Raw genomic sequence first — 253682 nt, forward strand, 5'->3', positions numbered from 1 at the left:
ATACTAAGACTTTCTGTATTGGTAGAAGTAACAGAAATAAAAAAAAATATTAGGTAATATTAGGTGTTTACATGATATATTATAAATTTACCACCTGTGAAATTCTATAGATGTGATAAAGTCATTGTAATGCATTTTACCCCATAATTTTGTCTATATATAAATGTATATTCTTTTACTAATTTGTGCTGGAAACTTAAGTCCTTAATCCTAAGTCCTAATATCCTTTTATTACGCCATATACCTAGTGTCACTTTGAATTTCACATTAGATGTGATTCTAATATTATACCTAGCTACCTGCTCAGAAATAGTGAAGGTAACGATCAATTGTTCTCACTTAATTATGCTGATTGCCCCAAGGTATGATTATCTATAGTTAGCAGGTAGCTGGTCTAGACCCTCTGTTCTTCAAATCAAACTTTATTTTGTACCTAATTTAATACAATTAAGGGCATAGGTGGGAAGGACGTTGTTCTCACTATTGATAATGATCATGAATACTAGATAAATTACTGTTATCAAACTATATGGTAGACATGCATAGTAACTAATGATAAGGATATTAAAGTTAAAATGAAAAGACAAAAACTTTAGTGAGAACAGAAACATGGAAAATGTAATCTGACAAATCTATCTATATTCATTTCCTTAAAAAAATCACATGTAAATGAAATGTAATTGAAAAGTAATTGAGCATTACATGCATTTTTGTAATGTAATTAATTAAATTACCATTACATGTAATTGAAATTTGCCTCAATTACACATTTCATTCAATTACTTGAAAAATTGTAATGCACTACAATTAATTACCATTACATTTTTAATTACCCCATGCCTGGTAGGCCTAATATTATGTCTCTAGGCCCCCTAGAACAGGTTTTTTGGTCCTTTTGACCTTGAATATACATGTAGGCCAAGGTCAATCATATTAACAAACTTATTTTTACGTCCTATTAACAGCCAGGGTCATGTAAGGACGTGCCAGGTTTGTTGGTGGAGGAAAGCCGGAGTACCCGGAGAAAAAACACCGACCAGCGGTCAGTACCTGGCAACTGCCCAACATGGGATTCGAACCCGCTCCCCAGAGGTGGAGGGCTTGTGGTAATATGTCGGGACATCTTAACCACTCGGCCACCGCGGCCCCATTGTAGGCCAAGGTCAATCATATTAACAAACTTAATGTTATATGCCTGATATTAGGTCTCTAAGCCTCCTAGACCTTCACAAAAAGTTTTCTGAAGTTTTGAAGATTTTTGGCCCTTGTGACCATGAATGAAGGTCAATGTCATTCATATATTAAACTTGGTAATCATTTATGGTAGCATGCTAAAGACCTAATATTAGGCCTCTGGGTTTTCTAGAACTTGAGAAGAAGATTTCTTAATGACTTTTCCGCAAAATTGCTCTTTTGAACTTCGACCATTACCTGAAGGTGACATTTTACAGGAAAGTTATTTGTTATTTGTCATAAGTTAATTGTTCCATTTGTCATATGTAATTTGTACCATTTGTCATAAGTTATTTGTTCAATTTGTCATAATACATAACACATCCAAATAAGGAAGAAATTCGTTGAGCCGTTAACGAGATATTAGCATCAGTTAAAAATCGGAGGTGAGGTCATAGCGGCCATATTGGATTTTTGACCAACCAAAAATGCTGCTGTCGCACCTTCAACACATGCCCTACACTATGCTGACATGTTCAATTTCATGTATCTTACAATTTCGGAGATCCTTTGTATACAACTTTCTGTGCAGAAGACTAAAAAAACAGAACAAAACAATAGGTCTTTTCACCCGTAGGACTAAAGTGAAAAGCTCTAATAATGCCTAGTAACTCTGCCTGTTTAGATATGTAACGTCATAGAGAGACTTTACATATTTAAGAAGGATCTTTGTACATCTTCACTAGAGAACATTGTGAAACATAAGGTCAACAAAGCGGGTTGATTGTCGGCCAGTGGTGGGTACTGAATTCCATAACAGCAAATTGTTGTTGTCGATTGTAAATTTTTATTTACATGTAATTTACCTCTAGTCCTGGTCAAGATTAGCATATCACCTGATTTCAGAGACAAGTATTGATCTTGGAACAGATCAAGCACTTTTAAAAATTACTAGGGATTTACTCCTAAAACCTCCACTGAATTTTAACAGTTTTGGTTTCTTTAATCCATATACTCGTATAACCCGTATAACCCCAAAAAGCCAAAGGCATATAGAAATTTCTCTGCGTATCGTTAGTTATATAATCATAGCTTTATCAACGTCACTCAGCAGTTTACGAACGTAATAGAAAATCAAAGTTTAAATCATGAAAAAACTGTCGACTCACTTTGAACAATACTGACTAGTCAAGTTTTAGCAAAATCATTACATGTATATTCAAAATTTATGTTTTTTCGAATGTGTCCAAAGCTTTGTTTTGGTGAGTTTGATTCCATGTGAAAATAGAAACGTATATATGCAGTATTTCCTCAGATCACAGGTTCCAGTGTACGGAACCAATCTAAGACATTTTTGTTTAGCCGATCAAAACTGGCGGTATATATATCATAAAGAATATTTTACTCTTAACTACTATTATTTGTAATACAATGTACATTGATTATCATTACAACTATACAGACCAACTACAGTTACCAAAACCATAAAAACTACACAAAATAAATATAAGACTGTTTTAGACTTGTTTTATTATGCTTTGACCTTATCCACCAGTAGGAGGTTGTTCAGAAAATCGCTGCGTTCCACCTGAAGACGTCAACAGTGGTTTCACAGGTAAAGCCTTCAGGGGATATTTAAAAAAATGAGGGGGCACCTACATCGAACTACAGTTCCATAGAACATATAGAAAATGAGAAGCCTACTGATTTAACATTGTAAGGGTAATAGCATGCTGGCAATTAATTTCCAAATTATGGCAGCATACTATCAATGATTGAATTCGAATAATTGGTTATTACTCAGGAATTGAATACGATTCAAATATGATTCTTACAAGTGTAATATTCTTTTGAATCATATAAATTTTCAATCTAAGCAAACCCATTGATAATGAAAATAAATCTTAATGACTAGTAAATCTGCTTTTTAGATAGATGACGTCATATAGATACAATCAGATTTAAGACAGAAGAACCTTTGTACATCTTCACTGGAAAACGTTATAAAACTCAGGTCAACCAGTGCAACGATTCTTTCTGAGAAAAAGCGGTAACAAACTTTAACTATCAAAATCCAAGATGGCGGCTGGGCAGCCATCTTGTTAACCGATCAGTCCCAAAATGCAATACGCACAACTAGAGTCCTAGGGGAACCAACATATGAAATTTGAGAAAGACCCCTTTAGTACTTTCTGAGAAATAGCGGTAACAAACTTTAACTATAAAAATCCAAGATGGCGGTCGTTCGGCCATCTTGTTGACCGATCAGTCCCAAAATGTAATATGCACAACTGGGGTCATAGGGGAACCTACATATAAAATTTAAGATAGATCCCTTCAGCACTTTCTGAGAAATAGCAGTAACAAACTTTAATTACCAAAATCCAAGATGGCGGTCGTTCGGCCATCTTGTCGACCGATCAGTCCCAAAATGCAATATGCACAACTGGGGTCATAGGGGAACCTACATATAAAATTTAAGATAGATCCCTTCAGCACTTTCTGAGAAATAGCAGTAACAAACTTTAATTACCAAAATCCAAGATGGCGGTCGTTCGGCCATCTTGTCGACCGATCAGTCCCAAAATGCAATATGCACAACTGAGGTCATAGGGGAACCTACATATGAAATTTGAGAAAGATCCCTTTTGTACTTTCTGAGAAATAGCGGTAACAAGAATTGTTAAAGGACGGACAGACAGACGTAAGGACGGACGGACCACGGACGAAAGGCGATTTGAAAAGCCCACCATCTGATGATGGTGGACTAAAAAGTCCCATCCACTCTGCTGACTTTCGCAAACGACTTTGCAGCGTACAAAGGCTATGTGGGCGACTATGATGCAGGACACAGTGAATAGAAGTAATATATGTTGCATAATGTGGAAGAAAAATAGAAATAAAATATTTGCAATGCCATATGAAACAAGGAGAGACAGTTGAAGAGGAAGCTTTGCGAAAAGAGACGAGACATTTAGACAGAGCTGTCATGGGAGATGACAATTTAAGGATGTACTCCTCTGAGAAGTTAAAATTTTCTTATATTAAACTCTATTTCTCGTATAGGTTTTTGGAAATAGGAGTTCATGCCATGTAAAAACAATATCAGTAAAAAAATGGTAAAACTGTGGGTGGCTCTACTCAAAGCGAAAAAAGACAGTTTCAAAATGGCCACCAAATGGGCCATTTCTTAAAATCCCCGTATAAAAAAATCCACTAAAAATAGAAATGATTTTTGACAAAATTTGCAACTGGCAACTTGCTACAGATATTGATAGATTTTATTTGAAAATCTCATAACTTCTTTGATCTACTGTATGTCGAAACGAGACTTCAACGGTACAGGGATCTGAGCATTAGATTCAGATTATATAATTATGGACCCACCAGAGTGCCCTCAGCCACGAAATCAGTATGCATTTTAAATTAGATGAAATTTGGAGTCTAAGGCTTTCCACCCTTCTCGTATATAATAGTACCATGTGGAATATCATTTTGATCGTTTTTTAATCTAGACCTCTTAAACGTCTGAAAATGGTCTTAGGGTACTCTGGTGGGTCCATGATTATATAATCTGTAACTACTTCTCAGATCCGTGTGGGTGCGATAGGAAGGGCTTGAAATTCCGAAATCAAAGTGTTTGGCAGAATATACAGAACAAGTATTGTGCTGGTTTTAATACCAACGATATCAATGATGTTTGGTTAGGACTAATGGGCCATCAATTAGAGTAGTATTGTGGTAAAGAAGCGGAGTGTACATGTATACAAAGAACCTAAAAAAAAGAGTAAGAGCACAAGCGACATACTTCAAGTAACTGATTAGAACGAATAGACGTACATGTATCCGGCCTACTAAGCCTGAGACGACACCATTATCGGTCTAAAAGTCTTTTGAGCTTACAATATTGCAGCTAGTAACTGATGACCACAGAAAATATTTACAGATCATCATCATTGCTTTATAAAAGAGGTCCATGGGCCTTAACGGTCATCTGACTATTGGCACAATACAACATAGTCATTTACAGATATTAGCCAAATTGACTCTTGTGACCTTGAATAAAGATCAAGGTCATTCATTTGAACAAACTTGATAGCCCTTCATCCCAGCATGCTACATGCCCAATATTAGTACCCTGGGCCTTCTGGATCTTGAGAAGAAGTTTTTTAAAGATTTTAGCCTTTTTTACCCCTGTGAACTTGAATGAAGGTCAAGGTCATTTATTTTAACAAACTTGGTAGCCCTTCATCCCAGCATGCTTAAGGCCAAATATTAGTGCTCTGGGCCTTTCGGTTATTGAGAAGAAGTCGTTTGAATGAAAAGTTTACGCACCGCGCACGATGGCGGACGGTGCATGATGACAATAGGTCATCCTGCCCCTTCGTGTCAGATGACCTAAAAATCAAACATACAGATAATTCAATTAGAAAGTGTTAAACGAAGATAATATTGGTGACTTGTGGTGCACAGATCCATGGTAGAAGATAACCAGTATATTGCATTGTGGCTGGTGTCTTCATCACTATCTCCAAATATTTCTTGGTTAATTTATTGGTCATATATTCATTTGTGCAGAAATAAACAAACTGAACATTGCTAGCCTGTTATCCTTAATCTGAGCGACTACTTTGTAGGACATTTGAGATGAACATGGGGGAAAAGGTTACCATCTGAGTACGACTAACATCTTGTTGGTTTGAAGAAGTCCAACAAAGAAACCATGAATTGGTTTAATCTAAATTTCCTCATTCAGCACAGGCTAAATCAAAAGCAACAAAACAATAAACGCTAAACAATATTTTCCAAAACAACGTTTTATTGTTTATACCAAAAGCATAGTAGAAAGTATACCGGATTTCATTATATAATACAGAAATATTGATCACATAAAGGTATAACATACTACAATGTCGTAGTGTCTGATAAAGTCTACTGATCGAGGCAGTGCTTGTCTTCAGTGTATTTCCTAAATATGTATCATAGAACCTCTACAACTTCCCTGGCCTCGAGTCAAAAGGGGACATAAAGTTGACATCCAAATGACACAAAATGATAACATATATTATTAAACTATATTATATAAAAGATTTTTTGAAAATAGATGACAAGTGTTTTCTAAATTATTGCATTTGATTTTGGTAACAAACTGTTTGAAACAGTTAGCAGCCACGTTATTTCATTGGCAGCATTACCTCACTGAAATACATTGATATGAACTATACAAGTATATTAATGTTTTAAAACTTAATTGTACGTAATTTTGAAAATTGTATAATGAATTTTAATCAATTTTAAACATTTCACTGCTTCTTTTCCAAATTTCACTGCTTCTTTTCCAATTATCACTTGACCATAACATAATATGGACACCAAGATAAAATAAGTTGGGATTATATATCCTTGAGCAACAGATTGAAATCAAAACCACACATCATGGAATTTATATATGTCCACCGTATTAAGACTTAATCTAGCATGTGAATCATTTGCTGTATACTGATTAATGTTATTTTAGTATGGCTGATATTTTTATGATTTCACTGGACACTGACATGGTGGTGACTGTTTGTAGGAATTAATGAGTAGATTATAGATCGGTAAATAATATTTTAGCACTTTTCACTCAAGATATTTTGCACCAACGTTAGACTGCATGAATAGTGCATTCGTCACTGTGCTAACCTGTTAATAAACAGCTTAACATTAAAATTTGACTGTGCCAAAATAAGAACCAATAAGTATACCAGATACCATATGTAAGACAGACGTATTTCGCGAAGTGACCTAAAACGTCGTATCAAATACCTACGTAGGGAAACATTGATAGTAATGTTATACATCAACAAGGAATGTTTTTATAAGAATTGCTAAGTGTTTTTTTTTTTAAAGTTGTAGAAAATACTAAAATACATGTATCATAAATACCCCCCTTCCCCCTTTAATAAGTCTTGTTATTTTGACCTGCTTTATTATTAATATGTGGCTGAAAAAATGTAAAAGGATTTGAAAAAGGTTCCCATCTTTATAAAATCTTTAAGAAAAATACCAGGTAGTATCTCTGCCTTCTGATATCAAAGAATTATTACCATATAAACGTCCACCTATCTTAGGGACATATCCGTCAACGGTGTCACACATATATTATTTACTGATATAAATCTTTAGTTATATACCACCTGGATTACCGAGGATGCACATTCATAAAATATAGACAAATTGAGCCTTGAAGGCATGTTTTATCCTGGTTTGTGTCTAGAAAACAAATCTAAATATCTGATTAAATAATTTAGCCTACAAAAAATGCTGATTCACCATCCATCAACTTTCAAATAAGCCTTTTCCTAACTTTAGTTCTGAAGTGGAATGGGATTATCAAGACTAAACATAGTATTGCTATATTCAATGATGTGTTAGTTAATTAGAATGGGAAACTTTTCAAAAGAACAGATTTAGAAGCAATTCACTTCCTCTCAATTCAGCACTCAGTATTTATGACAAACAAACACATATTGTAAACATATGTACATATGACACGATGTTGCATGATCTTTCTAATGTAAAGAGAATGCCATCACAATACAACATTGATGCTACAAGCTACTCTAAATGACTTATAAAAAACAAATGTATACTAATAAGCTTCCTGAAGCTTGAACTAAAACCAAAGGATTCCAAATTATTATAACGCATATTAAAATAAAGGTCCAGCATTACATCCATATCTATAACCATGGTATTTATTATCTGCATTTTAAAACCTTTTCAACATCATTTCTACTTCCTAATCCTAAATGTAGAAAAAATCAACAAAGATTTTGATTATATTGACAGATTTTCTTTTCAAAAACTTTCTTCCTTCGAACTCAAAAACAATTGTAACAAAAAGAAATCTCATAAGGGATCATTTTCACTCCTATACATTTCTGAATCCAGCTAATACTGAAACTGACTATTCTGTTTACAACTTTAAAGAATTAGAAAGAATATAACGAACCTTTCAACAGTAACTTCGGTTAGTATGATAATTCATTAAAAGACTATTTTTTCTCTTTATAAAGGATCATGGATGGTAGAAATGCAACCACTTTTCTACATATAATTATTCATTATAAATATACATTTGATTGATGTGTTTTTTTTCTATAATGAATCATATTTACTGGAATCTTCATTTGTAACAATCATAAAGTTTATCAAACTTCCTTAATTTTGGAATTGTCAATAAAAAAACATTTGATAGTCATGGATTTCAGGTTTTGATAATGGATTTCAAGTGATACATATTTAATATTTTGCTACTAACATGTGCCTTTGAAAATTTTAAAACTTCTCTTTGTTGAGCAGGAAAACTTTGCTTATAAATGACCTGAACTTGACTTCAAATATTGCAGCCTACGCAAAACACAAATTCTAACAGGTCTATTCATATCATGTGTAAGTTTGATTGCATTTTTTCAATTATAACAGATTATGTTGAAACAAAACTGTTTTTAAAATCTATAGAAACAGGTATCTAAATCTGTATCTTAGACAGGTATACATTTTATTTAATGAAATTAAACTTCATCACTCTATTCAATTCCAATGTTTTCCAAATAAATTGTATGAAAATTTTTCAGCTAATCTTGAATTCAATAGGATATTCTTTAAAAATCACAAATGATTAATGAAAAACAATAAATTTCATAATATTGGTTTTAGCATATGCAATCAACACAATATAGTCTAATACAAACGTTTAGAAGAAAAATCTATTTTCAAAAAATTTCAATCGGCACATATATATTGGGTTGTTATATATAAGATATTTACATCCATGTAATAGAAATGTTTTTCATTTAATCTCTTGGTAGTAAGATGTATCTGTAATAGTGATTCTTTGTAGGATTTAAACTGCAGATAACGATTAACTATTGATGCCTTAGATGTGTGAGAGAAAAAATGCCATGATTTGTTGATTTTACATCTATCTAAGAACTCATTCTCCATTTCACACACACAACAGGCAATAAAAACCTTCTAAAACGATTTAACAAATGTAAAGTATTTTTTCTCAAAATAAAAAAAAAACTTGCCATCTTTCTGACCCTCAACAACTTTCGCTGACAAGATGGAGACTGATAGCTATATAGCTCTATAGTCAGATTAGGCAGTTCATTGTCAGTTAATCTCTAAATCTCTCTTATTTATGTAATCAAGGACTAGTCGATTCCTCCTGCAGAACATCCCTGGATTTCCTTTTCCTTCCCCTACGGTTCACCTTGACACCAGTGAAATCCACACTGGTTTTACTCGGACTTGTCTCACTGCTCTGATTGTCACTGGTCCCATTGGTCACATCTTCACCACCGTATCCCGAGATTCCATCCTCCTCAGACTGCTGGACAGGAGTTGCCTCCCCTTCAGGTGACCCAGAGTCATCTTCATTGCTCACTAACTTTTCCACAGATTTGTCCTTTGGACTGTTGGAATGGTGTTCATCCTCACAATCCTTTGCACAGTCTCCTGGAGAGTCATTTGTTCCTGTTGCATAATTCAGAGCTGAATCTCCGTCCTCATCCATCGCCTGCTCCATCTGAATTACAAATTCTTCAGAAGGATCCGTGCGAGGGATCTCTCGAGGTTTGCGTTTGCGACCTCGGCGAACTTTTACTTTTAAACCTGAAGAATTAACATCCCCGTGCATTTCAGAAGAATAATCTTTCAACACTGTGTAATTTGTTTTCTCTTTTTCTCCGTTGGTATCTTGATCCTCTGTCGACTCCTCAGTGGTTCCAGACTTTGACAGATCCTGCGCTGAAGTAATGACATAATTCATGGTTGTTTCACCACCAGATTGCTGTGTGATTGTCGTGGACAGATCTTCAGGGTAGCTGTTGGAAGTTGAGGCAGCATCACTGGACATATTGATCACGTAATGGGTCGGATTGTCGACCACAGATTCCTCTGAAGACATCTGCTGTGGAAACACCACAGAAAGCTGGCCTGCGTCACTTTCTACTGGGTTTGGAGCGATTCTCCTGAACCCGGAGGGGGACCCGTACCCAGAAGGAGAACAGGAGCCCTCGCCCCAACTCTGCTCTGTTTTAGGAGCTGTGATGTCCAGTAACTGCTCAAAGCACTCTGACTTCCTCTTCAGAAGAGCTTTCTTAGCTTCAAACTCACGCACCTTCCTCTGTAGTTCTGCAAGAGAAAATGTCATGAGATGCTGGACCATATATATAAAATTACAATTATGAAAACAAATTTCTATACTAAGTTGCCATATATAAAACTATGATTATGAAACCAAATTTCTATACTAAGTTGCAGAGTAATTGCTATCCCCACAACTGCATTCCAATTAGATTCGTTTTTATGGATGTTAGTCTGTCTTTGCTTATTGCAGAGTTATATCCCTTAGGCAGATATCCATTGTGACATCATCGTTTTGTTTTATAAGGAATAGATTTTTTATTTTGTTGAGGTTATGAGGTTATAATGATAATGGCTTCGCTGGGGTTACATAATTTACATGGGCTCCATTATACCCTCAAAACCTCAACAAAATAAAAATATATTCCATATATTTACAGTTTTTCACGTAAATAAATATTATCTATTCTCGCGGCAGTTGCATATTTTTTATTACAATACCCATATTTTTTTTTCTCCCGTCATCGTCAACGAATTCGATTGAACAGCTGATTGGAATCTAGTCATTCATATGTTCCCATCAAATGTGGATTCATGACCCCAAGTTGCTACGCCATCGGCTATTCCCGTAACAATAGAATCGCCGCACATGTTGTGCTATCATTATACCCTGATATTGATAATACTAGAAAGCATGGTTATTGAGTCCATGTCAGTGCAAACTGTAAATATTCTTAAATAAATGACATTACGCTCGCAAACACAACGTCACAATCAAACCTTCCCTCAAGGGCAGATAACTCTGTAATATGCAAATTCATAGTTCAAGCATTCATCACCACAGCTATTACATCATTATAGAGTAATAATCTTCTACACTACAACTCGCTGTTTACAGTCCTTTCTTTTTCTGTTTATGTAATACACAGTACCTTCCATCTCTCGGTCGAGTTTCTGCCTCTGTCGCTCCATGTCTGTTTGGTGGGCCTCCAACTTGTACTTAAGTTTCTGCATTAAGCCTAGCTCCTTTACAATCACAGAGATCTTCCTCGAATCTGCAACAATTCAAGATAATTCTTGGGGTCATTTAATATAATGACAATGATATTATTTCTATGAGACTTACATGCTCTTCAATAAGAGGATCAAGTGTATATGTTAACAACTTACATGACAACCTTGGCACCAGTTGAATAGGTAATGATTTAAATGAGTTTTTTCAGTACGGTGACTTTGGAGTCCATCTTTGATTTATAAGAGAAAGTGTCATATTTTTCAGAGAGTCTAAAATTAACAACCCTTCTTGAGCTGACAGCCATCCCTTGATACCTACCTGACAAAGGCACCTGTCGTTTGATCATCCCATTCTTGAGCCCGTCTAGAGAGGCCTTGATTTCCCTGAAGAATTCATCAACCAGACCCAGCTCTACAATCCCCTTCCAGAGGAGGCGGTCTTCACAATCTATATAAACACAAATCATCATATGACTAAAATGAGCAGTTTAATATTGTAGCACTACTGACACCTTGAAATCTTAGTTATGTCATAGTCATACCAACAACTTGCACAAAATACATTTTCCCCAAGAGTTTGGATTAATTCCACATTTTACAGTAATCAAGCAAATGGTATCAAACTTGTGTGTACATGTATATATATATATATATAACAGTTTCCTATGAACACTTTTAGTGCAAAGGTCCTTATATTACGATAAAAAATATTCAAAATCAAAACAATGCCCGTAATTGAACACTTTTTTTTCATGACTACAGATTGGATTTCTTACTAATACCATAATGCTGACCAAGTATAAAAGTGAAAATGTCATGTAAATAGCCAAACCTCCATATAAATACTAATGAAACAGGGTGAGCCAGAGAAGATGTAAACTTAACAATACTTTCTCCCCTTTTCATGGCATGGGTATAAAAAATTCTTTATGAAGTACCATGACAAACCTACCCTCCTCTGTCATATCCATATCTCCCTCGTCTGGTGGCACCATGGGGACGACCGGGGTGATATGAGTGGGGTAGATATGTGGTAGGATCGTCTTGGTTACCCTCGAAGGACTGGCAGTATATGTCTTGTTGACAGACATACTCTGGGCCTGAAGCATCTGAAGCTGGAGCTGATTGACGTCTGGTTTCACGTCTTCCTCCGTGTCGCCGTTTGACCACTGGTCCTCGGACGGGATCTGCTTTATCTTCATCATGTTGTTTCCCTCGACCGTGGTGAATATTCCCAGTGGTCGGCTGAGCTTGGTCTCCTGTGGTAGTAGGGTGTCAGCAGCAGGTCCTGACCTTGCCCCAGGTGCCCTCGCTATACAACGTCCCGTACACATACTCTCATGGTTACTGAACTTCAGGATCCCGGAATCAATATACTTTCTGTTCAAACAAATAAGTATTTAATTGTCATCTGATATCAATTACTCTGTCTTTGCATATTACAGATTAAGTTGTCTTCCTTTGAAGGTAAGTACAGATTGTGACGTCATGGAACTACACTGTGACTAATCTTATCTTATATTAGTGCTGCAAATCAAATAAAATATTTCATGGATGAATCAAATTAATCAAAGATCAATGATTGAAACCATGAAAATCTTACATTTCTTTAGTCAAATAAAATTTAAAATGAAGTTTTTGATTGAAGATCAACGTTCCTTACCTCAACTGAAATCCGTTGAGCCGTACGGCGTTTTTCCAGTCTTTTAGCCTTGCCTTTTCTCCCATCACTGAGAAGCGTTTGGGAGTGACAAACATGCCGTTGATCTCGATGCATTCTCGGTGAATTCCTGGACAGAAGAATCGGTCACGGTGGAGGTTTCCAACAAGATTTCCGCATGTTACAGTCAGAATGTTGTCATCTGGTAATGGCTGCAAAAACAATGGAATATGATGCAAGGTTCTCACTAAGTCTTTTAATAGATGGTTAGAAATAAATAATAGGTGGTTGGGGCCACAGGCCCCAATGGTGGCCAATACTTATTTCTGACAAAAATAGTTGGTTGTAAACAAGGAAATAGAAGGCTGTTTTTGCCGGCAACCGGCTTTTAACGAGAACCCTGATGATATCTGAGAATGTCGTCTCATTGGCAGGGCTATGTGTCTGTGAGCTTACTAAGGATGATTTAGCTGTGTCTAGCTGTATCAATTATTTCAATATATATAGATCTACTGTTTCATCTTCCATGCTATTGCTATACAGTAAGCTATAATACAATACTGTATTTGTCATAATAAGCGCCCATATCCTGAAAGTGCCTTTCCACTATTCTAGATGATTGAACACATCATAAACATTTTACCTCTAATCTTACATTTGTTTTATCAAAAAATTTCTTAGAATTAATCAAATAAATTGAATCAGTTTCAATCTATGTGCATATGTCATATTTACAGAGTTATCTACTCCTTAGTGTGAGTGCATACTGTATTTTATTACTTTTTGAGCGAAAATTATGTCAATTTCTCTGAAAACATGACTTTCAATACCAGTAGTAAACGTAAGGGAGATAACTCTTATGTGAAAATGAGAATAGTAGTTGTGTACTGTACCTTTAAGACCTCCCTCATCCTCATTGAAACAGTTTACATTAAATGTCATATATATATTTCCAGGATCTGAAAAAAGCAATTATGTAGCTGTTACATCTTACTTATCATTTCCAGGTGTAAATCAGCATCTCAAGGTTTTAAAAGAGGGAGAAAAAAATACTTTTAACGTTATATACTGTAGTATGTAATGTTTTTTCTCCCTTGTTTAAAACGAGATGCAGACACCTCTGACTAATTCAAATAAATGTAAGTAAATTATCTTAATTATAACACTGAACAACAAAACTAATAAAATTTGATGAAATGAAAATGAAATGAATGTGCAATGTATTAAAGGTGCTACATGTACATCGTTGACGAATGGTCACACAAATTTTTATCTTTAAAAACAGGATCAGAGAAGTTCGTATTTTTCTTCTGTAACAGAGGTTATATACACTTCCTACTTACTTTACACTTTTACCATCATTGGAAAGTTCTAGTTTTTTATTTTAGTTAAGAATAAAAGTATTATATATAATTTAAAATTATCAATTGCATTATCCTGAAAATAATGAATGCCAATAATGACACTTTAAATGCTCTACATGTATATCATATGGAATTAGTTAGTAGTCATTTGATATGTATTTCTGTGTTAATTAGATGTAGGCAATTAATATGAATTATTGTCAAATTTTTTTATGCTCTGTCAGCGATGTAGCATCTTTATAATTATTTTGAAGTGAAATGTCAAATAAAATCATGATCATGATCATTTTCAAAATATGCCTAATATACATGGTTGTGTTTATAAAATTTTTCAGCTATTATACTGTAGGCATCATTTTACTACAAAAAACTGAAATGTTATTAATCTAATGTCCTAATACTTTAAGCATTATATTCACTAAGTACATGTCGGAATTGTGAATATTAATTCCATATTTTATTGGCAAAAATATTTATCAATAAAATAATAAACACTTTAAACTAGATGATGAGGAAAACGTCATCCATCTCAAATCAACGGACGGCATATGACATTTCATATGACACGCCCCAAACCTCAGGCCACCTAGGACCAACGGCCAACGACGTCCGACCCATTTTAACATGACGTAACATCAATGTCTGTGAAGCATATATAAAAATAATTCAAAATATACAAAATAAAGACAACGTTTCATAAGTATAAACTACAAAACTTTGTAACAAGCAACGTTTGCGCCTTTTAGACAAGCACGTCTTTTTATGAATGGGTCTGTTTACTAGCCTAGCAGTAGCACAAACACAACACATTCGACCCCATTCGGTCCATACACTTCCTGGTTGTTGTAACGTTTACCTTTCTAAACGTTTTGTACTCCCACACTTCAAGACATTATCCCATGACGTTTTTAAGGGTAAAACGTCCTATTTCGTCGTTTCATTCAAGATGGACGTCCAAATTTATTCTTGATTACGGCCTGCTTTGTGACGTCATGCAACGTTCCGCAGTACACACGTTAATAAACGACGATCACGTGACTACACGGCGTGAAGTCGCGAGACGACAAACGGCGGAAAGCGGAAGTAGGATGTCAGGATATAAACAAACGTCAACGTTGGTCTGATGGATTTAAGATATCTGACAAATTGAGAACTTTGTAGCTGTGTTTGAATGTAGCAGTCAGTACTATATTGTGTTTACTCGTAAACATGTAAGTCTTGCTTTGAAAACCATACGTGGAGTCGCCGTGCGATACAAAACGTGAAGCTCTGCAAGCTGACTCGGCCCTTCACTTCTTTCTTTTTACATTGGAAGATTGTATTGGCGATACCTAGGCCTAATATATGTGCAGATGTCTGAGATGCCCCATCACACGCATAAAGGCCTATTTGTGAATACATATATGATCTAGACGCGTCGTTCTTTTGAACGAATATACATTCTTGAATCTTAAATGGTAAATTTTATTGAAACATTTCAAGCTGACCACTAGACTCATCTGATCGGTGCTCGAACAGGAGTGCTCGAACAGCAACACATGTTTTTGTATTTTTCGCTTCTCATTCCCAAAATCAGTCGTTTCTTTTGTTCATGGTAATTGTGGTGTGTGTTGACACTTTTCCTCTGCTGATAACAGAATATATGATTTTGCTAGTAAGAAAAGTTTGCTTATTTATCAGTTCCGTAATTTGAATATGAGCTGACGTCTGATGGCAAATAACAAAAGTGACGAGTTCCATGTTACTATTGTACTGACTGTAGGTTTGTGGTTTAGCTATGGGTACTTGTGGTTCTACCATCCCCTACTGGGATCAATCTAGCTCTGATTTATTACCGTTTATGGGTAAATTTCCCCACAAGGAATGAATTCCCCTGAAGATTTAAAAAATTCCCCTGAAGATTAAAAAATTCCCCATTTGAAGCTAAAAAATCACTGTTTTTTGTAACACAATTTCCCCTGTGACTTATTATTCATTTTTTTTTCAGACTTTTGTTTGCAAATTTCTTCATATTTATCATACAGCTACTGCATATTTTATAATAAACTCAAATTTTTCATTATTGAGCCTAAAATCTTGCTTTACTAAATCTTAAAATAAAATTTGTTGTTTTACAGTATTTTTCGTCAAAATGAATATAATTTTGGACCAAAACAAGAGGATTCAAATTCCCCTATATTTCGCCAAACTTTTCCCCAATTTTGAAAAAGGGCAGTTTCCCCCAAAACCTAGATTGATCCCTGCCCTAATAAAATCTACATATGACCATAGATATTGATAGGGTTAAAACATAAAACAAGATAAAACCCTAAGCTCAATCCGGACACTTATTTTAATCTGAATTATGAGATATGTCTCAACCATGATCACCCTTCACCTATTCTCAATACTCCAGGGGTTACCATCACTGACATTGTATCCACCCCTTGACTATGTTGCTTTGAAGTTGGGCATCAACCACTCTCTCTGTAATATCTTCAAAGGAGTCTTTGCTGATCTGTGATTGGTCAGTTTTTCCCCCTGAACTGCCTCCAATTTTACTGACACAGACATCCAAATTTCAAACCCATATTTGGCAGTTACCATGTTAATATTGTACTGACTGTAGGTTTGTGGTTTAGCTCTGGGAACTTGAAATGTCACATGAAATAGTGCATGTCTACATGAGATAGTACATGAAATAGTACATGAGATATAGTAGATGAAATAGTACAATTAAAGATAGTACATGAAATAGTACATGAATATTGAGGATGACAAACGCCATGTACTAAGTGTTTGTTTGTTTTATTTGTAGGTGTTGAGCAGAGTTGTAACAAGGACTAGTCTATACCTCAGTAATCATAATACAACAAAATGCCTGGAGAAATGACCTTAAGTCCACCAGCACCGCTCGACCTTGGGCGTATGGAGGAGGAAGCGAAGGCTTCAGCAACCAAGCGAATCGCTAGTATACTACAGGTATGGTGTGTTAGCTATAGGAACACTGTTCTTTCAGACAACTTTTATATTTCTAGCTGATTGTGTGTTTTAAATTTGTTTAGACCATTATCACATAAATTGTGTTATATATAAGGTCATCTGACCTGAAAGGTTTTCAGGTCTTCTATAGCCATCATGCTTTGTCTGTCTTTATACTACCAGTAAATTAGGGGGGAGGTTACTGGGTGCTTACAATAATTTCTGTCTATTGATTGACCCATCTATGTTGAATTTAACAGTTTACTTGATCTTGTTTTTATGAAATAGTCAATGTTTGTTTGTTTGCAATCAGTTGTGAGGTATAATTATAAATGATAAAAAACAATCTATAAGCTCTGACTTTAATACATGTACACTGATAAAAAATAACTGTTATTTTCAGTGTTAGAATTTTAAGATCATATATTTTATGTGAAGGTTTGCTTAAGATTAATGATATTATACAGTTACATTAGTGTTTACTGAATTATTCCTAATATTTAGAGGCCTGAACAGTTGGAGCGAGTTGACCAATACAAGAGGAGAATGACCCGTAAAAAGGTAAACCTATTTTATAAATATGAATTAAAAATATTTATTTTACATATTCAATTGTGAAAGTAGCTATATAACTTATACAAACTACTTCCAATTAGCCAAGATGTAAGTATGTGAGGGTCATAGAGTGGAAGGAAACCGGAGTGCCTGGAAAAAACCTGTCCCATATGATCTTGGCTTTTCACTTCTGTCCTGACTACAGGTACATGTCATGGTTTAATCAGATTGTTTTAGTTACTGATGAAAAAATGGACTGTATATCTTTTGAAAATGGATCTCTTGTTTTTTAATTTAAGCTACATAACAATGATATAAATGATGATGACAACAATGTATTCTAGGTGTATATTTGTTACTTGTATAATACATATATATTTTACTTTACTTTGAAGGCTTCAGTGGATACCATGTTGAAGTCTGCCGTCCAATCTCAGTTAGATGGTGTCAGGACGGGCCTGAACCAGCTACAGAGTGCCCTCCAGGATGTTTACGAAATCAAACAAAGGTAGTTTTCATTAACAAATATAGGAAAATACCTATTGTGGTGGTCAGTTATGTATAATGGGATATCAAGGTTACCATGGATATGTAAACCTAGGATATCAAGGTTATCATTGATATGTAAACCTAGGATATCAAGGTTATCATGGATATGTAAACCTGGGATATCATGGTTACCTTGGATATGTAAACATGGCATATTAAGGTTACCTTGGATATGTAAACCTGGGATATCAAGGTTATCATGGATATGTAAACCTGGGATATCAAGGTTACCTTGGATATGTAAACCTGGGATATCAAGGTTATCATGGATATGTAAACCTGGGATATCAAGGTTACCGTGGATATGTAAACATGGGATATCAAGGTTACCTTGGATATGTAAACCTGGGATATCATGGTTACCTTGGATATGTAAACCTGGGATATCAAGGTTACCTTGGATATGTAAACCTGGGATATCATGGTTACCTTGGATATGTAAACCTCGGATATCAAGGTTATCATGGATATGTAAACCTGGGATATCAAGGTAACTGTGGATATGTAAACATGGGATATCATGGTTACCTTGGATATGTAAACCTGGGATAACAAGGTTACCTTGGATATGTAAACCTGGGATATCAAGGTTATCATGGATATGTAAATCTGGGATATCAAGGTTATCATGGATATGTAAACCTGGGATATTATGGTTACCTTGGATATGTAAACCTGGGTATCATGGTTACCTTGGATATGTAAACCTGGGATATCATGGTTACCTTGGATATGTAAACCTGGGATATCATGGTTACCTTGGATATGTAAACCTGGGATATCATGGTTACCTTGGATATGTAAACCTTGGATATCATGTTTACCTTGGATATGTAAACCTTGGATATCAAGGTTACCTTGGATATGTAAACCTGGGATATCAAGGTTATCATGGATATGTAAACCTGGGATATCATGGTTACCTTGGATATGTAAACCTGGGATATCAAGGTTACCTTGGATATGTAAACCTGGGATATCAAGGTTACCATGGATATGTAAACCTGGGATATCAAGGTTACCTTGGATATGTAAACCTGGGATATCATGGTTACCTTGGATATGTAAACCTGGGATATCAAGGTTACCGTGGATATGTAAACCTGGGATATCAAGGTTACCTTGGATATGTAAACCTGGGATATCATGGTTACCTTGGATATGTAAACCTGGGATATCATGGTTACCTTGGATATGTAAACCTGGGATATCATGGTTACCTTGGATATGTAAACCTGGGATATCATGGTTACCTTGGATATGTAAACCTGGGATATCAAGGTTACCTTGGATATGTAAACCTGGGATATCAAGGTTACCTTGGATATGTAAACCTGGGATATCATGGTTACCTTGGATATGTAAACCTGGGATATCATGGTTACCTTGGATATGTAAACCTGGGATATCATGGTTACCTTGGATATGTAAACATGGCATATCAAGGTTACAGTGGATATTGTGTTGAAGTCTCAGCCAATTAAAAGAAAAACATTTACAAAGAAATATAGAACAGTCATATCCTTAAAAGATAAATGTTTGATACATGAAAAAGCATGTTGATACAAATATAAAGAATGATATCTTTACATGATTGAATCTTTGTCAGAATTTTAATACAATGATTTAGATGATGTGTTATATTTTTGTTTGACCTTTTCAGTTTGGATGTAGTAGAAGAGACCTATAAATCTATCCAGCCATTGAAAGATAAACTGAGTTCTGTAAACAAAGAAAACAACAGTTTTTGTCAGGTAAGCATTGAACATGATAATCTGTTTTGTTTGTGCCCTATAGTTTGTAGAATATCATCAGTGTAGAAGTATTTCTTGAACCCTATATATCAGGGTTATACAAAAAGCCATATTGGAACTGAACTTCAGAGATTTACCTTCTAATTGAGGTCAGATGTTTTATGGCAGACGCAGACTTGTACAAAATTCTGTTACATAAAGATCAATTCTGCATAACTGAGTCTGTTTGTCAAGAATATTGGATCATGTCCCTTTCTCTGAGTTAAGTAGAATAAATAGATTGAAAATTCTGCTACAGTTTTGTGAAAAATCAAGAATGAGAAAACAAGAAAAAGTCATTAAGATAAAATTACAACAAAATCTGAACTATGGAAGTTGTCTGCACAGATTTCCTTGAGAGTTGTAATGTCAGGAGGGTTGCAAAATTACTGCAGATGTAAGCTCTTTTGTGTAATTTAATGGAATTTTAGAAGAAAATTGTTCCTTTGAAGGAGAATAGTTTATCATTTTATCTGTATTTTCAAACAGCTTGGTTCTGCCATGGAAAATCTGAAGCACATCTTTACTGTACCTGAAAGTGTGAGGAAGACAGCTGAATTTATTAATGAAAGTAAACTTCTACAGGCACATAAACAGTAAGTTATCTCCCTTGACAAACAAACAGTAAGTGATCTCCCCTTGAACAAATTACATCCCCTGACAAAGAACTAAAGACTGTTTTCGTTCATTCAGAACAACTGGTTCGACCATTTGTAAAAGTCTTTATTTCAAGTATAAATCTTGACAAACCTGCAGTTTATGATACAGGCCTGTGAGGGCTTTGTCAAGGCTCATCTGAAAACAATATAAAATCACCAGGTCCATCTTTAATTCATAAACGAACAACTAGGTCCAACCAGTCAAACAGCATAATCGAAAACGGCCTAAGCTACCACCTGTTGGAATATATACAATCAATTATCTCTCTTTGGTTATTATTGAAACTGTTAAACATTCAGATATTAACATGCTGCACACTATCAAAATATGACTCAAATAGTATTTTAAAAGCAATTTTAATTTGCATGTAACTGATAGTAAGTTATACCTAGCCTAGTATACAAAGTATATAATTTATGTACATGAGGATGTTTCATTATTTACTTTCTGACAGTCTCACTGACCTTGAGATGGCACGAGATGACCTTATGTTTGAACTTCATAAACAGCCACAGAAGTCTCCAACAGATAATAATGTAAGCATCCCTTCACAGGTTCTATCATGGTATAATAACATAACTTCAATTTGTATTTCCTATAAATGAGTATATAAATATAAGATGAGATACAGGGATGTAATTTTGGCATTGTGTCCATAAATATGTAAATATAAGATGAGATACAGGGATGTAATTTTGGCATTGTGTCTATAAATATATAAATATAAGATGAGATACAGGGATGTAATTTTGGCATTGTGTCCTTGATCATTTCGATAATCCTTCTGCAACTTATATCCATCCTCGGTACTCCAGGGGTTACTATTACTGATGTTATATCCATCCCTGGTCTATCTCATAGTAAAACTGAAGGCAGTTCAGAAGGGAAAAAAAATCTGACCAATCACAGGCCTACAAAGACTTGCTTTGTTGACTATTAAGACAGCGACGCCCGACTTCAAAGCCACACAGTCAACTACAGTGTACCATTATAAAGTTCTTTTGATGCCTTTAGTTTTACCATGAGATAGTCCAGGGGTGGAACAGCAACACCAGGTGCATCGAGGATGCTCATATCTGATGACTCATAGGTGCATCTACAATTACTGAGATAAACTGTATAAGAGAATGAGTCCGATATGGCATTGAATGTTGGTCACTTACTTATAAAGATTGGCTCCCTCTCACACATATATAAGGAATGTTCTTGTGTTTACATAAAGGTAATGCTATCAGTGTTTTATTGGTTGTTTCAGACTCTCACAAAGTATTTTAAGGATGTAGAGAAGCTTTCTGAGGACCTAGGGAAACAGTTGTGGATCATTATGGGCAGGGTACTCATCACTGTACGACGAGAACCGACCCTCATTGTCACAGCTCTACGTATAATAGAGAGAGAGGAGAAGTAAGTAAACTGAAGGGTGATTGGGTGACTCAGTGGTAACCAAGGCTACCAGTAGTAACTAAGGCTACCAGTGGTAACCAAGGCTACCAGAGGTAACTAAGGCTACCAGTGGTAACTAAGGCTACCAGTGGTAACCAAGGCTACCAGAGTTTCGTAGTTTCCAAAGATTTCCTTATAAGGGTATTTGGTTACCTGTATTATGTGTACTTTCACCTTCAGACTCTCACATGCTTTAATACTGTTTGGGGTGTAGTCTCCCTGTGGTTAAGATGTCCTGATATATCACCAAAAGCCCTCCACCTCTGGGTTGCAAGTTTGAATCCCATATGGGGCAGTTGTCAAGTTCTGACTGCTGGTCAATGGTTTTTTTTTTTGATACACCATGTATGCCCTACCTCCTAAACCTGGTACATCCTTGAACGACTAAATGATCCTAACAGTTAACGGTCCATCTTGTTAATCAAATTTGAGATCTAAACGTTCAGGAGCTTTGGGTTACAAATGTGAGTTAGACGTTACTGCCAACATTTCAATGCCTCAATCATCAGAGTGTAAGCCTGTTGTACCTTAGTCTGGACATTCAAAGGATTTTTCTCAACCTGGAAAAAATGTTACTGTACCTGATAGTTATTACATCATCTCAGGCTAAAATAACATTGTGCTGATTGGATTTTATGCATGTCTTTGATAGAGAAATTATTATGATGCACAAATTCATCACTGCGTACCAAAATACCGGTAAGTACTTTTACAGTATACTGATTCAGCTAACATCTTTTATATAATATAGACGAGATGAGATTGTAATGAAGAGGAAAGAACAAACTGGTTTCCTTCCCGTGGGACGACCAAAGAGGTGGAAACAGAAAACCTTTGAGATTCTGGAACGCACCATTACATATAAGTAAGTGTCTAACAGGAATTTTTATTTTTAGCAAACTTAAATTCTGTAAATCTATATGGATATAATTTTAAACTAAACCATTTCTTTTTTAACCTTTCTTAAAGTATGATCCTAGTCTAGATTTACACAAAAGTTTGATTTAGATAGACTGAGCCAAAAAAGGTATTTTTAACCTGTTCATCTAGCATACTAGCTAGGTATGGACTAATTAAAAAAAATAACAAGATATTTTAGTTGTAATCATTTGTCATTAAAGGATCATAGAAAGTTGATATTCTTTAATCAACAAATAAATGAAAAACTCACATATTGGTATTGTAATGACTGGATATTAATAAAATCAGTTTTAGTTTGTCATGACATTCTATTTTTTCATGCTCTCACAGCATACTAGGTATAATAGGTATCCTGTATGTTTATTGCTTAGTATAATAGGTACCCTGTATGTTTATTGCTTAGTATAATAGGTACCCTGTATGTTTATTGCTTAGTATAATAGGTACCCTGTATGTTTATTGCTTAGTATAATAGGTACCCTGTTTGTTTATTGATTAGTATAATAGGTACCCTGTTTGTTTATTGCTTAGTATAATAGGTATCCTGTATGTTTATTGCTTAGTAAAATAGGTACCCTGTATGTTTATTGCTTAGTATAATAGGTACCCTGTATGTTTATTGCTTAGTATAATAGGTATCCTGTATGTTTATTGCTTAGTATAATAGGTACCCTGTATGTTTATTGCTTAGTATAATAGGTATCCTGTATGTTTATTGCTTAGTATAATAGGTATCCTGTATGTTTATTGATTAGTATAATAGGTATCCTGTATGTTTATTGCTTAGTATAATAGGTACCCTGTATGTTTATTGATTAGTATAATAGGTATCCTGTATGTTTATTGCTTAGTATAATAGGTATCCTGTATGTTTATTGATAAGTATAATAGGTATCCTGTATGTTTATTGATTAGTATAATAGGTATCCTGTATGTTTATTGCTTAGTATAATAGGTACCCTGTATGTTTATTGATTAGTATAATAGGTACCCTGTATGTTTATTGATTAGTATAATAGGTATCCTGTATGTTTATTGCTTAGTATAATAGGTACCCTGTATGTTTATTGCTTAGTATAATAGGTATCCTGTATGTTTATTGCTTAGTATAATAGGTACCCTGTATGTTTATTGCTTAATATAATAGGTACCCTGTATGTTTATTGCTTAGTATATAATATGTACCCTGTATGTTTATTGCTTAGTATAATAGGTACCCTGTATGTTTATTGCTTAGTATAATATGTACCCTGTATGTTTATTGCTTAGTATAATAGGTACCCTGTATGTTTATTGATTAGTATAATAGGTATCCTGTATGTTTATTGCTTAGTATAATAGGTATCCTGTATGTTTATTGATTAGTATAATAGGTATCCTGTATGTTTATTGCTTAGTATAATAGGTACCCTGTATGTTTATTGCTTAGTATAATAGGTACCCTGTATGTTTATTGCTTAGTATAATAGGTATCCTGTATGTTTATTGCTTAGTATAATAGGTATCCTGTATGTTTATTGCTTAGTATAAAAGGTACCCTGTATGTTTATTGCTTAGTATAATAGGTACCCTGTATGTTTATTGCTTAGTATAATAGGTACCCTGTATGTTTATTGCTTAGTATAATAGGTATCCTGTATGTTTATTGCTTAGTATAATAGGTACCCTGTATGTTTATTGCTTAGTATAATAGGTACCCTGTATGTTTATTGCTTAGTATAATAGGTACCCTGTATGTTTATTGCTTAGTATAATAGGTATCCTGTATGTTTATTGCTTAGTATAATAGGTACCCTGTATGTTTATTGCTTAGTATAATAGGTATCCTGTATGTTTATTGCTTAGTATAATAGGTATCCTGTATGTTTATTGCTTAGTATAATAGGTACCCTGTATGTTTATTGCTTAGTATAATAGGTACCCTGTATGTTTATTGCTTAGTATAATAGGTACCCTGTATGTTTATTGATTCTGTTGTGTATTGTAGAATTGAAGGTAACCAGATGGAGGATAGAGATACTAACAAAATGTGGCTGGTCCGTCATCTTGAGATCACACGTCAACTTATGATCGATGATCTTCGTGTTGCCAAGGTGACATGGTTTTCTGATGATTTCTCTCTCTGTATATGAAGCTTCATAATTTATTTTCAGCAATATATCAGATAAGTGAAATCTTTTAAACTATTTCTTCAGAAAAGTTATTTTTTGGTCCTTTACTCTGGTCCATCAGATAATTTGTGTTGGGGCCATAGTGGCTAAGATGTCTTGATATATTACCACAAGCCCTTCACCTCAGAGTTACGAGTTTGAATCCGGTGTGGGGAAGTTGCCAGGTACTGACTGCTGGTCGATGGTTTTTCTCCAGGCACTCTGGTTTTTACTCCACCATCAGACCTGGCACATTCTTACATGACCCTGGCTGTTAACAGGACATTAAACTAAACAAATAAAATAATTTTGTTGTTATTTTCAGACACTGCTACCTCCTGTTTTCCCACCATCGTATGCCATTGTTGATAAGTATGTGAAGATGTACCATGCTGGAATAGCCAGTCATGTAAGTATACAATGTACATTGATGTACCATGCTGGAATAGCAAGTCATGTAAGTATACAATGTACATTGATGTACAGGTGTGGAAATATAACTGACCGTCTTTGATGTCATACCATTAGTCTTAGACTCAAGAGTTACAAATAAATGCTTTTCTAAGTACATGAAAATTTTGACACAAATCACATTCATCATAATGAATATCACGACGACGTCTTTTTTTTTTAAACCACACTTTTTGGATTATTTCGATATAGAGGTATAAAGAAAAAGAATAGACCAATCAGCAAGTCAGATTTAGTATGAAAACAAAGAAAAATTAATTATTTTCATGTGCTTACATATTCACGAAATGATGAATTTGAATTTGTGAAATCAAATATTCATAAACACAACAAATGTATATTTGAAGTTTTCCAGCTATAACCAAGAGTTATTTCCCTTTACCCATGATTGGTTTACAGATAGGCGACATGATTGCACAGGGTTTAGAGGGTAATGAGTATGTTACACTACTCAGCTGGATTAACGCTTACAAGTAAGACATGTTTTAAATTATATATTTTATTTCAACTTCTCCAATACTGTATATGGTTGCTTAAATTTTTGTGTGTGTGGGATGGGGGAGCATTTTGTGATTTACTCTTTCAAATTGATACTTACAATTTACGCTTTGCGGGTTGCCTTTCTTGTCAATCTTTCCATTTAATTCGTGGGTATTCAAGTTTGGTGAGAACTTACCTTGCCCACAAGTTTTTTATCCCTTTTAAATAAAAGTAATTGTACTGTATCTTTTCATCATTCCGGTAGTTTTACTGAGAGTATAGAACTTTTCAGTTTCTTGTAATTAACCCAGGAGTAGGTTGAAGTGTTGTAGGAACTGCTAAATCTTCTTTGAAATGCCTGAAACAAAATAAAAAAAGTCTATGTATCTGCTATTTCATTCCAGTTCCCCAGAACTCCTGAAACACCCTGAACTGAACATTGACATCAAAGCCTTGGGTCCACTGTTGGAGCCGACTGTTATTGACGACCTACAGAACCAGTACTTAAAGAACATGAGGTCAAATATCATGGACTGGACCAAGAACTCCCTGGTACAGGATAAAAAGGTAAGTGGACCAGAGGAAGAACATGAGGTCAAATATCATGGACTGGACCAAGAACTCCCTGGTACAGGATAAAAAGGTAAGTGGACCAGAGGAAGAACATGAGGTCAAATATCATGGACTGGACCAAGAACTCCCTGGTACAGGATAAAAAGGTAAGTGGACCAGAGGAAGAACATGAGGTCAAATATCATGGACTGGACCAAGAACTCCCTGGTACAGGATAAAAAGGTAAGTGGACCAGAGGTCAATAATTCTGGCCAGTATATCTGGCTAGTTATGAAATTTTCATTTGTTTTAGGGATAGAAATCTGTTTGATTAGCTACTATATAACATGAAATTCTCTTGTGTAGAACATTTCTTGATTTCCATGGTTACTATGGAACAAGGAAATGATATGAAAAAAAATATAAGAAATGATAATTTCTATATCATCAATTTCATTGTTTTACAATTTTTATCTATATCACAAATAATTTGTTATACAGTGTGTAATAAATCTTACCATTTGTTACTTGATGTTACTGAAAATAGAAGTTATTGTTACCCAGAGTTTTTATATAAAACTAACCCTCTTGTATAACTGGAATCTGTATTGATTTTTATCTTTACTTTATTTCGTAGGAATCTGTATTGATTTTTATCTTTACTTTATTTCGTAGGAATCTGTATTGATTTTTATCTTTACTTTATTTCGTAGGAATCTGTATTGATTTTTATCTTTACTTTATTTCGTAGGAATCTGTATTGATTTTTATCTTGACTTTATTTCGTAGGAATCTGTATTGATTTTTATCTTGACTTTATTTCGTAGGACTGGTTCCGAGAAGAACACCCGGATGCTGATGGTGACGGATTCTACTCCACATCACTGCCAGTCATCCTGTTCCAGATGATGGAACAGAATGTGAGTCTTTTATATCTGAGTCATAAAATCTCAGATGGCGATCCGTAAATTTTGGTGTGTTCAACATTGAAAGGTTTATATCATACAGTGGTTGTTCATTTTCATTTGCAGTTAAAATTACGAAAATTGCAAGAATGAATTGTAACAAAATAATATAGATAACATTATATAGCTTCAGGAGTAGTAATATTATTTTACAGATGAAATTTTAATGTTAATGTGTCACAAATCTGTGAAAATAAAATCTCCACAAACACTAGCTTTTTAAACCTCTTGTATTATTACAGCTCCAAGTGGCACAGATGATAGGAGAAGACCTGGTGAAGAAAGTTTTAGAATTGTTTGCTGATGAATTGAACATGTTTGCAAAGGAATATCAAAGTAAGCACACACAAAAACTGTATGAGTTTATTCATTTGATCCTAGTCTTTATTAGTTTACCTAATATGCCAAATACAGTGGAACTCTGTTAATACGAACTCGAAGGGACCGAGATAAAACTTTGGTAGTTGCAATATTATAACAATAAAACCGAGACATATATTTTAAAATGCCGTTCTACGGCAGATTTATGAAAAAGAAATTGGCGTTTTTGGCGATCTCGTTGTCCAAAAAATCTCATTTCGAGTTATAAGAATATTTTAAGTATGATATTTGTCATTCGGATCCAAAATTTACTTCGTATTATCCAAGTTCTTTGAGTTTTCCGAATTCGAATTATCCGATTTCTTTAAACAAATATAAAGAGGGAATTCGGCTGGGGCCGGTAAAGAACTTCCTATTAAGCCGGGTTTTCAAATTATCCGAGTTCTTATCAACCAAGTTCCACTGTATGCTGGAACCCGCTGGTTCACTGCAAACTGAATATTATAACAAAACAGTTACAGCTTACACATACTAGTTTTATAAAAGTACGTCCATGTCTTGTTTTCAGGTGAGATTCAAAGTTACAAGGAGAGACACATGATGGACAGAAGTGAACCAAAGTTCTTTATTCATTATCTGGTAAGTGTTTATGTAATACATAATACCAAAATACTCATACTGTTTTTGTTTCACACCATGCAAAGGATCTTATTCTAAAATTCTATAGTACATGTAATTGACCCATTACAGATTAATACTTCCATGTCTACTCAATGTTTTTGGTAGTATGTTTTAAGTGATAACTTTGATAACATCAGTCACTGGAATGTTCACATCTGGACCAGTATGTTTCAGTGATATTCCACTTTAATTTAGGCCATAATATCAGATCACGATCTGAATATCCTGATACTCCAAAAACACAAAGACATCTTCACATATAATATACAGGAAAGTGTTCATCAATTAGCATTATAGCTGTTGTTTAGATTATAAAAACTAACCTGCTGGCTCCTTTGCTTTATAGATAGCTAACATCAACAACACCATCGCGTTCTGTGACTACATGAAGGAGTTAAGGAAGCGATACCTGAAGGAAGAGTTTGATGATCGTCTGGAGGAGGACGAGGATAACATCAGAAAGGATCGCTTCCAGCTACTGACGGACAGGTTCAAACAGATAGGAAACCTGGGGTAAGTCTTAATGTGAAAACCTGGGGTAAGTCTTAATGTGAAAACCTGGGGTAAGTCTTAATGTAGATACAGGTTCAAACAGATAGGAAACCTGGGGTAAGTCTTAATGTGGAAACCTGGGGTAAGTCTTAATGTAGATACAGGTTCAAATAGATTGGAAATCTGGGGTAAGTCATAATGTAGATACAGGTTCCAACAGATAGGAAACCAGGGGTAAGTCTTAATGTAGATACGGGTTCAAATAGATTGGAAACCTGGGGTAAGTCTTAATGTAGATACAGGTTCAAACAGATAGGAAATCTGGGGTAAGTCTTAATGTAGATACAGGTTCAAACAGATAGGAAACCTGGGGTAAGTCTTAATGTAGATACAGGTTCAAACAGATAGGAAACCTGGGGTAAGTCTTAATGTAGATACAGGTTCAAATAGATTGGAAATCTTGGGTAAGTCATAATGTAAATACAGGTTCAAACAGATAGGAAACCTGGGGTAAGTCTTAATGTAGATACAGGTTCAAATAGATTGGAAATCTGGGGTAAGTCATAATGTAGATACAGGTTCAAACAGATAGGAAACCTGGGGTAAGTCTTAATGTAGATACAGGTTGTAGTCTTAATCAGCTTTTTGGCCTTATCAATACCGATTAAACATGCAAATAAGCAGAGCAAGACTACAGCTGAAATATGTATATTTACAATATTATGATTGACTAAATTTATCACAGATATTGGACTACTACTAACTTTTTCAAAAATTCATTATGTTCATGTACTAACTTTTATGGCATTAAAAACAAAGACATTAGATTCAGTTCTGAACATTGTATTGCTATAAAGATATATATACATAATGACAAAATGAACTCATAATCATAATGATGATTCTGAAATAGTTAGATATTAGTAACTGTTGCTGTGATATAAAAATAATTTGGCTTGAAGACTGACTCAGCTGTTTTGATGATAGAACTGAAGTTAAACAAATAACTAATACTACAATATAAGTACAGTATAATTATCTATATATGTATGGCTTAGAATTGAGATCTCTACCCGTGGGGTAAATAATCTACCACTACAGCTGGTGCAGCGCTACAACGATGGTTGCAGAATTCCTCACACATACTTAAAACATATATACATATCATAAATTATCACACATTAGGAAATTGTACCACTGGAGTGCAATCTCATCAGTATACATGATATACCGTACAACGATGGTTGTAAATGTGTGATAAAGTATGTATGTACCGATACCAAGTATTGGAAACTCAACAGTTTGTAAAATTCCCCAGTATAACTGTGTATACTGTACAACGTTGGTTGTAAATGTGTGATAAAGTATGTATGTACCGATACCAAGTATTGGAAACTCAACAGTTTGTAAAATTCCCCAGTATAACTGTGTATACTGTACAACGTTGGTTGTAAATGTGTGATAAAGTATGTATGTACCGATACCAAGTATTGGAAACTCAACAGTTTGTAAAATTCCCCAGTATAACTGTGTATACTGTACAACGTTGGTTGTAAATACTGTGATAAGTTCTTATTGTTATGATTATAATGTAAATGAATAATGCGACTTTCTTTGGGAAGATTGATGTATGCATCAAAAATCCATAAGAAGCAGTTAAACAGCTGAGTGTCCCCAATCAATTATATCGTTGCGCGCACTGACCGAATCACCTCTTTGTTCATGATCGTCGCGCACTGTAACATAGGGCACATAGTTGTAATCACGCACTGTTGATTCTTCTGGAGAAATATTTGCAGTCAATCTTGACTGTACCGTATCTACTCGAATTGTGTCCGACGTAGGACCTGTAAAGTTTGTAGGTCTCGGAATTCTTGACTGTCTCCGTAACATCGGAACACTGTTCGTCGTCTGTGATGAAAAGTTATTCCTCAATCTGTTTAAAACATTATCCACATACAGATTTCGTAGTGTACTTAGAGTAAATGTAGGAGAAGTCACTACGCCAACCAAGGAAAGTTCATGGCGAAGTTTAACTTTACCCCAGTTCAAATGATTGTCCATATCCAGCGTAGTATCACCAGTTCTTTGTCTCTTTTTTGGACCCTTTGTGAGCGTCAATAAAAATCACTAATACACACGATCGTTGTGTAGTAAAGATCGAATATTAATCCATGCTTCACAAGAAAATGGTGCAGTCTAAAGATGATATAAGGGAAGATGATGAAAGATTGAAAAGTTAATTATGGTTTGGTTCTGCTGCTGGTCAGCCCTGGGCGAAATCTGACCGATCACGTGACTTGGCTCCCAGAGGTTCTGGGCTGCTTTGCACACGGCCCTATACAAACTCTCGTACCTCTAACAAGATGTATATTATATATGTGTGTATGTATACGCATACGTATATGCCTAAGTGAGTACAACAGAAGTATATCCATTCCAGTCTTTCAATGCAATAAACCACACTTAAACATTAAGCTTCAATTAAAATCAGTTTCGTGCAAAAATTCATTGCGCTATTTAAAAGTATGGTATCAGTTTATTCTTCAAATTATCATTTTGTGACATTTATAGAACAGTATTAAACATGTCTCATTATATACAATAACAACAGTTTTTATAAATAATGGATTTTCAGGTGTAGCATCCTCCTGGACGAGGTCTGGATTGATCTACGTAACAGTAAATGTATCGACGAACTCCTCACAAAAGCATGGTAAGTGTACAGGTAAATATATAGGGTACTACACAGTATGTAGGTAAGTGTACAGGTAAATATATAGGGCACTACACAGTATGTAAGTAAGTGTACAGGTAAATATATAGGGCACTACACAGTATGTAAGTAAGTGTACAGGTAAATATATAGGGCACTACACAGATTGTAAGTAAGTGTACAGGTAAATATATAGTGCACTACACAGTATGTAAGTAAGTGTACAGGTAAATATATAGGGCACTACACAGATTGTAAGTAAGTGTACAGGTAAATATATAGGGCACTACACAGTATGTAAGTAAGTGTACAGGTAAATATATAGGGCACTACACAGTATGTAAGTAAGTGTACAGGTAAATATATAGGGCACTACACAGTATGTAAGTAAGTGTACAGGTAAATATATAGGGCACTACACAGTATGTAAGTAAGTGTACAGGTAAATATATAGGGCACTACACAGTATGTAAGTAAGTGTACAGGTAGATATATAGGGTACTACACAGAATGAATTGATCAATACATGTAATTTATGTTTCACTAAGCTAGGATTGATATATGAAACTTGTTATGTAACTATGTTATTTTTAGAAATTCAATTTTTAGGTCATCTGACCCGAAGGGTCAGGATAACCTATTGTCGTCATGCACCATCCGTCGTCGTGCGCCGGCGCCGTGCGCGTGCTTAAACTTTTTATTCAAACGACTTCTTCTCAATATCGAAAGGCCCAGGGTACTGATATTTGGCCTGTAGCATGCTGGGACAAAGGGCTACCAAGTTTGTTCAAATGAATGACCTTGACCTTCATTCAAGGTCACAGGGGTCAAAAAGGCTAAAAATCCTTTAAACAACTTCATGTGAATAACTAAGAGGCTTCATGTGAAAAACTAAGAGGCCTAGAGATCTGATATTGGGCCCGTAACATGCTTGGATGAAGGGCTATCAAGTTTGTTGAAATGAATGATCTTAATCTTCATTCAAGGTCAAAGAGGTCAAAAGGCTAAAATCTTTAAACGACTTCTTCTCAAGACCCAGAAGGCCCAGGGTACTGATATTTGGCCTGTAGCATGCTGGGATGAAGGGCTACTAAGTTTGTTCAAATGAATGACCTTGACCTTCATTCAAGGTCACAGGGGTCAAAAAAGTAAAAATCTTTAAACGACTACATTGTGTTGTACTAATAGTCAGATGACCGTTAAGGCCCATGGGCCTCTTGTTTTTCTTCAAAACCTTGTCTCTACCCTTTTTTGGTGGTGCAGTAGAATCATAAAACTGAAAATCGTGAAATTAAATTCCTCTGAAAAAGTCGTAAGGCATGAAAATGCAAAAAAAAACTATGTTGTAGAGAAAAAAGTTTGCAGTATTACTAAATGTTAATCATGGTTGTTATAAATGATGCCATGAGTTCCTGTTATTACCATTCCAGGTGCCAAGGCGTATTACTAAATGTTAACCATGTTAGTTATAAATGATGCCATGAATTCCTGTTATTACCATTCTAGGTGCCAAGGCGTATTACTAAATGTTAACCATGTTAGTTATAAATGATGCCATGAATTCCTGTTATTACCATTCTAGGTGCCAAGGCGTATTACTACATGTTAACCATGTTAGTTATAAATGATGCCATGAATTCCTATTATTACCATTCCAGGTGCCAAGGCTCACACTGTGTAGATATAATCTATGCCACCTGGGCGGACTACAGCGGAGATTTTGTCCACCTCAAGGAGCCCTTCAGTGTAGGACTAGTGGTCGAGGCGCGTCGTAGACTGTTACGGGAGTACATCAAGGCCATATTGTCCAAGTAAGTGTATTACAAGAATCATTCCATCATTACAGTTAAAATTAGAAAATATTGAAGATATTGAAGAATAATGATATCAGATTCATTTTGTTTATAAGACTCAAAGTCCTAATAATGAAATGAGTAAAGATTGAGATTAATATAGAACTCATTATGTAATAAAACAAATATGTTTTTGCCTAACAGTTATTATAAGAGAAAAGATAATAAGAGATGGCAAGTTAATTACATCATACTGTAAAGCAGATAAACTTAATTCCAATATTGTTATCTGATGGATTATAGTTCTTATGACTAATTATTACAGGAAGTTACAGCTGAAGAACTACACCGAGCGTAAACCGGTCGCCGACAAGATCTGTACAGAGGCCGACAAACTGAAGGAATTGTTTACTAAGTACGGCAGCACTAAAGCAGTAAGTGTTGTATTTATTGAATGAACATGCTTTTCTTTTACAAACTCCATATCTGATTACTGTAATTTTCCAGGAAAGTATATGTCTGTCAAAATACCTATTCATGTACATGTATCATGTGATTCCAGATAAGATTTTTAGGTCATCTGACCCGAAGGGTCAGGATGACCTATTGTCATCATGCACCGTCCGTCGTCGTGCGCCGTGCGCCGTGCGCCGTGCGCCGTCCGCCGTCCGCCGTCCGCCGTGCGCCGTGCGTAAACTTTTTATTCAAACGACTTCTTCTCAAGAACCAGAAGGCCCAGGGTACTCATATTTGGCGTGTAGGTTGCTTGGATGGAGGGCTACCAAGTTTGTTCAAATGAATGACCTTGACCTTCATTCAAGGTCACAGGGGTCAAAAAGGCTAAAAATTTTAAACAACTTCTTCTCAAGAACCAGAAGGCCCAGAGTACTGATATTTGCCCTGTAGGATGCTGGGATGAAGGGCTACCAAGTTTGTTCGAATAAATGACCTTGACCTTCATTCAAGGTCACGAGGGTCAAATAGGCTAAAATCCTTTAAACAACTTCTTGTGAATAACTAAGAGGCCTAGAGACCTGATATTAGGCCTGTGGCATGCTGGGATGAAGGGCTACCAAGTTTGTTCAAATAAATGACCTTGACCTTCATTCAAGGTCTCGAGGGTCAAATAGGCTAAAATCTTTAAACAGCTTCTTCTCAAGAACCAGAAGGCCCAGGGTACTGATATTGGGCCTGTGACATGCTTGGATGAAGGGCTACCAAGTTTGTTCAAATGAATGACCTTGACCTTCAATCAAGGTCACAGGGGTCAAAAAGGCTAAAATCTTTAAACAATTTCTTCTCAAGAACCAGAAGGCCCAGGGTACTGATATTTGCCCTGTAGGATGCTGGGATGAAGGGCTACCAAGTTTGTTCAAATAAATGACCTTGACCTTCATTCAAGGTCACACTGGTCAAATAGGCTAAAACCCTTTAAATAACTTCTTGTGAATAACTAAGAGGCCTAGAGACCTGATATTAGGCCTGTGGCATGCTGGGATGAAGGGCTACCAAGTTTGTTAGGTCATCTGACCCGAAGGGTCAGGATGACCTATTGTCATCATGCACCGTCCGTCGTCGTGCGCCGTGCGCCGTGCGCCGTCCGCCGTCCGCCGTCCGCCGTGCGCCGTCCGCCGTGCGCCGTCCGCCGTGCGCCGTGCGTAAACTTTTTATTCAAACGACTTCTTCTCAAGAACCAGAAGGCCCAGGGTACTCATATTTGGCTGTGTAGGTTGCTGGGATGGAGGGCTACCAAGTTTGTTCAAATGAATGACCTTGACCTTCATTCAAGGTCACAGGGGTCAAAAAGGCTAAAATTTTTAAACAACTTCTTCTCAAGAACCAGAAGGCCCAGGGTACTGATATTTGCCCTGTAGGATGCTGGGATGAAGGGCTACCAAGTTTGTTCGAATAAATGACCTTGACCTTCATTCAAGGTCACGAGGGTCAAATAGGCTAAAATCCTTTAAACAACTTCTTGTGAATAACTAAGAGGCCTAGAGACCTGATATTAGGCCTGTGGCATGCTGGGATGAAGGGCTACCAAGTTTGTTCAAATAAATGACCTTGACCTTCATTCAAGGTCACGAGGGTCAAATAGGCTAAAATCTTTAAACAACTTCTTCTCAAGAACCAGAAGGCCCAGGGTACTGATATTTGCCCTGTAGGATGCTGGGATGAAGGGCTACCAAGTTTGTTCAAATAAATGACCTTGACCTTCATTCAAGGTCACAGGGGTCAAATAGGCTAAAATCCTTTAAATAACTTCTTGTGAATAACTAAGAGGCCTAGAGACCTGATATTAGGCCTGTAGCATGCTGGGATGAAGGGCTACTAAGTTTGTTCAAATAAATGACCTTGACCTTCATTCAAGGTCTTGAGGGTCAAATAGGCTAAAATCTTTAAACAACTTCTTCTCAAGAACCAGAAGGCCCAGGGTACTGATATTGGGCCTGTGACATGCTTGGATGAAGGGCTACCAAGTTTGTTCAAATGAATGACCTTGACCTTCAATCAAGGTCACAGGGGTCAAAAAGGCTAAAATCTTTAAACAACTTCTTCTCAAGAACCAGAAGGCCCAGGGTACTGATATTTGCCCTGTAGGATGCTGGGATGAAGGGCTACCAAGTTTGTTCAAATAAATGACCTTGACCTTCATTCAAGGTCAAACTGGTCAAATAGGCTAAAATCCTTTAAATAACCTCTTGTGAATAACTAAGAGGCCTAGAGACCTGATATTAGGCCTGTGGCATGCTGGGATGAAGGGCTACCAAGTTTGTTCAAATAAATGACATTGACCTTCATTCAAGGTCACGAGGGTCAAATAGGCTAAAATCTTTAAACAACTTCTTGTGAATAACTAAGAGGCCTAGAGACCTGATATTAGGCCTGTGGCATGCTGGAATGAAGGGCTACCAAGTTTGTTCAAATAAATGACATTGACCTTCATTCAAGGTCACGAGGGTCAAATAGGCTAAAATCTTTAAACAACTTCTTCTCAAGAACCAGAAGGCCCAGGGTACTGATATTTGCCCTGTAGGATGCTGGGATGAAGGGCTACCAAGTTTGTTCAAATAAATGACCTTGACCTTCATTCAAGGTCACGAGGGTCAAAAAGGCTAAAATCTTTAAACAACTTCTTCTCAAGAACCAGAAGGCCCAGGGTACTGATATTTGCCCTGTAGGATGCTGGGATAAAGGGCTACCAAGTTTGTTCAAATAAATGACCTTGACCTTCATTCAAGGTCACGAGGGTCAAATAGGCTAAAATCTTTAAACAACTTCTTCTCAAGAACCAGAAGGCCCAGGGTACTGATATTTGGACTGTGACATGCTTGGATGAAGGGCTACCAAGTTTGTTCAAATGAATGACCTTAACCTTCATTCAAGGTCACGGGGGTCAAAAAGGCTAAAATCTTTAAACAACTTCTTCTCAAGAACCAGAAGGCCCAGGGTACTGATATTTGGCCTGTAGGATGCTGGGATGAAGGGCTACCAAGTTAGTTCAAATAAATGACCTTGACCTTCATTCAAGGTCACAGGGGTCAAATAGGCTAAAATCATTTAAACAAATTCTTGTGAATAACTATGAGGCCTAGAGACCTGATATTAGGCCTGTGGCATGCTGGGATGAAGGGCTACCAAGTTTGTCCAAATGAATGACCTTGATCTTCATTCAAGGTCACGAGGGACAAATAGGCTAAAATCTTTAAATGAATTCTTCTTAAGAACCAGAAGGCCCAGGGTACTGATATTGGGCATGTAGCATGCTGGGATGAAGGACTACCAAGTTTGTTCAAATGAATTACCTTGACCTTCAATCAAGGTCACAGTGGTCAAATAGGCTAAAATCTTTAAACGATTATGTTGTATTGTACTAATAGTCAGATGACCGTTAAGGCCCATGTGATTCCTGATAACATTTGTGTGGGGCTATTGTTTCTATTGGTGATGGAATGACGCTAAAAGATGATATCCCGCGCTAATGTCATTTCAGCAGGAGGGTTACAAAGAGTTAGGTTCCATCACCACTGGAGATACTAGTCCCGCACAAACGTTATATGTGGTGCATGGATTAGTTCCATTTATATTTAATGAACTAAAGGAATCCTTTTTAACTTTACTTGTGTAAATTTTAGGGAGAGACAGATTTTGGACCCTTAAAGTTACTGGCTGAGGTGTGGAAACTTCGAGACACGTCAATGATGCAGCTTGAAATCACGGTAGGCAAATTACAAAAAAAGAATGAAAAAGGTCTCACAATACGATATTAACATTACCTTTAATATGCATTTAATGTCTAACTTTAAGTGATTTTTGAAGAAAACTGAAATGACCATATAATCTTCCTTTTAATTCTCAAATAATTACCAGATCTTTCAAGGGAACTTTGATATTTGTTATACAATATAACCAGATCCCTTTGAATTGAGCCATAATTGTATGGCATTTTCCTTCTTAATTGATAGTAATTAAAACCTGACTGTATATTATCCAGACACCTGGCTATACTGGCCAAATATTCCATTTCCAACTATTTGATTGACAAAAAGATGTTGAAATGTTAATAGGATTAGATATAGGCTATCTTAGTCTTCTCCTGGCCAGATATACTGGTCCTGGGAACATCTGGTTTACACATACTATTTTGATTAGGAATCATAGTTTATTAAGCAGTAGATATGAACAAGAGAGAAGCACTGGCTAATTAGCATATTGATGTTTTCCAGGGCCTGGTGGTGAAGCACCCCGACATCCGTACGGAGCAGCTGATCAGTCTACTGATGGGGCGCGGAGACATGAGTCGTGTCGAGGCTAGACAGGTACGGGGATTACTGGGGCAAAGTGTCCTCAGGGGTGGGGCGCGGAGACATGAGTCGTGTCGAGGCTAGACAGGTACGGGGATTACTGGGGCATAGTGTCCTCAGTGGGGGCTGAGACATGAGTCGTGTCGAGGCTAGACAGGTACGGGGATTACTGGGGCATAGTGTCCTCAGGGGTTTGGGGGTCGCGGAGACATGAGTCGTGTCGAGGCTAGACAGGTACGGGGATTACGGGGGCATAGTGTCCTCAGGGGTTTGGGGGGCGCGGAGACATGAGTCGTGTTGAGGCTAGACAGGTACGGGGATTACTGGGGCATAGTGTCCTCAGGGGTTGGGGGGGTTGGGGGGGGGAAGAGACGAGTCGTGTCGAGGCTAGACAGGTACGGGGATTACTGGGGCTAAGTGTCCTCAGTGGGGGTGGAGACATGAGTTGTGTCGAGGCTAGACAGGTACGGGATTACTGGGGCATAGTGTCCTCGGGTTTGGGGGGTGGGGAGAGACCAGTCGTGTCGAGGCTAGACAGGTACGGGGATTACTGGGGCATTGTGTCCTCAGGGGTTGGGGGGGGGGAGAGACCAGTCGTGTCGAGGCTAGACAGGTACGGGGATTACTGGGGCATAGTGTCCTGAGGGGTTGGGGGGGTTGGGGGGCGGGGAAGAGATAGACGAGTCATGTAGAGGCCAGACAGGTATTATTGGGCCATGATGTTCTCAATGAATATGGTACCTTGTATGTCTAGCAAAAAGTCAGCTACACTGTACTTAAAGATGGGACTAGTAAAATCTGTCACCACCATTGGGATGAAACAGGAGAATCTAAACCTGAGGGGTTAGATTCTTAAGTGGTCAAACACGAGGCTTTGCTTAGTGATTGACAGCTTATGAATCTTATCCCGATGGTTGAGATTTCCTGTCTCACTCCTTTTGTGGATCTGTTACCATATTGAGCATGTGCAAAGATCTCGTGTAGCTTGTCTTTACCCTAGAGTGAGGTATAAAAATCTCACACCAGTTAAATTGTGGATACCACTGTCTGGGGTAAGAGATTAATAGAATCTTACATGGGTCTGTGAAGTGGACAGGGTTGAGATATCCCTGTCCACTTCACAGACCCATTGTTGATTCTTTTTCTCCCATACTTAGTAGAAAAAATGATGAAATTCCACTTGGTTTCCAGCTTTTTCATCGCGCCATGATCGCAGGAACGTCGTTATGCGTCAAAATTGATGACGTCATCTACAATGCGCGCCGCAGTTACGTGGCATGTATTGATGACGTCACGTTATTGTCTAGCGCATGTGAGCTGTCTTACACCCCTGTGTAAGATAGAAATATCTTTCCCCTAGCAACCACGGGATATCCCTGTGAAGTATGGGAGAACACTTTCTCCCATTGTCAGTATTATGTGGCCGGCTATCAAGGATATCTAGTTTCATAAGCTTAAAAAAGTAGGAGCTATTTTCATAAATCACAACCTCCCCACCATTTGACATCTTGGTAGAGCGCAGCCTTATGATATCATTCAATCACAGCACCTTTTATTTGATTAATTCATGTCAAGTATCGCTCTACTTCAGTAATGCTGGAATTCATGGGCACTATTCCGGCTTATTACCTACATGAGTAGCCAATGAGAAGTGTGTATTTTGTCACATGATGTACTATTATCTGTTAGATAAGTGATTGCTGGCATATTACTTAGTAGCCAATGAGAAGTGTGTATTTTGTCACATGATGTACTATTATCTGATACAGATGGTACAAGACACGGTTGGAGAAGACGATCAGATGAAACCCAAACCCAAAGGAATCTTCACCGAAGTCGCAGGGATGGCATAGACCGAGTTCGGTGTTCATTGACCATAAATGTGACAACATTTTATATTCCATCAAAATCTATGAAATACAGTATCAGTTTAAGTCAGTAATCTGATTTATTGGAAAATTGAGTTATATTAATTAAGTCATCTTGTAATAGTTTGATAGGAGTCAGTCTGTTGGATTCCATTACAAATCAGACTACCTGATAGGAGTCAGTCTGTTGGATTCCATTACAAATCAGACTACCTGATAGGAGTCAGTCTGTTGGATTCCATTACAAATCAGACTACCTGATAGGAGTCAGTCTGTTGGATTCCATTACAAATCAGACTACCTGATAGGAGTCAGTCTGTTGGATTCCATTACAAATCAGACTACCTGATAGGAGTCAGTCTGTTGGATTCCATTACAAATCAGACTACCTGATAGGAGTCAGTCTGTTGGATTCCATTACAAATCAGACTACCTGATAGGAGTCAGTCTGTTGGATTCCATTACAAATCAGACTACCTGATAGGAGTCAGTCTGTTGGATTCCATTACAAATCAGACTACCTGATAGGAGTCAGTCTGTTGGATTCCATTACAAATCAGACTACCTGATAGGAGTCAGTCTGTTGGATTCCATTACAAATCAGACTACCTGATAGGAGTCAGTCTGTTGGATTCCATTACAAATCAGACTACCTGATAGGAGTCAGTCTGTTGGATTCCATTACAAATCAGACTACCTGATAGGAGTCAGTCTGTTGGATTCCATTACAAATCAGACTACCTGATAGGAGTCAGTCTGTTGGATTCCATTACAAATCAGACTACCTGATAGGAGTCAGTCTGTTGGATTCCATTACAAATCAGACTACCTGATAGGAGTCAGTCTGTTGGATTCCATTACAAATCAGACTACCTGATAGGAGTCAGTCTGTTGGATTCCATTACAAATCAGACTACCTGATAGGAGTCAGTCTGTTGGATTCCATTACAAATCAGACTACCTGATAGGAGTCAGTCTGTTGGATTCCATTACAAATCAGACTACCTGATAGGAGTCAGTCTGTTGGATTCCATTACAAATCAGACTACCTGATAGGAGTCAGTCTGTTGGATTCCATTACAAATCAGACTACCTGATAGGAGTCAGTCTGTTGGATTCCATTACAAATCAGACTACCTGATAGGAGTCAGTCTGTTGGATTCCATTACAAATCAGACTACCTGATAGGAGTCAGTCTGTTGGATTCCATTACAAATCAGACTACCTGATAGGAGTCAGTCTGTTGGATTCCATTACAAATCAGACTACCTGATAGGAGTCAGTCTGTTGGATTCCATTACAAATCAGACTACCTGATAGGAGTCAGTCTGTTGGATTCCATTACAAATCAGACTACCTGATAGGAGTCAGTCTGTTGGATTCCATTACAAATCAGACTATCTGATAGGTCAGTCTGTTGGATTCCATTACAAATCAGACTACCTGATAGGAGTCAGTCTGTTGGATTCCATTACAAATCAGACTACCTGATAGGAGTCAGTCTGTTGGATTCCATTACAAATCAGACTACCTGATAGGAGTCAGTCTGTTGGATTCCATTACAAATCAGACTACCTGATAGGAGTCAGTCTGTTGGTTATTCAATCAGATACGAGGAGTCAGTCTGTTGGATTCCATTACAAATCAGACTACCTGATAGGAGTCAGTCTGTTGGATTCCATTACAAATCAGACTACCTGATAGGAGTCAGTCTGTTGGATTCCATTACAAATCAGACTACCTGATAGGAGTCAGTCTGTTGGATTCCATTACAAATCAGACTACCTGATAGGAGTCAGTCTGTTGGATTCCATTACAAATCAGACTACCTGATAGGAGTCAGTCTGTTGGATTCCATTACAAATCAGACTACCTGATAGGAGTCAGTCTGTTGGATTCCATTACAAATCAGACTACCTGATAGGAGTCAGTCTGTTGGATTCCATTACAAATCAGACTACCTGATAGGAGTCAGTCTGTTGGATTCCATTACAAATCAGACTACCTGATAGGAGTCAGTCTGTTGGATTCCATTACAAATCAGACTACCTGATAGGAGTCAGTCTGTTGGATTCCATTACAAATCAGACTACCTGATAGGAGTCAGTCTGTTGGATTCCATTACAAATCAGACTACCTGATAGGAGTCAGTCTGTTGGATTCCATTACAAATCAGACTACCTGATAGGAGTCAGTCTGTTGGATTCCATTACAAATCAGACTACCTGATAGGAGTCAGTCTGTTGGATTCCAAAATATACTGACCATTACAAATCAGACTACCTGATAGGAGTCAGTCTGTTGGATTCCATTACAAATCAGACTACCTGATAGGAGTCAGTCTGTTGGATTCCATTACAAATCAGACTACCTGATAGGAGTCAGTCTGTTGGATTCCATTACAAATCAGACTACCTGATAGGAGTCAGTCTGTTGGATTCCATTACAAATCAGACTACCTGATAGGAGTCAGTCTGTTGGATTCCATTACAAATCAGACTACCTGATAGGAGTCAGTCTGTTGGATTCCATTACAAATCAGACTACCTGATAGGAGTCAGTCTGTTGGATTCCATTACAAATCAGACTACCTGATAGGAGTCAGTCTGTTGGATTCCATTACAAATCAGACTACCTGATAGGAGTCAGTCTGTTGGATTCCATTACAAATCAGACTACCTGATAGGAGTCAGTCTGTTGGATTCCATTACAAATCAGACTACCTGATAGGAGTCAGTCTGTTGGATTCCATTACAAATCAGACTACCTGATAGGAGTCAGTCTGTTGGATTCCATTACAAATCAGACTACCTGATAGGAGTCAGTCTGTTGGATTCCATTACAAATCAGACTACCTGATAGGAGTCAGTCTGTTGGATTCCATTACAAATCAGACTACCTGATAGGAGTCAGTCTGTTGGATTCCATTACAAATCAGACTACCTGATAGGAGTCAGTCTGTTGGATTCCATTACAAATCAGACTACCTGATAGGAGTCAGTCTGTTGGATTCCATTACAAATCAGACTACCTGATAGGAGTCAGTCTGTTGGATTCCATTACAAATCAGACTACCTGATGGGAGTCAGTCTGTTGGATTCCATTACAAATCAGACTACCTGATAGGAGTCAGTCTGTTGGATTCCATTACAAATCAGACTACCTGATAGGAGTCAGTCTGTTGGATTCCATTACAAATCAGACTACCTGATAGGAGTCAGTCTGTTGGATTCCATTACAAATCAGACTACCTGATAGGAGTCAGTCTGTTGGATTCCATTACAAATCAGACTACCTGATAGGAGTCAGTCTGTTGGATTCCATTACAAATCAGACTACCTGATAGGAGTCAGTCTGTTGGATTCCATTACAAATCAGACTACCTGATAGGAGTCAGTCTGTTGGATTCCATTACAAATCAGACTACCTGATAGGAGTCAGTCTGTTGGATTCCATTACAAATCAGACTACCTGATAGGAGTCAGTCTGTTGGATTTCCATTACAGTTGTTGGAATTACAAATCAGACTACCTGATAGGAGTCAGTCTGTTGGATTCCATTACAAATCAGACTACCTGATAGGAGTCAGTCTGTTGGATTCCATTACAAATCAGACTACCTGATAGGAGTCAGTCTGTTGGATTCCATTACAAATCAGACTACCTGATAGGAGTCAGTCTGTTGGATTCCATTACAAATCAGACTACCTGATAGGAGTCAGTCTGTTGGATTCCATTACAAATCAGACTACCTGATAGGAGTCAGTCTGTTGGATTCCATTACAAATCAGACTACCTGATAGGAGTCAGTCTGTTGGATTCCATTACAAATCAGACTACCTGATAGGAGTCAGTCTGTTGGATTCCATTACAAATCAGACTACCTGATAGGAGTCAGTCTGTTGGATTCCATTACAAATCAGACTACCTGATAGGAGTCAGTCTGTTGGATTCCATTACAAATCAGACTACCTGATAGGAGTCAGTCTGTTGGATTCCATTACAAATCAGACTACCTGATAGGAGTCAGTCTGTTGGATTCCATTACAAATCAGACTACCTGATAGGAGTCAGTCTGTTGGATTCCATTACAAATCAGACTACCTGATAGGAGTCAGTCTGTTGGATTCCATTACAAATCAGACTACCTGATAGGAGTCAGTCTGTTGGATTCCATTACAAATCAGACTACCTGATAGGAGTCAGTCTGTTGGATTCCATTACAAATCAGACTACCTGATAGGAGTCAGTCTGTTGGATTCCATTACAAATCAGACTACCTGATAGGAGTCAGTCTGTTGGATTCCATTACAAATCAGACTACCTGATAGGAGTCAGTCTGTTGGATTCCATTACAAATCAGACTACCTGATAGGAGTCAGTCTGTTGGATTCCATTACAAATCAGACTACCTGATAGGAGTCAGTCTGTTGGATTCCATTACAAATCAGACTACCTGATAGGAGTCAGTCTGTTGGATTCCATTACAAATCAGACTACCTGATAGGAGTCAGTCTGTTGGATTCCATTACAAATCAGACTACCTGATAGGAGTCAGTCTGTTGGATTCCATTACAAATCAGACTACTGATGGATAGGAGTCAGTCTGTTGGATTCCATTACAAATCAGACTACCTGATAGGAGTCAGTCTGTTGGATTCCATTACAAATCAGACTACCTGATAGGAGTCAGTCTGTTGGATTCCATTACAAATCAGACTACCTGATAGGAGTCAGTCTGTTGGATTCCATTACAAATCAGACTACCAGTACCTTCCTATAGACCATGTTCAACAGCCTGCTTCATTGTATGGGTTATATGTGAACTGTCCACCAAAACATTCCAGTTGGTGTAGTATAGTTTGGAACTAACTGAAATAGCTTCAGATAATTCTTTATCGGTGAACTAAAGATTGTTATGACTTATTAATTCCATGGAAACTAGACAAAGCAAATTCAATCATGTGACAATTAATGCATGTTTTAATAGTAGTAAGAGAGTAAGAATATAAGAATTCTCAGTCTTTGAGAAGAAGTTTTACATTGATATGGCTTTGAAATGTCCTTCTGGTGAAGCAGAATGTGACCACATTTTGATCAATAAGAGTTACTCCCCTTAGCTTCACTCTGACCATACTGATGGAGTAAAACTAAGGAGAGTGACTCTCATAGCTTGTGACTCCATCAGTACTGGTGGAGCGAAAACTAAGGGAAGTAACTCTGAAAGAACAGAATTTTGAGTCTGTGGCTTTGCTTGGTGCCAAACCTAAATAGTGCAATATTTGTTTGTGACGTTATTTATGGATATTGAGAAATATGCTTGACTTATTTGCTATGTATGTTGATTTTATCACAGGCATTAAAATTGTGTATCTGAAGTCTGTCTTGTCTTTTAATTTTGTGTAAAAAATTCAACATATTTTTTGTACATAAGATTTGAACTCACAATCCAGAGGTTAAAGATGCTCCACCGCCTACAATCATTAATTACCACATTCCATATAGGACATTGTGCTATGATGACAATTTTTCACTATCAAAAATAGGAGCAGGCAGATAAGTATTTTTAAAGCAAACCAGTTATTCATTTTTTTCTTCACTTACAAAAGTTGCTTACTTAACACCATTACCACTTTTGTAAAGTTTGAGCTTTTAATTTTACTTCAAGACAAAAATATTAATATAATTAATTGCATCTCCAAAAAATTCCGTAGCTATATGGAATGAAGTATTGATTGCGCATACACCAAAAGCAAATTAATTACAGTGTATATTATATTAATTTCTGTGTTAATTTAATAGACATATATACACAAAATTCAACACCAATTATTGTTAAAATGATGAGTATCGTTTATGCACTGTTTGGCAGTGAAGCATCTTTAAAAGGTAAATTTATTTCAATTCGGATTTTAAAATCACTTTAATAAATCTTTGCAAAGTTATTTGTTATGGAAATCACAGAATTCAGTAGCTGAGGAAGGAATTTGGTTTACCATATAGGGATGTCATGATGAGCCTTTGGTTCAGGCGATCTAATTAATTAGAAAATGAAAACAAGTGCAAGATAATACTAGATATATAATGCTTTATTTTGCAATAAAGATTTTTTAAACTTTAGAAAAATAATATCACACAGACATAGTTGTCTACTATCATAACACCGAGGAATCTGACTAACGGGACACAGAAGTGTCCTCTCATGGATGTCTGTATTACAGAGTTATCTGCCCTTGTGAGTAATTATAGAATGTGTCAAGTGTTTGTGAGTGCACTTAACATCATAACTTTTAGAGACCGATGTAATTGTTGCATAAAAACTCTCGAATTCATATTTTAATTGTATTCTCCTACCATTCACCGATTTGTCTTTTGCTTGAAAGAGATTTCTCTTGTCAACCCTAAGGGTGTAATATTCAATAATTGCTCCTCAAGTTTAAGTTTTTTGTCAAACCTAAAAGCAAGGAAATTGCATTCCATAAATTTAAACCGATTTTAAGAGCAGATACCTCTGTAATATACAAAGATGAAATAACAAGATAAAAATTTTACAAAGAGTTCGAGCAACCTCGGCAGTGCGGTTGTCACAGTGCTCTCAGGACAAATTCTGTTTATTTAATTTGATTATAAACAGATTAAATATTGACCAGGTCTGTAATCTCCAGTTATTTGTACACATATTCTTACTGTATTACTATCTACAGGTATTTTAATGTCGCTTAATGTGCCAAATGATGTCTCTATAAGCTTCCAGAAATTATCACAGCCTAACTTGATTTGTTCTCTAATACTTTCAGATTATAACTCATGTTCATTCAATGTGTAAGTCATACGGTTCTGCAAGCTGTTCCATCTATCAGTTTGAAGGTCTTCTGAGAAGATTTCCAACACAAGTGCCAATATTGAGTTGAAATCTGGTGACTGTTTTATTTCATGTTGCATGATTTTGCAATATAACTGAGTTATCTTCCCTTGCGAGTAGGTTTCTCACAAAGGGCAGATAACTCTAAAATATACAAAATAATACATAATAATAGTTCCTTTTAATGTAAAATAAGACTTTTTATAAAGTTTAAAATAGGATGACTAAGATTCCATTTTTCAGAAATTAATTGATCATCAAAATTATGAAACTTGATAAAAACACATTAGGCCTTATTTACCTTTTCGTTTTCTGCCAAAAATAAAAACATCATCTTCATAACAAAGTTCTTGTTTTAAAATCTTAGAAGGATTCAGGTAAAATCACAACAGTTCGCACCAAAAGTAAAAAAAGACCTTGTCTACTAGGTCTTCTGTTCATTCATGTGGATAGATTGATGCTCACTTACATGGCTCTTTATATGGAACATTGGACTCTAATAGAGTTTCTAATATAGATAATATAGATATTTTACAGTTCTGCCGAACAGCATGGATACATTTTTGTAGATCCGGTCTTAGGCTGCCACTGCCGAAGAGTAAATTGCCCTCCATTGTGCTGTATAGTTTAATATTTGTCTACTTTGTCCCGCATTACTGTTCGTATCCTATTATGTAATCCTGTTCATTTTGTTTGTCTTGATAAAGGGGCAGATCGCCTCGAGAATTTGACAATTTTGTTTTGTCCACACGGTTGGAATTACTTCCTTGTCCCATAATACAGATAATGAAAGACTATTACAGATATTTAAGTGAAGTTCTGATAAATATGTTATAAATGTGTTATACATGTACGAGATCTATTTATGGCTGGTAACAATGTCCTCTACTGACTAGCTATTTAACAGGCAGGATTCTGTTATGGCATTTAATGGCATATTTCAATTACTTTTATTTAATGACATACTTTATACCTTTATTGACGTTTAATAAAATGCTTTAGTATCTTTAATAATAGAAATAGCGGTAATAGTAACCATACTTATAAGTTTATTGACATTTAATGGTTTTCTTAAACGACACTATTTCATACCTTCAATGGTATTTTTCTTGTAATACATTGAACCTTCAATAGTTTTATTTTATGGCATAATACTATATCTTAAGGCATAATTTTATAAGTTAATGACATAATTTTATAATTCAATGGCATACATGTACCCTCTCTATCTTTAATGGCATGTAATGGCATACAAATGTACTTCTATTACTTATTGACCTTTTATGGCATTCTGTTATACCTTTACTCGAAATAATGACATAATTTGGCTTACTGCTATACACTTTATGACATATTTATATACTTTTAATGGCATACTTCTGTATCTATATCAACTCTAATGGGGATATTCATGAACAATTGATTAACGAATCAAGCTAGTTATTGCAATTTAAGTAATTAACTGGTGTTTTTGCGTATTTTTCAAAACAGCATTCAGAGTATGAGAGTTTAACTAGATACAATCAAAAACACTGATGTAAACAGAGATTGTATTCAGGCTAAATACTACAAGTAAGGGAAACTTGTCATGAGAGAAATGGATGCAATAAACATTAACAATAAAAGGCAATCTTCACACTAAGGAGGGAGGTATTGCACAACAACAACAACGTCAGCAGTATCGTCGGTTATCAAACAACATGAAACAACACTCATCACACAGTGTCTGGTACCCTATAGTACAGGGCCGTCAATCTAAACAACAGTGGTCTAAACAACAGGGATCTAAACAACATAGGGCCATCAATATATCAATTTCAAGATACCAAAACCATGTGGGTAAAGTAGAATTTACCGTCAATTAGACCCACTTTGTGACATCATATTTTGATGTAATGTTTTGTGACAATCACTGGAAAGTGAACTAATCGACAGTGAATTGTTTATATATATCGAAACTCCTATATAATCTTGATAAAATTTATAAAAGCTGTCAATTACACAATTTAAACAATATACGATCTTCAATTACACCAATTAATCTTGATTAAAATTACATTATGGGGCTACAAATTACATAATCTTAACAATTAAATGGCCGCCTTTAATTACATCAGTTAAACAATCATTTTTTTTTCAAAATATTACAGTTTATATATATTATCTCATATTATATTACAGAGTTATCTGCTCTTGCTTGTATTTTACTGTCAGCGTCGTTTGTGTGAAAATTGAAGTAATTTTCTCTAATCTCGTTCAACCAAATTCTTGTCAGCTGTGCTTGTTTTTCCACTGAAAAAGTGAAGTATCAAGCATCAGGTTGAATGAGACTGTTTTCTCCGAGAAAAAAACCCAACAGAACTACGTTTACATCTCGAGCAAGGGCTACCAACAAGGGCAGATATCTCTGCAATATGCAATTACAGAACAAATGGCCTTCATTATACAATCAAAACAATCAGAAAAACACTCATTAAAACTTCAACAGATGCAATATTTGCAGTCATTATAATGTGTATTACATCATACAATTTTAAGGAACTAAAGATAAATGGATGTCATGCTATTTTCAATAATAATGTAACTATTTTCTCAACAAAGTCAACATCAGATTAAAGACCTTTGAATCAGACTACCTGATAGGAGTCAGTCTGTTGGACATTTTGATTGGCAGGGTACAATTTTGTAGATTAAAAACCTTAAAATTGTTATACATATTGTATTTAACTATTTCTAAATGCATTACAAATCAGAAAAGGAGGTCAGTCTGTTGGATTCCATTACAAATCAGACTACCTGATAGGAGTCAGTCTGTTGGATTCCATTACCATTACTGATAGGAGTCAGTCTGTGGAAATACAAATCAGACTACCTGATAGGAGTCAGTCTGTTGGATTCCATTACAAATCAGACTACCTGATAGGAGTCAGTCTGTTGGATTCCATTACAAATCAGACTACCTGATAGGAGTCAGTCTGTTGGATTCCATTACAAATCAGACTACCTGATAGGAGTCAGTCTGTTGGATTCCATTACAAATCAGACTACCTGATAGGAGTCAGTCTGTTGGATTCCATTACAAATCAGACTACCTGATAGGTAGTCAGTCTGTTGGATTCCATTACAAATCAGACTACCTGATAGGAGTCAGTCTGTTGGATTCCATTACAAATCAGACTACCTGATAGGAGTCAGTCTGTTGGATTCCATTACAAATCAGACTACCTGATAGGAGTCAGTCTGTTGGATTCCATTACAAATCAGACTACCTGATAGGAGTCAGTCTGTTGGATTCCATTTACTACCTGAAAGTCAGTCTGTTGGATTCCATTACAAATCAGACTACCAGGAGAGTCTGTTGGATTCCATTACAAATCAGACTACCTGATAGAGTCAGTCTGTTGGATTCCATTACTGACTACCTGGAGTCAGTCTGTTGGATTCCATTACAAATCAGACTCTGATAGGAGTCAGTCTGTTGGATTCCATTACAAATCAGACTACCTGATAGGAGTCAGTCTGTTGGATTCCATTACAAATCAGACTAGTCAGTCTGATAGGAGTCAGTCTGTTGGATTCCATTACAAATCAGACTACCTGATAGGAGTCAGTCTGTTGGATTCCATTACAAATCAGACTACCTGATAGGAGTCAGTCTGTTGGATTCCATTACAAATCAGACTACCTGATAGGAGTCAGTCTGTTGGATTCCATTACAAATCAGACTACCTGATAGGAGTCAGTCTGTTGGATTCCATTACAAATCAGACTACCTGATAGGAGTCAGTCTGTTGGATTCCATTACAAATCAGACTACCTGATAGGAGTCAGTCTGTTGGATTCCATTACAAATCAGACTACCTGATAGGAGTCAGTCTGTTGGATTCCATTACAAATCAGACTACCTGATAGGAGTCAGTCTGTTGGATTCCATTACAAATCAGACTACCTGATAGGAGTCAGTCTGTTGGATTCCATTACAAATCAGACTACCTAGGAGTCAGTCTGTTGGATTCCATTACAAATCAGACTACCTGATAGGATCAGTCTGTTGGATTCCATTACAAATCAGACTACCTGATAGGAGTCAGTCTGTTGGATTCCATTACAAATCAGACTACCTGATAGGAGTCAGTCTGTTGGATTCCATTACAAATCAGACTACCTGATAGGAGTCAGTCTGTTGGATTCCATTACAAATCAGACTACCACCTGATAGGAGTCAGTCTGTTGGATTCCATTACAAATCAGACTACCTGATAGGAGTCAGTCTGTTGGATTCCATTACAAATCAGACTACCTGATAGGAGTCAGTCTGTTGGATTCCATTACAAATCAGACTACCTGATAGGAGTCAGTCTGTTGGATTCCATTACAAATCAGACTACCTGATAGATACCTGAGTCAGTCTGTTGGATTCCATTACAAATCAGACTACCTGATAGGAGTCAGTCTGTTGGATTCCATTACAAATCAGACTACTGATAGGAGTCAGTCTGTTGGATTCCATTACAAATCAGACTACCTGATAGGAGTCAGTCTGTTGGATTCCATTACAAATCAGACTACCTGATAGGAGTCAGTCTGTTGGATTCCATTACAAATCAGACTACCTGATAGGAGTCAGTCTGTTGGATTCCATTACAAATCAGACTACCTGATAGGAGTCAGTCTGTTGGATTCCATTACAAATCAGACTACCTGATAGGAGTCAGTCTGTTGGATTCCATTACAAATCAGACTACCTGATAGGAGTCAGTCTGTTGGATTCCATTACAAATCAGACTACCTGATAGGAGTCAGTCTGTTGGATTCCATTACAAATCAGACTACCTGATAGGAGTCAGTCTGTTGGATTCCATTACAAATCAGACTACCTGATAGGAGTCAGTCTGTTGGATTCCATTACAAATCAGATACCTGATAGGATCAGTCTGTTGGATTCCATTACAAATCAGACTACCTGATAGGAGTCAGTCTGTTGGATTCCATTACAAATCAGACTACCTGATAGGAGTCAGTCTGTTGGATTCCATTACAAATCAGACTACCTGATAGGAGTCAGTCTGTTGGATTCCATTACAAATCAGACTACCTGATAGGAGTCAGTCTGTTGGATTCCATTACAAATCAGACTACCTGATAGGAGTCAGTCTGTTGGATTCCATTACAAATCAGACTACCTGATAGGAGTCAGTCTGTTGGATTCCATTACAAATCAGACTACCTGATAGGAGTCAGTCTGTTGGATTCCATTACAATAGATTCCAGACTATCATTACAAATCAGACTACCTGATAGGAGTCAGTCTGTTGGATTCCATTACAAATTACTGATAATCAGATTCCATTACAATCAGACTACCTGATAGGAGTCAGTCTGTTGGATTCCATTACAAATCAGACTACCTGATAGGAGTCAGTCTGTTGGATTTACAAATCAGACTAAATCAGACTACCTGATAGGAGTCAGTCTGTTGGATTCCATTACAAATCAGACTACCTGATAGGAGTCAGTCATTCATTACAAATCAGACTACTACCTGATAGGAGTCAGTCTGTTGGATTCCATTACAAATCAGACTACTGATAGGAGTCAGTCTGTTGGATTCCATTACAAATCAGACTACCTGATAGGAGTCAGTCTGTTGGATTCCATTACAAATCAGACTACCTGATAGGAGTCAGTCTGTTGGATTCCATTACAAATCAGACTACCTGATAGGAGTCAGTCTGTTGGATTCCATTACAAATCAGACTACCTGATAGGAGTCAGTCTGTTGGATTCCATTACAAATCAGACTACCTGATAGGAGTCAGTCTGTTGGATTCCATTACAAATCAGACTACCTGATAGGAGTCAGTCTGTTGGATTCCATTACAAATCAGACTACCTGATAGGAGTCAGTCTGTTGGATTCCATTACAAATCATTCCATTAAACTACCTGATAGGAGTCAGTCTGTTGGATTCCATTACAAATCAGACTACCTGATAGGAGTCAGTCTGTTGGATTCCATTACAAATCAGACTACCTGATAGGAGTCAGTCTGTTGGATTCCATTACAAATCAGACTACCTGATAGGAGTCAGTCTGTTGGATTCCATTACAAATCAGACTACCTGATAGGAGTCAGTCTGTTGGATTCCATTACAAATCAGACTACCAGTACCTTCCTATAGACCATGTTCAACAGCCTGCTTCATTGTATGGGTTATATGTGAACTGTCCACCAAAACATTCCAGTTGGTGTAGTATAGTTTGGAACTAACTGAAATAGCTTCAGATAATTCTTTATCGGTGAACTAAAGATTGTTATGACTTATTAATTCCATGGAAACTAGACAAAGCAAATTCAATCATGTGACAATTAATGCATGTTTTAATAGTAGTAAGAGAGTAAGAATATAAGAATTCTCAGTCTTTGAGAAGAAGTTTTACATTGATATGGCTTTGATATGTCCTTCTGGTGAAGCAGAATGTGACCGTATTTAAATCAATAAGAGTTACTCCCCTTAGCTTCACTCTGACCATACTGATGGAGTAAAACTAAGGAGAGTGACTCTCATAGCTTGTGACTCCATCAGTACTGGTGGAGCGAAAACTAAGGGAAGTAACTCTGAAAGAACAGAATTTTGAGTCTGTGGCTTTGCTTGGTGCCAAACCTAAATAGTGCAATATTTGTTTGTGACGTTATTTATGGATATTGAGAAATATGCTTGACTTATTTGCTATGTATGTTGATTTTATCACAGGCATTAAATTGTGTATCTGAAGTCTGTCTTGTCTTTTAATTTTGTGTAAAAAAATAAACATATTTTTTGTACATAAGATTTGAACTCACAATCCAGAGGTTAAAGATGCTCCACCGCCTACAATCATTAATTACCACATTCCATTTAGGACATTGTGCTATGATGACAATTTTTCACTATCAAAAATAGGAGCAGGCAGATAAGTATTTTTAAAGCAAACCAGTTATTCATTTTTTTCTTCACTTACAAAAGTTGCTTACTTAACACCATTACCACTTTTGTAAAGTTTGAGCTTTTAATTTTACATCAAGACAAAAATATTAATCCGTAGCTATATAATTAATTGCATCTCCAAAAAATTCCGTAGCTATATGGAATGAAGTATTGATTGCGCATACACCAAAAGCAAATTAATTACAGTGTATATTATATTAATTTCTGTGTTAATTTAATAGACATATATACACAAAATTCAACACCAATTATTGTTAAAATGATGAGTATTGTTTATGCACTGTTGGCAGTGAAGCATCTTTAAAAGGTAAATTTATTTCAATTCGGATTTTAAAATCACTTTAATAAATCTTTGCAAAGTTATTTGTTATGGAAATCACAGAATTCAGTAGCTGAGGAAGGAATTTGGTTTACCATATAGGGATGTCATGATGAGCCTTTGGTTCAGGCGATCTAATTAATTAGAAAATAAAAACAAGTGCAAGATAATACTAGATATATAATGCTTTATTTTGCAATAAAGATTTTTTAAACTTTAGAAAAATAATATCACACAGACATAGTTGTCTACTATCATAACACCGAGGAATCTGACTAACGGGACACAGAAGTGTCCTCTCATGGATGTCTGTATTACAGAGTTATCTGCCCTTGTGAGTAATTATAGAATGTGTCAAGTGTTTGTGAGTGCACTTAACATCATAACTTTTAGAGACCAATGTAATTGTTGCGTAAAAACTCTTGAATTCATATTTTAATTGTATTCTCCTACCATTCACCGATTTGTCTTTTGCTTGAAAATGATTTCTCCTGTCAACCCTAAGGGTGTAATATTCAATAATTGCTCCTCAAGTTTTAGTTTTTTGTCAAACCTAAAAGCAAGGAAATTTAAACCGATTTTAAGAGCAGATACCTCTGTAATATACAAAGATGAAATAACAAGATAAAAATTTTACAAAGAGTTCGAGCAACCTCGGCAGTGCGGTTGTCACGGTGCTCTCAGGACAAATTCTGTTTATTTAATTTGATTATAAACAGATTAAATATTGACCAGGTCTGTAATCTCCAGTTATTTGTACACATATTCTTACTGTATTACTATCTACAGGTATTTTAATGTCGCTTAATGTGCCAAATGATGTCTCTATAGGCTTCCAGAAATTACCACAGCCTAACTTGATTTGTTCTCTAATACTTTCAGATTATAACTCGTGTTCATTCAATGTGTAAGTCATACGGTTCTGCAAGCTGTTCCATCTATCAGTTTGAAGGTCTTCTGAGAAGATTTCCAACACAAGTGCCAATATTGAGTTGAAATCTGGTGACTGTTTTATTTCATGTTGCATGATTTTGCAATATAACTGAGTTATCTTCCCTTGCGAGTAGGTTTCGATAGTGATGTCATTTTTTTGTGTGAATGATGCTGTGATTGTTTCGTATGTAAAAATGAAATACTTTCACACAAACACAGTGTCACAATCAACGCCTTCTCACAAAGGGCAGATAACTCTAAAATATACAAAATAATACATAATAATAGTTCCTTTTAATGTAAAATAAGACTTTTTATAAAGTTTAAAATAGGATGACTAAGATTCCATTTTTCAGAAATTAATTGATCATCAAAAATATGAAACTTGATAAAAACACACTAGGCCTTATTTACCTTTTCGTTTTCTGCCAAAAGTAAAAACATTATCTTCATACATGTAACAAAGTTCTTGTTTTAAAATCTTAGAAGGATTCAGGTAAAATCACAACAGTTCGCACCAAAAGTAAAAAAGACCTTGTCTACTAGGTCTTCTGTTCGTTCATGTGGATAGATTGATGCTCACTTACATGGCTCTTTATATGGAACATTGGACTCTAATAGAGTTTCTAATATAGATAATATAGATATTTTAGCGTTCTGCCGAACAGCATGGATACATTTTTGTAGATCCGGCCTTCGGCTGCCACTGATGAAGAGTAAATTGCGCTCCATTGTGCTGTATAGTTTAATATTTGTCTACTTTATCCCGCATTACTGTTCGTATCCTATTATGTAATCCTGTTCATTTTGTTTGTCTTGATAAAGGGGCAGATCGCCTCGAGAATTTGACAATTTTGTTTTGTCCACACGGTTGGAATTACTTCCTTGTCCCATAATACAGATAATGAAAGACTATTACAGATATTGAAGTCAAGTACTGATAAATATGTTATAAATGTGTTATACATGTACGAGATCTATTTATGGCTGGTAACAATGTCCTCTACTGACTAGCTATTTAACAGGCAGGATTCTGTTATGGCATTTAATGGCATATTTCAATTACTTTATTTAATGACATACTTTATACCTTTATTGACGTTTAATGAAATGCTTTAATATCTTTAATAATAGAAATAGCGGTAATAGTAATAAGTTTATTGACATTTAATGGTTTTCTTAAACGACACTATTTCATACCTTCAATGGTATTTTTCTTGTAATACATTGAACCTTCAATAGTTTTATTTTATGGCATAATACTATATCTTAAGGCATAATTTTATAAGTTAATGACATAATTTTATAATTCAATGGCATACATGTACCTCTCTATCTTTAATGGCATGTAATGGCATACAGTACAAATGTACTTCTATTACTTATTGACCTTTTATGGCATTCTGTTATACCTTTACTCGAAATAATGACATAATTTGGCATACTGCTATACACTTTATGACATATTTATATACTTTTAATGGCATACTTCTGTATCTATATCAACTCTAATGGGATATTCATGAACAATCGATTAACGAATCAAGCTAGTTATTGCAATTTAAGTAATTAACTGGTGTTTTTGCGTATTTTTCAAAACAGCATTCAGAGTATGAGAGTTTAACTAGATACAATCAAATAACACTGATGTAAACAGAGATTGTATTCAGGCTAAATACTACAAGTAAGGGAAACTTGTCGTGAGAGAAATGGATTCAATAAACATTAACAATAAAAGGCAATCTTCACACTAAGGAGGGAGGTATTGCACAACAACAACAACGTCAGCAGTATCGTCGGTTATCAAACAACATGAAACAACACTCATCACACGGTGTCTGGTACCCTATAGTACAGGGCCGTCAATCTAAACAACAGTGGTCTAAACAACAGGGATCTAAACAACATAGGGCCACCAATATGTCAATTTCAAGATACCAAAACCATGTGGGTAAAGTAGAATTTACCGTCAATTAGACCCACTTTGTGACATCATATTTTGATGTAATGTTTGTGACAATCACTGGAAAGTGAACTAATCGACAGTGAATTGTTTATGTATATCGAAACTCCTATATAATCTTGATAAAATTTATAAAAGCTGTCAATTACACAATTTAAACAATATACGATCTTCAATTACACCAATTAATCTTGATTAAAATTACATTATGGGGCTACAAATTACATAATCTTAACAATTAAATGGCCGCCTTTAATTACATCAGTTAAACAATCATTTTTTTCAAAATATTACAGTTTATATATATTATCTCATATTATATTACAGAGTTATCTGCTCTTGCTTGTATTTTACTGTCAGCGTCGTTTGTGTGAAAATTGAAGTAATTTTCTCTAATCTCGTTCAACCAAATTCTTGTCAGCTGTGCTTGTTTTTCCACTGAAAAAGTGAAGTATCAAGCATCAGGTTGAATGAGACTGTTTTCTCCGAAGAAAAAAACCCAACAGAACTACGTTCACATCTCGAGCAAGGGCTACCAACAAGGGCAGATATCTCTGCAATATGCAATTACAGAACAAATGGCCTTCATTATACAATCAAAACAATCAGAAAAACACTCATTAAAACTTCAACAGATGCAATATTTGCAGTCATTATAATGTGTATCACATCATACAATTTTAAGGAACTAAAGATAAATGGATGTCATGCTATTTTCAATAATAATGTAACTATTTTCTCAACAAAGTCAACATCAGATTAAAGACCTTCGACATTTTGATTGGCAGGGTACAATTTTGTAGATTAAAACCTTAAAATTGTTATACATATTGTATTTAACTATTTCTAAATGCAAATGAATAGTGTTTGCTTAAACTTGTTGCACTTCAAAAATGCCATGTTAAATACCGTGTTAATGAATGTAAAGTCACCTTATTTCTAGTAGAGATATAGCTTTACATGAAGATCATTTACCATTACCTAGCAGCTGTCAACGAGGGTTTCATACTCACAATCTATTGGTGGAAACTAATGATTTTTCGTCAATCTGGGTCACCCTAACCAGTCGGCTAATATTCTTCATTAAAATTTCTATATCATATGCAGTTATCTGCCCTTATGGTAAGGTATAGATTGTTTGGTCATGTTTTTGTAAGCAAAGTATCATATATTTATCAGAACTACATCTTTTTTGGCAACATAATAATGATGCCACAATCGATACCTTTCTGAAAGAGACATAACTCTACAATATGCAAAGACAGAATATGATCCTTTTTTTTTAATATGAAATGAACCTTCATACTAACAGTATTTTGATTTAATTATAAATGCGAGTCAAAACATTTAACAGAATCCACTTACATAGTTACTGCTATCTGGTCCCTAATGTTTTGCAAACTCTCCTTATGAGGTAGAACATATTTTTGGAAAAACTATAATTATCAGCATCAATCACTATAATTTTGTACCATCAAATGGAAATAATGGAAATTGAATTAATAAAAGTTGTTTTTTTCTCTTTTGCTCGCAATTTAATGAATGTATTATCTTTCAAATTGAGTTTTAGCTTTTTAAAATTTACTGTAAATGCATATTCCTCAATGTAAATTTATACTTCATCAAAGATTAAAATCAACAGATGGGTTCTAAGATAAATTCTGAGTATATCAGAATCGTTGAATTAAAAAAAAAAAAAAAATCAAGTGCATAAAATACACTAGGATGATCAAATTCGGCCCAATAATCACACCTGTAGGTCTTCAAAAACCGAAAATTGGTCATAGGACCAAATTTATATCTGTGACAAAATTATTGCACTAAATAATCCACAAGGGAAATGAAATAAAGAAAGGTATCAATATCTTCAGTTGACATGCAGTAAAGATTTAAATCCAAGGCAAGTGAACGTCAGGTCTCCAAAACGGACAGGAGTGCTCATTGGATCAAATTCGGTATCTCTAGTTCCAGGAACACTACAACACATTGCCAACCTTGAACAACCGTGAGTATTGCATGAACACATTTTCAGTCCTTAAAAACATAAAACTTTTTTGAACACACAGAATTATAACATAGCCAGCTATTAATGAATCAAACAAACCATATTGTATACCAATTTTATTGGCATGCGAATTATTATCTCATTTTTCGCAGGAGATAAGATTTCTCGAAAATAAACTGCCGCCAAAAAGATTCAACTACAAGTACAGTTAAGCATTTTACCTGTAAATCATGAACTTAAATCGCCATGGAAATGTTGTTGGGCATGAAAACACAATATTAAGGTGTGAAGATAAGATGTTTTACAGTATTGCATGTATATGTGAGGAGGAACAAATAACATTCCTTGAATAAGTGATAACAAAGATTTTTAACTCAAATTTTAAGATTTAAAAACAATGGACCGCTATGCAGTCTGGTGTACAATTTTGGATATTGTAGAATATCTGGATATAAAACAAAATAATAAATTATATACAATGGTCATTCTAATTAAAATTAGACTTGTAATTCCGCTCCACTACGATGCTCTACATTACGCTCCAATACAAGATCTAATAGTCGGGATCACCTCAGCATGACCCCTAGCCTGGAATTGGTACATCTCTGGACATACTGTTAGCTGTTTATACTTCTGAATATATCAACCACACCGAAGATTTTGTAAATGATACGCTGATTGGCTAACAGCAAGGGGTCACGTTGGGGTGACTCCATGGAGAGTTGTTAGCTCTTGTATTGGAATGTATCTTAATTAGATCATCGTAGTGGACCGGACTTAATTTGAATTAGATTGATACAATGGTTTACCGGTATTTTCTTCTTGGTCACAAGTGCATATGGCACATTTTACCTAATTATCAACATATAATCGTGATTTTGTCAATAAATACATACATTAACCTTTTAATTAATAAATCTTATTATTTAACGATCATATATAAACTCTTCAGGATGGAATGTTGTAAATATTTTGCTGTAATTTTATGAAAATAAATTAAACATTGATCATGTAATACTTTGTCTGTATTTTTTATATGAACCAGAAAAGAAATTAATAGAAAGCAAAACTATTTTTTATATTAATTTGTAGGAGTTTCGGTACCGATATTTAATCATAAAAATACCACATAAAATAGATATATTCTCATAAAAACAAACTGTCATATTCAAGAATAACTAAAGCTAATATCACCTGGTTGAAAACGTATTTTTGGTTCAAAATTGAACAGATACAAAAGTCTATTAAATGTGTATGCTTCATGGTTATGGTCATACAATTTGATGAAATAAAAAAAGAAATCTTACATAGAAGATGATAAATGCAGTAACAAAATAGTATTTTCTATCACTTTACTAATTACGATCATTTTTTTGTATAGAAGATTTTTTTTTTACTTTACCTTTCTTCTGTTTGAAATAACTTGCATTTTCACCATCGTTGATGGAATTGGCAAATCAATTAAAGGAAGAACTAACTGATCTTTTTTAAAATTTGTTTAATTAAGAAAAACTCTTCTGAAAATCATTTTTATACCATGCGGTAAAATTCAATTCGAAATATTTTTATGTTTAACAAAAGAATTGTTTGTACCCTGCTGTACATTTTCTTTGATGCTATCAATATTAAATCATACAAACACCTAAAAAGTAATCAAGCAGGGATGTACACCTAAAGGAATGCAGCAAGCTCAAACCTGTTTACATACATACACTATAACAATTTGTTTAAGAATCAAAGTCAATTGATTCAATTTCTAAATGTAAATTGAACACCTGAACAATTCAAAATTTGGGACAAAAAATTATATGTTTTACCCAAGAGCCTAGTATTAACCATCATCATAGTAGGCTTTGTAAATATGACATCCACATTTTGAGAAATTTGATATTTATTCAATATTGAAAAGTATTCTTATTTGAATTTTAATTATTTTAATTTGATTTCCAAAGTCTCAGTTTCAACAAATGCTAGTTTCTTTTAAATAGAAACTGCTACAAATGCTGTCTCATAAGCAAATTTCATAAAACTATTATTTGTACAAGGTCTTCAATCAACATCAATTAATCGATGAAATTAAAAACTTCTAAACCAACAACAGTGTCACAACCTCTTTTTACCTTAAGGTCACATTCTATACTTCTTTGGCGTTTCACAACTTTAAATAACAGTCAAAATGTGTAAATGCATTACTTGCAATTCATATTTGGCTTAAATTTCTTTGACTTAATTCTAAAATCTTCTAAAGACTCCTACTCTGCAATGACAGCTTTCAATAAGCTGTTGAAACAATAATTTTGAGTGGCCCATTTCTGTATTTTTCTCTTTTCAAAGATAAAACTTGAAATTACTAACACCCACTTAATTAATAGCATATTTTTCATTCAAATGAATTCTGTCCAAATCATCAGAGTTAATAAAATTTAAAAATAAATTCTAATAACTTTTTTAAATGAATTCCTACATTTAGTGAGTCCACTCTTTTATTTTTATATTTCATCATATTTTCTCTAGTCTAGTAAAAGCTGTGACAACATAATTTTACTGGTGGTCCAAATATGTCTTTTCCTTCTTCAGAGTTATGTCCCTTTACGACAGCTCTCCGATTGGTGCGTTCTCCAACCACAGGTCGTGTAGAAAACGGTACAAGTCAGCACTTACAGAAACCTGAAATTTTTTTAACGATTTCTCAGGCTGATACAAAATTCATTCGGGATATAAATAGTTTCTATGATAAGAGGACTTGTTATTCATAGTTTCATGACTTGACTTTAATTACATGATATCTGCCATGATAATAATGATTGAAATAAAATATACGATTATTTCATATATCCAAATTGTACCAATATATTGATGCAGTCTGATTAAAACCAGCTGTTCCACCAAGTATGTAGTAAAAGCCATGTAGTAATTAATTTTGATCAGATTGATGTTGATGTCTCGCAAAGTTTTTCGATACTGCATCATAATTAAGTTTTACAGAAACTGAACTTTGATGACAAGATGGCATGGTATTACACCAAAAATTTGATTACATGTATATACAATCATGATTATATTTTTTTTCAAGCTTAATTTAAAATTGGAAATATGATATATTTGTCCTAGCTATTATTTTTCAATATTACCAGTTTACCTCTGTAACAATACTACTACTGTAACACTAAAACATGTTTATAACATTTACAATAAATTCATGCTTACAACGTGGTAAGTTTTATTCCCCGTCCGTTCCTTTAAGATGTCTAATAAATGTATAACAAACTATGTCTATAATGAGGTAATTTTGTTGGTCCCCAGAGGTTCGTTATAACCATGTTTTACTGTATAGCATTTATATATTGTTTTTGTATCTGTGTTTCCATGTAGTAACCACAAATACAACAAAAGTTTCTAGTTTCAACTCTAGGAAAACTTCCTGTTACACCGTGTCAGAGTTCCCTGTTACCCTAGTGTGTACCTTATATGGTGTTGGGTTGAGTGCTCTTTTGTGGTCCTGTCTCATGCTGTTCAGAGATGCCAAAGCTTTGGATCTCAGTTCTGTCAATGTGGGTAGGGATCGTACCAGCTGAAATATACGTACTCAGTATATAATTCGAAAATAGAATACAACTAAACAATTTATCATATAACTTCTCCTTCCCCTAGAGAAATTTTGCTGTATTTTTACCAATTTCATGTATAACTAGGTAAGTATTTTCCCAAATAAAAAAGATTTTTGCAAAACATGGTTCAAGTAAGATGAAATGTAATGTGTTATCCTAATTCAAAAGGTACAGGCCCCTAAAATTATTAAGTAAGAAAATCACTGCAATGGCAGGGATAATTATTTTTTTCCGATAAGTTCAGGTCATTTTATCTCATATTTTAACGCTAATAGAATGACAAACAAGAGGCCCATGGGCCTTAACGGTCACCTGAGTTAGAATTTATAATGAAACAAATAACGAAACAAATTAAAGACATATAAACACCATATGCTGGGCCTTGAAGTTGGTCAGTGATTTATAAATTTGACTTTTTAGACTATGAAGAGTATTTGCTTCCATCAAACCTGTGAACTTAGAGGTATTTTTTGAAATTTTAATCATTTTTACCCCTTTTTAGCCCCGCCCCTCTGCCCCCAGGAGGTCGGCCAGGACCAAAGTGGATATGATATTAAAATGCTATCTCAGGCTAATAATTCTAACCAAGTTTGACTCATTTCCTATGAAAATTGAGCAAAAAATGTTCATTAATGTGTTTTTCCTATATAAACTATAGTAAACTTGACCCCCTCCCCAAGGGGAAACAGGACACCCCAGGGTCATATAATTTACAATTTTTATAAACAAACTTTAAGACCTTTTCATCTATAAAGTGTATTTGATTATACCATTTCCAGAATTTTAAAAGAATATTTTTGAAGTTTTAGCCTATTTGACCTTTTTTGGCCCCGCCCCTCTGCCCCCAGGGGGTCGGCCTGGACCAATATGGATATGATATTAAAATGCTATCTCAGGCTAATAATTCTAACCAAGTTTGACTCGTTTCCAATGAAAATTGAGCAAAAAATGCTCATAAATGTGTTTTCCCTATATAAACTATAGTAAACTTGACCCCCTCCCCAGGGGGAAACGTGAGACCCCAGGGTCATATAATTCACAATTTTTGTAAAGGACCTTAAGACCTTTCTATTTATGAAAAGTATTTGATTCTACCATTTCCAGAATTTCAGAAGAAGATTTTTGAAGTTTTAGCCTATTTGACCCTTTTTTTAGCCCCGCCCCTCTGCCCCCAGGGGGTCGGCCAGGACCAATGTGGATATGATATTAAAATGCTATCTCAGGCTAATAATTCTAACCAAGTTTGACTCGTTTCCAATGAAAATTGAGCAAAACATGCTCATAAATGTGTTTTCCCTATATAAACTATAGTAAACTTGACCCCCTCCCCAGGGGGGAAACGTGAGACCCCAGGGTCATATAATTCACAATTTTTGTAAAGGACCTTAAGACCTTTCTATTTATGAAAAGTATTTGATTCTACCATTTCCAGAATTTCAGAAGAAGATTTTTGAAGTTTTAGCCTATTTGACCCATTTTGACCCCGCCCCTAAGGCCCCTGGGGGTCAGTCATTGAAAATTTGTTAATAGGATTAAATGGCCTTCTCATACTGATAATTCTGACAACATTTGACTCATTTCCTATTACAAATGACCAAATAATGCGCAAAAATGTGTTTTCCCAATATAAACTACAGTAAAATTAACCCCCTCCCCAGGGGGAAACTAGAGACCCCAGGGTCATATAATTCACAATTTTTGTAAAGGACCTTAAGACCTTTCTATCTATGAAAAGTATTTGATTCTACCACATCTGTGAGTAGAGAAGAAGATTTTTGAAATTTTACTCAATTTTACCCCTTTTGGCCCCTCCCACAGCCCCCTGGGGGGTGGGGACCATATAATTCACAATTTTGATTGGCCTTATACCTTAGAAGGTTTGTGCAAAATTTCATTGAAATTGATCCAGCAGTTTTGGAGAAGAAGTCGAAAATGTAAATTGTTTACAGACATACGACGCACGACGCACGACGCACGACGACGGACAAAAGGCGATTAGAATAGGTCACTTGAGACTTCGTCTCAGGTGACCTAAAAAGAATCCCAGCAAATGAAAGATGAAATACCTGTCCATTGTCCCAATACAGTTTATGTAGTTGTTCCATTTTGGCTGGACAAACATAGGCTCGTTTGGACTCCTGTAAAATGATAATAAATTAACTTTACTTTATAATTGTGTTTTAAATCCAGCAAACAGCTTTTATCTAACTTCTATATTGCTCAGCTGCAAATAAATTTAGATGCTATGAAACGCCAGTTGAAAATAAAACAAGAGGCCGATGGGTCTTAACATCTGACTATTGACACATGGTTAAAGTAATGGGGTTGGGAATCTTTGGATCAATACAAAAGAATCAAATGGACTGAAAATTCTCATCTTTTCTTTGATTAAAAAATTAAAAGATTATACACCAGGAACTCTTCTGAAACATTTGACCTCTGAGATCCTGACAGAGGCTCAAGGTCATTCATTTTGGACTTTACAAAGGTTGTCTAATTAACATATACTCTATGTACAGAGGTGTCGCTAAGACAAGTTTGACAGTAACACTTTGATATATTACTTTACCTGGAATGGATGGCGACATAGAATCCTGGTGTTCAGTGCTGGGGGTGGTTCATTTGGTTGTAACATCAGATCAACGAGAGCGTTGCCGTCGGCTCCGTACAGTCGGTAGGCTATCTTGCGTCCTGGAATGGTGACTTTCTCCACATCCTCACTAAGTTTGATCCTCGGCCTCTGGTTAACCTCCACCAGCTGGACAGATTTTTAACAAGTTAGTCTCAAAGGAGTTTACAAGCAATTTTAAAGGAGTTTACCAGCAATTTTAAAGGAGTTTACCGGAGTTTAACAGCAATTTTTAAAGGAGTTTACCAGCAATTTTAAAGGAATTTACCAGCAATTTTAAAGGAGTTTACCGGAGTTTAACAGCAATTTTTAAAGGAGTTTACCAGCAATTTTAAAGGAGTTTACCAGCAATATCAAAGGAGTTTACCAGCAATTTTAAAGGAGTTTACTTGCATTTCTAATTTAACCTAACAATTTTGTTTTGTGGTAAACATTTCAGACATCATCTTTTAATACCATGAAGCTATCACATAAAACTTAACAATTAGCCATTATATTTGATAATTTTGAATCCACAATAAAACTACTTGTTTGAAAAAAGTTTCCTTATTTTGTCCTTTCTTTGTTTCCTTAAAGAAGAAGTCCCCCCCTCCCATCCAACATGTACACCCTCCCTTTAGGACATCCAAGGAGGAATGTCTCCCTACCTTATAGACTCCGCCTAGTGCTGGCTGTTTCTGACATGTCACCAGATGAGTTCCAATTCCAAAACTGTCAATCTCATGTCCCTGTTTAAACATATAACAGCAATCGTGATATTTCATTGAGTCAATTTGGTCAAAATCATTTGATCATGGTTTACAAGTCGGCATATGTAATAATGCTTCATGCCAATAATGGGACAATAGGAGGCCTGTCACAAAGCTATCGTACAACTTAAGTCAGAAATTGATTCGCAAAAGAAGTAAAATATAGAAAATATCATAATGATGTTTTCATATTTTCAGTCTGTGGTTGATGAAGATTTCAATTCAAGAAACTTGTGGCCTTAAAGGAATAGAACACGCACTAGGTAGAATATGGTCTCTAACATCAAATGATGATATAAATGGGCACCTGTTGGTTGAGCGAGTGAATCGTGTCCTCATTGATGTCGTTACTGGCCACGATGGTCAACTTTCCAAACCAGGGCAGTTTTAAACTGGAGAGAGAAAAAAGAGAATACTTTGAATTTTGTAAAATAATATGACTTTTGTACAAGGAAAATTTGAAAGAATTCAGTCCATATAACTGTTTGACTTAGGTTAGGATAAAATATTTCATGGTAGATGAAAAAAAACCTTAATTTTCTGTAAAATATCAAACATCAGCCTCCATCTACCAAAGTTTGATCAAAACAAAATACATTAGGATGGGACAAACATTGGTATCATCATATGAACCACCCCAATATTATGACAGGGCTATCAAAATCACAGAGCTGAACTTTAAACTCACCCATCAGCAACCTTTTTAAAGCGAGACCTGACATAGTTAGAGAGGTATGAGAGATCTCCACTGTCCAGTCTCACTCCACGGGGCTCGTACCCCAACTCATGGAGGGCTAGGGCCACTGTACAGAAATTAGGCAGTCCAGACCTATAACAGGAATACCATCATGTCAAATCTTTACAACACTCTAATCATTGACATTCACTTTTAAGATGACTTTTAAGAAAATAAGATTTGATGGTCTTCACTTTACAGGCCTCAAAGTTGAGAGAAATAATATGCGAGTAAATATTCCCAAAGGCGAGTTAAAATTAATGATATATCGCCAAACGGCGAGTAAAAAATTCCTTAATATTTCCGGATTTATTTTATGTGTTCGGTTCTTTTAGTAGTAACACATGTACATATCTAATCTGTGTCAGAAAAGTGCTTAAAAGCATAATCACTGCCTGCTGTAAAGCGTCTTGATGACCCTACCTCGTGTATCAGTAGCAATATGGCGACAAAAAGGACAAGGCAAATCCCCTTGACTTGTTTTGGCTTTAAAACGTCAAAACAAACAGAGAACAATTGCAGATTTGACTCGGGATTCATGTGAAAAAAAGGACTGAAGCCAATACATCGACAGGAAGCAAACGATTTGACATAGCTGAACGAATGTTGTGGCTAAGACATGACGAAGGTACAATGTTTTGAAAGATGTGTGAACAGATTATTAATTAATCAATGGCCGGCAAAACAGACTTTGTGTCCAACTACTGATTGTTACGAAAGAGACAGACGCTTGTGTGACACAGAAAGACAGTAAGATATTCATGATAATGTTATCGCTTCAAGTTCAAACGAAAGTACAGTTGGACACAACTTTCAAACAACGCAAACAATGTGATTAAAAAACATTGCAAGATGTGCACATGAAGTTCGTCAATGCAAACATATATAGAATCGTCAAGCCAGAACTAAATTCCAAGCCGCTGGTAGACATATGCAACGAAAAACGGACTCTTGGAAGCTTGTACATGACTGCCTGAGGTATTAGGCCCAATTTATTCAATTTAAAATCAAATATTATAACCCTAATCGGCGAGATATGAGTTAGTAACTGAATAAATTTGAGATATATTGATAATTACTATACATTTATATATAAATTACTTATATTACCGTATATAGAAATGTAAACAGATTGAAAAATGGTTTAAAACAAAAAGGAAGCTGAAGTACAGAGGCTGTTTAGTGGGACATTGCAGTTGTTGAATAAAAAGAGTTTTGACCAACACAAAATTATGTTTTTCATGTTTTTAATACTTGTACATGTGTATCTGCTTGCTCAACAGTGTAAGGTGTCTCAATAAAGCTCTTAACACATCAAATCAATATATGAAACTTATAAATTTCGCTTGACAACATTTGGCGAGTAAAATTTAGAGGTCACTCGCCACTTGGCTAGTCATTCCCAAGTGCTTCTTTGAGGCCTGCTTTAGCAAATCTTCATAGGACTTTCACCACTGTCGTCAAAACTTTTAAATTAATAGACATACTAAATATAAACTCTCACAATTTCAATAAGCTATAATTCCAATCTTCAACAGTTTCAGTTCAGGTAAGTTTTAAAAACATGAAACAGGACTGAACAAATTCTTTCTATCTTAAAAAAGTAGCAATCAAAAGTGATATTGCTTTTAAGTTGACCTACTTGATAACGTCGTAAGTGTCGATGAGCGCCAAGAAGCCGTCGGGGAAAGCCGAGGCGTATGATATGAAGGCTGCTAACTCTCCATCTATCACCTGGTCGTCAAGGAAATCTGGTAACCAACAAATACGGTAGTTAGACATCAAGGTGTCTTAAATTATTTCAAATCGCAATAAACTTTAATAACTCTAGCACATCTTACTTGAAAACCCTCTTTTATTCAAAATGTTTAGTTTATCCTTGCCAATGTTTTCAAAATACGTTCATTTACATTAAACTGGATTACTCATTACATGATCATGATTATTCAAAATTTTATGATAGTCCAACTTTGAGATATTGACTTTAATATGGATCAATTGTATAATACTATCTAATACAAACAGTGCTGTCAGTTAACCTACATCTTTCTCGTTCATCTTATTTTAGTAGGAGTGTAATGAAATTTCCAACAGAATTCAAATCCTTCATTTAAATCAATTAAAAAAATATCCCAACAAATGATTAATGACATTTTTTCTATATTAGGTCTTTCAATATCTCTTTTGCTTGCACCTACCTAGAATGGATGTAAGCTTTTTTTGCCACTTTTTACAGATGGGGAGAAATTTGACTGGTTCCTCAGTTCCCTTCCTCATTAGAGTCTAAAACAATTGAACAAGACATTACATTTACAGGGTAATTCTGTGGATTCGAAGTCAAATTCTGAACTACCCACCAAAACACCACCTATGCAAAATATTTTATTGGCATTTTCCATACCAAAATATGTCTAACCAACAAAAAAATTACCTATCTTATAGCTACCCAACACTGTATGGGTTTGTAAAGAGGAAACAAACATTTCATTAGGGCTGGCCCGATTCAAAACGCACAGGCCTCAAAAATTACTGTGTGTTAAAAACACAAGGAGTCCAGAAAAACTGAACATCAGAAGATCTCTTTACTAATGAGTCAATCTAATTATAACTGAAAATTAACGACCCACCTCCTCCCCGATGGTTAGGAGATCTGTGTAAGATGTAACAAAGGCGTGGGCATGTGTACCACGGACTGGAATCCCATACAGCTTCCCAGCTAGGACGTTACTGGTACCGTCAAATCCTTCAAAAACATAATTCAATTTCAATTAATGCACATTCCTATCATTTAACTAATTCATCCCTGAAGACACATTTAGACTCAAAAGACTAGATCAGTCCAACATGAAATTTCAGGGGTGATTGAGTTATAATAGTATAAAGAAGCAAAAAAATATGTGGAAGATGTTACATTTAATGAAAGTTATGAAAAGTTCCGTGAATTTGAAGTTAGATATGTAATATTTTTTTTCTAAATCTATATACCATAGAGAACATTTTGTAAAGATGGAACAAACTTATAAATTTTATGAAAAAAAAAATAACAATGTACATGTACATGAAATTTTGAGTTTTTAATCTTTCACTGAAGGAACATGCCTGTCAAGCAAAGGTTTGATCCTTAAAATTGCTGATAAATATTATAGTAATTAGACTTTTAAAATTTCTATCAAAGGAAAACTTCCAACAGTTTTGTTTTAACAGCCTCACCTCCGAGGTAACAGTACCGAGAAGCTGACAGGGCGCCGTCAGGTCCCTGTGCTCTCCTTAACCCAAACTCCAACAAGATCTTCTCTGGACCAGCTGCGAGGCGGAACCGCATACCGTTCGTGGCCACCAAACTGGCATAGTTTACGAGGTTCAGGAGGGGTGTCTCCATCAATTGTACGATAGGGAGAGGTCCCTCAACCGTGAGAAGGGGCACCTTAGGGAACACCACCGTCCCCTCATCGATGGCGTACAGTTGTACATCTTTGGTGGAGATCTGTTGTAGATAGTCATAGAACTCTGATTCTATGTTACTGGGCAGGACTGATCGCAGGTAGTTTATATCTGTAATAGATAAGTTATTATGTATTTCTAGCACAATAGGCGGTGTTATTCAACTGTCAGGGTATCAAATAAACGATGCAGCTACTGATTAACAAATTGTTTATACCACACGTGGTATAAACTCTGTATGCAATCTGATGGGTTGACACAGTGAACTTTGGCCAAACTACTTATTTCTCAGTGCCATGTCATTATTTGTCAATGTCATCAATAATAGAATGACGTCATGCTATGTTGTGATCACTGCTTGATGTCACAGACTTCAGCACATCACCTTTGGGCGAGTTGACTTCTGAGAGGTGAAACCTAACTCCATGGAACCCCAACTCGCCCAGTGTCCTCAGAACAGTATCCCTCAAACCCTATGTACTAATTTTCATTTTTTATCTAGCTAATCATCTAAATTCTGACCAACCAGTGACTTTCATTCTGTTACCATGTCAACGAATTATAACAAAATAAAATGTTCCCATTGTGTTTGCTATCCCTCCTAAACACTATGTAGTAATGACTATTTTTCATTTTTTTTCGAACAAAATCTCAATTAAATTTTGACCAATCTGAAGCTTTAATTTTGTCACCAGGGGGACTACCTTTTTTTAAAAGATATGAAAACATTGGCATTGTTTGGCATCCCTTTCAACCCCTTCATGTATACAGTACCGAGTGTAGCCAAATCGGAGACCAAAATCTAAGAACAGTATTAAAGTTATATGTGCCGTAACTGGGCAAAGATTTTGACATGTTATTTTTTCTTCACTTATCTATTGAAAACCATAAAATTTGATGAATAAAGCTGTGAAAATCATTCAAATGACTTCAGATGTGTGATAAACGTTAGTCGCAACACAGAAATTATTGACTTTTAAAACTGTTGTTTTTATACCTTATGTAAGTTTATATGGAATTTTACCTGCAGAAATCACTTTACAATGACTAATAACGCTATTAAAATGTTAAATGAAATTGTAGATCACGATTTTGCTTCATGGTCCAACCGTTTGAAGTCATTTCACTTCACTACAGATGTTAATATAATGATTTTTGGCAGTACTGCCAAAAATCATTTTCATCTCTTATATTTATTCGTAAAATTGAAACGTTAGCATTGAAAATACTGTAATTCTCACAATAATGGTGAGAATGAAAAATATGTCACATATAACTTGAAGTATAATGATGCTATATTATACAAGAGGCCCAAAGGGCCTTAACGGTCATCTGACTACCTTGACAATAGTAAAATTAATTATATATGGTGTCACTTTGTCAGGATCATGTCAGGATCATTTTCAATTTCTTTCAACAAATTTTATTTCAAACAAGAGGCCCAAGGGCCTTTAAATATAGGAACTTAATTATACATAGTGTCATGGTTGTCATCTTCGATTTGGGATCAACCAGAGATGTAACAATACTTTGTCTGGACCATGTCAGGATCATTTCATGCAAGTTTCAGCCAAATCCCTTCGGTAGAACTTGAGAATAAGTTCAAAATGTGTTTTCAAGATGGCGGCTGTGACGGCCATCTTGGATTTCGGATTGACCCGAAAAATAACAACACTTTGTCTGGACCATGTCAGGATCATTTCATGCAAGTTTCAGCGAAATTGCACCGGTAGAACTTGAGAAGAAGTTCAAAATGTGTTTTCAAGATGGAGACTGTGGCGGCCATCTTGGATTTCAGATCGACCCAAAAAATAACAACACTTTGTCGGGACCATGTCAGGATCATTTCATGCAAGTTTCAGCCAAATCGCACTGGTAGAACTTGAGAAGAAGTTCAAAATGTGTTTTCAAGATGGCGGCTGTGGCGGCCATCTTGGATTTCGGATCGACCCGAAAAATAACAAGACTTTGTCGGGACCATGTCAGGATCATTTCATGCAAGTTTCAGCGAAATCGCACTGGTAGAACTTGAGAAAGTTCAAAATGTGTTTTCAAGATGGCGCCTGTGGCGGCCATCTTGGATTTCGGATGATCCGAATAATAACAACACTTTGTCGGGACCATGTCAGGATCATTTCATGCAAGTTTCAGCCAAATCGCACCGGTAGAACTTGAGAAGAAGTTTAAAATGTGTTTTCAAGATGGCGGCTGTGGCGGCCATCTTGGATTTCGGATCGACCCGAAAAATAACAACACTTTGTCGGGACCATGTCAGGATCATTTCATGCAAGTTTCAGCCAAATCGCACCGGTAGAACTTGAGAAGAAGTTCAAAATGTGTTTTCAAGATGGCGCCTGTGGCGGCCATCTTGGATTTCGGATCGACCCGAAAAATAACAACACTTTGTCGGGACCATGTCAGGATCATTTCATGCAAGTTTCAGCCAAATCGCACCGGTAGAACTTGAGAAGAAGTTTAAAATGTGTTTTCAAGATGGCGGCTGTGGCGGCCATCTTGGATTTCGGATCGACCCGAAAAATAACAACACTTTGTCGGGACCATGTCAGGATCATTTCATGCAAGTTTCAGCCAAATCGCACCGGTAGAACTTGAGAAGAAGTTCAAAATTGTGTTTTCAAGATGGCGCCTGTGGCGGCCATCTTGGATTTCGGATCGTCCCGAAAAATAACAACACTTTGTCGGGACCATGTCAGGATCATTTCATGCAAGTTTCAGCCAAATCGCACTGGTAGAACTTGAGAAGAAGTTTAAAATGTGTTTTCAAGATGGCGGCTGTGGCGGCCATCTTGGATTTCGGATCGACCCGAAAAATAACAACACTTTGTCGGGACCATCTCAGGATCATTTCAGTAAGTTTCAGCTCAATCCCACTGGTCAAACTTGAGAAGAAGTTCAAAATGTGAAAAGTTAACGCACGGCGGACGGCGCACGGCGGACGGCGCACGGCGGACGGCGCACGGCGCACGACGACGGACGAAACATGATGACTATAGGTCATCCTGACCCTTCGGGTCAGATGACCTAAAAATTTGATTCAAAATAAGCAATGAACATTACACAATGTATGATTACACATATAATTCCATGATATTTCTACAGGCATTTATTTCAGGAAGTAGTTAATTAATCTAGGAAGTTGCTATGCATCATTCAATGTCTGATATGATTTTTGAATCATGATCTTTACATCATTCCTTCCTTCTGTGGAATATTTACATAATTATAATATACTAGTATATGACAATGCACTATATATAGCTACAACACGTACAGTACACACTACTCAGGACACACCTAAAATAGTGAAGGTGGCTGGTCAAGATGCCCATACCCAGACTAGCGGCATTAAAACTAACATTAAGGTAAACAAGGAGGAAACAGAGAGAACAAACCAATATAAAACCAAGGGTAGCTGTTGCCCATAAGGGGAGTCAGACAAATGGTGTGCCGGTTGACACTTTAGAGTGAGAGTAAGGGGATATTGTGATGGTGTGTATATCAGTATTTAAGCATTGATTGTCATATTACACTTTTTGGTCTTTATTTATGCCTGGGCAATTGAAATCAAGGCCTCAAAAATAGGGAGGGACACTTATAGGGTCGAATACGGTATATTGTAATTCTCGTCAAGGTCCTGGGTGCATATTCTGAATACAGAAGCCTGACTTCAATAAAACTATGGGGAACGAAACCATAGCCCTAAAACAAGTTTCATGACGATATACCTAATAGTTTCTTCGAAAAGTTCTGTAAACTTTCGTGACAGAAGAAAGTGTGAAGAAGTAAGAATTGTGAGCAAAACAATCCCCCCCCCAACATACTTTGCTTGAAGGACATAATATCATAATATCACAAATCATGACTGAAATCACATAACGGAGTATGAAAAAATGCATCTGCATTTGCACTGGGACTTCTCTCAATGAGGTCATTTTCAGATTAAAAGGGCTCCCTCTATAATTTGAATAATTTTCCGAAAAAAAGTGAGGTAAATTTGATTTTCTATGCTTAAAAGCTTAAGGATGTGGGGATGGTGTAAGCGCAAACACTGCTTAATCTGTTTAATGATTTCTAGAAAACCATCTAACAGTCTATAACAGTCAAACTGTTGGTCCAAGCATGCCCTAAATGATATACAAATATATGCATAGATATATCAACATTTAATATACAAATAGATCAATTTCTCATGTGACAGCTGGACCAATTATTACAATATTAAACAAACTAGCAGGTGCTTCACAGTTACTGGCTTCCAAATCCCTTCAATTAAAAACACTAATATCAATATATCCACAGTTAGTACACATACAAATAAAGTTGATATCTCCAATTCATAGAATTTTCATAGCTCTCCAGCTAGGAATAATGATGTTGCAAAAGGAAAAATCAATCTCTACCCATTATCACTATATCATATACCCGTATGTTAGACAATGACCACTGTCAACCGTTCAGTCAATACTTTTTTTTATGTTGTATATATATCAAGTGGTATAATATTCCATACATGACGTTCATGCAGAACAATGCTGTTTATTGCTTTACCCACATTGATACTATACTGTTCCCCAAGGAACTTTAAGTTTTATTACTGTAAACATGAATTTTTCTGTGAGTGCTTAGTTTACGCAATTTGCATATGTCAACATTTCATGCCATTGTTATATAGCAATAAAAACACCTTCAAACTTGTAGAAATCGTTTTTTTAAATATATATATATAAACACAATTTGACGCACAGGGTCTCTGCATAGTTAGAGTAAGTTTCCACTTGGCGAAAATGTCCACGTGTGAATAATGTCCTTCCAACCTAATCCCTTCAAATTGCAGCTAATTTAATTGGGATACCTAATATTCCTTTATATAAATGACGCTCTACTTAAGTATAAACTAAAACTCGCCAAAAATGATGAACTCGCTAAATATGATGGTAACTAACCAGTCAAATAAATATAAACTTACCACTTTCTGTGAAACAGAACTTCTGTAGAAATTTGATACATTCCTCCAGACCAGCAAACACAGTAAACTCCCCTTTAAATGGGTTCTTACGGAAATAGAGATCAAAGACGGCCCTGTCATCCTTCTTGCCGCTCTTCCAGTAGGCATATGCCATGGTAATCTGGTAAAGGTCTGCAAACATAGAAGGAACATCTCATTGTCATTCTTTATAAAATTCTAAGGAATAACAAAAATAAATTCTTATAATTATCATTTCAACATTTAAATTTCAATCACCTACACACCTAGCAGACTCTCTCTTTTCAAGATCTTAACTTTATTAGATAAGATGCTCTTTGCATATTGGCTAATATATATATACTTTGTGCAAAAATTTTGTTAAGGTTTATAGGTACCATTATTTAGGGTTGCCTTGACATTTCAATTTTCAAAACACCCTAGGTGTTCCATGCAATTTTAAAAATGTAACTCTTTTTTACTACATAATACACTAATTATTCATTACATTTACCCATCTTTATGCATGTCAGATGTGTAATATTACTAATACTGTCAATGTAACTTCCAAATAGAGATATGGCATCAGAAATCAAAATAAAGATACATAGCGAATCAGAAATCAAAATAGAGATATATAGCGCATCAGAAATCAAAATAGAGATATATAGCGCATCAGAAATCAAAATAGAGATACATGGCATCAGAAATCAAAATAGAGATATATGGCATCAGAAATCAAAATAGAGATATATAGCACATCAGATATCAAAATAGAGATATATGGCATCAGAAATCAAAATAGAGATATATAGCGCATCAGAAATCAAAATAGAGATATATGGCATCAGAAATCAAAATAGAGATATATGGCATCAGAAATCAATATAGAAATATATGGCATCAGAAATCAAAATAGAGATATATAGCGCATCAGAAATCAAAATAGAGATATATAGCACATCAGAAATCAAAATAGAGATATATGGCATCAGAAATCAAAATAGAGATATATAGCGCATCAGAAATCAATATAGAGATATATGGCATCAGAAATCAAAATAGAGATATATGGCATCAGAAATCAAAATAGAAATATATGGCATCAGAAATCAAAATAGAGATATATAGCGCATCAGAAATCAAAATAGAGATATATGGCATCAGAAATCAAAATAGAGATATATAGCACATCAGAAATCAAAATAGAGATATATGGCATCATAAATTGAAGAAAATCTCTTTCTGTTTTATTATTGAGATAAATTTGACATTATATCTTCTAACAAATATAAATTAAGTCAACAACTTGTGTAACAGGTTCAGCAGCTGAAACAACTTTTAAGTTATTAAAACAAACTGAAACATGTAAACGACACAGGGCCTATATGATCTGAAATGTATTTGGGGTTCGATATAGGGAATCCCGATTATGCATTCCCAATTGAAAATGTATGGCCACAATTTATCCCCTATTTGCAGGTAAATTTCCAAACTGATACTTTTATGTTTAGTAATTGTTGGTTGGTTTGTTTTATTTATCATCATTTTTATTTATTCTTTAAAGATGCTCCACCGCTGACAAATGTTTGTTTTTTTCACTATCAAAAACAGGAACAGACGATTTAGTATTTTTCTTCAGTTACAAAAGTTACTTCTTTTACACCATTACCACCATTGAAAAGTTTGAGCTTCTGATTTTACTTCAAGTTAACAAAAATATGAAAAATAATTAATTGCATCCCGGAAAAATTCCGTGGCACTATATCCTATATGGAAGGAAGTACTGATTGTGCATGCACCAAAGGCGAAATTATTTTATGTCATTTTTTGTGCTAATTAGGCATATATATACACGATTAAACGCCAATTATTGTTCAAATGATGAATATCATTTACGCTCTGTCGGCGGTGGAGCATCTTTAAATAATTAATACTTATCGACAAACACTACACTTCAAAAAGAATATAAGGACAGTAGGTTATCTTTATTAGCCATTAGGGCATGTATATAACTCACATAGAATTAGCAGTATTCATAGTAAAATTTCCAACAACCCTAAACCTTTTTACTCCTGTTATATTTTGCATAACCAGTTTCCTTTGTCCCAAATACATCTTTTAAATGTAAATTAAATTGCCATTCCTAGAAATCCATCCACTTATAGATAATTCTGTTGCTATTGAGCTATATACCATCCAGACTATCTATGTAGGATTCATTGTAATTCTGAGACCTCTGGGTATTTGGTCGGGGCACTCGACAGGAATGTGTATTTTCCCTGTTCTTCTACAATATCTTCTGGGTTTTTTTACTCTAACACAACAGCTCAAATTTCCATAAAGATGGTAGAAAAATTAAATTATTTAATTATAATTTATTTTTATCGACTTTCAAAAAATTCATAAGAAGAAGAAATTTTCAGAAAATTGAAGGAAACCAGTAGTAGCATTTCACTTTCATTTTGTAATATGAAATACATGGAAAAAACAATATACGGACAAGTTTTGATTTATTCCCACTTCACTTATCAAAATTGATTAAACACCATTTGCATCAATAATCATGCATAAGTCAAGCCATCGTTATGAAGCTGATTGTGAAATTCATATCGATTTTCTGTAATGGCATACCAGTGTAAACTTGTTTTCGTATTACAAACACAAGGTGAAAATGAAACTGAAATATGCAAGGTGCGCGCTTTTAATTATCGCAAATAAGACTTCGTTCCTCAGGCAACAAGTCTGAAATCCTATCATAAATGTCATGAATTAGTTATTTTACGAAAAAATGATAACGATTACCTGTAAGTATCGGTTGAATGACTCCATTTTGCTCTCTACTTAGGATACGAGAAAAGCTACTGTTGGTTCCGGAAGACATGTTGCTATCCATTAACAAAGGTTAAAGGTAAACGAAAAAGAGTTCCACTAATAAAGGGTGGATAACTCTGTGTGTTATGGAGGAAAGTGACTGAAATGTCTGAAGATGTTGTGAAAGCAGTCACAGAATGCGACACTGCTAACCAAGAAAAAAGAAAACGAAGAAAGAGAAAATACAAGAGAACAAAAGATGAATCTATGTATGTAGTTATGACAACGCAATTTCGATGTTAGAGCCGTCTTCACAGAATATTTTAGTTGAATTTTCACTTGCAATCTGTTCAGTCAGTCAGTGTTTGTTAGGTGTTATTAGACCACTTATCACATGTTTTATTTATGTTTTCTTTTTGCAAAATTGAGCGTGCATGGCTACGTCAATGTCACATAACGTGCTAAACAATGTGTGAATATTTATTATCATTGTTTAAGAATACTTTACCTCCAAGAAGAGTTTCTCTCGTAGCTGGAGGGCCTCCATTATTCCATTGTTTTGGTTGCATCTGTGCAGCAACATCCATCTTGATTCTCTGACAGCAGACGTCAATGCCAGCGCGTGCATGTTATCACACGTGACGTGATTTCTGGCACCCCGCCACCCCCATGGTGATTAATAATAGATGTGTAGGGTTTTGTTATTATTACAAGTGTGTATAAGAACAATTAGGCCCACCACTGGGTCTTTGGCAATAATTATATATAATGACAATATGAGACTAGGTCTACAGGTGTGTCTATGCATGTGAGAATCCTTCATATGTATAAACACAAGATCATGTAAATGATGTTCAATGAATAAAAAATAAAGATGTGATACAGTATTGTGCTCTCTAAATAAAGTTTCTATTACAGTTACAGGTCAAACATCTTTCCGCAGTAGTTAATTTCCCCAACTCATCAATATATGATTATGTAATATTGACCTAATTTTCCAATGATTCAATCTATTACCAAAAAAATGTTATTTTTGTGCGCCATTAATATATTACAAAACTGTAAGTCTGTTTCCTTCTTTGTTCTTCCTGCCAATAAATTGATAAAAAATAATTAGCCTCCTAATTAAAAAATACCAGGACACAGATTTTTAAACAATTGCATAATGGAAAATTATACTAAAATTATGAGAAGAAAGAGAAGACAATTTTCTATATATTGTAAGTACCTATACCGAATTTGTTTGGCATAGTGTATATACTGATAGTTATATTGCTGCCTCAGTACACCTCTGGTTACATTTCTAGGTCATAATACACATAAACCATTAACATGAATGATATATATCACTTGACTTACATATTCAGAAGTAGGTGCCAGGTATACAATGCATTCTGATTTCTTTTAAGGTTTTTTTTTAATGAATATTACAAGAAACTTAAATTTTGGGAAATTTAAAGCATGAATTGGGAACATTTTAGAGACTTTGCCATGAGGAATGGTGCTGAAAATTGACCTCAAATCACTCTGAAAAATACCCTGAATATACTATTGCATTTTGGCTTATTTCCTGTTAAAATAGTTATCTTAAAAATCTAAAATAAAAATTATCAGAAAAACATATTTATTGGAGGAATTGCAGAATTACATGGTGTAAAATATCGATATTTTCTGGGGGCAAAAGGCTGACCTATTAAACTATATTGTCCCACGGTATTAGCCCTACATATGCATACTGTATGTATTTCTTTGTAGGGGTTCTTAAATGTACTTTTCAAGTGGCTGTTTCCATGGAGCTAAAGCTTTATTTAGTCGCTTTGTTAATGAGTTAATAACATTTATTTGTAGTTTGTGTATAAAACCTTGATTGTTGATGTTTCAGTTTGTACTCGCACGACTTTCTCCCGATTCGACTGCTGACTTTATTTGGGATGACTGTCTGTTTGACGTTGTTCATCTTCCAAATGAGCACCTCCCTAAACTCCTTTGATGTAAGTAATACCTACCAAGGTACCTTAATCCTATAACCGTGTAGACAAAATAGATATAGATAAATTGTTACCCTTTACTTTTTTAGCCCACCATTTGATGTAAGTAATACCTACCAAAGTACCTTAATCCTATAACCGTGAAGACAAAATAGATACAGAAGTCAAATTTTCAAGACAGCCCACCTGTAATTTTTACCCTTTACTTTTTAGCCCACCATCATCACTTTTCGTCAGTGGTCCGCCCTTCCGCCCGTCCGCTAACAATTCTTGTTATCGCTATTTCTCAGGAAGTACTTAATGGATCATTCTCAAATTTTATATAGAGGGACTGAACAGTGACCAGCATAGCCTCCAGGCAGCCATCTTGGATATTGATAGTTTATATCATTATTTTTCAGAAAGTACTGAAGGGATAATTCTCAAATTTCATGTGTAGGTTCCCCTAGGGCCCTAGTAGTGGATATTGCATTTTGGAACTGAATGGTGACCAGGATGGCCGACAGTCGGCCATCTTGTATTTTGATAGTTGAAGTTTGTTACCGCTATTTCTCAGAAAGTACTCAAGCGATCTGTCTCAAATTTCATACGTAGTATGTTTGAAAAAGTTTGAAAAGCAGCTTTCCATTTTCAGGCATAGATCATTCTTTGGTGAGCTCCAAGATCCATACGGGATCTCTTGTTAAAATGTTTACTCCATATTCACTATTTGCTGCTGTGACTGAGTGGTTAAGATGTCCTGATATATATATATATTTATTATTACCTCAAGTCCTCCACATCTGGGCGCAAGTTTTAATCCCATGAGGGGCAGTTGCCAGGTCTCCTGGTTGGTAGTTTTTCTCTGGGCACCAAGGTTTTGCTCCACCATCTTAACCTGGTATTTCCTTACATGACCCTGACTGTTATTATGACGTTATACAAAACAAACCAATATTACATTGTATTTGTATCCTGTATTTGTATAAGCTTGATGATACCAACATTACTTCTTTGACCCAATTTGATGTATATATTGTTGCATTCATGGGGAACAACAGAACTACTTTGTACCCAATATTGTTTTGTCTAACTTTTCAGATTTTACATAGGATGTCCGACCTGGAGGAACGTTTCCCAGAACACATGTTTGGTCTCCATGGTGAACCTAATCTTTGGTCATGGGATCCCGATACAGAACTATTAAAAGTCAACACATCATTGTTCATACATTGAAAGATCAAGGTCAACACATCATAGCTCATTCACCGAAGGCCAAGGTCATTACACCACTCTTCATACACAGAAACACTGAAGGTCTACAAAAGGACCAGGTTTCATTGGGTTACTATGGAAACAGTAACTTGTTGAGCCCTAACAAATTGATTATTGTCTTACAAGACGATACCCATCAGAGTAGTCTTAAGTGATGGTAGCTATAGTACAGTAGTCCATTCTTCAGGAACCAGTATCATGTTGTTACTGGATACCGGACAGTAACCTTCAATTACCCTTTCACTGCCTTAATTAAAGGGATGAGTTATTGTCTTACAAGATGGTTGACATAGTAACAGTAGCCTTAAATGATTGTAACTATAGTAACAACATAATGTGATGTAGCTATAGTAACAGTAACCTTAGATACCAAAGTAAATTTGTAACTATAGTAACAACATAATGTGATGTAGCTATGTAACAGTAACCTAATACCAAAGTAAGTTTGTAACAGTAACAACTTGAGATAACAACCTTAGTACCAAAGTAACGTTCTGTTGGTAGCTTAAAGTTTGGCTTCTGATATCTCCAGGGTTATCTATGTATGTCAAATTTTTCTGTCAAAATAAGCAGCATTCCTGAGGGATTGACGGTTTCATAAAGTAGACATATTTATTAGCTAAATCATAATGCTGATTGATGTTTAATTTACGAAAACAATGAGTTTCATTTAGTAATCATTGTGAATAATCTAGAATTTTTTTTCATCGTCAAATTTTCAGGCAGGAGGGAGGTGGCTCAAATTCAATTCAACATAATACATTTATAATGTAATCCTGCACTCTGCTATTTATATTGCTGCTTTTCAAAAGGAAAAAAAACATGTTCTTGGATAGGTGAAGATTTAAAAGTGAAAATTTTTTGATAATAGGATGAACACTATAAAAGCCAGGACATTTATTTTAATATTGCCTGTCTTGCCTTTAATATATTTAATCCTTTTTCCAGAAGAAAAGTTTAATGGGAGAATTTACTTTAAATTGGTCTTTTACTGAATCTATATAAAGAATTTTGTATGCTTGCGCTATTTTTATAGGAAATATAATTTAATATTTTATATTTTTCAATCTTATACAAATATGTAAATAAGTTACCTATTTTGGTAACATCAATAACTTTGTTTTCAACACATTTATTACTGCCAAAAAGTATAAGAATATTGCATTTGAATATTTATTTTTCTATTGTCATTATACAGTTCAATTAACACACTGTATCTTTCCAATAAAATTTGTTAAATAAACCTGTGAGATCTGTAATTGATCCTGAAATATTCCATCACTTCTTTATTGCATGACCTACTGCATTCTGAAAACACACAATAAAAATCAGGAAAATGTATGATTGGCTGCCTAACCAGATAACACAGATTTTACAGGATTTGCAAAGACTTGTGTTTTACCTTAGATTTTATTTTTAGCTCCAAAATGTTTATAATTTGAATACTGGAACGACTATTAGTGTCTTTACAAGCAACATCTTTCGTAGACTTTTGTATATTATGTAACATGGTATATATGAATTTAAATGAAATTTTCATATTTCATTATACCAAAATCATATGTATACTTGTTTATATTCATTTATGATTAACTTAGTAAATATTTCAATGATTAAATTCACAATTTCTAGTCACTGTGTTTGTATAGTGATGTTTAACTTTGCATATAAATGTGCTTATATTTGAAAGATTTTATAATTTTTCATTTTGCATTGATCTCACAAAATCACCTACATTAGCTATTCCTAAATGATGTGAAAGGAAAAAGTAAACTATATTTAATGGAATTATTATCTATTATTATTCTATATTTGTATATTGCAGTTATCTGTCCATGTGGGATACTCTGGAATTAGTTATAACGCCATGTGTTTGAGAGTATAATGCAATAATTTTTTATAGAAAACAATGCAAGTTTCGCTCATAAGGTGATGATGTCATAATGAATACCTATTCGGAAGGGAGGCAATTATGTAATATATATCAGTTATGCATTGTACTAAGATCTTTTTATGAATTTGTTATTTTAGTGCACCTCACTGTTTTAGGATGTTAGACAAAAGACATCTTGTTTCATCTACTAAATAAGAAATTGTCAGGAGGTTGTAACTTGAACATCCTTCATGTATCAGTTTCGAGATACCTAAAAGATGTTAATTAAGTACTGTCGATTGGTCACACTTTCTGGAGATTGTGATGGCATATTTTGACGTGATATATGTTGACGTTACAATTGAGGGTGGGACTGAATGTTACATTTTTTTTTATTATCTTGAAAACCTCTGTATTACCTCAAACTGGCATCATTTATTTTTTTACAGCTGCAGTACATTAATTTAGTTCAAGGTTATTTTACTAAAAAGATTTTTTTAAGTTTCTGTAGGAATAAATGTATACGTACATGTCTGTCATTAAAATGATATAATTTTAAAAGATATCAGCTGAATAATTTACGCAAATATGTCTTTGAGATACACATATTTTTATTTTTGTAGCATAGAGTTAACTCCTCCTTATGATAACATTTCTCTCATAGACAAATACACATGTAAGTCTCTATATGTACATCAGGAAATGTGTGTAATATATAATAATGTTCAAGTGTTGATTGAAGCATAGATCAATATCTTATGTACTTGTTGAGCTTAAAAGCTAATTTATTGTATCACATATGAAATATGAGCCATTTTACTATTACTTTAAAGATGCTCCACCGCTAACAACTGGTATTTTTTTCACTATCCAAAACAGAAGCAGGCGATTTAGTATTTTTCTTCTGATACAAAAGTTACCTACTTAACACCATTACCCCCATTGAAAAGTTTGAGCTTCTAATTTTACTTCAAGTTAAAAATATGAAAAATAATTAGTTGCATCCGGAAAAAATTCCATGGCACTATATTCTTTATGAAATGAAGTACTGATTGCGCATGCACCAAAGGCGAAATAAATTATTTCATATTCTTCTTTGTGTTAATTAGGCATATATATACACGATTAAACACAAATTATTGTTTGAATGATGAATATCACTTATGCTCTGTCGGCGGTGGAGCATCTTTAAGTCAATTTATGAATTTTTAGGACATCAATAACTTTTGATTTTAGTGTATTAGTGTTGTATTGATGTATAAAGATTATGTTTTTCATTGCTAAGGGAAATATATAAAGCTCATTCAGTTTCTTTAAAAAGGGGAGACAACTCAGCAGTATTGAAAAGAATGGAAATTCATCAATTCTATTGCTTGGTGATATTTAAAGTGTAAACTGTGAATATGTTGTATATTTGTTAACTACACTCTATTGAGGGATCCAACACTTTATCCTTTATGTAACATCCTTTTCTGTTTTTGACAGACTTAAATGACATTTTGTATTTGTGGTTTATATTATTATTTGGAGCTTTATGAGAATGGTAAATGTGATTATACAGTTATAGTTAGCAATATCAGACTTAATAGTATTTGTGTCATTTCTGTTCATTACTAAGTCACCATGATTAGAAGTTTTACATAACTAATTCTATATTTGATACAGTAATAAGTTATACCAGGGATCTTCCCAACAGTCAGACTCTTTATATACCTTAACCCACCAAATAAAGCATATAAATCAAAGTGTTCAGAGATGTCAAAGATCTCTAAACTGTGTATTTACAGGTTAAACTAACAGGTTAGAAAGGGGAGATAACTCATCATAAGTTAAACTGACAAGGGAGAAAATCGATATACAAATAATAATGGGACAACTGTGTGTGATGGGGGAAGGGAGATAACTAAATATTAACGCCAGACCAATATAATTAAATATATTGTGAAGAACTTTATTGTGCTGTATACAAACTAAACTTATGTGTATAACTGTAAGTCTCTGCTGGTAGTGAAAGGAATGTACATAAAGAGAGGAGGTTATTTTGTTAAGTATGAGAATCATGTTTGACATGTTCCACACATGAACAATTGGAGGAGGAGTGACTGAGAGAGAAAGCTTAAGGGAGATAATTAACTTACTTACAAAAATTTGTCCCAGCCTAGGAACCACTGGTCTTAAAGCTTTAGACTATTTGTATCTGTGTGAAATAAAATGATGTGACAGCTGATTATCATTATGTAAGTGATTTAGGGACTGTATTGTTATACCTGTCTACTGATGGGTATACTGTCTTTGTATATTACAGAGTTATTGCCCCTGTTGGTAGGTATTGATTTTGATGTCATCAGATTTTGATTGACAGTTACATTATTTTCTCTGAAAAATATTATATTTTGTTAGTGATTACATAATTTGATAATCGGTACCTCATGAGGGCAGACCACTCTGTATTATGCAAATACAAAATATTTTGTATAGTATTTAGCCATTTTAAAAGGTAATGAATGTGAGGGTGTTGGACTACTATATATAGTCAGATTGTGTTGGGTTTGTATAGGTTGACATTAGTTGTACATTTAGTAATAAGTTAATACCAAACATTGTGATTTCATTTATGTGACATGTCATCTTTATGTATGATGAAATAAATGAATAATTGAATTTAATCAGTGTTATATTTATCAGTCTGGGGTTTTATGGTAAACCATACCCTTATATTTACACTTGCTAGGCTTGGTCACTATACGCTAATACTAGCCGATTTTGTTTACCATAACTGCATGGTAACATTGAACTTTGAACTTGCGTATGAAAATGTGCTATGCAACGTAAAAGGACTACTTTTTTAAAAGAAACACATGGCTTTGTTTACATTGTGACGCAACATTACGTGTATATTGTTGTTTTTTAAAGAATTTTGGAAAAATGTAAACAATATATACATGTTTTATATTTATATATGATTCAAACAATTTTTAAATTAACAATTGTATAAAGAAACGAAAAAAATATCCCGACTGGGGCGACATGCTTTCATTTTTGTTAAAAATGATGGGTGTCAAATGTAAATATTACCTCTGTGCCTATGTTCGTCCTACGATCGAGTCTTTGGGGTGGACGGGCGTGAGACCCTCTGATAGAGGTCAGTTATTGTTATGTATGACACTAAATACATGTAGTTATGAGATAAGGGAGATAACTCCTATAGCTTTAATATCAATACATCCTATAAAGGTCATATCATTGATTTAGGTTATAGAACTTTCTAGAATATAATCATGTATAAACAAATATGTTTGTAAACATGTTGATTATAAGTAGAGATCTAGAATGATCTATTTCCAGAAAGTTATGTGTGTTTATTCTGCTTTTAGTTAGATATTTCTAGAAGTAGAAGATTCTCCAATATTCTTGAACTAGGGTTTAGCTATATATACTCGAGCTGTCCAAGGCTAATCAGAACTGTAATGAGACATATCAAGAATTGTACAGTGCCATACTAGATTCTATTTGGAGAGCTATTGTGACTTTATCTGTGGATTATTACAACACTTTGTGTGGATTTATTCATATTGCCTGGAACTTTACAAATCATCGGTGGACATTCAATTTCCTCGTGGATTTGTGATTATTGTTAATTTGAAACCTGGAAGGATCAAGGATTATACCAGGACATTCGCATACAGATAAGTAACACTTTAAATCATCGTACTACTCTTGTACCACCACCAATTACTTTAGACATTGTAAACCATCTCTGTATGATATTGTATATATAATTAAAATTGTGTTTTGAATTTAGCTGCTGGTTTCTCATTTCTGTTTTCGTTCATGTAACAGAAATTGGGGGCTCGTCTGGGATCGATATTTTATTTGTGAAATCTAACTTGGAAAAATTAATTAAGAAATTTGCAAAATTTGTGTACAAACTTGGAGTTTACATTTGAAACCAACAGCTAGATAAACATGACTTCTATGCAGGTAGAACAGTTTGTTAAAGCGCCATCCCTGGAAGTTCTTTTGCAAGTTAGTAAGAAGGATTTACTGTTATTGGGTAAACATTTAGGCCTTACTATCAAAAATAATTTGAGGAAAGCTGAAATTAGGAATGTAATTATAAGATATTTTGTTGACGATGGCAAATTTGACTCTAGTGCATTAGATAGTATAGAGGAAACAGTCAGTTCAGAAATTCAAATTAGACAAATGGAACTTGAACATGAAATGAAACTAAGACAAATGGAAATAGATAAAGAGAAAGAAATGAGAGAAAGAGAAATAGAAAAGGAGTTAAGAGAAAAAGAAATAGACAAATAAAGAGAGTTAAGAGAAAAAGAAATTGAAAGAGAATTAAAAGAAAAAGAGATAGAGAGAGATCAGATGTTAGAGCTAGAGTTCCTCCTTTTCAAGAGAAAGAAGTTGACAAGTATTTTCTGCATTTTGAGAAAATAGCTGATAGTATGAAATGGTCTAAAGATAAGCTTACAATGCTTCTTCAAAGTGTCTTGATTGGTAAAGCTAGAGACATTTATTCTTTCTTTATCTGTAGATGACATTTCAAATTACCACGTAGTCAAGAAAGCTATTTTGAAAGCTTATGAGTTAGTTCCTGAGGCTTACCGCCAGAAATTTCGTAACTCGAGAAAGAGAGATGAACAAACTCATGTAGAATTTGCCAGAGAAAAAGAACAATTATTTAATAGGTGGTGTGATTCTAAAGAAATCGATGACGATTTCGGTAAATTGAGGCAATTATTGTTGATAGAGGAGTTTAAACGTTGTGTCCACACAAACATAAAAACTCATTTAGATGAGAGAAAAGTTGAAACACTTAGTGAAGCAGCTACAAATGGCTGATGATTACGCTCTCACCCACAAAGGCTCATTTGTTAAAAACAGTTCTCAAGACAAAAACAGTACCACAGGTACTAGTAAATTTGGTCAGCCTAGGAACCCAGCCTTTAGTGGCCCTCCTAATGACAAACCAAAATTAGGTGATAAGACTAAGTTTTGATCCTAAAACAGATCATAGGGCAGGTGTGGGTCTCCTTCTGGTCCTGTTTGTAATTACTGCAAGAAAGTAGGACATAAAACAACCAACACACCAACACACACAAAAAAAAAACAAATGTTATGTCTGAATGTTTTTCTCTCCAGCGTAAGGAGCAAAGGCGTAAAACAGTCAGTTTCCTTCTGTGTTAGCTATGTCAAAGCCTAGTCAGAAACTTAGTAATATTGTGGAAGATTCTAAAGTGTCTGTTGAGATTAAGAGCTCAGAGTCTGATAGTATCTTGGAGAAGTACTCTCCCTTCATTCCTGAAGGTTTTGTTTCACTTACTAGTGATATCACCAACTTGAAACCCGTGAAGATTTTTGAGAGATACTGGGGCTTCTCATTCTTTGATATTAGATGGCGTAGTGCCTTTGTCTGAGGAGACCTCATGTGGTAGTAGTGTTTTGCTTCAAGGTGTAGAGTTAGGTTTTGTTAATGTGCCTCTCCATTCTGTTTATTTAAAGTCAGACTTGGTTACTGGGCCTGTCACCATTGGTGTGTTAGACGGAACTTCCCATAGAGGGCGTGTCGCTCATTTTAGGCAATGACTTGGCTTGAGAGAAAGTTATGGTAGATCCCTTAGTGTCCAGTATCCCTGATAAAACAGATGATGCTGAGGACTATTCAACAGGAATTTCCTGGTATTTTCCCTTCTTGTGCTGTAACTCGTTCAATGAGTAAGAAGGTTTTCTGATGTTGCAGTAGTTGAGGATCATTATTAAATCCATACCCTTTTAAAGTTATGGCTGCCCACAACTTCCTTCTTTTAGCAAATGTCAGTACTTGTCATTCTTTCTTGTCTAGCCTTCTGAATCAAATAATGAAACATCCCTTAGACAAAATGCAAATAGAGACCCCTCCCCAGGATCTAAGCATACATATGGCCAGGATTGTTACTCTGTCTCTGAGAAGGGGTATAGTTAACTGTACCCATTCCAATTCGTACCCAAAATTGGTGAAGTCGTACCCAAAATATTCGGCGAGCTCGTACCCATGATTGGCTAACCCGTACCCATCAAGTTTCGTTGGTTTTTAGGTTATCTGTCCGTCGTTGTGCGCCATCTGCCGTGCATAAACTTTTCATTCAAACGACTTCTTCTTAATAATCGAAAGGTCCAGGGTACTGATATTCGGCCTATAGCATGCTGGGATCAAGGGCTACCAATTTTGTTCAAATGAATGACCTTGACCTTCATTCAAGGTCACAGAGGACAAATAGGCTAAAATCTTTAAATGACTTCTTGTTAATAACTAAGAAGCCTAGAGACCTGATATTGGGCTTGTGGCATGCTGGAATGAAGGGCTACCAAGTTTGTTCAAATGAATGACCTTGTCCATCATTCAAGGTCACAGGGGTCAAAAAGGCTAAAATCTTTAAACGACTTCTTCCTCTCAAGAACCAAAAGGCAGGAGTTAAGTGCTTTAAACAGAAAAAATATGTAAAACTTTGGCTCAAACACACATGATAATAACAAGACGAAAACTGTTCCTGTACTTAATTATTTCAAAATGACAGGTAAAATTATGGTGTCTTTTAGAACCAGCAACAGATTGTAATTAACAAATGAATCAATGTCACCATTAACTTGTTCAAAAATATTTATATAATTTGTATTAACTTAATATTTAGTGAGATTATCTCACCAAAGTTTTCATGATAAGACAACTTATGATATAATCAAGTTGACGTATCCTAATCAATTTGACTTATTGTACGTTATACAGCTCTTTTGATGTACATCAAATGACTAAATTACCTGTTCTGTTGCCTCCAATTTTACTATGAGATAGTCCAGGGGTGTAGAGATCTTAAGTGATCGGAACCCCTGGAGTATCAAAAGTAACATCCCCCCTGGCACCGCCTAACATTTCGCTTTCAGTTTTGTCCCTGTCAAACATGCTCCAAAATACACCATCAAGTCTGTAAAAGTGGCAGTTTCTGCAGCTGCATACTTACCACTCAGCATAAAGGGTAGTAGGACGACTGGTTCGCTGGTTGTCAGTATAATGTGACCGGGTGAGGTGTGCTGTTTATAGTGTACAGTACCGTATTCGCCGTAATTAGTGCCCAGGGTATTTAGATAATTGTAACAAAGGGAAGCACTTACTAATGAACCAAAATGTAAGTTGGACGAATAAAGCCAATCAAATTTTAATTCTTTCTGTACTCATGGTACATGTACATTAATCTGTTACATTAAACATTACCCCGGTATATGCTATATCTTTGAGACGCATTGTCATGATTCACATGTAAAAGACTCGCAAGTTCATATAAAAGCGGGATATAATGCTGATGTTAGAGGCATCACTTGTTGTAAAATTTTGTTCAATCCAACTCAACTTCAACTCTTCTCCAGAAAAGCGAGGGGCACTTATTGGGGGGAGAGGCGCTAATTACAGCGAATACGGTACACATCTTCAGTGGCATGCTACAAATGTACACCGAGATAGCACTATAAAAAGGGTAAGAGTTATTATTCCACTATTCCAAGGAGAAGCAACACAACTATACAAAAGGAATATTAAATATAGGAAGAACTTAAAACAGTCGGGCAAGGACGGTAAAATGGTGTGATGTATCCAGTATAATTTCTTTTGGAATGGAAAATAAAAATCTCTTGTCAAAACACATTCTAAACGTCCTCCGGCTCACTATGCACATTTCCTTAAACTTTTCTTTACTTTAAGGGTCAGAACTGGGAATGTCCTTAATATGTGAAACTTTTGCTGACGCAGACTATTCACTTTAAATCTGCTGACAGAATTATACAAACACCAGAGATTAATTAACACCAATAATTTATTGATTTTCTCAGACCACATGATCTGTACAAAACCTGAATCAAAAGGCTTAATATGAAAACAAATGCCATACAAACATTCATATGATGGAAACTTTGAGCAACTAGGGGAGATAACTCCACTGAGTTATATCTTATAAATATCGATATCACAGTTTGAATAATAATACAAATATCACATGACAATAACTCAAATAAGTGAAAGACTGGAAGTAGAAAATCAGCTAGATCTATGTAATATGTGTATTTATTTCAGTAGAAGGAAGCAGCTACATTTTGTTAATTACTCCTCCATGTGCTAGTAGCAGTAATTAAACCATTTCTCTCCAAAATAAAATTAAAAAAAACTTGTTATAGGGCTTTGTTTTCACACAAACACTCCATAGTTACAGTACAAATATTTATAGATTATTTATAGAGAAATATTCACTTTAATTCCACACTCCTGATACAAAAATTATATTACAAAAATATGGAACACAGAAAAAATATGATCATTTTAAGCAACAAAATTTTCGTATTTTCAAAAACAATTTGGAATTTATATGATCATATATATCTCAATGGAAACTTAACTAGCAAAAGTTAAAACTTACTGTTTCAAAGATGATGATGACAAAATGCATTGATGTAAAACAACATATAATATATATGAAATAGCAATAAAAAAAGCGTAAATCTTATTTACAGGTAAGGTATCAAATCAAAAATAGAGTTTGATCTTCTTATATGATAGTACTGTATCTTTAAAACAGGCAAGCTTGGAAAACAATGTACATTTTGCAAACAAAACTAAAGTGTATGGAGGAAAATCATATTCCTCTGTGAAACAAGGGAGAGGGTTTTTTCCCAAAAAGCATAAGAGTGTAATAATTTATCTACGTTGTATTTCATACAGTTATAATTTCACTTGATCATTGATAACTTGTGGATCTGCATCATCAATTAATCAAATGTAAATTGATTTTAGTTAGGCCTTCAAACTTAATGATAATATAGATGTATACAGAGACAACAAATTTATTTTATACAATAACAATACTGCATGAAATTTGTAATACTGTTTTTTTCACTGTATATACAATGTATTTGCACATATCCTGTCTAATTGTTTTTGTTCATACCTATATGTAGCTTTTGTACGAACAACTAACAATGAAGTTTCCTATGTTGAAATTTAGTTTGTAGTCCGTCTTAGCATCTTATATACAGAGTTATCTGCCTTTGTGAGTAGATATCAATAGTGACGTCATTACTTTGTGAGTGAAAATTATGCGTTTTTTTCAGACATGAGTTACGGTACATGACATCACCTATCTGCAAGGGCAGATAACTCTGAAACATGCAAGTACAGAACGTAATAAACATTTTCTTAGAATGAGCAATGACTTTTAAAAAAACATCTGCCAATTCCTTTGAATGATAGAACGGGAATTACTCCTATTTCTTTTCTGTTTGAAACTGTAAAAAAGTTTGCTTATACTACATGTAGATAACAAGGATGTTGCAAATTTCTTTTCAAAAGCTAATCTGATCAATGAGTATGTGTCATGCAGTCATAATATATTAATTTCAGTGGTGAAATGTCTTTCATTGATTTTTTTCTGCAAAGTCTTGAATACAAGAAAATTTTGTGTACATGTTAATTTATTCCCTACCACAATTTTCATGTGGTTCCCTTCCCATATGCATTTATACCCAATTTTTTGTAAACAAACTTTGTTACACTTGGAATACTTTCCTTTTTTATGATAGACATATATCATTATATAACAAACCACACACTATAAAACAACAAGATGGCTCACCCATAATACTGAAGTGGTATAGATTTATACTTCCAAGTAAATGGAAATATTACACTGACTAAATATTCAAAACAATTAAATAATGATCATATATACAATAGCTATTGCACGTGCAAAATGATAAATTTATGTGTATATATATATAGTAAAAACAACCACCACAAACCCAGTGCATATAGGAAATATTTCATAAGTGATAATCAAAACATATGGAAATAAATTTCCTCTTCATTGAAAAATACTGTTTGGTAAAATGTTAGAGAGTTATCTCCCCTTAGACCAATTTGAAATGTTAAACATTTCAATTTAAGTTAATAATTCTGACTAAAAAATGATTAAATAAGAGAAAATTAATTCAAGTTTACAATCACAATCTGATTTGAAATTAATTTATTAATTAAAAGTCCTCTGCAAATTATTATTGACAAATATATTAAATTAAGTTATTTAAAATTTTTATGTAACTTTAATTAATTGATTTTAAACAATTCAGTTTTGTTTTCTGTAATTTAGATGCAAAAAACCCCATTAAACTCACAAAAACAATGAAAAAATCTAAATAACAATGGAATGGAATAATTCATATACCTTGAGAGCCGTTTAATATTATAATAAGATACAAAATAATAATTTTGGAAATGGATTACAATACAATTAATACACTAGCTCTGATGAAAATGATTAAAGGTTTCCAATGTAAGTCAACTTTGTGACCAATTAATATCTATCTTTTCAAGCACCGAATCAACAATACGTTTTTAGATTTGATTTGATCAATTTACTAATAATGTTACCAATAAAAGTTGATTTCATTTAACGTTATCTTGAACTTTCCTAACTAGTGTTTTTGGCAACTGTAAAACATACCAGTAAGCAATCAAAGTTGTTGACAACAAGAGTATATAAATATGAAAAGATAATCTGTACTTACATACTAAATTTCTACCCCTTGGTCTACCAGACTTCAGACATAGAAAATAAAGTGATTTCTTTGCCCCTCGAAACACAAGACTTTTTATATGTTTATTTGCTACTCATGCTTATTATTGTATACCAAACACTTGATGCTCACGATAGGAAGAGATGGATAGAGCAAATGTCGTTAGTTTTCTAGGTTACTCGGGTGTCATAACGTACAATAAGCATATTATATCTATTCTGTATTTGCATATTATAGAGTTATCTGCTTTTGAAGGTAGTATTGATTGTGAAGTCATGTTTTTGCGAGCCTAGCGTCTTACTTTTCGGAGAACACGATGTGAAATTAGCTCACAAAATGACGTAACAATCGATACCTACACACAAGGGAGCTAACTCTGCAATATGCAAAGACAGAATTACCGCTGGCAGTTAGTACATTGTACATCATAAATAGGACACGCTCTCCAATCAACGTGACAAACAAAAGGGAAAAATAAATTCTAAAATTCTAGCAATTTTTTTCATGGTTTAATATTCTGTTGTAAGCTTGAAATTCAATAATTTCAAAAATATCTCAAGAATACCAAAAAATAATTGGGAAGCATTTGCTTTAGACTGTTTTAGAACTTAAATATTTCTATCTAGCTAGTTACAATGAGTTTTTATATGAGGAATGTGCCTATTGTTGTCCTGTTGCTTTCTTCGGTCTTACTTTCCTGGCTATAGGTACACATAATTCCTCGATCCTCGGCGTCGCGTGAACCCTACGTGCCGCCGGGCTCACTTTATACGGGTCATAATCGTCCTTGATCATAGTCCTACTACGAGGCCGCGACAGTTGTTGTAAGCGAAGATTAGCCCCTGCCTTCAATGCACCTTCGGGGACGTCCCACTGTACCGGCCGTTCATTCTGGAACGCTTTATGATATGCTTTAGATTCTGCCAGCTGTTCCACTCGGGCCGAAGCGATTGCCTTTTTTGAATTTTCAGAAACTGGGAAAGTTTGTCCCCATGCAGATTCTTTGTATTCCTGGACTTGTTTCCGTGCTAGTGGTTGTGAGAGTTGTTGGAGACGTGTTGATGGTTCGGCACTCTGGGCACCCCGTGTAACCATCATGTACGCAGACCTATCGAAGTAGTACTGGTTATTAAGAGTTTTTGGCTTGCCGAGCTGTTCCAGTCTCGCTGAACACTCGGCGTTCATCGCCGACCGGCGGACAGGCCATATTGGTCCTGGTCTGTAAACATGAAAGTAAACAAATAAGTTTATATGTACAAACAGTTCTGGCTGTCCATGGAGTTGTCTACCCTTGTGGGTAGGTATCAATTGTAGAGTCATTCTTTTCTGAGCAAAATTAAGGTTTTTTCCTCTGAAAAATATGACTTAAAACTCACAAACACATGATGTACCAATTACCCCGAACCCTCAATGACAGATAACTCTATAATATACAAACTTGGAAAAATACTCTCTAAGATTTATGAACATTATTATCTTCAAATTACAGTACATTTTCCGATCTTTGCATATCTGACAGGGTTATCTGCTCTTGTCAGAGAAGTTATTCTTTGCTATATCATCAGTATTGTGTGATATTCAGCCTTTGTCTGTACAAAGTTACTACGACCACATTACTATACACAAGAAAAAATAACTGTAATATACAAAATAGAGTACAAGGAAGTGTTTCACCAAGACTAATTATACCACTCACCAATAGTCTTGATCAGATGATGAGGTCTGGTGGGGATTGACCTTAGACTACGGTCTACCGCAAATTTGACCTTGACCTTATATCAAAGTCCTTGTATACTAGTTGTGTTTTTAAATCAATTGTCATAACACTATGACACAAGACAACATCCTTGACATTGATTACAGCTTCAATGGTTTTCAAGGTCACACAGTTTCTAAACTGATCTAAAAACTATGAAGTGACATTGATTTTCATCAGTAGCAAATGACCAACATCAATATCTTATTCAGAATGCCCAAACAACAATATCCAACCCTTAAACTGAAATGTGTCTCAACTTTGATAAACTTTTAACCAAACATTTTAGAGTTAAAAGTGCTGAAATGTTGGGTGTAAAGTGTTGTTGGGACAATGAAATAAAATCCCCACTCATCATACTGTATCTCTAATACGATGGAATGGGAAGATTCTCTGAAAAGAAAGCCTGACATATAGGTGCTATCTTGATCTTTGAAGGTTAACAAAATACCCACTAATCTGGGTACTCGGCCTTCTCAGACCCTATCAAACCCATGACATGTCAATAAGCCAGAGTGGCTTTAATGAAAGAGAATCAGACAGTCATTAATTTATACCTGTTTGAGATTAAAAGGTTCACGACCTCTACAATACACACGTAATACAAATCATTAGGATCATCTAAAACCTATTTTGCTTACTAGTTATAATATGCCCTGCAGGCTCTAGATCTCTGACAATTAACTTTGAAAACAAAACTCCATTTTATTTAATACAGATAACAGGTAAAAATTATTTTATCATAATAATTTATACAAAAGTATATTGCTCATTCCATCGGTCTATATCACATACAGAATACTTCATATTTTGAAATAAATTCATCTTTTCTGTAAATTTACATTTATTTTCTTTTTCAAAAAAAGTTTTGTTTTTATATCAAATCTTATCCATATGAATTTAGCTATGAGATTGGCCCTGGTTTCTTGAAACAAAAAGAACCAACATCATTTTGCTATGTAACTTCAGTAAAATGAATAAAAATTGAGAAATTTGGATTAGATAAAGTTACCACACTGGTAATTAAAACATTAATGATCACATTGTTTAGCATTTCAGCTTATAAATGATATATTAATAAGCACACACACACAAACAAATATATTATAGGTATGTTCCAAGAGCACTAGAAACACACTACAACCATAGGATATTATCGATGTATTGCACAATGGTAAAAAAAGTTAAAATATTCCAAACTGATTCAGCGTATTCGCACACTACAATGGACCAAATACTGGCCAACATATTTCAGATAATTTGCCAATTAAGGAAAAACAATTTTATCATTAGTGACATTATTTTTTGAAGGGGGGGGGGGGGGGGGGTTGATGATTCCGTAATACATTGTATACACTAGCTGCAATATTGTAGCTCAAAAGACTTTTAGACAGATAATGGTGTCATCTTTAGAGCTACAATTGGTGCCTATTACTGCTAATGGAGCAAAGTAATGATTATGCAAACCATTATTAAAATGTTTGTACGCATTTTATCGTACTTGTTTATATCGCTATCTTCTAGGCAATAAAACTGAACCACATAAAATATCAAATTCTCATTGAGGCATTACTTTTTTTCACATAATACATATGATGGTTTTTCTGACAGAATTTATATGGCAAGTCCACAAATTGTGAATTTGACGTCTTGTGAGCGGGACGGTAGATATAAAGTATGGTAGTTTAATAATGTTTGTTTTTTTGAGAAAAATAATATGTAAATGCATGTATATGCATAAAATAATTGGAAACCTACAAAAGAGTATAGAAACTGTGTCCAAATGAATTTCTGAGGCAGTGCTCCACTAGAACACATAGGGATCATTTCATACCCGGCCGAAAGGTATGGTAGGGCGGGTATGTATATTGGTTCTATGTATGTACACTAACATAATTTGACATGACTTTTTTATAATTATAGATGTATGTGGAATTTCAATTTAAACTCAATTTTATTTCAAACAACAGGCAACACCAATGTAAAATTATTTGGAAAAATGATACAAAATAGAAGAGTTTAATGGGAATTAACTCTGTAAGATATGTGAGACTTAGTTCAGAGATGATTATTTCTTACTTAGATTGGAATACATTTAATTTTTAGAATAGCAGTTTACATGAACTAAAAATATCTAATGGAATGGGACACAGTGAAACCGGACAATCACATGGATTACACAACTAAATGGTCCATTGATTTCATGGTTAGGGCAGGAAAGTCGATGATGAGAGCTCACACAGGGACACACATTAGAGTCCTTTATACAACTCAATGTTTAGTACCTCAAACCTAAATATATGTTTTAGCTGAGCGATATGATACACAAATGTAAGGCATTGTGATTTATAGAAATCATATGATATAGTAAGCACAGACTGTATAATATATATAAATGATAAAGAGTTTAGTTGTAACTTGGTCTTCAGTCAGTCATTTTTCCAGTATTTAAACAAATGTCTTGGAAAAGTTCACTCTAAGTCAACAATGAATAATTTAATTAAAAGCATATTTATACATATAATTAAGATAATCTACATTGTCTTTTGATTTTTTTTTTTTTTAATTACTGCGTGAGAAAAATCTACAATTACAACACTGACAGTTGAAGCTAATTTACTAAAAAAAGAAAAAATAACAGCTAGATGACAGAATAACAATACCATTATTTATGAGTTTTATTAGACTTCTTTTCAACGACAAACATATTTTGAAATGTTCTGGGTAAAATTTCTCCTTTTACAATATTCTTCATCTTTAAAACAGGGGAGGTAATTCTAGCACAGCTATAATTTGCTTTTATAAAATATATAATCACACATTTGGCACTCTTTATTTTTGTTTTAATTACAGAAATCTAAGTTAATAATTAACAAATGTCAAATTGTTTTCTACTGTTACAACTACCATATCACTGTCATGCAATGTTTACTGTCGTTCCAGTAATTACCTGTTACCATTTGGAAGAATAACTGGTAAGCTGAAAACAATTGACATGAATAATACATAAGTTTTCTATAGGTATTAACTAAAGGGTATATATCTACATGTATATACTGTACATGTAATGACATACTGAGTAGATTAGACTGGCCACCAGACCCTAAGTTACTAAGATTTTCTCAGCAGAATTCTTAAAATACATGTACTAGATTATCTCTCCCTAGTTTGAATCAGACAAGTTACAGAGACAAAACATTATCAAGCCAAATGTTTTCAATATTCTAGAGATCGCAGTGGCCAGTCCAATGGTACATGTTGATTAAAATCAAAGTATTATGGTAAAACATTGAATGTTTTTAAAAAAAAACCACGTAGAAATACAATCACAACTAAAAAACTAAATTATAATACTGCATCATGTTTTTAATGGAATACAAATGTAGTTGTAAAATATGATTCATTTGTTGATTCACATAAGCATTAAATGCAATGTACATTCAACCCCCAGGACAGGTATGAAACTGTTAATATACCATATTTTACATAAAAAGTACCCATGCACCCACCCACCTGTGAAAAGCTGCCAATCAATATAAGGACCCAGTAAATTTATGATAAATGCATGAACATTCTTTAAACCTAACTTCATAGCACATTTCTGTTGGGTGCTGGTTAGTCCAAGTATACCCTAATATACTTAAATAATAACCTAAATGTTTATTAGGTAATAGGCGGTACCAATAGTCCCATCCATAATGGAATTTTAATGTACAAATAAATGCCTATTTGTTCATCATTTCTGAAACGTTTATAATCAATATACTAATGTAGTGTTTTGTTGAAATAAAACGTTTCAGGAGAGTACAGGAAAACACGTGAATGTCATCAGATAATGGCCCACGTCCCGAAAACTTCAAATAAACATTAACGATAAAATGTAAATCATTCAAGCTAATTAAATACTTGGTGCACACATTCACCAGGCGAGAGGCTACTAGATCTGCCAACAGTAGAGCGACATGCTGATTTAAAATTTGCAAAGGCATGCTATTTTTATTGAGTGCAGGTAGTTCATGCATGCATTAAATCAATCAAGCTAGCATTCCGCAAAGTTGCAATTATGCTTTGACCAAAATAGTTTGGTTTTAAAGAGGCAATATCACCAAATACAACTGAAAGAATTGGCCTTAAAGGCCTGTATCACTCCTTAAATAATTCAAGTGCATGTGATTTTAAGTAAAACATAAAAACAATGTACACATGATTAAATTGGCCCTTTAATGATTGATGGAAATTTATTCTAAAGTAAAATCAAGTGCTACATGTAATTTGATCTGATTCAATTAAATTTTATCATGATCAATGAAAAAAAATTACCAGGTAAGGGAAATTTTCAAAACAGAAAGTTGATAACAAAAGTCACAGCATGTCACCACCGGTAAGGAAAAAGTTTATGTGTAGGGGGACAGTCTTTGACTTTACTTTAGATGAAACCGGTACATCAGGAAAACCGTTGTGTATCAGGATGGCAGTATACAGTTGTTGACTTGGGTTGAGGGCAACAGATGATTTGTTGGACCCGAAGACAAACTGTTGCCTGAGGCCGAAGGCCGAGGGCAACAGCTTGTGTGAGGGACCAACAAATCATCTGTTGCCCCAAAACCTAGTCGATAAATGTTTTGTTACACCCATTGACTCAAAACAATGCATTGACTTCAGGAATTGTATGTGACGTCACTCCAGTCCAACAGCACATTTTAACAGTCGATATAACAGTTCTTTGGACCCCTCAACGGAACAGTTCATTTATTGGCATTTTTGTCAATAGAGTTTATATAGAAACTAATTTATAGGGGTTTAACAATGACTACTACTATCACACATGGTTTGTTTCTGTTTCTAGTGAGATATTAATTACCTATCTCCTTTGTAGTAAACAGGCTGTCTGGGCTGGGAGAGGGCTTCCAGTCGTGAGGAGGTCACTGAAAAATATAAAATAATTCAAACATATCCGTCCACACTCATTTATACTCATTGCTATGACATATATGACAGTTTTCAAATGTAAAATATAGTTTTACATTATATTAAATTAACAGCTACAGTCATTTAAGGACATGCGAGGTTTAGACTGTTGATCAATGCTGGAGTACCTGTAGAAAAATCACTGACCAGCGGTCAGTATCCAGCAACTGCTCCTGGGATTAGAACTTGTGACTAGAGGTTAAATACTTAGGGACATATGGCTGTCGTAGTTACCATAGAAACAAGATTCACCAGATCAGATGTAACTTCATCTGTGATTTCAAAGGGGTATTGTCAGTGTAGCAGGATTGGACTGGGTCGATCATCGATGACCAGGTAGCTCAGTCGGTAGAGCACTCGGCTAGTGTTCGGAGGGTCCCGGGTTCAAATCCCGGTCTGGCCGCTACATTTTCTCCTCTTCTGTTACATCAGTGACCAGCTTTATTGCTGGATATTATTGACAACTAAATGGATGACTAGAAATTGAATGTTTGACACCTTCGATCTATTTAACCACAATTCACAATGACACAGAATGTCGGACCCTTAAATGCTAAAATGCTGTACAAAGCATGACAACTGAGTACAATGTCAAACACCTTAACCACTCAGCCACTGTGTCAAGGCCTCCATAGTCTGTTGGACATAGTGACTGTGTTCAAAAAGCCGTGGAGGGCTATAGTTATAAAATGTCAAATTTGTGGTCAAGAAGTGGAGAAATGTAAGACACCTAAACCTTTTGTCCACATTAGGAAAGAGGAAACCCATTCAAATATAATCAAATATCTTATATTGAATATTCAAGATAGATTCATCAGACTTGAAATGCCACGGCGCATTTGTCACAATTATGTATAGTCATTTCACAAAATTATAGCAAACTTTTTTACAAAATAGTCATATTTACATCAACAAAACAGTTTTTGGCTATCACCATTGCAATTATCTTAAACCACCCAAGGAGTTCCTCACAGTTTCAAAATGAACAAATGAAGTTAAAGTACCAATTCTTTTGACTAAAATTTTCAAGAACAAAAGTTTTGAAATTATGTTTATTTGAAATATAATTTGTAACTGAGGTAGCAGAAAACAGTAGATTTGGACAATCTATGAAATTAAGGCGCATGCCTTAGAAATATAGATATAGTCATTTAACTGTAAAAAATACCTGTACAAAAGTATATATATAATTAATCAGCACAACCTTTGCAATTACAATTTGATATTTTGATACATATTTGGCCATATTCTGCGCTTATTCATGCATGTGAATACCATGGTAACAACAAAAACATACCTGAAAAATTGCAAAATATCATGATTTTTTGCCCAAAATTGCAGAAAATTGTACTCAATTTTTTTCTTAAGACCTACCTTAAATTGAGCACTTCTATCACAATGGCAAAATAAGCCAATTTATTTCATAGGTCGATTAGGTGGATTTTTCAATATTTTTGCCTAAACCCGCGCCATGGATTTTCCTTCAAGTAAAGCTAGCATTTCCGGTCAAGACGCACTTCCGGAGGAGCCCAGAATTGTAATCTCTAACCCATTTTTGTTATGTTTATTTTTGAAAAAAATGAAACTTATATCAAACCCTCCATATTGGATGTACCAATTTCAGAATATATTTTATTTTTAATTGTTTATGCATGGCTCAAAACAGGGGCTCCCCACTTAATAAAAATATAGACCGTGGCCAGGCTGTTCTTCTCTGGTTTGCTACCTTATACACCAAGTTATAACTTTCTAAGCTTCTCGAAAACCCAAATATTGTCTTGAACATGATGCGACGAACAAAATGACATATCCGGTTAACGCGTATCTTAAATAGTCAGTGTCACGAGAACTGCCAAAAATGATGTTAAAGAACTGGAATCTATTCCTCAAAAAGTCGGCAGCAAAGCCATGCCTGCAGCAGGCAGCCATATTTGTTACTACTAGCCCGGAGTATGAATTTCCCTGAATGGTACATTTTGATTGATTTTCCTCTCAAACAAGCAACAAGGGGAGGTAATTTTAAAAATTAAAAGTCCTATAACTCTGTCATTTACTGAAATAAAATGGATTTGAATATTGAATGTGTTATTTTGAGATTCTCTCTATGACATGCAGTGGAAAAAACAAGGATTTCATCAATATTGACCCTGCTGTATGACGTCATAATTACTATGACGTCATTAGTAACCATGACATTATCAGTGTGTATCTATGACGTCATAAATATTCAATGACGTCACAAATAAGGTCAGAAACCCTACTTATACTGTTGCTCAGCTGCAACAGATAAACTGATTCTGATATCTAAATAATGACATGACATCAAGGATTTGGAAATTTCATGAATATGACATTATGGTTTTGTATTCTTACCCTGGAAATAAGCATTTTCATGAATAATCTGTAAAAGTCTCCGCCACCCCTATTTTATCAAAAATAGACTCTTTTTTCCTCATATAATTAAGAAATTGGTAATAATAGACAATACCAGCCTTGCCGCACACTCAATTTCTGACAAATACATGCATTTTTGAGATCAAGACAAGTTAAGTAGTGTTTTTACAGAGAAAATCACAAAATAACACTATTGCTCTAAGTTTCCATGGATACCGGGCAATAAATCAAGTTAAAATAATCAGAATTCATGCAATATGGGTTGTATAACATCCAATAAGTTATAATGAGTTAGTTTTCAAACAAATGAAAGCAAAATGAATTTTAGCCAAATTATTTAACAATAAGCATGTATACATGCCATGAAAATGAGCAAATAAGCCAATTACCTCCCCTTACCCATCCCATGTGAAAATCATGATTTCTCCCTGTCTATGACCTGTTTTCTTGAGGTTCCCAGCTATAATGAACAGAGGCGCTGCTTATTTACAACCGACAATGCACTTCCTTCGAAAACCTCTTTTTCCATGCAGTATAAGGTAGCAGAAAACAGTAGATTTGGACAATCTATGAAATTAAGGCGCATGCCTTAGAAATATAGATATAGTCATTTAATTGTAAAAAATACCTGTACAAAAGTATATATATATAATTAATCAGCACAACCTTTGCAATTACAATTTGATATTTTGATACATATTTGGCCATATTCTGCGCTTATTCATGCATGTGAATACCATGGTAACAACAAAAAAATACCTGAAAAATTGCAAAATATCATGATTTTTAGCCCAAAATTGCAGAAAATTGTACTCAATTTTTTTCTTAAGACCTACCTTAAATTGAGCACTTCTATCACAATGGCAAAATAAGCCAATTTATTTCATAGGTCGATTAGGTGGATTTTTCAATATTTTTGCCTAAACTTGCGCCATGGATTTTCCTTCAAGTAAAGCTAGCATTTCCGGTCAAGACGCACTTCCGGAGGAGCCCAGAATTGTAATCTCTAACCCATTTTTGTTATGTTTATTTTTGAAAAAAAATGAAACTTATATCAAACCCTCCATATTGGATGTACCAATTTCAGAATATATTTTATTTTTAATTGTTTATGCATGGCTCAAAACAGGGGCTCCCCACTTAATAAAAATATAGACCGTGGCCAGGCTGTTCTTCTCTGGTTTGCAACCTGACAGCAAAATTGGAAATTTAAAAAGCATTTAAGAAATTAGACCTTAGCACTACCGACCAGTAAATTAGATTTAAATATTTCTGTTTTGACTCATTAAGCACACCTGGGGTTAATTTCAGTAAAATACTAAAACCTATTTATAGAAAACTGAGTGTATTGTTGTTGTGTATGAAAAAATAAACATGAATAAGCAGCAATACATGTCCTAGTACAAACTTCTGTTCTCAGGGGTAGATAACTCCGTAAAATAGCAAGACAGCAACATTTTCCTGTGGTATAACAGATTGAACTGACATATCTTTGTTAAAGTTTCTAATATAGTATGTGATATAGACTGCATAGCCACCAGACCCTATGTTGTTGAATTACTCAGCAGAGTTCAGTACTAGATTATCTCCCCCTAGACTGGCCACCAGACCTTATGTTGTTGAATTACTTAGCAGAGTTCAGTACTAGATTATCTCCCCCTAGACAGGCCACCAGACCTTATGTTTTTGATAATTCTTAGCAGAGTTCTATACTATGATTATCTCCCCCTAGACTGGCCACCAGACCTTATGTTTTTGATAATTCTTAGCAGAGTTCTATACTAGAATATCTCCCCCTAGAATGGCCACCAGACCTTATGTTTTTGATAATTTTTAGCAGAGTACTATACTAGATTATCTCCCCCTAGAATGGCCACCAGACCTTATGTTTTCGATAATTCTTAGCAGAGTTCTATACTAGATTATCTCCCACAAGACTGGCCATAAGACCCTAAGTTGTTGATAAGACTTTTTAGCAGAGTTCAGTACTAGATTATCTCCCCCTTGACTGGCCACCAGACCTTTTATCTCCCCCTAAACTGGCCTCCAGACCTTATGTTTTTGATAATTCTTAGCAGAGTTCTATACTAGATTATCTCCCCCTAGACTGTCCACCAGACCTTATGTTTTTGATAATTCTTAGCAGAGTTCAGTACTAGATTATCTCCCCTAGACTGGCCACCAGACTTATGTTTTTGATAATTCTTAGCAGATTTTATACTAGATTATCTTCCCCTTAGACTGGCCACCAGACCTTATGTTTTTGATAATTCTTAGCAGGATTTTATACTAGATTATCTTCCCCTAGACAGGCCACCAGACCTTATGTTTTTGATAATTCTTAGCAGAGTTCTATACTACATTATCTCCCCCTAGACTGGCCACCAGACCGTAAGTTGTTGATAAGACTTTCTTAGTAGAGTTTTATACTAGATTATCTCCCCCTAGATTGGCCATCATACCCTATTAGTTGTTGGTAAGACTTTCTCAGCAGAGTTCTATAGATTATCTCCCCCTAGTTTGAATCAGGCATACAGTACTAAATAAAAAAAGTATTATTATTTAATTTCACCAAGACAGATTTCAATATTTTAGAGATTAGAAATATTATATATTATCATATATTTACATTCTGAGTGTTTCGTCACTATATGAATCAACCAACTGACAAAACAAACATTTGCCTATGAAGACACTATAAATACACTATAATTACAACGATTCACGTGCATCGATCAGCTGATTTCAAACAATGCGCCAGTTTCATATAAATAGAAAATAGCCCTCCACAATATTTTAATGTATAATCTTTAATGTGTTGTTTCTTGATATCGAATCAACTAAGGTTTACTGTAAAAAGTCAATCAAATCTTATTTTAACTATATTTCTTGTTTATCGTTTGTCATTTGCAAAAATGCGCTCCACGGGATATGTAGATAGATTCTGCTGTTCATAGCCACTATGTAAATTAGAAAAATACATTCAAACCCTGTATAAATTATAGTGCTATCTCACTGAAGCATTATCCTGAGTGAAGACAAATGTCATGTCTGCTGACAACAACCAAACCAATCGTAGGTCTAAATCCTTAGACATCATAACATAATGAATATAGATATCTGTAACATTAACAGTCTATAGTCCCAGATGTAGAACCATTTATACCGACTAAAACAACTTTCAATGTGGTGCTGTGTTTAGGTCTAATACTTGATACACTTATTTTTGATGGAGACGACAAATCCATTGTGTCCAAGAGTTTACGTCTTGAGTCTAGGACAAACTACGATAACATTCTGTTTATAAATCTACACACCTAAGTCAGCTGTTACTTCGTCTACCTAACCTCAATGCAGTGCTAGTTTAATACTATAAAGAGCTCAAGACTCAGCTGACAATTGGCAGAAATAAAACTCAATTTGATTGTCAGCTTTATAAATTGATTTACCTAAGATGGATTGGTCGCTATATTGGTACAGTATTAACAGGTGTATAATACACACAGGATCTAATAATTAGTATAAATACTGGTACACTCATGTTTATAATCTGTAAAGGAATTCTAATCTGTTATACCACATTATATCTGTGTATCAGGAAAGGAGGCAATACGAGTGGCCAGACAAGAGGTCGAACCCAGGGCCTCTGAACACTAGTCAGAAGTTCTACTAATTGAGCTACCTGGTCACTGATGATTAACCCAGTCCAATCCCACTACAATTCTCCATCCTAACATCTAGTTGGTAGAGCATTCAGCTTGTGATCTGAGGGCCCCTGGTTCTAATCCCGGTCTGGCCGCTACATTTTCTCCTCTTCTGTTACACAGTTATACACAATTTCCCTACCCTTATTCCTCTGCTACTATTAGCATAAATAGTAAGGGGTTGGCAAGCTCACCAATTTTGTAATGGGAAGAGAAAATGTACCCCCGGTAGACAAGACTAGATTGGAACCCAGAACCTTCAATCTACCAATTGAGCTACCAGGTCTCGTAAAATTCACCGATTTATTCCATTCTTATACATTTGAATATATTGTGAATACATTCCTTTTCTTTATGTTTAAACCAGTGAACAAATTTCAATTATCGTAGACTAGCATTGTCAGTATTAAGAGAGGTAATTTTCAGATGTTCAGCACAACAATTAACTTCAGATAAATCAACTGATTGATTAAATACAAACCAAATTTTGATAAAGACATACATGTACATTTAAAAGATTTAATAATGATAATTATTAAATTGACGTTTTCATTTTTTTGGCAGATAATTTAAATGATTATGAGGCATTTTGATACTAAAAAATATATATGGCATACACGTATGTAAAAGTACTTTTATAAATCAGTGGATCCTATTTTAGTTGTCACCTGATAATTGATAAACCTGATACAGTTTATAGACACCATTATGATTAAGACGATACCACCATTAACACATTCTTTATCACTTGATATAGTTACCTGAGAGAGTGTATCCCGACTTAGAAATAGGAGGGAGCTCAATACTCCCCGACTGAAATGTGATACGAGAGGTCGTCATGATGACCGCGTGCCCGTCCCCCGGGGGATGTCAGATGGTAACACTCCTGGTCAGTAATCCCCACGATCGGTTATAATGGCCGATGGTGTACTGTTCTACATGTTACAGGTGTGTGTTGCCAGGTAATTACACAGTAGATATATATATATCTATATTAGGGGTTTAAATTACCAAATATGGCAAGCATAATCAGTATCAATATATAGTAACTGAATTTCGTATTTACGATAAAAACGAGCTGGAGCTATTTCTAGACATGGTAAACTTGATTAGGTATTATTCCAATAAAACAAAGATTAGTTTTCATTTGTTTGTTTAGACAATAAATCAGATTCATTTGATTCAGTAGTTTTAGGGAGATATATTTTCAACATAAAGCTGACATGGATTTGAAATTTGAAACTTAAAAAGACAATTTCTTAAGTTGTGCAAACTTTCTACCATAAATAAATAAAAAAAGGTTTAAACGTACCTGATAATAGAACTCAAAAATAGGCAATTTTCGTCAAATATTTCAAAATCAAACATTTTAGATGTTACAGGTTTAAGATAATTCTGTATTTTTGAAGTTCTGTTTGATAGAATTAGATTAATATTAGTTGAGTTATTGCGGTGTTAAGTTGACATGTTATGGGTAGCTGTGTTACACATTGTCATCCACCCCCAATGTAGAGGTATTGTGTGTCACTCTGTGAGGCTCCTGTGGGGAAACTGTCTCATAGTTAATATCTGTGTATAAATAAGCAGACTGAAACACATTTAGGTACATAAAGCAATTTTTCAAGCTTCAAGTTTGTCATTTTTGGTAAAGGTTTAAACAAATGAAAAATGAAACAAAGGAACCACATTGTCTTCAGATTGTTGTGACATTTACATCATAATTGGTAAGTATTCATTCTAGACAGTTATTTTGGAAAAACATCTACATGGAGTTTAAAAACTGTATTATATAGCAGAACTATGGTATTTTCAAAGTGCACTAAAATATCAGTAACAACACCTTTAATAACAGTGTTCAACCCAATAAGGACATAGGACAATACGGCGTGACAAGGTACAAACTTACCAACTAAATCCCTCATCTCTATATCCCCCACAAACCCTGGTACCACTCTTTCCTCTCCTGTTTCTCGAAACATCAACCATGTGCCACAATAAGCAGAAAATTATTAACAGTGTAAAACTATGTACTCTAGGGATTTAGTTCACCATTTTTCTGGTATAAGAACCTTGTTCAATAAAGACAACAGTCAGCCATAAGTTGGGGTATATATCACTAATACTGGATATATCAAATTTCTATTCCGGACCATAGTGCCCCAAGTCCTGATTGTGTTATAACATATCAAGGTGTAACATGCCAATAAGCCTCCTTCCAATTTTTCCTCAAATACCCCCAGATAAGCTGGATTGATTGGAGAGAGTGTCAGAGCGGCATATGGCTTCAATTACACGTGCAGTTCCTTTTGGCCTCTTGTTTATTCAAAACTACAAATACTGATCTTGTGGTTTTACACGTTTGGTTCCGACAACGTTTTACTTCATGCAGAGTGAAAAGTCTCAATGGTACTGTACTTCGATGACAAAGTAAGACCTATAACATTTAACTTGGAACACAATGTAAAAGCTGTAGATGGAGATAAAGTGCCGTAAGACTCTAATTTTTATCATCGTTCCTAAGCAGGGTTATTCTGATCAAATAATTAAATGCTAAGATAATTCAGTTAGATCTTAGGCTATTGATTGGATTCAATTAGTGACTTTACAAAGAACAATTTATGACCAAATTAAGCAGGTTTTGAAAAACAGTGAATAAAGAATTGATAATCAATATTAAATATTATCTTCTTAAGATTCCTCGTAAATTTTTTAAAGATAACAACTTCACATGGCATAGGTTTGTAATTAAATTATATATCACTTCAATGAATACACTACATTACTAATAAATGTTTTGAATTATTCCCCTTTACGAACCTCTTCAATTGTCACTGGCCGGATCCATTCATAAAATACAATACTGATCTATTGTCTGTCTAATTGACTGACAAAGATTAGTCAATATTTATCATAACGGCGATCAGCGATATCGACTACGACTACCTATTAAAGTTTCCGATCATTCCGTTGCACCTTTACCTGACAATGGCTATCCAGTTCCTCCAATCTACGATATCAGTACATGACACAATCTACCCGATTGTAGTTGGTGATTCTCATATATCTGTTTGTTTCCTATTATAAACTGAAATATCTTTTTATCAAACTATGACTCAAAAATAAAAATTTGATTTGGCAGACAAAAATGTATATCCTGTACCCTTATAACATATGTTTGAAACAATTAATTGTCCGTGACCTCTAACCCTTAGGTCAAGGGAGTCTTGACCTATGATTGATCTGTGTTAATGAATTTGATTTTTGCCCTATTATTATCAAGCTAAAGTAACAGCTAGTTAAGGTAATTTAAAAAGCATCAGGTTTTAGGAGATGGAGAAAAAGTCAGAATAATCAGAGAAAAACCACCAACCTACTGACCTAGCTAAGTGTCAGGACAGTAGAACTTATATACATACCAGAGGTTTCATCACTGTATTAATAATAATGTCAGAAATTGCAACTTACTCTGGAACCAGTCAACTGCGAATGCTTAGAGTTATGAACTTCCTTACCGTCAATCGTTTGACTTGTAACACAGCAAGAAAAACAATGTTATTAGCAAGAACTAAATAGAACAACCTGAACCAGACAAAAAAATGAACAACGATGTATCTAGAATATAAAATCATTCATGACAGTGTTTATTTTGTTAATTTTATAATATTTACTTTTTATTCCATAAAGGCTTGACTGAAATCTTTCTCAGCTGAGCTAAAATCATATCAAGGTAAAGTTCTATAGTCAGTAAACAATGATTTAAATATTTCACTGTAATTTTCGTTTTAACATGTATTTCTCTTTTCCATATCTATTTGCTCTTTATAATATACATTGATAGTACCAAATTAAAAGAAAATAAGTTTCATGAGAGAAAAAAGTGCCATCAATGTATGAATTGGAACTCTTCCAGGCACAGGAGTACTAAAGTGACCGAGACTCCAAACTCTAACCTTAATGTACCAATACAACTCTTTATGGGGTAAAAATCTTTAAATGTAGAGCCAGACAGACATGGTAAAAAATGATTAAAATCTTCTTTTATCGATTATATGACTGCCTTAATTCAAATTATTATTTCTCAAAATATATTTTTTCTACATTTAGACGCCTGCACAGCTCACGGAAGAGACAACTCAAACCTGACAGTGCAAATTAATACCAAACATTAAAAAATGTGAAGGTATCATATTTCAGAAATAGCTTCAAAGACATCCCATAGTTATGACAGTGTCATATCCGAAGAAGCGGTAGCCATTTTAGGGTACCAATATGCTCGCCATACACTACTTATACATAAATTGAATGAGCTGTCAGTTGACAGTCTACCAATAAGAAATACTTTATTTGTATAAAAAATGCTTTACATTTGTTATACAATACATTCATGTTTTTTATGTATGATCCTAACGTAAGTATTCTACAGAAATAACCGTTTTTGTACCTTCGTGTTTGAAAGATATCTACTGTTATCAACAATCTCATTGTTATTTTCAATTTCAATAAAAAATTTTCATAAAAAATATGTTCATTAGATATCAAACAACAGGCTAAGTCTAGCCTATACTGGTTCTGTCCCAGGTAATCTCATTGTAGCTCATTTAATTTTTGTACCTTCAACTTGCATGGAGTTTAAAATCTAAACCTTCAATACAATCTAAAGCTTCAATACATATCTATGATCTAAAGATTATAACATTTTCATATTATAATATATATCACAACTATCAAATGAAGTGAGGATTTATTTACCTTCTTATAAAAATCATTTCCATATACACAATCTTCAGCTTAGTATACACAGCATGAGAAATGCTTCCATGTTCTTAAGCCATAATTTATGTTTAAAGAGATCCTAATAAATACCTGCATGTCTTTAAAGCCTTCAAATTTTTAAGACATCTACTACAGTTTTTATCTATTTGAAATCTTTTATATCAAATTATCGTCTGAGTGATCAGCCAAACCTGTGATGCACACTTCTCGGAGGAGCTTTATACCTCCACAATGTCTATCTCGTATATTGATCGGCCGCAATTAAAAATTAATATCCTTCACAACTCCACAGGGGATTAAGTATTGATTTTATAGGTCTGTTATAGCGCCGCACCTTTGTTTTACCTGTACAACAGGTAGATACAGGTAGATATATACGATCAGGTAAACGAGAAGTTCTAAAGACAAATTAGGGAAGAATCTGATTTATATCACATATTTATATCTATTCATGGGGAGAAATTAATCAACTGAGACCACAGCTAACTTACAACTGTGATGGCAATTCAGGGTTTTTTCTTATAATGTACCTGGCAATGATCATACATGTGATGATTTGGGATTAAGTGGTGGAATATCGGTACTAATAGAATTTTTCACTCCCTTTGGGGTGAGACAGGGGAATCTCAGCCCGAGGGGTAAGATTCTTAAACTGTCAAACATGAGGCTTTACCGAGAGTTTGACAGCTTAGGAGTCATCCTGAGGATCTCCTGTAACTCAAAAGAGGGTGAATGATTCTTTTTTTCTTAGCATATGCAAAGATCTTGTGTAGGTTGTCTTTACCCTAGAAAAATTTTACATCGGTAAAATTGCAGATATCCCTGTCCGGGGTTAGAGAAATTTTAATACCTCAGTCACAGCCTTGCCATCCTCTTCCCCATATTTAATCCATATTTAAGAAAATAAATACATTATCTGAAAACGACTAATACAGTTCATCCAATAATACAATACTTTGACAGCAAACACTTTGATTAGAAAACAGACCACATCACCTGCTATACACCCATGATGCCACTGAGAAACATCTAGTCTCCTCTCAAGTTTCATCCTCCAACTCAGAACCATAAAGATTATGTTTGATTTGGTTTGGTTTCATAAGTTTAAGAGATCTAGAGGTTGGGGGTGAGGGGTGAGGGGTGAGGGGGGGGGGGGGGGGGTTTGTGGTAATATATGTAATTGTTGGGACATATTAACCACAGGGACTTGACACGAAAATTTTTAACCAATAGTATACATATAATGATATATATATTATAGTATCAAGGGTATAAACTCGGCGGTCGAGAAAAACGGACCTATTTTTTTTAAACCATGATTATTTTAATAAATGGGTTCTATACAACATTGACGGATATCTTACCTTAAAGAGAAATAATTTATCTTTCCATTGAGTGCTTGATGAACAAAATTGTCCAAGCATTGACGAAGCTATGGCTTGATGAATCGGGAAATTTACGAAAAATATGCTAGGTAGACATTTCCCTGTCCGGTCGAAATGTCCTTTCAGCTCTAATGGGTACCTCAAAAACCAAGCCAAAATCATAAAATCTACGCTTGTGGTGGTAAACAGTACCCATAACCGTGTTCATCCACAATCTCTTATGGAGGTGTCATGACACGTACTTTGTAGAAACTCCATTTAAACATCGTGTAGCTCACTTACTTTAACCGTCACCGCCATGTTCATTTTTCTCTCGGAACGCTTCTCGACTTTACATATCGTGACTACATTATGCAAATTATGTTATGTTGTGCTTGTAGGTAAACTCGAGAAGCGTTCCGAAGAACAAATGAACATGGCAGTGGCCCCACCAAAATTTAATATACAAATAGAACATACAACATACCTTTTTTTTCAACAAAATATGGTAAATTAAACCTTTGTGTATTGTACCTGAGAATAAAACTAATTGTCAGAAAATATTCAATATCTGTGCTTGAGTCCAGCTTATTAAAGTCTGAAAGAATGACAATATAAAATGTTGGATCATTGTACAGCAACAATATTACATATTGATTCACAACTCATTACCTAGTAAATATTAAAAGCTTCAGACATCAATATGTAGTAAATATTAAAAGCTTCAGACATCAATATGTAGTAAATATTAAAAGCTTCAGACAACAAATCTTTGATAGTTATTTGAACAAGTATAATTATACAGTAAAATAAAAATGGTAATGATATCCTACTGTCAGGATAAACTGGCATACCTCATTTATTTTAATACTTAAGTATTGATTCAACAGATCCAGACATTATGACAATATCGTCTTTTTATATTTACCTGCATGGTGGGAGGGCGTGTATTGATGTCATTAAGTGTGGGGTAAAGAGTTTAAATCATCATTCCATAGAGTTGTGGACAATACAGTCATGCACTGCACTCATGAATGAAAGTGTTACATGTACATGCTTGACTCCTGTTAAGTCTTATTAGTCAATGTTTTCATTTTATAACACATCAAAGAAGTGATTAGATTAAGATTAAAAAAATTAAGGCCACTTGAGTCTTTGGTAATGACCCTAAAGTCAAGGTCACTCAGGTCTTTGGTGATGACTCTAAGGTCAAGGCTACTTATCTTTGGTGATGACCTTAAGGTCGAGGTCAGTCATCTTTTGACATTTCTTCGTGATAATCTACAGACAATTTTTGTCATGAATTCCACTACCTTTAAGACCAATACCCCAGGTACATATTGATGGTTCGTTGGCTGTCAATCAATATTATTACATTGCATGTATTTTGAATTGTGTACTGGGGTTTGCTACAACATTTGCTCCAAAATTAAATAGGCACATGTGCGTGTGGAAGCTAGCACGAGGGAACGATCCCCAAATAAGAAATCATTAAATGATACCAGAATAAAAATGTACCAGTAATAACAACAAATGCCCTCAAAATGTTCAGGAAACAATCATGATAAAGAATGTATAATAAAATCACTTTTATAATTGTGAAAGACAAATATTACAGATCTATTAAGTTGTAATGTTCTTTCACTGTGTAACTATGTTGATGTTGAACTAAGTACCAGCGTCCATTAATACACAATTAACATGTAAACAATGAAAATAAAGTCCAACTAATACATATATTTACAGAACAAATATTTGCTAACAAATCTATATGTACCCCGTAGTACATAAGTAGAGAATAAATTTACCTTAATCTTCAACGATACCTTATACTAACTACAAAGGCAAATATTTTTTAAATCAAAAGGAATAAAGATCAATACTTTAAACGCAAATATAAAGTTTGTATTTCTTGTTATTTTAACCCATTCAAGCAAACAGACACTTTTATATATGGTAGATCATTTTATACTTATTATAACAAACATTGTCTGAAGTGGTATGAAAATGTCTCGGTATATGTACCATATTTAACCCTATATAAACACTCCATAATCATTCCATTCGTCAAATTGAGGCCCCAAGTTGACTTGAATTCATATTGGGTTTTTTATCTCCAAAAAACATGTTTATATACCATAAAAATGTTTTATTCTATTTACTTTAACTTTAATTTTTCTTTTACTAATTTATTTGTGGCTTACTTTGTGCAATATATTTGTAAAAGGTCTAAATTTGGTCCCAAATAGCACCCCCTCAATTTAAGTCTGTCAGCAGTTTACAGTCAAAGCCATTTAGTTTTTTAATGGGTTTTCCTCCTGAAATTCATGGAAACCACCATCTCCAAAACAAGATGTGCCCATAAATGAACCATAGCTAGACATCAAGTACACAGGGGCCACAGTGGCTGAGTGGTTAAGTTGTCTCGACATATTAACACAATCTCTCCACCTCTGGGTTGTGAGTTCGAATCCCATGTTGGGGCAGTTGCCAGGTAATGATCACTGGTACTAGGTGGTTTTTTAAAGGTACTCTGGTTTTCCTCTACCAGACTAAATGACCCTATATATAGCTAGCTGTTGTAAAGGGATGGTAAACCAATCCACTGAACATATTTATAAGCACACACTCAAACCCGATCAAGTACCAACTATTAAAAGCCTGGTAAACAAATTATTTGGTATATTTCACACTAAAAATACTGAGGTAATTTCCTTTCTTTGTGGTCCTTTAATTACACAAATTTTAAATTCTTCTGTCCAGGCGACCTAACAGTAGACCAGAGGAAATTCTTTAGCTTACGGAAGGTGACCAAGGCTTCAGGTCATGATTGGTTAGCTTCTTTACAGACTTAAATGCAAAGAGTTTATCAATTCATTCTCAAAATAAAATATTTTTTTCTCAAATGATCAATTCAGAATTCACCTGAAGTAAGTCTAGGCTGTTTTCAAGTTATAGGTACTTGATAAGCTAGAACATGTCTGTAAATGTTAGGAAGCAAATAATCTGATAAAACTAATTATTCATAAAACTAACAGAACACCATGGCAGACCAGAACCTGACTTCTATATGTATGTAGACCTACTCTATCTGCCTACAAATAAACTCATTGTAGGTGGTAAGGTTTGTGTGCTATTTTTCACAATTGCTTGATTAAATTATCTTTAAAATACCAACAGTTGACAGGATAACAATGTACACCACGATAAATCAGTTTTTCATTTTCTCTGTGAAATATTCATGCAGGTTATATGTGTACATATATAATTTCTCTGAAGACTCTAATGATTATATATTTCACTTTGAAAGATTTGAATTAAGAATTTATGGATGTGGGATTACAGATATTTCATTTTCTTTGTGTAGTACTGGTTTCTCTGAAAATTATTTTCATTCTGAAGGTTTTTAATTGATAATTCATGGATGTAAAGCTGTGGTACCCCCTTCCCAAGTAGAGTGAATTATTCTGAAGAAAAAAAATGTGAAAGTCTTTGAATCTAGCTACAGGACCTCTGACGTCACAGCTGTAATGTACAATCAGAGATCGTATTCTACAGACTTATTGTCAAATTTTCAAACATTTATTCCATCAATAATATCAGTTAAAAGTTGTTTAAATACAATATAGATTACATGTACAGCCTGTAATTTAAAACAAGAATGCAGAAACCCTAAAGTAGTTATTGTACTAATGGGTGTGCCTTGTAGACTATATCTATTTTATTGATCGAACCAGTCAGTGCAATTACTTGATATACGATCATTAAATAAATGTACCAGCTTTTATTTAAAAAATAACTTTTGTCATGATTACCAAATTGATTCAGCGCGACCCATTATTAAAAAGATAACGGAAGTATTCCTTATTGTACAGGCTATGTGATGTGTTGCTACCAGTACTTATTTCATGTGTGTTTGGGAGATTAATTGCTGTAATATTTGTGTTGTTTGATATTACAGAAAAAATGTGAATCGTTATCAGCTCAAGGGGGAGACAATCTAATATATCATTATATGGAGAGGAAACCTACTCGATCATTACAAGTAAAAATCTTGATCCTTTGAACTCTTGGCCATTTTATAGTTCTACCTTACTGAAGCATATACATTGCTTCAAAAACAGTTCTAACAGCACATCCCGACACATCAGTTACTAAACTCACAACTGGCACCTGAGTTACCAGACCCATTTTTACAGGCAGAATTCAATCCATCGTAGAGCTCTGAGCTGGTTATAATCATACATTATTATGTATTTCACTACTCACCAAATTCTGTAGTCTTTCCATCCCTCTGTGGTGTTGGTGGGAGTCTGTCCACCCAGTAAACGGACCGCCTACAGTAGAAATCAACAACCATATAGCACAACCAAACCCAGAAAAGAGGATTATCTCCCCCTATATTACATTTAATAATTAAAAGTTCATTTTATTTTATCTGTTACATATGGTATATTATACAGAAAACAAGAGTTTTTGTATCATAAGAGCAGTAATGTTGCTAATTTTGTCATTAAATAATTTTGGTAGTAATGTACATATTATATTTTTATATTATTTAAAGAAAAAAAAATCTTTTAACTTTAATGTCTTTTTTTTTAAGTTGTATGGTCTATCACTTTCGCTCTTTTTGTCATAGTGAAAACTGTTTAAGTGTTATACACATTTTTCCCCGTCTGTCCGAGGTTTAAACTTTCTACTTTTACCACTTTTTATAAAGTTGCAGCACTGGAAGTATTTTTAATTATAGAAGTAAAAAATCTTTTTAACGTGTACACGTCAAAAATAAACTCGAAAGATGCCGAATCATTCCGAACTCTTCCGAACATCGTCGCGACAATTTCGAAGTAACACGAGAGTTGTGAAACCAAATGTCAACAATTTTTTTCATAAACAAAACATGCGGTCGACCTCAGCAGACTGGATCTACAAGGAAAATAATGCTTGCACATTACAATATTTGATACACACAATATTGAATTACAGCAATGTGTGAATTAGATGTTTCAAATACTCGCTCTGTGGACAAATACCAGCACGATTTGCTCATATTAGCCAGAAGGAAAACGTAAACAAACACATGTGCGCTTACGCTAGGTACCTGGATCACCACGTGCAGGACGTGTAGACATAAGTCACGTGGTACGATTCGGAATGCCGACAAAAGCCGAAGGTACTGAACATGGCGGTGATTGAAGGCGCTATATTCAAAACCAGGAATATATGATCCCTAGATTTCGGCGCTCTTATAGGCCGACATATTCTTTTGGGGAGCTTAATCAATAAGTTACATGTGCATGTTCAAATATCAAATGTTTAAGCAATGTATCGTTACAGTGAAAATTACCAGAAATACAACTTTAAAATAATTATCTATAAATTATGAAAACCAGTATAATGTACTGATATGACTACCTCTATTTCTCATATTTTATTTCCAATTATCAATGTGGAATGACACAATATAGAAATATTTTTATCAATATTACCAGAACTTAAAAACATTATTTAAACTACCTGCAGTCATTTATTTATTTATAATAACTATAATTACAGATTGAAGCATGCCAGACAGATGTAAGATTCCAATTAAGTGATTTTAAAATTCTTAAATGTTTGTGAAAGTTGAGGAAAGGGAGGAGGAAGAGGGCTATGTCAAAATTAATTAATTATTATAAAATTTCATCAGCCTCATTTTCTCACATTCATTATAACTGGATCTACAGACAAAAAGTTGTTACATTATCTGGGATTGGTTGGTTATCCTTGCCTGACTAATATAATCTTTTCTGGAGAAATGTTTAATTATTTATCATAGTAAATACGGTAATACGTTATAATTTGTTTGACATTTAAAAGATACAAATACTTTAAACTAAGATAAGAGATATATATACAAAAACTCATAGTAATCAAAAGAAATGTGATCCCAATCCGCTGAAAAGACTGTCCTTGAGAGCGAGTGGAAATTACAAAGCGCCTGTCAGATGTATTTCCTATCCGAGAGCCGAAACAATACGATAAGGTAACATTACCTGTCCTCTTGGAACTCCGGCTGTGTCCGCTTCGCCTTAGACAGCCAGTCTATCCGGCTGTAACCTTCGTCTGAAACAGATAAATTAGGTGTAATCCTTACGATTGTCACTCATTAAAACGCCACATTAATTTCATTTTGAGCCGATAACTTACTTTTGACAGACATATTTTTTACTGGCGCGGAACTCCTCGCGCGTTGCAGACGTTGTTAAGGATCGTTGTCAATGACGCCTTTCGATTGTTTCCATTGGTCATTCTCACATCGGCGGAAGCTCCAAATCGAAAGTAGACTACGCGGTAGGCTTATCCTTGTATTCAATGCTCTTAAGATGTAATCTCAAAATATTTACAGAATTTATGTACTGTTGATCGATAATACAAACAATCAGTCTGATATATCCGAGTAAACAGAGATAGACTGTACACAAGTGTCAAACCTAGCACTAAGTGTTATGGATATGTGGACTGTGTAATTTAAATGTCCGACTGTCGAAAGAACTGTATCGTGATTTTGACACGGTTTTATATTAATTTGTCTCTATGCGAGAACAATTGTCTTTTATCTTCACTCAATGCACTACCTATGGACCGACTACTTAGCTACAACAAAGAAAATCACTGCTTCATTTCATCGACTGGAGTTAATTTGTATAGGTGCGACAAAGATGATACACCCAAGCTGTGGTTCTACAGACAATGTACATTAGTGGCAACTCTATACACTTAAAACCACTATTAAAATATCTATTATTGTTCTGGATTTTAATAACCGTCAAATATACCATTAATGGCTCTGGTCGGACTTCTCTATCAACTGAAATATCAAATGTTACAAATGGGTTTGTCCATTACCTTTAATATACAAGAGTCCAATTAATGTATCAGTTTATCTATAATTGATCCAACGGACAATTAGACATTATATCGATACAAAGTACGCATTTCAATACCTTTTCTGATATTAAGCTGGTATTATAAAACATTTTAACAGATTCAGTTCAACTCTCGAGGCTATTCAGGAACTCAATTATACTTTTGACACTGCATCAATCACCAAACATACCAATAATTCTAATGTTAAATTAAAAAATTAACTGATGAAATCAGTAGAAAAGTGTTGACTAGGATCTAATGCTGCTGATTTGCTACACAAATTATTATCACTTCATCAATTAAAGTTATATGTGCCGTAACTGGCCGAAAATTTTGACATGTTATTTTTTCTTCAAATATCTATTTAAAACCATAAGTTTTAATGAATAAAGCTGTGAAAATCATTCAAATGGACAGACAAACATATATAATGCCTTATAAACGTTAGTTGGAACACATAGGTTATGCACTGTGAAATTCTTGTTTTTTATGCCATATACACGTTTAGATGGAAACATACCTTCAGAAATCACTTTACAATTACTAATAATACTGTAAAAATGTGCAAAGAAATTGTGGACAACAATATGGCTTCATGGTCTGACCGTATGAACTCATTTCACTACACTAAAGATGTTAATATAATGATTTTTGGCAGTACTGCCAAAAATAATTTTCAGCTCTCTTTTGTACTTGTAAAATTAAAACCTATACATTGAAAGTATTGTAATTCTCAAAATGTTGGTTACTTTTGGAGTTTAATAACATATTAAAAGCCCTTCTTTAACAGTGAAGAAAATAATTTTCCAATTTAGATCCTACACATATATGTAAATGACTACTGTTTGACTATCAACATATATCAGTATTGAAAAAAAACAAACATCCAACTAAACATCAAATAATTTCTTTGTCTTCAAGAGGTGACAAGTCGTGCAGCATATATATGTGTGGTTCAAATTATTATAAACAATCTTATTTTAGCACTGACATAATTTAATGACTTCTGACCCAACAACTTCATCATGATTTTAATGTAAGCTATGTCGTTATGGCTATTTTTGTATATTCTATAATTGCCTGCCAAATACATGAGATATCTTGACACATGTGAAAATAAATTGGTTTACGGTATCCTTTATCCGTATCCATTTGGGAATACATACACTGTAAGGCTTTGTAACAGGTGGGGTGGTTGATGTGATGATGATCAAGAGCATGGAATCCAGACACTTGCAGCAATGAACAGTGTTGTTTCTCCAGAAAGTGATGTTATGATTTTCCTCCAAAATCCAGTATAGTATACAACTTATAAGGCTAAACTTTTGAAAAAATCTGAATATTTGTTAATGAATTAGTATGGATAAATAATAATTCATTATCTTACATGACTTTTGTCTTTTGTCTTTGCTATTTCTGGATAGGTCAAAATTCCTCTGACAGGTCTTAGTAAGTGCAATATCAATGCCTCCGAAAATGTCAACTTTCATTAGATATCAATTTCTTGTATTAACCCTACAAAAAGTCAATAATTGTTAAGTGTACTTTTTTTCAACAATTTCAATCAATGACATTGACAAAGACACAATTGTCAAAGGAATTAGACATCAGATTATAAAATAATGATAAAAGAAAACAAAAGACAAGATAAATTGATAAATTTTATTAATAATAATTTATCCATATCAATTATTAAAGCAACAACTTGCAAGAATGTATACTGTAGTAATGATTCACAGAACACAGCCACAAAAATTTTATATTTCATGCCAACAAAATCAGCCTCGTTATAAACTTGACCTTTGACCCCATTATAGGACAGAAGTTTTTCTTTAACTTGGTAACCTCTAACCTATGAGTTTTCACCTTTGACACAAATCTAACAATTTTTTCATCAACTGATTCTGAACACAAATCATAAGCTAAGAGAGAAATCACAGGGACCAGGCACTGACCCATATAGAAATAATATTACATAAAGTGCATACTGGCTTATATGTATATTATTCTTAAATTGTAATGTATGGCCCCTGTGCTGATGAAAATACTTTCCACACTCTAGCTTTTCCATTAACACTATAAATGTAAGGTATAAAACATTAAAACAAAAGCTTTTATACAATTGATTTAAAATATCAGCTGTTTGCTTGCAAAAATGAAATTCTGGTATTACTGATTTGTCTTTCCACTATGATTAGTGATCATATTAAAGGTATACTATTACATTATTTTCTATTCCAGTGAAATGTAACTAAAACTGAGATCCTAAAAACAATAAAACTGTGTTAATTTAAATTCTGGCAGTTTTCTATTGACTAAAAGATAATATATATATGTCATACATGTGTTGTAAAATCTAAATGGGGTTTTAATCAATTAATTTAAATAAATGTGCCAATCAAATGGATTAACTCCTTCACCCCTGATAATACATAATGAACTCTTCCAGCCTTTACATCAGAAAAGTTCAAATGTGTTACCAGGGGTGAATGAGTTTATAAATAGTATCTTGGTGAGGAATGAGTATATAGGCTATATAAGATATACTGTAGTTTGTCACTGAAACTACTCTGTTGTCTATCATACATGGAACGGTTTGTCTTACACTTCATTAAATTAATTAGACATGACAAATATTTCTGTTCAAATGATCAGCTTAAATTAACGCAAAATAAATAAATGATGATTTTACAGAATGGTATGATGAGCAAATAATAAATTGCTGAATATATTTATGACTGACTAAATTGTAAACATCACAGTTTTCAGATCAACTCATTGGATCTTGTATAATAACTTACACGAATGTGGTTACCTGTACATAATATAAGGCTGCAGCTCAAACGATACAGTTCAACACCAAATTAAGCAAATTTAAATAATCCACCCTGCAGATACAATAATGAGCACACCTGTTTATAATTATAGACTGGTCCATTATTGGTAGGAGGGGTGTTCAGATAGCATGCTACATCTGAAGAAGACATTATATAACAAGTATAAAAGCTATAAACTGCAACTAATGACGGGAAATACTGATCATAAAATTAAAATATAATTGCGGAAAACGTTTTGTACAATACACACAGAAAGTCATGAATACATTTAAATATGAACCTCAAACATTATTCCACGCATATGTATTTCAATGAATACATGCATGAATATTCAAATGCATGTTAATTAATAATATATAATGACAAGCCCACATTGTGCACAAAGTTTTGACTGTAAAACGTACCACACATAATTACACATTAGACGGACATAAATATGGATATGTATGAGGATTAACCACACACATGAATATGTATGAGGAATATATATACACATACATACACATATGAATATGTATGAGGAAAAATAGCACATATTCAGGTCACTTGAGGAAGATCATTACATAAGGCATTTTAATATAGACTTAACATCTTTTTTTAACTACTTCCATAACACAATTTGTCTACATCTTAATTAAAATCAGATGAAATTGTATTCCAATATGTATAACACAAGATATTCTCCAATATGTATAACACAAGATATTCTCCAATATGTATAACACAAGATATTTCTCCAATATGTATAACACAAGATATTCCACCTGTGTCCTGTGCTTTACAAATCTAATAATAAATTTGGTCCTACAATCAGTTTTCAGATCAAAAGAAAAGGATATGAAATGTTTGTAACGTCTTTTGCTGTTGTATTAATGTAATTACAATGTTAAAATCACAAGTATTGATACAGACCTGGCATTAATGGTTTCATCCTAACTGTAGAAAACAGTTTTCTTTCTCATAAGACTTCACTTCTTACTTTGTACTGTGAGGAGTGTTTAGGGAAAACTCTTATAGCCCTGGGTGGCAAACAACTAACCTCACCTGTTTTTCTTTAGATCAGACCAGTAATGATTTGAAACATTTCCCTCTACTGTCTGTGACTGAACATCCAACCGAGGGCAAAAAACAAGGACTTCAATAATGGAACTTGCAACCATATACAGAAATCATCAGAAATGAAAAATGCATTTTTTCTGATGTCAAAAAATAAACGAAACACAGTTATAGCTGATCTAAAGAAAACCTATGAGCATGAATAAGTGACCTGCAAGTATAGCTTAAGACAAACTAGCTTGTACACGATGTACTGCATAGGCAGTAAGTTTTTTTTATATATAAATATATAATTTTCAGATTTTTAGTTTCAAGTTACATGATTGAACAAATTTTAATTCCATGTTTTTGAGTAGAAGAAAATAGCGGATATACAGAGAACTACCAAGACACAATATTTTTTGCTTCCAAAGCACTTTTTGATTTAGCCCATTTCTTGGCTTCATCAGATTTTAATATGGGTAAAAACTTAAAGATGTAGACAAATTGTGTTATAATTGATTAACAGCAACACCATCAACAACGAAGTACATATATGTAATACAGCAACGACAGGTTGTTTATACATTTAACTCTTACTCTAGCATACACTCATATTCATCACCTGAAGAAAAAGCAAATAAAGCACACATTCTTTCACACAATTATCATATATCCACTGCACGTCATGGTAATATAATATACACAATTATGACACGTATCAGGCCCCGATTTCTCGAAACAAACTTAAGTCAAAATTTGACTTTAGTCAATTTTATCAACATAAGTTACATAAGGAAAAAAACTTAAGTTTTGACTTAAGTCTGTACTTTTGTTTCGAGAAATCGGAGCCTGGACTTTCCTCATTGCTTAGCATACTTGTTTTAACCTGGTAGGTTTATTTCAGTTTTGAATCAGAATATTTTATTGAGTAGAAAGGGAATGGGGCACCAGGCATATCCTATATCAGCCCTCTCCCAAATTCAATTAGTTGCTGAAATACCACAAACAAACTGGGGTGTACCAATTTGACGATGTTGGAGACTAACATGCTTCTATCTATTGTTTGGTTATAAGTCAATGTTCGGGTCATATTGATAAATAAGATACTTCTGACAGTTTCTGTAAAATGCATTTTCATGTTCATCAATTACTTCTATTCTTTTCATTTCATTACTCCTTACATGTATATAGCTGCAAACTTACTTAGCAGGTCAAATTTACAAACATACATTGAGAAGATATCTTTTGGATAATATACTATAGACTAAATAAGTTTTCTAAATTCTACTTGTTTGTTTTGCTTATCAACAACAATATCATGATCAATATCTGCACATGTTGGATTGTCATTTGAAAATGGATCTTCCATCAATTCAGAGTTATTACTTTAGAAATTTATAATATGATCCATAGATCAATGTAAGGGGAGATAACTTTCATTAAAATTCTGTGACTGCCTTCAAAATGATGAATGATAATTAATTTCCAAATCTTTATAATTAATTCTGACTGACTCTATACCAAAAGTAAATCTACAGATATTGAGTAAGAACTAGTCAAACAAAATCACCTGTTATTACTCTAGGGATAAGAAGTAATATAAACACACCAACATGATTTGTTCTGTGTACAATGTCGTTAAGCTAATGAGATATATATTTCATTTGAACTACACATAATGTCTATCATATTATACACTGTATCGATGTAGCAGTTTCCCCAATTAACACTATTAATATTAAATATTTGTTCAATGAACACAGGAGGTTGTAAATGCCACATAATTTTAAAATAGCAGAATTTGAGGTGAATTAACACAGCATTATAACAATCAAATGCCTTCTCTGGAAAAGTTCTGCAAAATCAGGAACATGCGAGACTCATTTTTACAAATGATTATTTGGAAACTGATTTTTAAGCGAAGGAAGCTATAATCTTATTTCAAAATATGTCATGTAATTTATTGTTTTTTGCTTTCGCGTGAAAATAATGTCAGGTTTACAGATCATACAATTGGTGATTATTAGCTACACATGGAACTTGAACATTACACGTCACATGACATATAGCGAGTCGTTGAAAGGGAAGTAACTCTTTTAAATGAAATTGGTAGTCTCATTGGGCATGTAGCATAAAATTGAAAGCTGAAGTATGATATTTCAAGCAGTGTACAGCCTCTTAGAATGATATGTAAAACAATTCATTTAGCATATACAATGGCATTGATTTTAAGAATAAAACTTGTACTGATCGGGGGGGGGGGGGGGGGGGGGGGGGTAAACAAGAAAATATATTATTTTAATGTAATGCGAAGTTTTAGCACTTTTTATATTAACTTACACAATACATTATAAAAGTACTTAGTAACTTATAAAGAGAAAGAGAGACAAGAGTCCTATTTATATAAGCATGTGTTTCAGATAAGTAAAGGTCAATCTTTATATCTTTTCATAAATAATTGATCTTTTAATGATGGAGACACAACAGGACTTGAAGAAATCATTAATGTGTCTAAATCATTTAGTCATATATGACAACAGCTTCTTATTAATCCAGATTTTAAATTTCAACTTGTATTTTCAGAATTCATATATCAACTCCTTTTTTAATACAGTTATTTGTAGCATGAGAGGAGAAAATGTAAAGGTCAGACCCGGATTGGAACCTAGGACCTCCAAACACTAGCCAGAAGATCTGCTGATTGAGCTACCTGGTCACCGATGATCGACCCAGTCCATTTTTGCTTCATATTAAAAACATGTCAAATAAGAGATGGGCATTTTGAAATCAAAAGAAAAATTTTACTTTGAAATAGGAACCATATTTAAGAGATCTGAAAACTTATAACGGTTCTGCATCTACTGGAAGACTCGGATACATAAAACATTACATCTATTTACTTATCATGTTCAAACTAGAGGGGACGCTATTTAAACGCTAGACAGATTATTATTAGAACCTAGCAGTTTAGATATTGTCAAGCACTATTAATGTAATATTATTGACTTTCAACATTCACAAAACCTAAATGCTGGATCGTTTCGCTATATTTAAATATCTCCACCATAAAATGAAAGGAACATGGAATAAATGACAATAATATTATCATCATTAATCTATATTTTTAAATCTAGGTTCAATTTTACGAGCACTTGACTATACGATTGGATAAAAGAAATGAAAATCTTAATGTTCAATTTTATGAGTACTTTGCGATACGATTGGATAAAACTGACATCACAGCTCTTCATGGATTGGTTAGAAATTCGGCAAACAGAAAAGATGGAATTCAAATTCAACAAATATGACTGGTGACATCTTCAGCAATATCAACAAATTCAAGGACTACAACTTCTGACATTTTCAGCAATGACAAATAGTTGGTAACTTATATATTTTACATCACTGATAAAAATTTAGCAGTACACATTCACCACAAATACAACCTTGGCGATATAGACTCACATTATTTTGCATAACAATAACTATTCATAGATAGATTCCTTACAATACAATATCAGCACTTGTTCCCAACATAATATCATTACAACTCGAGGCATCTTGACACGTGGCAGAATGTGTTGAAGCTTGTATCTTCATCACTGAACTGTATACTAACACACAGGGTGAAGGGGCTGGATGGCTAAGGACAATCACTTGACCAAATTAGGAGTTAGTTCTGTGATTGACAATATATCAGACATGAAAAGGATTTCTTTGAGCTCTAAGTTTTAGACCACAGTAAGACAAACTTCACACCGGGTCTACAGAAGAAATAAATACATTTTTGTATGTTATATGGGTATTAAATCTAATGTGCTGAACAAATGTTGAAAAATAAAACAAGTTCTATTTATGACGCCAGAAAACTTGGTGAAAATGGCACTCATACAAGAGAAAATTTTCTTTAAAATAAATAAATAATTATACAGCAGGTTTTAAGGAGCTTAGACAGAAACTATGGATAAATCTGACGACATACATATAAATATATTAACATTTCTGACATCATAACAGCAAGCTTTCGAGAAACATTTTTTGAGTGATAACAAAACCACACATAACAAAACACATTTTTCGTGAGATTTCTCGGATATTGGATTACATCTTCTTAAAATACAAACTGGGACACTAGAGGAGTTTTTGGTTATAATAAGAGAAGACAAGGAGATGTAAGCTCAGTAACTGAACAGTATACATTCTAAGTGTGTCAAAAATATGGCTTTCAGGTATTAAAACAATCTTAGACCAAAGTCTGTACTCTACAATGATGTTTCCGGGGTAAATTTTAAAAACATTATCTGTGAATGAATCAGCCAGAGTGTTTTAAACTGAAAATGTTTTCATGATTTCGGTGAACTAATATAATGGGAGATAACTGTGTCTGGTGTATTACATTTCAGAGAACTAATGCTTTGTAGAAAGTCTTCACTTGAAATGTTTAGTTACTTAGCAATGAATCATGATAAGTGACTGTGATATTACAAAAGAGGAGGAAGATTCAATGGAAGAGGTATCTATAGCAATAGACTTATAATAGCATGAACACTAAGAATAATGCTTTATGGAAAGTCTTTACTTGAAATGTTAGTTACTTAGCAATGGTAAGTGACATTACAAAATAAGAGGAAGTATCAATGAAAGAGGTACTTATAGCAATAGACCTATAATAGCATGAACACTATATGAGTTTGGTCCCTTGTAATTCCAACCCACCAACCTTATACAATACACATTGAACAGAAAAAACTTTAACTAAATGACTGTCGAAACTCACACTTTTACTAGAAGGAATTCATCTAATCCCAATTAAAATTAAAGTACAGTTTAATCCTAGGGGAAAACAAAATTTTAACCCTGAGAACCTTTCAGAATTTCTAGATCAGCTTGTCATGTCTAAGAGTGACATGAATTTCAGTTAAAAGTTATGCAGAACATGCTTCATTTTCATAAAGAATTTTCTCAAAAGATGTAAAATGGATGCTGTAAAATTGGAATTGTTCATGATGGAGAATTTTCACTATTTTTGCTTCAAACAAATTAGGAGTACATCCATGTGTTAACATATCACAAAGTTCTAATTTTGAATAATTAGAACAGATGTGAGGCGCATAAATCATGACACAGCAAACAGTGCGAATACTGACTTAGCGAAAATATCCATGTTTTTAGAAATGTGGATTTATCATGAAGACTTTCGGTGATCTGTTGGCACTAAAGTAATGAACTGCCTTTCAGTAACTCAGCCTGTATTCAGATCTCCTATGAAATGTAGAAATGTTGTCAGCTGTTTGACCAGGTGTATCTTTCCCTCAGCTGTTTGACCAGGTGTATCTTTCCCTCAGCTGTTTGACCAGGTGTATCTTTCCCTCAGCTGTTTGACCAGGTGTATCTTTCCCTCAGCTGTTTGACCAGGTGTATCTTTCCCTCAGCTGTTTGACAAGGTGTATCTTTGCCTCAGTATCTTTGTTTCTATGAAGATTCTCAGCCCGTTTCCATCCTTGCCAGTAATGAAGTCAATAAATGCTGTGGTTATATACTTTCAGTGATGAACACAAAGAGTCAGCAACACCTCCCACACCAAGTGCGAGATTCTATTGTCTGACAAAGTAATGCTAGTCATCTGTTAATAAATTAAAAACTTTCACTTTTTCGGTGCAGCCTTTCCAAACTTCCATAAAGCACTTTGTATAGCGACAGCGTCTATAGACACAGATATATGTTTGGTGGACGAGATTTCTGAAAATCCTTTTGAACCAGAGTTGTACCTACAAAAGAAAGAATTTAAAGTTAAAGATCAATTTATTTGAGATGATAATGTAATGTAAAATTATCTCCTTTAAAACACAAGCAAGTTTAGTCTTGTTAGAGTTAGGGGCAAGGGACATAACTCTGTTACCTCATAGCATAGAAGGACCATAATACAAGAAGGATAGCGTCTAGTTGACCAAGATCTTTAAAGCTTTCTTTCATTGGAAATCAATGAAGAAAATTTTCTACTTCCGGCCCAGAGATGAAGGGCTTGTGGTAATATGTTGGGTATCTTCACCACTGCTAACAGTAGAATATTACTTACTTGTAGAATTTCTCTATCATTTTGTTTGTAATCTGTTTGGGCCCGATTCCATGGATCTTGTAAATGTCCTCAGTTTCAGGGTAGTACTCATATACACTGCGGTACTGACAGCTATGGTCACGGAACAGGATGATGAAATGTTTAGCATCCGACTTAGCCATCTCCTACAACAGAAAAAAGAGAATGTTGTATTTCACAATGTTACAAAAAAATTCCCAGACCAGTGATCATTTTCAAAACCTGCCTTAGCCAACCCTCTATATAAAGACCACCTGTTTAGTACAGGTACAACAATTTTCTTAGGGTCTTGAATGGTTAATTTAAAGAAGAGCAACAAAACAAATACCGGGAATGAAAGATTTAACCTATGAAAACAGACTGAGGATCCTGAAGTTACCTACACTAAAACACAGAAGGCTTAGAGGAGACATGATCCAAGTATATAAGGTGATACATGGAGGATATGATCGAGTCGTCGTAGAGGGATTTTTAATCTAAATTAACAACAAAAGAACAAGGGGCCACTCTTTGACATTGTTAAAACGACAAAGTCGTCTAAATTTGAGAAAGTATTCATTCAAGGAGCGGATCATCAATCACTGGAACTCTCTTCCCGAAGCCGTGGTTACGTCACCATCAATAAAAACATTTGAATCTCGCTTGGATAAGCATTGGGGGCAGCTCAAATGCTACTTAAATCATGAGATAGATAATACTGAACTTATTAATAGTCAGGATGTATAGTATGATTAGCGATCTGGATATATAGGCATTATGCCTGCGTCCAGTATTATTATTATTATTATTAATTTAAACTGAATTTAACCTGTATATAAAGACCACCTGGCTATAAAGATCAGTTGTGTTTACTCTATAAGCCATCCTTTACAGACAGGTTTGACTATATATATATTAAATATTCCTGTAGAGCCATCATTAAATGGTGATTGTACAAGAGGAAGATATATTGACAAAAACAATAGGTCCCCCATGGATTTATTTCTATGGATCCTTTCAAAATTTTATGTACCGGTATACTGGACTTGGGATATGTGCTTGCAATCCTAAATACAAATGTAACAGGTAGATTGGTTGTATACAACTTAACATCAAGAGTTATTCACCTTGCCTGGAAAAAAAAACAACTGTAGTACAACATTCAATACCATACAGTTAACCCATATAGGTTTGTCTACTGGTATATAATTTAGGAAACCACAATTAATGTAACAACAGGCTTAGCTTCTGATAGCCCCGCAAAAGTACCTCTAGAACTTTAGCCTTCATTTCCGAGTTTACACTGCCGGCTAAACAGCAGTGACTGATGGCGTTGATTATAATGTGGCGGTTAGACTTTGAACTTGGCTTCACAAACAGCTTGGGCCCTGTAACAAAACGTAAAAGTTTCAATAAACATAAGAATAAATGAAACATTACAGAACTGATATAAGTTATCAGCTGAAAATTTAATAAATACAAGAGGCCCAAAGGGCCTTAACGGTCATCTGACTACCTTGGCAATAGTAAATTTAATTTCATATGGTGTCACTTTGTCAGGACCATGTCAGGATCATTTTCAATTTCTTTCAACAAATTTTCTTTCAAACAAGAGGCCAAAGGGCCTTAACATGTAGGAAATTAATTAGATATAGTGTCATGGTAGCCATCTTCGATTTGGGATCAACCAGAGATGTAACAACACTCTGTCGGGACCATGTCAGGATCATTTCATGACAGTTTCAGCCAAATCGCACTGGTAGAACTTGAGAAGAAGTTCAAAATGTGTTTTAAAGATGGCGGCTGTGGCGGCCATCTTGGTTTTCGGATTGACCCGAAAAATAACAACACTTTGTCGGGACCATGTCAGGATCATTTCATGCAAGTTTCAGCCAAATCGCACTGGTAGAACTTGAGAAGAAGTTCAAAATGTGTTTTAAAGATGGCGGCTGTGGCGGCCATCTTGGTTTTCGGATTGACCCGAAAAATAACAACACTTTGTCGGGACCATGTCAGGATCATTTCATGCAAGTTTCAGCCAAATCGCACTGGTAGAACTTGAGAAGAAGTTCAAAATGTGTTTTCAAGATGGCGGCTTTGGCGGCCATCTTGGATTACGGATCGACCCGAAAAATAACAACACTTTGTCGGGACCATATCAGGATCATTTCATGCCAGTTTCAGCCAAACCGCACCGGTAGAACTTGAGAAGAAGTTCAAAATGTGTTTTCAAGATGGCGGCTGTGGCGGCCATCTTGGTTTTTGGATTGACCCGAAAAATAGCAACACTTTGTCGGGACCATGTCAGGATCATTTCATGCAAGTTTCAGCCAAATCGCACTGGTAGAACTTGAGAAGAAGTTCAAAATGTGTTTTCAAGATGGCGGCTGTGGCGGCCATCTTGGATTTCGGATCGACCCGAAAAATAACAACACTTTGTCGGGACCATGTCAGGATCATTTCATGCAAGTTTCAGCCAAATCGCACTGGTAGAACTTGAGAAGAAGTTCAAAATGTGTTTTAAAGATGGCGGCTGTGGCGGCCATCTTGGATTTTGGATTGACCCGAAAAATAACAACACTTTGTCGGGACCATGTCAGGATCATTTCATGACAGTTTCAGCCAAATCGCACCAGTAGAACTTGAGAAGAAGTTCAAAATGTGTTTTCAAGATGGCGGCTGTGGCAGCCATCTTGAATTTCGGATCGACCCGAAAAATAACAACACTTTGTCAGGACCATGTCAGGATCATTTCATGCAAGTTTCAGCCAAATCACACCAGTAGAACTTGAGAAGGAGTTCAAAATGTGCTTTCAAGATGGCGGCTGTGGCGGCCATCTTGGTTTTTGGATTGACCCGAAAAATAACAACACTTTGTCGGGACCATATCAGGATCATTTCATGACAGTTTCAGCCAAACCGCACAGGTAGAACTTGAGAAGAAGTTCAAAATGTGTTTTCAAGATGGCGGCTGTGGCGGCCATCTTGGATTTCGGATCGACCCGAAAAATAACAACACTTTGTCGGGACCATGTCAGGATCATTTCATGCAAGTTTCAGCCAAATCACACCAGTAGAACTTGAGAAGAAGTTCAAAATGTGTTTTCAAGATGGCGGCTGTGGCGGCCATCTTGGATTTCGGATCGACCCGAAAAATAACAACACTTTGTCGGGACCATGTCAGGATCATTTCATGCAAGTTTCAGCCAAATCGCACCAGTAGAACTTGAGAAGAAGTTCAAAATGTGTTTTCAAGATGGCGGCTGTGGCGGCCATCTTGGATTTCGGATCGACCCGAAAAGTAACAACACTTTGTCGGGACCATGTCAGGATCATTTCATGCAAGTTTCAGCCTAATTGCACCGGTAGAACTTGAGAAGAAGTTCAAAATGTATTTTCAAGATGGCGGCTGTGGCGGCCATCTTGGATTTCGGATCGACCCGAAAAATAACAACACTTTGTCGGGACCATGTCAGGATCATTTCATGCAAGTTTCAGCCAAATCGCACCGGTAGAACTTGAGAAGAAGTTCAAAATGTGTTTTCAAGATGGCGGCTTTGGCGGCCATCTTGGATTTCGGATCGACCCGAAAAATAACAACACTTTGTCGGGACCATGGCAGGATCATTTCATGCAAGTTTCAGCCAAATCGCACTGGTAGAACTTGAGAAGAAGTTCAAAATGTGAAAAGTTAACGCACGGCGCACGGCGGACGACGACGGACGAAACATGACGGCTATAGGTCATCCTGACCCTTCAGGTCAGATGACCTAACAAACCATCAATATTCCTTCAGTGGCTTGACCAAGAACAAATTGATAAATTGCTTGTTTTTCTGGGTAGCATTTCATATTAAAGAACAGTAATCCAGTAGATTTTTCTAACCTCTGTAATCCAACCCTGTATTAGACCCAGTGTCGCTTCTGTGTTAGCTTTAGACCGAAAAATTGAAACTTATTTAATTCATATTTATTTGTATTATTGTCATTCTTAGTGTATAAGTTGCAGAGAATTATCAGGAAATATCAGAGGTGTTGTCTAACAACTGACCTGCGTAATCAGAACCAGTGTTGGAACCAGTATTAGAGCCAGTGTCACTACTCTCCGTGTTGGCTTTTGACCGGCGACCTCGGTTGTACAAATCTGAAACAACATATTGATACATGATTTAGTCATATATATAGATATATTCCTACGCTATTGGTAATTAGTCCTATATCTCTGAACTATCATTAACTATTCCGTCTTTGCATATTACAGAGTTAGCTCCCTTGCGGGTAGGTATCGATTAATACGTCATTATTTTTTTAGCACAATTCACATTGTTTCCTACAAAAAGAATGATGTTACGCTCCCAAAAACATGACATTACAATCAATACCTACCCTCAAGTGCAGATAACTCTGTAATATGCAAATTCGGAATAACCTTGCAAAGACAAGTTTGAATTGATCATATGGCAGTTTCAAAGATATCAATTAAAATTGTTAACAGCACAGATTACTGTAAGTCAATTTTCTTCAGTGTGAGATTTACTTTCACGATGGATATAAAATCAAGAAAGTTTATTTCTGGGAATATCTACATCTCTTTAATTCATAGGAGTTTTTATTCAATTTTTAGATCCATGATTATTATTAAACATGCTCCACCGCCGACAGAGCATAAATGAGATTCATCATTTGAACTATAATTGGTGTTCAATCGTGTATATATATGCCTAATTAAAACAAAAAAGTAACATAAAATAATCTATTTCGCCTTGGGTGCATGCACAATCATTACTTCATTCCATATAAGATATAGTGCCAAGGAATTTTTTCGGGATGCAATTAATTATTTTTCATTTTTTTAACTTAAGGTAAAATTAAAAGCTCAAACTTTTCAATGGTGGTAATGGTGTAAAGTAAGTAATTTTTGTAATTGAAGAAAAATACCAAATTGTCTGCTCCTGTTTTTGATAGTGAAAAAATACCATTTTTCAGCGGTGGAGCATCTTTAATCTTCACGAACTTGTGAAATAGAAATTGTGAAATTTAGTTGCCACAAAAGTAAAGTTGGTTTACAGTAATTTGTAAATATTTTATGTTTTATTTTTCAATGGAATGTAAATTGTACATTTTCATTTAAGTTTTCGGTGATTTTTTTCCTAGTTAGTTGTGTGGTAAAATACCTGGTAACCTTCACTGAAATTTCTATTTAAAATAATTTTCACTGTATAACCAACTTTTCTGGTTACCAAATTGAATGTTATTCATTAATTCTTTTTTCTCTCCAACATCTTCAAATACCCAGCATTGACAGTAAATAAATCAAACTACATGTGACTTGTATGCGACACCTATGCATTTGTACCTGGACCAACCAGAAATGCTTAGTGCTACCAATAATTACCTGGACTTGCTGGTCTGCGATGAGTAATTCCGCCGTATGCCAGAGATTTCCCTTCAGCAGAACTCGTCATTAGGGTATTACAGGATACTGTTGAAACAGAAACCATTGACATGCAGACATAGATCCTACCTAGCTATCACAATTCAAATCCTCATCTGAACATTCAATCGGACTAAAATACAGATCCTTAGTCTCATAAAGGAGTGGACAACGTCGCATTAGGGGGTCAGATTCTGGTGACCTTTCAAATCAGCAAATTGGCTAGCCCATAGAGCACAACATAGCTATATGTATATCATAATATGCATGCTGTGATTTGATGTCATTTCCAGTTGATATAGCCTGATGGAGAAAATGCATTTGAATTGAAATATATGGAGTCTATAAACATCACCAGAATGTGACCCCTAATGCGATGTTATCAGATCCTGTACGAAAACTACTTGAGAATAAGGATATGATTTTAATCAGACTGATGAACATTGATACTCCATATTATACCATGATTATTTTAACCCTTTCTGTCACTAACTTCTCCATTAGAGATATAACTGAATGTTGGAACTATGTTGAACCTACAGTTAGACTGATCTTTGGTTCTGTACTGGCTGTTTTCTTCATATTTTTTTTTCTAATTAGTTTCAATTAGCTTAATCATGGAAGGTATCTTTAGGGACCAGACAATTACTTTGTTAATACCATCAATAGCATGCTATATATTTATCAACATTCTTCAATCCATTCAAAACTAAGAACTAGATTTATCTTCTGCAAAGCAGGAGCATGTACACACTTGAATCTCTTCACGATATTTTTTATTTTAAAACAATGAGGTTTTTTCTTTGTAACATGCAGTAGCAAAGGAGCACGTACATATTTGTAGAATTTCTGATGATATTTTTCATTTTAAGACAATGAGGTTTTTTCTTTGTAACATGCAGTAACAATGAGTCCATGATTAGATAGAGTAAAATCATAACTAGACAAAAGTCATTTTTGTAATATCATTGAGTGAAATGTAGATAAATAAAATAACAAGAGTCCTAAAGGGCCTGTATAGCTTACTTTTATCAACATTTTTGTTGATCAGAAAGTTTCCATTCTGATCTATTAGAATTTCTACCCTTCAAAGGGAAGTAATTCTGATACAGCTGAATGAAATTTCAAAAGGGGCTATTTTTACTCAGAAACTGTTACCAAAAATTATAAATAGACTTATGAATACACAATTATTATAGAATTTTCACTGATTATAACCAATAATCAAACGTGGTTTAACCCCTAACATCACTGACATGCAGAATGAATTTCAGACCATGCCATATATGCAACAAACTTTTTAACATCCATTTTTGCACATCACATACTGAAGGAAATCACATCAAGTTAATTATATTTTATTAAATATTATACAGTCAAGCAGTACTCTTGAAAGTAATATTTTAATAATTTCTCTAATATATCTCTCCACATCGAGAGAGAAGAATGAACATTTTCTTAGCATTATTCTTTTAAGAAGTAACATGCAACCTGCATAATCAAGATAATTTGCTCCATTTAAATAGAAATACTACATTGAATTAAATACAATTACAGAGACAGGATATATTTTTCAGGCTAGAACAAAATGCTAATAATATCATGTTTTCAGCTTTATACCTCAAAAAGAACCTGAAAAATAATTTTTTTTATATCAATATATTGCCATGAATACTATTTAAAAAATAATTTCAAAGATGCAAAATTTATTCTGTTTTCCTTATTTTTTTCTAATCAACTAGCTAATACATTTCTATAGCTAAAAACTAACAAATAAAATATCAAAACTAAAAGTAATTCTGCATGATTACATCTATCACTTATTATCAATCTTAAACGATTTAATAATTTCCTTGAAAACAATTGTTTAAGCTATTTAAAGAATTACTGAAGAATACCTAGAGCAATTTTGTTAATTAAGTTACCATAGTTAATATTCATGGCAAAACCTTTATTATGTAGCAAAATATTTGGACTATCTAAAAAGCTTTTTAATTTGATAAAATTAACATTGGTAAATCAGAATGCCCGGACCCTAACTGAGTCATACCAAAACACTCCAAATTTAATCAATCAATATTTGTGGGGGACCTAAACATGTCTTTTTGAACAGATCATGAATTTGTCCTTGTGATTCTGGCAACCTGTTCCCTTAGAAACAGATAGCCAGATTAATCATAGCTCATGAAACCCAGACATTGTTTCTTAATTTGCTATCTATCTCTCAACTTAAATCACATTATGACATTCAATTTATCATCAATTCATGGCGTTAAGACAAGGGAAATGAATAGGCTAATTAAACTACATAAAATATGAAACATTGAAGAGTGAAATGTTCTAATAAATTGAATATCTAAGAGAGATGGGGAAAAAAGGATTGGTATGGACGGAGTAATGCCCCTTTACACACCTGCCTTCCGCATTTTGCCCCTGGGTGGCGCTAAACCATGCGTACGTCTATATACCCCCGCGCTGAAATGTCAGAGAGGTAAAACTGTGCAGAAACAAAAAACCAAACCAAAGCAAAAACAGAAGATACATTTCAAGGGATATTCTTTTTCTTTTCCTTCAATTAGTTTCCCTAATTTGCATATTTGAAATGCATGGTTTAAAAACATTAAAACAACGTTTAAAATAATGTACAAAGAAAAATTAACTTTTTTTTTTTTTGGTCTTTATGGCTACTTTGTTTTTAATCCAACTTGATACTTTATTAATAGAGGTAAAATTCAGAAACATAAGAATTTCTCTTTCCTTTTCTTTCATGTCTAGATTTTTTGAGAAATTTTCTTTAACAATATTTAAGTTCAAAATAAGTATATGTTAATATCCCTTAGACACCTTGAAATGTATCTCCTTAGAGTAAGTAATCCATTGACCAGCAAATACTTAAGCAAAGACTGTCATAGATATACATAATCAATAATATCATCACAATAATGTATCACAATATTCAATATTCTGTATTTGTATATTACAGAGTTACCTGCCCTTACAGGTAGGTATTGATTATGATCTCGTGTGTTTGAAAGTATCGCCATAGTTTTCAGAGAAAAAGACGTTAATTTTGCTCACAGATTGACATCACAATCAATACCTACCCATAAGGGAGGTAACTCTACAATATGCAAAGACGGAATCACATGTTAAACAGTATTATCAAAGTGTCACATCTTACACACAACATGAACAACCACACTTCCAAGTACAGCAACAGATATAATTATCTGTGAAATTCTGACGACAAAATGACAGAATATGAAAGTCAGTAGAGTTTGACTGTAAATATCTTATTTCTTTATGTAAGTCGAATGAAAGACAAAATTGAACAAGTGGCCTTTATAATTGATACTTGTAATTTCATGACAGCTAGGGTAGAGTTGTGTCTAAGTTTGGAGTACACGACGTTATACACCAAAGATAATCTACATATTGTACCAATGTCTACTGTCAAATATCAACCCTATTCCTATCAGTAAGGTATGAAAAATACCCTAATTAATTCACTTAATTGATTAAATATCTTAATTACTTCTGAATCACTAAATTAATTTACAAATTATCGACTCCCATTAAAACCAACCAAATCTTTTTGAAGTCCTTAAAAATACAAAATGTACTGATATTTAGATTTAAATGCTTCAGAATTTGGCAAAATTTGTGTTAAAAAGCATCAATCTGTGAACATTACCAAAATCCCTAGGATTTGCCCAGATGATATATCACACAACACATAGACATACAGCTTCATGATATGTCATTTGATTTCCTTTCTTTAATGTTTATTTTAAAACAAAAATATTTTTTTTTAAATCTAGACATGCCATGCTTATTTCACTAATGAAGCCAGAAATTTTGAGAAATGCTTGAAGCTTGTGCACATTTTCTAATAAGCTTTAACCAATGGAAGCTCAGATACAAACAGGAGTTTAATAAGAGTAGGGGGAATCAATGTGTACTGGAAGAGCGATTTCAAAATGCTTAAAATCATCCAACATAAATGGCAAATCAATCAATCAAATTAAAGCAAAACTGCAAAAACTTAAAGATGCAAAAAGTGAAAATAAAACCATGCAAGTTAATATTAAAAACAATATTTAAGAATGATAGGCAAAAGGGCTTCATTACAACATATAGAAAAGAGGAAATTGTATCCCCTCTTTTTGTACAGGAGAGTTATCTGCCCTTGTGAGCAGGTTTTCATTGCAACATCTTCGGGAAAACAAAGATGAAACAATAAGTACATGCTCACAAAAGCAGATAATTTTAGAACTATTAAATGAAGAACAGAATACCCAGAAAGAGGAAAATAAAGATTTACAAAACATAGAGAAAATGTGTATTCCATAGGGTTGAAACATTTATACCAACACTATCAGGAGAAGGAATAGAAGGCACCATTTTGGGGGGATGGGGGACCTTTGATGGGATGTGACCAGGGTAGGTACACAAAACTGAAAAATAACCTAACATAGGAGTTTTTTATTTTTATGTGAAGAAGACACAAAAGGGAACAGTTTTCAGACAGGTACAGTTGTGTTGGAGAGATTTCTGAAATAAAGTAAGGTAGAAAACTCAAAGGGATTCAGAAACGTAACCAGAACCAAAATCTCACACAGACAAAACTAGACAAACTACAGCGATCACTAGCGCATGTTAGATTACCACGACAACGAGAATCAGGTAGGAACGGCAAAACAGGTATACAAATCGTCGGAATCATGGTCGGATGATGGTTGCTTAGAAATTATTAAATTTTACATCTATCCACAAATAAAAATTAAGAATTTTGTATATGTAAAAGATAACGTTTGTTAAAAATGTTCCAATAGACACATTATGGTTGAAGATTCAAAATTGTGTACATTTGAAATGTTGTAGGACGGAGATACCTTCAATCATTTTCAATGGCGATTCCCCCATGTCTTTCGAGCTCTCAACTACTAGCCATACATTAGAAAATTAAGACAACTACATATATAGATTGATTATTTTGATAAAGGTTCATTTAACATGACTTAATTGAATACTCACATAATATCGCATATTCATGTATCCACCACTAATTGAATCATCTTTTACAAATGGGCAACAATGGATTCTTTCCATATCTTTAGAACAATTTTGAAATCTTTGAGACATCTAATATCTGTTTTATCTACAAATAGAAAACTGGTTTGAATCCTGTCAATAAGGATCCCAAAACATGATTTTGCTTATGATATCTAAATGCACAATCTGCAGCAACGCTAAAAACACTTAACAAGTTCCCGAGTGAACCATAGGACTCTAATTGTGATAGCTTGTTGCAGAGTGATTCATCATGTCGAGCTATTAGAGATGCAAAACTACATCAGGACCCAGATAGTGGATGATTGTTGTTTGATCTGTGATTCCGTGCATTGACTTGGCGACACATACAGTTGGTTTGGTTGTTGTGATTTTTTTGCACACAGGCGAGGAGCAACGGCTCGGTATGTCATTCGTCTCCTTACTTTCCGTTCTTTACATGATGGCCGTATTCTTAGTTACCTGATAACTGACAAAAGGAAGATTAACTCTCGCCTTGCTTAGTCCTCACATGTTATCTTATCTCACTCTCAGCTTCCAATCCATTCATGTTTTATTCCTACAACAAAACAATGCATATTTTTAGTACACGTATACTACATACATTCTCTACAGTTCTGATTCTAACCAAGTTGCGTACAATCAATTTACCTAAGTGATGTAACGATCACCTACTAAACACTTCCTCATATTTCATGGTTGGAAAAATGTGGGTTTAGATAATGATACAACATAAACAGTGATTCTATATTCTATATTGTTGACCCTTTCGATGAATTAGTATGATGTCGTCACAATTCTCTGTCAATTGAACATGGAATAGGTGTATAAGGGGGTTAAGGTTGTCTTCAAATTACACATCGTTACCTAGGTCATACAAAACTTTTTCTCAGATATTAAGGACTAAAATTCTAAAAATAAGTTTCTTCACGACAACCACCAACTGAACAGGTACCAACTTGAGCATGGATGTGTTTTCAAATGGCGGCTGTGGCAGCCTCCTGAATTTCTCGACCCGAAAAATAACAACACTTTGTCAGGACAGTCAGGATCATTTCCATCAGCCAAATTAGAACTTGAGAAGGAGTTCAAAATGTGCTTTCAAGATGGCGGCTGTGGCGGCCATCTTGGTTTCTTGGATTGACCCTAACAACACTTTGTCGGGACATATCAGGATCATTTCATGACAGTTTCAGCCAAACCGCACAGGTAGAACTTGAGAAGAAGTTCAAAATGTGTTTTCAAGATGGCGGCTGTGGCAGCCATCTTGAATTTCGGATCGACCCGAAAAATAACAACACTTTGTCAGGACCATGTCAGGATCATTTCATGCAAGTTTCAGCCAAATCACACCAGTAGAACTTGAGAAGGAGTTCAAAATGTGCTTTCAAGATGGCGGCTGTGGCGGCCATCTTGGTTTTTGGATCGACCTGAAAAATAACAACACTTTGTCGGGACCATGTCAGGATCATTTCATGCAAGTTTCAGCCAAATCGCACTAGTAGAACTTGAGAAGAAGTTCAAAATGTGTTTTCAAGATGGGGGCTGTGGCGGCCATCTTGGATTTCGGATCGACCCGAAAAGTAACAACACTTTGTCGGGACCATGTCAGGATCATTTCATGCAAGTTTCAGCCTAATTGCACCGGTAGAACTTGAGAAGAAGTTCAAAATGTATTTTCAAGATGGCGGCTGTGGCGGCCATCTTGGATTTCGGATCGACCCGAAAAATAACAACATTTTGTCGGGACCATGTCAGGATCATTTCATGCAAGTTTCAGCCTATAATCGCACCGGTAGAACTTGAGAAGAAGTTCAAAATGAGTTTTCAAGATGGCGGCTTTGGCGGCCATCTTGGATTTCGGATCGACCCGAAAAATAACAACACTTTGTCGGGACCATGGCAGGATCATTTCATGCAAGTTTCAGCCAAATTGCACTGGTAGAACTTGAGAAGAAGTTCAAAATGTGAAAAGTTAACGCACGGCGCACGGCGGACGACGACGGACGAAACACGACGGCTATAGGTCATCCTGACCCTTCGGGTCAGATGACCTAACAAACCATCAAATATTCCTACAGTGGCTTGACCAAGAAAAAAATGATAAATGTCTTGTTTTTCTGGGTAGCGTTTCATATCAAAGAACTGTAATCCAGTAGATTTTTCCAACCTCTGTAATCCAACCCTGTATACGACCCAGTGTCGCTTTTGTGTTAGCTTTAGACCGAAAAATTGATCCTTACTTAATTCATATTAATTTGTATTATTGTCATTCTTAGTGTAAAAGTTGCAGTGAATAATCAGGAAATATCAGAGGTGTTGTCTAACAGCTGACCTGCGTAATCAGAACCAGTGTTGGAACCAGTATTAGAGCCAGTGTCACTACTCTCCGTGTTGGCTTTTGACCGGCGACCTCGGTTGTACAAATCTGAAACAACATATTGATACATGATTTAGTCATATATATAGATATATTCCTACGCTATTGGTAATTAGTCCTATATCTCTGAACTATCATTAACTATTCCGTCTTTGCATATTACAGAGTTAGCTCCCTTGCGGGTAGGTATCGATTAATACGTCATTATTTTTTTAGCACAATTCACATTGTTTCCTACAAAAAGAATGATGTTACGCTCCCAAAAACATGACATTACAATCAATACCTACCCTCAAGTGCAGATAACTCTGTAATATGCAAATTCGGAATAACCTTGCAAAGACAAGTTTGAATTGATCATATGGCAATTTCAACGATATCAATTAAAATTGTTAACAGCACTGTTTACTGTAAGTCAATTTTCTTCAGTGTGAGATTTACTTTCACAATGGATATAAAATCAAGAAAGTTTGTTTCTGGGAATATCTACATTTCTTTTATTAATAGGAGTTTTTATTCAATTTTTAGATCCATGATCATTATTAAAGATGCTCCACCGCCGACAGAGCATAAATGAGATTCATCATTTGAACAATAATTGGTGTTCAATCGTGTATATATATGCCTAATTAACACAAAAAAATAACATAAAATAATCTATTTCGCCTTGGGTGCATGCGCAATCATTACTTCATTCCATATAAGATATAGTGCCAAGGAATTTTTTCGGGATGCAATTAATTATTTTTCATTTTTTTAACTTAAGGTAAAATTAAAAGCTCAAACTTTTCAATGGTGGTAACGGTGTAAAGTAAGTAATTTTTGTAATTGAAGAAAAATACCAAATTGTCTGCTCCTGTTTTTGATAGTGAAAAAATACCATTTTTCAGCGGTGGAGCATCTTTAATCTTCACGAACTTGTGAAATAGAAATTGTGAAATTTAGTTGCCACAAAAGTAAAGTTGGTTTACGGTAATTTGTAAATATTTTATGTTTTATTTTTCAATGGAATGTAAATTGTACATTTTTATTTAAGTTTTCGGTGATTTTTTTCCTAGTTAGTTGTGTGGTAAAATACCTGGTAACCTTCACTGAAATTTCTATTTAAAATAATTTTCACTGTATAACCAACTTTTCTGGTTACCAAATTGAATGTTATTCATTAATTCTTTTTTCTCTCCAACATCTTCAAATACCCAGCATTGACAGTAAATAAATCAAACTACATGTGACTTGTATGCGACACCTATGCATTTGTACCTGGACTAACCAGAAATGCTTAGTGCTACCAATAATTACCTGGACTTGCTGGTCTGCGATGAGTAATTCCGCCGTATGCCAGAGATTTCCCTTCAGCAGAACTTGTCATTAGGGTATTACAGGATACTGTTGAAACAGAAACCATTGACATGCAGACATAGATCCTACCTAGCTCACTCAATCCAAATTCTCATCTGAACATTCAATCGGACTAAAATACAGATCCTTAGCCTCATAAAGGAGTGGACAACGTCGCATTAGGGGGTCAGATTCTGGTGACCTTTCAAATCAGCAAATTGGCTAGCCCATAGAGCACAACATAGCTATATGTATATCATAATATGCATGCTGCGATTTGATGTCATTCCCAGTTGATATAGCCTGATGGAGAAAATGCATTTGAATTGAAATATATGGAGTCTATAAACATCACCAGAATGTGACCCCTAATGCGATGTTATCAGATCCTGTACGAAAACTACTTGAGAATAAGGATATGATTTTAATCAGACTTATCAACATTGATACTCCATATTATACCATGATTATTTTAACCCTTTCTGTCACTAACTTCTCCATTAGAGATATAACTGTATGTTGGAACTATGTTGAACCTACAGTTAGACTGATCTTTGGTTCTGTACTGGCTGTTTTCTTCATATTTTTTTTTTTCTAATTAGTTTCAATTAGCTTAATCATGGAAGGTATCTTTAGGGACCAGACAATTACTTTGTTAATACCATCAATAGCATGCTATATATTTATCAACATTCTTCAATCCATTCAAAACTAAGAACTAGATTTATCTTCTGCAAAGCAGGAGCATGTACACACTTGAATCTCTTCACGATATTTTTTATTTTAAAACAATGAGGTTTTTTCTTTGTAACATGCAGTAGCAAAGGAGCACGTACATATTTGTAGAATTTCTGATGATATTTTTCATTTTAAGACAATGAGGTTTTTTCTTTGTAACATGCAGTAACAATGAGTCCATGATTAGATAGAGTAAAATCATAACTAGACAAAAGTCATTTTTGTAATATCATTGAGTGAAATGTAGATAAATAAAATAACAAGAGTCCTAAAGGGCCTGTATAGCTTACTTTTATCAACATTTTTGTTGATCAGAAATTTTCCATTCTGATCTATTAGAATTTCTACCCTTCAAAGGGAAGTAATTCTGATACAGCTGAATGAAATTTCAAAAGGGGCTATTTTTACTCAGAAACTGTTACCAAAAATTATAAATAGACTTATGAATACACAATTATTATAGAATTTTCACTGATTATAACCAATAATCAAACGTGGTTTAACCCCTAACATCACTGACATGCAGAATGAATTTCAGACCATGCCATATATGCAACAAACTTTTTAACATCCATTTTTGCACATCACATACTGAAGGAAATCACATCAAGTTAATTATATTTTATATGAATATTATACAGTCAAGCAGTACTCTTGAAAGTAATATTTTCATTATTTCTCTAATATATCTCTCCACATCCAGAGAGAAGAATGAACATTTTCTCTATCATTATTCTTTTAAGAAGTAACATGCAACCTGCATAATCAAGATAATTTGCTCCATTTAAATAGAAATACTACATTGAATTAAATACGATTACAGAGACATGATATATTTTTCAGGCTAGAACAAAATGCTAATAATATCATGTTTTCAGCTTTATACCTCAAAAAGAACCTGAAAAATAATTTTTTTATATCAATATATTGCCATGAATACTATTTAAAAAAATAATTTCAAAGATGCAAAATTTATTCTGTTTTCCTTATTTTTTCTAATCAACTAGCTTATACATTTCTATAGCTAAAAACTAACAAATAAAATATCAAAACTAAAAGTAATTCTGCATGATTACATCTATCACTTATTATCAATCTTAAACAATTTAATAATTTCCTTGAAAACAATTGTTTAAGCTATTTAAAGAATTACTGAAGAATACCTAGAGCAATTTTGTTAATTAAGTTACCATAGTTAATATTCATGGCAAAACCTTTATTATGTAGCAAAATATTTGGACTATCTAAAAAGCTTTTTAATTTGATAAAATTAACATTGGTAAATCAGAATGCCCGGACCCTAACTGAGTCATACCAAAACACTCCAAATTTAATCAATCAATATTTGTGGGGGACCTAAACATGTCTTTTTGAACAGATCATGAATTTGTCCTTGTGATTCTGGCAACCTCTTCCCTTAGAAACAGATAGTCAGATTAATCATAGCTCATGAAATCCAGACATTGTTTCTTAATTTGCTATCTATCTCTCAACTTAAATCACATTATGACATTCAATTTATCATCAATTCATGGCATTAAGACAAGGGAAATGAATAGGCTAATTAAACTACATAAAATATGAAACATTGAAGAGTGAAATGTTCTACTAAATTGAATATCTAAGAGAGATGGGGAAAAAAGGATTGGTATGGACGGAGTAATGCCCCTTTACACACCTGCCTTCCGCATTTTGCCCCTGGGTGGCGCTAAACCATGCGTACGTCTATACCCCCGCGCTGAAATGTCAGAGAGGTAAAACTGTGCAGAAACAAAAAACCAAACCAAAGCAAAAACAGAAGATACATTTCAAGGGATATTCTTTTTCTTTTCCTTCAATTAGTTTCCCTAATTTGCATATTTGAAATGCATGGTTTAAAAACATTAAAACAAAGTTTAAAATAATGTACAAAGAAAAATTAACTTTTTTTTTTCTTTGGTCTTTATGGCTACTTTGTTTTTAATCCAACTTGATACTTTATTAATAGAGTTAAAATTCAGAAACATAAGAATTTCTTTTTCCTTTTCTTTCGTATCTCAATTTTTTGAGAAATTTTCTTTAACAATATTTAAGTTCAAAATAAGTATATGTTAATATCCCTTAGACACCTTGAAATGTATCTCCTTAGAGTAAGTAATCCATTGACCAGCAAATACTTAAGCAAAGACTGTCATAGATATACATAATCAATAATATCATCACAATAATGTATCACAATATTCAATATTCTGTATTTGTATATTACAGAGTTATCTGCCCTTACAGGTAGGTATTGATTATGATCTCCTGTGTTTGAGAGTATCGCCATAGTTTTCAGAGAAAAAGACGTTAATTTTGCTCACAGATTGACATCACAATCAATACCTACCCATAAGGGAGGTAACTCTACAATATGCAAAGACGGAATCACATGTTAAACAGTATTATCAAAGTGTCACATCTTACACACAACATGAACAACCACACTTCCAAGTACAGTAACAGATATAATTATCTGTGAAATTCTGATGACAAAATGACAGAATATCATAGTCAGTAGAGTTTGACTGTAAATATCTTATTTCTTTATGTAAGTCGAATGAAAGACAAAATTGAACAAGTGGCCTTTATAATTGATACTTGTAATTTCATGACAGCTAGGGTAGAGTTGTGTCTAAGTTTGGAGTACACGACGTTATACACCAAAGATAATCTACATATTGTACCAGTGTCTACTGTCAAATATCAACCCTATTCCTATCAGTAAGGTATGAAAAATACCCTAATTAATTCACTTAATTGATTAAATATCCTAAATACTTCTGAATCACTAAATCAATTTACAAATTATCGACTCCCATTAAAACCAACCAAATCTTTTTGAAGTCCTTAAAAAATACAAAATGTACTGATATTTAGATTTAAATGCTTCAGAATTTAGCAAAATTGTGTTAAAAAGCATCAATCTGTGAACATTACCAGAATCCCTAGGATTTGCCCAGATGATATATCACACAATACATAGACATACAGCTTCATGATATGTCATTTGATTTCCTTTCTTTAATGTTTATTTAAAACAAAAATATTTTTTTTAAATCTAGACATGCCATGCTTATTTCACTAATGAAGCCAGAAATTTTGAGAGATGCTTGAAGCTTGTGCACATTTTCTAATAAGCTTTAACCAATGGAAGCTCAGATACAAACAGGAGTTTAATAAGTGTAGGGGGAATCAATGTGTACTGGAAGAGCGATTTCAAAATGCTTAAAATCATCCAACATAAATGGCAAATCAATCAATCAAATTAAAGCAAAACTGCAAAAACTTAAAGATGCAAAAAGTGAAAATAAAACCATGCAAGCTAATATTAAAAACAATATTTAAGAATGATAGGCAAAAGGGCTTCATTACAACATATAGAAAAGAGGAAATTGTATCCCCTCTTTTTGTACAGGAGAGTTATCTGCCCTTGTGAGCAGGTTTTCATTGCAACATTTTCGGGAAAACAAAGATGAAACAATAAGTACATGCTCACAAAAGCAGATAATTTTAGAACTATTAAATGAAGAACAGAATACCAGAAAGAGGAAAATAAAGATTTACAAAACATAGAGAAAATGTGTATTCCATAGGGTTGAAACGTTTATACCAACATTCAGGAGAAGGAATAGAAGGCACCATTTTGGGGGATGGGGAGACCTTTGATGGGATGTGACCAGGGTAGGTACACAAACTGAAAATATCCTAACATAGGAGTTTTTATTTTTATGTGAAGAAGACAAAAAGGAACAGTTTTCAGACAGGTACAGTTGTGTTGGAGAGATTTCTGAAATAAAGTAGGTAGAAACTCAAAGGGATTCAGAAACGTAACCAGAACCAAAATCTACAGACAAAACTAGACAAACTACAGCGATCACTAGCATGTTAGATCACGACACAGAATCAGGTAGGAACGGCAACAGGTACACGAAACTTGGCGGATAATACTGTTAAATTATTAAATTAACATCTATCAAATAAACATTAAGAATTTTGTATATGTAAAGATAACGTATGTTAAACTGTTCCAATAGAACTGTATGGTTTAAGATCAAAATTTTGGTAAGTTGAATTTTAGACAGATACTTCAATCATTTTCAATGGCATTCCCCCATTCTTCTCCTATCCTCTTTAGAAAATTAAACTTACATATCTGAATTGATTTTTTGAAAAGTTTCATTTAACATGCTTAATTGAATATCTCTAAAATCGATATTCATATCCATCACTAATTGAATCTTTTTCAAATGGCAACATGGATTCTTTAACAATTTTGAAAATCTTGAGATTCTAATATCTGTTTATTACAATAGAAAATGGTTGAATCTGTCAATAGGATTCCAAACATGATTTGTGAGTATCTAACCAGATCGAGCAAGCTAAACTTACAAGATCCCGAGTGACCAGGACTAATAGTGAAAGCTTGAGCAGAGAGATCCTCTTGTGAGCTATTTGAGTGCAAACCTTCATCAGACCCAGATTGGATGTTTGTTTTGGCTACGTGCATGGACTTGGGTCTTGGTTTGTTTGTTGATTTTTCCCGGCGAGGAGCCGGACGGTTGTATTCGTCTCCTTCTTCCTGTTCTTGCCGTTTCTTTTCCTGATACTGACGGAAGATCAACTCTCGCCTTGCTTTGTCCTCTTGTTTCTTTCTCTCAGCTTCCTCCTGTTTTAATCTACAAAAACACATGATATTTTAGTACACGTATCTACTCATTCTCTACTGTTCTGATTCAACCACACTGTACATCAATTCTAAGTGATGTAAGTTACCTCCTAACATTTCTCAAATTTCAGGTTGGAAAGTGTGGTTTATATAATGATACACAACCAGTGAATATTTTATTGTGACCTTTCGATGACTAGTATGATGTGTCACCTTCATCAGACAATTGACCAGAAAAGGTGTAAAAAGTGTTAAGGTTGTCTTCAAATTACACATCGTACTAGTCATCAAAACTTTTCTCAGATATTAAGACTAAAATCTCTTAAAAAAAGTTTCTTCACGACAACCACCAACTGAACCACCAACCTGAGCATGGATACAAACCTCTCCTGTTCTTTTTTACGAGCCATTTCCATCTCTTTGTACGATCGTTTGCGTTCTTGGTCCTCTTTACGTTTGATCTGCATCTGAATAAGTTTTTCTTTCTTCCTCAACATTTCATCATCAGTAATCTGGGGGGAAAAAAATATTGATAATTACATCACATAAAATCCTTATAATTGTACACAGTGGAAAATATATTTAATGTTTGGAAAAACATAACAGATTGGCTTTAAGATGCAAATATATAACTTTATTAAGTTGTACATGAAGTTTAACTTTGACCATTCTAAAAGAACTTCATTCATCGTAAAAACTTGTGTAATTTGCGCACTTTTTCTATCCAAAAACAAAATTTGATGTAGGAAGTGCACAATCAGTAAATTACATTAATAAACCCACGTTCTCCATTAAGATAATCACCATCGCTCTCCTGTAGCTAATTAGTGTAAATGTCTGACAAAACTACCAATACTTAATGTAGACTTAAAATTCACAATATTTAAATACTGACCTGATCTTGAGAATCTTTTTCAGGTTCAATTTCAAATCCTATTGGAGGCTCTGCTGGAACCACTGGCTGGGCATACACTGACATGTCTATGCCTGGCTGATGTGTTTTCTGGGTCTCTGAGGCTGGTGGAATGTCCCATTTGGCACGCTGAGGCGACACTGAACTACGATCACGAGTTTGGCCAGTAGGTGGAGCTAAAGAGGCCTGACTAGAAGGTACACTGTCCTGATTTGCTTGCGAATGTTGCTGATCCTTTCGACTACGCTCCTTTCCTAGCGTGGGTTTGGTTCTCTTTGGAGATCCGTCCCCAAATGACACAAAGAACCCACCGTTTTGTCCTACAGAGTTTACACTACCACTATCATCTGACCGATCGTCTTGGGCTTTCATTTCGCCCACACGATCCTGATGATCTAAATGTTGTGATGTTTCTGTTTTGACCACATTACGATCACCAGACACTGTAGTAATGTCCTGTGAGGCCGTACCATCACCTACAGCTGTATTGTTTGACGACGGAATGTTAGCAGCAGAAGTCGGGTTATATGGCTGAGCCCCGACGTGACTAGGCATACTGTTAGCGTTACTTGTGTACCCCGGATAGGAGGGGACAATGTAGGTTGAGGCTATAGGCGGTGGAGGCTGGAACTGCTGCATCCCCATACCATAGTGTGGCGAGGATACACTGGGAACTCCAAACTGTGACCCCGGCGGCATGTGTTGGGGGTACTGCTGGGGGAAGGCCGGGGAGGGGGGATACCCGTGAGGTGGGGTAGGGGGGAACTGTTGTGGGGGGTAGGGAGGAGCAGGCTGGGTAGGGTACCCAGAGTAAATCACAGGAGCTTGAGGCATGTTGACATACTGGTTCTGACAGGTGTAGACCCCCATCGGCAGGCCTCCAGGCTGGTGCTGCTGGTAGCCAGGTATCTGTTGTAGAGACGTGGGATGCTGGGTGTAGTCACTCTCCTTACTGAGTCGCTCTGGTGTAGGTACACCATGATGTTGTAAAGATGCCGGGTGTTGGGTAATTCTTCTCTCACTCATACCTCCATCAACATCAGGCTTTGCCGTTTGTCCAGGCTGGTGTCTGGTAGGTGTGGCAGTTCGCTCAGTCGGCTCACGATGAGGAGACGCTGACGACCGTTCACGCGTTCGTTCATGTACAGGCCCAGATGATGCGGCATTCATTTTCATGGATTTGAGCTGATCCTGTTGTAGATTTAGACGACTGATTTCTCCCTGAAGGTCTACAAGGCTTTGATTTAATTTGTCCAGAGATCGATTATATTGTTTAGGATCCTCTTGTTTTTTATCTTGTGGATGTCTTTGATCCGACGGTCGTGGGGGACTTTCTGAAACTTCACCACGCCGGGGAGGACTTTCAGAAACCATCATCCTTTGAGAAGGACTCTCTGAGACGATCATCCTCTGTGGAGGACTCTCTGAGACTATCCTCCTCTGTGGAGGACTCTCGGAGACGATCATCCTCTGTGGAGGACTCTCTGAGACGATCATTCTCTGTGGAGGGCTCTCAGAGGCGATCATCCTCTGTGGAGGACTTCCAGATATTCTCTCGTCTGAGAGAGACATCCTGTGATGTGGACTTGGTACTGATATCCGTCTCGACTGATTATCTCTCACATGCTCATTCTCCATTTCTGATGACGATGGAATCAGAACATCATCCTCCCTGAACCATTTTTTCCTCACATTTTCTATTGTCTGTTGAATTCCTTCACGGGAAAATGGCCGCTGTTGGCCACGCTCACTTGGTACATCACCTTGACCCTGGCGATCAGACTGTACCATTCTGGATCCAGGAATGTCACGATCAAGCGATCTAGTTTCACGGTCTAGTGACCTAGGTCGGCTACTGTCCAGAGCTGAACTGAAGGCTGACCTTGGGAGGGTCTGACTACTATAGTTCCCCACAGTCTCTGCCTCGGGAATCCTACCATTCACAACATCCTCTGGCCTATCAGTATTGGGCTTTTGAATTACTTGTAGGAAAGCTGTTTTTCCCATCCTCTGACGTAGTTTCTGATGCTGAGCTTCCATACGGTGTTTCTTTCTCTCAATCATTTTACGTTTTTCTTCCAGTTTCAGACGTATCTGAAGCATGTCTGTCCCTCCCGCTTCTCCTGTTTCCCCGTTTTCAACGTTTCCTGAATCAGGTGTGACAGGAACAGGCTCGGGTTGTTGCTGTGTTGTCTGCTGCCAAGTTCTCTGATTAGGCAGAGCAGCGAACGTTGTCTTTTTCTCTGGCCTTGCTCTGTCTGACCTCTGAGATTGTAGTGAAGATTTCCGTGTCTGAACAGGATCCTGACCTTTTATCATATATACGAATCCGGAATTATCCGTCTGAACGACATTTTGCTTCATACGTTTTATCTCAGCAAAGCTTGTTGTGTTACTCAGTTTCTGATCCCCAACTGGGGGTGTATGAGTTTTTATCACAAAAGGTTTGTTTTGCATACTGAATTTATCTGTTCCAGAAGAAGATTTTGTCAATGAAGAAATTTTCCTAGAACCACGAGAATCTGATGATTCCCTATCCTTATGATCACAATGAATTTTGTGCGATTCGTGGTCAGAATAATCACCAGAACTTCGACTGCTTGCTATGCTTCCTTCCCGCGATCCCCATCGCTGGAGAACTGAGTTAGTATTGCTGTCACTGACCACAGGTATACCAGCCGCACGAGCCATCTCCGGCGTATACGTCTGATCCGAGATCGTGTAGCTAGTTTTCACGAACTCTGACCTAGAATCTGAATGCGGCTGTTCAGACAGTCGTCCTGACTGAGACAGATCTGTTTGAACCGTGAAGGCGGCGTAATTCTGTTGCTGTTGGGCTGACGTTGGAACACGGGGTGATTCGCCTATATCAGAAATCTGTCCTTCAGATAGAGGCGTGACAACATCTCGTAGAGAACTATCACTACTGTCACTTACAAAGCTGGACATGAGACTACTCCTGGTGCTGTTACCTTTGGGAGGTGTGGTAGGTTTCCTCCTTTCTCTATCCCCCCTCTCCATCTCCTTGCTGTGCTGATTGGATTTCTCTTTCGCCGGCCGTAACTTTGCTGGAAGTAGCGGTTCCAAACGATTCTGGGAACCTATTTGATCTACTCCGCTACTTGACCGAGATACATCACCAAATTTACCAAGATCATTATTGTCAATTGTATTGTCATGGGATGTTCGGAGCGTCGTGGCTCCAGACGTCACACTCTGAAGTTCCATGTAGTCTGGGTGATCTGGATTACGTAAGTTAGAAGCCTCTGAAGACGTGTCGTGTGAGTGAGACAGGGTAGGGGGTGGAGTGTTACTCTCACTCAAGCTACCCAGGTCCACACTGAGGCGGTCGTCAGAGAAACTGTCGTTGAGATCACTGTCTATACTGACGTTCGCCAGGAGACTGTTGGTTCCTGTACTCTGCTGGCTCTGACGGTGAGGGTCACTGGGAAAGATAACAAGAAAGAATTATCAAAACAATGACCAGGAACTAAATGGGTCATTTAGTATAAGATTACACTTTGAATATTTCTTTTCAATGATGAAGTAACTCATTTTAATTTCACATCTTTCCATTTATTATTTATCCTGACAAGAACTTGTCATGTTAATATCGAAATCATTTTTTGAATAATCTATAAAATATGTTTTTTGCTAAGGTTTTTTCATAGCAATCAATCCATATATAGTATTCCACATCTACATATAATCACATTATCTCTCTGATAATTACCTATCCTGTTGATTATATTCCACATCTACATATAATCACATTATCTCTCTGATAATTACCTATCCTGTTGATTATATTCCACACCTACATATAATCACATTATCTCTCTGATAATTACCTATCCTGTTGATTATATTCCACACCTACATATAATCACACTATCTCTCTGATAATTACCTATCCTGTTGATTATATTCCACATCTACATATAATCACATTATCTCTCTGATAATTACCTATCCTGTTGATTATATTCCACATCTACATATAATCACATTATCTCTCTGATAATTACCTATCCTGTTGATTATATTCCACACCTACATATAATCACATTATCTCTCTGATAATTACCTATCCTGTTGATTATATTCCACATCTACATATAATCACATTATCTCTCTGATAATTACCTATCCTGTTGATTATATTCCACACTACATATAATCACATTATCTCTCTGATAATTACCTATCCTGTTGATTATATTCCAAATCTACATATAATCACATTATCTCTCTGATAATTACCTATCCTGTTGATTATATTCCACATCTACATATAATCACATTATCTCTCTGATAATTACCTATCCTGTTGATTATATTCCACACCTACATATAATCACATTATCTCTCTGATAATTACCTATCCTGTTGATTATATTCCACACCTACATATAATCACATTATCTCTCTGATAATTACCTATCCTGTTGATTATATTCCACACCTACATATAATCACATTATCTCTCTCTGATAATTACCTATCCTGTTGATTATATTCCACACCTACATATAATCACATTATCTCTCTGATAATTACCTATCCTGTTGATTATATTCCACACCTACATATAATCGCACTATCTCTCTGATAATTACCTATCCTGTTGATTATATTCCACATCTTCATATAATCACATTATCTCTCTGATAATTACCTATCCTGTTGATTATATTCCATACCTACATATAATCACATTATCTCTCTGATAATTACCTATCCTGTTGATTATATTCCACACCTACATATAATCACATTATCTCTCTGATAATTACCTATCCTGTTGATTATATTCCACACCTACATATAATCACATTATCTCTCTGATAATTACCTATCCTGTTGATTATATTCCACACCTACATATAATCACATTATCTCTCTGATAATTACCTATCCTGTTGATTATATTCCACACCTACATATAATCACATTATCTCTCTGATAATTACCTATCCTGTTGATTATATTCCACATCTACATATAATCACATTATCTCTCTGATAATTACCTATCCTGTTGATTATATTCCACATCTACATATAATCACATTATCTCTCTGATAATTACCTATCCTGTTGATTATATTCCACCTACATATAATCACATTATCTCTCTGATAATTACCTATCCTGTTGATTATATTCCACATCTACATATAATCACATTATCTCTCTGATAATTACCTATCCTGTTGATTATATTCCACACCTACATATAATCACATTATCTCTCTGATAATTACCTATCCTGTTGATTATATTCCACACCTACATATAATCACATTATCTCTCTGATAATTACCTATCCTGTTGATTATATTCCACACCTACATATAATCAACATTATCTCTCTGATAATTACCTATCCTGTTGATTATATTCCACATCTACATATATAATCACATTATCTCTCTGATAATTACCTATCCTGTTGATTATATTCCACATCTACATATAATCACATTATCTCTCTGATAATTACCTATCCTGTTGATTATATTCCACATCTACATATAATCACATTATCTCTCTGATAATTACCTATCCTGTTGATTATATTCCACACCTACATATAATCACATTATCTCTCTGATAATTACCTATCCTGTTGATTATATTCCACATCTACATATAATCACATTATCTCTCTGATAATTACCTATCCTGTTGATTATATTCCACACCTACATATAATCACATTATCTCTCTGATAATTACCTATCCTGTTGATTATATTCCACACCTACATATAATCACATTATCTCTCTGATAATTACCTATCCTGTTGATTATATATTCCACATCTACATATAATCACATTATCTCTCTGATAATTACCTATCCTGTTGATTATATTCCACACCTACATATAATCACATTATCTCTCTGATAATTACCTATCCTGTTGATTATATTCCACATCTACATATAATCACATTATCTCTCTGATAATTACCTATCCTGTTGATTATATTCCACATCTACATATAATCACATTATCTCTCTGATAATTACCTATCCTGTTGATTATATTCCACATCTACATATAATCACATTATCTCTCTGATAATTACCTATCCTGTTGATTATATTCCACATTCCTACTGTTGATTATATTCCACATCACATTATCTCTCTGATAATTACCTATCCTGTTGATTATATTCCACACCTACATATAATCACATTATCTCTCTGATAATTACCTATCCTGTTGATTATATTCCACATCTACATATAATCACATTATCTCTCTGATAATTACCTATCCTGTTGGTTATATTCCACACCTACATATAATCACATTATCTCTCTGATAATTACCTATCCTGTTGATTATATTCCACACCTACATATAATCACATTATCTCTCTGATAATTACCTATCCTGTTGATTATATTCCACATCTACATATAATCACATTATCTCTCTGATAATTACCTATCCTGTTGATTATATTCCACATCTACATATAATCACATTATCTCTCTGATAATTACCTATCCTGTTGATTATATTCCACACCTACATATAATCACACATTATCTCTCTGATAATTACCTATCCTGTTGATTATATTCCACACCTACATATAATCACATTATCTCTCTGATAATTACCTATCCTGTTGATTATATTCCACATCTACATATAATCACATATTATCTCTCTGATAATTACCTATCCTGTTGATTATATTCCACACCTACATATAATCACATTATCTCTCTGATAATTACCTATCCTGTTGATTATATTCCACATCTACATATAATCACATTATCTCTCTGATAATTACCTATCCTGTTGATTATATTCCACATCTACATATAATCACATTATCTCTCTGATAATTACCTATCCTGTTGATTTATATTCCACCTACATATAATCACATTATCTCTCTGATAATTACCTATCCTGTTGATTATATTCCACACCTACATATAATCACATTATCTCTCTGATAATTACCTATCCTGTTGATTATATTCCACATCTACATATAATCACATTATCTCTCTGATAATTACCTATCCTGTTGATTATATTCCACATCTACATATAATCACATTATCTCTCTGATAATTACCTATCCTGTTGATTATATTCCACATCTACATATAATCACATTATCTCTCTGATAATTACCTATCCTGTTGATTTATATTCCACACCTACATATAATCACATTATCTCTCTGATAATTACCTATCCTGTTGTTGATACATATATATTCTGTATTACATCCATTCCTACATATAATCACATTATCTCTCTGATAATTACCTATCCTGTTGTTATATTCCACACCTACATATAATCACATTATCTCTCTGATAATTACCTATCCTGTTGATTATATTCCACATCTACATATAATCACATTATCTCTCTGATAATTACCTATCCTGTTGATTATATTCCACTTCTACATATAATCACATTATCTCTCTGATAATTACCTATCCTGTTGATTATATTCCACATCTACATATAATCCATTATCTCTCTGATAATTACCTATCCTGTTGATTATATTCCACATCTACATATAATCACATTATCTTCTCTGATAATTACCTATCCTGTTGATTATATTCCACATCTATATATAATCACATTATCTCTCTGATAATTACCTATCCTGTTGATTATATTCCACATCTACATATAACCACATTATCTTTCTGATAATTACCTATCCTGTTGATTATATTCCACATCTATATATAATCACATTATCTCTCTGATAATTACCTATCCTGTTGATTATATTCCACATCTACATATAACCACATTATCTTTCTGATAATTACCTATCCTGTTGATTATATTCCACATCTACATATAATCACATTATCTCTCTGATAATTACCTATCTGTTGATTATATTCCACATCTACATATAATCACATTATCTCTCTGATAATTACCTATCCTGTTGTTTATATTCCACATCTACATATAATCACATTATCTCTCTGATAATTACCTATCCTGTTGATTATATTCCACACCTACATATAATCACATTATCTCTCTGATAATTACCTATCCTGTTGATTATATTCCACACCTACATATAATCACATTATCTCTCTGATAATTACCTATCCTGTTGATTATATTCCACACCTACATATAATCACATTATCTCTCTGATAATTACCTGAATCCTGTTGATTTATATTCCACGCCTACATATAATCACATTATCTCTCTGATAATTTACTATCACTGTTGATTATCCTGTTGATTAATTCCACACCTACATATAATCACATTATCTCTCTGATAATTACCTATCCTGTTGATTATATTCCACACCTACATATAATCACATTATCTCTCTGATAATTACCTATCCTGTTGATTATCTTGCCAGGCGATCACTGACTGACGGATGTTATTTCTGTCGTCCTGGCCACTGAGTGACTGTGAACGCCGCACTGGTTTTTTCTCCTGTTTCGTCTCATCATCTATCAAATGTAAACAAACCGTGATGAAATCAAAACTTCCCATCATATTGGTTTGGTTTTTGTGTCCGTTTTACTGGAGGAAACCACTTTTAATGAACCAGCTAAGATATATTCTATAGTCAGTTAAATTGATAATTTCATATTCGTTAAGCACACATGGTCTCAGCTTGAAATTTTTCATGCACTACAGATAGTAACTACATTATAGAAACATCTGACTGTGATGTATAATAACATAACACCAGAAGGTGTATATTATTATACTGGAATGACATCATTTTTCTATCTCAAATTGACTGAATGTAGACACCTACCATGTGTGACGTCCGTTTCTATTGGTCCACTGCCATAGTGAGGCTGTTGTTGTAGCCGTTTGTGGAGTAAAGGTTGACGGGGAGGGACGGCCGCCCCGGGCCCCGGGGTCATACTGATGTCGTCCGACGACGGAGACTTCTGGAAACTCTGCTTGGTGACATTACTGATGGGAAGGTTACCTATACCTGCACTGCTCAACAGTTTGGCTGTAGAAGGTCTCGGGCCTATCATAGATATCAGAATTTATCACGTTACCTGGTATACTTTTATACATAATGTTTTCTTTATTATTTTTTCAAAAGTAACTTCAATAATGTGAAAAATATAACATTATATAATACACATTTTTTACAATGTATTTACTATTTTCTGTATCATAAAGAATGTTTAGATCAATCAGTACGTGAGTTTGAGATAGCGATATCACAAAAAATACTTAAAATATGATGTCATTAAAAGATGGGACTAACTGACAGTAAGTTGTAGTTTACCCATGTCATGTTTGCTATCTCCTGCCATATTATACTTATATTACTATAATACTGACCTTCCCCTTTGAGTGAGTCCCCCGGACAGTTAGCAACACAGTCCAGTGCCTGAACCTCAAACCAGTAAAACAGCTCTGCTAACATCACGTACAGGTTCTGTCGCAGATGATCACTCGTGTACAGGAAGTCTTCGTACGTCAGCAGGAAACATCGCCCCGGCACATAATTATCACAGAAATTCTTCACTAGTTGTAAGTTATACAACGAGTCAGCAATCCCGACACTGGACTTTAGACATATATCTGTGAAATAGAATGACATACAGTTACACTAATACAATACAGGCAAAGCAGTTCTGTGGTTAAGTGTAGAATCAGGTTCTATCAAATGACATCATTTACAATGCTAATTTATCTCTTGATCTGCCTGTTATCCAGTGACTTTGCCCGTGTAATGTATGTAATGCAATACGACACTAGTGTAATAATAACTTGTAATCAATTTGATGGCAGTTGGACAATAGAAAACTGATGAGTGTAAGAATGGGTAGATTACTTACCATCAAATTTGAGGGCAGTTGGACAGTAGAAACTGATGAGTGTAAGAATGGGTAGATTACTTACCATCAAATTTGAGGGCAGTTGGACAGTAGAAGCTGATGAGTGTAGCTATGGGTAGATTACTTACCATCAAATTTGAGAGCAGTTGGACAGTAGAAGCTGATGAGTGTAGCTATGTGTAGATTACTTACCATCAAATTTGAGGGCAGTCAGACAGTAGAAGCTGATGAGTGTAGCTATGTGTAGATTACTTACCATCAAATTTGAGGGCAGTTGGACAGTAGAAGCTGATGAGTGTAAGAATGGGTAGATTACTTACCATCAAATTTGAGGGCAGTTGGACAGTAAAAATTGATGAGTGTAGCTATGGGTAGATTACTTACCATCAAATTTGAGGGCAGTTGGACAGTAGAAGCTGATGAGTGTAGCTATGGGTAGATTACTTACCATCAAATTTGAGGGCAGTTGGACAGTAGAAGCTGATGAGTGTAGATATGTGTAGATTACTTACCATCAAATTTGAGGGCAGTTGGACAGTAGAAGCTGATGAGTGTAGATATGTGTAGATTACTTACCATCAAATTTGAGGGCAGTTGGACAGTAGAAGCTGATGAGTGTAGCTATGTGTAGATTACTTTAGAGCATCAAATTTGAGGAGCAGCTTGTGTAGATTACTTACACATTTGAGGGCAGTCAGACAGTAGAAGCTGATGAGTGTAGCTATGTGTAGATTACTTACCATCAAATTTGAGAGCAGTTGGAGGGCAGTTGATTACTTACCATCAATTGACAGTAGACAGTAAGCTGATGAGTGTAGCTATGTAGATTACTTACCATCAAATTTGAGGGCAGTTGGCAGTAGAAGCTGATGAGTGCAGCAGCAGGCTGGTCACTATGCACGATAGGTATACTTTCCGTCCACTACCTTATCAGCTTGTAATTAACCATCTAAATTTTTAAGAAGGACATTCCCAGCCTTTCACAAATAATATATTCCGTTGTCTCGACCATGTGGTTTAACCACATGTGGTAGTGTTTACATGCAGCTATGGGTAGATTACTTACCATCAAATTTGAGGGCTGTTGGACAATAGAAGCTGATGAGTGTAGGAATGGGTAGATTACTTACCATCAAATTTGAGGGCAGTTGGACAGTAGAAGCTGATGAGTGTAGCTACAGAACACCCATCACCCACATCACTGAGGAAATCTTCTAGAATAGGGACGGTCACAGACTCTCGGGGAGTCGATCTGCTCACAATCCTCACCTACAGCGGAAAATATCAAATGGTAGATCAGAGACTTGCACAGTGTTCTTAAAGTCCATCTAATACTGTTCAAATACTTTGAATAGACATAAAGCAGAGTTATGTGAAATATATATGTCAGAGAATTTGAAATAATTTTGTGTGACCAACTACCAATTATAGCCATTTTTTTCTTTGACACCAAAAATAATTCTTTGGCAAACCAAATCCAATTTAGTATTCAGGTTAATTACAAATATTTGTTGTGATCCAATTTAGTTTTCAGGTCACTTACAAATATTTGTTGTGATCCAATTTAGTTTTCAGGTTAATTACAAATACTTGTTGTGTTAATTCCAATTTAGTTTTCAGGTTAATTACAAATATTTGTTGTGATCCAATTTAGTTTTCAGGTTAATTACAAATAATTTGTTGTGATCCAATTTAGTTTTCAGGTCACTTACAAATATTTGTTGTGATCCAATTTAGTTTTCAGGTTAATTACAATATTTGTTGTGAACAATTTAGTTTCAGTAATTACAAATACTTGTTGTGATCCAATTTAGTTTTCAGGTTAATTACAAATATTTGTTGTGAACCAATTTAGTTTTCAGGTTTACAAATACTTGTTGTGATCCCAATTTAGTATTTCAGGTTAATTACAAATATTTGTTGTGAATCCAATTTAGTTTTCAGGTCACTTACAAATACTTGTTGCTACAAACATGGTTTACCTTTTGTTGGGACTCTCCCTGGATGATCTGGTCAGCCTGACCTTTGAACTTTTTGTCGAGGATTTGCTGTGTAGATACACAGATCTTATTGGTCCAGAACACGAGGCCATCATACACGTCATTGGGCAGTTCACTGGAGGCATTAAACGTCGTGTACTTCCTGGAATATTACAGAAAATCTTAACATTCTGATCACAAAATATCCATATCGCAACACCATTGAATTTTATATGATTTAAAGATGCTCCACCCGCTGACAGAGCATAAATATGGTACCCATCAATTTAACAATAATTGGTGTTTAATATCGTGTATATGTATGTCTATTTAACACAAAAAATCATTTAAATAATTTAATTTTGCTTTCTTTGCATGCGCAATTAATACTGCATTCCAAATAGGACATAGTGCCATGGAATTTTTCGGGATGCAATTAATTATTTTTAATATTTTTATCTTGAAGTACAATTGGAGGCTCAAACTTTTCAATGATGGTAATGGTGTAAAGTAAGTAACTTTTGTAACTGAAGACAATTACTAAAACATCTGCTCCTGTTTTTGATAGAGAAAAATTACCATTTGTCAGCGGTGGAGCATCTTTAATTTACCAAATTAAGTTTATTCTAGTAAATGTTTATCACTTAATAGGAAAAGAAGCAATTTCCTTTTAACCATGTTCCTAATGGACTAATTATTTTCATTTTAGTGTTATATCACTGAAAAATATTGCCATGGATACACAACAGGAAACTCAATCCTCTCACATTATACTTGTATTAGAGAGCTATCTCACTGAGCTATACTCCATTAGGACTTCCCTACCAGACACATTACAACTGTTACCTGACAGCCTGTACTATCCTCTCCACGCTGACCACCTCACTAATGTAAGCCATCATAAGGGCGTCAATCAGAGACAAGTGGGCGTTCTGTAAAATAGGAAAAATATATAATAAATATAGCAGTTAGAAACGACTGATACACAAACACTACTATAAATGACCTTACGATGCATTTGCTGTAGAAAATGTGAAACTAATATATGCGAAAAATGTTTTAGGTAGGTATTGACTGAGTTTTCTTGAGTAACATTTCAATTACATTGTCTAGAGAAAACAATGCAATATTCCCAAACACTCTAGACAAACTAATAATCATAATTTTTCCCCCCAAGAACAGATACCTCTGTAATATGACGGGATACTTACAGTCTGGAATGGAGCATTCTTCATCAGGATGGTTTCTGTCACTTCTGTGTCGTCGTTCTCCCCCACATAGATCCCCTTCCTGCTCAGTACCTGTATTATACTCCAATGTCCTGTTTACAGATACAGTTATCTCCCTTACAAGAGTTGTTATACAAGATGTTGTCAACACTTATAATAAAACCTTACTTTCACTTTCACTTTCCATACCTATCTATGAAGGTTGATAAATCTTATCACTTCAGGTCATTAATGGACAATCTTGCTTGTTTATGATGCATTTTGGTGATTCTGAGTTGTTAATGATGCAATCTGGTGTATTATCATGTATTATCAACAAAGACGGCTAAGATTCTGTACATTACCTTTCCATTGTGAAGTAGATTCTCCAAACATGTTAGAACAGGCTCGACAGTACAGCTCACTGGTCGTCATCAGGTTAGCTAGGCGAGGCTTCACATGGATTGACCCCTGTTAATAACACCAAACTTATGTCTAAATATAGATGTAATAGGTCGTCATCAAGTTAGCTAGGTGGGCTTCACATGCATGTTTGACCCCTGTTAATAAGTATATTAACACCAAACATATGTCTAAATATAGAAGTTATAGGTCGTCATCAAGCTAGCTAGGCAGGTCTTCACATGTATGACCCTGTTAATAACACCAAAGACACATTTCAAAGTAATATATATGTCGTCATTAACTTAGCCAGGCCAGGCATGCAGGATTCTGGACTTTATATAAACCCTTACATGTAGTTTATTTCATCCATGTTTTTGGGAAACATAAGAAAGTTCATTCATTGATTGACGACCAAGTTAAAGTATTTGTACATACCTCAGGAGTAGAGTAGAAAGGATCCTTGAACTCCTTGGGCATGTTTTCCTTGTAAGCCTTTGTTAGGATCCACTGCATCGAACAGCGCAGCCTCGCCTGGAATAAAGGAGATCATGAGTTTTCCTAAAAGTATGAAGCATTTTAGCCTGGAATGAAGGAAGACCATCACGATCAGTTACTAGTATTTGGGTAATTAAGTTAATAGACTAAAAATGTAATCTCCTCAGGAAATAAAGCAGGTGTTGGGGTTTTTTTTTTTGTGTTTTTTTTTTAACTTTACTTAATATCTATATCAACCGCTGGCAATACACATGAGTTCAAATTCTTAGCCATTTAAATCATAAGTTAAATAAAGCTCATACAAAATAACAATATTTTATCAATTTTACAAATTCATTATTTTATTTTGTCGATGTGATAATAACTGATATTTTAATGGTAAAGTGATTAATGTAGTAAAATAGATATAGTACTGCAGGATGGGATACAATGTATATTGTAAAATTTTATAATCAATAACCCCATGCTGGTCATGTGTTTATGTCACTGTGACCTAAAACATATGTTGCTGTTTTTTATGGTTGGGCTTTATTGTAGTACCATGTAAGAAGTAGCTATTTAGTGTTACAACTGTATCATCATGATCAGTGTAACATGGTTAACCACAACATTTGGCACTAAAAAAATTATTATAAATAAAACCTACACTCCATACCAACATGATAAAAGCATTCAAGTTCTCAAAACAATCTACAGTATCTTGTTGATCCCAGTTTTCCCAGCTGTATACAATATCATCAGATGTAGGATACTCTTTGTGCCAATTAAAGTACAAGTCATGTGAAACCAATCATGGCAAAAAATTGGCAGGCATGAAATTAATTTAATTATAAACAAGAGATGGGTAATTTATGAAAAAACGTTTGAAGGGAAAGTTTTGGCAGCAGGTCGGCTATGAGAAAATAATTACAATGCATTAAATAAGCTTCTAGGCAAAGTATGTACCTCTTGAAATAACAATGACTAGATCTAGATTGTATTTTTATTATATTTTACTTCTTTTTAGTGATTCAAAGAACTGGACAAACTAATTGATTATATTGATACTGACTGCAGTCAGAGCAACAGAGGAGTATTAATTGTTATGAACAATAATAAATCAAATGCTAATTATTTTGATAAATCAAAATATCAGGCCTTAGTCAATGATCATCAAGAATCCTTAATCATTATGTATTAAGGTACCGAAAGAAACCTCAAATAATTTGACAATGGTGTAACTTGTCTAAACCAGATATCAGCATATTTGACTGGTATAGCCAGGTTTCTGAATTATAAAGGTTTAAATTACTTCTTGTACTTAATTATAACTGCCTTACATTTACGCAGGAATATACAGGGTTCCAGATTACACAAGGGCCAGTTATGTGTAAGGTATAGGTTTTTATGAGATTAATGTCCCATTAACAGCCATTTGCATATACCTTTCCTCTTCTAAAATGAAGTTCTCATAGTGATAGTTTTTTGCAAATAATATTTAATTTTCATTGAAAGCATAATATATAATATGATGTTATTGTATCTAAAGGCAGTTAAATGTGAATTAAAAAGTCATGATTGGCGTGGGGATGGGGGGTCATTTCACCACGGCTATGATATTTTGATCCCCCCCCCCCAAAAAAAAAAAAAAAAAAAACAGAAAAGAAAAAAAAATGCCTTCCACATGCTAGCCATAGGTCTAACTTAATCCCAATTTGGAGTTTATCATTAATGTGAAGAAAAAATCTTGTTTTCAAGTGTTATAGTAACTTTTAGAAGGATGGGGTTCATTTTACCATTGGGGGGGGGGGATTCATTTCACCATAATGGTATTTTGACCACGGGGTCATTCTACCATGGGGGTCAAAATACCATACTACACCGGTACATGTTATTACTAACTCTTAGGTGCAATTTTACAATTTTACATGTTATTATGACCTTTTCAAATATGACACAGACAACTATTGAATGCTCTACTACAGTACATGTTATATATTGACTGTGGAGGCATAAACTCTACATTGTTTATACCCAGACAGACAGTAGCAGCTGGTCTAGATCCATCGTTAGCTATTACTGCATTGTAACACTTCCTGCCCACACCTGACAGGTGCCCCAACATTCAAAAAATTATATGCCCTGATTTCTTTAAACAAAAGTGCAGATTTTAGTCAAAACTTAAAGATGCTCCACCACCGACATAGCATAAATGATATTCATCATTTGAACAATAATTGGTGTTTACTCGTGTATATATATGTCTAATTAACACAAACAATAATATAAAATAATTTATTTTGCCTTTGGTGCATGCGCAATCAGTACTTTATTCCATATAGGATATAGTGACACAGAATTTTTTTCGAGATGCAATTAATTATTTTTCATATTTTTAACTAGAAGTAAAATTAGAAGCTGAAACTTTTCAATGGTGGTAATGGTGTAAAGTAAGTAACTTTTGTACTTGAAGAAAAATACTAAATCGTCTGCTCATGTTTTTGATAGTGAAAAAATACCATTTGTCAGCGGTGGAGCATCTTTAGATTTCTCCTTACGTAACTTATGAAAATTTATGACTTGAGTCAGTTTTTGACTTGAGTTTGCTTCAAGAAATTGGGTCCAGACTTTCTACCCACACTATGTACATGTACACTGTACTGTTCTAATTATAAAAATATAAGTAATTCATGTATATTGATATCAGGTATCTAAACAATTTTCATTTCTTATTGATTTCCTCAAATATGTCGCCAATTCTCTCATGGTTGGTGTGTATTCAAAGTTCTAAAAATAGTTTTGTTTGTGTATAATTGCAGCTTCTTTTGAACCAAACAAACCATACATCCCCGAACAAATATCTCTGATTCATTTATTGATTTATAATCAAAATGATACTTATAATTGTTTTTTTTCGGAATTATAAAATTACACCTTTGGTAGTATTGATGTGTAAAGTTGGCACTAAAATGCTAGTTCATGTCCATCATTTATAAAAGTAAATCTGTGTATATAGGTATATACATGTACGTTAACTGGTGTAGTAGTGATAACACTTGTAAAGTCCTCATTCAAATCTAACAGATATATGGAACACTTCCAATCTATGAACTAGGGTAAAGATAACACCACATCTCAACAAACCTGACATGTATTATATGTGTGTTATGTAACAGTAAAACAGAAAATACCTGTGGATTACTTTATAGAAAGATATACATGCACATCTGAAGTACTGTACACATTATATAATATAACACTTTGAAAGGACCCATAGAATTTCTGGAAATGGGTGACTGAACAATACCATTATTACTGGTATTGGCAATATACATTGAAAAGGCCCGATTTGTATGTTTACTTAATTTTTAGCAAGTAATGTTGATAATAAACCATTTTTTATGGTATATTCATTAATTATTGACAATAATTATACCTTGAAGGCCTAGATCTTAGCCAATCCTCCGCATGTGGCCCAATGATAAATTATATAAATGTGGTCAAGGCGAAAGTTGGTTCGGTTTGGTCTTATTTTGGTTTTACACCCTGTCATATTTAACAGCAAGAGTCTGCAGTTATAAGGATGTATAGGTCTACAACTTAATAGAAGGTGTTGAAAAGGTGGAGTACACTGAGAAAAGACAGAATTACGAGTTACTGGACAGATCAAGAGTGTTACGTCTATAATAGCTGTCTGCAGTCTGGGAATACCTCAAATGAGAAATCAAACCTAGCTGTACATGTTCTCTCAAAGTAATTGTTATATTATATAATCAACTTTAACATTGGTTAGGATCTTGATTGATAAGTAATGTATATGTTAACAAACAAACAAATTGTAATATCAGATCAAGTTTTCTATCATAGATCAAGTTTTCTATCACACACTAGTTTGTTATTTTTTTTTAATTTTTGAAGAAAACTTTATTATGAATTCAGTGACAAGGTTTGCATTTAACTTTAAGCCAATCCCCATATCCTTTTTAAGCAAAGAGGACATCACTTTTTTATACTTCTAATTCCAATTACATCAGGGGATCCTATTACATCTGAGGAGGACCTCCATACAAACCTTAGGTGATGTTGCAATTTAACAGGTATACATACCGTAAATATATATGACTCACTCATCAGTCACACAAAACATCAAATATTACATCCATAATCTGGCCTGATGGAAAATTGAAAACCTCACTTGAATGTGTAATTGTACATGTGCAATTCATGTGCACCAAAGCATGGCTTCCATGTATATGTATATCAGTAGGTGTGACCTCATGCTAGCTATACCAGTATATTGATGACACAGAAGTGGTATACATATTGTATTTCATAACGTGATCGACTGATAGTTACATGGTAACATTTCCAATCAATAGAAAACTGAGCAATTATCATCTGGTAAACCAAATACATATGGTCATAATGTACAAGACATATGAACTTATATTATAAATGGCTTTTAAAAGGTAACCATTCAACTCATTGAACTGGATAACTTATATAGAATTCAGGAAAGTTTTAAATCTTAAGGTTCATTTTCTTCATTTAAAGAAATGAATGATATTAATTACAATGAAAAATTAATATCTAAGAATATTGATATAATCTCTTAGGCAATTAATTATATATAATAAGGACAGTGATCATGACCGATCAGTATATATGCAGGTGAGGAAATTAATCCATTGACAAGCAACAGTTACACTTATGCATGACACACATATATACTAAATGGTATTATACCCGTACCTATGATAGCATAATTTATGTAGTCAGTAACATTTTTTCAAAGATATCCCTCTACAAACTTAACAACACCATACAAGACACAAGGTTCAATATAGCTATAGACAGAAGACAAATATGAAAACTTAAACACATAATGTTGTGTCAGTGATATTCACAATCAATAACTTTTCAGAGTAACTGTTACTTTAAATTTTTTGTATATTTTTTATATTTTTTTTCTAGGAATATGTATTTTTAATATGGCTAATTTTCTTTATTTCAGGAAAATAATCACGCCATATTCAGAAGGTTTTTTTTTTCAAAATTTCTGTAGGGATAAGGCCTTTATTATATATATTCTGCACGCCCTAACTGCACACAAATTTAAAACAAATCACTGATTGGTGATGACTTAATCAGTTTTTAACAAAGAAATATTTTCTTGAATGTTTGTAGCTATAAATCCCCAATATGGATAAGGAGTAGAAAAACAATGATGTTCTCATAGGTTTGTTGATCCTGAGCTCAGTTTCACAAACAGTCCCTACAATTAACTATAAGGAATTCTTTTTAAAACTCAAAATTCTTCATAGGAAAGCATTACAGATTTTAAATAATGCTCCTTAACTAAGATTTTTCCTTACTGTCTGCCTTAATGCTGATTTTCCTACAAGTTAAAGAATTCCTTTAAAGTTAAAGAATGTTCATGAAATTAATTACCTTGGACCAGTAATGCCTGTATGCAATAATTCCTTATACATCTCATATTTGACTCAATATGTAGCAAGGCAATGGGTGTGGGGTTTAATTGCAAAACATTTTCTAGATGAATGTTCATCAAATTGTGTGTATATACCATGCATGCATGCATATATACAGGGCTTTTTTTCAGCATGATTTGGGGCCGAAAATCGGCCCCATTCCCCATGGCGAAACCTCTAAATTTTTCCCAATTCAATCCTAAAATTTCCCAAAATCAAAGTTTCTTGAAAACTATCCAAAAATATTGCATGAACTTAGTTGGTTAAGGCTTTAAATATTTGCGAATTGGCTTCAAAAAAGTATATAAATTACACTTGAAATAAAAAATCTTAATTGTTATGCTTTATTTCATATTTCATAATTTTCCCAAATCTTGGTTTTGGCGCTCCATTTTCCCCAATTCAAAGCCACAGGCCCCATTCCCAAAGCAGTGAGAAAAAGCCCTGATATAGTGCTGGTGGTTTAACTAATGTTGGGTTGCTCACAACACACTTTTCCCTATAAAGACTTCATTTTGTTAATTACCCAAAAAGAAAGACCAATCTGTATCTTCTGGTAATTGCACAAAAACAAAAGACCACTCTTTGTTAAGAAATTCCAGAATGGCAATAAGAGAATTGTGCCATCTCCAACCTAATAGCCAAATGCAGCCAAATCAAAATTACCGCTAGCACATTTTTGTCACAACCTGTAGACTGGAACCTGCAACTTGACAGGAGTGCAAGCAGGCATCAAAATCAATCAAATCACACTTGAGAAGTTTATATATAATTAGCCAATAACACTAGGCTGCACCATTCCACTTCATATACCAGAGAATGGGAACTAAAGAATATCTACTTTCCAGCATTTCATTTTTTCATTATATATATATATATATAAGCTTATAACTTATTTTCCTAATGAGTGAATTCAAAACATAGCAATGTCCATCGATCTGATGTCTTATGAGAATCCACTTTGTCGTTAACGATGATGACACAAGATCTTGACTTGAGTGTTGAACAGTACGTGGCATGAGTGGGGTTATTATATAAAACTTGCATGTACACATATAGAGAATACATGGTCACTGTCTTAAAATGTAAAATGTGGCAAGGGTTAAGAAGGAGGACAAAAGTGGCAGCCTCCTGCGAGCATATTCCGCATATGTTCAACAAACATGTCCCACTTTCAAACAATAGATCAACCAATAGGAGTTCGATGGAATCAGAGCATGTTTTCCGTCAGTGCCGAATACAGCAAAAATATATGTGTAGGTGTATTCCGATATGTAATATTTAAGAGTTGGTTTTTTTTTACCAGTTTGATTCTATAAATAGGATCACTGTGTCAGTGTAACAGTAATGACAATATAAGTAATGAAAGCGGTAATGAACACACACGAAAATGAATTACAAAGTAAATAAATAAAAAGTTTGATTTAAACTGGGTATAAAGTGTATTGGGTACTCTTGTTTATATTATTTCAAATGAGACGAATTCGTTCATTATGATTCATCATGCTCCATATGTGTGTTTACCTTTTGCGAGTCATATTCATCCATTGGAATGATCTCAATAACACCATTGTCCATTCCTCCAGAACTGTCTGCAGATTCGGTCTCCATGATATCGAGAAGTTTGGAACAGACTAATTAAAAGAGTCCGTTTCGATGTCGATGGAAAATTATGTTTATGAGATTCAGAGACGAGACGACAAACATCACTCCCTTTCTGTATGCACTGTTCTGAGATAGTACATGCCAGTAATTCGACAATTTAAAGACAACATGTTTGTACAGTGCAATTATTTCGTTTCTGATTACCAATTATGGCCTTTTTTCAATGCGTATAAACATTTGTCGGTCATTTTTCTGACTCGGCTGCATGTTTCTCATCTGACATATTCCGTTTGGTTGCGCATGCGCATGGAAAAGCAAGATGACTTCCGTAATCAATAACCTGTCTCACAAAGACGTTTGGTGATAAAAATCTGTATCACTTACACGCTTTTCTTGTCTGAAGTTATTCGATAAACTTTTACAAAATTGTATTTATCTTCAAGGTGCTAAAATATATACACCACAAAATATGCAATATATACGTATACATGTAACAACATATCGTAGCTGATGCAACAACTTATACTTGCTGACACTATCTCGAATTTTTCTTTGGATGGTTCTAATGCGGCCAAAAGATATGTCTGTTTAGGGTCACAATGGCAAACAAATTAGGATTGGTAGGTCGGGATCTATTTTTTTTTTTTTTGTTTCATTATTTTTTATTGTCTTTCACTCTAAAGTAATGGCTGGAACTGGAGTCTGTGATCGAAATCCCGAATTTAATTTTTTATTATCATTATCATTTTTTTATTTATTATTATTATTTTTTTTTTTTGTAAAAATTAGGGGGTAAAAAAATTAGGGTCGGCGGTCGGATAACCCTAAACTGACATATTTTGGCCAGTGATTCACGTGTTTTTTAGGCAACTATATATTTATATGGAGGCCCAATAATAAGGACGCAGCCCTTCGCGAAGCACTTCTTATGTAACGCATACATGAACATATAAGAAAAACACAATCTTCAAAATTCAATCCTACACACTGACAGCTTCAGTTTGCGGCATTTTTTTACCCAGTGCAAAAAATCCCATCAGCGTGAATGCGATGCTTTGAATTCAGCTCAATATGGTTCAAACGCTTTTATGACCCGACGAACGTAATCTTCATCCGGCAGAAGCTTAGTGCTATTGTTCTTTGTTTGCAAGCGTTGAAGTGATAGACCACCTTCCAATATAATCATCTGACCCAAACGGAATATCTGTTACGTAAAATTATTAAAAAAATTTTCTTTCTCTTGTGTGGGTCTAACTAGATTTGTCCTCTTCTACTTCCAGAATATAACTTCCGTTCACTCGATTGTAGCTCTTCTACTTCTGGAAGCTGGAAATCTTCTGAGAAGACATCTCTTCTTAGAAGAGCGCAAATCGAGTTGAGCTGTGGATTTCCTTCTGAAATGGGGGTTTTGAGACAAGGACAGTGTGAATATATGAATAAAAAAATAAACTGAAAATTCGGCTCCGTTATTTCCATAAATTGAACTTTTTTACATTGTATAATTAATGGTTACTGAAACATCTGGCTGCGTCCTTTAAGGCCTTGCCTTCAGTCATATTACATATACATTTAGATGATAAAGATAGTATATACATTTGACCCGGATCTCTGATGAAACCAACTAGTGTTATCATGTTCTGTCATCCATTGCAATAGAATCAAATAAACAGTACTTAGGCCTTATTGTGCGAAAATACATAATTTTTGATAATTCTATGTTCTAAATGTACTTATTTTGAACGGAAACACTGACTTTATTAACTTGCTTGACGGACACATCCCAGTGAAAAAAATCTACACTAAAATAAATTGTTCTGAATATTACCTAAGGCCAAAAAAATAATATGTCTGTTTAGGGTTACCCGACCGAACCTATTTTTTTACCCCCGACCCTAATTTTTTTTCTCCACTTTTCTACGGAAAAAAATTAAGCACCGGGATTTCGATCTCAGACTCCGGTTCCGGCCATTATTTTAGAGTGAAAGACACTTAAAAAAATCCTCCCTTACGTACCGACCCTATTTGTTTTGCCAATGTAACCCTAAACAGACATTTTTTGGCCTAATACTACACGGTAAATGATTCTGTGATATTAAATTTAATTAGTTTCGATAACGAATTCTTGTATTCGATTAGTCTCACGACTGAAATTCCAGATTATAGTATGACGTCATTATAGGACAATAGATCTCTACTGCGAACACGGGGTTAGTCTCCCTGGAGATTTAAAATCATGGTAAGTAAAGTTATGGTATATAAGTCTCTATATATAGGTGTTCTCGGGGTAATATATTTTTGTACTTTGAATCCATATATTCTGTATTTTTGGAATTTTTCTAATCCACTGAATTATAGACAATTGACAGTCACCAGCACGTATTCAGAATGGTGACGGTTAATTGTCTGTAATAACTCGTTCAAGATTATATTCCGGATCGATACGATATATAGGGTCACGAGCTCTAATAATCATATAATATATAATTGACAAGGTAAAACATAATACATATGGAATTATTCTCTGCTTATATGATACATAAATATCAAAAGTAAATTTTCTACTTTCGTTTTGACTCATGTCGATAAACGTTTTTAAGTTTGTACATAATTATTCACTTTAGAGTTATTCCCCTTTATGTTACCTTTCAAAATAAGTAGATGAAGATTTTAATTTTAAAAAATGTGTATTTTCGCACAATTAAGGAGTACTACTGTTTACTAAATGTTAGTGTATGGTTATAATGGATGACAGAACAGGCCTACACCGACTCCTCGGTTGTGTTGCCGATATATTATTTTACATATTTCTATGGCAAGCCGTTTGGGTTTTTACCCATTGCAATGAAGATATCTGTATTCAAAATAAAGATATCTGTATTTCTACAACTATGAGAGATATCTGTATTTGAATTAGATATATCTTTAATTGAATTAGAGATATCTTCAATTGAATTAGAGATATATGTATTTGAATTACAGATATCTCTATTTAAAATAGAGATATCTCTAATTAAACACGAAATAGAGATATCTCTAATTCAAATACAGATATCTCAATTAAAGATATCTTTATTTCAATTAGAGATATCTGCATTTCATTGTAAATAAAGATATCTGCATTAAAATAAAGTCACTTTAATTCAAATACAGATATATATAATTCAAATACAGATATCTCTCATTCAAATACAGATATCTTTAATTCAATTTAAGATATCTCTATTTCAAATGCAGATCTCTCTAATGGTTGTAGAAATACAGATATCTTTATTTCAAATACAGATATCTCTATTTGAATTAAAGATATCTTTATTTGGCATGAAATAGAAGATATCTGTATTTAACTATCAAATAGGAAAAACGACTGCTCTTTTGACTCTCCGTTTTGCGCATGACGGAAGTAAAGCAGTAGTGACGCAAAATATGGCGGGGAATGCAGACGGTGTTACAACGTTTCCGCTTTCAATATTATTCAATTAAAGCTGCAACAGTTCGCTGTTTTCCAGAGAGCCATGTCCTGTTCTTAAGAAATTCCCGCCAAATAGCAAGTTTATCTGTTTAATCTATGGATTCTTAAAATCCAATTCAATTAAAAGCGCTTCATTAACATTGATCAGGATTAGGGAGTAATCATTATTTTCTTTGTGTTTCAAAATTAATCTTCGTACTGAGCAAACACGTGTAAATACAGATATATTCAAATAGAGATATGAGATATCTGTATTGCAAATTAATTGCAGATATCTCTAATTCAATTAAAGATATCTCTATTTTAAATAGAGATATCTGTATTTGAAATAGAGATATCTGTATTTGAAATAGAGATATCTGTATTTAAAATGAAGACATATCTATAAAAACAAAATTTAAGATATTTTTATTTGAAATAGGGATATCTTTAATTCAAATAGAGATATCTCTATTTTAAATAAAGATATCTTTAATTGGACAATAATTAAATATATCTCTATTTAAAATAAAGATATCTCAATTAAGATTAAAGATATCTGTTATTCAAATAGAGATATCTGAATTTGAAATAGAGATATCTGTAATTTAAAAGAAGATATATCTATTTTCAGTAGAAATAGAAATATCTGTATTTAAATATGACATATCTTTATTCAAATAGAGATATCTTTATTTAAATTACAGATATCTTTAATTAAATAGAGATATCTTCATTTTGAATAGAGATATCTTTAATTTAATAGAGATATCTTCATTTCAATAGGTAAAAAGCCAAACGGCTTGCCATATATTTTAGGTAATATAATCATGTTACATGTTCTTATCTATTTCGCTGCTTATGCCAAATTCAAATAAGAAAATAAAAAAAAATTAAAAAAAAAAAAATAGAAATTTGACTGGCTTTTCACCAACAAGGAATTATGGCCAAGGTCATTCATATTATCTGACTTTGTAGTCCTTTATCTCAGCACGCTACAGACCCACTTTCAGGTCTCCAGACTTGACAGAACTCGACAAAATGTCGTTAAAAAGTTTTAGGTACCGGTGTTTTGGCCCATATGTGACAATGAATAAATGTTATTCATATTTACATACTTGGTAGTCATTTATCTGGTGATGCTTCATGCCCAATAGCATGGCCCTTGTTACCTTTTGACATTGAATGAAGGTCAAGACCATTCATCTCAACAAACTTGGTAGCTCTTTATCTTCAGGCCCGGTTCCACTGGCATTTAGGGAGAATGGATTGCGCACAAAATTTGCTGATATTCGCTGGTCATACGTAATATTCGTAAATCGTACTTGTATCGGTCGCCCAACATCCGCACACGCCCGCAGTTATCCGCAGGTGCAAGCTTTTCCGTTCCGAGGATTTTTGAACAGCACAAAATTTTGATTGCGGTTCAATCATTTGCATTAAATACGCTATTCATACGCAATACATACTCAACACATGCTTATGAAATACGCTGTGTGTGTCCGCTGTTATTCGTTGATATCCGCAACTGACAGGGTTTTGCAGCTAGGTAGCAAACTGGGGCAATGTGTAAAATGTGACAATTTGTAACCAATGCATACTGAGTTAAGCGTTGCATTACATCTAGGCCATGGACTAGGAGGGTCCCACATGCACCTCCCCAAACCCCTGAACTAATATTTTTCTGAACCCTTATGTAAATATTGCATAAGTTGGGATGTGAACATCCCTTTATGACGTCATCAAGATGGCCGCCATCTCGAATTTCACGGAAAAGTGAAAAATAGTCATTTAACATTGACATTTTTCAAGCAAATTTAACAAATGAGGAATGAAAATGACCACATTACATATCAGGACCAAGCAGTCCAATATATGTAGGGATTTGTATGCAGAAAATGAAAAATTAGGATTTAAGCTCAAATAGCAAACTTTTATTCCTAATCAGTTATTTGACCTCTTCCCAATCAGTAAAAAGGCAATAAAATATAAAGAGATGCAAAAGAGAATAATTGGTATACCATCATAAGGATTTCAAAAAATCACCGGGTGCATATACTAGGCATATGATTGTTATTTTTCCAAACCGATGAAACTACGATTTCCTGGTGTATTAGAATTTCTTGAATATAATATTGATTATTGACGATTCATATCTTAACTATTTTGAATTTAAAGTTGGCTGAATATCCAAGTGGGACTTCAAATGTATTCCTATTATAACATAATCCATTTTCATGTTCGAAATTTCGTAGACTAGTAGCGTCTCAAAAAAGATTATTACAGCACAAAGCCAACTAATAGGATATCAAATTAAAACTTAGGTAAGTTGTGTCACTTATAGATGTTGATATGCAAATATACTATTGCAACATACGTTTTCAATATGGTACCTATTTTTGTGCATATCTCTGGTGTATGCGTGGAGACACATAAGTGCTGTACAGTGGTTCTGAGTATAACCTTTTCCAAGCTCGGTGACATTGATCTGTCTTTGCTTATTTCCTGTGTGGTGGTATCAAAGAGAATGACTATACCTTTCAATATAATATGATATATATATATTTATGTATATTATGGCACCTTATGAACTTTATTCTTGCAAAATTGTCATTTTACAAAATTAGGTCACTGTGATTTTATTTTGGACACTAAGTTATATTTTCCAATATGCTTTATTTTCAACATATCAATGCATTATAATTCATGAAAAATCACTCAAAAATATAATTTGACTCCAGCAAAACTGGACAAAATAGAAAGATGTCCTCCCTGTTTAACCCCGAATAACTGACAAGGGACTCCGACCTAACCTTAATCATATGTCAAATCATGATGTCCTAACCCCCGAGTATCTGTAAACAAAAAAATAATGCTTATCGATCATGGCCACCGGAGGGCCTAAAATGACACTCCCCTTTACTCTGACAACATTTATGATTATGTAATGGTCAGTTAGCCGTACCACACAAAATGACATGTTTTACCGTCTTTATTTAGACTCATCATGGCGTCTGAATACCATACGGACACTGTTAAAATAGGGCCCTGCAGGTAGGGCTTTAGAATTTTACCTGCTGTCCCTATTGCATGATCGTAAAAGGCGACTAAACTTAGGATATTATCTTTTCTCTTCTTCCTAACTGACTTTATCTTTCCTAATTCTCCCTTGGCACCGCCTCACTTTTTGGCATTGAGTTGAGCGTTCGCCCCTGTGAGGAAGGCTTTGGGTTTTGTCCACTGGCCGAGTCTATAAAAGTGGTGTTTTTGCTCCTGCTTAGCGCTCAGCATAACGGGAGTGGGACGACTGGTTCGCTCGCTGTCAGTATAATGTGACCGGGTGGAGTGTTTTGCTTGGTGTCTTCGGTGGCATGCATCAGTGATATAGCACTATAAAAAGGGCAACAGTTCCACTATACAAGAAGACACAACATGAATATACTGCAGTCTCCCCAAACACGCACCTCGCACTTCACACACGCTACACACTGCATACATTGGAGGCCGTCCTTACATGTCCCTGGCTGTTAATAGGACGTTAAAATAATCAAACAAACAAACAAGCAAACAAACTATCAAAATACACGCGGTCTGATTTTTACTGATGTTGATCATTCCTTAAAATGATCTACGTACAATATGATATGCCAATATGTTGTAATCCCGGGTCCGTGTGCAGGCGATAATGTTTTACGAAAAGATAACGGTTCAATGAATATTGTGTCAATTGTTTTATGTACTTTATTTTGATTTGTTCTTTATTTCCAGTTTGAATCATTTTGGCGTATGCTTGGTAAGTACTGCCTATAATGTAGAACAAACAGTAAAAACAATTTCATTTCAGAATATGTTTTTGTCTGATGTTTGAACAACTATGACGTTAACGTACTTCAAACTATGTTTCTTGAATAGATATCTGATAATGAAGTTCTGAAAACTATAGATCAATTAAATAACTCTAAGGTTTGTGGGTCAGATTTCCTGATAAATGAGTATTTTATAAAGGGTAAAGAAGTACTTTCGCCATGCCTCGTTGTTTTGTTTAAGATTATTTTAATATGTATTTTTCTAAAAGCTGGTATTTATATAATATCATTCCCATTTTAAGAGAGAAGATAAAATGATCCAAATAATTACATGAAATTAATTAATTTTTGCATCAATTCTTAATGAGCGTGTCCACTATACAGTCCGCCGGGCTCCTCGTGGAGTGTGTGGTCCCAATTTGGGACCACGATGGTATTAAATTTTAACCATGGATATAACTATGGGAAGAAATATCATTGTGATGATTGATCATGATTCTAAATGAAGCGATGTCCATGTGTTTTGGATGGATGTGAGTGTGGATTGTGCATATGTATTTATGTTTGTTTCAAACCGATGAGCTGAAAATCTCAATGTAATAAAAGAACGGAAAAATAACAAAAGGCAACAGGGCAAATCTATCAAAAGCTTCCTCCCGGTACAAATATATACAATACAGTATAAAAATACATACAAATAAATGATTTGCTATTTGAATATAGAAAGTAAACTATAGTTTATGTAAAAACGAAATTATTCCAATTATATATTGTTTGGTTCATTTTTAAATTCATGTACTTTTTTCAGTATGCGTTTTATACTGTACTATGTATGATTTATGTTTTTAATTGATTGGTTAGTTATTGGTAAATATTTCACTTTGGATGTCCCCAGGATATCCCATCTTTAAATACCGCAGGCTGACGGAGACCTCCATCTCCACCATATATGTGAGTGTCATTAAAAATCTTTATTTCCTCCATGATATTGAAGAGTACAATGAAATAATAAAATGTTAAGATCATAGAAATAAATAAAAAAATGTAGATGGAAACTTGGAAAAAAGAAATATATATTGGCACCAATAAGGAAAAGAAATGTGTTTTAAAAAACACACATTAACAAAACAAGCCTTTAACGAACGTATCGAAACTTTGATTCATGAGTTTAATGAGACTATAGCTCTTTGCCCGTATTATGTCATGACAGTAACAGGGTAAATATATTTTTTCAAGTGATTACTTCAAAGCAGATATAATTTCTTGAATCTATTTATATATATGATGTCGATGATACATATGTATAAATAGAAACAAAAAAGTCGGTCTCTCTTTATTGTCATCGTTTTCGCCCAGCAGTTTACAGACGTTTTCATATTCTATACAATTACTCGAATAGTTTTACAAAAGAAAAACTAAAAGACATTCACCCATTTAAAGATTTTTTTATACTTTCTGAGAAAGAATTGTTGACGGACGGACGGACGGACAACCGAAGAAAGGCGATTTGGATTGCCAACCATATTATGTTGGTGGGATAAAAATCATTCTACTTTATTTGCCATCCAGATTGCATTCATATCTCAAATAATTGCAATCTAACAATCCTTCAATTGTTCCATTTGCATTTTGTTTTCTATTTAACTATGTAACATATTTTAGATGCGAATGAAACTTGAATTTTCCGCTTCAACCATTTAACCTGATCAGCTAAGGTCACGTGATGAAAACATGAAATAATTTGAAAAGGCAACAGAAACTCTCTATTTTTCGACAAATTTTCTGTTTCCCATAAATAACCCAGACATTAAAAAAGAATTTAAGCAAGCTGGGTCATTTAACTACATTGTCATTTCCCCTCGCGCGGACTAACTTGGTGTCAGTAAACAGAACCCCCATTCATGTATATAGGTATTACTACACCACATATAGGCTGCATTTATTCACTCATAATGCAGAACATCATTAGAGTAATTAGAGTATGTATGGCAAAATGTAAATGTTAAAATAAACAATAAAGTCGAGTTATTGAATATCTTATCACAGGCCAACCCAAAAACAGTTCATGAGGTCAAATCAGCTGTTTCAAAATCACTTGGGAAAAACGTTGACGATATTGACGTCATAAACGAAACAACAATCCTAAATGACGACGAAGAGAACTTCAAAAATGGTGACATCACTGAAATAATCTTTCATAACCCGCTCAGGCGTGTACCGAGAGGACAAAAAACGATTAGGAAAGACATGTTTGAAGGCGATATGGCGGACGGAGACCGTATCAAAATGTCTTGTGGACATGCAACAAGTAAGTAATGTCGGACGGGGATCGTATCAAAATGTCTTGTGGACATGCAACAAGTAAGTAATGTCGGACGGGGATCGTATCAAAATGTCTTGTGGACATGCAACAAGTAAGTAATGTCGGACGGGGACCTTATCAAAATGTCTTGTGGACAATGCAGCAAGTAAGTAATGTCGGACGGGGACCTTATCAAAATGTCTTGTGGACAATGCAACAAGTAAGTAATGTCGGACGGGGACCTTATCAAAATGTCTTGTGGACATGCAAGAAGTAAGTAATGTCGGACGGGGATCGTATCAAAATGTCTTGTGTAGACCGAATGATTCTGTCTCTAAAATGATTCTGTCTCTAAAATGATTTTTGTTTATTGATATGAACAAATCAGAGATACAAAATAATAAAAAGGTTCATTTTAAGAGACAGAATCATTCGGTCTATGTCTTGTGGACATGCAACAAGTAAGTAATGTCGGACGGGGACCTTATCAAAATGTCTTGTGGACATGCAACAAGTAAGTAATGTCGGACGGGGATCGTATCAAAATGTCTTGTGGACATGCAACAAGTAAGTAATGTCGGACGGGGATCGTATCAAAATGTCTTGTGGACATGCAACAAGTAAGTAATGTCGGACGGGGATCGTATCAAAATGTCTTGTGGACATGCAACAAGTAAGTAATGTCGGACGGGGATCGTATCAAAATGTCTTGTGGACAATGCAACAAGTAAGTAATGTCGGACGGGGACCTTATCAAAATGTCTTGTGGACATGCAACAAGTAAGTAATGTCGGACGGGGACCTTATCAAAATGTCTTGTGGACAATGCAGCAAGTAAGTAATGTCGGACGGGGACCTTATCAAAATGTCTTGTGGACAATGCAACAAGTAATATGTCGGACGGGGACCTTATCAAAATGTCTTGTGGACATGCAACAGTAAGTAAGTCGGCATGTCATCCGGGGATCGTATCAAAATGTCTTGTGGACATGCAACAAGTAAGTAATGTCGGACGGGGATCGTATCAAAATGTCTTGTGGACATGCAACAAGTAAGTAATGTCGGACGGGGACCTTATCAAAATGTCTTGTGGACATGCAACAAGTAAGTAATGTCGGACGGGGATCGTATCAAAATGTCTTGTGTAGACCGAATGATTCTGTCTCTAAAATGATTTTTGTTTATTGATATGAACAAATAAGTAATGTCGGACGGGGACCTTATCAAAATGTCTTGTGGACATGCAACAAGTAAGTAATGTCGGACGGGGATCGTATCAAAATGTCTTGTGGACATGCAACAAGTAAGTAATGTCGGACGGGGATCGTATCAAAATGTCTTGTGGACATGCAACAAAAAAACGATGACTTGGTCATGATAGCTACAAGGCATATACATGAATAACCGTCTATAACGGTCTGGTCACTGCGACCTGATGTCTAAGGCTATACATGTAACTATAATAGACTAAGTGTATTCATTGAATTATACATAAAGTTAATTTTCTAAATATTTAACATTTCCATATAATGGCACAGGGGATCGTATCAAAATGTCTTGTGGACATGCAACAAGTAAGTAATGTCGGACGGGGATCGTATCAAAATGTCTTGTGGACATGCAACAAGTAAGTAATGTCGGACGGGGACCTTATCAAAATGTCTTATGGAAAGTGCAGAAAGTAAGTTATATCGGGCGGGGACCTTGTCAAAACGAGTTGAGGAAATACAACAAGCAAGCAACGGTAGGTGAGGGGAAACTTATGTTGGGGCACATACTTCCTTTTCCTCTAGGTGGTTCCAGTCAATGACTGTACGCACAAAGAAGGAATTCCTGTATTGCTCACAGTCGTGTGTCGGTACCGTGAGGGGTTTTGAATTTCTGGTGACATTTTTTTCAACAACATTTGTGGTGATGTGATTTTCGTAATACTTAGCTTTGATGTTTCTTTTGGTCATGTTAAAACTGGAGGCAGTTCAGGAGGAAACATGCCAGGTATGCAGATATTTCCTTTGAAGATTACACAAAGAGAGCGACGCCCAACTTAAAGTCTGGAGTCTTAAGCATAAAATCGTGCACTTTTGATACAAGTCTGAAATAACACCATTACTTTAACCAAATACAAGGTATTTGAGTACGGGAACCTAAGCGGATCTGGCTTCTGACGGCCATGGTGGTCATTTTTCAAAATGGCCGCCATAAATATGTCGCAAGCGTAATATCTTGAAAACTAAAAAAAGAAGAGTCCTAATTATCTTATAAAACTATATTTTCAGGGTTACTGAATGCAAATATAAAAATTAGTAATTAGTAAAAGCCGTCGGCCATCTTGTTTTTCAAAATGGTTGAATAGAAATATTTATATTCTAATATATTGAAAACTTTTCGATATAGAATTCTAATTCTTGTTCTATACCTATATTTTCAGGGTAATTGAATCAACATATGAACTTTAGTAATGAGTTAAACTGTTGTCGGCCATCTTGGTGTTCAAAATGGCCGACATAGAAATGTTTAAATTCTAATATCTGGATAACTAATTTATATAGAATCCTATATTTTTCCACAAAACCTATATTTTTAGAGTTACTGAATGCAAATATGAACGGTAGTAAATTGGTAAAATATGTTGTCCGCTTTCTTGATTTTCAAAATGGCCGCCTTAGATATACTTAAATTCTTATATCTTAAAAATTAATTGATATAAAATTCATATTTTTGCGTCTATACCTTTATTTTCAAGATTACTGAATGCAAAAAGGAATGTTAATAAGTTTGATAGTTAAATAGTAAAACTATCAGTCATATTGTATTTTTATTCAAAATGGCCGCCACAGAAAAATTTATGTATTTTATGTTATATAATGTACACATTTTGATTCATGAATTGCAATGTAATCAATCTGCTGTCTATGTGTGGGCATTTGTATGATTTGGGAGCATACAGCCAAAAGATACAGAAAACACATCTAACCCGAAAGCATACTGACAACAGCCAAGCCAGTAGGCCGGGATCTAGGGGGGGTCCTCGTGCATCCCCCCACAACTTAACGAACCAATGTTTTTCTGAAGCCTTATGACCCACTGATAACGAAATCGAGAGGTAACATTTATAAACTGGGATGAACTTCCGGTTATGACGTCATCAAGATGGACGCCATCTCGAATTTCACTAAAGATTGAAAAATAGTCATAACATTGACATTTTTCAGCCGAAGAAGACAAATGAGACATCAAAATGACCACAATAGAAACAGCAAATACATATCAGGACCATGTAATCCAATATCTGTAGTTATTTCTACGCAGGAATTGAAAAAATCGGATTTTAAGCTCAAAAATGGTAATTTTTTAGCAAATTTTTCATATTTGGCTTGACACAGCAAAAGTGTTTGCCAACAGCAAACTATTGTTTCTAATCAGTTATTTGACCTCTTATCAATCAGTAAAAACAACACCAACAAAAAAAACAATGTTAACATTGTATAAGCTCCGGTTATGACGTCATCAAGATGGCCGCCATCTCAAATTTCACTAACAATTGAAAAATAGTCATAACATTAACATTTTTCAACCGAAGTAGACAAATAAGGTATCAAAATGATCATAATACAACAACAAATTCATATCGGGACCACATAATTCAATATATGTAGTGATTTCTTGGTAGGAAATGAAGAACTGATTTTAAGCTCAAAAATGATATTATTTTAGCAAATTTTTCATATTTGGCTTGACGCAGCAAAAATGTTTACCAACAACAAACTATTATTCGTGAACAGTAATTTGACCTCTAATCACTCAGTAAAACAATAAAAATATATAGAGATACAAAAAAGAATTATTGTTATACCATCATTTGGTTTACAAAACATCACCGGGTGCGTTTACAGGGTATATGATTGCTGTTTTTTCCAAACCGCTGACACTACAATTTCCGGATGTCTTAGAATTTCCTGAAGATAACATTGGCAATTGACGATTCATATCTTAACACATTTGAATTTTAAGTTGGCTTAATATCTAAGTGGGACTTGACAACTTCCTAACATAATCCATTTTCATGTTCGAAAGTTTGTAGACTAGTAGCGTCTCAAAATGAATTTTTACAGCACAACGCCAACTAAAAGGGTATCAAATTAAAACTGAAGAAAGCATTTGTTTCCGTTAATACCACGACACTTTCCGAAATTTGTTTCCTTTAGAAATAGCGCATCCACTGTTAACTTGGAAATGTCATATGGTTACTGCAGTATTACATATTTCTTTCAATAGTTCTTAATGATAAGCATTATCGTTGTGCGTGCTTTCTCGCCAGAGTGTCGATGAGCTGATGAGCTGATGTGACATTACATTACCGGTTTACCATCGTAGTTCTAACTTGACAACCGTCCATGGCCAGAGGTAACATCAATAACATCGGGTTCGAGGATGTGGGAGCTCATCCTGTTTTCAACCTAGTGATTCACATATCGTATATGATGTTCCAGACCTCTCCGGTAGGATGGAAAAGACATCAGAGCCACATTCTGCGAATGGTTGAGTTGCTTTTCCTTAATTCGTATGAAGCACAATTCCTCAATTTTGTGAACCCTCAGTGACCATAGATGGCACAGGTGGGTTCTGTGAGGTCATAAATGAGGTTTACAGTAAAGTTTCTCTCTTTGCCAAGTCTGGAGAGCACTGTAGAAAACTTTTTCTGGAGAGTCTTCAATGGTGTATCCACGCATACACCAGATGCGACACAACCAGTACCTTCAAGGGACTGGGGAAAGTCTGACCAATAAAATTTAACATTAATGACCTCATTAAAGACCTCGAGGATATCACCTGTGCCATCTATAGTCGCACAAGTGTCCACAAGGTTGATGTATGGTGCTTGAATCATTCCACAATTCGAAGAATCTGGATCTGGTGTAATTTCCTGAGAGGTCTGAAACAGCATATACGATATGTTAGAATCTGAAGGAGATCCCACATCCCTGAACCTGTTGTTCCTGATATAAACTCTGGCCATGGATGGGTCATGAAAGATGACAGGCTAGAACACCACTGGTAATGTAGTGTCACATCAGCTCATCGACATCGAAGACGACGCTCTGGCTTTCGACGAATTGGATACTGATATCTCGATTACTCTGATTTGGACTGCATGTACCAGCTACCAGACATGCCGAGTCACGTCAGAGGATAGTGCAGTGAGGCGGGAAAGCACGCACAATGATAATGGCTATAATTGAGATTCAGTGAAAGAAATATGTGACATTGTGGTAACCATCTGACATTTTGTTTATACTATGCATAGGAAATAAATGAAACAGTGACTTGTCCTACCTAGATATTCTGTCAACTTTACATTCATGTTTCATACTTATAAATCGCCAATAGTCAAACTTATTTAAGGAACTTATAATACACCAGGAAACTGTAGTGTCAGCGGTTTGGAGTTAGAAAAATAGCATATACCCAGTATACGCACCCGGTGATGTTTTGTAAACTTAATGATGGTATAACAATAATTCTTTTTTGTATCTCTATATATTTTTATTGTTTTACTGAGTGATTAGAGGTCAAATAACTGTTTATGAATAATAGTTTGTTGTTGGTAAACATTTTTGCTGCGTCAAGCCAAATATGAAAAATTTGCTAAAAAATTATCATTTTTGAGATTAAAATCCGTTTTTTTCATTTCCTACCAAGAAATCACTACATATATTGAATTATGTGGTCCAGATATGAATTTGTTGTTGTATTATGATCATTTTGATACCTTATTTGTCTACTTCGGTTGAAAAATGTTAATGTTATGACTATTTTTCAATTGTTAGTGAAATTTGAGATGGCGGCCATCTTGATGACGTCATAACCGGAGCTTATACAATGTTAACATTGTTTTCTTTGTTGGTGTTGTTTTTACTGATTGATAAGAGGTCAAATAACTGATTAAAAACAATAGTTCGCTGTTGGCAAACACTTTTGCGGTGTCAAGCCAAATATGAAAAATTTGCTAAAAAAACTACCATTTTTGAGCTTAAAATCCGATTTTTTCAATTCCTGCGTAGAAATAACTACAGATATTGGATTACATGGTCCTGATATGTATTTGTTGTTCTATTGTGGTTATTTTGATGCCTCATTTGTCTTCTTCGGTTGAAAAATGTCAATGTTATGACTATTTTTCAATCTTTAGTGAAATTCGAGATGGCGGCCATCTTGATGACGTCATAACCGGAAGTTCATCCCAGTTTATACAATGTTACCTCTCGATTTCGTTATCAGTGGGTCATAAGGCTTCAGAAAAACATTGGTTCGTTAAGTTGTGGGGGGAGGGCGGGGGATGCACGTGGACCCCCTCCCCCTCTAGATCCCGGCCTACAGTCTTTTAGCTTCATTAGCGCTAAGCGCTAAGCAAGAACAGAGACTACCACTTTTACAGACTAGGGTGTCCCGGCCAGGGGACATAACCAGAGCCTTCCTCATATTCTTAACTCACGGTCAAGAGTGTGGCGATGTAAAGAGATACTTTATGAAGAAGACACAACGTAAGATCCCAAATTTATTCGCATTTGACGATAATGCAGTGCCAAGTATCATATAAACACACTACTTGCAGTATAGTTGCATATTGGTCCATCCAGGTGAGCCACTAAGCCATATAGTAGACTCAGATCACAAACATTTACCTTTGACCTCAGCTTCAGAAAGAAAAAAAGCATGTCTGATCTCTCTAGCGGTTAGTATAAGGTACTACAACATTATACGATGTACATTGGTCCTGTAGGCGAGGGAATTGCGACCTTTTGCCATATTCAACAGAGCCCTTTAGTTCGTCAAATTAATGTTACTATCTTAGGAATTCATTTTCAAGCAAAGAGAGAATTATAAACTAGCTTCGAGCTCAAATATATCATTATCATATGATAATAAGTAACAGACAGAACTAGCTGCTACACTAGATCTAGATTACGGTGGTCTGCATAGAATGGTTATTCCGATCTCATCAATCGAGTTAGTTTAGAAAAGTTAAACATAAACAAAACTATGCTTAATATCCCACTGCAAGTGCGTTTAAAACTGGATCAATAAATATTATATATTATTAATTAAATGCTGTAGGTAGAGCGTTAGAAGTGTACCTGTTGTCTCAATATTGTATGATCTTAAAAGAAGACTTGATTTGGGATCTTATCTGTATTCGTAACATCCGACTTGACAATACTTTACCATTTGATTCGGGGTGGGTATTCGCCTCGTTAAGGAAGGCTCTGGGGGTTCTGTTTCCTGGTTGAGACATGCTATTTTCTATGAAGTTGATAGTTCCTTGTGCTGCTAAGCGCTGAACATAAAGGAATGAGTTTACTGGTTTGCACATTATCAGCACAATATTACCAGGTGGGTTGTTAAGCGACATGCTTGATTGGGATAGTACTATAAAAATTGAAAGAATATTACATGGAGACACAATACGAACGTACAGCAACTTCTTGAAACATACATCCATACACGCAACGAACTGCTTACACGGGGATCTTGGCTGTTTAAAGAAAGTCAAGCCAAATCAACCAACCAATCAACTCATGGTTTAAAAATTGTTTGACAATAGTTAAATTTATTCAAAAGTAGCAATTTTTTTGTAAAAAAAGAATTGGTCACCCTTTTTTATGAATATATCACACCAGAAACAAACCACCACAGACTATGCTTATGTATTAGTTTTCGATATACTTGAAAATCCTCGTATCCGTTTCAGGACAATGTAACAAATGGATTTCCATAACAGTCAAAAAGAAACATCACAGTGACTTGATTTTGGTATGTGCTATACCGCCTTACCTTATAGGATTACCCAAACACCAACTTCCAATGCCTTATAGTACATTAGATAATGTCCAGACAAGACAATGCAATAAATGATATCATTGCGGAGCCCCTAAATTTAACTTGGGCCGTAAAACTCAAACTCAAACACACAAATGGACCAAAAAAGGAACACGACACCAACTTACAAATTCCTCTCTCGGGAGTTCCCGGTCAATCGCAAACGGTTCTTGTAAAACAAATACAATTTTAATCATAACTAAGCCATGCATTGAAAATATCTTCAAAGTTAATAAAAATAAAAAATACGGCCAACAGCTTTTATCAGTTCTTAACATATTATATACATAGGTATATACATAATACAAGGACACTTTATAAATTAGCTTTCATGTTATTAGATATCAATTAATCTACGATGGCCGTTTTGATAAACAAGATGGCTAACAACAGCTTTTACCAATTAGTGATGTTCATATTTGCATTCAGTTACACTGAAAATAAAGATATAAAACAAAAATTAGGATTCTATATCAGTTAGTTATCAAGATATTATAATTGAAGTATATCTAAGACGGCCATTTTGAAAAACAAGATTGCTGACAACAGCTTTTGCCCATTACTAATATTCACATGTGTATGTGTGTTTTCATGTTATAATATGTCTATTTAAAACCTCATTGATGATTAATTCGGATAATTAATCTTGAGAATTTCCTGAGTAGAGTGATGGAGTTATAATAAAGTTTTTATATTACTTTATTGCACGGACTTACATGTTCCATTATAGTTTTCTGAATTCGGTTTCAGCTCCGGACAACCTGTATAGATATTGTTTTAGCAAGCTCAACAGCCGTGACCTGGAATTCAAGTGTATGAAATGCGATGAAATTTGGGAATTTCCAGAAATATCCAAGAAAGCAGATATGACCGATGACGAGTCGGAATTTTTCTCCAGGAAAATGACAAAAGTTTTTATTGAAAACTCCAACGATATCCGTGAATGTCCTGTTTGTAGGATTACCTGTACAAGACAGAACACGGAAGATAAAAGAGTGGAGTGTGTGGTTTGTAAGAAAGAGGGGAAAGCCATGTACACGTTTTGTTGGGACTGCAATGAACTATGGGAAATATTTCACTGTTGTAAGAAAACTAAAATCAAGCACGCACAAGAAATCCTTGATAAATGTGAGCTAGTCACCATGTCATATAGTCTTATACCTAATGTACCAAAGGTTCGCGCATGTCCAAAATGTAAAGTGCTCATCGAACACGACGGCGGATGTAAGACAATGGATTGTGGTAATTCAACATGTAAACTTACTTTCTGCTTCAGCTGCCTGAAGTCCGCAGATCAGTATGGGAATCTTCCGTGTGGTGAATATAGTTCCATTTGTGAGGTGGCACCTATTCAGAGACTTACACGCAAAAGAAAGTAAAATAAGTGGGACTTAATTTGCTATAATGCATGATCGTTTCCAGAACACGGCCCTTTTTTATTTAACTTGAATAGTTTTGATATGTTATGGGGATATAAATCAGAATGGATACTAGATATACCGTGAAGCATCGGTTTATACTCATTTTTGTGATTATTATATATGTAGTTTCGAATATTAAAATCAATATATTGATCAGAGTGGAGTCTGGCCACCACGTAGGCAAGTCATTGGCATCATTGATCAGAGTGGAGCCTGGCAACCACGTAGGCAAGTCATTGGCATCATTGATCAGAGTGGAGTCTGGCCACCACGTAGGCAAGTCATTGGCATCATTGATCAGAGTGGAGTCTGGCCACCACGTAGACAAGTCATTTGCATCATTGATCAGAGTGGAGCCTGGCCACCACGTAGACAAGTCATTGGCCTCATTGATCAGAGTGGAGTCTGGCCACCTCGTAGACAAGTTATTGGCATCATTGATCAGACAAACAGGAATATTTGTATAATTATATCCTATATACTTTACATATATGTGTGTGTACGAATAACTGCAGTCCTTGGTGTGTGTTATGAATTGATGGACATCTTACGGATATTCCGTCTTTGCATATTACAGAATTACCTCCCTTGTGGGTAGATATCCATTGTGACTTCATTATTTTGTGAGCTAAATTCACACCGTTTTCCTCCGAAAATTATGACGTTACGCTCAAAAACACCTGACGTCACAATCAATACCTACCTGCAAGGGCAAATAACTCAGTAACCATGAATTGTGTATATATGGTTCGTTGAGTATATCTTTACCAGTTTGAACATTAAAGTTCATACCAAACGAACACTTAGAAAATAGATTCACATAAGCTTATATTTTGAATTAATTCCTATTCACTAAATTATGGTATTGCAATTATACTAACTTACATTCAATGGATATGATACTGTTTAAACTAAATTCCAAATTTGAATTATTGCATTTTAATTGTAATCGCTTACTTTCAATTAGCTAAATATTGTTTAAAGTAAATTATAAATTTGAATTATTACATTGTAATTGTATTCATTTACGTTCAATGATTAACATATTATTTATTTAATGGATAATGACGTAAACGTTTTAGCCAATGAAAATGTTCCTTACAATTAAGTTTGAATTATTAGTTGAAATAAAAAAAAAGTGGTGAAGCGTAGTGATATTTGTTTTTATTGTAGACCGAGAGTATAACACAAAACACATTATTTTTCAAAGTGAATTATCCTGTTAAAACAAAATTACTAAATGAATTCGCTGCAAATTTTACTGAATATCCTCATTATGCATAATGGAAAGACATTCAGCAAAATCACATTTTATCAAAACTTTACATGAATATTTTATCTTACCGAAACACCGGGCATCAGAGCAAAATCATTTACTCCCGATAATTAATAATGGACTGTTCCAACCTTTGACTAAGAAGAGTTCAAACGATTCTATAGGGGTGAACACGTTAATACTTGACTTCACGTCATGATAGCTTGGTATGTCATACCACTGTCTGTTTATAACGAGTTGAGGTATTTCTTTGTGAAATATCAATACAAAAAGGGCAATAGTGATACGTATATAGTATTGAAAGTCCGCACATAAAATTGAATACTCGGACAGGACGAAATACTGCAGCAGACACTTACTTGGCAGTAGTTTCATGTTGTTGATCATTTGAGATAAGTTTAGGTGATTACATGATTACTATAAAACAAATTTCAGATACAAATTGAAAGTAGATTTTTTTAACATGAAGGTAAGTGATAGGTTATTAAAATTCGAGATAGAAATTGAAAATAACAACAAAAAATGGAGCAATTTTCGAGATAAAGAAAGTGGGTAGGATGTGCTTGTTCGGTGTCTTCAGCGGCATATGTCAGTGGGGTAGCAATATAAAAGGCAAAAGTGCCGCTATCACAAGGAGACACAACATGAATATACCGCAGTCTTAAAATACGCGCACCACACGGTTTATTAGTTTACCGTCATATTAACAGTAAGGGACATGTTAGGGCGTGCCAGGTTTGTTAGTGGAGGAAAGCTGGAGTACCCGTAGAAAACCCACTGACCAGCGGTCAGTACCTGGCAACCGTACCTGAAACCACACACACTGATCCTACACTCTACACACATCATACATAGGAGACCGGCCTTAAATGACATTGGCTCTTAGTGGGACATTAATCTAATCAAATTATTAAATACACAATTTAAACTTCTGATAACGATATAGAGTTAAAAAAAAAGCTGATGATGAATTGCGAGGCATTCCGCTACAGATGCAATCTATATAGGGCTATGATAAAATAATTATCATTTATAAAACAGCACAGGACAGTTTACCATATCTTCATACAGCGGAGATTTACAGTCATGGTAAGTTTACACTATGTATAATTTGTATTGTATAATTATGAGAGTAAATACAACATGTAGTTACTATAACGTCAGACAATGTTGTACCTTTCATCAGGTTCCACTTTTATCGCTAAATTCTCTTCGTTATTAGATCAACCGACCAAAGACATATAACGTCTGTGGTAGGAAGATTAAAAGAATCTTTCATGGTCTATCAAATGGACAGGGTTATCTCAACCCTCGTAAAAGATTTTGGCATTTCAACCCGAGGCTTGTCCACTTGACAGAACCATGTAAGATTCTTTTTCTCCCATACTCATCTGAAAAAAATATGAAATTCCCGTTGTTTTCCAGCTTTTTCATCGCGTAATGATCACAGAAACGTCGATATGCGTCAAAATTGATGACGTTATCGACAATGCACGCCGCATATATTGATGACGTCACCTTATTGTCTAGCGCGTGTGAGCTTCCTTACACCCCTCCTGTGTAAAATAGAGTTATTTTTCCCTAGCAACCACGATGAAGTATGGAGAAAATATATTCCGTAGGATTCTAACGATATTCTGATTAGCTATATATTTAAATTAATTTAATTGGTTAAACATATTACACTTTATCCTCAGACCAAGTCAACAATAGTATAACATTGGTATAATAGTGTTGTTTAAAAGCATTGAAAGTCTGCACATTTATAATGTCTTCATCATGGTACAATTTGACCGATACGGTAGAAATACTGTAATAACGTCTCAATTAATGTCTGTTGGTAGGGAGTCCTGTTTACCAAACCTAGCCGTTCCACACATGAACGGTGTGGTAAGTAATTAAACAGCCATGTTTTAATTCAATTTACAACAAAATGTTTGTTTGGTATGTTTGTTTGTTTGTTTGTTTGTTTGTTTGTTTTCATACAGATAGAAAATGTCGATCAATCTTTGCTGAAGTTGACCTTTTAAAGTTTTGTATTAATTCGACAAAATATAAAATAATCATATAGTTTTGTTAGTATTACGGTTTGTTATCAACTGAATGTGTATACTTTGCATTCCGATATCTTTGTGATCAGCCAGTGTTCAAAGGGCGTGTTCGTGTTTGTATTCATGTGATAGTATTGATCTTACTGATGTATTGCACCAACAATATCACCACTGCTGTTTACGCTGAGCTGCCAAAGAATAATGTTTATCATGTCCTGTTTCAATGATATTGATTTCATTTCACAATATGATCTTCATTTGATAACATGCAATTTATTTCACAAGTTTATCATACACTATATGAAAATGTAAGTCGGTATTTTAATTACATACCGACAAATTTAAAGTTTGCAATGTGTAAAATTGAATTATTATTATTGATATTTGATCTCATTTAGAGTTTTCAGAATATAGGTTTAGATATCGCAGAGTGGCAGGGACCTCCATCTGTATCGTAAATGTGAGTACCAACAATCATTAAAATGGGTTTCTAGTATACGCATACTGTAGCAATAAACAGACGAGGAAAAGAAATGTGTAACTTGTATTAGACATCACAATAAAATGGAAATAGTATAGCGACCTCGCAATTTCGACCTCAATTCAAGATCGGGAGATAGCGAGAGGGCGAGTCGAGGCTCGCGATCTCGCGACTTCGTACAAGGAGGCAGCGATTTGCTCATGCGTATATTTGTTTTGCAAAGTTGTTTATTTTCAAATCATTTTATAAATATTTCAAATTCAATCTCAATAAGTAGGTAAACAATGCTGAGTAAGAATACAGTGGAATTTGCAGCCATCTTACTTAATATTTGCTAAATTAGATGATAGTTGTAGAAAGACTGCTTACATGTAATTATTAAAAGTAGGTTTTGCCCAACCAAATAAATATATTTTTTTGTAACACCCGTAAAACGGAAGAAAAGATGAAAAACAAATTAAAAGATACCTCCATTTAATTTCTTTATGCGTATGATATTGAACAAATGATTCTTTAATACAAAATTGAAGGAAAACCTTTATTTATTACGATGTCAAATTGACTGAATAGTATGCAAATGAAGCTGCGATGGATTGGGTTGTCGAAGTTTCGCGCATGCGTATTGTTGCGTATTAAAAGTAAACAAAATCGCTGAACGCGGAAATTAGAATGGAATCTGCAGCACCCTAGGATATCTCTGGGGAATGAAAATCAGAGATGGCATGTAGCACAAGAAGAAACAGACGTCGCATTTCATGCGGAGTGCTAGGATTCTGTTGGACTCGTGTTGCAAGTGGCGAGTTAATTGTCGGCGGACATGCAGTGACAGTGACATGTAACTACATGTATTTGATGTACTAAGCTAGCGAGCGTATGTCAGTAACATGAAGTGTTGTTCATTATATGATATGCATAAACAACGCATCGCACTTCGATTTGTTGTTTTTTACTAGTTATTCCGTGTCAGGACTGTCACTGCTATCTGGAAATTGTCGGACGCTTCCGTTTGTCGATGCGGCCTCGTTTTGGGAAAAATAAGCCATTGTTTGATGTAAAGCTTGACTTCGCTCTATTTTAAGAGGAGTATTTTCCTGGTCAAGCCCGGCAACTCACCTTTTATATTGTTTGCTTGATGCATTGAAATGGTCTGAAGATTTCCCTATGTACAGGGAAATGTTAACTTCATAGTCTTTATATTTCTAAAACCTTCCTTTAGATATACAGATTTTGTCATTTTCATATCTATACTTTTGAACGGATTTATTTTTCTTTTCTTTTTTTCCTCTTCCGTTTTTTTTCCGGAAGCTGTATTTTCAACAGTTTTTCAAATCCATTTTTATCACTCATTTTGTAATAGACGCGTTGCAAGCTTGGGATTTCGCCTCGCAACCTCGTGACAATGCCCTCGCAATCACGCGACCTCGATTTTCGGTCAAGTCGCGTAGTCGCGAGATTGTGAGGTAGCCCTAACTAGCCACCATCAAATAAAACAAAGTCGTATTTTATGGCTTTTTATAACTGAAAACATCATAACGTTAAGCGAACTGCAACAAATATATTCAATAACTTATAAACTGTGTTGTGTTTACATAGGACTGAAAAACATATATACTTAATATATTTGTCGGTCAAGACTGGATAAATATCAATATATTTACATCTGCAGTGCAATGAAATGATGCATACGGGCAGACCATGAAGCCAAGTTGTAGTCCAAAATTTGTGCGGGAATTTTGCAGTTATGTTTCCATCTAAAAACATATAAAGCATAAAAACAAAAATGTTACAACGCATAAATGTTGTAACCAATTTTTATAAAGCATCATATTGTGTTTGTCCATTTGAATGACTTTCACAGCTTAATTCAACAAACCTTATGGTTTTTAATAGATTACTTCAGGAAAAGATAATAAGTGTACAGTATCAACGAAAAGCTTTTGCCTTTTGTGACTCTATACAATTATCTAACTCGTTTTAAATTTGCATTTTATAGATTTAAACCCATTTTTATTAAGGTACCTTTAAGAAGATACAGGACATATATTATCATTGTATACTAGAAAATGTATTATCAGGTACCACAGGCTGATGTACCAACAACTGTTCGTGAGGTCAGGTCAACTGTTTCAAAGTCACTCGGAATAAAAACTGACAAAATTGAAGTCATCAAAGACACAAAGATACTAAAGGATGATGAAAAGGAATTCCGAACTGACGACATTACTGAAATCATGATCATAAGAAAAGATAGACGAATGCCAATCAGAGAGAGGACAAGCGATGAAGACATGTTTGAAGGTGATATGGCGGACGGGGATCGTGTCAAAATGAGTTGTGGACATGCAGCAAGTAAGTAATGTCGGGCGGGGACCGTGTCAAAAGCTGTTATGGTCAAAAAACAATCATAGACGGGACCATTTCAAAATGTAATTGGAAAGTAATACAGGAAGGGAATCTACAGGAAGTAAGTATTGACAAATGGAAACTGTCATTAATAAGTAATTATGACAGACGGGGACAAATGTCGTGTGGATGACGAACAACAATCGTGCCAAAATCTGTTTTGGACCGATAAGTTACGGAGATTGTATCAAAATCTGATTTTGACATGTTTGCCTAGAATGCATCAAATAAGGAGGGTTTGCGGTGGGTATCAATGGAATTATATTTTAAGTACTGTAGATAGTCAAAATTTATATGTGTTTTCATGCACAACAGTTACTGTAAACATAAGAAAAAACATGACCGACCAAAAAAAACAACAAAAAAAAAAACAACGAATACACAACATTTTCGGAAAAACCTCACTCAAGAACATTTATTGATTGTATAAACCTCGAGTAATGACTTTGGATGTATAAATATGGACATAATTATTAATCTTCATCGCTTATACTGACGTGTGACAGCATTGACTCATAATTGTTTATGTAACGTTAACACTAAAGAAACTTAAGGTGTTGTCTTCGAAAACTTTGTACAACGTTCTATAGACTTGTGTCTCTGGCACATTTTAAAATCAACATTAACTTTTGAGCATATGTCTATAAAGGCGTGAATTTATTATTTATTTACATTCTGTGATATTAACTGGTCAATGTATTGTCTGGTTTCTAATTAGACGTTATTTAATTTTGGGTTTACTATGGTTTCAGCCCCTGAAAACCTGTATAGATATTGCCTTACCAAGCTCAATAGCTGTGACCTGTCGTTCAAGTGTATGCAATGTGATGAAGTTTGGGAATTTCCAGAGATATCCAAGAAAGCTGATATGACCGATGACGAATCTGTATTTTTCTCCAGGAAAATGACAAAAGTTTCCATCGATTATAACGATGATATAAGACAATGTCCTACCTGTGGGATCCATTGTACAAGACTGAGCCCACACAATAAACAAGTGGAGTGTGTCTATTGTATGAGAGACGGAAAATCCGTGTACGCTTTCTGCTGGGAATGTGTTGTACCTTGGGATCCAGGTCACAATTGTGAAAAAGATAACATAAACATTTCCCAGCGCACTCTTGATAACTGCGAGCGCGTCAAAATGCAATTCAGTAACATACCTAATGTACCAAAAGTTCGAGCATGTCCAGAATATAAAACTTTAATCGAACACGACGGCGGATGTAAGACAATGTATTGTCGTAATCCAAAATGTCGTCATTACTTTCTGCTTCAGCTGTCTGTTTATAGCGAATCAACAGGGCTAGCATATTAAAAACATATCAACTCACTTTCTTAAGAACAGTGTAACATGGAAATATAATTATTGATAACTTTATTTCAATTATTGAATATTACCAGCCTATTTTATCTTAAAATACCGCAGAGATGGCAGAACCTCTGTCTTCTAAAACATACGTGAGTCAAAAGCCTTGAGTAAAGAAACCTATATTCGCCTAGCCTTTAAGTCGTATTGTATTAGCATGTGAGATTAGGCATATGTTGCAAAGTTTTGAGGATTAATACAGAGTTTCTTTTAAAAATATTATAATGATTATATTGCAGTTGAAAGTATAACTTTGAGTGATGCTAACGCCGTTTCGCGATCGTGTTCATTTGAAATATTTCTCGAGCATTTCAATAAAACCGGGTTCCACTGTTGTACGTAGTCGTATAGCGCCAGTTAAAGAAGGTAAACTGAATATTTCAACACTAGAAAATATATTATCAGGTGCCACAGACCGATGGACCAAGAACTGTTCGTAAGGTCAAGTCAACTGTTTCAAAGTCACTCAGAAATAAAAGTTGACGAAATTGAAGTCATCAAAGACACAAAGATACTAAAGGATGATGAAACGGAATTCCGAACTGACGACATTACTGAAATCATGATCATAAGAAAAGATAGACGAATGCCGATCGGAGAGAGGGCACCCGAGGAAGACATGTTTGAAGGTGATATGGCGGACGGGGATCGTATCAGAATGAGTTGTGGGCATACAGCAAGTAAGTAATATCGGGCGGGGATTGTGTCAAAAGCTGTTATTGACAAGAAGCATGGCCAGATGGAGGTCATTTCAAAATGTAATTGTAAACAAATATAGGGAGTAAGTATTGACAAACGGAGGCTATATCAAAATTAAGTCATGATGGCAGACGGAGTCAAATGTCGTGTAAATGACGGACGACAACATGTCAAAATCTGTTCTGAACATGCCGCAAATAAAATATGATAAACTGGGTTCGTATGCAAATATGTCTATTATCACTCCTAACCTATAGTTAAACCATTGTGTTATGACGTGTACTGTACAGCCTGGTTTTACTCATGTTTTTCTTTCTTTGGTTTCAGCCCCAGAAAACCTGTACAGATATTGCTTTACCAAGCTCAATAGCTGTGATCTGTCGTTCAAGTGTATGGAATGTGATGAAGTTTGGGAATTTCCAGAGATATCCAAGAAAGCTGATATGACCGATGACGAATCTGTATTTTTCTCCAGGAAAATGACAAAAGTTTCCATCGATTATAACAATGATATAAGACAATGTCCTACCTGTGGGATCCATTGTACAAGACTGAGCCCAGACAATAAACAAGTGGAGTGTGTCTATTGTATGAGAGACGGAAAATCCGTGTACGCTTTCTGCTGGGAATGTGTTGTACCTTGGGATCCAGGTCACAATTGTGAAAAAGATAACATAAACATTTCCCAGCGCACTCTTGATAACTGCGAGCGCGTCAAAATGCAATTCAGTAACATACCTAATGTACCAAAAGTTCGAGCATGTCCAGAATGTAAAACTTTAATCGAACACGACGGCGGATGTAAGACAATGGATTGTCCTAATCCAACATGTAAACATACTTTCTGCTTCAGCTGTCTGAAGCCTAAGAATAAATTTGGAGGACTCCAGTGTGGCAGTTATAACTCCAAATGTACAGTTGCTCCTGTTCAAAAACTTGTCATATAGCAAAATTAATGCGTTAGTACAGTGCTGAATATGAACCAAATGGAAGACACATTTATAATGACTAAATACATTTTAATTATCATTGTTGTTAAATGTGGAGGATGCGACAAGATACCCGGATGATGGGTGATCGGGTGGTGTAGTGGTTAAGCCGCTCGCCTTTCACCTAGCCGGCCGGGGTTCGATCCCCGGCACGGACGTGAAAAGGTCAGGGGTCACCTGCCCGATCACGTGGGTTTTCTCCGGGCACTCCGGTTTCCTCCCACACTAAGACCCCTCGCGCGCTTACATCCGGGCCATCGAGAGTGATTTACATAAGTTGTATTACTTGTTTCTCACTCGATGTAAAATAAATAAAGTTTATATTTATATACCCGGATGTGGAAGGACGTGACAAGATACCCGGATGTGGGAGGATGTGACAAGATACCCAGCTGTGGGAGAATGGGATAATATACCCGGATGTGGGAGGATGTTTTCATGTTTCCCGCCACGAAACCCTTCTCGCTGTTGAAGTGTATAACATAAATAGATTAAAGGTGCATGTGATATGTTAAATCGTATATTTGGGGAAAATAGCAATCTCTACAATGATCATCAGAGGATTAGAACAATTATGATATGTCATACTATATTTTTCTAGATTAATCATTTTGACTCCTTAACTATTTCCCATTGCACTTTCTTTGTATTAAACTTTAAAGACATTAAAAAAATGAATTATGATTATCAAAATAATGAACACTGCCAATCAAGACGAAAGAAACTTCATTATATAAAGTTCGAATTAATAAGCATGAATAGCACAAGTTATCCTTATAATTCACAACTCAGTTGTTTATAAATATGCCGTGTATCTTATTAGTTATATTAAACAAAAGGTTGACATATGCTTCTACGTTACTCATAACCCCCCAAAACATTTACACTTGTAGTGATCTAAAAATGATTTAAAATCTTGTGCGGTCTTCATCCAGTGCGAAGGAGTTTCAGCAATGAAATAATGCTCCGCACAAATAACCAGGCTACCGGACAATCACTCAAAATTGAAATCTTAACATAGACTGGAAAAACATGCGGAGGTGCAGACGATATTTATGCTAGTACATTGTACATCCAATGTCTGTTACATACCAATGTATGTTAAACAATCAATGATTACAGTTACATTTAATTTGTTATTCTCGTTATGAAAAGAAAATAGATATAAAATCTAAACTGAAAATCAATTGTAAATGCATACATAGGGGGAAATATCATTTTAAGATGCTCCACCGCTTACAAATGACAGTTTTTCGCTATCGATACAGGACCGGAATTAGTATTTTTCTTCAGTTACAAAAGTAACTTACTTTACACCATTACCACCATTGAAAAGTTTAAGATTATGATTTTACTTCAAGACAAAAAATATTAAAAATAATTAATTGCATCCGAAAAAATTCTGTGGCACTATGTCGTTTATGGAATGAAGTATTGATTCTGGATGTACCACGAGCAAAATAGATTATTTCAAATTACTTTTTTGTGTTAATTAGGAATATTTATATAAGATTAAACACTAATCATTGGTCAAATGTAAAGTATCGTTTATGCTCTGTCGGCGTTGAAGCATCTTTAATGGAACAACTAATGATTTAGCGGGAAATTCCAGAGGCTTCTTCTCTCAACACTGATGAAGGTATTACTACGCTAGAACACTGAAAAAAACCCATAAAGCTACCATGCAACGGCAATGTAAATATAATCCGTCAAAATTGGTATATTTGAAATTCCTTTTAGAACAAGTACAATATAGGTACTTTAATCATAATGTGTACAATATACCTATAACGGTGTCGAGTGGGTTCTGGTTCTGTCTACAAGACGTAGTAACCACCAAATGATTATGGCACCGAACTGGGTAGACGTACGACCGTATTACATGTCCGGATTTAATCAAACCGAATCAAATCGCACCCTATCAGTACAAACAACACTAAACCATTATGGCGCCTTAAAACTAACAACCCACCATCTTTATCAAAGAATTCCACTGAAGGGATATAACTCTTTTAAGTACACTACATTTCCTCCCCTTCTTAAGATGAAATTTACCACAAATATGGGAAGAGGAATAAAACTATTTGAATTTGCTTATCCACAATTGAGCAAATGAATAATGTCAAGATAATGTCACTTGATTACTAATCAGTGCAAGAAACATATTCTTTCTTAATATGAAAAATCACCTCGATTCACTTATCGTTTAACATTTTTATACACTTTTCACTATAATTTAACGTAAAATTATAGATCACAAAACGACACAATCTGTAATATGTTTTGGCATTGTTCGTTCCCGAATTGGTCTTGGTGACTGGTTCATCAGCGTAACTTTATCATTACAAGCTTGACTTGTACCAGTGTCTAAATGTTCCCTGACTATTCTAGTGTTGATATCCTTGACAATATGTTCAGGTTCACTGGTACCACATTCAACATCAGATGCAGTAGGAGTATAGAAACTTTTAATACTATTGCTATTCCGCTTGTACTGAACACATTCTGTTGACTCTACAACAAAACTGTTTTCATGTTGTCCAACCAACGTATGTGGTGGGGCATGAAACGGTGTACTTGTTTTATCGCGTAATTTGGTTTTACAAGCACTGTCTCACCAGATTCTAAATTATTTTTAACAGCATTACGCATTGCGGCTACATACAGTTTGTTCTACTTTCCGCTTGGCTTTGCTCCGAAAATACCACGAAAGGTCAGGGCTATCGATCTTAGGAATTTGATTGGATAATATTTATAATGTTCAAAATGTCGTCTGCATCTTTTCCGTTACACTCACCATAACGTCAGCGTATAGTATGGAACTTCAGATTTCGTGCGTGAGTAGATATCCAGTCGTTGAATTTGAATTGTAATGTTCTTAAACTATTTTAAATACTTTTTCAATGCTGAATGCTTCCTAAACAATATTGAAATTTCATTTCCACCTCGTTGCCATTGTATACAGTAGGAATCCCGGGTCTAAATAAACCCCAACGATTTTGTTGATTGGATTGACCAACCAATCAGAATCATTTTGGTTCAGGATCTTGACCAAAATGGCGGCCCTGACCTGACTGAATATTTATGAGCGCAGTCTAGTCTAGGAAGGGAGATAACTTGTCCTTTGGATGTTATTGTAGGTGTTCCTTCACATAATCATTATGATGAAAACTGTCCCAACTTGTATGTTAAACTGGTTACACCAGAAAGCATGAGAAGTACATTTGAGTTTGTAGCTCAGCACACTCAAGTATCGGGTCAGAGGCAGAACAATTATTACGATCAGTGTTTGCGTCCCAGGAAAATTTTGTATAGAAGACTTTGTGTGGAGATGGTACCCTCCTGCATTGTCTAGTAAGTTAGGAAAAGGTTGGACGGGACCATACAAGGTTGTAGGGATATTATCTAGTCACACCTATGTCATACAGGGTAAACCAAAGCTTAAACCTATATCTGTCCATGTAGATCATCTGAAACCCTTTGAGGGAGATTCAGTTCCTGATGAATGGGAGGAACAGGAAGTAGGAGATACCCCTAGATCTACAAACCTAACACCAGCTGACTCTGACTCTCCTGAGTGGGAGACATCCCCAGCATTTTCAGACAATGCTCCACTGCTTGACAGTCATGATAATCCGATATTTAGAACCAGAAGTGGCCGCCAGGTCAAGCCGCGTGATATTTATTTCCCCGTAGTCGCCCCACATACCTTGTTCATGTTGTAACTGTCTTCTGTGTTGTCTTCTGGTGTGTCTGTTAGTGTTAAATATCAACAAATAAATATATTTGTGTTGGTGGTGGTATTTGTGTTATTTCTTACTATAGTATATATGATATAAATTCAGATTTATCTCTGATTAATTTTGAATGTAATTCAATGGAATTACATCCACACAGTATTAAAAAAAGGTTATGAGATTTCTTATCGAAATATTGTAATTTATATTGATAAGACTTATGTTGTGGTATTGTGTTCATGAAGCAACTTTTGCTGTTAGAACAAATCTATGTAAATATGTTTCAAGCACCTTAACTTAGATAAATTTTAACATTTTTTTATACGTTTTATGAATTCAAATGAATACCTGAAGGATCAAAAGCTGTAACGATGCATATCCATTGTTTGCTAATATTTTTTTTGTCAGGAATGGCTAGCAACAGTACAGGTAGGTCTGCTGGATGTCACTGTCGATTCGACAGATGTCAATGGCCTCAGCATCGACCATTAGGCCTCGATGGACGGCCAATCCAATGGCCATGTCCGGTGGAACATGTGCTCGTTCACAGGTATACACCTCATATGGGGCCTTGCTAAGGCACTGGGCCATGGTCCACACCAGGACGGGGCGGTGAAGTACAGATGCCCGAAGTGTGTGGGTTATGGAAGACGCAGCATAATCAGATGAGCCGGCACCTTCGTCTCGCTCCACAAGTTTTCATCTACCAAATCGGGTACGATCATGGAGTGACATTCTCGACAAACCGCTCCGCGAATCCTATAATAACCGACGTATAGATCCAAATGGTATTTCTGTGCCGACTAAACTAAAAGTTTTCAAGAGGGAAGCAGAGATATTATTGTCATTTGATTTGTTATAGGCCGCGAGATAGTTTCGTCAATATTTCTATTCGTCATACTTGTCGCTGCATTTTCGCATTTAATATCATAGACTTGCTATAGTCACGTACTAAGTCTTCTTTATAGTCGCTAAATATTTTGTTTTTTTATAAGCTATGAGCTGTTATAAATAGTATAAATAATATCATTTATTGAATTTAGATAGTGCATTTAGGTAATTATTTCCGATGATTCATTGAAAGTTTAAAAAAAATATATAATGTATTTTTTTTCGTTCGAAAGGGGAAAGAGTGTGGCAGAATTGAAAGTAAGACTACGTGTGTGCGTGTGTGTGTTTGAGTCCTGGCGCCAGGGATATGGTTCGTGTGTGATAAGATATATATATTTAAAATAGCGCGGGTAATTCTACTTGTAACTCAAATGATTGGCTAGCCTTGCGCGTGCAGGGTATAAAAGGAGCACGCATACCTGTGCGCGTGGTACATCAGAGCGATAGGCTCACCAGTGCGATTTATATGTAGTACAAGTATATCATTTACATGGTCTGTGGGGTGGACATCGTGCGGCATACAGTATTTTGAAGGTGCGTTGTACGTCTGCATGTGAGAGTTGTCGGTATGTATATATATGTTGTCTTGTCTACTGTGTGGTCGTCCTAACTTTAATAACTATACCAATAAGTAGGCAGGTTGTCCAGTCTATTTGTTCTGGTGGTTTCTAAGCGCATATTGTGTCTCTAAGTCCTTCATCCTTTTCACGTGCGAATTTTCCTATCTTGGGAAGTTTTGTACGTTGTTTCCCTTCGAACATGAATTCAGCTGGAAAAAACATCTGTAGTCGCATGCGGTGTTGTTCTATATCCTTTTATATCCAGTCCTTCGATGTTGAGTGTGCAATCTGGATTCGCTTCTTCAGAGACCTATTTTGTGTTTCAGCTTCTCCATTAGAAGCAGAATGAAGTGGGGTTACTAAGCTAGCGAGCGTATGTCAGTAACATGAAGTGTTGTACATTATATGATATGCATAAACAACACATCGCACTTCGATTTGTTGGTTTTTTTTACTAGTTATTCCGTGTCAGGACTGCCATTGCTATCTGGAAATTGTCGGACGCTTCCGTTTGTCGATGCGGCCTCGTTTTGAGAAAAATAAGGCATTGTTTTATGTAAAGCTTGACTTCGCTCTATTTTAAATGGAGTATTTTCCTGGTCAAGCTGGGCAACTCACCATCTCTATTGTTCGCTTGATGCATTGAAATGGTCTGAAGATTATACCTATGTACAGGAGAAATGTTAATTTCGTAGTCTTTATATTTATAAACCTTCCTTTAAATGCACAGATTTTGTCATTTTCATTTCTATATTTTTGAACGGATTTATTTTTCTTTTTTTCCCTCTTCCGTGTTTTTTTCCGGAAGCTGTATTTTTAACAGCTGTTTTTAAATCTATTTTTATCACTCATTTTGTAATAGACGCTTAGTTGTCAATATGAATTTGCAAATTACTGCCTTCTTGCACGAGATCGCGAGATATAAAGAGGCGTGGTCGCGAGTTGAGAGACAAGGCTGGGAGGTTGAGAGATGAGATCGCGAGGTTGAGAGGCGAGGCCACGAGGCTGAGAGGTTAAGAGGCAAGACTGTGAGGTTGAGAGGCGAGGCCGCGAAGTTACCATCGTTGAAAGCTTTGGATTTCGCCTTGCAACTTCGTGACAATGCCCTCGCAATCACGCGACCTCGATTTTCAGTCAAGTCGCGAGGTCACGAGATTGTGAGTTAGCCCTAACTAGCCACCATCAAATAAAACAAAGTCGTATTTTAATAGCATGTTGGGAATAATACATGGCTTTTTATAATTGAAAACATCATAACGTTGAGCGAGCTGCAACAAATATATTCAATACATTATAAACTGTGTTGTATTTACATAGGGCTGAAAAACGTATATCCTTAATTTGTCGGTCACATATTGGATAAATACCAATATATTTACATCTGCGGTGCAATGAAATGATACATACGGGCAGACCATGAAGCCAAGTTGAAGTCAAAAATTTGTGCGGGAATTTTGCAGTTATGTTTCCATCTTAAAACATATAAAGCATAAAAACAAAATTTTTACAACGCATAAATGTTTATAAAGCATCATATTGTGTTTTGAATGACTTTCACAGCTTAACTCAACAAACCTTATGGTTTTAAATAGATTACTTCAGGAAAAGATAATAAGTGTACAGTATCAACGAAAAGCTATTGGCTTTTGCGACTCTATACAATTATCTAACTCGTTTTAAATTTACATTTTATAGATTTAAACCCATTTTTATTAAGGTACCTTTAAGAAGATACAGGACATATATTATCATTGTATACTAGAAAATGTATTATCAGGTACCACAGGCTGATGTACCAACAACTGTTCGTGAGGTCAGGTCAACTGTTTCAAAGTCACTCGGAATAAAAACTGACAAAATTGAAGTCATCAAAGACACAAAGATACTAAAGGATGATGAAAAGGAATTCCGAACTGACAACATTACTGAAATCATGATCATAAGAAAAGATAGACGAATGCCGATCGGAGAGTGGACAAGCGATGAAGACATGTTTGAAGGTGATATGGCGGACGGGGATCGTATCAAAATGAGTTGTGGACATGCAGCAAGTAAGTAATGTCGGGCGGGGATCGTGTCAAAAGCTGTCATGGTCAAAAAAACAATCATAGACGGGACCATTTCAAAATGTAATTGGAAAGTAATACAGGAAGGGAATCTACAGGAAGTAAGTATTGACAAATGGAAACTGTCCTTAATAAATAATTATGACAGACGGGGACAAATGTCGTGTGGATGACGAACAACAATCGTGCCAAAATCTGTTTTGGACCGATAAGTTACGGAGATTGTATCAAAATCTGATTTTGACATGTTTGCCTAGAATGCATCAAATAAGGAGGGTTTGCGGTGGGTATCAATGGAATTATATTTTAAGTACTGTAGATAGTCAAAATTTATATGTGTTTTCATGCACAACAGTTACTGTAAACATAAGAAAAAACATGACCGACAAAAAAAAAAAAAAAAAACAACGAATACAAAACATTTTCGGAAAAACCTCACTCAAAGACATTTATTGATTGTATAAACCTCGAGTAATGACTTTGGATGTATAAATATGGACATAATTATTAATCTTCATCGCTTATACTGACGTGTGACAGCATTGACTCATAATTGTTTATGTAACGTTAACACTAAAGAAACTTAAGGTGTTGTCTTCGAAAACTTTGTACAACGTTCTATAGGCTTGTGTCTCTGGCACATTTTAAAATCAACATTAACTTATTGAGCATATGTCTATAAAGGCGTGAATTTATTATTTATTTACATTCTGTGATATTAACTGGTCAATGTATTGTCTGGTTTCTAATTAGACGTTATTTAATTTTGGGTTTACTATGGTTTCAGCCCTGAAAACCTGTACAGATATTGCCTTACCAAGCTCAATAGCTGTGACCTATTGTTCAAGTGTATGGAATGCGATGAAGTTTGGGAATTTCCAGAGATATCGAAGAAAGCTGATATGACCGATGACGAATCTGTATTTTTCTCCAGGAAAATGACAAAAGTTTCCATCAATTATAACAAAGGTATAAGACAATGTCCTACTTGCGGGATCCATTGTACAAGAATAGACCCATACAATAAGCTAGTGGAGTGTGTCTATTGTAAGAGAGACGAAATATCTCTGTACACGTTTTGCTGGAAATATGTTGTATATTTGGATGCACGTCATAATTGTGAATAAGATTACATCAAAATTGCCAAACGCATCCTTGATAACTGCGAGCGCGTTAAAATGAAATACAATAACATACTAAATGTACCAAAAGTTCGAGCATGTACAAAATATAAAAACTTTAATCGAACATGACGGCGGTTTGAAGACAATAGAATGTTATAATTCAAAATGTCGCCATACTTTTTGCTTCAGATGTCTGTTAAGATAATGAGGTTGTTATTTCTAGAATAAAGGAATTGATTTATCCATAACTTCAAAGACGACACCCTGTTCAGCTATTAAATGTTTTTAACGATTTCGATAAACAACTATAACGATAAAGTGATTTCGTTGAACCACAGAGATACGCAATAACCGTGTTTGACTGTACATGTGTAATGCGAATCATATCTATGTTTTTCATATTGCAATAATTCCATCTATTTTGTTCATGCGACATTAATCTTTCACTTTATTTTCATTTGGTAACATACAAACATTTTAATATTATTGAAAAATATATTTCATATAAACATGTGATTTCGTATTTTCTGTAAAAGAATATCTTTTTAATCCTTGATATGAATATAATACTTAAAATGAAACCTTTCATACACCGTATTGAATTGTCTTACAAGCAAATCATATATTTTGACATAAAAACTGTTTAGCGTATCATGGCTGACAGGGCTAGCATTTTAAAAACATATCAACATAATTTTAACAGTGTAACATGGAAATACAATTATTGATACTTCATTTCAATTATTGTTTCCAGACTATTTTATCTTAAAATACCGCAAAGTGGCAGGAACCTCTATCTCTAACACATACGTGAGTACCAAAATGCTTTGAGTAAAGAAACATGTTCATAGTATTCGACATCACAATAAAATCGAAGTAAAACCAAGCCAATTTATAAGTCGTATTGTATCAGCATGTGAGATTAGCAGTTGTGCAAAGTTTTGAGGATTAATACAGATTTTCTTAAAAATATTTATGAAATTATATTGCAGTTGAAAGTATAACTTTGAGTGATGCTAACGCCGTTTCGCGATCGTGTTCATTTGAAATATTTCTCGAGCATTTCAATAAAACCGGGTTCCACTGTTGTACGTAGTCGTATAGCGCCAGTTAAAGAAGGTAAACTGAATATTTCAACACTAGAAAATAAATTATCAGGTGCCACAGACCGATGGACCAAGAACTGTTCGTGAGGTCAAGTCAACTGTTTCAAAGTCACTCAGAATAAAAGTTGACGAAATTGAAGTCATCAAAGACACAAAGATACTAAAGGATGATGAAACGGAATTCCGAACTGACGACATTACTGAAATCATGATCATAAGAAAAGATAGACGAATGCCGATCGGAGAGAGGACAAGCGATGAAGACATGTTTGAAGGTGATATGGCGGACGGGGATCGTATCAGAATGAGTTGTGGGCATACAGCAAGTAAGTAATATCGTGCGGGGATTGTGTCAAAAGCTGTTATTGACAAGAAGCATGGCCAGATGGAGGTCATTTCAAAATGTAATTGTAAACGAATATAGGGAATAAGTATTGACAAACGGAGGCTATGTCAAAATTAAGTCATGATGGCAGACGGAGTCAAATGTCGTGTAAATGACGGACGACAACATGTTAAAATATGTTTTGAACATGCTGCAAATAAGATATGATGAACAGGGTTCGTATGCAATTATGTCTATTGATCACTCCCTAACCTATAATGAAACCATTGTGATATGACGTGTATAAAACAGGCCTGGTTTTTTATCCGATGTGAGTGAGCATCAAACTTATGGCTTTTAGCCGGCCAAAAGGACCTGTACAGAAAAACGCGTTTACAAGGCTGCAATAGCTTTGTGAATCGAGAAACCGTATTCACGCGGGGTGAGGATATTGGTAGATTGGGTGATGAAGGAGAGGTTAGGTGTGTTGCCAAGATTTTCGCAGATGATAACCAGGAGAAATGCTGATATTGCGCAGCTCGTATTACGAATCTGTTTTGTTCTCACAGGGTAAAATGACAAAAAGTTTCCATCCGATTATAACTATGAAATTAGACATAGTGGGTTCCAACCTGTGGGTATCCTTTGGACCAAGACTGAGGGCCCAGAGTCAATAATCCAGATGGAGTGTGGATTATTGTATGATGAGGACTGGAAATACACGTTGTTACGTCATGTTCCTTGCTGGGAATGTGTTGTACCTTGGGATACAGGTCACAATTGTGAAAAAAATAACATCAAAATTGCCCAACACACTCTTGATAACTGCGAGCGCGTCACAATGCAATTCAGTAACATATCTAATGTACCAAAGGTTCGAGCATGTCCAGAATGTAAAACTTTAATCGAACATAAAAGCGGTTGTAAGACAATGAAATGTCGTGATCCGAAATGTCGCCATACTTTCTGCTTCAGCTGTCTGAAGTCCGCAGATCAGCGTGGGATTCTTCAGTGTGGTACCTTTCTAACTAAGTGTAAGGTGGCACCTATTCAGAGAATTTTATGATATAAAGAGAATTAAAAAGGACTAGGTAAGCCAGAAACGAAAATTCATGATGGTTCAGAAAACGCGTTACTAATTAAAAAATATATATATAAGAAAAAAGTACAATTACATTGATACCTAGGTGCCTATTTCGACATCCTGGCAAATCCAACACTGTACCGTATTTCAACAACAAGACTATTTCTCTTATGTATGGCACTAAATGCATCCAGAATGTAAAAAATTGATTGAACACGACGGCGGATGTAAGACAATGGAATGTTGTAATCCGAAATGTCGTCATACTTTCTGCTTCAGCTGTCTGAAGCCTAAGAATAAATTTGGAGGACTCCAGTGTGGCAATTATAACTCCAAATGTACAGTTGCTCCTGTTCAGAAACTTGTAATATAGCAACACTAATGCATCAGTACAGTGCTGAATATGAACAAAATGGAAGACAAATTTATATTGACAGTACATTGTACTTACCATTGTTGTTGAATGTGGAGAATGTGACTAGATACTCAGACGTGGAAGAGTGTGATAAGATACCCGGATTTGGAAGGACGTGACAAGAAACCTGGATGTCGGAGAATGTTTTCATGTTTTCCCGCAACGTAACCCTCCTCGCTGTTGAAGTATATAACAAAGATTAAAGATGTGTGTGATATGTTAAATCGTATATTTCGATAAATTATCAATCTCTTCAACTTAGAGGATTAGAACAATTTAGATATGTCAAATTATATTTTTGTAGATAAGTCCTTTTGACTCTTTATTTATTCCCCATTCCACGTTCTTTGTATTATAATTTAAAGACATCAAAATCTGATTATCAAAACAATGGCCCCTGCCAATTAAGAGCCCATGTAAGTAACCATTGAGGTTGATATGGAAAGTCAAAAATTCTGGTCAAAAGCATGTTCAGAAAGCAATTTGAAAACTTCTATTTGCATATTTTCCCGTTAAATATGCCTTATTCTAATTAATTTTGCAACTATTCATGAAATAGGTTGCTAGGAAAATATTGTCGTTGCCATGAAAACAAAAATATCATAAAATTGCTGCTTTTAACTAAAATGTGTTTCATGATGTTACATTAATGTTTAAGCATGTTTTAGACCAGATTTTATTTCCCATCTAAATTTCAATGGTTACTGACATGGGTTCTTAATTATAGATTATTTTTTAATAAATGCAGCGTGTGTGTGCACGGAAGAGTGAATACACTGTATATAATGGCGTTCAAAAGTTTAAAAAAATGGATAAGATTTGTGAGAAAATGTTTTAGCCTGTGAACGAGAGTTTGTATACTCGAAGCAACTGCTGTTAATTTGTTAGTTATAGCCTATACGTGTACAAAAATAAAAAAAAAAACACTTCGAATTTAACATAATACGATGAACTCGCAAATAAATGTATGATAAACAACACAGAGAAACTTTGATCTCAGTATATGAACGAAATGTTTACCGAGGATACAGAAACGTCTTAGAGATAGGTTGGTCTAAAACAGGAATCGATAACGGGAAAGGTGAAAGTAAGAATTCTGAATAGGAAAAACGTTAAATTATACAACCTAGTAGTTGAAAATCTTGTTTAAGTATACAGTTTTGGACTGCTATGAAGAATATTACAGTTATCTGTCCTTGTTTGTAAGTATTGATTGTGACGTCATGTATTTACGAGCGTAACATCATACTTTCCGCCTTTTACTATCATTCAGGTGGGTCATCAGGCACACTTCTAACATTCTACCTTTAGTGATGGTGGTGCTTGAAATTAGTTCATAAAACAAGCATAAATGGGTAGTGCAGATGATACCATTAATAGTATATAAGTTATGCATGTGACCTAGCCAATGTAATCATAGACCTTTGACCTCTGAAATTACCATGAGCTATCCCACAAAAACTCTGATATTTGCATGACTTTTTTTTACCACATATGCTTAAGCTAAACCTAGGGTATCTTTATGGAAAATAGTTTGCTTATCATTAAATAAAGCAAAATAAAGCAATTATAGCGGCCCAAAGTGATACCGAAAATGATATCATCTATCCCTGGAAGGTATTTGTTCACAGAGCTAACGGAGTTGTTAGAAATGTAACATTGTTTGATAATTATTATCATTTCAATGTGTGCTTCCTTTCCTTGATTTTAGTTTGTCATTCAATTTTGTAAGCTTTATTTTGTAAAAGTGAATTTATAAAATTAAGTCTCCTGTCACGTTCTGTGTACTCCTTTTTTCACATAAGACTGATTCATAACATTTTTGCATTTTTTTAAATACCATTCGGAATTGTTATGTCTGTATTGTATAATCATTTGTTGGCACTTAGGGTTTTAGCCTATTACTGATAGATAATAAAAATAAATATATATAAACATGCATATATTATATTGTATAATATTTATTTCCGATAATTTGCTTCGGTGGTTATCAAAATAATGCTTCAGCATTAAAATCATTAACTAAAAGTGTTTTCGAATTTTACTGTACATATTCATAACATTACAGAACAATTTTATCTCCCAAATATTACAAATAAAAACATAAAATCAATCACCTTTTATCAATACTTTACCTGAATATTCACACTACTATCTATTGATAACGAGACCACACTGTATAAACTATGTAGAAAATGAAAGTTGCGGGTACCGGTTTATGAAATATCAATGCAAAATAGGCAATATTCAAACACTGGATAGTGAATAAATCTGTTAAAATTGTGCAGAATAAGGATATTAAATTGACCAAAGTTTTTAATGCATCGTACAATGATCAATTCCACGAATTATGACGTCAGCTGTAGAAATACAATAAAGATATTTAGGCCTATATAGGGGTATTATTATATCATTGAACAGTACAGGACAGTCGGTCATATCTTCATACAGCGGAGATTTACAGTCATGGTAAGTTATTCGAAGTTTAAGTTGTAATTATAATTATGTAAGTAAACACAACATATATAGTTTTTATAACATTAGTGTACCTTTCAGAAATGTTAGTGTACTTTTGAACTGATTCTTTATGTCTCCATTTGACAAATTCGCTGCGGTATTAGACCGAGTGACCAAATATGTTGAACGTCTGAGTTAGTTTGATAAATGGTTGGAAGGCTAACAGTATGACTTTCTGAGTCGCTAAAATAGATATCGAGTTGTCCACCAATGTCTATAAAGATATATATTCATATTCTCGATAACCCTTTGGGCAATATAAAGAATGGTATAGAGACAAACATATTTCAGTGATATGTTTTAATTATCTAAGTATTCTCGTATCTACATGTAATAAGTGTAATTCATTGTGAAGAATAATCTCTATACAGACACAAGTGTCAGAGGTCAACATTTCTCGGAGTTGATCTCTACAAATGTATATATTAGTATAGGGCCTACCATTGTATTAAAGTCCACATAAAAATACATATCCTCAGACAGGACGAAGTACTGTAATCAGAAGTCAATAAAAACGGATGTTGTAGTAGTTCCGTGTGGTTCATCTTTCGAGATTACTGTAGATGGCCACATGGTTACAATAATTAAAATTGTAAGATGATTGTAGATTTGTTTAACAAGCAAGTAGGTGTAAGGCGAGTTACTCCAAAAGGACTTAGAATGGAAGCTATTTTGCGAATTAGTCTTGATAAAGGGGCAGATCGCCTCGAAAATTTGACATTTTTTGTCCACACAGCTGGAATTACTTCCTTGTCTCATACAAGAACGATTAGAGACTCTGATAACGGTATACATTGGCATTGTGATCATGAGCCATTCAGAAATACAATAAAACTATATATAGACAATAACGCATCGCCATTGTTCCTAAATAAATACATATTTAGAGAGAGGTATTATAAATGATAATGTACTGTGTAATTGAACAAAACATGGTCGTTTATCATGACTCTTAACTGTACAAGAGATAATTACAATCGTATCAATTTATGTTAAAGGGACAATTCACTCAGTACAATTCTTTTACATAAGCAAGAAGCAAAATATGGCATAAATGTATTGTTCTACATTTCTTATGAAACACATAACATAAAATATTGACAAGTTCCACGTCATTGTTTAGTATTTTAATCAATATCGTTGATTGATCAAATCGTTGATTAATACGATTAAGCAGGTACAACATGGACGCTGTACCTATACCTGAGCCAAAGTCACGCATGTTAAACAAATAAACTACATAACCACTGAAAAGGTGATAAAATGATTTTTAGGCAAGACAATTCATCTAATAAGGTAAACACACTACTCTCAGAGCGATTTGAGCAGTTCTAGACAAAAGCTGCAGTACTATACGAGCAAGGGACAGGGTTCGGCATACAAGAAGTTCGACCACAATGTGTAATGGCGGACAGCGAGCGAGTTTAAACATCTACACACATGTCACAACCATGGGCTTTTCAGGCATATTACAGTAAAACCGACTGATCTAATTTCCATTAGAACTGGATTTTACCCGATATATATACAAATTTTAATGTTCTCTTAGACCGAATTGTCCCTTTAAGTATAATTTGTATTGGATAATTATCTTAATAAATAAATATACAGCATAACTGTGCCTTTCATTGTGTCCCTCTTCGGTATATGACCGAACGACAAAAGATGCATACATCTATCTTCCGGAGGGTTCTTACTATATGATTGACTAAATATTTAAATTGAATTGATTGGTTCAACATTATATATGTTAATCTCTTAAGTTTTATTAGTTTAACGTCCTATTACCAGCCAAGGTTATTTAAGGACGAGTCAGGTATGTTGGTGGAAGACAGCCGGAAAACCCGGAACAAATCTACCGACCGGTGGTCAGTACCTGATGCCTACCCCACATCGGTTTCAATTATTCAATCATGGGTGTTAAAAGGAAAGTCAGCTAAATAAATTAAACAATTTAACATATGTAAAAGTGATTATGGTTAATGAAAATATACTATATGTAGTAACGATTTCGTAAATATCTTTTTTTTAGTTTGAATCATTTTGGCGCCTGTTTGGTATGTATTTAAATAGCCAGGCTTGCTTTATCGCCAACTCATTAAACAGAATGTTGTTTTGTGTTCATTGTAGACATTGTCTGTCAATCTTTACTCAAGTTAGACTTTTAATTTGTCGTCTATCACAAAGGTTCTATCACTGAATCAAAACGTGACAGAGATGGTAGGTTTTTAGAGTGTTCCATCAATAAAGATGATGCTCCATTATTCAGCGTTATAAATGTATATGCACCAAACACATGTGCAGAGAGGAAACTATTTCTGAACAGCATTGACGAAAACAGAAATAGAGAAAAATGTGTAATTATGGGTGACTTCAATTTTAAGTTAAATAATAATTATGATAGGATACCAACAACAAACACTAATGATCTAACCACACAACAATTTAGGGAGCTTATTGAAAGATATGAACTGAAAGATTTATGGCGTGAAAGAAATCCCGAAAGTAGAGAATTTACATTTAAAAGGGGGAAATCAAGATCTAGAATAGATTATATTTTGGTAGGTAATGAATTGTTTAATGATATGGTTAATGCAAAAATAATTCCGTGCATATATAGTGATCACAATATGGTGACTGCGGAATTGAAAATAGCCAAGGTAAAAATTGGTCCTGGCGTATGGAAAATGAATGCATCAGTTATAGAATCAGAATTTTTTAAAGATTTTTTCGAAACCTTCTGGTCATACTGGAAAACACAAAAGGTGCACTATGGGAAACTTACAGAATGGTGGGAAATGACAAAAATTAAAATAAAAGAACTAACCATACACGTTTCGAAGATAATAAATAAGAGAGAAGATGTAATAAGGAAAAAAGAACAGGAGCTTGAAGAAATGATTAAAATAGGAGAATATCAAAATAATCAAATCGATTTACTAACTAGAGAGATTAAGGCTCATTACAAACACAAGATTAATGGTTATAAGATAAGATCTAGAATGGAAAATTATGAAGATAATGAAACGTCTTCTAAGTATTTTTTTTTAAATTTGGAAAAAACTAAGGCAAAAGAAAAGTTGTGGCACAGAATTAAAACAGACGACGGTAATTATAAAGAAGGAATATCTGCTATTTTAGATGAGCAAACAAAATTTTATAAAAAGTTATTTTCTTCTGAGGGTTGGGATAGAGATGCAGCAAACTCTCTTCTAGAAAATGTAAATGCTAATATAACTGATGAACAGAGGGGCGAATTAGAAAGAGATATAACCGAAAATGAAATACATAACAGCATTTGTCAAATGAAAAAGAACAAATCTCCAGGCGAAGACGGTATTATATCCGAATTCTATCAACAATACTGGTACCTTATAAAAGGGGAATTCTTCGAAGTTTTAACAGAAATATTTGCTTCAAATACATTATCTGAATCTCAGTCTAAAGGTATGCTTACTTTATTATATAAAAAAGGAGAAAGAGAACTTATTCAAAATTGGAGACCGCTAACTTTACTTAACGTTGATTATAAAATTATTGCAAATTTTCTGGCTAATAGAATGAAACCGTATCTAAAACATATCATCCATTCGGATCAAAAAGGTTTCGTTCCTGGTCGAAATATTTCAGATGCTAATAGACTTATTCAAGACGTTTTTGAATATACGGATTTAGAACAATCAGAGGGAGCGATAATTTTCCTAGATCAATCTAAAGCTTTCGATAGAGTAGAATGGTCATGGGTTAACAGATGCCTAGAACACTTTAATTTTGGTGCAAAATATCTAAACTGGATAACAATGCTTTTAAAAGATTCAAAAACATGCATTAAAACAAATGGGTATGTCAGTAAATATTTCCCGATATCGAGATCAGCAAGGCAAGGTTGTCCAATCGCTCCGATTTTATACATCCTACAAGCTGAGCCATTAGCTTGCTCTATAAGGCGAAACGAAAATGTAAAAGGTATTGAACTTCCGAATGAAAAAGAAACTACTTTTAACATGTTTGCAGACGACACACAATTATTCGTAAGGGACGAACATTCGATCGTAGAAATATTCAATATTTTAGATATATTCAAATCAGCTTCTGGTTCAAAAATTAACTTAGATAAAACAACACGTATATATTTAGGCAGATGGAAGCATAAAGATCCATATACACAAATATATCCTGGTCAAAAACTTGTGTGAAAACATTAGGAGTCCATCATGGATACGTCATCGATGACAATTCCATATGGAAAGAAAAAAATTCAAAAAATTAAATCATGCTTGCAGGTTTGGAAAAGTAGAAATTTAACACTATATGGTAAGAGTTTAGTTATTAAGTCTTTAGTAATATCACTTTAGGTTATGAAATTGAAGCACGTGGTATCTCAGAACGTTATATAAAAGAAATCGATTCATTGATATGGGAATTTGTATAGAATGGGAAAAAGGGATTTAGTCAACAGGAATATGTCATCAAAAAGGTTCAAAGACGGGGGAATAGAAATTGTTAATATCAGAGAATTCATTTTCAGAAGGCAAATAAAAACAATGTATAAAATTATGCAAAGTGATATTGAGACATGGAACGCAATAGGTAAATACTGGTTAGGCTATATGGATGAAAAATTTAGAGTAACCTATTTTCTATGTAAATTATCAGACATACGCACTATTGACACATCAAAAATTCCACTTTTCTACAGAAATCTTCTTGAAGCATGGGCAAATTTCCAAAAATCTAGCCACTCAACTCTCAACAAAAACAAAATACTAGAACAGCCAATTTTTGGAAATTATTTCATCCAGTATAATAAAACAGCCATATATTTTCCTTCTTTTCTCAAAAGCAATATTTTTACAATACAAGATTTATGGGATGAACGCAGAAATAATTTTAAAGAGGATTACGAAATATATAACATGTTAACTGACAAAAGAAATTGTATCGCTGAACTAGCAAAGTTTAAGATCGCTTTTCCGACACAACGGTTGAATGTTCTAAAAGGAATTGATGCTGGGGCGACAGATTTTGTTTATCCTAATATAGACGCCAATCTTAATATTATAGGGAAAGATAACAAACCGATAGGATACAAAAGTCTGAAACCAAAAATGATAACGTGTAAAAGAAATCCTGATGCAGATCCTATCTGCAAATTAAAATGGGAAATCGAATTTCAAAAACAGTTCAATTGGGAATTAATATGGAAAAATGTACAAAATACCGTTACAACAAATCAAGTAAAAGAATTTCAATGGAAGTGTATACACAACATTATATATACAGAATCAAAAATAAGTAAATTTGGTAATTCGAATGGCAAGTGTCATTTTTGCAAAACGCAAACTGAAGATATTGTACATTTATTTTTTGAATGTGGTATTGTCAGAAATATTCTAAACATTTGTTCTGTACATATATTTAAAACCATTCCGGGATTTAATGAAGATATGCTGACATCAGATGTTGTGATTTTGGGATTTCAAGCTAAAGATAATATGTCAGTTCTTCTCAATACCGCATTATTGTCCTTCAAATGGTCCATTTGGAAATGTAGAAATGAAATTAAGTATAACAAAATAGAAATTGCTGTTGATCATATATTTAGGAAAGTCCAATACCTATTTCTAAGTAATTTAGAAATGTTTATAAAATCAAAGAAAAAGAAAATTGTATCAATAAAGTATGTTCAGAATATTTTAGATAAATTTAGGAATTAGCTATAGAATGCGAGGATGAATTAAGAATGAAGTAATAAATGAGTATGAAAGATTCACTGAACGAATGTATCAATGAATAATATAAAGAAAGAGAAAGAGTAAGTGAATGATTGGAAGGTTAGAGAGAATATAGGGAAATGAATGTTGAATGAAAGCCCTCTTGCAAGAGGACAATTATGTACGGATGCTGAATCCAGGGTCCCAACCCTGGCAGTCATCTACGTTTATCATGTCTGGGGAATAAAGTAATTTTTTTTGAAAAAAAAAAAAATTGTCGTCTTAATTTGTCATTTTGTTCTTCATTGATATTCAAATGTTTTAACCTGTTAATAAAAAACCAATATTCGTCTGAGGTATTTCTATATATTAATGTCTTACCGAAAATAATCCATCATAAACGTATCATAAACGTATTGCTTAACATATGAGATATATATTTCATTTCGCCTCTTAAATAATTCTCTAAAAAGCCTTCAAATTCCTCAAATAAATCGAAAGAGATCAAAAGTTGTGTTATTTTAGTTAGTTATTCTAGAAAACCAAAAGAACAAAAACAGAAAGTTTTCACATTTCAAGACAATCGAAACAGGATTTATCAAAATATCGCATTTTAAACACAATAAAAACCTTTATTTGTCATTAATCAAACTATATACATGTAGTTATGGATTTACCACCATTTATTTCTTAATTCAATTCCCGTTGTAAAATAACATCGATGACAATACCTTTAATCTTACATTTAATACCTGTACCAATTTAAACACTATTTATTTTGCAGTAATCATTAAGGTCATGGATTGGTTTTTTTTTAATAAATGAATTAATTTATCCATAACTACAACGAAGACACCCTGTTGAGCCATTTAAATGCTTATAACGAAGTGATTTCTTTGGGCCACAGAGATACGATATAACCGTGTTTTACTGTACATGTGATGCGATTCATATTTACGTTTTTCATTTTGCAATGATTTCATCTAAGTTACTCCATGTGACATTAATCTTTATTTGATTATATACAATAATTTTAATATTATTGAAAACATATATTTCATATAAACATGTGATTTAATATTTTCTGTAAAAGAATATCTTTTTAATACTTGATTTAATATGAAAACTATCCTACACAGTAGAGAATACATTTTCTGCTGGGAATGTGTTGTACCTTAGGATCCGGGTCACAATTGTAAAAATATAACATCAAAATTGCCCAACGCACTCTTGATAACTGCGAGCGCGTCACAATGCAATTCATTAACATATCTAATGTACCAAAGGTTCGAGCATGTCCAGAATGTAAAACTTTAATCGAACATAACGGCGGATGTAAGACAATGAGTTGTCGCAATCCGAAATGTCGCACATACTTTTTGCTTCAGCTGTCTGAAGCCTAAGAAGGGATATGGAAGACTGCAGTTTGGTAATTTTGAATCCAAATGTGCAATTGCTCCTGTATATAGCAACGCTAAATCAGTATAGAACGGAATGTGACCAAAATAGAAGACACGTTTATTATTACAAAGTGCATTGTACTTACCAATATTGTTGAATGTGGGGGATGTGACAAGATACCGTGTAGGAGGATGTTTTCATGTATTACCGCCACAAACCCTTCTCGCTGTTGAAGTGAACTAAGTTGTGTGTGATATATTACACTGTATATTTGGGGAAATTAGCAATCTCTTCAATGATCATCAGAGGATTAGAACAATTATGATATGTCATATTATATTTTTCTAGATTAATCGTTTTGACTCCTTAACTATTCCCCATCCACATTCTTTGTATTAAACTTTAAAGACGTTAAAAAACTGAATTATGATTATCAAAAAAATGACCACTGTCAATCAAGACGATAGAAACTTCATTATATAAAGTTCGAATTAATAAGCATGAATAGCACAAGTTCTCCTTATAATTCACAACTTGTTGTTAATAAATATTCAATGTATATAATTAGTCAAACACAAGGTTGACCTATGCTTCTACGTTACTCATACCCCCCCCCCCCCCCCCCCCCATAACAGTTACACTTGTAGTGACCTAAAAAGGATTTAAAATCTTAGTGTAGTCTTCATCCAGTGCGAAGGTGCTTCAGCAATGAAATAATGCTCCGCACAAATAACCAGGCTACCGGACAATACGGAAGTTTCGAGATCCCAAAACGACCTGGGTAAAGTACAATTTACCGTCGATTAGTCCCACCTTCCGGTGTTTATGACGTCACGAAACTCACGTCAAATGATGACGTCATAATCACTGGATGTATCGGTATAGGTATATCGTACATATTATAATTATAGTACCTACATTGTACTTTTTCTATAAGGAATTTCAAATATACCAATTGAAATTAGTGTTGTTCTTGTTCTGTCTACAAGACGTAGTTACCACCTAATAATTATAGCAGCGAACTGGGTAGACGTACGACCGAATTACATGTCTGGATTTAATCAAACCGGATCAAATCGCATTCCATCAGTACAAACAACACTAACCGTTATGGCGTCTTCAAACTAACAACCCACCTTCTTTATTAAAGAATTCCACTGAAGGGATATAACTCTTACAAGTACACTATATTTCCTCCCCTATTTAAGATGAAATTTACCGCAAATATGAGAAGAAGAAAAAAAATTTTGAATTTGCGTATCCACAATTGAACAAATGAAAAGTATAAGATAATGTCAATTGATTACTTAGTCAGTGCAAGAAACATATACTTTCTTAATATGAAAATCACTTATAGTTTAACATTTTTATACGCCTTTACCTATAATTTAACGTAAAATTATAGATCACAACACGACAAAAATCTGTAAGATGTTTTGGCATTGTTCGTTACCGAATTGGTCTTGGTGACTTGTTCATCAACGTCATTGCTATATTTTTAGCAATGGTACTCACTTTCAATGAGTAAAATATTGTTTAAACTAAATTCAAAATATGAATTATTGCATTGTAATTTTAAATCATTTACTCACAATAAATAAAAATTGTTTAAGCTAAATTCAAAAATTCCCGAGGACTCCCATAAGTTAACTGTGTGTGATGCGTTCCCCGTGGTGAGTGCGGGTATGTTTTGGGAGACTGTGGTATGTTCGTATTATGTCTACGCTCTTTACGCTCGTCAAACTTTTTTTACATAGAAAATGCCGTTTGAAGGAACATACGTGATAAATATTTGCTCTGTGTTCAAATCATGGCCAAGAATCCAAATACAAAATAAGTTTCCCATGGAACAGTAGAGTGTTTCCCCGATGCGTAGAAGCAGGGTTGATTTTTGAATGTATTATACATATACAATGTACTTAGTATTTCTTGTTGAATGTTAATGTTAATGTTGATAATCAATTCCGCGAATTATGACGTCAGTTGTATAAATACAATAAAGATATTTGTATCGGAGCATGATAACAAGTAAACAATACAATATCATATCTTCATACAACGGAGAGTTAAAAGTGTAACAAAGGTAAATATTTCGGAGTCATTTTCTGTATATTAATTTAGTATTGTCCGTACATAAAATTAAATATCCTCAGACAGGACGAAATAATGTAATCAGAAGTTAATTAAATGTATGTGGTAGTAGTTTGATATTTGCTTATCCTTCTTATGAATCACATGATGGGTACTTGGTGGGTTATTCCAAATTGGAGATAAGTCGAAAACAAAAACTAAAAATGGAGTGTGAGCGATTTTGCGGATTAGTATATAAAATAACGATTACAGATTTATATATCCGGTGATGTCTTTGGTGACATAATACAGTTGGATTATGCTATAGAGACCGCAGAACCAAATGATTTTCCCTAGACGACAATGTTTTGCCACTGTCCAGGTTAAGTGAAGTTTTTAAATCAGGTCATTTATGGCTAATTTTGATGAGGGTCATCTAACACAACTGTGAATAAAAAATGGTAAAAAAGTACCATGTTGCTGAACTTTTATGACGGGGGTTCCATCATTCGTTGAATTCCGCTTAAAATTTGACCAAAATTATCATGAAATTACTATCTTGATTATCTACCCTATCAGAAACAGACTTAAAAAATTCTTTAAATATTTAACATCTACATATAATGCCCTACCCACACATTAAACATTCGAAACTGGTGCGCCATTAATACCCAATCAACAGGCTCCGAAACATTCACCTCTCTATAAAGTTTTATCCCCATAAGGCGATTTCCGGGGGTTTCCAGAAATCTATTTTTGGTTTGATTCTGCGGTACCTTTAGTAAGGACAATTACGAGAAAACAACACGAATATACAACAGTCTCCCAAAATGCGCACCGCATGCTTCACACACCAACACTTACACGGAAGGCCGTAATTATTGATATTTGCTGTTATCAGGACATTCATTTAATTAAATAAATAAATAGATAAATGATATCGATATACATGTAGAATTAAAAAGAATACCGCTGATAATGAATTGCGAGTCATCCCGTGAATGTTACAATCTATATAGAGCTATGATAAATAATTGAACAGTACAGGATAGTCGGCCATATCTTAATACAGCGGAAATTTACAGTCATGGTAAGTATACGTACACTGTGTATAATTTATATGGTATAACTATGAGAATAACTTCAACAATAAAACGTTACATGTAGTTATTTTAACTACTGCAGAGCAATGCTGAACATGTACCTTTCATTATGCTTCCCTTTAGCGTTAAATTCTCTTTGTTATAAGACATATAACACCTATGTTAGGACTATACATCTATTCCATTGGGTTATAACTATCTTCTGATTCATTAAATATTTAAATTGATATGATTGGTTCAACATAATATTACACCGACCTCAGACCAAGTCATCAAATGTAAATGTAGTGTGGTATAGCGTGTAAAGTCTGCACATTAATAACTTTGATATTTATTGCTATTTTTTCAGTTTGAATCATTTTGGCGCCTGTTTGGTACGTAATTAAAAAGACATGCTTGCTTTATCTCCTACTATTTACAACGCAACGTAGTTATTTTTTCATACAGATAGGCAATGTCGGCAAATCTTTGATCATGTTGAATTTAAATATTTTGTTTTAAATCTACAAAGTTTGCAAGAAAACATCAGTAAAATAAGATGAAAAGATAATAATTAAATAATCACAATTGGTCAAACACTGGTCGATATTCATAGTGTTTGAGCAAGGGGCACATTGGTGTTTGTATTCATACGATAGTATGTAACAACTTAAAACTGTGTTTTGCTTACTCGTGTATTACTTATGATCTCTTACTCAAAGAGTGAACCAACAATATCTTCAATGTTGTTTAAACTGAATGCCAAAGAATAATGTTAATTATTTCATGTTGCAATAATCTTGATTTTTTTCTGCTACTTCATCCGATATTTCCCAATATGATCTTCATTTGATAGCAAATAAGATTTTAAGTTATTGAAACTTTCCTTTGAAAATATGTTTTTGTCTGTGCAAGAGTAATTGACTTATTATTGCAAAATATATGAATATATTTGGATGGCACATCAACAACTTATTTAACTTGTATAATGTTGGTTTTGACATACATATATTTAAGCAATAAACAGTTACCAAATTGTAGTATATAGTCAATATGAATACAATTTGGGTGACAGATAAATTGAATGTCGCCCGTTAGGGCGACATGATTATTTATCTGTCACCCAAATTGTATTCATATTGACTATATACTACAATTTGGTAACTGTTTATTGCTTATATTTACATTCAACTATTTTTTGAAGAAACGTCGTTAATAATGCATTTAAATTTGCCGCTCGTCACATCGCTGACGTCAGCAGGTACAAATACCGGAACAGCGGATATTTTCCAGATATAATATAGTTCCCCATGGTATCATAAATAAAGTAATCAAAAATGCATTTTATACCACATCAAACTTTATATTTTAGCAATAATACCTAAAAAATCTACAAAATAAAATACACTTTTATAATATTCAAACATTTTAACTCTTGATGTGACAGTTAATATCGCGCAATGTAGATACCCTTCTCTAGTAGTGATGTGGTTCCGAATCAGCGCTTGGAGAAGGACGCTGCTGAGGTGATTTTTATCTGATGATGGAATTCTATTCCGCGAGAGACAAAGTGATTTATTTAAACCACATATTTTTTGACGTAGGATAATGGGATTTTGAGCCACTAGAAAGGTAAGATGCAATCTTATTTAAATCTGACTTTTCTATGATAGTTTTGTAGGATATTGAGTGTGCCTGGTTTCGCTTTTATGAATCTTTATGTTTCTATCAGTCTGTCAGATATCTGTCGATATTAATCAATGAGTTCTTTGGATAAAGTTGGTTCTCATTAGTACTGTCGTCGTTTTTCTTCGGTCTAGCCTAGCTTCGGCATAATACCATTCCGAGCGCCTCCCCCAAGACGTTCGCAGTGATGTAGAGTCTAGTGTACTCAGTAAGGGTTATCCCCCTTTAATCATCAAAATTCACAAACACTACAATTTAATTTCTGTTTTCGGAAGGCACGTCACTATTGCTGAGTACATTTTTATGCTGTGTAAAGCTCAAACGATGTGATTGTTCTTAAATCAAGTTGAACATTCCATCAGTTTAAGCTGAGTTTATCTCGAAATTACACGGTGTAATTCTACTTCAAACAGTCAAAAGCTTACCATGCCAGGTACATTGTACCTTGAAAAACTCTCAACTCAAGCCCCATGCTGTATTTTTCCTTGTGTTTTCCAATCAAAGTAGACTAGTTTTTAATTTCCTCCAGTGTTCCGGACACAGTAGCAGACGACGTTCTAAGACGCTGGACGATGTTTTTATGACGTTTTAATTAATTTGGTATTTGGAAAGCGTCCAAATAGTAATTACTGCAATTTTAAATGTTTTCGTCTTGATTTTCATTTTAATTTCATTACTTAATGCTAACATTTTTAATTTAAAGTTTAATTATTTCGAATACAAATCCTATGTGATGATAGGCTACTAGCTTTGTTTATTGTTTACTGGCGGCCATGTTTGTTTACATTGTTTGTATTCCTACACAGAGACCTCATCACTGTAAATTGCAGACATACTCTCATATACTACAATTTGGTTTACTAGTGTTATATAGGCGAATGCAACATGGAATGTAAATATAATGACAAATCAATTTTAACAATAGTTATTGATATTTCATTTCAATTTTGTGTTTCCAGGATATTATATATTTACATACCGCAGAGTGACAGGTATCTCTATCTGTACCATAGACGTGAGTACCAACAGACCAGGCGTAAGGGAAAATGCTTACTTACTAGTATTAGACGTAGTAATAAAAAACGAGGGAAAGAAATGTTTAACTTGTATTAGACATCACAATAAAATCGAAATAAAAAATATTTAGTCCGAATGGTATTAGCATGTGAGTATATGAGAGGCCTGGGGGATAATTGATGGTTTCAAAAATATAGTTATGAAATTATATTGCAGAAAAAAACATTGATAATATCATAAATTTGAGCGCATTGTATAAAATGTATTCCATATAATATCAATTAGCTGTCGTATTTACACGGGACTCTAATACATGTACATAATAAATCTACATCTTTATGTCGGCCAATGGCTGGACCCGGGCTCTATTGAAATCCAAATGCACGTGCAGTCAACCAAGGGTCTGGGTAATTCTATGTCTTAAAGGAATACTAAGTCATTGACTATTTTCCTGTTATGTTTTCCATGGTGTTCTTGTGTCACGATCCGGTTTATTTGAAGTATTATTCAAGCATTTGAATATACCAGGGGTCCACTGTTATAGCAACCGTTAAAGAAGGTATTTTCATAAGAATTTTTGTGTTGTGTATGATTGTTGATTGATTGTTGGTTGTTTTCGGACCGTTGGTATTGGTTGAATTAGCAGGACACAATATATATAAAAAGACTTTCCAAGCCTTAATGACACCAACGCCTCAGGTAGCGATATCGACAGTATACACACTTTGATTGACACGTGAAGAATTGAGCGTCATATTAATTGGCGGTAATCCCACAAAGATAAGGACATAAGGTAGATATAAAGATCTGAATAATTAACTATCAAAACATTCACAGGTAAATTATAAACAATCATGCCAGAGCAATAAACGTACGAAATTTCGCTATGATAGTATACTGAATATTTTAATACAAGAAAATATATTATCAGGTGTCACAGGCCGATGGACCAAGGACTGTTCGTGAGGTCAAGTCAACTGTTTCAAAGTCACTCGGAATAAAAACTGACGAAATTGAAGTCATCAAAGATACAACAATACTACGGAATGATGAAAAGGAATTCCGAACTGATGGCGTTACTGAAATCATGATCATCAGAAAAGATAGACGAGTGCCAATCGGAGAGAGGACAAGCAAGGAAGACATGTTTGACGGTGATTTGGCGGACGGGGATCGTATCAGAATGAGTTGTGGACATGCAGCAAGTAAGTAATGTCGGGCGGGGATTGTGTCAAAAGCTGTTATTGACAAGAAGCATGGCCAGATGGAGGTCATTTCAAAATGTAATTGTAAACGAATATAGGGAGTAAGTATTGACAAACGGAGGCTATGTCAAAATTAAGTCATGATGGCAGACGGAGTCAAATGTCGTGTAAATGACGGACGACAGCATGTCAAAATCTGTTTTGAACATGCCGCAAATAAGATATGATGAACAGGGTTCGTATGCAAATATGTCTATTATCACTCCTAACCTATAATGAAACCATTGTGTTATGACGTGTATAATACAGCCTGGTTTTAATCATGGTTTTTCTTTCTTTGGTTTTAGCCCCAGAAAACCTGTATAGATATTGCTTATACAAGCTCAATAGCTGTGATCTGTCGATCAAGTGTATGGAATGTGATGAAGTTTGGGAATTTCCAGAGATATCCAAGAAAGCTGATATGACCGATGACGAATCTGTATTTTTCTCCAGGAAAATGACAAAAGTTGCCATCGATTATAACAATGATATAAGACAATGTCCTACCTGTGGGATCCATTGTACAAGACTGAGCCCAGACAATAAACAAGTGGAGTGTGTCTATTGTAAAAGAGACGGAAAATCCATGTACTCCTTCTGCTGGGAATGTGTTTTACCTTGGGATGCAGGTCACAATTGTGAAAAAAATAACATCAACATTGCCCAACACACTCTTGATAACTGCGAGCGCGTCAAAATGAAATACAGTAACATATCCAATGTACCAAAGGTTCGCGCATGTCCAAACTGTAAACTGCTCATCGAACACACCGGCGGATGTAAGACAATGGATTGTCGTAATCCAGCATGTAAACATACTTTCTGTTTCAGCTGTCTGAAGCCTATGAATAAATTTGGAGGACTCCAGTGTGGCAATTATAACTCCAAATGTACAGTTGCTCCTGTTCAGAAACTTGTAATATAGCAACACTAATGCATCAGTACAGTGCTGAATATGAACAAAATGGAAGACAAATTTATATTGACAGTACATTGTACTTACCATTGTTGTTGAATGTGGAAGAGTGTGACAAGATACCCGGATTTGGAAGGGTGTGACAAGAAACCTGGATGTCGGAGGATGTTTTCATGTTTTCCCGCAACGTAACCCTCCTCGCTGTTGAAGTATATAACAAAGATTAAAGATGTGTGTGATATTGTAATTGTATATTTCGATAAATTATCAATCTCTTCAACGATCATAAGAGGATTAGAACAATATAGATATGTCAAATTATGTTTTCGTAGATAAGTCCTTTTTACTCTTGAACTATTCCCCATTCCACGTTCTTTGTATTATAATTTAAAGACATCAAAATCTGATTATCAAAACAATGGCCCCTGCCAATTAAGAGCCCATGTAAGTAACCATTGAGGTTGATATGGAAAGTCAAAAATTCTGGTCAAAAGCATGTTCAGAAAGCAATTTGAAAACTTCTATTTGCATATTTTCCCGTTAAATATGCCTTATTCTAATTAATTTTGCAACTATTCATGAAATAGGTTGCTAGGAAAATATTGTCGTTGCCATGAAAACAAAAATATCATAAAATTGCTGCTTTTAACTAAAATGTGTTTCATGATGTTACATTAATGTTTAAGCATGTTTTAGACCAGATTTTATTTCCCATCTAAATTTCAATGGTTACTGACATGGGTTCTTAATTATAGATTATTTTTTAATAAATGCAGCGTGTGTGTGCACGGAAGAGTGAATACACTGTATATAATGGCGTTCAAAAGTTTAAAAAAATGGATAAGATTTGTGAGAAAATGTTTTAGCCTGTGAACGAGAGTTTGTATACTCGAAGCAACTGCTGTTAATTTGTTAGTTATAGCCTATACGTGTACAAAAATAAAAAAAAAAACACTTCGAATTTAACATAATACGATGAACTCGCAAATAAATGTATGATAAACAACACAGAGAAACTTTGATCTCAGTATATGAACGAAATGTTTACCGAGGATACAGAAACGTCTTAGAGATAGGTTGGTCTAAAACAGGAATCGATAACGGGAAAGGTGAAAGTAAGAATTCTGAATAGGAAAAACGTTAAATTATACAAGCTAGTAGTTGAAAATCTTTTAAGTATACCGTTTTGGACGGCTATGCAGAATATTACAGTTATCTGTCCTTGTTTGTAAGTATTGATTGTGACGTCATGTATTTACGAGCGTAACATCATACTTTCCGCCTTTTACTATCATTCAGGTGGGTCATCAGGCACACTTCTAACATTCTACCTTTAGTGATGGTGGTGCTTGAAATTAGTTCATAAAACAAGCATAAATGGGTAGTGCAGATGATACCATTAATAGTATATAAGTTATGCATGTGACCTAGCCAATGTGATCTTGGAATGTAATAATCTAAGCAGGAGATATCGAGAGTCATATACTGTAGTAAACACCAATTTCGAGCTATCAAATAATTGAAAAAGTCTTAGTTTTCAGCAAAAATATTAAAGTTTTTAATGCTTAAATATAATGAATGGGACTTATTTCGTGACTTTTTTACCAGTGTTTTGAATTGAACTTCACAAACCCAAGATTTACATGCAATAACTACAAAAATATCGCTATTTTAATATTTAATTAATTAAGATTTAACCAATGAAAATGTGAATTTTCACCCTTTGAACTTTAACCTCTGAAATTACCATGAACCCAGAAAAAAGTCCGTAATCTGATAAGCATATAATATGCAGCTGACCCTATGGTATATTGGCATTTTCATGCAAAATATTTGCTTATCACTAAAGTGGCCGTAAAACGGCCGAAAATGATATCTATCCCTTGACGGTATTTGTTCGGAGTTGTTAGAAACACAATATTGTTTGATAATCAATATATTTTAAATGTATGCTTCCTTTCGCTGATTTTAGTTTTTCATTCAATTCTTGAAGCTTTAGTTTGTAGAAGTTAAACTATGAAGTTCAGTCTCCTGTCACAAGCTGTGTACTTTTTTCAGATAAGTCTGTTTCATAATATTTTTGCACTTTTTTTTAAGTACCATTCGGAATTGTTATGTCTGTATTGTATAATCATTTGTTGGCACTTAGGGGTTTTAGCCTAATACTGATAGATAATAAAGATAAATATATATAAACATGCATATATAATATAGTATCATATATATTTCCGATAATTTGCTTTGATGGTTATGACAAAATGCTTCAGAATTAAAATCATTAACTAAAAGTGTTTTCGAATTTTACTGTACATATTCATAACATTACAGAACAATTTTATCTCCCAAATATTACAAATAAAAACATGAAATCAATCATATTTTATCAAACATTTACCTGAACATTCTTTTTCACGTAGACTTTTACCCAGACACCGGGTATCAGAGCAAAGGTTATTAGCCTACCGTGAACTCATTTACCCCCAATATTTAATAATGGACTGTCCCAACCTTTGAATAAGAAGAGTTCAAACGATTCTATAGGGGTGAACAAGTTAATACGTTACTAATCATCATGTCATGACTGTTAACTTGGTATGTCACACTACTATCTATTGATAACGAGACCACACTGTATAAACTGTGTAGAAAATGAAAGTTGCGGGTACCGGTTTATGAAATATCAATACAAAATAGGCAATATTCAAACACTGGATAGTGAATAAATGTGTTAAAATCATGCAGAATAAGGATATTAAGTTGACCAAAGTTTTCAATGCATCGTACAATGATCAATTCCACGAATTATGACGTCAGCTGTAGAAATACAATAAAGATATTTAGGCCTATATAGGGGTATTATTATATAATTGAACAGTACAGGACAGTCTGTCATATCTTCATACAGCGCAGACTTACAGTCATGGTAAGTTACCCGAAGTGTAAGTTGTAATTATAATCATGAAAGTTAACACAACATATAGTTATTATAACTGCCTTTCAGAAATGTTAGTGTACTTTTGAACTGATTCTTTATGTCTCCATTTGACAAATTCGCTGCGGTATTAGACCGAGTGACCAAATATGTTGAACGTCTGAGTTAGTTTGATAAATGGTTGGAAGGCTAACAGTATGACTTTCTGAGTCGCTAAAATAGATATCGAGTTGTCCACCAATGTCTGTAAAGATATATATTCATATTCTCGATAACCCTTTGGGCAATATAAAGAATTGTATAGAGACAAACATATTTCAGTGATATCATGTTTCAATCATCTAATTATTCTCGTATCGTGTAATAAGTTTGATTCGCTATGAAGTATAATCTCTTTACAGACACAAGTGTCAGAGGTCAACATTTCTCGGAGTTGATCTCTACAAATGTATATATTAGTATAGGGCCTACCATTGTATTAAAGTCCACATAAAAATACATATCCTCAGACAGGACGAAGTACTGTAATCAGAAGTCAATAATATACAGTTGTTGTAGTAGTTCCGTGTGGTTCATCTTTCGAGATAACTGTAGATGGCCACATGGTTACAATCAATAAAATTGTTAGTTTAATATAGCGAGTTTCTCCAAAAGGACGTAGAGTGGGAGCTATTTTGCGAATTAGTCTTGATAAAGGGGCAGATCGCCTCGAACATTTAACAATTTTTTGTCCACACGGTTGGAATTACTTCCTTGTCCCATACAAGAACGATTAAAGACTCTGATAACGGTATAGATTGACATTGTGATCATGAGCCATTCAGGAGTACAATAAAACTATATATAGACAATAACGTATCGCCATTGTCCCTAAATAAATACATATTTAGAGAGAGGTATTATAAATGATAATGTACAGTGTAATTGAACAAAACATGGTCGTTTTCCATGTGTCTTAACTATACAAGAGAGAATTACAATCGCAGTAATTTATGTTAGGTATAATTTGTATTGTATAATAATCTTAATAAATAAATATACAGCATATATTTATTGTAACCATACCGTTCAATGCGTCCCTTTTGTAGCGTACTTTTGAACTGATTCCTTCTGTTTCAAAAATTTGACGTCAAAGTCCCTTCGGTATTAGACCAAACGACCAAGGATGCATACTATAAGACTCTTTCATATGTGGATATGAAGGATAGGGATATTCTACCCGAGGGTCACAAAATGTAGGGTTTTGCAACATTTTGTGATCCCGAAGGTTTGCTGCAATGTGGCGACACCACCATACGCTGAATGCTTGACAACTGACAGCAATCTTATAGATGGCAATGGAGCAGAGCCTAAGGCTTATCCAGTAAGAAGTCTCCGTAAAGATCAAGCCAATGATCCAATAATAGGATGGTGGATACCTAAGGTTAGAGAGTTCAGGAAACCAAGGAAACAGGATCTTCCACCAAACTGCATAAGGACTCACCAGAAACTCCTCGACAACTATGATAAGCTAACCATAGAGGACGGATTACTGTACCGAAAAGTACTTATGGAGACTGAGAAGGTAAAACAGTTGGTCCTGCCACAAATCCATCAGAAAACTGTTCTGCAATATCTACACAATGATATGGGACACCAAGGGAGAGAAAGCACCATTTCACTTCTGAGGAACAGATTCTTCTGGCCAGGGATGGTTAAAGACGCAGAAACATGGATAAGTTCCTGTAGTAGGTGTCGCCATAAGAGAACGACTACGGATAGGGCACCATTGACCAACATCACCACCTCACAGCCTCTGGAGCAGGTCACGATGGACTTTCTCTCCTTGGAAACTTCTAAAGGAGGATTTCAGAACATCTTCGTCATCGTGGACCACTTTACCAGATATGCGGTTGCCATACCAACAAGGAACACCACCGCCAAAACCACGGCCGAAGTCTTCTTTAATCACTTCGTGACTCACTACGGCCTCCCTTTCCTTTGTCTGTGAACTGCCCACAGACAAAGGAAAGTTCTCCAAAGACAGAATTTTGGAGGGAAAGTTTAACCAATAAAAACACACATTATTATATCTATAAACCAATAAAATCAATAAAAACAATCAGCTGACCAGCCAGGTAAGTCACCTGACTGGTACCTACCCATAACTATAATCAAAGAATGTGCTCATCCATCCATGCACTCTCTCATTCCAGGTAATATACAGGTATACAGGTAAACAAGACAGTGCCATATAGACAGTACTTGGACAACACATACATGCAGTGCAGGGGTGCAGCTTAACTTATAACTATACATCAATACACTAATACTTATTACATAAAAACTAATTAGTAACTTAATTAATTACATAATTAATTACCCTGCCACATTTGTATTGTATAATAATCTTAATAAATAAATATACAGCGTACTTTTGAACTGATTCTTTCTGTTTCAAAAATTTGACGTCAAAGTCCCTTCGGTATCAGACCAAACGACCAAGGATGTATACACTGTACTATAAGACTCTTTCATATGTGGATATGAAGGATATGGATATTCTACCCGAGGGTCACAAAATGTAGGGTTTTGCAACATTTTGTGATCCCGAAGGTAGAATATCGCTATCCTTCATATCCTCTTATGAAAGAGTATTTTTCTTTCATAACTCGAAGTTTCATTGCAATTTTACAATTATAATATCCCGCCATTTTGAAATAAATCCAAGAAATCCACGACTGGAAGTCAATTTTCCACATATGAAAAATTACGTGATACTTTCAACACAGATTCCGTTGTTTGCATCTTTTATAGTAAAAGCAGTCATATTTGTGAAAAAAATGTTCTAAGTATCTGATTCACTAAATATTTAGATTGATTTGACTGTTTCAATTTAATATAAGTTAATCTCAAATCTAGTCAATAATTATATATAAACATTGGTATATAATGTCATGTTAAACATTCAAAGTCTTCACATTTAAAATGTCAAACATTGGTTGGTTTTGGTCTGATTAGTTTAACGTCATATTAACAGCCAGGGTCATGGAAGGACGTGCCAGGTATGTTTGTGGAAGACAGCCGGAAACCCCTGGAGCAAACTTACCAACCAGTGGCCAGTACATTGTAACTGACCCACATCGGATTCAATTATTCAATCATAGGTGTTAAACAATTTCACACATGTACAATTGATTATGTTTCATGAGAAGATACTACCTATAGTAACGATTTGGTAAATATCTGTTTTCAGTTTGAATCATTTTGGCGCCTGTTTGGTATGTATTTAAACAGCCATGCTTGCTGCATCGCAAACTAATTAAATCATAATGTTGTTTTGTATTAATCATTAAAGATTGTCTGTAAATCTTTGCTCAAGTTAAACTTTTGATTCGTCGTCTTAAAGTTATGCATTACCCAATTTTTTCACGTACTTCAATATTCCTTATTCTTTTTTTATCAAATGACCATGTTAATTGTTATGCATATTCTGTAGAAGTTTCGAAGAAATCCAACCTGTCATTTTGTTCTGTATTGATATTCAAATGTTTTAACCTTTTCTGTTCATAAAAAACCAATAAACGTCTGAGGTATTTCGATATATTAAAGTATATATCATAAACGTATTGCTTAACATATAAGATGTATATGTATTTCATTTGTCCTCATAGAATTATTCTATAAAATGCCTTCAAAATCCTCACAAAAAAAAAAACAGATCAAAATTGTAAAGTTCAATTGTTTCAGAAAACCATAAGAAAAAAACCAGGAAGTTTTGCTTTTATTCAGTCACTTTTCAAGCCATTGAATAAGGATTTATCAAGATATCGCTTTCTTAACACAATAAAAACCTTTTTTGTCATTAATCAAACAATATAATTATGGATTTACCACCATTTATTTGTTAATTCAAGACAGGCGTCTCGTTGTAAACTAAGATAAGATGTCAATAACTTATATTAAATTACAATTTCTAAACACTATTATTTAACACAAAAAAGAGCACTAATATTAAGTTCATTGTTACTTTTAAAATAAATCAAATGATTTATCCATAACAAGACATCCTGCTCAGCTATTAAGTAAAGATTTTTTACGATTTCAATAAAACAATTATAACGATAAAGTGATTTCGTTGGACCACAGATATTCGTATAACCGTGTTTTAACTTTATCTTCATTGATAATATACAATCATTTTAATATAATTGAATTTTCATATAAATCATGTGATTTAACACCTTCCCGTTCGCATCGGTACATTTGTACCGATATGACTTTGATAACGTCATCTACCAAGTTCGAAGCGTCACTTTAACCTTTATATTCCTCGTAGAAACGAAATAGTTATATCAAACGGAATCAGTGATTTCTCTATTTTATGTTCATATAAAATTCACAAGTTGGTTTGCTAGAATGAAATTAGTGCGCTGTAAGTTTCCGTCAAAAAAAACGTCGTTAAAAAGTGCCGAAAATGCCGTTTTAAAATTGCCAGCGTTATTCGTGAATAAACCGCTCGGAAAAGTAAATATGAGATATTGCAGTGTTGAAATGACATATATCACTGAAAAGCTTAGATTGCAAGCAAGAAAAAGATGTTATTCATATGTCTTTATTTTATTATTTTAAAGAAAATTTTCTCAAATGAAAAACAAATGCGATGTTTTTCGTTAAAAATTAACGTTTTTATGTATTCAGAGCTGGAATATATATATCAGTTAAGATTATAACGTCATGAAAATACAGTGTGTTAATGCCACAGATAAATTCCTTTACAAATCAGCTTTAGATTTGAAAATTGGTTTTCTTGAAACGAAATTATCGCGATTTTACTTTACCCTACTTAAACGAAAATTCGCGACGTTACTTACAAATGTGTAACATTATGACGTTACGTTTCATTTACGTTTATCGTAACGTTATGATCATGATCCTGGAGAAGCACATTGGATGATTGTTTATCTAAATCAAATAGATAGATATATATAATGCTGCTGAAGATTACAGATATAGGATTTAACGAAACTACTCAAAATACACTATGTAATCTGAAAATATCATCGCCTTCATATAATGGGATGCTAAATGTGAGATTACGGTGATACTGACCTCGGACGGTCAACGTTGCGGCCTCGGAAACTCCTTTTTGATGGAATTATAGGTAATTATTACCACTGGAAAAAAAATCCTTAAGCTAAAGCGTCTGTAAAAGTACTTCAAATTTTGTACATGTATAGAAAAAATCAATCTAGAGTATTGTCCCTTGAGCGTCCATAGAAACGATGCATGATAAAACTCTCATCAATTTTTGAAGCATTAGCAATTAATGTTAGGTTTAGACGACGTTGAAACCAGTTCAATCATCAAACATTTTATGAAACGGATAGATTTCAACTTGTTTACTTAAATATGTGAAATAGCGGGACTAGTAGCAGGTACATGTACGTAGTTGTGACGGGTAAGTCGTGATAGCCATAGTTCTATTGTACGTACGTGTACATGTACATGTACATGTAGACCTCGTGCACAAATTAACAGGGGCTCTGGATCCGTTTTGAAATAGTCTTAGGATAGGATGAATATAGAACTATTCGTAATAGATTGACATACGAACTATTTGTAATACACGTTTTGGTCGGTAAAATCTCAAATCGCATTTTTTTGTGAGTGACGACCAGTGCATTATAATTATATGTATAAATACATTGTTCATATGCATATACATTATAATGCTCTCTTAATCTGTTTGCTTTAAAATGTTGACTCTAGTATCAGAATCAGTATCAAAAAATGTAGTCTTGTGTGCACAGGGACCTGGCACGAAAATGTTTAACCAACTGTACATACATATTATAGTATCTATAATATATATATATGTATACTGTTGGTTAAAATGTTCAGGTCCCTGTGGTCTTGTGGTTCATATGTAAAATATAGATTATATACTAGAAGTCTTGTGGTTCATAACTCCATAAACACATAATTAAGTCATACTGATTACAAGTCAGATCTGTCATTTCCACTATTTTACACAACCAAATGAAAACGGAAAGGATGTCGGAGAAAGAGATATCATGGATGACTCTGCTACATAGTTTAAAAAAAAAGAAAACAAATTACAAATCATTTTTGCAATAACAGCCTGTTATGTAATATATAAAGAGTTTGGTTTTTATTTATAGATATCATTTACAACAATGCTTCTCACAATTGATCGACAACATCCATATGAAAACGGTTAACAGTAAATAAAACGATTTAATGTTTAATGTGTACATGTGATTATAAATGGTTACACAGCTCTAAGGAACTGACCAAAGGGCAGCGGCTATTTTCTAAAACATACGGTTTTCTCTTGGATCTAGATGAATACAACACTTGATTGATATTAATTCGTAAATGTAGTGATTTGAATTGAATTTGAGTCAAATTCATACATGTACAGAAAATCAGAACCTGACTTAGTTGCTTATCTTATATATATAATGGCATAAAAAGAATGTTTTCCCTCTTAATCTATAACACAAGAGTAATTTTGTTTTTTTCCTTTTGCTCCGGGTTTCTATTATCCTCAGCTTCGGCTCATCTGTTTGAAATATATATATTATTTATATAGCTCAATTGAATTGGTAGAGCATCAGGATAGTGTTTGGAGTGTCTCGGAATCTAAAAAGGCGAATATAAAAAACCCGGTTAGTGTGTTGAATCTTTGAGGGGCGATGAGTGAAAAGGAAGGGGATAATACTAATGTAACGGTTCTGGATCGGATCGATAGCCGACCGCCAAGCAGCTCAATTAGTGGAGCATCCGGCAAGAGTTCGGATGGTCCCGGGTTTGAAACGGTTCTGGTCGTGCATTATCTCGCTCTTACCACAATAATAAGAAACCTGTCGGTCACAAAGATGTCAACTAACGATATACATATGTAGGTACTGGTTATCAGAATGTCGGTACTGTTTAATCACGTGTTTTCCTTTCCTACAAAGAAACAAGAGATCCTAGAGGGATCTTGCCGCCCAAAAAAAATGGTCTATGTCTGACATATGGCAGAGGGATCTTTTTCGCTGCTTTTCGATATCAAAATCCAAGATGGCGGCCGGTCGGCCATCTTGTTGACCGTTCGGTCCCAAAATGCAATATGCACAGCTAGGGCCCTAGGGAAACCTACATATGAAATTTGAAAGAAGATCCCTTAGATCTTTCTGAGAAATAGCGGTAACAAGAATTGTTAACTGACGGACGGACGGACGGAAGGAAGGACGGACGGACCACGGACGAAAGGCTATTTCAATATCATCAGATGGTGGGCTAAAAAAAACACAGTAAATACCGTCATTCCTGGATCCACTCTAGTAGCATGTATGAGTTAAGCCTACATACTATTTAGCAATGCTTTGACAATGCTTATTTTATGATATATGTTGAAGTGTATACTCATGCAAACATATACATAACAATTGGTCGTAACCATAGATCTCCAACGTTCCCACGGGATTAAAATGTTCTTACAACAAAACTTTCATTGCTTCTGCTTCTCAATTAATACCAAAAGTAATCTCCCGTTTTAATATATACATGTACATACTATATACATTTTATATCGATTTGTAAAAATAAACATGTCATCTCTGTAATATGAATGGAAACAAAGTCTTACGACGAAGATGTTACACCATCTTTCATGTTCCAAGTTCATGACAAATTGGGAGTAAATGCAAACGTTTCCTTCAAAACAATGAGTAGTATGCAAGAATATGAATTACCTCCCTTGTGTCTTGCCGATGTACATATATAATAATATTAGTATTATGTACATGTATTTTAATCTTTATACTACTTTGATTTTTCAATTACCGTAGGTAACTCATATCTTTGTCAATTCAAGGTTTTACTATGTTATGTGTAACTACTTACTTAATCAATACATGATTTTGCTGCCAATATTGTCATTTTAGCTGCTATTTTCTTCAAAGGTCACACCGATAATCTCTTTGCCAAAACTTTGTTGATCGTAATTAATGGGCTATCTCATAGGATTATCTTCAGAATTATCTGTAGTTTACATTGAATCTTCAAATTTACAGTTTGTGTTGTTGTTCCGCCCGGTAAATGATTCAGAAAAGCAAAATGGTGATTTTTTTTTTCAATAAAAAGGTGATTTTGGTGATCTTTGACCTTTGACCTTTACTACCATAAAGGTCAAAGGTGAAAACTATATTTAGGAAAATGAAATTCAGGTGATATACTAATCAATGATGTATAACACTTTATGGTTCTATGCAGCCAACGTTTGGAATATAAGATATACAAAAAAGTGCTAATCTCACTTATTTAGCAGATCAAAAACACCCGAACAGGAAGGTGTTAATGTTACAGATAGTTATTTTTTTAACCTTGATTTAATATGAAAACTATCCTTGGAAGTATTGAACTGGTTAACAAGCAATCATATGTGTTTTGACGTAGAAACTGTTTTAGCGTATCATGGCTGACAGGTCTAGGCATTTTAAAAACATAGCAACACAGTTTTAACCGTGTAACATGGAAATATCATTATTGATACTTTATTTTAATTTTTGTTTCCAGGGTATTTTATCTTTAAATACCGCAGAGTGTCAAGGGCCTCCATATGTACCATAAACGTGAGTACCAACATGCCTTGAGAAAAGAAACATGTTACTAGTATTTGACATCACAATAAAATCGAAATAAAACCAAGCCTATTTAAGTCGTATTGTATTAGCATGTGAGATTAGGAGTTGTGTAAAGGTGTCAAAAGTAGTACAGGGTTTCTTAAAAGTATCTATGACATTATATTGCAGTTGAAAGTATCATAACTTTGAGTGATGGAAGCGTTATGTCGCGATCGTGTTCATTTGAAGTATTATTCGAGCATTTCAATAAAACCGAGTTCCACTGTTGTACGCAGTCGTATAGCGCCAGTTAAAGAAGGTATACTGGAAAATTTAAAGATGCTCCGCTGCTGAAAAATGGTATTTTTTCTCAAACAAAACAATTGCAGACGATTGAATTTTGTTCTCAGACGTTACTTACTTTACCCATTATTACCATTGAAAAGTTTGAGCTTCTAATGTTAATTAGACATACATATACACGATTAAACACCAATTATTGTTCAAATGAGTATCGTTTATGCTCTGTCGGCGGTGGAGCATTCGGTTTATTTGATATTTGAAGTATTTCTCGAGCATTTCAATATAACCGAGTTCCACTGTTGTACGTAGTCGTATAACGATGAATAAGAAGGCATACTGAATATTCCAATGCTTGAAAATATATCATCAGGTGTCACAGGCTGATGGACCAAGGACTGTTCGTGAGGTCAAGTCAACTGTTTCAAAGTCACTCGGAATAAAAACTGACGAAATTAAAGTCATCAAAGACACTAAGATACTACAGGATGACGAAACGAAATTCCAAACTGACGACATTACTGAAATCATGATCATAAGAAAAGAAAGAAAAGTGCCAATCGGAGAGACGGCACGCGATGAAGACATGTTTGAAGGTGATATGGCGGACGGGGATCGTATCAGAATGAGTTGTGGACATGCAGCAAGTAAGTAATGTCGGGCGGGGATCGTGTCACAAGCTGTTATCGTAAAGAGGCAATGACAGACGGGGTTGATTTCAAAATGTAATTGTAAAGTAAGTATTGACAAACGGAGGCTGTGTCAAAATTAAGTCATTATGGAAGACGGAGTCAGATGTCTTGTATATGATGGACGACAACATGTCAAAATCTGTTCTGAACATGCTGCAAATAACATATGACATGTAAATGTGTTTTAGAAATGCAGTATATATTTTTTTTCTATTATCACTCATAAAATGAAACCATTGTGTTATGACGTGTATAGTACAGCCTGGTTTTACTCGTGGTTTTTCTTTCTTTGGTTTTAAGCCCCAGAAAACCTGTACAGATATTGCTTTACCAAGCTCATTAGCTGTGATCTGTCGTTCAAGTGTATGGAATGTGACGAAGTATGGGAACTTCCAGAAATATCCAAGAAAGCTGATATGACCGATGACGAATCTGTATTTTTCTCCAGGAAAATGACAAAAGTTTCCATCATTTATAACAAAGGTATATAGGCCGACCCCCCCCCCCCCCCCCCCCCCCCACTTAACGAATCAATGTTTTTTCTGAAGCCTTATGACCCACTGATAACGAAATCGAGAGGTAACATTGTATAAACTGGGATGAACTAACAATCGAACAACAAATACATATAAGGACCAAATAATCCTATATAAATAGTGATGTGTACGCAGTAAATGAAAAAAATAAGATTTTAAGCTCAAAAATGGTAATATTTTAGCAAATTTTTCATATTTGGCTTGACGCATCTATAATTGTTTTCCAACAAGAAACTATTATTCGTAATCAGTTATTTGACCTCTTATCAATTAGTAAAAACAACAACAACAAAAACATATAGAAATGCAAAAGAGAATTATTGTTATACCATCATTTGGTTTACAAAACATCACCGGGTGCGTATACAGGGTATATGATTGCTGTTTTTTCCAAACCGCTGACACTACAGTTTCCGGATGTCTTAGAAATTCCTGAAGATAACATTGGCAATTGACGATTCATATCTTAACACATTTGAATTTCAAGTTGGCTTAATATCTAAGTGGGACTTGACAATTTTCTAGCATAATCCATTTTCATGTTCGAAAGTTTGTAGACTATTAGCGCCTAAAAATCATTTTTTACAGCACAACACCAACTAATATGGTATCAAATTAAAACTGAAGAAAGCATTTGTTTCCGTTAATACCACGACACTTTCCGAAATTTGTTTCTTTTAGAAATAGCGCATCCACTGTTAACTTTATTTTTCTGTGTATAATGTAAGGAAATGTCAGATGGTTACTGCAGTATCACATATTTCTTTCAATAGTTCTTAATGATAAGCATTATCGTTGTGCGTGCTTTCTCGCCAGAGTGTCGATGAGCTGATGAGCTGATGTGACATTACATTACCGGTTTACCATCGTGGTTCTAACTTGTCAACCGTCCATGGCCAGAGGTAACATCAAGAACATCGGGTTCGCGGATGTGGGAGCTCATCCTGTTTTCAACCTAGTGATTCACATATCGTATATGATGTTCCAGACCTCTCCGGTAGGATGGAAAAGACACCAGAGCCACATTCTGCGAAGGGTTGAGTTGCTTCTCCTTAATTCGTATGAAGCACAATTCCTCATTCTTGTGAACCCTCAGTGACCATAGATGGCACAGGTGAATTCTTTGAGGTCATAAATGAGGTCTACAGTGAAGTTCCTCTCTTTGCCAAGTCTGGAGAGCACTGTAGAAAACTTTTTTCGACACAACCAGTACCTTCAAGGGACATGGGAAAGTCTGACCAATGAAAAACATTTAACATTAATGACCTCATTAAAGACCTCGAGGATATCAACCGTTAGAATTTTTGACCAAGCCAAACAACATTTACATTCTTTATTGGAGGCATCTCCAAAATGCCATATATATAAATATGTTGTTGATAATATTACCTTGCCTTTTTATCTCACGAAATATATTGATAAACGGTATAGAGTTTGTCTTACCAAGTTGCGTTTATCTTCACACTGTTTAGCTATTGAAGCTGGTAGATATAATAATACTCAAAGATTAAGACGTTTTTGTAGTATGTGTGATTCAAGAGAAATTGAAGACGAATATCATTTTATCCTGCAATGTAACAAATACAATAATGTCAGAAAAAAATATATTAAGAGTTACTACTGGAAAAACCCATCTGTATTTAAATTAATTGAGTTATTAAGAGTGAAAAATATAAAGGAGTTACGTTCATTAGGAAAATATATATACGAGGCATCAAAACTAAGAAATAATCAAGGTATAGACTGATATGTAGTCATTATGATTCATTTATTAGATAAAAGTACATGTTGTAACTATACATTTATATTACATTCTCTATATGATATAGTATTGTATATGTCATGCTGAAATTTATGTTCAATATTTGTATGACTGATAGGCCGAATGGCCGAAAGTAATAAAAGAATTGAATTGAATTGAATTGAACTCACCTGTAATCACCTGGCCGCGGGCAATTTGCTATTCGGTGGACTATATCGGGTATTTGCTATTGTCTTACTGTCAATCAGGTTAGGACATCCGTTAATTGGATTGTGATTTAAATTATGGAAACCCCGTAATCTATGCTCTAGGTTTTTTATTGTCACCTCCATTTTTAAATTGAAAATGTAAAAGCAAATGGAAATAAAATATCCCTGATCATACCTAGGAATATATATTACATATATATATGTCGTACACAGGTAAAACAATAATGGAAGTTGACTTATTCAGAAACAAAAATGGTTCTAAGAACTATTTCAACTAAAGATTCAACCTTAAAAATTATTCCAGTCTAGAACTGTAATTACGGAATCGTGGCATTTAGAAATCTCCCGTAATTTCTAAGGTATTAGTAAAAATGTTAAGCATGTATTTTTACCGTTCCGAATCTACATGTATAGTCATACAAGAAGGGTTACAGTATTACCACACTAAATACGCTTATTTAAATCACTAAGTGTATTTTTGAAAAGGTACAAGATATTATATCTATTTTTAATGCCTGTATACAAGTAATTTCATTTTTCATTTGAACACTAAATGTGGTTACTTTTTGGATTATACGATAAATGTTCATACATCATACTATTAAATCTCGGTATGATATACAAAAGGATCGACAATGAATATACTATTTTAAGGATTTAATAAAATTTTGAAATAATGAATTTAAATCTACACTTATACATATGTACTGTAATTTAGAAACATATATCAGAAATATCATTGATGTATTTCTGCTTTTTAGTAAACGTTATGGATAAAGTTTCAAAGGCAACAATATAGATATACATATTATTTTCGGTTTAGTTCGGTACTGTTACTCCAATATAACATAACTGACAACCGTCCACATTTTATTTTAATTATAAACTGTGCCGTGTTTGCATCGTTATGGCAGAAGTTTGAAATAAAACACGCATTCTAGATATATTCATGCTTATTTTTGTGATTTTACTCGTAAAAATATAGTGTTACATTATACTATTTTTATTACACAGAAATTTACATAATATGCTATCTAAATCTCAGTCCAGACTGATCCGAACATCATTTTGATATATCTATCAAATTGGACTGATACCGCTGTCCAAGTACCTCGCTCATGTTAACTCGCTTATGTTCTACACGGAACGGAAAATAATATTTTGACATGTAATTCTGTTTAATTTCCTGACAATGATGTCGAAACCTCACAATTGCTCGATTTCTACCCGACTCATGCGATCAGGGAATCGGCCGCTCACGCTGATTTGGGGAATAACTGAATGTGACGTCATCACCGGCAGTGAGCTGTTTTATTGTGTAGTATTTCTAATATGGGGCTATGATAATTTACAACTACATGTATATATATATATTCAATTATAATGATGATATGGTTATATGACATATATTATGAAGTATTGAAATTGAACTAAGGCTAAAATACATAGTCTAAAGGGATCACCTTGTATGCGTATCAGTTGTGCATGACTCTGAATCTTTAACTTGGAGACAACTATCCATTTGAATATGTTTCTGTTTTTTCCAAGCACCTTCATAACGAAAATGCATAACGCAAGGTTCACATAACAACATTTTTTACTAAAAAAAATCAAGTTTTACTGTAAGTAATGTAGTGTTAAAACGTGTTGTGTATCATAGATACACAATGTGACAATAATATATTAATGGTATATGTTACAATGCAATAATGTATGAAATTATGATATGAAAGTTAAAAATATATATGACTGATGTAAATGTATCGTAATGTGAGATGTCTCTCTACACTATATCAAGGATTTATAAGTGAGAAGGATTCGTGACTGTCTCTTTACATTACTAAACACCACGCGAGACGCCTATGAACCGGGAATAAAAACCGTTTTTCTCAACAAATACTTGTCTTATCAAGTCAAACGAAACACCAATGTAAAGTTTATTAAATTTTACAACGTTTATCACTTGCTTTAAGGACGGAAGATTTAGAAGATATGTCTTAAATTTTATTAAATAATTATTAATCTGAAACGCGAACTTTACGTAACTTAAGTAACACACATCAAAAACGTAATACAGTGTAAGGATAACTGCCGACAGAAGCATGTACATTTTGGCAAGTTCTACAGGTGGATATGATCTGGGCAGCTGTCGCTATGACAACACACACTGTGTCAAGCGGTTCCAGATTTCAAGATTTTAATATTCACTCATGACATATATGTACATATGTGACAAGAGGTCAAAAGAAACAAAAATAATAATAACAATATTAAAAAATAAAGCGGTACTCTATTCAATTATGTAACAGAAAACGTAACAATATTTGATGTCCATCTATTCTACTATTTTGTATCTTATCTGTAAAAATACATATATACTGTAACTGTATATAGAGATGCGTGCGCAAAAGAAATCACTACGTATTGACTTCATTGTAAAATTGATATGTATAATTCATTGCACTGTAAACTTCAGTCAATGAGAATAAAAATGTAATTGTCATTGGGTATATTGTAATGATCACAGAAGTATCAATTGGATTTTTTCGGCACGTCCATGGCGACATAATCGTCCGGAATATTGCGTTAATTTTATTCATAGAAGAACATTCCGTCCCTCAAAATGGAGTTCCGGATGAGGAATATAAAAAAACTAACACGCCAGACATCGTAGTCCATACCAGAATAACATACCGAATCATTTCTACAAGATATTTAACAAAATTGCATCGGCAAACATATGTGCGAAAATTCATTCTATAATATGAACATGTACCTATTATGTACGGTGTTCTATTATTACTTACCAAAATACAACGTCTTACCGATATAACACTCATCATCAAAATTTTAATTGTATTGCTAAATGAACCAAAACCTGTATCTAAATTGAAAGCATAAATGTTTATCTGTACAGTCGTACAACCTCGATAATCTGGATAATGCGTATTACAATAACCGTTCTAAAGTTTGATCCTATCGAAAACCAATGTACTAAAACTAACTGCACACGTATATTTTGACAAAAGGCTACAGGTAAACGCCCTCGGCTATGATCTGGGACAGCCGTCGCTATGAAAATGTGAAGCAGTAGAGGGTATATTTGCACGTGGCGAAATAAAATCCGTCCGTACTATTGCGAGAATTTTATTAATGAAAACAAAATTCCGTATATGAAGAACGCCAGATACAGATCCTGCTGACGGCTTCTGGACAATATTCTATATAACTGTCCACAGAACTATCTTCCGACAAGGATTTATTCGTCCTTGCTTCCGATGACCAGTTAGCCGACCGGACACAAGTAAATCTGTATATCACAGCGGGAGGCTGAAGAGTGTCGTCTGTGGATGAGGCTTGCATACATTTAGCTTAAAATAAATGCCATCTTTATTATACAATGAGTATGAAACTCATATTGAGAAACCGATAAAGTTCCTTTTTCAAACATGAATTCCTGGGAAAATATTGGTATAGCTATATAGCTGTCCTTAGCTAAATTAGAGACCAAACACTATACGCACTCAAGACCGGGTTTATGAATACTTAAGTCATAACAAATTAGGTATTGACCACGGACAATTTTATTTAGACATGGCTTTAGTTTTAGACAGGTAAGTTTAGATAAGGTCGTCATAATTCGGACGGTCAAATATATTTAAGACTGAACATGGATAATCAGTGATGTTTTTCGAAAATGGTGTCAAAATTCAAATTAGTAGAGAAACTTTAAGCCGCGGGATAAGGGAATTATGAGTCCATTGAATTATTTGTCATACACATAGTTGTTCGTCTCGTCGAGATCTAGTAATAGAGTCTACACGTGGTACTTCAATATTTGACTCGGACTCGGTTTCTTCATTTGGCCGTCTCTATAATATTAGACTGATTACTAGATCCCGTTGCTGAAAATTATACATTCACTATAAAATTAAATTAAAGAATCATCAATTGTTTAGCTTCTATATCTAGTACGTATACATTTGAGGACCCGGTTGTAAACATTCTTTGACCTCACGCTATCTTTTCTGAGGAACAGTGCCTGTACCGGGCCGGTGATTGACAGCTCAACTACGCAGTAGCACACGAGGTGTGATGCCCCCCGTGGCTAGGTAGGACTGACCCGGGGTCCCCGCTCTGCGCAAGTTTGATTGACACTAAACTCTGAATTTAAAAGAACACGCTGAATATAATCGGGCACGCTGAGTTTTCGGTCTTCACTCTGAATATAACCGAACATGCTGAGTTTAATATGACACGCTGAATTTAATCGGACATGCTGAGTTTTCGGTCTTCACTCTGAAAATAACCGAACATGCTGAGTTTAATCTAACACGATGAATATAATCTTCCAGTCCGAGTTTTCGGTCTTCACTCTGAATATAACCGAACATGCTGAGTTTACTCTGACACGCTGAATATAATCGGACACGCTGAGTTTTCGGTCTTCACTCTGAATATAACCGAACATGCTGAGTTTAATCTGACACGCTGAATATAATCGGACATGCTGAGTTTTCGGTCTTCACTCTGAATATAACCGAATATGCTGAGTTTAATCTAACACGCTGAATATAATCTTCCAGTCCGAGTTTTCGGTCTTCACTCTGAATATAACCGAACATGCTGAGTTTAATCTGACACGCTGAATATAATCGGGCATGCTGAGTTTTCGGTCTTCACTCTAAATATAACCGAACATGCAGAGTTTAATCTGACACGCTGAGTTTAATAGTACACTCTTGAGTTTTCGGTCTTCACTCTGAATATAATGTAACACGCTGAGTTTTCGGTTACAATTCTGAATATAACCTGACCACACTGAATATAATCGTGACACGCTGAAAAACTCAGAGTTGTTGCTTAAAACTACCCAAAAACGAGGAAATTCAGAGTTTTATATTTCACTAGTGGGGAGTGTGAACCCTATATGAACGATAGAACGGAAATTCCTCGTACACTTTCTGCTGGTAATGTGTGTTGTAACCTTTGGATGCAGAGTCACAAATGTGAAAAAGAATAACATCAAAATTGCCCAACACACTCTTGATAACTGCGAGATCGCGTCACAATGCAATTCAGTAACATTATCTAATGTAAACCAAAGGTTCGAGCATGTCCAGAATGTAAAACTTTAATCGAACATGAGAGCGTGTAAGACAATGAAATGTCCTGTGATCCGAAATGGTCGCCATACTTTCTGCTTTCACTGTCTGACGTCCGGTATATCAGCATGGAATCATCATTGTGGTGATTAAGGATTCCGATGTACAGTTTGCTCCTGTTCAGAAAACTTGTGTAGTTATTGAAAGCGTGAATTTCGCAGGAGTCGCTTAACAAGACATGTGGTAATCCGAAATGTCGTCATTCTTTCTGCTGTTCAGCGTCTGAAGCCTACGAATAAATTTGGAGGTCTTCCAGTGTGGCATTAAAACAACTCCAAATGTACAGTTGAGGCTTCCTGTTCGAAAACTGGAAATATAGCAAAACACGAAATTGCATCAGTAACAGTGCTGAATATGAACCAAAATGGAGAGACAAGATTTTTATATTACAAAGTACATTGTAAAAACTACCATTGTTTGATTGAATGTGAAGAATGGACATTTTACAAAGATACACTCAAGGCGTAGGAAGAGTTGTGATAAGATCCGCGGAATTGGAAGCACGCGACAAGAAACCTGGATGTCGGAGGATGTTTTCATGTTTTCCCGCAACGAAACCCTCCTCGCTGTTTCGCTGTTTGAAGTGTATAACAAAGGTTAAAGATGTGTGTGATATGTTAAGTTGTATATTTGGAGAAATTAGTAATCTCTTCAACGATCATCAGAGGATAAGAACAATTTAGATATGTCAAATATATTTTTGTAGATAAGTCCTTGTGACTCTTTATTTATTTCCCATTCCACGTTCTTTGTATTATAATTTAAAAGACAATAAAAAACTGATTATCATAACAATGACTTCTCTGCCAAATTAAGAGCCCATGAAAAGTTACCATTGAGGTTTAAATGGAAAGTCAAGAAATTAAAACTGGTCAAAATCATGTTCAGAAAGAGATTTGAAAACTTCTGTTTGCATATTTTCCCGTGAAATATGCCCTATTCTAATTTAGTTTGTAATGATGTAAAAAACGGTATAAAAGCTAGTATATTAATAATCCGGAAATAAAAGGTCAAAATAAATTCAAAAGTAAAATCAAAAATCAATTTCTATGGAATATATATCACCACTGTAGGGCCTTCTTCAGTCCGAAATAACACTACGACAACGTGATTCGTCTTGCATGTTTGTTTACATCTTGTAAGTGTGAATTTACGAAATGTCTCGGCCCGTTTGATGTATACGGCGGCTTATTTCGACCCCAACATGCTATGTGCACTAAATCAACCCAGTGTTTAAAAAATGGTCTATAACCACAAGATACTTTATTTTGCAACGAGTCAACATAAGGTTGCTAGGAAAATATTGTCGTTGCTATGAAAACAAAAATATCATAATAAAATTGCAACTTTTAACCAAAATGTGTTTCATGATGTAACATTAATGTTTAAGCATGTTTTAGACCAGATTTTTTTTCCATCTAAATCTCAACGGTTTCTGACATGGGTTCTTAATTATAGATTAATTTTTTGAATAGATGCAACGTATGTGAGCACGGAAGAATTAATACACTGCATATATTGGCGTTCAAAAATTTGCAAAAATGGATAAGATTTGTGTAAAAATATTTTAGCCTGTGAGCGAGAGTTTGTATACTCAAAGCAACTGCTGTTAATTTGTTAGTTATAGCTTTTACCTGTACAAAAAAAAAAGACATTTTCGAACCTAACACAATACGATGAACTCGCAAATAAAAATATATGATGAACAACACAGCGAAACTTTGATCTCAGTATATTTGTGTAAAGATATGAGAATGAACGATCGAGGATACAGACACGTCTTAGATATAGGTCAGTGTAAAATAGGAATCGATAACGGGAAAGATGAAGGTAAGAATTCTGAATAGGAGAAAGGTCGAGTGTGAGGGATAAAGAAGTTTGGTTAAAATAGCATTCACATTTTATAAAAAGTTATTTTCTTCTGAGGGTTGGGATAGAGATGCAGCAAACTCTCTTCTAGAAAATTTCAATGCTAAAATAACTGATGAACAGAGGGGCGAATTAGAAAGAGATATAACCGAAAATGAAATACATAACAGCATTTGTCAAATGAAAAAGAACAAATCTCCAGGCGAACACGGTATTATATCCGAATTCTATCAACAATACTGGTACCTTATAAAAGGGGAATTCTTCGAAGTTTTAACAGAAATATTTGCTTCAAATACATTATCTGAATCTCAGTCTAAAGGTATGCTTACTTTTATTATATAAAAAAGGAGAAAGAGAACTTATTCAAAATTGGAGACCGCTAACTTTACTAAACGTTGATTATAAAAATTATTGCAAAGGTTCTGGCTAATAGAATAAAACCGTATCTAAAACATAGCATCCATTCGGATCAAAAAGGTTTCGTTCCTGGTCGAAATATTTCAGATGCTAATAGACTTATTCAAGACGTTTTTGAATATACGGATTTAGAACAATCAGAGGGAGCGATAATTTTCCTAGATCAATCTAAAGCTTTCGATAGAGTAGAATGGTCATGGGTTAACAGATGCCTAGAACATTTTAATTTTGGTGCAAAATATCTAAACTGGATAACAATGCTTTTAAAAGATTCAAAAACATGCATTAAAACAAATGGGTATGTCAGTAAATATTTCCCGATATCGAGATCAGAAAGGCAAGGTTGTCCAATCGCTCCGATTTTATATACCCTACAAGCTGAGCCATTAGCTTGCTCTATAAGGCGAAACGAAAATATAAAAAGTATTGAAAAAGAAACTACTATTAACATGTTTGCAGACGACACACAATTATTCGTAAGGGACGAACATTCGATCGTAGAAATATTCAATATTGTAGATATATTCAAATCAGCTTCTGGTTCAAAAATTAACTTAGATAAAACAACAGGTATATATTTAGGCAGATGGAAGCATAAAGATCCAATATATACAAATATATCCTGGTCGAAAACTTGTGTGAAAACATTAGGAGTCCATCATGGATACGTCATCGACGACAATTCCATATGGAAAGAAAAAATTCAAAAAATTAAATCATGCTTGCAGGTTTGGAAAAGTAGAAATTTAACACTATATGGTAAGAGTTTAGTTATTAAGTCTTTAGTAATATCACTTATAGGTTATGAAATTGAAGCACGTGGTATCTCAGAACGTTATATAAAAGAAATCGATTCATTGATATGGGAATTTGTATGGAATGGGAAAAGGGATTTAGTCAACAGGAATATGTCATCAAAAAGGTTCAAAGACGGGGGAATAGAAATTGTTAATATCAGAGAATTCATTTTCAGAAGGCAAATAAAAACAATGTATAAAATTATGCAAAGTGATATTGAGACATGGAACGCAATAGGTAAATACTGGTTAGGCTATATGGATGAAAAATTTAGAGTAACCTATTTTCTATGTAAATTATCAGACATACGCACTATTGACACATCAAAAATTCCACTTTTCTACAGAAATCTTCTTGAAGCATGGGCTAATTTCCAAAAATCTAGATACTCAACTCTCAACAAAAACAAAATACTAGAACAGCCAATTTTTGGAAATTATTTCATCCAGTATAATAAAACAGCCATATATTTTCCTTCTTTTCTCAAAAGCAATATTTTTACAATACAAGATTTATGGGATGAACGCAGAAATAATTTTAAAGAGGATTACGAAATATATAACATGTTAACCGACAAAAGAAATTGTATCGCTGAACTAGCAAAGTTTACGATCGCTTTTCCGACACAACGGTTGAATGTTCTAAAATGAATTGATGCTGGGGCGACAGATTTTGTTTATCCTAATATAGACGCCAATCTTAATATTATAGGGAAAGATAACAAACCGATAGGATACAAAAGTCTGAAACCAAAAATGATAACGTGTAAAAGAAATCCTGATGCAGATCCTATCTGCAAATTAAAATGGGAAATCGAATTTCAAAAACAGTTCAATTGGGAATTAATATGGAAAAAATGTACAAAATACCGTTACACAACAAATCAAGTAAAAGAATTTCAATGGAAGTGTATACACAACATTATATATATACAGAATCAAAAAATAAGTAAATTGGTAATTCGAATGGCAAGTGTCATTTTTGCAAAACGCAAACTGAAGATATTGTACATTTATTTTTTGAATGTGGTATTGTCAGAAATATTCTTAACATTTGTTCTGTACATATATTTAAAACCATTCCGGGATTTAATGAAGATATGCTGATATCAGATGTTGTGATTTTGGGATTTCAAGCTAAAGATAATATGTCAGTTCTTCTCAATAACGCATTATTGTCCTTCAAATGGTCCATTTGGAAATGTAGAAATGAAACTAAGTATAACAAAATAGAAATTGCTGTTGATCATATATTTAGGAAAGTCCAATACCTATTTCTAAGTAATTTAGAAATGTTTATAAAATCAAAAGAAAAAGAAAATTTTATCAATAAAGTATGTTCAGAATATTTTAGATAAATTTAGGAATTAGCTATAGAATGCGAGGATGAATTAAGAATGAAAGAAAAGTAATAAATGAGTATGAAAGATTCACAGAACGAATGTATCAATGAATAATATAAAGAAAGAGAAAGAGTAAGTGAATGATTGAAAGGTTAGAGAGAATATAGGGAAATGAATGTTGAATGAAAGCCCTCTTGCAAGAGGACAATTATGTACAGATGCTGAATCCAGGGTCCCAACCCTGGCAGTCATCTACGTTTATCATGTCTGGGGAAT

The 253682-nt window shown here is 34.6% G+C and overlaps 10 protein-coding genes, 1 long non-coding RNA gene and 1 pseudogene across 19 annotated transcripts; 8 read left to right on the plus strand and 4 right to left on the minus strand.

Annotated features, from left to right (window-relative positions):
• Positions 1 to 5971: 5971 nt before the first annotated feature.
• On the minus strand, positions 5972 to 15361 carry LOC138309409 (uncharacterized). 3 transcript variants are annotated; one of them, XM_069250597.1, is made up of 7 exons: positions 15206 to 15361; positions 13879 to 13944; positions 12989 to 13197; positions 12278 to 12705; positions 11645 to 11773; positions 11244 to 11366; positions 5972 to 10359 (listed from the first exon to the last, which is right to left on the minus strand). In XM_069250597.1, the coding sequence occupies exons 2-7, from the start codon at positions 13900 to 13902 to the stop codon at positions 9371 to 9373; spliced, it is 1902 nt and encodes a 633-aa protein (XP_069106698.1). In that variant the 5' UTR covers positions 13903 to 13944; positions 15206 to 15361; the 3' UTR covers positions 5972 to 9370. The 3 variants fall into 3 exon arrangements, with proteins under 3 accessions (XP_069106698.1, XP_069106700.1, XP_069106699.1); XM_069250599.1 differs by having other exon boundaries at positions 15181 to 15357; XM_069250598.1 differs by having other exon boundaries at positions 15134 to 15357.
• A 43-nt stretch (positions 15362 to 15404) lies between these two features.
• On the plus strand, positions 15405 to 40786 carry LOC138309408 (exocyst complex component 3-like). The gene is made up of 23 exons (XM_069250596.1): positions 15405 to 15560; positions 17147 to 17310; positions 17815 to 17871; positions 18261 to 18373; positions 20078 to 20168; positions 20697 to 20803; positions 21322 to 21403; positions 22123 to 22271; positions 23062 to 23175; positions 25219 to 25324; positions 25707 to 25790; positions 26252 to 26325; positions 26737 to 26899; positions 27712 to 27804; positions 28092 to 28185; positions 28739 to 28809; positions 29198 to 29364; positions 31982 to 32059; positions 33718 to 33870; positions 34178 to 34286; positions 37989 to 38072; positions 38580 to 38672; positions 40427 to 40786. The coding sequence occupies exons 2-23, from the start codon at positions 17206 to 17208 to the stop codon at positions 40508 to 40510; spliced, it is 2271 nt and encodes a 756-aa protein (XP_069106697.1). The 5' UTR covers positions 15405 to 15560; positions 17147 to 17205; the 3' UTR covers positions 40511 to 40786.
• Positions 40787 to 54865: 14079 nt separating this feature from the next.
• Positions 54866 to 78656, minus strand: LOC138309468 (nicotinate phosphoribosyltransferase-like). The gene is made up of 13 exons (XM_069250668.1): positions 78547 to 78656; positions 75745 to 75915; positions 70527 to 70868; positions 69944 to 70059; positions 69515 to 69599; positions 68959 to 69067; positions 67269 to 67409; positions 66888 to 66972; positions 66479 to 66559; positions 65772 to 65960; positions 65269 to 65340; positions 63058 to 63165; positions 54866 to 62261 (listed from the first exon to the last, which is right to left on the minus strand). The coding sequence occupies exons 1-13, from the start codon at positions 78635 to 78637 to the stop codon at positions 62184 to 62186; spliced, it is 1668 nt and encodes a 555-aa protein (XP_069106769.1). The 5' UTR covers positions 78638 to 78656; the 3' UTR covers positions 54866 to 62183.
• Positions 78657 to 78690: 34 nt separating this feature from the next.
• Positions 78691 to 82208, plus strand: LOC138308915 (uncharacterized). The gene is made up of 3 exons (XM_069249967.1): positions 78691 to 78824; positions 80438 to 80546; positions 81624 to 82208. Exons 1-3 carry the CDS (start codon positions 78721 to 78723, stop codon positions 81756 to 81758), a joined length of 348 nt encoding a protein of 115 aa, XP_069106068.1. The 5' UTR covers positions 78691 to 78720; the 3' UTR covers positions 81759 to 82208.
• Positions 82209 to 91508: 9300 nt separating this feature from the next.
• LOC138309861 (sperm microtubule associated protein 2-like) lies at positions 91509 to 119756 on the minus strand. 4 transcript variants are annotated; one of them, XM_069251100.1, is made up of 6 exons: positions 119424 to 119756; positions 119270 to 119339; positions 117504 to 117571; positions 100893 to 100956; positions 98982 to 99011; positions 91509 to 95494 (listed from the first exon to the last, which is right to left on the minus strand). In XM_069251100.1, exons 1-6 carry the CDS (start codon positions 119434 to 119436, stop codon positions 94936 to 94938), a joined length of 804 nt encoding a protein of 267 aa, XP_069107201.1. In that variant the 5' UTR covers positions 119437 to 119756; the 3' UTR covers positions 91509 to 94935. The 4 variants fall into 4 exon arrangements, with proteins under 4 accessions (XP_069107201.1, XP_069107202.1, XP_069107203.1 ...); XM_069251101.1 differs by lacking the exon at positions 98982 to 99011 and having other exon boundaries at positions 119424 to 119754; XM_069251102.1 differs by lacking the exons at positions 117504 to 117571; positions 119270 to 119339; positions 119424 to 119756 and adding an exon at positions 107859 to 108058.
• Positions 119757 to 129312: 9556 nt separating this feature from the next.
• LOC138309234 (calmodulin-regulated spectrin-associated protein 1-like) lies at positions 129313 to 172001 on the minus strand. 4 transcript variants are annotated; one of them, XM_069250388.1, is made up of 19 exons: positions 171605 to 172001; positions 164550 to 164645; positions 164075 to 164180; positions 163713 to 163822; positions 163348 to 163433; positions 162505 to 162664; positions 161653 to 161791; positions 160023 to 160265; positions 159475 to 159699; positions 159043 to 159160; positions 150636 to 154098; positions 150125 to 150252; positions 149539 to 149750; positions 146732 to 146791; positions 135486 to 135572; positions 134142 to 134234; positions 131361 to 131479; positions 130095 to 130258; positions 129313 to 129786 (listed from the first exon to the last, which is right to left on the minus strand). In XM_069250388.1, exons 1-19 carry the CDS (start codon positions 171689 to 171691, stop codon positions 129663 to 129665), a joined length of 5820 nt encoding a protein of 1939 aa, XP_069106489.1. In that variant the 5' UTR covers positions 171692 to 172001; the 3' UTR covers positions 129313 to 129662. The 4 variants fall into 4 exon arrangements, with proteins under 4 accessions (XP_069106489.1, XP_069106487.1, XP_069106490.1 ...); XM_069250386.1 differs by having other exon boundaries at positions 149464 to 149750; XM_069250389.1 differs by lacking the exon at positions 146732 to 146791.
• A 1734-nt stretch (positions 172002 to 173735) lies between these two features.
• LOC138308416 (E3 ubiquitin-protein ligase ari-1.1-like) lies at positions 173736 to 191643 on the plus strand. Its single transcript, XM_069249396.1, has 5 exons — positions 173736 to 173921; positions 178902 to 178926; positions 179835 to 179890; positions 180986 to 181247; positions 189870 to 191643. The coding sequence occupies exons 1-5, from the start codon at positions 173919 to 173921 to the stop codon at positions 190496 to 190498; spliced, it is 975 nt and encodes a 324-aa protein (XP_069105497.1). The 5' UTR covers positions 173736 to 173918; the 3' UTR covers positions 190499 to 191643.
• A 181-nt stretch (positions 191644 to 191824) lies between these two features.
• LOC138308786 (E3 ubiquitin-protein ligase ari-1.1-like) lies at positions 191825 to 198061 on the plus strand (annotated as a pseudogene).
• A 470-nt stretch (positions 198062 to 198531) lies between these two features.
• On the plus strand, positions 198532 to 202818 carry LOC138309635 (E3 ubiquitin-protein ligase DDB_G0292642-like). Its single transcript, XM_069250858.1, has 2 exons — positions 198532 to 198800; positions 199147 to 202818. Exons 1-2 carry the CDS (start codon positions 198539 to 198541, stop codon positions 199764 to 199766), a joined length of 882 nt encoding a protein of 293 aa, XP_069106959.1. The 5' UTR covers positions 198532 to 198538; the 3' UTR covers positions 199767 to 202818.
• Positions 202819 to 207855: 5037 nt separating this feature from the next.
• On the plus strand, positions 207856 to 209737 carry LOC138309813 (uncharacterized). The gene is made up of 3 exons (XM_069251036.1): positions 207856 to 208031; positions 208941 to 208996; positions 209345 to 209737. Exons 1-3 carry the CDS (start codon positions 207914 to 207916, stop codon positions 209624 to 209626), a joined length of 456 nt encoding a protein of 151 aa, XP_069107137.1. The 5' UTR covers positions 207856 to 207913; the 3' UTR covers positions 209627 to 209737.
• Positions 209738 to 216263: 6526 nt separating this feature from the next.
• LOC138308787 (E3 ubiquitin-protein ligase ari-1.1-like) lies at positions 216264 to 230962 on the plus strand. Its single transcript, XM_069249800.1, has 4 exons — positions 216264 to 216293; positions 226512 to 226601; positions 227535 to 227808; positions 228156 to 230962. The coding sequence occupies exons 1-4, from the start codon at positions 216264 to 216266 to the stop codon at positions 228773 to 228775; spliced, it is 1014 nt and encodes a 337-aa protein (XP_069105901.1). The 3' UTR covers positions 228776 to 230962.
• A 678-nt stretch (positions 230963 to 231640) lies between these two features.
• LOC138308419 (uncharacterized) lies at positions 231641 to 241782 on the plus strand. The gene is made up of 5 exons (XR_011206128.1): positions 231641 to 231689; positions 234934 to 234958; positions 240267 to 240355; positions 240987 to 241260; positions 241606 to 241782. It is a non-coding gene; the product is annotated as an uncharacterized lncRNA (long non-coding RNA).
• Positions 241783 to 253682: the final 11900 nt, after the last annotated feature.

Source organism: Argopecten irradians, chromosome 15, assembly GCF_041381155.1.
Source record: "Argopecten irradians isolate NY chromosome 15, Ai_NY, whole genome shotgun sequence".
Classification (NCBI taxonomy): domain Eukaryota; kingdom Metazoa; phylum Mollusca; class Bivalvia; order Pectinida; family Pectinidae; genus Argopecten; species Argopecten irradians.

Bases quoted from the DNA above. Each gene is read 5' to 3' on its own strand.
- LOC138309409 (XM_069250597.1), bottom strand. From the start codon at position 13,902: ATGAGGATGAGGGAGGTCTTAAAG. The intron at 11,774-12,277 runs GTAGGTTTGTCA...GTGTTTATATAG, and splicing joins TATGGATATGACAGAGGAGG to ATTGTGAAGACCGCCTCCTC. The intron at 10,360-11,243 runs GTACTGTGTATT...TTTCTCTTGCAG, and splicing joins ACTCGACCGAGAGATGGAAG to AACTACAGAGGAAGGTGCGT.
- LOC138309813 (XM_069251036.1), top strand. From the start codon at position 207,914: ATGGAATGCGATGAAGTTTGGGAATTTCCAGAGATATCGAAGAAAGCT. The intron at 208,032-208,940 runs GTATAAGACAAT...TATTGTTTCCAG, and splicing joins TTCCATCAATTATAACAAAG to ACTATTTTATCTTAAAATAC. The intron at 208,997-209,344 runs GTGAGTACCAAA...ATAAATTATCAG, and splicing joins CCTCTATCTCTAACACATAC to GTGCCACAGACCGATGGACC.
- LOC138309468 (XM_069250668.1), bottom strand. From the start codon at position 78,637: ATGGATAGCAACATGTCTTCCGGAACCAACAGTAGCTTTTCTCGTATC. The intron at 75,916-78,546 runs GTAATCGTTATC...CTATGTTTGCAG, and splicing joins CATTCAACCGATACTTACAG to ACCTTTACCAGATTACCATG. The intron at 67,410-68,958 runs GTAGGTCAACTT...TTCCTGTTATAG, and splicing joins GACACTTACGACGTTATCAA to GTCTGGACTGCCTAATTTCT.
- LOC138308915 (XM_069249967.1), top strand. From the start codon at position 78,721: ATGTCTGAAGATGTTGTGAAAGCAGTCACAGAATGCGACACTGCTAAC. The intron at 78,825-80,437 runs GTATGTAGTTAT...TTGATGTTTCAG, and splicing joins AGAACAAAAGATGAATCTAT to TTTGTACTCGCACGACTTTC. The intron at 80,547-81,623 runs GTAAGTAATACC...CTAACTTTTCAG, and splicing joins CCTCCCTAAACTCCTTTGAT to ATTTTACATAGGATGTCCGA.
- LOC138309861 (XM_069251100.1), bottom strand. The intron at 100,957-117,503 runs GTGAGTAGTGAA...TATATTTTTCAG, and splicing joins TGGAAAGACTACAGAATTTG to TGACCTCCTCACGACTGGAA. The intron at 99,012-100,892 runs GTAATTAATATC...AATTGTTTTCAG, and splicing joins GTTTACTACAAAGGAGATAG to CTTACCAGTTATTCTTCCAA.
- LOC138308416 (XM_069249396.1), top strand. The intron at 179,891-180,985 runs GTGAGTGTCATT...ATCTTATCACAG, and splicing joins CCTCCATCTCCACCATATAT to GCCAACCCAAAAACAGTTCA. The intron at 181,248-189,869 runs GTAAGTAATGTC...ATTCGGTTTCAG, and splicing joins GTCTTGTGGACATGCAACAA to CTCCGGACAACCTGTATAGA.
- LOC138309234 (XM_069250386.1), bottom strand. From the start codon at position 171,691: ATGGAGACCGAATCTGCAGACAGTTCTGGAGGAATGGACAATGGTGTT. The intron at 150,253-150,635 runs GTCAGTATTTAA...TTTTCCCCCCAG, and splicing joins AAAAAGATTCTCAAGATCAG to ATTACTGATGATGAAATGTT. The intron at 130,259-131,360 runs GTACTTTTGCGG...TTTCTGTTGTAG, and splicing joins TGAAGGCTAAAGTTCTAGAG to GAGATGGCTAAGTCGGATGC.
- LOC138309635 (XM_069250858.1), top strand. From the start codon at position 198,539: ATGGACCAAGAACTGTTCGTAAGGTCAAGTCAACTGTTTCAAAGTCAC. The intron at 198,801-199,146 runs GTAAGTAATATC...CTTTGGTTTCAG, and splicing joins GAGTTGTGGGCATACAGCAA to CCCCAGAAAACCTGTACAGA.
- LOC138308787 (XM_069249800.1), top strand. From the start codon at position 216,264: ATGGTGACTGCGGAATTGAAAATAGCCAAG. The intron at 226,602-227,534 runs GTGAGTACCAAC...ATATATTATCAG, and splicing joins TCTCTATCTGTACCATAGAC to GTGTCACAGGCCGATGGACC. The intron at 227,809-228,155 runs GTAAGTAATGTC...CTTTGGTTTTAG, and splicing joins GAGTTGTGGACATGCAGCAA to CCCCAGAAAACCTGTATAGA.
- LOC138309408 (XM_069250596.1), top strand. From the start codon at position 17,206: ATGCCTGGAGAAATGACCTTAAGTCCACCAGCACCGCTCGACCTTGGG. The intron at 17,311-17,814 runs GTATGGTGTGTT...CCTAATATTTAG, and splicing joins GAATCGCTAGTATACTACAG to AGGCCTGAACAGTTGGAGCG. The intron at 38,073-38,579 runs GTAGGCAAATTA...GATGTTTTCCAG, and splicing joins TGATGCAGCTTGAAATCACG to GGCCTGGTGGTGAAGCACCC.